This window comes from Equus quagga, chromosome 9 (assembly GCF_021613505.1).
Source record: "Equus quagga isolate Etosha38 chromosome 9, UCLA_HA_Equagga_1.0, whole genome shotgun sequence".
NCBI lineage: Eukaryota > Metazoa > Chordata > Mammalia > Perissodactyla > Equidae > Equus > Equus quagga.
The window spans coordinates 72,740,784-73,029,141 of NC_060275.1; the positions used below are offsets into that span (position 1 = coordinate 72,740,784).

General features: G+C 36.8%; 1 protein-coding gene across 3 annotated transcripts; it reads right to left on the reverse strand.

The window, feature by feature from the left end:
* Positions 1–25,444: 25,444 nt before the first annotated feature.
* On the reverse strand, positions 25,445–230,713 carry RNF180 (ring finger protein 180). 3 transcript variants are annotated; one of them, XM_046671014.1, is made up of 8 exons: positions 229,913–230,095; positions 207,281–207,415; positions 182,121–182,216; positions 179,551–180,510; positions 176,946–176,981; positions 78,423–78,648; positions 64,408–64,533; positions 25,445–27,503 (listed from the first exon to the last, which is right to left on the reverse strand). In XM_046671014.1, exons 2-8 carry the CDS (start codon positions 207,413–207,415, stop codon positions 27,304–27,306), a joined length of 1,779 nt encoding a protein of 592 aa, XP_046526970.1. In that variant the 5' UTR covers positions 229,913–230,095; the 3' UTR covers positions 25,445–27,303. The 3 variants fall into 3 exon arrangements, with proteins under 3 accessions (XP_046526970.1, XP_046526971.1, XP_046526973.1); XM_046671015.1 differs by lacking the exons at positions 176,946–176,981; positions 229,913–230,095 and adding an exon at positions 230,447–230,713; XM_046671017.1 differs by lacking the exons at positions 207,281–207,415; positions 229,913–230,095 and adding an exon at positions 230,447–230,513.
* Between the last annotated feature and the right edge of the window lie 57,645 nt (positions 230,714–288,358).

Below are 288,358 nucleotides of genomic sequence, written 5' to 3' on the forward strand. Positions count from 1 at the left end.
TGAAGGAGAATAGAAATTCTTGAAATTCTCTTTGAGTGGAGGAAAATAAGGATAAAATTTACTCTCATTCCTTTATTTCTTGAAAACATAGGTCATTTGGCAAGTTCTTCCCAGCTGTGTAAAACCCTCAAACTGTATGCAAAGCTGGCTTGGAAAAAGTCATGACTGAGGTTTCCTGTATTTTCAGTTCCCTTAAGGATCAAACATGCATGGTTACAGAAGATTTTAAGTAAACTAAAAACCGGGTGATCATTTTATAATTAATGGGGAATGAATAGTAAGTAGCTAAGGCAGTCAGCAGTTGATTAAGAGAGAGTGAAAAGATTTTTGAGGGAGTAGCTCATTTTTTAGAAGATGCTACAATCATTATATTTTAACGTGAAGTGGGCAGATAGAAACAAAGAGCATATTAAGAAAGTAAAGAGTGATTTATTTAATTCTTACGCTGTCTTCATCTCTCAAAAAGCCTCGTCTCCTGAAAAAAGAAAGCATAATGTAATTGTGTCTGTCTGTCTGTCTATCTATCTATCTATCTATCTATCTATCTATCTATCTAATCTATCTACCAAGGCAGGGTCTAGGAGGAAAGGAAACAAAAGATAAGGAATGAAATCTCTCTAGGTAGATATGTAAAAATATGTAGAATGTTTAACGGTGAGTTGAACATAAAGGACATTACTTAACATGAGAACCAAGAAGAATTTTGATTTTTGGAAGTAGGTATAATAAAATATAGATAAAAACAACAAGGTCAGGAAGTGAAGAGAGAAAGGGAGGGATTTATTTTTCCTTTCGTTTCTCTCTCACCTGCACGTGGGAGATGTACTGGCACTGGAGATATTGTGCTCTCGCACTCAGTACTGACAACTGAGCGCTAGAGCACATTTATCAATTTTATATTATTAAGTATAATTGAAATACCAGTATAAGTCACCTATTTAAAACTCAGGCCTTGGGAGTTGGGAAGAGCTAAAACTAGCAACGTTCTTTGAAACAATGGTAGATATGAGCAGAGGTCTTTCATTTTGGGCTCCAGTTGAAAGTACAAGCAGGACATCAGTCTTGCTCATGTCAAGAGGAGGTGTCATTATAGCACTTTGACTTTATGACAGCGCTGGAGATGGGAAGGGAAAAGTGAGAATCTGACCCTGTGAATGTGCACATACACAACCCTTTCCGAAGCCCTCTTTAGTGTGGGGCATTGGTAGAGTTGTTGAAGAAAAATGGAAAGGACTCATTTCATTTGTTTCTGTCCATTGCCTGTCCTCCTTATTCTTCCTGTCTCCCATTGGAAATGTGGAACTAGAAGCTCTAAGTTGTCCAGCTGGCCGAAGCAGGACTTTCTTTCTGTCTTTGCTAATAGCAGGGTGACCAAAAGCTTCCATGTGGCCCTCAAGTGAGAGGGGAAGAATCTCCATAGTTTGGGATTTTATTGATATTGACCAAGCAGCTCAGTCACACATTGTATTAAGATGCTTTTTAAAAATACTGGTAGCTAATAATAATAGCTGCAATTTATTGAGTTCTTATGTCAAGATTGTGCAAAGTGCTTTTGCATGCATTACATACATTATTTCAGTTAGTCCTACAATAATTATTGTAAGGTAGGTGATATTATCTTCATTCTACAGATGGGAAAACTGAAAGTTGGGGAAATTATGTAACTTGTCTAAGACAACAATGTTAGTAAGTGGCAGTGGGGATTTCTGCTCAAGCCTGTCTCTAAAGCCAGTCTATGTATGCACTGCTCTATACTGTCCAACAGAAGAGGCAGGAGCCTCTGCAAACGTTTTCATATTTATTAATTTGGGGATTCATGAGCATTCAGGATCTCTTTTGAATGTTAAAGTTTTGTTGCATGAAGAATTGTTTACTTTATCCTTGAATTATTTCCAAACCCAAATTCTCATTTCCTTAACATTATGATATATATTCCAGCTCTCACCTTCAGTGTCCTTTTTCAGAAGCTCTTGGTATTCCTGCCTTTCTTATGAAATATTCTATGCCTAGAATCCTGTCGTGGTGAGGTCTTCCCTTTCTTAAAGAGTTTTTGAAATCCAATTTCTTACTTCCTTCAAAAAATTTTTTCTGAAAAAGTAAAAGGTGATTTCTCCTGTCTCAAAATATTCTAAAAATAGAATTTAATTTTTCACCTGTTTCTGTAATGATTTTATTAACATTTTCATGAAGACGCAAATGTTTTAATTTTTGCTTTTTCTTCAAACTTTGTACTGTTTTCCCATCTTTTTATGTCCTTTTTGTCTTTATCTTTGTTTGGATATCTATTTATCAGACTGACTTTATTAGCTTGTTTTCAATATAATTTTTAGTCTTGTGATAGTTATCATATAACAAATGACTTAGGCAATTAGGTAAACCTATTAGCCTCAGTTTCCTCACTTGTAAAGGAGGGAAATGGCAGAATTTCAGGGCTCTTACAATATTCACATGGCTTTTTAAAGTGTCATTTGTGAACGCATACTTGCTAAATATTTTTAAGGATCTTAGTGACGTTAATAATAAAGACCTACAGAATGTACTCAATATTTTAGACTAAATGTATTCTTCAGAAAGTTAAGCCAAATGATAAATTCCCAAATAAAGTATGTGTATGTTTACTTGTGTAGCATAGACTTTATTCTCACATATGGTTTATGGTTAGTAGTGATAATTGTTTATAAACCTTTTGAAGAAATCTGTGAGCCTCACAGGTACAGCAAGAGCACTGAATGGTGGGGGAGGCGAGGCACACCCTTGGCTGCCAGTGCCCCGAAGGCCTGCCCTCAGTCCCTGCCTTCCTGGCTGCGGTGCTTTGTGCTCTGAGGCCAAGTCCTCCTTTCCAGAGCCACAGGCGGTGGGCAAGTTTTAGACCCTAAATATGAGGTTTTAAAATACTTTTTGTTTTTCCTTTGTACCCCACATGGAGTTTGCCTGGTGATTCGATGAAGGGAAGCACTTCTACTTTTTCAGTTTAGCATGATAAAATATGCTCATTTAACTTGTACTTCTTTATCTTATTGTTAATATACATTTTGTAGAATTATCCAAGAATATATTTTTAAATCCCAGATTTCCTCAAGTTGCTGCAATAGAATGTGGATTTGATCCAAATGCAGAACAAGGGCACTGAATCGTAAGAGATGCTGTAAAGGTTCAAGGACAATACTTACGGAGAAAAAAAGTTGATCTTCTTTCTGTTAAGTAGTGCACTGCAAATGTGAGATTAATTTCTTTTGAAAATGTTTTAAAGTCCTTGTCTTATGTTAATACGTAGATTCATGTACATGCCCACACCCACACATATAATTTTCTTTTGATGATTTCAGACCCCTAATATAAAAACATTAAATAAATGTTTTCCGTTGTATTTTTATAATTCATGAATTAGATTTATTTTATCTTATTATATAAAGATATGATTTCATTGTTAATAATTTTCATAGTATCAGATTTTAAAGTGAAGAACATTCAGAATTCATGCTTACTAATACTGTTCTCCAAATGATTGGCAAACATAGCCAGAGGTGGGTAAAGAGCTACAAAAAAAATGCCATAACAGACTGCTGAACATTAAATTTAGTGATAAACACTTTTAACACACTTGATGGTCATATTTTCAATATATTTTAATTGTTAATGTCATATTTGGTCATGGGTAATAAAACTTGGACCACTAAATGTATGAGGACTATTAAGTTTAGTTCAGTGGGTTGTTGAACATGCAAAGTCTAGAGCAGTGGCAGGGAGTTTGCTAACAGTACAGACTCCACAGTTCCAGTGCTGAGAGCCATTCAGCAAGTTTCAGATGAGGCTCAGTAACATCATTCTAAATAGACCTCCCAGCGATTCTGCTTTACAGCCATGTCCAAGGACTGTTGGCAGCCCATCATGAAGCTGCGAGGCAACAGGGCCAAGAAGGAGAGGGTCAAGGAGATCACGTCTAGATCCAGGGGGTGGGACAGAAATGTAAAGTGTATTACTTTGCATATATGGAAATATATGTCTTTTTGTATGAAATTGCATTTCAGTGCCTACTATAAATTTAAAATATGTATTTTTTGATTTACTCACATTTTTGGATCAGAAAATTGAAATATGTGTTGATATTTCAGGGGCAGGATGGTTCTATTATGCTTAAAAGTTGTCCTGGAATGTTTGACACAGGAAATGCACAAGTACTTTCTGCAGTAGTCATGAATCATTGTGACTCGATAACAACTTTGCAGGCAAGGAAACTGCCTTCAGGCCGTCAAATGAGTTGAATCACTACCACACTCAAGTCACCATCACTAACAGGTGATAATATAGTTTTATCTATTGGAAGTTGTTTTGTTTTTGAATAATTTTTGGGGTAAATTCTGGACATTGCATAAGTGATATTTGGCACTCTAATTTCTTATGTTTGGGGAAATATAAAAGATGAACAGGATAATAAAGATTGAGCTCCACATAAGGATAGGCCTGAGGGAAATACAAATAGTTATAAGAAAGGCATAAGCAGAGGCTGGCCCCGTGGCCGAGTGGCTAAGTTCACGCGCTCCGCTGCAGGCGGCCCAGTGTTTTGTCGGTTCGAATCCTGGGCGCAGACATGGCACCGCTCATCGAGCCACTCTGGGGCAGCGTCCCACATGCTACAACTGGAAGGACCCACAAGTAAGATTATACAAATGCACCGTCTTTTAAATCAAGAAGAATTAATGACCTTTTGATTATGTTTAAACTTAGTAAATGTCTCTGTTGAAATTTTATGCGTGGTTGTACAGTGGATCATAGAGAATGGATATTCAGGGAAATTCTGGTTAAATTGTATTATCGATTTGAATTTTAATTCATGCATTTTAATAAACTTGTAGGTTTAATTTTAGAATATTTATTTTGGGGTCATCATGTATTTTAACCAGTTTTACTGTATGTATAGCCTTTGAGGAAGAATCAGATAACCCATCAGCAGTAATTGCAGTACCTGGCATAGAAGGATGAATTGGCCATATTTCTCAGGACATGAAAGAACATTTGCACCAACTTAGAACTGCAAGGAAAACAAGGCTTAAGCACTTTTCCCACCATTAGTGATAATTCATGTGAAAATTCTGATTCTGATTGAAATATAGATGATGTTTTATTAGTCAATGCCAAAATGAATCTGACAAATTAACATACCATTTTAGCATTCCAAACATAGTAATGTAATTTTGATTATTTTTATTGTTCTAGAGTTGATTTGAATTCTAGGGATAGTCCTCTAAAAGTTCTTCTTTTAATTTGATTCTTATCAAGTTATGTAACTTTTGACTCTTCAGTGTGTTATGCAGAAAACACTATAAGTACAGTTGTGAACATGTTTGTGATTTAAGTGTATACGTTGCAGAATGTTTCCAGATTAAATGACTTCATGTTCACCTTTTCAAATTATCTTTTTTTATTTAATTTTGCTTTGCATATTTTTTCTATCTCAATGAAATACGTTTGTCCTTTTCCTTCCATTGTTGGTTTAAAGCCACTTTGTTTTCACTCTCTGTTATGACTCTGACTTGATTCAGAATAGGGAAAAATAGATAAATGTGTATAACACTGATTGTTGCTATTCATTGTTCTAATAAATTTGATGATGAAGTTATAAGGTATAGTAATGAGATGTTAAGTATTATCTTTTTAGAAGTCCTGAGTTTTTCATCTTAATGAAAGAGACAATGTAGACTTTGTATGCAGTTTGCTTACCTAATTTTATCACTTTAGTTAAAACAGTTTTTCTTCTTACCAGAAAGAAATGAGAGGGCATACTGCAGAATTCATCAAAAAACTATGACAAAAAATTCATTTCAAAATTGTTTAAAACTAGATTGGGCCAAATTGGTTTATAATAGGTTAATAGATAAAATAATCGTCTTCCTCATCTCTGATAGTTTTAAGGTTATAACTTTTGAAAGTAAAACGCTCCTCCTGCCTTTTCTCAGCTACAAACTGTATATATCATAATTAGGGCAAAAAGTCATCTTTTCTGGGGAAGTCAAGTGTGCCTTTTCCTAATCTGGGGAAGGAAAAAGACACACCCAATTAAAATCTAGATTAGAAGTATTGAAGAGCGGTAACTGAGAGTTTTGTACAACAGCATAGTTAATATAAGTGAAGTTTTATCTGGTAGAAATAAGAACTGAGGTGGTGCAGTTTTCACTTAATTTCCCTCTCCTTTAACACTCTATTAGTCATAAGCAGAAGTGGATGTGCTGATATACACATGTCCTGATTATCCCTAATGAATCCATGATGATAGAAAGCAGACAGGAGTAGAAAACTTTGCTTGCAGCAGTAGTTTTAGCTTTCATTGAATAATCAGATACCAGGTAGATTTCCGAACTGTATTTTTAAATTAGGAGGAGTATACAGACTGGGTAACAATAACTTTATTCTGAAATCCTCAGGATATATGATTGGCAATTAAGTGGAGTTTAGAGCATGGTCATAACGTGAATTGAGCATTACTTGTAGAGTAAGTGGGCATTCATTCACTCAATGAATATTTATTGAGTATATACTCTTTGTATTTGTTGAATGCCTAGGGGATCTTATAAACTAGGAGTTGTTGAGTTTTACTGTGTGCAGATGTACTACTTTATATGAAAGTTTTAGGAGTAGAAGGAAATGTAATCCAGGAGGTTAAAACCAAAGGGAGCTAATTCACAGAGGAAAACTGAAACAAGAGCAACAGAAAGGATAAAGAGAAAAGATAGTATGTAAAGAAAAATGGAATATTACCTGGTTACACTGTAACTTGCTATTTATTTTAATAATTTATTGATATTAACTCTGAACAAATACTTTACATTTTATAGGTAAAATAATTTTACTTGAGAAAGATGGCAAATGTAAAATGGCTTTTCATATTGTGTTAATAAGATAGGAATTTCACAAAGTTATTTACTTAGAAACATAGCAAGTATGATGCTTTAAAAAGTATCTATTAATTTAAATGCATATTAATTAAGACAGAGTTGAATGAGAATTTATAACTTTCTTTGGCACCCTTTACAGTGCAAATATATAGCATAAAAATATGAGAGTTTAAAATACTTAGGAGAACTTTTTTTCTTTTTTGAGGAAGATTAGCCCTGAGCTAACATCCACCACCAGTTGTCCTCTTTTTGCTGAGGAAGATTAGCCCTGAGCTAACGTCTGTGCCCATCTTCCTCTACTTTATATGTGGGATGCCTGCAACAGCATGGCTTGACAAGTCATGTGTAGGTCCACACCCGGGATCCGAACTGGCAAACCCTGGGCCATGGAAGCAGAGCATGTGAACTTAACCACTACACTGCTGGGCCAGCCCCTTATGAGAACATTTTAAGTAGGCTTCACAAGCCATTTATATATTGACATGCTTATTATAAATCTTTAGTCTTTAAAGCAGAACTCTCCTAGCTGAGTCCTCTTAAAGTTTTCTCCTAATTGTCTTGAGTTGATGAGGTTTATGGTAGTTTCTACTTTTCACAGTCAATTTATCACTCTACTTACTTCTGTTTCTGTTTCACTTCCCCCCACCCCCCAGAGACCTACTTATTTATCACTTTCTATCAGCCCTCAATTTGGCATCCAACTTCATTTTATTTTACTGACATACAATGTCCATAGGGGACAAGCTTCCTATTGGGAGCTGGGGTGTGTTGATGAAAGCACCCGTTTTTGGTTGTTGTTCTTTAATTAGACTGTTAGTCTTTATGTTGAAGTGAAAAAGAGAGATCTTTATTAATTCAGTCATTGAGATGTATTAAAAAAAGATTTAATGACCTAAAAGGTGTAAGTGGCTAGAAATAGGAGGTGATATAGGTCATTAGTTTTCAAACTTTACCACACATTAGATTTAACCTAGGGAATTTTTAAGAATCCATACCCCTATACCAATTAAATCAGAATTTTTTGGGGGTAGGACCTGGGCATCAGTATTTCTGAGAACTCCCCAAGAGATTCTACTGTGCAGCTAAATTTGAAAATCAGTGATATATATGTGGTGTTGGAAAGGTTTTTGTTTTTTCTTTTAATATGTGACAGGATACTATATGTGGCCCACCAAGCCTAAAATATTTACTATATAGCCCTTTACAGAAGTTTGTTGACCCATGATGTGGAATTATTGTTTCCTCAGACCAGTAGCATTGGTATCACATGAGAGCTTGTTAGAAATGCAGAATTTGAGGCTCTGTCCCAGACCTGCATCTTAACAAGACTCTTAGGTGAGTCACATGGACACTAAAGCATGAGAGCAGTGACACACATCACAGTGATGATAATATTTACTACTAAGGTCCCTGATACTTTTCTTTACTGATGTAGATAATCGAGATTGACTACAGAGTTGACACATTTTGAAATTTTATAATCCTTTACCAAGGATTATTTTCATATTTCTTAACTCACACACAGTACTTTCCTAGAGTAATTGATTAATACTTGTTCCATGGAGAATCTAATTCCCCTTTTCTGGAATCTGGACTGGCCTTAGTGACTTTCTTGACCAATAGAAAGCAGCAGAAATATCATTCCAGGATCTCTGAGGCTGGTGATAAGCAACTTTGCAGCTTCTGTCTGGGCTCCATGAATACTCCTTCTGGGAGTCCTGAGCACCACAGAAGATGTATGGCTACCCTGACAGTGCCAAGCTAGAGAGGCCACATGTAGGTGTTCCATATGACCATTTCAGTTGAGCCCAGCTTTTCAACCATCCCTCCTAAGACACCAGCCACATGAGTGGAGACGTCTTGGAACTTCCAGACCAGTCTACTGCCAGCTGAATATCACCAGGTGACTTCTGTCGATGCCATGTGGAAGAGAAGAATCATCCAGCTGAGTCCCCGATCCACAAAATTGTGAGATATAAAATGATTGTTTTTCCTTAAATCATGAAGTTTGGGGTAGTTTGTTACTTAGCAATAGATACCCAGACCACATACATAGAACATTTTTAAACTTTTATGGTACTGGAGAAGAATTATTACAAATTATGATATAAACTTTTAACTTAAGTTTATCCTGATTTTAAGATTGGTCATTTTATATAAGCAGCCCAGAGATGTAGTAGTTGTGATTCATAAAATTTAGCGAAAGGGCAGCTGAGCATACTCTGTGTGATGGCTTTGTGGTATGTCAACTTGACTAAACTAAACTACATGCCCCATAATTTCCTTTTCAATATGTTTCTGGATAAATGGGCTACAAGAATTATTCTTTCACAAGAGTTGGAGGATGGATGGGAAGCCTCAGCTAGCTTGTAGCATATGCACACCTTCTTTTAATCATTCAACAAAGTACTAACTAGCTGCTGCTGTGAAGAGTTTTTTTTTTGAAATCCAACATTCACTTTTGAAAAATTGAGTTCATAATAGTTTACAATATTGTGAATTTCAGTTGTACATTATTATTTGTCCATCACCATATGAATGCTCCTCTTCACCCTTTGTGCCCACTCCGCCAGCCCCCTTCCCCCTGGTAACCACTGAACTGTTCTCTTTGTTCATGTGTTTGCTTATCTTCCACATATGAGTGAAATCATATGGTGTTCATTTTTCTCTGTCTGGCTTATTTCACTTGACATAATACCCTCCAGGTCCATCCATGTTATTGCGAATGGGACAATTTTGTCCTTTTTATTACTGAGTAGTATTCCACTGTATGTGTGTGTATGTATATATCCAATCATCAGTCAATGGGCACTTGGGTTGCTTCCACGTCTTGGCTATTGTGAATAATGCTGCAATGAATACAGGGGTGCATAAGTCTCTTTGAAATGTTAATTTCAAGTTCTTTTGATAGATACCCAGTAGTGGGATAGCTGGATCATGTGGTATTTCTATTTTTAGTTTTTTGAGAAATCTCCATCCTGTTTTCCATAGTGGCTGCACCAGTTTGTATTCCTACCAGCAGTGTATGAGGGTTCCATTTTCTCCACATCCTCTGCAACATTTGTTATTCTTTGTCTTGGAGATTATAGCCATTTTAACAGGTAGAAGGCAATATCTTAGTGGGGTTTTGATTTGCATTTCCCTGATGATTAGTGATATTGAACATCTTTGCATGTGCCTAGTGGCCATCTGTATATCTTCTTTGGAAAAATGTCTATTCATATCCTCTGCACATTTTTATTGGGTTGTTTGGTTTTTTGTTCAGTTGTGTGAGTTCTTTATATATTACGGAGATTAACCCCTTGTAGGATATATGATTTGCAAATATTTTCTCCAAGTTGGTGGGTTTTTTTTTTTTAAATCCTGGTTTCCTTTGCCTTGCAGAAGCTCTTTAGTTTGATGAAGTTCCACTTGTTTATTTTTTCTTTTGTTTCACTTGTCAGAGACGATATGGTATCCCAAAAGGATTCTTTTAAGATTGGTGTCAAAGAGTGTACTACCTATATTTTCTTCAGAAATTTTATGGTTTCAGGTATTACCCTCAAGTCTTTGATCCATTTTGAGTTTATTTTTGTGTATGGCATAATGATCTAACTTTCATTCTTTTTCATGTGGCTGTCCAGTTTTCCCAACACCATTTACTGAAGAGACTGTCTTTCTCCATTATATGTTCTTCGCACCTTTATCAAAGATTAGCTGTCTGTAGATGTGTGGTTTTATTTCTGGGCTTTCAATTCTGTTCCATTGATCTGTGTGCCTGTTTTTGTACCAGTACCATGCTGTTTTGATTACCATAGCTTTGTAGCACATTTTGAAGTCAGGATTGTGATGCTACCAGCTTAGTTCTTTTTTTCTCAGGATAACTTTAGTAATTTGAGGTCTTTTGTTGCCCCATATGAATTTTAGGATTCTTTGTTATATTTCTTTGAAGAGTGTCATTGGGATTCTGATTGGGATTGCATTGAATCTGTAGATTGCTTTGGGGAGTATGGACATTTTAACTATGTTTATTCTTCTGACCATGTATATGGAGTATCTTTCCATTTCTTAATGTCATCATCAATTTCCTTCAGTAATGTCTTATAGTTTTCCATGTCTCAAACTTTCACCTCCTTGGTTAAATTCATTCCTAGATATTTTATTCTTGTTGCAATTGTAAATGGGGTTATATTCTTGAGTTCTGTCTCTGTTATTTCATTATTAGAGTTAGAGATGCAACTGATTTTTGTAATTTTATTTTGTGTCCTGCAATTTTACTGTAGTTGTTGATTATTTCTAGTAGGTTTCTGATGGATTCTTTAGGGTTTTCTATACATAAAATCATGTCATCTGCAAACAGAGTTTCACTTCTTCATGTCCTATTTGGATTTCTTTTATTCCTTTCCAATTTTGATATCTTTTATTTCTTTTTCTTGCCTAATTCCTCTGGCCAAAACCTCCAGTATAATGTTGAATAAGAGTGGTGAGATTGGGCACCCTTGTCTTGATCCTGTTCTCAGACGGATGGGGTTCAGTTTTTCCCCATTGAGTATGATGTTGGCTGTGGGTTTTTCATATATGGCCTTTATTATGTTGAAGTACTTTCCTTCTATCCCCTTTTGTTAAGAGTCTTTTTTTTTTTTATCCTAAATGGATGTTGGATCTTGTCAAATGCTTTCTCTGAGTCTATTGAGATGATCATGTGGTTTTTATTCCTCATTTTGCTAATGTGATGTATCACATTGATTGATTTGTGGATGTTCAACCATCCCTACATCCCTGGTATAAATCCCACTTGATCATGGTGTATGATCTTTTTGATGTATTGCTGTATTCAGGTTGCCAATATTTTGTTGAGGAATTTTGCATCTATGTTCATCAGCAATATTGGCCTGTAGTTTTCCTTTTTTGTGTTGTCTTTGTCAGGCTTTGGTATCAGGGTGATGTTGGCTTTATCGAATGTTTTAGGAAGTGTTCCGTCTTCCCTAATTTTTTGGAATACTTTGAGAAGGATAGGTGTTAAATCCTCTTTGAATGTGTGGTAGAATTCTCCAGGGAAGCCATCTGGTCCCGGACTTTTATTTTGGGGAGGTTTTTAATTACTGTTTCAATCTCTTTACTTGTGATTGGACTATTCAGATTATCTATTTCTTCTTGATTCAGCTTTCAGAGGTTGTAAGAGTCTATGAATTTATCCATTTCTCCTAGATTGTCCAATTTGTTGGCATATAGCTTTTCATAGTATTCTCTTTTAATCTTTTATGTTTCTGTGGTGTCTGTTGTACTTTCTCCATTTCATTTCTAATTTTATTGGAAGTTTCTCTCTTTTTTTCGTTGTAAGTCTGGCTCTGGGTTTCTCAATTTTGTTTATCTTCTCAAAGAACCAGCTCTTTGCTTCATTGATCCTTTCTACTGTCTTTTTTTGTTTCAATTTCATTTATGTCTGCTTTAATATTTATTATTTTCCTCCTTATATTGACTTTGGGCTTTGTTTCTTCTTTTTCTAACTCTGTTAGGTGTAGTTTGATATTTCTTATTTGGGATTTTTCTTGTTTGTTAAGGTGAGTCTGTATTGCAATGAATTTCCCTCTTAATACTGCTTTTGCTGCAATCCATATGAGTTGGTATGGTATGTTTGATTTTCATTTGTCTCCAGATATTTTGTGATTTCTCCTTTAATTTCTTCAATGATCCATTGGCTGTTCAGTAGCATGTCTAGCCTCTACATCTTTGTCCCTTTCTTGGCATTTTTCTTGTAGTTAATTTCTAGTTTCATAGCATTCTGGTCAGAAAAGATGCTTGTTATTATTTCAGCCTTCTTAAATTTATTGAGACTTGCCTTGTTTCCCAACATATGGTCTGTCCTTGAGAATGATCCATGTTCACTTGAGAAGAATGTGTATTCTGCTGTTTTTGGATGGAGTGTTGTATACATATCTATTAAGTCCATATGGCTTAGTTTTTCATTTAATTCCACTGGTTCCTTATTGCTGTTCTGTCTGGATGATCTATCCATTGATGTGAGTGTTGAGGTCCCCTACTATTATTGTGTTGTTCATGTCTCCTTTAACGTTTGTTAATGCTTTCTTTATGTACTTTGGTGCTCCTATGTCTGGTGCATAGATATTTATAAGTGTTATGTCTTCTTGTTGGAGTGTCTCCTTGATCATTATATACTGCCCTTCTTTGTGTCTTTTTACCTGTCTTATCCTGAAGTCTACTTTGATATAAGTATTGCAACACCGGCTGTCTTTTGTCTGCCATTAACTTGGAGTATCACCTTCTGTCCCTTCATTCTGAGCCTGTGTTTGTCATTGGAGCTGAAATGTGTTTCCTGGAGGCAGCATATTGTTGGGTCTTGTTCTTTAATCTGTCTTGTCATTCTGTGTCTTTTTATTGGAGGATCAATCCATTTACATTTACAGTGATATATGAGGGTTTAATGCTGCCATTTTATCACTTGTGTTCCAGCTCTCCTGCATTTCCTTTGTTTCTCCTCCTGTGTATTTCAGACTACCAATGCAGTTAGATAGTTTTTTATGCTGGTTTTCTTAGTTTTCTCCTTATTTATTATTTATGTCTCTATTTTTTGTTTAGTGGTTACCATGAGGTTTGTATGCAAAATCTTGTAGATGAGATAGTCCATTTTCTCATGACCTTTTACTTCCTCCTCTTCCCCTCCTCATTTGTTTCTGTCACATCTTATTCTATTTTGTGTTGTGAGTTTGTGGTTAAAAAGACAAGATTATCTTTGTTTTTGGTATTTTCCTTCCTTTATCTTTAATGTTATAGTTGAGTGCTTGTTAACCCATTCTGATGGATAGCTACAATTTTCTGACTTTTTCTACCTATTTCTCTCCTTACTCAGGGCTTTGTAACCACTTTCTTCTTTTTTTTTCGGGTATGAGGGTCTTCTTGAGGATTTCTTGTGTGTGTGTATGTGTGTTGGGGGGAAGGGGAGGTTGTGGCAATGAACTCCCTTAGCTTTTGTTTTTCTGGGTAAGTTTTTATTTCTCCATCATACCTGAAGGATATTTTCACTGGATAGAGTATTCTTGGCTGAAAGTTTTTGTCTTCCAAAGATTTGAATATATCTTTCTACTATCTTGTAGCCTGTAAAGTTTCCGCTGAGAAATCCACTGAAAGCCTTACAGGGGTTCCTTTGCAAGTTGTTTTCTTCTGCCTTGCTGCCCTTAGTGTTTTTTCTTCGTCATTGACTTTTGCCAGCTTCACTACTGGATTGCAGTAGTTCTTTTTACATTGATACAGTTAGGAGATCTGTTGGCTTCTTTCATGTGGATTTCCATCTACTTCTCCAAGTTTGGGAAGTTCTCTGCTATTATTTCTATGAACAAGCTTTCTGCTCAGTTCTTATTCTTTTCTCCCTCTGGCATCCCTATAATCCTTATGTTGCATTTGCTAATTAAGTCAGATATTCCTCAGATAATTTCTTCATTTCTTTTTCATCTTAGTTCTCTCTCCTCCTCCATCTGAAGCATTTATATATTTCTGTTCTCAGTATTGCTGACAGTTCCTCTACTGTTCAGGGTATCCATATTCTTGTTTATGTCATCCATTGTATTTTTCATCTCCAATATTTCTGATTGGTTCTTCTTTATAGTTTCAATCTCTTTTGTAAAGTAGCTCCTAAATTCGTTGAACTATCTGCATTCTCTTTTAACTCACTGAGTTTTTTTATGATAGGTATTTTGAATTCTCTGTCACTTAGGTTATAGATTTCTGTCTTCAGGGTTGATTTCTGTGTACTTGTTATTTTCCTTCTGTTCTGGAGAATCAATATATTTTTTCATACTGCTAGATGGTGTGGATTTGTGCTTCCACATTGTGGTAGTATTTGATTGGCACTTCCACCCGTCACCACTGGGTGGGGGACAAGAGCTGCATATGCTAAGCCTGCTGCAATCTGTGTGACAGCTCATAGGTGCTGGACTGGAGTGCTGGGTGGGGGTGAGTGGTGCTTTCTTCCTCCTGTGTGATCTTGGGGGTTTCTCGCTCTGCTCTCACTATCTCTCATTATCTGCTCTCCTGGGTTGTTGGATTGATGAAGACAGCCCTGTGATAGCTAGTCACCCCTGTGTGGGACTTTCCCCCAGCATGTGAGGGACCTAAGAGATCTATGGTGTCCCCATGAAGGGCCACCACCCCCTCCCCCCTTTCCTCTTGGATGCCACGTGCAATCCCTGGGTCGCCACCTTTCAGGGAGGAAGAGAAGATTTCTCTTACCTCATTCCACTTCCTCGGGCCTGGAGCTCCAGTACCTCCACCTTCTTATGTATGGCTGTGTGGGTCTCTCAGATGTCTTTTGTGTTGTGTGGGTGTCATCTGCTGGAATATGAATGTGCTTTTTGTTGAATCTTGGGAGAGTTTACAGGGAGAGCTCACTCCACCCATGATGCTGACGTCACTCCCAGAAGAGGTTTTTTAGATGTGAAGTTCCTAATCAGTAATTATGGAGATTACCCTGGGTGGGCCTGACTTAATCAGTTGAAAGGTCTTAAACCAGGGCTTAGCCCTTCTCTGAAGAAAGAAATAAAAGTTACCTGTAGACAACAGCTTCAGCCATTGTCTTTGGGATTCTAGCCTTCTTGGGATCTTCCATTTCTGACTGGCTGCATTATGGATTCTGGATCTACTTATTAACCAGCTACCAAAACTGTGTAAGCCATTTCAATTCCTGTCTATATCTATGTGTACACCCATCCACCCCCACACACACATATGTGTTATATGAAAACATATATCTATATATGCATACACGTGGATGGATAGATAATAGGTATCTGCTACTGGTTTTGCTTGTCTGGTTGGACCCTGACACAGATTTTGGTACCAGAAGTGGTTCCAGAGGAACAGCTCTTTAGGCTGAGCTCTCTGAATTGGTTCTGATTTTCTGAAATTGTTTCTCTAAATTGATCAGATTTAAAGGCACTAATGAGCCTCTTTCTAGTGGTAAAAAGGACACTGGTAGTCCATGGTATGATGTGGCAAAAGAGTTGCTCAAATTATCACCTTTAGAATACACGTTATTGAGCACCTATAGAAGGTGAGGCTCAGGGTGCCTAAGTATGATCTACTTTAGAACATTTTTGTCAAAATAAGGGGTATAATGGAGTTGGTTTGTTACTCCTAACTGCCCAGGAGAAAGTAGGCAATGAAAAAGATGAGCTTGGGGCTTTAAATTCCTAGCTCAAGCCTGAAAGCTTCTATATCTGCCCTCAAAAACCCCCTATTCTGTAGCTGTACAGCTATAGCTGTAAGGTTTCTGAAAACTAAAGCAGAGTCTCCTCCTGAAAGTGGCTATAATACAAATTGAATTCCCACCTGAATTTGGCCCCTGATTGGGAAGGAACAGGTTCCTACAAACTGGAGTGGGGACATATGGATAGATTCTGATAAAGCTGGGGATCTGAACTTTCCAAATAAAACTGAGTCATCTTTGTCAGTAGACGCAGCCCTTCTACCTCTGCCTGAGGAAGTGGGATGGTTCATTTTGTGTTCTACTTGATCGGGCCATGGATTTCTGAGATGGTTGATCAAATATTACTCTGGTGTTTCTGTGAGGGTGTTTTGGGATGAGATTAACATTTAAATTTGTAGACTGAGTAAAGGAGATTGCCCTCTATAATGTGGGTGGGCCTCATCCCATCAGGTGAAGGCCTGAATAGAACAAAAGGCTGACTCTCTCCTAAGCAAGAGAATTCTCCTGCCTGACAGCCTTCAAACTGGGACGTCAGCTCTTTGTGATTCTATAGCAGCCTGCTGGCCTTCAGATGCAAAATGGGGCATTGGATCTTCCTGGTTCTATAGCAACTTCTGGACTTTGGACTCGAGCTGGGACAATGGCTCTGCAGATTTAGGACTTTTCAGCCTCCATAATCACATGAGCCAATTCCTTCTAATAATCCTCACTCTCTCTATATATATCCTATTGGTTCTGTGTTATTGGAGAACCCTAATATAGGAAGCTGGCTCCCTTTTATCTGAAGAACTGGGAATGGCTCCCCTGAGGTAGTTGGTTGGGTGGCCTACAGTAACTGAAGTTGAAATGCCCTGTTATATTGTGGAGGAAGGTACCCAAAGGCTTAAGGAGAATGAAATTTAGAGTATATTTATCCTGTAACAAGACCTGCTCTCCAACCCTGGAAGGACACACCTTTCCCAACAGCTGTGAAAAATAAATTTGTGGAGGAGCCTCAACATCCTTGAAAAGCTCTGTGGTGTCTCTTCTCTGTGCATCAGAAATTACAAAGGAAACTTCTGCACTAGGATCACTAAATGCAATGGAGATAATGGGATCCTGGGGTGTCAGGGGGCAATGGTGGCACTTAATTGCTGAAGACAAGGTGGGCATGGTTACCATAATGAATGGTGAAATCAAAGTGGTAGTAAGAATAGTCTGACTTTCTGAGATTTATGGAGTTGTCTAGGTATCATTATGTCCTAGAATAGAAATAGATGGCCAGCCTATTAAATTCTTACTTGATCTGTATAAGCACAGGAGTTCTAGGTCTATTGAACAGAAGTCTGACTTGAATTACCAAAACACAGAGTCAATTCCTTGTATAAATTCCAGATTTGAGCCAGTTAAAAGACACAGATCCCCAGACCCTGCCACACTGCCAAAAATATTACACTGCTAATATTTCCCTGAGTCTTTCCCCAAAGGGACCCATAGCCCTTTACCAAGGTGACTGTGCATTTGAGAAAGAGAATTCTGGGGAATGTAGTTTAGTCTGGCCAAAGTGATGTACCACAAAGCCATCACAGTCCACCCCTTGTCAGCTTGGTAACCATACACATCTTAAACCATCTCCTTAAACCATACTACTTACATGATAAAGCTATCCCATATACAACTGCAAACATGCCAACTCTTTCCTCAGAAGAGGATACAAAGTCCTTAGGTGATATTCCTCTCTCCTCTGTAATTTAAATGCTAAGATTAATTATCATCAAAACATCTTGTGATATAAAGTTAGTTATTATTAATAGATCTTATGTTAGATGATAAGAGGATAAGATAGGGAAGAAAACAAAAATATTTGGTTAATATTTATACAAACATACTCATATTACTGTCCATTAATAGGTATAGATTTGTACCTCCTTATAGGAAAACTGAACAGCCTAGTACAATGCTTGAAGTTCTTCCCTCTGGGAGGATTTCCCTTCACCCTTGTCTTTCAAGGATGTTCAGAGTAAGGCTACAGAATTTGAATTGTCCACTTTTGGCTGGTCCCTGCAAATCACAGAGAACACTTTGTAACTTTTGTAACTTTTGTAAACCAGGCCTGAGTTTTTCCTGAGACATGGGTATGGGCTGAGAGAGTGAAAGTAATGTAGCAGAAATAGGGACCATGGCCATTTGGGCTACTACTTTATGCAACTTACTTCTGCCTTCAGGGCCTCCTCAAACCTGATCTCATATATACCACTTCCATTTGATAAGAGAGTGCTGCTGTGAACACCCAACATTATGGCACGGTGTGTCAGACAACACCAAGTTTATGATGGATAGCTCAGGTATCATGGTAACTTAGTGGCCCATGGTCAAATTTTCAGTCTCTTCTAAGGCCCAGTAGCAGGTCAAAAGCTGTTTCTCAAAAGAAGAAAGTTATCCAAAGAGGATGGTGTGGTTTTGCTCCAAAATCCTAAGGGTATGTTCTGTGATTGACCTCTTGAAGCTTGCCAAAGGCTTCTAACAGCAACCCCATCTACCATTGACCATTCAAGCACCATTGGATGTGCTGAATCACATGGCCCAAATGACAGAGCAGTTTGCATGTCAGGGTGGACCTGTTGAAGAGCCTTTTCTTGTTCTGAGTTGATACTGGCAGCTTTTGGGGTCATTTCGTAAATGAGTCAGAGTAGCATACCCAATAAGGTACATGTTACCTCCAAAATTGAAAGGAGACCCGTGAGCATTATGCCTATTTTTAGTAGTAGGAGGATCAGAGGCAACACCTTATCCTTTGCCTTGGAAGAGATCTCTTAACATGCTACATACCACTGCACCCCTGCAAATTTCGCTGAGGAGGAATGCTTCTGAATTTTTGTTTTATTCTGTTACTCTTAGAGAAGCCCCTAAATTAGGAATTGGACTTCTTAGAAGGTCTAGTGGAAAGACTAAAGCCTCAAGAACTAGGCATATCTGGGTTTGACTCTTGGCTGTACCACTTGGTAGCTGTGTGACTCTAGGAAAGTTACTTAACCTCTTTTAGCTCAAATTTTCTTGTCTATAAAATGGATATGGTAATAGCAGTCTTCTGGGGTTGTTGTGAGAAATAAGATACTGTAAGCACAGCACCTTGAGAATATCTGGCATATATTTAGCGTTAAACAGATGTTAGTTTCTCCTTCTATTGTGAAGAATCATCTAGGGTAACAGGTGATTTTCAGTCTACAGTTCCCTCTGTCATTGGGTAGACATAGTTGACTATGGTGCTTTCATACTGTGTCAACTTGGCTAAGCTGGAACTGTGTTTGCCAGAATCCTTTTCCTGTATGGTTCCACTATAGAGGTTTTGTACTGTGCCTATTTAGCTAAGCTGGAAATACTTTTCTCAGAATTTCCTTTCCTGTATGGTGCCAGGTAGAGTTGGCCAAAAGGTAAATTTACATGAGATTTGAAAGGCAGAAGCAAAACAGCTGCCAATACACTCTGAAGGTCTCTGTGGTTAGAGGCAATGAGAGGCTGATGCAGAGGGGCCAGTAGTTTCCAGTTTGCCTTTGTTCTTCCCTGATCTGCATTCAGCTCTTCTTGACTGTCAGTCCTCTGACCAAGAACATCCCAGGCCCATCACCCATCCGTGGCTATGGGTTAAGAGAAATAGTAGCTGCACAAAGGCAATAGCTTTCCAGAGACCAGCTCCTTTTTGTGGTCCCACTGTAACAGCTGGATTTGCTTAGCTTCCACACTTCCCTGAAACTTCCCTGTTCTAATGTTTTAGGAGGACTTTTCTCTGATTTTCAAATTCTCCTTTTTGGACCTTTACTTCCTCACTCTTCCCACAATCGTGTAAGGTCTAATTCCTACAATAAATTCCTTATTCCATAACACAATACACATTGTGGATTTCCTTCCTTGATGGAACCCTGATTGATACATTGATAAAAGCCTGTGCTGTCCAAAACAGATTATATAGATTTGTTTTTTCCATGCTAGTGGCTTCCTCCCTTTATCCACCACCTCATTACATCTAGGGTAGGTGTTGCTGCTGAATGAGATAAACGTATTCCAGGCGTCTGGAGCTATACCTAGGAAAATTCATGTTCTATGAGGTAGTTAGGTGTAGCTGAAAAGTTCTATTAGTGCTATGCCTCTAATACATTATATAGGGTTATGTGGAATTTTGTGGATAATCTGAGGATCCAAATGTTATTGTTTTTTTTCTATGAGAAAATATATCCAAATTTCTAAGAAAAGCAAACTTAGAAGGAAGATTTTGTGAAAACAACTTGTTACTAGTTGGAGACTGTCACTATATTAGGAAAGAAAAACCCTATAGAATTTGGTGTAAAATATTTTAGTGCCTATAAATAATAAGCATTGAAATGATTTCAAAATATTGAAAAATTGTCCTTATTACATCAATAATTAACAGGCTTATGTAAAAGAAATGATTTTATTCAATTATAGTTGAAAATTATACAATTAATCTGTAAGACCTTTATTGTCTTTACCATATAAGTTAAATTTTTTTTGAAATAAATCTAGTAAGAGCTGTTTGACAAGCTTAAAGATAGTTTGGTATGATATTCTGAGGGTTATGACCAGAGATATAGCTCAATGACATACTCTACATGTTGATTTACTGGATAGGTTACTACATTTACAGTACTGTTATACAAAGTCCTAACTGTACGTAAAATGAAGCTACTTTTGCCCTAAATTGATACATAATGGCATGATGCACCTAAAAAGTGCAAAAATTTATTAAGAACACTATTTTAGGACTGAATTTATGGTAATAAAGTACTTTTGCATGTTAAACACTACAAGAAATAACAGTGTGATTCAAATTTTAAGTAGGTATCATCATTTTATATATTAAGAAAATTAATAAACACCAAAATTGATAACAAATATTTATTTCATCAAACACAAAACTTTCTGGATAACATCAAAATTAGGAAATCATACTCCTCAGGCCTTCTGAGTTTTGTAAATTTAGCAGAAGTCTTATGTGCTTGCTTTAAGTTCTCAGTAAAATGCTTTCCTTGGTATGGCCATGTGCCAGTAGCCATGTGCCATGATGCTACTAAATCTATGGCTCGAGAAAAGGAGGACTCATGAAAGAATACAGGCAGACCTTCATTCTACTGGCTAGAAAACTTGACTTCTAATCCAGTTTTGCCTAAGGGACCAGTTAATGACAATTCTTTGCTATACTATCTGTCAGCTTAAGGGAATATAAGATTTAATTGGCAGTAATTAAGGATTTTAGTTGTGCATGAACAATAATAAAGTATTTTAACCTTATTAATATCTTTTTAAAAAATAAAACCTTTTCTATGGCTCCTTCAAAAATAAGTTTTTAAATAAGAGGACAGAAAAGAGAAAAACATTTACTGAATGCTTGCTTTCACTAGCATTATGTCTTTTAATCCACAAGACTATTTTTTTCTTTTTTATAAATTAAGAAACAAAATTAGAGAGGTTAATGTGCCCATTATCAAATAAATGGAAAATATTGCCTTGTCTTTGTTTCCTTCATTGACCTGTTTCCTAACGAACATCTTTTTTGGTGAACTGATGTTTATCCCAGCAGAATCCTGCGAAGGTCTGTTTTATTATGCATAGTTTTACAGGTGAGGAAAATGAGGAAAGAAAGGTTAAGTAAATCTTAGTCATATAACCCAGGATGATAATGAGGTCTCTTGATTTTTGCAATTATAATGGATAGTAAGAATTAGAGATGGGCATAAATGCCATAGTCCATTTTATTTTATAGCTCCAGATATGGTATTATTACTGATAACTATAATCTCACATTTATTTTATTTAAATAGATTCTGGATAAAGATATGAAGGCCAAAGTGCAGGTAATGGGAGAAAAAGAGAGAAAAGTGGGGAAATACATTATTTTCTGAAAAAAGAAAAAAGTTTGGTTTGTGGATTTTAAATAAACTACTTATGTATTGCTACCTAGACTTAAAAACCCACCAAGTAATTTCAGAAGCTCATTCAATAGATTTATGTAAAATAATTTATAGCATAATTCATTATAATTCTTATATATTGGATAACCAGTATAGTGCAATTCTCCAACGCCGAAACAATGAGAAGTTTGTCTTCTTGAGACACTGTTATGTTAACGACAAGGAAGCAAGATTCTTTGCCTTCTTTTCCTTTGAGCTTCTTTTGGTTCCTTGCTATCCTAAGTCTGGCCAGGGGCCAGCAGATCAGTATCACCTGGCAGCTTGTTAGCAATGCTGAACCTCAGGCCCACTTTACACCTTCGGAAAATATGCATTTGAACAGGATTGAATGTGGGCACATGAAGGTTGAAGCACCGCTGTGGCTGATTTCTGATGCCGGCTGATGGCTATACTATACTCCTGTCTGCCTGGTGGGCCTTTAAACGCTGGGACCAGAATAGATATTATAGCAGCATTCATCTAGTCCTATAGAACTTGCAAATGAGGACTATATACTTTTCTTGTATGACAGGGTTTTAAATTTTTCTGAGTTGAGAAAATCAAATTACACTGTAGCTACACCATTATGTTTTAAAGATCTTCTACGTAATTCACATTAGGTACCTACTAATCTTTTTTAAGGCAAAATGATAAGTATAGGACTGGAAAGTAGTTTACTATTAATTAAATCTCATAATTAGTATATATCATAATGTTATTAATTATAGTCACTAAGCTACCTTTTTCTTTTTCCCTCAACAAATGGCAAGACCTGCTTCTAAAACATGAATGCCTTTCTGCACCCTTATCCAAGGATGGCAAATATCCGACAGGGATTGATTCTTCCTTATCACTCTTCTTCCCCTATATTTGAGAGACATTGCCAGAGGGTCAGACCACTCTTTTCCTCATGGAGGCAAGATGTAACCTCAGAATCCTTAAAAGAGCATTCCAGTTAGCTACTACAAATCAGTCAAGTTGGCACACAGAATGAAAGCTACTATCAAATGCAGTATTGCATATTAAATAGCATCCTGCAGATAGTAAGTAGATTTTCATTGGTATAAGCAATGAAAATTGTTATAAACAAAGTGCAAGTAGTTCATTCCTACATGCTTGATTCATACCATCTCTTCTTCCCTGTGCTTCTTAGCAGAATTATTACCAAAGCTTCTTCAGTGACTATCCAACTTCATCAAGTTATCAGATATTACTGAGAGTATAGAGCACAGAAATAAAGATAAATCAATCACTTTCTAACTGTGTGGACTTTGGTCATGTTACTTTTCTTTCTTATCTGTAATAGGAGGTTAACATCATCTTATTCAAAGAGTAAGTATGGAGAAGATTAAATTAGATAATTTAATAATGTGACCAGCACAGTATCTAAGATATAGCAGATGTCATGCAGTATCCTCTGCCTTCAACTGCAGAATTCTCTGAAGAGTCAAAGATTTTAAAAGTCATTGCATTTAATCAGAGAATGCTCTTCTATAAGGCATTGCTTAACAAAGAATCCAGATAAAAATCAACTTTTTAAGAATCTGTACCTTCATTTAGCCACATAGAAGACATTTATTTAAGTGAAAATTTTATTAACTGGAATTTTCTTTTTTTGTCATGCCATTACAAGTATCTTAGAAACAAGATTCCAAGGCAGAAATGAAATTGATGGTGGTCTTGTTGTTATATTTAGCATTTAATTCTAGAGATGCGTTGATACGGAACCTCTTAATCTCAAGTTTGTGTGCCTGATGCACAATAACCAATCACTGAGACACTGGTGCTTGGAGACGGAGAAAGGTTTATTTGAATTGCCCAAAATGAGAAGGCAGGAGGACAGGTTCTCTCTAATCTACCTTAACAAAAGAAGGAAACAAGGGGTTTTATAGAGCTAAGGGGCTTGGGAGGAGGAGTTTCAGAGAAACAAAGGAGAAATCTGTATTTCTTTCACTCCAGATAAGCCCTTGGGCAACAGACTTCCAGGGTCAACAGCAGCTGGGGGCTGGTTATCTGGTGATCATAACTTCCTTGAAAGCATTCCTTTTTTTTCTGCAAAACAAGCTCATAAATCCTTGTGACCCTTGAGTCATCCCTCAGGTTAAACAAGAAAACAGCAAATTAACAAGATTAACTTCTTTTCATCTGTGTCTGTGTTGGGAACAAGGTCAAAGGATAATCATGTTCTTATTGAATATTTACAGTTACCCTCAGGTACCTGGCCTCAGCACTAGTTATACAGCAGACACAGAATTTCATTTTCTATTCTTGAATTTGTGATTCACACTGATGGGGTCTTTGTACAACATAAATTCTGATTCCTTTTATATTTGTCTAATTTAGATTCCTCTAGCTTCTGGTGAGTATAATGAATGAGTAAAATGAATTGGTCTTGGCTTATGAATCTGCTTTTTTACAATCAAGAAATAAACTATTTTCTGAACGTATTTAGAAAAGTACCTCAGTCTTGGCATTTTTTTATGAATGGGTGAAAATATTTAAAATTAACCTACACCATAATTAAGCTCAGTAGAAATAGAAATTGTTGATATTGATTGCTCAGAAAATTAAACCTATTAATTAATACTAGGGCAAATATTGTAGTTTTAAGATTTTCCTTTGTTCTTTATTGAAAAATGAGTTTTTATGTAATTGATACTATGAAAGACGCTAAATAAGAAGACCATACAATTTTTTGTTTCACTCTAAAGCTTATTCATGTATTTTATTTACAAATTTAACAATCATCTATTGAATGGTTACTGTGTGACAGATGCCAGAAGAAAAGAAATGGTTTCTTTTCATCTCAGTTTTATCTGGCTTCTCAGAAACTGGTAGCTCTAGGAAATGCTGTACTTCTTAATATTTAGCAGCTTTTACCTCTATTTGTATAAAATTTAAAAATATTTTAAAGTGAAATTAGAAATTTATAATTATTTTCTAAATTTAATTTTAACATGACAAATGATGTAATTTTCAGATCAAGTTATTAGTCATGATGCATATAATCAATCCATTTAGAATGCTCCTCCACACTATGCTTTGTTTTTTAAGGGTATTATATTTATTTAAGAGTAGCATATATATTTGTATTTAGTTTGTAGATACAGATCTATAAACTGATATGTATCACTGACTTTATACTGGGAATCAACTTGGTTTCTCTGAGAAATCTGCATCTATAATGCTATTTATATATAATTGAAATCAACTTTTTTTTTTTTGAGGAAGATTATCCCTGAGCTAACATCTGCTGCCAATCTGCTTCTTTTTGCTGAGAAAGACTGGCCCAGAGCTAACATCCGTGCCCATCTTCCTCTACTTTATATGTGAGATGCCTACACCAGCATGGCTTGCCAAACAGTGCCATGTCTGCACCCAGGATCCGAACTGGTGAACCCCGGGCTGCTGAAGCAGAACGTGAGCACTTAACTGTTATAACACTGGGCCGGTTCCCAGAAATCAACTTTTTAAGTAATTTAGGAATCAAGGAAGGCATATTTGCTACAGTTTATAAGCCAGGAATTTCCTGGGATATGGTTGCAATTTATTTTAAAGTTCTTTAAAATACTGCCCACCGTATGTGTTTTGTTAATTTTTCAGTCCTGATATATACTTTAGGAAAGTGGTATTTTCCCTTACATCATATTATCTTTATTTTGAGCAATAAATTAGTGACTATAAATATCCATTTTTATTTCTGCAAGGTAATACTGAGCTTAGTTGACGACATTGTTCCATCAAGATATTAGTTGTATGTCAAGAGACTGCAAGCATAATTTATTTATATATTTTATTATGACATATGAGCAAAAATTGATCTGATTCTAAATTGCATTTGGGTTTCTGCTTTCTAGATTTGTCTAATGTATGCTACTGTTTCTTTTCCAAGATATAATTTTAAATACAACAATAAAAACAGTATTTAGAATAAAAACCTGTACCATTCTTCCATATTTCTTCGAACACGACACATCATCAGTTAAACGCTTTTATTCAAATACAGTCAGTAGTAATTAGGCAAAATCTGGACTTTCCATAGACTGAACTGTTGAAGCCTGACCAATCCCAATTTGTCTGGATGGTGCTAATTTTAGTGCCATGAGAGGTTCACCTACCTTATGTAAAACTATGCTTATTGCATTATCAGATACATGACACCATGGCATAGGAATATTGGGGCTAGTAGTCCATAATGAAAACTTTTGTCCTATGTTACTGAAATAAATAAACTTACTTACTTCTCTGTGCTTAATTTTCTTACTTTTAAAACTGGGATACCTGCCCCAATTCCTTCTCGTACTGGGATAATTCTGATCTTTTTTTTTTTTAATAAGGGAAAAACTAATTCCAAGGATTAGTATAATCATAAATAAAAATAAATGTCATGTTTTCTTTCTATAAATTCACAAGCCTATTTACAACAATTCTTTATTCCAGACATTAAACCACTTAATAACAATGAAAAAATTTAAAAGCCACTCTTTATTGCACATTTACAATATATCTGACAACCTGCTAGTTAAATGAATCACTACATTAATTACATTTTGGACATGCAATGTTCTTTTAGACTACTGAAAGTCAGTCAGTAGATTTTTTATTTTTCAGATGAGTAATCCTGCAGTTTGAAAACTGTTACTATTTAAGCGTCCATTGGTGGGGATTAGTCTCAGCTTTTTTTCCTTCTTTTGTATTTACCATTCTGTTCTTGTAATAATTAAAAATGTTGCACTAAAGCTATTATTAGGTCAGTAAAAAAAGGACAGTCAGCTTCTTGGTAATAGAATGGGACGTAAGTAGAGATACCTAACTATATATACCCTGTTAGATGAGTTTCTAGAACTATCTTTAATGCACATAATTTGCCTGAGAATAAGTAGTGACTGACTAAACATTTTATCAATAAAGATACTATCTACCCAGATTATCATTTCTTTTTGTATTTTTACTATATTTAAGTTGAGGGAAAACCTCAGTCTTTACAATTAAAATAAGTATAAAAGTGACATTGTATAATTAGAGCCCATAAATCCTAAAGGAAGAACTATGAAATTAAGGTATTGCTGTTAAGTGCTAGATAGATTAGCTCTTGAATAAAGTTAATTTATTACACTAAAAACATTAATAAATCCATTATTCTCAGACTTTCCAAAAACACCAATTTAAATAATGCAACATTATAAAAACTTCAAAGCACATTTAAAATTGTTTGACTAATTGTTATCTACATCATTTGTGATTGTTCAACTGTAGTAAGGTATGAACATTCCTAGAATGGAAAGAAAAAATAGCAAAGAAAGCAGAAAACGATGAATCCAATGACCCAGTTCACTGAATAAATATAGATGATCACCATATCCATGTCGAACCACCATCCACGGCTATCATCCTCAAAGTGCAGATAATCCATCCTATGTGCGCCATGTGGGAACTGCCTTCTTGTAACTGGAGCTGCATGTCTATGGAAGCCTAGAAGACGTATGAACATATTATTTTAAAGCTCATTAAATTCAGATAAGTGCTCAGAAAGGAACTTGCATTATGAACACAGGAACCAGGAACAGCTCAATCTTGATTTTGCTGAGAGGTATGTTGTATTCCTAACAGTTTTTTTCAATGATAAGCAACTATCAGAAGTCTCTTTTTAGTTAAGGGTTTTAAGGGCGAGGACAGTAAAATTAGCATGGGATATGGAGTCGGAATTATCCTTGTTTCTGTCATTTACTTGGGGCAAGGTATATGATCTTTTTGGGTCTCAGATTTCTCATCTATACCATCTGATCATTTAAATTAAAAACATTTGGAGTGGGCAGACCAAAATGGCAGGGTGAGCTGACCCGGGACTCTCTTCCCTCCAAACTACAACAAAGGACTGGAAAAAAACTGAATTTCAGCTAATAAACCTAATGCCAGGATGTCGGAGACCTACAGTATCAAAAAGATGGAGGACAGAGACCCTGCTGCCAGCCTTGAAGGAGCTGGAATGGGGTAGGAGAGAACTTTGCTCCCTCCCCTAGAGTCTGCGATCGCTGCTGCCGGTGCGGGAAGGAGTGGGGGGGGGGGGTCGCCACACTACCAGGGGATCATCGAGGACTCCCACCACTGGTATAGTGAAAACCCGCTGACGGGGGGGAAATCTTCCTTGCTCGGGGACACCAGAGAACAGAACTGATCCAAATTCAGATCGGGGCACAAGAAAAACAGCCCCTCCCCCCCGGTAAACCACGCTGGGCGCCGCCATCTTGCCCGCAGGCAGACAGCTCAGAACGTGTGGCTCTCGAACCCCCTCTAGTGGCGACAGGCTGTAACTGCAACCAAATTCTACCATTACGCGAAAAAACCGCTCCTCTACCATCCAGCAATTTATAAAAGCTCCAGACCAGAAGGAAAACAGTAAAAACACAGAATTAAGTCCTGAGGACTTGGAAATATGTAAACTAAGTGAAAATGAGTTCAGAGTAGCTATAATCAAAAAACTCAATGAGGTAGAGAGAAAGATAGAGAAACAAGACAATGAGTTCTGGAGTTACTTCACAAAAGAGATTGAAATTATAAAGAAGAATCAAACAGAATTACTAGAGATGAAAAACACAATGGACCAGATAAAATAGAATATGGATTCCCTGAATGCCTGTGTAGATACCATAGAGGAGAAAATTAGCATAACCGAAGATAGACAGGCTGAGTGGCTCCAGACAGAGGAAGAAAGAGAACTAAGAGTTAAAAAAAATGAGGACAATCTCCAAGAGATAGTGGATTCAATGAGGAGAAAGAATTTAAGGATCATAGGAATTCCCGAGAATGTGGAAAAGGAAAATGGAGCAGAAAGTGTGCTTCATGAAATTATAGAAGAGAACTTCCCAAATCTAAGGATTAGGAAGAAATATGTGTAGAGGAAGCTTTCAGATCTCCTAGATTTGTCAATGTAAAAAGACCTACTGCAAGGCATATAGTAGTACAAATGGCAAAAATGAAAGACAAAGAAAGAATACTCAGGGCAGCAAGACAGAAGAAAATAACCTACAAAGGAACTCCTATCAGACTTTCAGTGGATTTCTCTACAGAAACCTTACAAGCTAGGAGAGAACAGAGTGACATATTCAAAACTTTAAAAGATAAAAATATTCAGCCAAGAATACTCTATCCAGCAAGAATATCCTTCAGATATGAGGGAGAAATTAAATCTTTTCCAGACAAACAAAAGTTAAGGGAATTTGTAACGAAAAGTCTTCCACTACAAGAAATCCTCAAGAAGGCTCTCATACCTGAAAAAAGAAAAAAACGAGAAAGGGGTCACAAACCACAGTGTAGGGAGACAGAGAAATAGAACCAGAATAGGATAGCAAATATTCAACTATAGCACTAGGATAAAGGTAAGGAAACTACCAAAGCAAAGGCGACCTTATCACTCTAACTACAAACTCATAACACAAGTTGGAATAAGAAATGAAAATAATAATTTAGGAGGGGAACAGCAAAGGGACTAAATCAGTCTATGCCAAGTAAGTAAGAGACCACCAGAAAATAGACTATATGATACATGAGATTCTAAATACAAACTTCAGGGTAGCCACTAAACTAAAGAAGAGAACAGAGCCACAAAACGTAAATAAGGAAAAATCTAAGAAACCCAGCATGAGAAATTGCAGTAGTCAATAAGTAGGCTAAAGCACACAGGAAGAGAAACACAGGAAAACCAGATAATGAGCAACAGATTGACAGCATTAAGTCTACATGCATCAATAATCACTCTCAATGTAAATGGATTGAACTCTCCAATAAAAAGACACAGAGTGGCAAAATGGATTAAAGAACAAGATCCAACAATTTGTTGCCTCCAGGAAACACACCTCAGCCCCAAGGACAAACACAGGCTCAGAATGAAGGGGTGTAGGACAATACTTCAAGTTAATAGCAAGCACAAAAAAGCAGGTGTTGCAATTCTTATATCAGACAAAGCGGATTTCAAAATAAGACAGGTAAAGAGAGACACAGAGGGACAATATATAATGATCAAAGGGACACTTCACCAAGAAGAAATAATGCTTATAAATATCTATGCACCCAACATAGGAGCACCAAGGTTCATAAAGCAACTATCAACAGACCTAAAGGAAGATGTTAAAAACAACACAATAATAGTAGGGGACCTCAACACCCCACTCACACCAAAGGACAGATCATCCAGACAGAAAATCAACAAGGAAATAGTGGAGCTAAACGAAAAACTAAAACAATTGGACTTAATAGACATATATATATCACTTCATCCTAAAACAGCAGAATACACATTCTTCTCAAGTGCACATGGAACATTCTCAAGGATAGACCATATGTTGGGAAACAAGGCAAGCTTCTACAAATTTAAAAAAAAATCAAAATAATAACAAGCATCTTCTCTGATCATAACGCTATAAGGCTAGAATTAATTACAAGAAAAAAGCAGAGAAAGGCACAAAGATGTGGAGACTAAACAATACGCTAGTGAACAAGCAATGGATCATTGAAGAAATTAAAGAGGAAATAAAAAAATACCTGGAAACAAATGAAAATGATAACATGCCATACCAACTCATATGGGATACAGCAAAAGCTGTATTAAGAGGAAAATTCATCACAATACAGGCACATCTTAACGAACAAGAAAAATCCCAAATAAGCAATCCTAAACTACAGCTAACTGAACTAGAGAAAGAAGAACAAATAAAGCCCAAAGTCAGCAGAAGGAGAGAAATAATAAAAATCAGAGCAGAAATAAATACTATTGAAACAAAAAAGGTGGTAGGAAGGATCAATGAAACAAAGAGCTGGTTCTTTGAGAAGATAAATAAAATTGACAAACCCCTAGCCAGACTTACAAAGAAAATAAGTGAGAAAGCTCAAATAAACAAACTCAGAAATGAGTGAGGAGAAATAACAACAGACTCTGCAGAAATACAATGGATTATATAAGAGAATACTATGAAAAACTCTATGCTAACAGAATGGATAACCTACAGGAAATGGATAAATTCTTGGACTCCTACAATCTCCCAAAGCTCACTCAAGAAGCAGCAGACAATTTGAACAGACCAACCACAAGGAAAGAGATTGAACAGCAATCAAAAACATCCCAAAGAATAAAACCCCAGGACCAGATGGCTTCCCTGGGGAATTCTACCAAACTTTCAGAGAGGATTTAATACCTATCCTTTTAAAGCTATTCCAAAAAATTGGGGAGGATGGAACACTTCCTAACACATTCTATGAGGCCAACATCACGCTGATACCAAAGCCTGACAAGGACACCACGAAAAAAGAGAACTACAGGCCAATATCACTGATGAACATAGATGCAAAAATTCTAAACAAAATTTTGGCAACCCGAATTCAGCAATTCATCAAAAGGATCGTACCTCATGATCAGGTGGGATTCATACCAGGGACACAGGGATGGTTCAACATCTGCAAATCAATCAATGTGATACACCACATCAACAAACTGAGGAACAAAAACCACATGATCATCTCAACAGATGCAGAGAAAGCATTTGACAAGATCCAACAACCATTTATGATAAAAACTCTGAATAAAATGGGCATAGAAGGGAACTACCTCAACATAATAAAAGCCATATATGACAAACCCACAGCCAATATCATACTGAAGGGGCAAAAACTGAGTGCCATTCCCCCGAAAACAGGAACGAGACAAGGATGCCCTCTATCACCACTCTTATTTAACATTGTACTGGAGGTCCTGGCCAGAGCAATCAGGCAAGGAAAAGGAATAAAAGGAATCCAAATAGGGAGGGAAGAAGTGAAACTCTCGTTGTTTGTAGACGACATGATCTTATATATAGAAAACCCCAAAGAATACATTGGAAAACTCTTAGAAGTAATCAACAACTACAGCAAAGTTGCAGGGTATAAAATCAATTTGCATAAATCAGTAGCATTTCTATATTCTAATAATGAACTAACAGAAAAAGAACTCAAGAACACAATACCATTCACAATCACAACCAAAAGAATAAAATATCTCAGGGTAAATTTAACTAAGGAAGTGCAGGACCTATATAATGAAAAGTACAAGGCCTTTCTGAGAGAATTGGATGACAACATAAGGAGATGGAAAGACATTCCATGTACATGGGTTGGAAGAATAAACATAGTTAAAATGTCTGTTCTACCTAAAGCAATCTACAGATTCAATGCTATCCTAATCAAAATCCCAATGACATTCTTTACAGAATTAGAAGAAAGAATCCTAAAATTTATATGGGGCAACAAAAGACCCCAAATTGCTAAAGCAATCCTGAGCAAAAAAAAAAAAAAAAAAAAAAAAGGAAATGGGAGGCATCACAATCCCTGACTTTAAAACTACTACAAAGCTACAGTAATCAAAACAGCATGGTACTGGTACAAAAACAGGTGTGCAGATCAATGGAACAGAATTGAAAGCCCAGAAATAAAACCACACATCCATGGACAGCTTATCTTCGACAAAGGAGCTGAGAGCATACAATGGAGAAAAGAAAGTCTTTTCAACAAATGGTGATGGGAAAACTGGAAAGCCACATGTAAAAGAATGAAAATTGACCATTCTTTTTCACCATTCACCAAAATAAACTCAAAATGGATCAAAGACCTAAAGGTGAGACCTGAAACCATAAGGCTTCTAGAACAAAACAAAGGCAGTATACTCTTTGACATCAGTATTAAAAGGATCTTTTCGGACACCGTGTCTTCTCAGAGAAGGGAAACAACAGAAAGAATAAACAAATGGGACTTCATCAGACTAAAGAGCTTCTTCAAGGCAAATGAAAACAGGATTGAAACAAAAAAACAACCCAATAACTGGGAAAAAATATTTGTGAGTAATATATCTGACAAAGGCTTAATATCCAATAATATATAAAGAACTCTCACAACTCAACAACAAAAAATCAAACAGCCCGATCAAAAAATGGGCTGGAGATATGAACAGACATTTCTCCAAAGAAGATATACGGATGGCCAATAGGCACATGAAAAGATGCTCATCATTGCTGATCATCAGGGAAATGCAAATTAAAACTACACTAAGATATCACCTTACACCCGTTTGAATAACAAAAATATCTAAAACTAATAGTAACAAATGTTGGGGAGGTTGTGGAGAAAAAGGAACCCTCATACACTGCTGGTGGGAATGCAAACTGGTGCAGCCACTATGGAAAACAGTATGGAGATTCCTCAAAAAATTAAAAATGGAACTACCATACGATCCAGCCATTCCACCACTGGGTATCTATCCAAAGAGCTTGAAGTCAGCAATTCCAAAAGTCCCATGCACCCCAATGTTCACTGCAGCATTATTTACAGTAGCCAAGACATGCAAGCAACCTAAGTGCCCATCAACAGATGAATGGATAAAGAAGATGTGGTACATATATACAATGGAATACTACTCAGCTGCAAAACAGAACAAAATTATTCCATTTGCAATAACATGGATGGACCTTGAGGGAATTATGTTAAGTGAAATAAGCTAGTTAGAGAAGGATAATCTCTGTATGACTCCACTCATATGAGGAATTTAAAAATGTGGACAAAGAGAACAGATCAGTGGCTACCAGGGGAAAGGTGGGGTGGGAGGTGGGCACAAAGGGTGAAGTGGTGCACCTACAACATGAATGACAAACTTTAATGTAAAACTGAAATTCCACAAGATTGTAACCTATCATTAACTCAACAAAAAAAAAGACCATAAAAAAATTTGTGAGAATCAAATATAATTATTTTCACAAGAGCATTTTCCAAATTTAAACATTATTCATGTTTTATTTTTACAGCTACTGTTATTACCTCTGTTTGTAACTTCTGATCACCAGCTTAACCTTATATTTTACGCCCTGAGAATTTCCCTCAGTTATTTGAGCAAAATTCTATGAGAAAAATGTTTATTTTTTTGTAGCACTGAATAAACTGGAGTGACAAAATGGTACTCTTTTGAAGAAACAGCTTTAATTTTCATAAATTTCAAAACGTGGACTTACTTAAGGAGATTGGTTAGTAAATAAAAAGCAAGTCTCAGAAGTAAGTGCTAGTCCATTTATGACTAAATGAATATGACATTTCTGAGAAAAACTACATCTCATTGTGAAATGCTGTTCCTTTTTATGATATTTACATGGTAATTATTTAGAGCTTGAGTATAAACTTGCCCAATGGCAACCTGTTTTTGTTGGCAACCAATATATAATTTCAAGGGCCTCTAAAAGATAAAATTCAATTTTCTGAAGACTGATAACCTGATTATTAATCTTTGCTTTTTACTTATCTACTGCCTAGTTTAAGTATTTCTGTGCTTATTCGTGTTAATGAGTGGGAACAATACAATAAACAGTAGAAAATACGTAATTCTGGTACTTGCTAGTAACTCTAGTGATAAAGGTTCTGTGAGACTCAAGCTTGAAGCAGATTCTGGTTCATCCATTTTAACAATTGAGTAATGTTAAATTTTATGCTTTAGATCAGGCTGCTTATTCTAATGGCAAGGTTTCATTCACCTGGGTATTATTAGTATGGTTATTTAAAGTCAAACTTCTTTGATCAAGAACAATCCTAAATTATTATTTGTGTATGTCTTATTTTGTATTTTTTAATAAAAATTGATATTTTAAGGTGTAAAACATGATGATTTTATATAGAGTGAAATGATTCTTATACTCAAGCTAAGTAACATACCCATCTCCTCACATAATTACTTTTGTTGTTGTTGTAAGAGTACCTGAAGCCTACTCTCCTGGCGGATTTCCATTATCTCTTAACAGATATATAGTTTGCAAATATTTTCTCCCAATCCGTAGGTTGCCTTTTCATTTTCTTGAGTGTTTCCTTTGCTGTGCAGAAGCTCTTTAGTTTGATGTAGTCTCACTTGTTTATTTTTGCTTTTGTTGCCTGAGCTTTTGTGGTCATCTCCAAAAAGCATTGCCAAGGCCATTGTCAAGGAGCTTACACTCTATGTTTTCTTGTAGAGGTTTATGGTTTCGGATCTTAAGTCTTCAATCTATTTTGAGTTGATTTGTGTGTATGGTGTAAGATAAGGGTCCAATTTCACCCTTTTGCATGTGGCAATCCAATTTTCCCAACACCATTTATTGAAGAGACTGTCCTTCCCTCAATGTGTACTGTTAGCACCCTTACTGAATCGCAGTTGATCGTGTATGCGTGAGTTTATTCCTGGACTCTCCATTGTGTTCCATTGGTCTGTGTGTCTGTTTTTATGCCACTACTGTTCTGATTACTATAGCTTTGCAATATAATTTGAAATCAGGAAGTGTGATGCCTTCCACTCTGCTCTTCTTTCTCAAGATTACTTTGGCCATTTGGGGTCTTTTGTGGTTCTATACAAATTTTAGGATTGTTTTTTCTATTTCTGTGAAAAATGCCATTGGTAATTTGAAATAACACACCCCACCACATGTGTATATATCATCTGGCCCTATTTGTAATGCCCTGTGAGAAATGGGGCTCAGATATCCATCACAAATGCTGTTGCTCTAGCTACTGTTGCCTCTGACCCAGGAGTCTCATGTGTTCTGCAGGCATCCATGAAACTGGCAGACTAACTTGTTAGCTTGCATATAGGGTAAATCTCAGACCCTTAACCGTTCTCAATATTGGCAATCTTGTGCTTTCTTTTTACTCTCTGAAACGTTTGCATAAAATTAGAATCCTTGATGCTTTGGTAAATCTAGCCTACAAAACCATGTGGGCCTGTAGTCTTTTCAGGTGCAAGGGCAGATTTTTAAATACCAACCCATTTCTTTAACAGTTGTTGTCTATTCATATTTTCTAGTTCTTCTTGAGTCATTCTTTGTAACTTTTATACATTATCCATTCTATCCAAGTTTTCAAATGAATTGGACCAAAAATTTCATAGTTGTTGTACATTTAGGGCTCTTCACAAATATTCTGTTCTCCTGAGTACATGGTTTATTTGCACTTCCCTGCCTCTTAGAAGTCTGGCATGGCCATGAGACTTGACCAATGAAAATGACTGTCCAATGAAAATACTGTGTGTTGCTTCTGGGTAGAGCACTTATCAGTTTGAGATGCTGCAGCAGTTTCTTTTCCTCCTCCACAACAACTAGCAATGTACCAGACAGAGGCTGCCCTGTCATCCTGGGTCATAAAGTTTAGGATGATGTGGAATAGAGCACTCAGGAAGAGTTTAGGGAAAAAATATTTCAAAGTTATTATGAATTCTGACTGAAAATAATGGCATGACTTATAAAACTCTTCAACAAAAGGGTGATAATCATGAAAGTTGCATTTAATTTGTTTTCCCACATCATAAAAAAAAAGAAAAATCTCTTGGAGAAATTCATTATGTGAAATTAAAGAGCAAGAAAGAACTGTGAGGAAAATCTCTAAGTCACTGTCAGGTTCAGAAAGAACATAAAGAACCAAGATTCCAGAATGTCAAACAGGTACTTCTGCCTCTTCATAAATTTAATTTTGTAAAAACAATTTTACCTTAGAAGGATTTCTCTCATATCCTAGAAAACAAGGCTATGACTTTTTCCCCCTACAAAATACGGTTCAAATTTATATTCACCAAAGACCAGAGTAGGCTCCATTATTTTGAAGATTCTGTCAGAGACAGAAAGACTGTCAACAATTATCTCATTCATTTTTGCAATTTTAGCAACTTGCACAGTGCTTATAGTGGGTACTTAATAGGTGCTTGTTGAATGGATGGAAGAGTGCCTGTGTATAAGGATAGACTTCAGAGAATAGAATGAATTATTAGCCTATTTTTTGAGAGTGTTCTAAATCAAGCCTCTCAAATGTATTTTCAGCAGGAATTGAATACCATTGTGAATATATCTGAGATACATTTTGTAGTTGTTATGAAAAATATTATTTAGAGGTTAATTCAGAGAGCCCTGAAATCAGTATTTTAAAAGGAGATATGTCCTAATTCTTCATGTGCAATGGGACACAAGTTTGAAGCACGATCTTTCACTGCTCTGTATTCTTCATATTATATAAGAATTTTGTTATTTCAAAGTTGATTGATATAAGTAGGCCTTAGCAGAAGTGGAGTGACATTTTTATAGTCACAAGTACGTATAGAATTACTCTTGTTAATATACTTGAAAATTTAATGCAAAATGGATTTTAAATTTCATCTTTATCTCCTATCTCTTTAGGATCCCAGAGTCAAATGTATTAATCCTGCAAAATTAACTTTTTATATTGGATAAGTTAAAATATATTGCACATTACTTACAATTCTCTAACACTTGATTAACTTTCAATATAGTTTATAAAATTATCAGGCTAAATTATAAAATTAATTTTTTTTCCTGTAACCAGGCAAGAAGGGAATGCCATGTCGTTTTTATAAAAATATTTTTTGTATTGTGGTAAAATATATATAACATAAAATTTGCCATTTTAACCATTATTTAGTATACAGTTCAGTGGCATTGATTGCATTCACAAAGTGGTGCAACCATCACCACTATTTCCAAAAAACTTTTCATTACTACAAAGAGAAGCTCTAATTTCCCAATCTCCACTCTCCCAGCCCCTGGTAACCTCTAATCTACTTTCTATCTCTACAAATTTGCCTATTCTAGATATCTCATATAAGTGGGATCATACAATATTCATCCTTTTGTACTGTTTTTATTACTATGGCTCTGTTGTATAGCTTGAAATCAGGAAGCATGATACCACTGGCTGTGTTTTTTTCTCAGGATTGCTTTGGCTATTCAGGGTCATCTAGGGTTCCACACAACTTACAGGATTTTTTTTTCTACTTCTGTGAAGAATGCCTTTGGTATTTTGACGGGTATAGCACTGAATCTGCATATGGCTTTGGACAGTATGGACATTTTAACAATATTAATTCTTCCAATTGATGAACATGAGATGTTTTTGCATTTGTTTGTGTCTTCTATGATTTCTTTCAGCAAAGTCTTGTAATTTTCATTGTAAAAATCTGTCACTTCCTTGATTAAATTGATTCCTAAGTATTTTATTGTTTCTGATGCTGTTGTCAATGGGTTAGTTTTCTTTATTTCTTTTTCAGATACTTCACCACTAGTGTAAAGGAATGCAATTAATTTCTCTATGTTGATTTTGTCTCCTGTAACTTTACTGAAATCATTGATTAGTTCCAATAGTTTTTTGGGTAGATTCTTTGGGATTTTCTATATACAAAATCATATCATCAGCAAATAGCAGCACTTTTACTTCTTCCTTTCTGACTTGGACGCCTTTTATTTCTCTGTCTTGTCTAATTGCTATAGCTAGGACTTCCAGTGCTATATTGAACAGGATTGGTGAGAGTGGGCATTTTTGTTTTGTTCCTGATCTTAGAAGGAAAGCTTTCAACTTTTTTCCATCAGGCATAACGTTAGCTGTGAGTTTGTCATATATGTTGAAGTATGTTTCTTCCATAACCAGTCTGTTAAGGGTTTTTATCATGAAAGGATGCTGTGTTTTGTCAAGTGCTTTTCCTGCATCTATTGAGATGATCATATAATTTTTATCTTTCATTTTATTGAAGTGATATTTTATATATATATATATATATATATATATATATTTTAAAGATTTTATTTTTTCCTTTTTCTCCCCAAAGCCCCCCGGTACATAGTTGTGTATTCTTCGTTGTGGGTTCTTCTAGTTGTGGCATGTGGGACGCTGCCTCAGCGTGGTCTGATGAGCAGTGCCATGTCCGCGCCCAGGATTCAAACTAACGAAACACTGGGCCGCCTGCTGCGGAGTGCGCGAACTTAACCACTCGGCCACGGGGCCAGCCCCTATATATATGTTTTTTAAGATTTTATTTTTTCCTTTTTCTCCCCAAAGTCCCCCAGTACATAGTTGTATATTCTTTGTGGGTCCTTCTAGTTGTGGCATGTGGGACACTGCCTCAGCATGGTTTGATGAGCAGTGCCATGTCTGCACCCAGGATTTGAACCAACGAAACACTGGGCCGCCTGCAGCGGAGCGCGTGAACTTAACCACTCAGCCACAGGGCCAGCCCCCGTGATATTTTATATTTATTGATTTGCTTAAGTTGAACCATCCTTGCATCCCAGGGATAAATCCCACTTGGTCCTGCTACATTATCCTTTCAGTGTGTTCTTGAATTTGGTTTGCTAATTATTTTGTTGAGAAGGTTTTCTTTTATTATTTTATTGAGATTATACTGGCTTATAACAATGTGTACATTTCAGGTGTACATTATTATGTTTCAGTTTCTGTATAGACTGCATCATGTTTAACCACCAATAGTCTAGTTTTTATCTATCATCATACATTATGTGCCCCTTTACCCCTTTTGCCCTCCCCCATACCTTTTTCCTCTGGTAACCACTAATCTGTTCTCCTTATATGCGTATTTGTTTATCTTCCACATATGAGTAAAATCATACAGTATATGTCTTTCTCTGTCTGACTTATTTCACTTATCATAACACCCTCAAGGTCCATCCATGTTGTCACAAATGGCACGATCTTATCCTTTTATGGCTGAGTAGTATTCCATTGTATATATATACCACATCATCTTCATTCATGGGCACTTGGGTTGCTTCCACATCTTTGCTATTGTAAATAATGATGCGATGAACACAGGGATGCATAAATCCTTTTGAATTGCTGATTTCAGGTTTGTTGGATAAAACACAGCAGTGGGATAGCTGGATCATATAGTATTGCTATTTTTAATATTTTGAGAAATCTCCAAAGCGTTTTCCATAGTGGCCACACCAGTTTGGATCCCATCAGCAGTGTATGAGGGTTCCCTTTTCTCCACATCCTCTCCAACAAGTTATTTCTTGTTAATTATAGCCCTTCTGAGGGGTGTGATGTGATATCCCATTGTAATTTTGATTTGCAATTCCCTGATAATTAGTGATGTTGAACATCTTTTCAGGTGCCTGTTGGCCATCTGTATATCTTCTTTGGAAAAACGTCTGTTCATATCCTCTACCCATGTTTTGATTACGTTGTTCATTTTTGTGTTGTTGGGTTGTATTAGTTCTTCATATATTTTGGAGATTAATCCCTTTTCAGATATATGATTTGCAAATATTTTCTCCAAGTCGGCAGACTGTTTTTTCAATGTGTTGACAGTTGCCTTGCAGAAACTTCTTAGTCTGATATAGTCCCATTTGTCTGTTTTTTCTTTTGTTTCTTTTGCCTGAGTAGACATGTATTTGAAAAGATACCGAGGTCGAAGAAGGCACTGCCTATCTTTTTCTTCAAAGAGTTGTATAGTTCAAGGTCTTGCATTTAAGTCTTTAATAATATTGAGTTAATTTTTGTGCATGGTGTAAGATAATGGTCTACTTTCATTCTTTTGCATGTGGCTGTCCAGTTTTCCCAACACCATTTACTGAAGAGATCTTTCTTTCTCCATTGCATGTTCTTGGCTCCTTTGTCAAAGATTAGCTGTTCATAGATGTGTAGTTTTATTTTGGGCTCTCAATTCTGTTGCATTGATCTGTGTGTCTGTTTTACTGCCAGTCCCATGCTGTTTTGATTACCACAGCTTTGCAATATATTTTAAATTCAGGGAGTGTGATACCTCCAGCTTTGTTCTTTTTTCCTAGGATTGTTTTGGCTATACAGGGTCTTTTGTTGCTCCATATAAATTTTAGCATTTTTTGTTTAATTTCCATGAAGAATATCTTTGGGATTCTGATTGGGATTGCATTGAATTTGTAGAGTGATTTAGGTAATATGGACATTTTAACTATGTTTACTTTTCCATTCCACGAGCATGGAATATTTTTCTATTTCTTTGTCTTCTTTGATTTCTTTCAATAATGTCATATAGTTTTCAGTGTATAGGTCTTTTCACCTCCTTGGTTAAATTTATTCCTAGGTATTTTATTCTTTTTATTACAATTGTAAATGGGATTGTATTCTTGACATCTTTTTCTGTTAGTTTGTTACTAGTTTATAGAAATGCAACTGATTTTTCTATGTTGATTTTGCACTCTGTAAATTTACTGTATCTGTTGATTATTTCCAAAAGTGATTTTGTGGATTCTTTAGTGTTTTCTACATGTAGAATCATGTCATCTGCAAATAGTGACAGTTTTGCTAAAACTTCCAGTACCATGTTGAATAAGAGAGGTAAAAATGGGAATTCTTGTCTTGCTTTTGTTCTCAAAAGAATAGCTTTCAGTTTTTCACCACTGAGTGTGATGTTGGCTGTGGATCTGTCATAAGTGACCTTTATTATGTTGAGGTGCTTTCCTTCTATACACATTTTCTTGAGAATTTTTATCATAAATAGATGTTGGATCTTGGCAAATGCTTTCTCTGCATCTACTGAGATAATCGTGATTTTTATTATTTATTATGTTAATGTGCAGTATCACATTAATTGATTTGCAGATGATGAACCATCCCTGCATCCCTGGAATAAATCCCACTTAATTCTGGTGTATGATCCTTTAATGGATTGTTGTACTTTATTTGCTGCTATTTTGTTGAGGATTTTTGCATCGATGTTCATCAGTGATATTAGCCTGTAATTTTCCTTTCTTGTGTCACCCTTCTCTGGCTTTGGTATCACAGTAACATTGGCCTCATAAAAGAAGTTAAGAAGCATCCCATCCTCTTCAATTTGTTGGAATAGTTTTAGAAGGAAAGGTACTAAATCTTCTTTGAATGTTTGGTATAATTCACCAGAGAAGCTGTCTGTTCCTGGACTTTTGTTTTTTGGGATGAGGTTGTCATTGTTTCAATCACTTTACTTGTGATTGGTCTATTCAGATTCTCTATTTTTTATTGATTCTGTTTTTGGAGGTTGTCTGTGTCTAAGAATTTATCCATTTCTTCTAGTTTATCCAATTTGTTGGCATATAGCTTTTCACAATATTCTCCTATAATCCTTTGTATTTCTGTGGCGTCTATAGTAATTTCTCTTCTTTCTTTTCTGATTTTATTTTCTTCTCTTTTTCTTAGTGAGTCTGACTAAAGGTTTGTCAGTTTTGTTTATCTTTTCAAAGAACTGGCTCTTAGTTTTGTGGATCCTTTCTATTATTTTAAGTCTATTTCATTTATTTCTACTCTGATTTTTATTATTTCCTTCTTTCTGGTGGCTTAGGGCTTTGTTCTTCTTTTTCTAGTTCTTTTAGGTATAGTGTAAGCTTGTTTACTTGAGATTTTTCTTGTTTCTTGAGGTAGGCCTGTATTGCTACAAATTTCCCACTTATACTGCTTTTGCTGCATCCCACAAGAGTTGGCATATTGTGTTTTCATTTTGATTTGTCTCCAGATAGCTTTTGATTTCTCCTTTGATCCAATAGTTGTTCCATACCATGTTTTTTAGTCTCTACATATTTGTGACTTTGCCAGCTTTTTTCTAGCATTGTAGTCAGAAATGATATTTATATGATTTCAGTCTTCTTGAATTTAGTGACACTTACTTGTTTCCCAATGTATGGTCTATCTTTGAGAATATTCCATGTACACTTGAGAAGACTGTGTATTCTGCTGTTTTTGGATGGAATTTTCTCTATATAGCTATTAAGTCCATCTGGCCTAGTGTTTCACTTAAGGCCTTTGTTTGCTTGCTGACTTTCTGTCTGGATGATATATCCATTGATGTAAGTGGGATGTTAAGTTCCCCTACTATTATCGTGTTGCTCTTAATGTCTCCCCTTAGGTTTGTTAATAGTTGCTTGATGTACTTTGGTGCTCCTGTGTTAGGTGCGTATATATTCATACGTGCTATATCCTCCTGGTGGAATGTCCCTTTTGTCTTTATATAGTGCCCCTCTTTGTCTCTCATTGCTTTTTTAAATATTGAAGTCTGCTTTGTCTGATATAAGTATGGCAACATATGGTTTCTTTTCCTTGCCATTTGCTTGGAGTATTGTCTTCCAGAAACTAGCTGAGTGACTCCTACACTTCAGATGAGTGAGAACATACCCACATGGAAATGCTTAGGAAAGGCTGAGACACACTCTTTCTATAAACTCCACCTCTGGCACAGTGCCGTACAACTGGGAGGGAACCCCCAATTCCCAGTTTCTCCCTGAGGAGCAAAGAGTTTGATCCCTACATCTACCACCCCAACATTTAAGAGTCTCATCAGAGACTCCCCAAAAACCTAGCTCTAACACCCAACAGGACTTGTGTTCAGAAGACCTACAAGACTATAGTAAACAAAGAAGCAATTCTTAATAAGCACGCAAGCACTTCTGTGGCTATCCCCTCAGGGCTCAGCACAGAAGGATCAGGTAAAATTGCCCATGTCCCAGTCTTTCCCTGAAAGAGGTTTATCTGCATACTTTAAAAGCTGCTGACTCAGACCAGGTGTCTAATTTAGCAGGTACTAGGGGCTGCCTAAGATCCTCCCTAGAGACTGGGGAAGCCAGTGGACACCTCTCCCACTTTCTCTGCACAGCCCACTCCAAGTTGTCAGCTTCCACTCAGAGGAGGCTGTATACACATCTGCATCCTAGATTTTATTGTGGCCATCCAAGGTATGGGTCCTTAGATCCTAGCTCTGATAGCCAAAGGGGCTTCCATTCACAAGTCCCACAGGATTGTGGCAAACAAAGAAGCAATTCCTAAAGAGCTATCCTACCAGGGCTCAGTGCTGACAGAGCAGGAAAAATAGCCCATATGCCAGTCTTTCCCTGAAAGAAGTTTCTCTGTATACTTTAAAAGCTGCATCTGAGAGCAGGCTTCTAATTTGGTAGGCATCTAGAGGCTGGCTACGAGCCTCCCCAGAGACTAGGGATGTTGGTGGACACCTCTCCCACCTTCTCCCTCTAGACTGCTCCAAGAATGACAATAAGTTTCCAATATCTCCCTAGAAGAAGCCTGTACACACATCTGGTGCCCCAGCTTTTGTGGATGCCACCAAAGGATAGGTCTCCAGATCGCCTGGCTCTAATACTCAGTGGGGTTTGCATTCACAAGTCTCATAGGACTGCGATAAAGAAAGAAACAGTCCTCAGTGGGCACAGGAGCACCTCTCCACCCCTCGTGGCTATAAACCTGGGCCCAGCAAGAGGGAGGAGAGAAGAGTGCCAATTTCCCAGTTTCTCCCTCAAAGGAGCTTAACTACATACTTTGCCAGCTGCTGCTTGAGGGTCCAGCTTCTAACCAGCCTGCATCTATAAGTTGCCTGTGATCCAATCCTTTGGGACACTGATGGGTCTTGGCATATTCTCAACTACCAAGGGCTACTAAGAATAAGAAGGAGGCATGGACAATCACAAAAGTTTGGGAGACAACAGGTACTTGGGTTGGGCTGATTGATGAGGTTCATCTCATCTAATGTACAGAAACCAACACAGAGTCAAGGAAAATGAAGAAATAGACAAATGTGTTCCAAAAAAAACCAAGATAAATCTACATAAACAGATCACAATAAAAAGGAAATAAGTGATTTACCTGATAGAGAGGTCAAAATAATGGACATAAAGAGGCTCAAGGAGGTTAGGAGAGCAATGCATAAACAAAATAAGAATTTCAACAAAGAGACAGAAAATACTTTTTAAAGTACCAAACAGAAATCACAGAAGCAGAATCAATAATTGAGCTAAAAAAATTCAGGGGCTGTCCTGGTGGCGTAGTGGTTAAGTTTGCACGCTCCACCTCAGCTGCCTGGGATTCGTGGGTTTGGATACCAGTTGTGAACCTACACACCACTCATCAAGCCATGCTGTAGCAGCATCCAACATACAAAATAGAGGAAGATTGGCACAGATTTTAGCTCAGGGACAATATTCCTCAAGCAAAAAGATAATGATTGGCAATGGATGTTAGCTTAGGGACAATCTTCCTCACTTAAAAAAAGAAAAAAATCAGTAGAGGAATTCAATCAGACTAGATCAAGTGGAAGAAAGGATCAGTGAACTAGAAGACAGGGCTGTGGAATTTATCCAAATAGAGGAGTAAATAGAAAAAAGAATGAAAAAGCATAGAGATACCTTAAGGGACTTATGGGCCACCATAAAATGGACCAATATATGCATTAAAAGAGTCCCAGAAGGAGAAGAGAGAGACAAAGGGGCAGAAAGCTTATTCAAAGAAATAATGGCTGAAAACTTCCTTAACCTGGGGGGAAAAACAGAAATCCAGATCCAGGAAGCCCAGATAGTTACAAATAAGAGGAATCCTAAAAGACCTATGCCAGAGGCATTATAATTAAATTGTCAAAAGTTAAAGACAAGGAGAGAATCTTAAAGGAAGCAAGAGAAAGGCAACTTGCTATATACAAAGGAACCCTAATACGACTATAACAGATTTTCAGCACATAGCAGGCCACAAAGTAGAGAGATGATATATTAAAAATCCTGAAAGAAAAAAACCCTGCCAACCATAATACTCAGCAGAGCTGTTTTTCACAATTTACCCAGCAGAGTTGTTTGTCATAATTGAAGGAGAGAGGAAAACTTTCCCAAAGAAAAGCTGAAGGATTTCATCACCACTACACCAGACTTAGAGAAATGTTAAAAGGTGTTCTTCAAGCTAAAATGAAAGGACACTAATTAGTAAGAGGATAATATAAAACTATAAATTTCACTGTTAAAGGTAAATATGTAGTTAAATTCAGAATACTCTAATGTTGTAATGGGGTGAATAAATCACTTATAACTCTAGAATAAAGGTAAAAGACTTTATAAAGGTAAAATACACTGTTATAAATACAAGAAGTTTTATGTAAGCCTCATGGTAATCACCAAACAAAAGCCTGTAATAGATATCCAAAGACAAAAACAAAGGATTCAGAGCATACTACTACAGAAAATCATCAAGCTGCAAAGGAAGAGAGAAAGAGAGGAATAAAGGAACAAGACAAACAGAAAACAACAAAATGGCAATAATAAGTTCATACTTATCAATATTTACTTTAAATGTAAATGGACTAAATTCTTCATTCAACAAGATAGAGTGGCTGAATGGATAAAAAACAAGCTCCAACTATATGCTATCTACAAGAGACTCACTTTGACTTTGAGGACACACATAGGTTGAAAGTGAAGGGATAAAAAAGATATTCTATGCAAATGAAAAAAAAGCAAGGGTACCTATATTTACATCAGACAAAATAGACTTTAAGCCAAAGAGTGTATCAAGAGACAAGGTCATTATACAATGACAAAGGGGTACAGTCATCATGAGGATATAACCTTCATAAATATTTATGCACCCATCATAGGAAGACCTAAATATATAAAGAAAACATTAACAGATCTGGAGGGAAAAATATACAGTGACCTAAGAATAGCAGGTGACTTTAATACCCCACTTTCAACAAGGGATAGATGATCCAGACAGAAAATCAATTAGGAAACACTGGACTTCAACTACACATTAGACCAGATACACGTAAGACATATATACATGTCATTCTATCCAAAACCAGCAGAATACACATTTTTTTAAATGCATAGGGAACATTCTCCAAGATAGATCATATGTTGGGGCACAAAAAAAGTTTTAATAAATTTAATAAGACTGAAATCATATCAAGTATCTTTTTGGACCACAATGGTATGAAATTAGAAATCAATTAAAAGAAGAAAACTGGAAAATTAACAAATATGTGGAGATTAAATAACATGCTCCTGAACAACCAAGCGGTCAAAGAAGTAATCAAAGAGAAACAAGAAATTATCTTGAGGCAAATGAAAATGGAAACACAACATATCAAAACTTATGAGATGCTGCAAAAGCAGTTCTAAGGGGGAAGTTTATAGTGATAAATGCCCACGTTAAGAAAGAAAGATAGCAAATAACCTAACTTTACATCTCAAAGAGGGTAACTAAAAAGAGAACAAAATAGACCCAAAGTCAGTAGAAAGAAGGAAGTAACAAAGATCAGAGTTGAAATAAATGAAATAGTGACTAAAAAGACATAGAAGAGATCAATGAAACCAAGAGCTATTTTTTTAAGAGAGGAAATAGATAAATCTTTAACTAGACTTACCAAGAAAGAAAGACAGGGGACTCAAAAACTAAAATTATAAATGAAAGAGGAGACACTATAACTGATACCACACAAATACAAATGATTGTAGGAAACTATTGTGAACAATTATATGCCAACAAATTGGACAATCTAGATAACATGTATAAATTCCTAGACATACAACCTACCAAGACTGAATCATGAAGAAACAGAAAATCTGAAAAGACCAATTACTAGTAAGAAGATCAAATCAGTAATCAAAAACCTCCCATCAAAGCAAAGTCCAGGACCAAATGGCTTCACTGGTGAATTCTACCAACACTTAAAGGAGAAGTAATACCAAGCCTTCTCAAATTCGTCCAAAAGCTGAAGAGAAGGAAACTCTTCCAAACTCATTTTATGAGGCCAGAATTACTCTGATACCAAAGCCAGACAAGGACACTACAAGAAAAGAAAATTATGGGCCAATATCCCTGACAAACATAGATGCAAAACTTCTCAACAAAATATTAGCAAACTGAATTCAACAGCACATAAAAAGGATCACACACCATGAGCAAGTCTGATTTAATCCAGGCATGAAAGAATGGTCCAACATCCATAAATCAATCAATGTAATATGCCACACTACAAAATGAAAGATAAAAATCACATGATCATCTCAATAAATGCAGATAAAGCATTTGACAAAATTCAACATCCCTGCATGATAATAACTCTCAGCAAACCGGGTTAAAGGGAATATAACTCATCATAATAAATGTCATATATATGACAAGCCCACAGGTAACATCATACTTAACAGTGAAAAGCTGAAAGCTTTCCCTCTAAGAACAAGGATAAGATAAGGATGCCCACTCTTGCCACTTTTATTCAACATAGTTTGGAATTCCTAGCCAGAACAATTAGGTAAGAAAAAAGAAATACAAGACATCCAAATGAGAAAGAAAGAAGTAAAATTTTCTCTGCAGATGACACGATATTATACATAGAAAATCCTAAGGACTCCCCTAAAAACCTCCTGGATCTAATCAACAAATTCAGTAGATGCAAGAGACAAAATCAGTATATGAAAATCAGTTGCATTTGCATACACCAACAACAAACAATAAGGAAGACATCAAGAAAATCCTATTTACAATAGAATTGAAAAGAATATAATACTTTGGAATAAATCTAATCAAGGAGGTGAAGGAGTTGTACACTGAAAACTATAAGACATTGATGAAAGAAATAGAAGGCAACACAAATAAAAGAGATGATATTTCCTGTTCATGGATGAGAAGAGTTAATATTGTTAAATGTCTATCCTACCCAAAATGATCTATAAATTCAATGCAATCCTTTTCAAAATTCCATTGGCATTTTTCACAGAAATAGAAAAAGTAATCCTAAAATTTGTATAGACCACAAAAGACCCCAAATAGCCAAAGCAATCTTGAGAAAGAAGAACCAAGCTGGAGGCATCACACTTCCTGATCTCAAACTTTAAACTATAGTAATCAAAACAGTATGGTATTGGCATAAAAACAGACACATAGATCAACGGAACAGAATAAAGAGCCCAGTAATAAACCTATGTATGTATGGTCAATTAATTTTCAGCAAAGGAGCCAAGAATATACAATGGGGAAAGGATAGTCTCTTCAATAAATGGTGCTGGGAAAACTGGACTGTCACAAGCAAAAGAATGAAACTGGGCCCCTATCTTACACGACTCACAAAAATCAACTCAAAATGGTTTAAAGATTTGACCTTAACCCCTGAAACCATAAAACTCTAGAAAAAAATGTAGCAAGTAAGCTCCTTGACAATGACCTTGGCAGTGATTTTTTGGATTTGACATGAAAAGCAAAGGCAACAAAAGCACAAAGAAACAAGTGGGATGACATCAAACTAAAAGCTGCTGCTCATTAAAGGAAACCATCAATAAAATGAAAAGGCAACCTACGGATTGGGAGAAAATATTTGCAAACCACATATCCAATAAGGAGTTAATATCCAAAAATTAAGAAACTCATACAACTTAATAGCAAAAACACAAATACCCAACTAAAAATTGGGCAAAGGACCTGAATAGATATTTTTCCAAGAAAGACATGCAAATGGCCAACAAGTACATGAAAAGATGCTCAACATCCCTAATTATCAGGGCAACACAAGTCAAAACCACAATGAGATATCACCTCACAGCTGTTAGCATGGCTATTATGGAAAATACAAGTGATAACAAATGCTGGCAAGGATATGAAAAGAGAACCCATATATGCTGTTCTTGGGAATGTCAACTGGTACAGCCACTCTGGGAAACAGGATGGAGTCTCCTCAAGAAATGAACAATAGAACTACCATATCATCCAGCAATCCTATCTCTGGGTGTATATCCAAAGGAAATGAAATCATTATCTCATAGAAATATCTGCATTCCCCTGTTCACTGCAGCATTATCACAAAAGCCAACATATGAAAACTACCTGTCGACAGAAAAATGGATGAAGAAAAGGTGGTTTGTGTATATAAATACATATATGTGTATGTATGTATATAACGGAATACTATTCAGCCTTAAAAAAGAAGTAAATCCTGTCTCTTACGGCATGTATGAACCTGGAAAGCAGTATGCTAAGTGAAATGAGCCAGACAGAAACAGAGAAAGAAATACTGCATGCTATCAGTTATTTGTGGAATCTAAAAACAAACAAAACAAACCAAAAAACCCTCATAGAAACAGAGAGTAGAAAAGTGGTTGCCAGTGGCTGAGGGATGGTGGAAATAGGGAGAAGCTGGTAAAAGGGTAAAAACTTTAAGTTATAAGGTGAATAAAATCTGAGGATGTACTATATAACATGGTGATTATAGTTGATAACCCTGTAGTATAACTGAAACTTGCTAAGAGAGTACAAGTTAAATGTTCTCTCCAAAAAGAAGGTAAACATGTGAGGTGATGGTTAGGGGGGAATCCTTTCACAATGTATACATACATCAAAGTATCACATTGTACACTTTAAATATCTTAGAATTTTTTTGTTGTCATTTATACTAAAGCTGGGGGAAAAAAGAAAAAAGGAATGAGCAACCTTCCTTAATCTTTAAATCTATACATAACCTTCATGGGGTGATGTTGGGAGACATTTATAAATATATGGGAGCATTTTTATATGCTACAATAAATGGGGGGTCTACTGCTGGTCAGGTCTGCTAAATGTTCAGCAGTGCTGGGTTAGTCTAATACGACGATGAACTGTCCGGCCCAAAAGACCAATAGAGTCCTTTTGAGAAACACTGCAGGGGTCACTTATTTAACAATTTTAACTTTTTGAAACCAAATAAGGAATTAAGAAAATGACCTACAGGTGGTTAAATTTGTAACTAAAGCTTGTTATTAGATAAACCTACCTTGTCAGATCATGGCCCAGACAGGGCATCATTTAAGTAGCAATCTATATTGAATAAAAAATCATTCGTATCATTTCTAAGCATACAAATATAAATTATTAGAATAATTTGGTGAATAATTTATGCTGTGAGTTACATCATTTGCTAATCAATTTTATAAATATGTGTAGTCATTTAAGTGAATGAAAGGAATATACTTTCTAATTTTTGATTTATATAGAGATTTTATGTCACTGGTTGTTAAGTATTTTGAAGATCATCCTGATAGGAAACGTTGTTCAGAAAAGTCAGACTCCAGTAATTTAATGACAACTCAATTTAGGAAAAAGCATTTTTTTTTTTTTTAGATTGGCACCTGAGCTAACAACTGTTGCCAATCTTCTTTTTTTTAATTTTTCTTTTCTTTCTGCTTTTTCTCCCCCAAACCCCCCAGTACATAGTTATATATTTTAGTTGTGGGTCCTTCTAGTTGCGGCATGTGGGATGCCACCTCAATATGGCCTGATGAGTGGTGCCATGTCTGCGTCCAGGATCCGAACCAGCAAAACCCTGGGCCGCTGCAGCAGAGTGCACAAACTTAACCACTCGGCCACGGGGCTGGCCCCAGGAAAAAGAATTTTATCTGCTTGAGATATTATTTTCCTCTTGAGAGTTAAAAAAAGAAAGCACTATTACTTCAGATTCACTTTATCCTTTCAAAGCTCTGCTAGTATTCCTGACAAATCAGCATCCATAAGACAGGAAGTCATATTATCAAATCAGCCTGAAAAGCCTCATATTTGGCCACCAGTTGTTTGTACAAATTCTTTTAAAAGTGAACTCTTAACCTTATGTTTTTTGGTTCTGTGTGAAGTTTTAAGACTTACCACATAAGGAATGTAGAATAAAATATCTTAAAAGCATAATATATATATTTCAGAGAGAACTCAAGGTTTCTAGTCACTTAAACTGTCTCTTTTAAATTCTCTTTGGAATACTTTGAGAAATTATCCTTATGGCCTTTCACTTTCTCAGACCAGGAAAACGTAACAAAAGAAAAAGCGGCCCTGTGCCATATATTATTGTTTTCTTTCATTGCTATTTTAGGAAAAAGGATATTTAAACGCAGTATTGAAGAAAAAATTAATGGAATTGAAACAATGTTTTCAGATAGATTGTATTTTCAGATTACACTATAAAATCTATAATTTATATATAACCTTGTATTATATCCAATCTTCCTATAAAATATTTCAGCCCATCAGAAATGCAGTAGGCTGTATATATATACATATATATATATAATTTTTTGTATTGCTGAGGAAGATTGGTCCTAAGCTAACATTTGTTGCCAATCTTCTTCTTTTTACCTGAGGAACATTGTCCCTGAGCTAACATTTACGCCAATCTTCCTCCATTTCGTATGTGGGACGCCATCATAGCATAGCTTGGTGAGCAGTGTGTAGGTCCGTGCCCAGGATCCGAACCACGAATTCCAGGCCACCGAAGTGGGCGTGTGAACCTAACCATTACATCACCAGCCCAGCCCTATATTTTAAGTGATAATATAATAGAGTAGCACCTCTATTGCATTACCAAAAGAATAGTTCATAAAACAGTAATATCTAAAATTCCTCAACAAAACCTTGAATTATTACAATACAGTCGTAGAAAAGTTAAAATACGTAAGTAGAGTAGGACTTTGCTATTAAAAACCATTTCATTGTCAGCACAGTTATGAAGTTTTTCTATTTTAAATATCTTAAGCTGCTTTGCTTAATTATATCACAGGCCTGATACTGGTAAAGGTAGAGATTTGAAGTTTTAATCTGTTCTGCTGTTTGCAAGTTTTCAATAGCAAATTACAAATCTGGAAACATCAAAACATTTTCATATTATCCTATTAATTTTAATGAGTGAATACTGTAATATCTGTTAAATTTGTGGGTATATATCTCATTTCATATTCACTTGTTTTAAGTCATAATAAATAAGTCCTTTCACTTCATGTGCACTGTAAAGATGAAAGATGCAACTACAGCTATGGTATGGTAAATCACAGCAGTAGCTCTGACAGTTGGCAAAAAATGTCTAGAACTTTCAAGCATATCTTAAGATCACTAGCATACTCCTCATGGACCCAAAGGAAAGAATTTGGGACTGGCCCTTCTCTCTTCCCCAGATACTTGTTACCTTTTTATTGGAACTTCTTTTTCTCTCTTGAGACTACCTTGATAACCATTTTAACTCACTTTCCTCTTCTAACAGTAATTTTTTCTTACAGATGAAAAAACAGGCAAATATATTTAGTGCTTTGGATACAATATGGAAATACTAAACACTTTGTGGTCTCCCATATCTTATAGCATTTTCCCCAGAGAGGTGTTCTCAGCATATTGGCTAAACTCTAATTTGTGCAATTACTTGCAGGTTTCTTAAATTTGCTCTGTAGTTTCAATTAAATTTGTACTTGCTATCTAAATGGACAATTCCCATGCACCATTAAAGTGTCACTATACTATGGCAGTATAACTTCATTTCAGTGTATGACAAATTTCATTCATCTCCTTTATTTATAGCACTGTATTCCATCTGATTAATTCATTATTCATAATAATTCAGGTATGTTACTGCCTTGAAGTCAGAGTATAACTAAAAGGACCTTTCAAGGTACCTTTCCATTCTGAGTCCACAATTCTGTTCTGCTATAGAGTCACAAGTCCTAGCAGCTTCTACAGCAATGTATTCTAACCTTGGTACTTTGGCTGCACATTGGAACCCCCTGGGGAGCTTTAAATACTACTTATGTTTGGGACCCATCTCGAGAGATTCTCATTGGTCTGAGATATAGCCAGAGTACTGGGATTAATTCAAGGTCAGAGTGTGAAAGAACAGAAACTAAGACCCAAAACTATTTTGCTTCAAAAAGCAAAACAAGGGGCTGGCCCAGTGGCATAGTGGCTAAGTTTGCATGCTCCACTTTGGTGGGCCAGGTTGCACAGGTTCAGATCCCAGGTGCTGACCTATACACTACTTGTCAAGTCATGCTGTGGCAGCGTCCCACATAGAAAATAGAGGAAAACTGGTGCAGACGTTAGCTCAGGGGCAATCTTCCTCAAGCAAAAAGAGGAAGATTGGCAACAGATGTTAGCTCACGGCCAATCTTCCTCATCAAAAAAATGGCAACAAAACAAAACAAAACCTTAGCTCTTCTCTTCCCTCATGCAAAAAAAAATTTTTTTTTCATCTGTTGATGTAGGTTGAGGATCTTGGAATTTTCCAAGATGAGATGAAAGTGCTATTTCATAATAATCGTCTTATTTGTAGTTGCTCCATTTTAGGAAGCCCAATTCCTGAAATCCTAGATAAAGATTATGAATACTGAAGGTCATCCTTCTTGGAAGTTCTTTATCTTTTTATTAGTATCACCAAGCTAAATGATCACTTGATGAATGAAATGAGTCTGAGTGGTTAACATTTTACATTCCTTAAAGAAAAATGATGCAAACTGTAATCTCCCTAGAAGCTGGTTATTTTATGTCATTTAGAAAAATATATTAACTGTGCAAATATAATCATAGTCTGCAAAAAAAAATCAAAACAAAAATTATTTTCATAACTTAAGGATTCTTTTGAGTCTAAAATAAATTTATAAGATTTATGTACATTTAAAATAATGGCTTATGAACAATGGAGGGCTTTTGGTCAGTAACATGAGTAATGTCTGGTAATTATCCAATCTTTAACTTATATGAGGAAAAGCAAATTGTTTATAATTTGTTCTTTTTGCATCTGTCATGACAGGTGTTATGAGTGTTCTTGGTTGGAAGCGACTCAGACTTTAAATAGAAATTCTAGTTTTCAAATCATTTATATTGGACCATTGAAGAAAATTTCATTACACAATTACTAAGACTATAGATTGCATCTCTTCCATCTATCTATAATTAATAAATTTTAAATTTATTTTATTTAATGAGCACTTTCCTGTTACTTTATTTTTCTCTTGTATAAATATTGGGGTTATTATACTGCTTCCTGATAAAGTTATGCATGGAGGCCTGAAATACTCTTGTGGATACATTCATCTTTCCCAACGGAGAGACTGTTCTCAGGGCCAAGCAGCCAAACTGTAAATACATCCCTGTTTATCAGGAAAAGAGACAAGATGCAGAGTGATTGTATATGTGCACTTATGCTGCGCACTGCAGAACTCCAAAGAGCACCCCTCACAGAGACAACTACATCAGGTGCTTCCCGGAGCTGTGCAGTGTGGCATTCCTGACTTCAAAGCTCTCATCGCTTTCCTAACTTGGAAGAGTCTAGGAGGTGAGCTCAGGTGGATAATCCTCTGTGAGGAGGTAGGCCAGAAACTTCTTAGGGATCTGTAAGCTGAAGATGAGTACAGTAACCTTGCAAACTATATCATCTAGATGCAGGAGAATGGACCACTAGCCAAATGAGAAACAAAACACTGCATCGTTAGTATAGTCAATCATAAGGTAATTTCAAAAATCCAAGGCTTATGGTAAACTGGCTTAAAGAATAAAGGGTTTCTTGTTCCCTCCTGTAGTCTTCATCTCGGGATCCATGTACAGAGTTAAGAGGTAAAATTAAGCTTGCAGACTGAATTTTCAAACCACTTACTCAATTAGCCCAGTTGCATGAATGAAGTAGAACTCAAAGAAGTATGGCAAGTTTCTATCATTCAACCTATAAAAGGCAGAAGAGAATGAGGACAATGGATTGACTAAAAAAGGCCCTGCTTGGGTTCAACAGAGGAGGTGCAAGTGCACCTATTGTGCTTGAGTATAGGAAGTAGAAGTGGAAGGAAAACAGGTCATGTCACTCCAAGGCAGTGACTTTGAACAAAGAGACCCAAGCCACTAATAATATATGGCTCAGTGATTGTCAAGCCTCAGTGTCGATTTTATTCTTTTTTATAGCTTTCATTTTCTATTGACATGGTCCACCCTTACAACTATTTTGCCCATCTTTTTCTCTATTTTCATTATTTTTTTTTCTAATAGTTATTTCAAAGTCCTAGTCTGCTAACTCCAACATCTAGATCATTTGGGGGATCTGCTTCTATTTTATGCTTCCTCTCTTGATTATTGGTCACATTTTTCTAACCTTTGCATGTCTCATAACTTTTTATTGCATGAATGATCCATGCAGAGTAAAGTAGATACTTCCCTCCAGTTAGGGAAAGCATTAGTATTAAGGAAAGCATAGTATTAAAACTGTGAGCTCAGGGCCAAGGTCAGGTGAATGAACCTCTCCTGCCATGAGAATTTGTTTCCAGTGCTAATTTCAGAGGTCCTGTGGTCAGCGGGTAGGTCTTAAATATATGTGCATATGTATACATTTATGTTATATATTCAACTGTCTGTAAATGAAGGTAGCATTTCCTACTAACATTCAACTTCATATGGATACATAAGCAACATCTATATATGAGAAACATTGAGAGGGATGGAATTTGTGTGTGTGTGAGAGAGAGAGGGAGAAAAGGAGAGGGAGAGAATAAAACTGCTGGTAATTTTAAAAATAGTTATGAAATGGCAATATTTGAACGAAATGTACAACTTGTATTATAATTCATTGCATCCATAATATAGATGCAAAAGGTGTCTTAATTTTGAGTCCATTGCTCAACTGAACTATTCAGCCTTAGAGAGAGACCATGGATTCAGTGACCCAACACCAGAATAACACTGGGTCATGTGAAAAGGAATGGAAACATTCTAAACAAATGTGAGCTAGCACTTTATATCTCTTATCAGGTACTAGTTGCACTGCTGACTCTCTCAATCTTAGTGTTTTCCCCTGAAATATTTACCATTTCTAGGCATATATCTTCAGTTTATTCTGTCAGTATCTAATTGACATGGTTTCCAGCCCTGCAGTATTTCTGAAACAGGCAACCAGGACCTAGAAACCAAGTTCCATGAGAAACAGTTGAAGGAATATGGATTATTTTGTGTACGGAATAAAGACCTGCAGAGAACATCAAATGTGTCTTCATATATTCAAAGAACAGTCACATGGAGGAAGATTAAAACAGACTTGAACCAATAAAAGGAAACTGTAAGAAGGCAGATTTCATTCAACATAGAAATTTGTCTGATAAAGTTGTTAAAATAGACACTTACTTTTTTTAGGTAGTGAGCTCCCTACCATTACATGCAATAAGCAAAGCAGAGTCTGGAAGTCCATTTCCAAGGGTGATTGTTGAGGCTGTTCTTATATCAGTTGGAGAAGTTATATTACGTGTCCTTTCTAACTCTTGAGAATCTATAATTTTACATTTTTAGTGGGACTGCATGTAACTACTTGCTTTTCAAGTAGTTTATGATAACGTAGGGCTTTTAACTGGGTCAGCTTCTGAAATAAATTTTAAACTCATAAGTAAACCCTAAGGCAAAAACAGGGCCTGATTCTGTCACTGGAAAATAAATAGAGAGAAAAAGACACCTTAGAATTCATACGTCCTTTCAAAAAATTGTCTTGTGAACAAAATCATTCCAGTTTCAGAGGAAATGTAAAGGTTAATGCACTTTCTGTTCTAAGGCAGCACAAAGTCTACAGCATGTTTTAAATTCTCTCTGACTTACCTCTAACTTTCTCAGAAGGGAGATTTCTGGGTTATCTTCAAACTCCTGCTGTTTGAGTATATACTGTTTTGTCTTCTATTAGAGACAAGCATTCTTTTTCATGTGGATATTCCTTCATTTATACTGGGCAAGTTTAAACTTGCAGAATCAATCTAACACCTTCAGACAAACTAATGACCAAATAAAACAATTCCCAAGGCTTTTACAAGAAATGGATGGATTTGTCATAAACATATCTCAGGCATCTGCATTTCAGCCTTATGCTTTTATTACAGGCAGAAAAATTAGGACATGGATTTTAAATTATAATTTTTTTCCATTTCTTTAATTTGAGTATGTATAGGAAAAAAAAATCAATAACGTGGAACTTTTTTTTTTTTGGCAAAAAGATCTTAGTAAAACCTTTTAGCTAGGTAGCTTTACACACACACACACACACGTAAAATTGGTTTCGGTTTCTTAGGGAAGTGACTAACATGGCATGGCTGGAAATCATGTCAAGCGGATACTGATAAACTGAGGATGCAATGCCTAGAAACGGTAGATATTTCTGGGGAAAAAACTAAGACTGACAAGTCATCAGTGCAACTAGTACATGATAAGAGATGTAAAGTGCTAGAACATATTTATCTAGAATATTTCCATTCCTTTTCACATTACCCATTTTATATATAAAATATGTATCTGTAAGAAGAAAAAAGTTAAAATATGTCTGCTTACTTATCAATATCTCCAAGACACTACTTGGTAGGTGAAAAGGAACAAGTCTATTCTAGGTAAGTGTGAGTTAGCTTTATGGCTGAATGAATTCAAGAAGAGTTTATATGAGCTTCATTGGTTAGAAAATCTAAAGCTATGTTAAAATGTTTTGTTTTGTTTTCCTGGAAAGAACACTAATTTTGTGGAGCCAAAGGCATCTATGGGAATGTCTATTCTTTCCTATGGGGTCCCCCTTCCCATCTTACTTCCTTCGACCAATCTTAGAAAACTAAGGTGAAAACAAACTTTTCTTAGGGTAACAATTAACATGGCATGGATGGCATGATATGTTGAGTACTGTGGTATAACTGTGGGAATCACAGATCTCAGTTTTCAAATATGATCCTAATTTTATTATTTTTAATCAAGATGATTCAATTAATATCTAACTAAATGTGGTTTATTCTTATGAAAAATAATTAGAAATGAAGAATACAAAAATAATACATGTAATGTATAAAATTACTGAGAGGAAAATTTATGGCCTTAAATAATAATTTTTAAAAAGTAGAAAGGATAAAATTTAATGACCTAGAAAGCCACCTTAATATGGCATAAAAAGGATAGAATAAATCCAAAGAGAGTAGCATTAAGAATTTAATAAAGATCAGAAATTAATGCAATAGAAAGTAAAGATACAAAAGAGTCAATTTAAAAAATTGGTTATTTAAAAAGAATGATAAAATTGACAAATATCTAGCAAGATCAAGAAAAAAACAAGGGTATGGGTAAATAATATCAAGAACACAAAGAGAACATAACCATAGATGCAGGACAGATTAAAAGATAGAAACAACTTTTTGTGAACAAATTTAAAACAGAAAAAATGAACAAGTTCCTGGCCAAAAGATAAATTACATAAACTGACTAAAGAAGAAATTGACAAAACAAAGACAGCATGTAAAAAGGAAACATAGAGGCAATCTTACTCATAGATATAGATGTAAAAATCCCAAACAAAGTACTAGCAAGCCAAATACAGCAATGCACAAAAATGATCAAGTTGAGTTTATTCCAGGAATACAACAGCAGTTTAACATTAGAAAATCTATTATGATCTATTAATATAATTCAGTGGATTAACAGATTGATGAAGTAAAGTCATTATGATCATTTCAAGAAATGCTGGAAAAAATTCACAAAATTAAAAATCCATTCAAGAAAAAACTATTAGCAAACTGGAAACTTTCTTAAAACCTGATAAAGGGTATCTACCTAAAACACTGAGCAACAATTTACTCAATATTAAGTACTAAAAGCATTCCTCGGGCCAGCCTGGTGGTGTAGTGGTTGAGTTCGCCTGCTGTGCTTTGGCAACCCAGGGTGTGTGGGTTTGGATCTCGGGCACAGACCTATACATTGCTCATCAAGCCATGCTGTGGTGGCATCCCACATGCAAAATAGAGGATGATTGGCACAGATGTTAGCTCAGGGACAATCTTCCTCATCAAAAAAAAAAAAAGTATTCCTTTTAAAATCAGAGATACTGCTATCACTTTTTCTATTCAAAATCAAACAGAAGTCCTAGCTCAGAAAGTACAGCAAGAAAAAAGAGAAAAAAGTATATGTATTAGATTGAAAGATATAAAACTGTCTTTATAGATAAGACAGATATTATTGTCTTCATTGAAAGCCCCCCAAACTCTTAAATAATTAGACGTAAGATAATTTACTAAAGTTGCAAAATGTGAGATCAATATCTCACAATTACATTTCTGTACAACATCAGGGAATAGTTTTAAAAACCCAGCATCACTGTATAATAAATATTCAGAAAAGTACTATTATTTGAAGAGAGATAGGCATGAACTCTCTATAACACAACATAAGAGGTAGATTCTAGATAAAGACCCAAATGAGAAAGGTAAAACTATACAGTTAATATAAAAAAAAATCTAAGAGGAAATTTTTGCAACCTGGGAATGGGAAAGAACTTATTAAACAAAACTTCAAAGCACAATGATAAGGCAAAAATAAGGTGTGTTTAATTACATCAAAGTTAAAAATTTCTTTCAATGAAGGATACCATGGGCAAACAACATATAGATGATAAAATGGTATAAGAAATTCATAATGTCTAAAGCTGACAGGGGATATCTAGAATATACAAAAAATTCTGGGAAATGAATAAGGGCAGAAAGCCCCTTAGAAAAATGAGGAAAGCTGTTACAAAAGAGGCTCCAAAAGACTAACAAGCATTTGAAGGGATCACAAACTATTAGAGATCAGATATGAAAATTAAAACAATAACAAGGATTCCTAATTCCCATTTTCTGCCAATACTTGTCATTTTTCATACTTCTAAGTTTTCCCAACCCTCATTCACTGTTAATAGGTATCTGTCCTGGTTATTTGGGAGAACTGTTGGCACTATTCAGTCAAGTTAAGTATACTCATATTCTGTGACCCAGATATTCTGCTCCTGAGTTTATACGTCAAATAAATATTCACATGGTCCATACTAGGATATTCATTAGTGTTACCTGTAGTGGCAGGGAGCTGGAGGTATTCTGGATTCCAGTCAATGAATAGATAGATAAATGTAGTAGATGCACACCTTAGTAGGGCATTAACTAGAACTCACAGAATAGAGGTACACATAGCCACCTGAATGGATCTAAAAGCCTAGTGCTAGGTGAAAAAGATAAGAAAGAGTGTAATGTATAACAAGACCATTTCCATAAATTAAAAATATATGCACAGAAAACAACAATACACTTTATATAAGAATACAAACAAAAAGATACATATTAAATAAACCCACCATAATGGAAAGTAGAATATGGGGATAAAAGGAAATGAATGTGCTGACTAGTGATGATGATATGCCATAAATTAAGAAGTAGAACTGGCACAATTCTCTGCACTTAAGGTTCAGAAAACAAGAAAAGAGGACAACAACATAGCAAGTACATAGTAATAAATCTAACCAAAAGATGTATAAGACATTTGTAAAGAAAATGATAAAATTTCATTATAAGACAATAAAGATTTAGAAGATCTACATAAAAAAAGAGATTAACCAGTTAGTGGATAGGGAAAGTTATTACTATAAAATGTCGATTCTCCCCAAACTGACTCATACATTGAATAGGACGTCCCTTCTTCAGTCCAATGTAGCTTTTCATGGAACTTGACAAGATGATTCTAAAATTCAAAGAGTACCAAAAAAAAAAAAAAAAACCCAATAGTCAAGACACTCTTGCAGTAAAACAAGTTTGAAGGGGGAGAACAAGACTTATTATAAAGCTTGAGTAATGAAGACAGTATGGTATTGGCACAGAATTAGACAGAGACCAATAGAACAAAATAAAGACCTCAGAAATAGATCAACACTCATGGAAATTTAAAAGATGACAGATTAGCACTGTGGATCAGTGGGGAAATGATGAATTATTTTCAATAAATGGTAGTTGGAAAAAATTAAATAGGAAAAAAGCCAAAAAGTAATTGGATCCCTACCTACAACACAGCAAAAAACCAAAAAACAAAAAACCCCACAAACCCAGAAAACAACAACAACACAAATCAGTTCCATAGACCTTTAAACTACTTGAAAAATACAGAGAAAAACATCTTTATGCTCCTGAGGATAGAGAAGAATTTGTTAAGGCAAATAATACACACTGGAAAGATAATGGAGAAAACAAAGAACTACAGTTCATTAACAGACATCATACAGTAAAAAGACAAACCACAACTGGGAGAAGATAGCTGCCATTCATATAATTAGAAGAAAAAGAAGCCACCAGAAAGTATTTTAACTCTCAAAAAATCAAGAAGAAAAATACAATCAATAGGAAAATGGACAAAATTCACAAAGGAATTTCAAGAATAAAGAAACTCAATGGCCAACACACATATAAAGCTATGTTCAATCCCCACTAGTAATCAGAGAAATTGAAATTAAAACCCCAATGAGATACCATTTTATACCTATCAGGCTGGCGAAATATAAAGGGCTGAAAATACCAAATGTGGTAGACAAAGCTGGTGATAAATCAGTCCAGTCATTTAGGAAAACGATTTGGTTTAGGTAATCAAGTTAAAGATGTTCTTTTGTTATGAACCTACCTGTTTTCTACTGACATTTATTCTAGAGGAACTCTTATGTTCCAGGAGATATGAAAAAAATGTTTATAGCAGCACTACTTATAATAACAAAAAACTGGATAACTCAATTGTTCATCAACAGGAAAACAAAGAAATCGTGCCTTATTTACATAATGGGCTATAGTATAGCAGGAAAAATAAATGAATGTGGCTACACTTACTGAAATGGATGAATCCAAGAAACATAATGCTGAGTGACAAAGCAATTGCACAAGAATGCATACATTGTTACCATGTAAAAGTTCAAAATCAAGCAAAATTAACATATGTATACTCTTACAAAGAAATGAGAAATACAAAATTCAGAGGAAGCAGGAAGCAAAGGGGACATACAGAATGTGCTTCAGTAATACTGGTAACTGAGACATCCGGTTAGTGATTAAAATCCTATGTGCGGTTTTTCAGGCCCGACCACAGGCAATTATAGAGGCTTTACCTCTCAGGCCTCACAGGGGAAACCTGCCCGCCTCCCAGCAGACTTGATGTACAGCCAGTGCATTACAGTCTCTGAAGGCCTTGCTGTCAAGGTCTCAAGCTCCCTGGCCAGTGATGCTTTTTGACATATTACATCACTAGTCCCCCTAATCCCCCTAGTCCCCTGTATTCCTAGCTCCTTTACCTGAGGCCTTGGGCAGAGAGCTTCTTCAAGTGCCTCTGCTGAGATCTCTTTAGAGGGGTAGAAGGGGGGAAAACCATGAAGACACTTTCCTCCACTTGAATTAGTATCCAGTACTTCTCTACTCCTAGCCCTTCCCATTGGCCACCCCACCCCCCAAATAAACCCCCCACACTCCTCAGAGCCCATAAAACTGCTGGTGCCTTTTGTTTGGGGCTCCCTCAACAGTGAGAGTCCCCCACATCTGTGCTGATCCACCTGACCCTGGACTTGTGTTCCACTCCACAGGGGAGAATGAAACGGGGCAGTAGGCATTTCCTCTGGTTTTAGTCTCTTGCTAATACCACTGCACCAAGTGATTACAGGCGCAACTCTTTCAGTTTTGGCTGAGCCTGATAGCTCAGCTCAGCTGAGCTCCTGACAGCAATGTATTTCTTAAGTTAGGGTGTGTAATAAAGCTACTTTGAACCTCCTCTCTAAAAACTTATAAAAAGTCAAGTTGTATGGAACTTCTATGGGGAGGAAAGATAAGATGAAACAACAAAAAGCACCTGTTTAAATTATAGCTTCAGTGCCCCAGAATACAAAAAGAAGGAAATTGTGGGGTTATCAGAAAGGTGCTTCATTCTTTTCAAAATTTGAGTGTAAGGTAAAAAGTAGGATACCAAGGAACCTTAAAGCACATAATTCATATTATAAATTTTCTCTTCTTTGGCATGAAATCCTCTAGGTAAGATTGATTTTCTTACATTTGATTTCAAATTATATTTTGGGCTAAATGTGATATATCTTAAATGTATCTATACCAAATCTGTAGATAATGAGTTTCCACAGTTACTAACCACTATATAATACGTGCTCATATAATATCCTTAAACTACTTTTTCATTCAAACCTCTGTATAAAGTTATATTTGTCCTTAAACTTTTTGGAAACCTCAGAGATTTCATACATCAATTTATTTTTTGCCTCAACTACATAGGCTCTGTTTCTCTCTCCTTTTGGTCTATGTCACTGCTGTACTGATTTTATCGGTCTTCTTATGTAGAAGTCCCTCTTGTTCTCTGAAAAGCATAGTTCCCCACATCTGAACTTTTCCAACCAGACCCTGTAATAGCATAAAGGGGTAAATACTAAAACTGCATAGTAGTTCATGCTCTGACATATCATGGTTTTATAAAAGATGAAATTATATTTTATGTCCGTACTGTATAATCATCATTATACAGTAACAAATTCTCAAAGGTGAAAAAGGTATTAGAGATTGTCATGTCCTTATTTTGATAATTCCTTACATCTATATAGTGTTAATTAGTTATAATTTAGAATGTGCTTTCACATTACCTCATTTGATCCTTTCAACAACTATATTAATTAGGTGGGCCAGATATAATTATTCCCATTTTAAAGATCAGAAAACAGAAACAAAAGACGGTTTCTTCATGCATGTGGTCATGCAGCCAGTTGGACTGGATTGCAGAAATTGGTATTCCCAGTCCATTGTACACCACTGAAACACTCTACACCAAGGCTCTGCCACTTTCTACCTGCCCTAAACTTGCAGACAAATGTAAAATATTAAAACTAAACTTAGCTTATGATAAGGTATTATTAAGAATCTTTATAAAGAATACTAGCACTTTGGTCAAATATAGCTTTTGTCAGATCTGTTACTTTTGAGATGAATTTCTTTACCTATATATTAAACATTAGTGACAGCAAGGCAAAGTAAATTTAATCATGAATTTCTCTCCAGTTCTACTCTTACTGTATAGTCTTCATAGGTACACTTGTAGCTCTCAGCAAGGAGATAGTTAGCAAAATCCTTACTTAAAATTGATCAATACAGAAACATGCTTCCACTAACATTTCTAAGGAAGGAAGAAAACAGCTTTAAAAAGAGACCTTGAACAAAGTTACCAGACTTTTTTTTTGCACTAGTTTCCTTACCTCCAAAAAGATGCAATGCTTTCCTGCAGCTTGGTAGGGGCCATTTTGCACAGCTGGATTTCTGAAAGCTTTGTTTTATTTTCAAATATTCTTTAGTAAAGAATGTTTTTGTAGCATTGTTCAGTTCTAGGGTGAAACAAAAGAAAATAGTATTTTTAAACATTAACTTGAGTAAAATGGCAAGAACATGAGAAATGACTGTTGTAGTATTTTGATAATAAATTCAGATCTCTTTAAGACACTGAAGACAAAAGTAGAGTCAACTTTTTAACTCAAGCAAACATAACTCCCCAAATTCACATCTGATGCATCTTTGATATGCCCACACACATAACAAACGTCTACCAAGTAGCTCTTATATCAGCTACTAAGCCAGATATGGGGGATACAGCGATGACTAAGACATAGTCCTTGCCTTCAAGAAGACTTCAGACTAAAAGATGGGATAAACAGGTAGACAAAAAAAGGGGGAATCATGTGTTATGGGTGCAGCAGTAGACTAGCTAGAGTGCAACTCATAGCTCAAGAGTGATAAGGAAAAGGAAAAACTCTTTTAGAACTTTTTACTTCATAAGCTCTTTATTTCATTCTGTATATGATGGGTTGAGCATTTACTGAGTCTAATGCTGCTGATTCGAGGAAGTTTAAAAAAGGTAGAAAGAAATCCTCAACCTCTCAGAAGCTTGCTAATGAGTTAAAGAGAAAAAGAAAATATTCATGTGAAGTAAACAGAGACCAATCAGAGAGAACACATAATGATATTCACGTTAAAAAGTAGGAAGTCTCCACATATGAGCCACGGAAAGCAAGGCATGATCTGAGTCAAACTGTTTAATGGAGAGGTTCTCAGAGGCCAACGCAGAGTTAGTTACTAACTTGAGAAGTAAACTAATCTTTCCATTAATGGTTCCCTCCTACTTTCATCCCACAATTATTACCTGTATGATTTACTCAGTTTCCATCCTACTTCAGGTTTCAAGCTTCTGCTCAAATCAGTTACATTAAATTTTCTGTTTTTCTTAATTATGCCCTCAGATTGACTCTTATCTAAGCAATTCACAGGGAAAATGGATTCACAAAGTTTACATTTAACAAAAGAAACCATGTAAAAAATAAATAACTCTAGGCAAGTGAGGTTATGTATTAAACTTGTAAGTCCTTTTAACTCTCTTCCCCATTCCATATCCAAGAACCAATAATTCAGGCACACAAGTTAGAGAAAAAGTAATTTGATAGTCTGTATACTCATTATGTATGCTGGGGGTTGTTATAACTAGTGAATTTTTTATCCTTTATGTGTTTAATAGTTAAATCATGTCAGGTTGGATACTCTTGCAGTGTTTTCTGCAGCAATGCCACAGCTGTTTTATTAAAACCCACTTTGCCCATTGCCAGTGAAGAGTCCCTTAGTGTAAGAGATGGTCATGGCACCATCCCTGGTTAAAATGACTCAATCAGTGTCATTCATACTGATGAAGAGAATGGAAGAAGTCATCAAATGACTTATAACACATTTACTCACAGTAACAACTATCTTCTTGCAGGACTTACCCGTAAGCAGTAATGAATGTAATTCAGGGTATTCTCTGAGAAATTGAAAATCCCATGAGATAAGTGGTATTGTGTTAACAATGAACTCTTGGACAAAATGACTTGCAACTTTCTAAATGCCCTTAAAAATGAGACCAGTATGGTGAGTAAATGAAGATTTCACATGAGAGATAATATAAACCAAGATGAAGAGTTTGCAACTCAAGAATTCTTATTCCTCTTCTTTCTCCTCTTCCTCTCCCTTCCCCCTCCTCCTCCATCTTCTGGAAAGTTTTAGCTATGTTCTAAAATGCTGATGCAATAACCAGAGGATACCATTGCACTACTTCCTCTTATGCTGAAAACTGATTTGGACATGTAATTGAATTCTAGTTCACCAGATCGAAAGAACATTCTTGTAAGAGTCATCCAATAACTGCAGTTTAATACTGGCCACAAACCAAACTTTTCCTAGAGGGTAGATGAGAGAAGTAAAAGTAATAATGATGCCTGTGATATTTCTGTTTCCTAGTTTCAAGGAACTTAATACACAATGCACTTTTAACCTGTATAATAAACCCATATGATTAATGCACCAAAGCAGGAAAGAGTTCATAAATATATTTATAATACCTAAGAAAATTACAATCAGAAGAATTACTTTATTAAAATGTGCAAAATGAGATGGGTGTTGTACCTACCACATTTTGTTGAACATACACACCGGTGTCCATAGCATATTCTTAACAGACTGACAATTTTCAAAGATTTTATTTACTGTACTTGACCTCAAAGACTTTTGCAGAAGAGAGGATCCAGAAGCCCTCGTCCTATCATCGCTGGCCCAAATAAGAACTGACTTCTAATACTTTTTAAATGTGGGACCTTCCAAAAGTCCTTGAACTTTTCTTTGTATTGTCTGTGCTATCTCCTACAAACATTTATTTTGTACCTGCTGTGTGCCTAGCACTTTGTTGGTCTAGCCAGGAATGTAGAAATAAATTAAATATAAGTCCTGTTTGCAGGACATTGTAATAGATCAGTGATTCTAAAATGCCTGTCTACAGCCTGGCTATGCACCAAAATCACTCAGGGTACTTGTTAAAAAGACAAATTCTAGGACCTTGCTCAGATATATTGAAGTAGAATTGCTGTGGATGTCACCTAGGAGTCTGTGCTTTCTACAAGCTCCTTGGGTGATTCTGATGCACAGTCAGACTTGATAACCACTGGATGAAATGATCTTAAATCCGATTCTGATGCACAGTTAGACTTGATAACCACTGGATGAAATGATCTTAAATCCGTTTCTGTTCTAAAATTATTTTAATTTATTTAAATATGTTAAACCTTACCTCACTCTGCTATAAAATGTACAAATCTTATCAAAGGATGTTGTTCTTTCTATAGAACTGTTTTCCCTCATTCTAGTGGCATTTGAATTTGGAAATGCAGGATTTGGCAACAAATAAAATGTTCAACACTACATTTTTCAAAATTACCTGGAAGAAGCACTAAGAAAAATCTGAAGGCAGAGCAAGACGTAGGGCTTGGAGTAAAAGGTGATGAAAACCACTTTTATCTCCTTCTCTGCCAACCCTACCTACTAGGAAGTAAACGTTTCTTATTACAATACGTACTAACATGTATTGGACGTAATCAGAATTGTTGAACATGCTAGAAAAAGACAAAAACCTGAATATCCTGGAAAGATTCTAAAGTCTATTCAAATGACACATTTAGTTATATGTGGTAGCAGTACTGTGGAAAGAGCAGCATCTCTATGTGACACTATCACTACAAATGTAAATGATTGTCAGGATAAAGGAATTCTAGTCATCTTGATTTGGCTGAGTACAAGAGTCAATTACCAACTACATAAACAGATAACTCAAATGGTCATGGAGTGTATTACCTTGAGTTTCATTGTATTATATTACAAACAATAAAATAAGGACAACCACATAAACAGGATAATTTTAAACTATAGGCAGTGTCAATAGGATGCAGCAACTTCGATTTCAGCTTTATGCTTAAATGTTGAACTAATTATATCTTATATTTAAACAACTAATTATATTTAAACAAATATTTGTCAATAATAATTTCAAGCATTCTGCTAAGTGCAAGAGTTAAATTGAAACAGGCATACAGCATTTGCATTAAATCTTATCTAGTAAGAAGGTAATCATAAAGTTATGAGGTAAGTGCTATGATAGGGTTAATTCAAGCCTTAGAGTCTTATTAAGGAGGGGAATATGATAAAAGTAGTATTATAAATATACAGAACAGTCATTTAAGTGGACCTAGTGGTATTGTCTTTTTTTACAAGGCTAGGATAGGGACTGACCCGGTGGTGTAATGGTTGAGTTTGTGCACTCCACCTCAGCGACCTGGTGTTCGCAGGTTTGGATCCCAGGCATGGACCTAGCACCACTCATCAAGCCATGCTGTGGCAGCATCCTCCATAAAATAGAGGAAGACCGGCACAGATGTTAGCTCAGTGACAATCTCCCTCAAGCAAAAACAGGAGGACTGGCAACAGATGTTAGCTCAGGGCCAACTGTCCTCATAATAAAAAAGGCCAGCATATACATGTCCAGCCATCTCATTCAGATTATTAAAGGTCTTGTTTACCCATTTAAAATTACTTCTCATTATTATGAGAGCTTTTTTCCCAACAATTTCCTTCTAAGTTCTATGTTGTTTGATATATAAAATTCCATTTTTCCAAAGATGCAATCTGCAAAAAGTGATCTGACAAAAAGGAAATTTGTAGCATGTTATAATTAACATAAAAAAAGACTACTTCTCCAAGAGTTTTGAATTATATATACAGGATGGGTCATGACTTTGAGTGGAGATCCAACTCTCCCTCATTTCAATAAGTGCTGTGCATGTTTATTCACAGGTATAATTTGGTTCCAGGAGAGTAATGTACAGTAAAGGACATTTGCAAAGAGTGGACAAGACTGGGAATCAGAGTCCTACCTAGTCCGTGGGTACTTAGGTAAACAAAATAAACTTTACCAGCTGATTCTAAATCTTCACTTTTTAACACAGCTTTTAGTTTAGTAATTTCTTGTGAGATGATCTTTAGGACTTTAGATTAGTTTTGTCTCACTCTTATCCTTTAATATGTTGACTTTACAATTTACTAATTTCAACCATTTCAATCTAAAGTAGTTTTCTTTGTATTTTTGGAGAGTAGCACAAGTGAAGTTGAGTTAGGATGCTGTGTCAGGGAGATCTAAGATCCCTCCCTTACACAGGAATGGAGAAGGGCTAATATATTTGGCATGTGAGCTCACTTTACTGCCTATCAATGAAAATCCACAAACTGTCTTAAAACTATCTTCAGGGCTTCAAAGGTAATGCTTACCTTGCACCTCTAGAAGAGAGGCAAGAAAGTCCTGCTTGCAAGGGACCCTAACTCTCCTGGGGAAACTCATTTTGTACCTATGTGAGGCACCCAGAGATGCTTATTTACTAGGGGAACAACACAAGATAAAAAAAACTTGAGTCTGCTCTTTATAGCTTGTATTCAGTAAAATATGACTAGTTTGATTCAAAGAATTAGCAGTAATTTAAGTGTTAGAACCAGCTGTTCAGACCTGGCAGGTTCTCACCCTGGGGTGCCTGCAGGGTCTACTAGTAACTGCATGTCCTATAGGATTTGGGGTCAAAAGGAGCTCTGCATGCTGGGAAAGGAGAGGCCAACCAGGAATATGTCACCTAATACCAGTGAGTATTCATCTACGTAGTCTCTAAAAGTAAACTTCAATGTGACTTTCATACTCTTTCTCAGTGAACAGTTCAAAGTTAAAGTCTAGTTTAGGAGTTATTCTCCAGCTAAATATGCAGTCTGATGACAGAGGCATATATAACAGGAACAAACTAAATCAAAACCAAAAATTCTCTATTTGACACTTTGTCAAAATGGAGTTATGGATTTTACCATGTCTGAGTCATTATGGAATGTAATTTATGCTTAACTGATATTAATATTTATGAGTTCTTATTTTGTTAGCTAGATAAGCTATAGTTAAAATTTTATCCATTTTAATATAATAATTCCATTTTGTACTTGGTACCACAATATTTTATATTTATAATATAATTTTTGAACCAGAATATGGAAATAGTTGTTGAAGCATTTTTTAACCCTTTAGCCCAGGAGAAATCTGCTAGTACTGTAAGACCTTTTTAGGTTAGAGCATTTATCCAAACTTTCACCTCAGGCAGTTGTGTTTACTCTGTGCTTACCAATGCCCTTTAATGGCTTTGGAGCATTGAAGAATCGTTTCAGTAACTGTTTCATTACCCAAGAATAACTAGTTTCCTCTCTGTTACAGGGATAATAAGGCCAAAAGGAAATCTATTAAATTAAGCCAATTCAACCATTAACACTTATTGAGCTCTTTACTAAGATACATAAAAAATGCTAAGTACTTTATATTGTTATGATGCATACTGTTGTTATTTTGTATGTAAAGTTACACTTTAAGATTTAGAAAAAGGCTTTTGAAAGCCTATGGATAGGAATATATTAGTGGATCCTCAAAAGGCTATCTAGCATCCATCCTTGGCTTCAAAGAATCCATGATTCTCTCTGTTTTCTGTGTGAAAAGAAATAGGACTCCATTTTCTCTGCCCACCATGATATTCAATGCTGCAGGTTGGTTTATTTATTTCTTTTTCAAAACAATCGAAATAAAACATGCCCATGGTTTAAAAAAAAATCCAATGGTATAGAAGGGATTAAGAAAACAAAACATAAAACAACAATGACCTGTCCCACTCCTTCCTATCTCTAACTCTACTCTCAAAGCCCAGGGATTGTTTTAAGTGTTCCTGTTTTCAGTTTTTTCTGGAGACTAATCTTTAAAAGTGTAAGTCAGTGTTTACAAGACTTCGTTTGCAAAACACTAGCGATGTGTGAAATGATTTTGGGTGAAATTGAATATTAAAATTTTCATACTTATCTATTTATTTTAATGTATATTAGAAGAAATATATAAACTAGAATATTAAATACATAAATTCACAAATATATTGCTAAAGATGAGGCTCAAGCAAGTACTTAAGAAAAAAAGTGTGTTATACGAAGAAAATCTTTAAGTAAAAAAATAATTCAGGTGGTATGTGGATACAGTAAACAATGTAAAGGTGGTATGAAAATGACAGAAGTTTAAGAAACACTGCTCTAAATATTATGTTTGTTTTGCAATTTCTTTCTTCTTTTTGAGGAAGATTAGCTCTGAGCTAACATCTGCCGCTAATCCTCCTCTTTTTGCTGAGGGAGACTGGCCCTGAGCTAACATCCATGCCCATCTTCCTCTACTTTATATGTGGGACACCTACCATAGCATGGTTTGCCAAGCGATGCCATGTCCGCACCTGGGATCTGAACCAGTGAACCCCAGGCTGCCAAAGCAGAACGTGCAAACTTAACTGCTGTGCCACTGGGCCGGCCCCTGTAATTTCTTTTTTAATAATAAAAATAACGTTTATTTCCATATATTAAAGCTTGAGAATAACTATACGAGAAGACATGATTCTTCATCAGTAGCTGATAAAGAATGAGTTTGGATTTCAGAGGCAGCGATTATTCTGTAGAAGATGAACAGAAAAATGAAAGAGTTAAGGCATAGATGGATGCAAGAACAAAACCACTATCAGTATAAGAAGCAACAGACCAGACTTTCTGGTATAGAGTAAGAGAAAGTGTGAAATGCCCATAAGGGGAATACAGACAATAGGCCAAGACCAATACAGACTGTCATGGTAGATAAAAGAGGAAGTATGATATTCTTTTGGATGAGCTGTACATCCTGGATAAAGCCCAGCAGGACATGAGAAAGTAAGACAGAACAGAGGATAATTCTTCGCTGTGTAGGATGGCCCAAACCTTGCAGGGATATCTATCATCTCTGCCCTCACTGAGTAGATGCCAATAGCATCTTCCAATTATTGTGACAGCCAAAATATCCCTGGTGAAAAATCATGAGCCTGCCCAATGCTTAAAATTCTAGATTAGCTTAAACGCAATTTCGTTACTTACTTAGGGACTTCTACACACAAGGTGAAGACAGCCATTTCTTTTCCCTTTTTCCAATGAAGTTCATCAGTACATCTGCTCACAGCACTTGGTTTCACTATGTAACGGCACAAGAATAGTGGGGTTGGCAAGGTGGCCAAAAGGGAGATGGAGGTTGAAGGGAGGAAAACAATTGAACAAGGGTGGGGGTCTGCTTTGCTGAGGTTTAGGTGCATCTGAATGGGGAGGGGGTGAGGGCAGTTAGTGACTTCACAGTTGAGAGGTAGGTTGCACTGACACTGTGGCTCCCTTTCCAATACCCGAGACACTCCCATTTTCCATGCTACCATAGGCTGGAATCCCTGAACAATGAACACTAGAGGTCTGTAATAGTACTGCCTATAGAAGCGTCCTCCAGAGGCAGTCCATAACAGGGAAAGTGACATGCTTTGTTTGAAGGCTTCAGTCAGAAAGTCAATTCAAAAATATCTGATGCCTTCCCTCACCACAAGACCATGACCTCCTTGGCTGAGGGAGTACTCCTCCATCACCTGGATGACCCCCACTCATGGCCTTTTCCCTTCCTTGGCCTGCTGATGAAAGGTGGCTTGCAGATCATGTTATGCAGCATGTAGCACCTCTCTGAACAGACCTATTGTTAGGGTGCTGATATGGAGCTCCTGGCCTGAAAGAATGTAGTGAGGTTGTGTCAATGAAAGGGAAAGGTCTCACCTATCCAGAGGTCTTCCTTCATAGTCCTGCCCACACTGGGGTACTTCTCATCCCCACAGACAAAAGAACTCTAGTTAATTTGAGACAGATCAGAACTTTTTCCAATCCCACGAGCAGTCTTAGAGTCTGCCATGTCCCAAACCTATCCTACTGTTTCCCAAAGTGACTGCACCTTTTTGCATTCCAGCAAGCAATATATGAGAGTCTCAATTTCTCCATATCCTTGCCAATACTTGTTATAGTCTGTCTTTTTGATTATAGCCATCCTAGTGGGTGTGATGTGAAGTTATATCTCATTAGAGTTTTGATTTGCAACTAACAACTAATGACGTGGCATTTTTCCTTGAGCTTATTGGCCATTTTTATATCTTCTTTGGAGAACTGTCTATTCAAACTCTTTTTCCCATTTTAAAATTGGGTTATTTGTCTTTTTGTTGTTGAGTTGTAAGAGTGCTTTATATATTCTGCATCTAGATCCTTATCACATAAATGACTTACAAATATTTTCTATCATCCTCTGGTTGTCTTTTCACTTTCTTGATAATATCCTTTGAAGTACAGGAGTTTTCAACTTTCATGAAGTCTAATTTATCTATTTTTTTCTTTGGTTGTTTATGCTTTGGGTGTCATATTAGGAAACTATTGCCCAATCCAATGTGAAAAATATTTGCACTTATGTTTTTAGCTCTTACATTTAGGCCTTTGCTCCATTTTAGTGTGTGTGTGTACGCATGTCTAGTGTGAGGTAGGGCTCCAAATTCATTCTTTTTTACTGTTGATATCCAAATGCTACAAGTTCCTGATGTTCTTACCAAGAATAGTGGTAGATTTTAATAAATTTAATAAAAAATAAATGCTTCTCTACTTGTATATCCTTAGGAAAGTTTCCAGAGACTTTAATTTTTTTTTAAAACCACTTTCACCAGTTAAATAGCTGTTTTGCTGGGGTGAGGATCCTTTGAGCTTCTCACACCACTATTGCAGAAATCCTCTTTAATATTTCTTGATTTATCAACTTGAAATATTAGGTATTGACTTCCTTCTAAAATGATTTTGGTCTTTTACATTATCTTCTTCCCTTCTCACCTCTCAAGTCATATTACTCGTTTTTAGTTTCTTTATTGACTACCTTTGTTATTAGTATGCTTTTGTCAGTTAGGATGCTCTTGGTTGAAACTAACAGAAAATTTACTCAAACTGTCTTAGTCAATTAGTAAATTTAATATTTCATGTAACAGAAAAGCCAAAGGTAGAGTGGGCTTCAAACTTGGCCAACTCAAGTGGTTAAACAATGTTATCAAGACTGTGGTTAACACATCAAGGCTGTGGTTAAACAACGTCATCAAGATCCCATGCTCATTTCTTTCCTCAGTCTGCTGTCAAAAATCAAGGCTTCATGCTAAGCTGGTTCCCTGCTTCTCATAAGATGGCTGCCAGTAACTATCCCTGTTACACACTTTCCTGTTAATGTCCAATGGGGCAGAAAACGGCTTTTCCATCCATATCTCAAGAGTAAAGAAAAACTTTTTTCTTATCTCATTGGTCAGAAATGAACCACATGTCCAACTGTGAACTAATCCCTGGCAAAGGAGCTGAGGATGCAGTCTGCTACCCAGGAAGCTCCTGGTCTACTTTGAGAGAGTTGAACAGCTGAATAAAACTCAAGGTTATGTTAGGAAGGAAGAAGGATATAATGGATACTAATTAGCAACCAATAGCGTCTACTACAATTTGTTCTGTTTCTCTATCAACTTTGAACAGTGTATCTTGACTTCCATTAAAAAAATAGATACTAATGCCTTGTACTTTTTCTCTTACAGATCTTCTCCCACTTCAAGTTCTCAACTTCTAACAGTGTTAACAACTTTGTCAAGACCATACCCAACAGTATTAAGTAATTTAAGTAAGGTCACATAACTAGTGAATGTTATAGCTCAGGTTTAAAATCATTACTTTACTAAGCACACTCTATGGAATAAATCTGGGAGGGATTTCATTCTCTCTCTATCCACTGAGCTACTACAATAGAATTATGTTACCACCAACCCCTTATTCATTGGCCAAATATCTTTAGTTCCTTTAGAAAATGACAGCTTTTCCACTTTAACGGTTGACAATAACCGTCCTCTGGTTTCTACACAATTGAAATGGTGACATTAGGTAGTTGAGAAGATTAACTCATTTGTTTAATAAATCACTCTCAGGGTTCAGTAAGGTTAACAAAATGGTCTAAGATTGGAAACTAACTTTCTCAAAATATCAACAAAAGCATCTGAAACCAGAAGAGGAAAACAATCTCACTTACAATAGCAACAATGAAAATATATAGGCATAAAGCTAATATGAATTGTGCAGAGTCATTAGGAAGGGAATTACAGAAATTTAATGAGAAGTGATATAGCATAATAATCATTCGAGGTTATAACAACATTAATTAAAAATGCGAATTATCCCCAAATAACTTATAAGTTTAACCTACTTGTGAGTTATTAAAACATACAAGCTGGAATAATTATAAAAGTGAAGTAGTGGTATAGGACAAGATAGAAATATGAATGGAAAAGAACAGCTGCCAAGAAACACACATACGTTTTAGTAATTATTACTTTTTAAAGAAAGGCAATTGAATCAGCATAGGAAAAATGGATTGTTCAGCTAATGTTTAGGATAAATGCCTAGGGACATGGAAGAAAGGTACTCTATTCTTAACCAAATGATGTACCATAATAAATAGACTGAGGTTAAATATGGGGAAAAGAGGACAAAATGAAAACCTAAAATAAATATAGGTAAAGAGAATGTCTACATAATTCTGTAGTGGATAAAGCCTTTAATACCTAACTTTGAAGTTAGAAATAATAAAGGCAAAGGTTGCTATATGAGATACATAAAAACATAGAAGTTCTGCACATTCATAAAATACAATAAACAAAGTACAAATGGGAAAATGATTTGCCACATATGACAAAAGCTGACACTAATTTAAAGAAATACTCTTGTTAATAAACAAGAAAAAGATGAACACACTAAAAGAAAAATCAGCAAAGGGCATAGTAAGAGATTTAAAAAGGAACAAAAGGATAGTCCAGAATGTAGAGAAAATAAGCACTTGTATACCAGTGCTTACAATAACTTTGCAACAAATACCCAGCCTTAAAACACACACATGCTTTAACTACAATTCTATTTCTAGAAATCTACCACAAGGAAATACTCAGTGTGCAAATATTTATCCACATATATCATTAAATAAATAATAAACTTAATGTCCCATATTGACTCAAGTAGATCATGATATATCACAAGAATTTTAAGTAAAACAAAGCATGCTATAAGTCTTATGTAAAATATGATCTCATTTTTTTGTAAAAAAGAAAAATGATTAAGTATATGTATATAAAATATTCTGGAAGGACAGTCACTAAATATGGTCTTTAAATTGCAGCACTGTGGAGGATTTTGAGCTTATAATTTTATTTATATGTCTTGATTTTTCTATAACAAAATTTATTACTTATATAATTTTAAGTTATTTTTGTAAGAAAACTAGACCATATTTTTTTGCTACTAGCAATGTTATTTTCCATAATTTGTACTCTGATATTTCATCAGCTTTTATCAAATAATACCATAAGGCACAATGTTAGAAAACCTGATACTGTATTTGCTCTGAGGATGTTTTTGAGGACATTGCCTACTCCGTCTCTCAATATTCCCTAGAGGAAAAATCACATAAAAAATTCCTTTTGAAGTGCCAAAAAAACTTTTGCTTACCTTTAGGAATTGGTATTATTTTTCATGGATCATGAGAATCATTTAACTGTGTACTTAATTTTACTTTTCCTCAGGTAGCCAGAATATTTAAAACCAAATACTTCATCTAAATGTAGTTACTATGGATGGCCATATAGCTTGTGTATCTGCCCATCCACCCTCATCTGGTCTTTATATTCCATTTCAATTAATAAATTTCCTTATTCTGCCTTTCATTGAATATATCTTTTAAAACACCACAAATTCTTTTGAGGTAGGGTATGAATAATTAAGTAGGATATTTCCATTACTATTATCAGCTTCTAAATGACAGTACACAACCAAATGCAGTCTCCATTGGAATAAGTATTCCCAAAATGATTTATTTTAGAAGAACTGATTTGGAAAATATGACATTGTTGTTTGATAAATGAACCAAGAGAGACTCGACTCATTATTGTTTTAAGATAATAACGAAAGCAATTCAAAACTCCTTATCAGCATTAAATTAGATCATGGAAGGCAGGGACAACATCTGTCTATCACTATGTACACCACCTAGATGCTTTGTATCAAAACAGGCTTTAGTGAATGCTTTCTTGCACAGATAGTCAGAGACAACACTAAGAAAAAGCTGTCTTTGGTGGCTCTCCTTTTGTTCACTCCAAAGCACCCAGCAAGGGATCTGGTATTAGAAAAGAAACTTTTTTTCCCCACTTCAATGTAAGCCAGAGAGAAACTTCCAGTAAGCTTCTGCCCTCTTAATGGAATTGCTTCCTTCCCTCTGGCCACCTCTTAGTCACTCTTCTCCATGAAGGGAAGAGTAATTTGTCTGGTGAGATTGCTGACAGCCTGGTGTCCCTGACCACATTTCTCTATTGGGTAGAGTCACTATGCTTGGCATGTCCTTTCGGCTCCGGGTCTGTGCAAGCTCAGCGCAGTGATTTTGTGCTTCATTCTAGATGCACAAGGCAGATCAGAGAGGCAAATCATTACTTTCTCATCATTGTTTGACTACTGAGCCTGTAAACCAGGTTTGCGAGCCTTCACGCAGCTGGTTGCGTTAGAGTACTCAAAGCTTATTTTTGTAATCTGATTCTTCCTTGCAGGTAGATCCTTGTATTTTCTTTCAGGGAATAAAAATGTGCCATGTGTTTTCTTCAGTTTTACTATCAATGAGGTACATACTTTGATTCTCATTTGGCTCTTCTATGGTTGAAGTGAGAAAGCAGAGAGAGAAATTTTTTCCCCTAAAATTTAGCACACAGTAGAGCACTCAATAAATATTAGCTCTGCCTATCTCTATTACTTTTTCCATTTTTCTTTAGCAGTTCTCTATGTTCTACATTCATTAGTTTTTCCTCTCCCCATTAGAATGTTTTAAATACTGTGTTATATTCCATCTTCACATGATACTTAGGAAAACAAATATTTCCTCCAATTTTACTTTCTTCTCGTTCAAGAAGGAAGAGCTTAAGAATGGAAAGAAAGTTGAGAGGATTTGCCGTTTTGGAGAAAGGTATAATAGCTGTCCTCAGATATTTATGGATACATTCTCTGAGACTCCAGAGGAAATAACAATGGCCAAAGAATGAGTAGTAGTGGAAGGTGGCTAAAAGGAATAAATAACCAACAAGGTTGCTTCAAATTTTAATGAAACATCCTTAACACTGGAGATGTCCAAGTAAATACTGAACAACAACTAGTTAGGATACTTTAGAAAAGATCTCAGCATAGAGTATAAGATTAGAGATAAGGACCTATTCTCATTCATGATTCAATGATTTTAACACATTTCTAGGAGTTGGGCAAGCACTGTTTAATAAAGTGGAGAGTAACAAATTATGCTGTATATGATTTTCAATAACTCTCTCATAATAATTTATAAAGTACCTTTAGAACTGGAACAAAGAGGCAGACAGAATAATCAGGCAATATGTTAATGAAAGAGAACAGTTACCTGTCTGGAAAAAGACTCTGGAAATAATTGTCCGACACAGTGGGCAGGGAGTGCTTGCAGGATTGTCTTTGGCAAGAGTCCGTAAGCAGGGCTCACAAAAGATGTGGTGGCAAGGGTAACACATGTATGGGTTGAAATAAACGTCCAGACACACTGCACAGATGTAGCTTTCCTTTTCTTCTATACATTCGTTGGCATCATCTGTACTCATCTCATTATTCAAAGTCTGCAAAATATAAGAAAAACATTTTCCTTAGTTCAGTATGCGATTGATTCCTTGAGAAAGACAGACTGACTTTATATTTTGTTAAAATGAATAAAAATATTTATGAGAAGCACATACTATCTGTTTCTGTGACATATTCAAAGGGATGGAAATGCTACCCTGCAAAGTGAGGAGAAACTGAAAACATACGTGAAAAACTCAGAAGACTTAATTATTCTTTTTAGTATTTTTATATAATGCTAACTGCTAAAATATACCTAAACACATTAAGTATACCTGTATCGTTATTAACCAGCCCTAGTTAAGTAAGCGTTAGATGTACCAGTCCCAGGATTATAGATTTCCCACGTATTCCACTCCCACCACAGCAAATAGGCTGATTGTCACAAGGTTATGGAGGCTTATCTGGGCATCTACACGTGATGAAAAGTGACAGCAAGAGAATATCATACTTCATCTTCACACTGTGCATTCAGCATTCTCTATTCTATACTTTGCACCTTTCTGGACCTCAAAGCTAAGAAAAGGCCAAAGCCTAAGGTATGTCAGGAAGTAGACAAGGCAAAGAAACTGTGACTCTGGGATGAGCCCTCCAGCTGAGAAACATGGTGAGCCCCTTCCCCCTCCCAAATGGAACAGTTAAGAAGGAGGCTATAAAGAGGTAGTTAGGAAAGAGGTAGCCAGAGGTTAGCAGCACAAGGTCAGGTAGCAGAATTCCTGTTACTTACCCCACAATTTCCTCCTCTGTGACCATGCTGTGAGGATTAAAATGAGGTAAATTCATTTACTGCAGTGCCTAGCATCTAGTAAATATTCAATGAATGTTAGCCACAGCTATCCTCCTCCCCTTCTCCCCAACTCCTTCTCCCTGTCCTTCTTTGCAGACCCTGTAGTTTTTCCTAGAGCCTTGAGAAACATTTCCTCAAACCAGGCCTGGACTCAGTCCCCTGAGGCATAATGAGAATCTACATCATGTAATCTTTTCTCCTCACTTTGATGTTTGTGAAAAATGGAGATCAATGATCAATATTTGAGTGGGCCTTGGGTTTGATAAATATTTGTAAGTTACATGAAATGTAAAAGTTATGTAAATGAGGCAAACAGAGTCTTGAGAATACAGAAAAACCTTTCTATTGGATAAAATTATTTGATTTAGCCAGATGGCTTTGCTTCCCCTCTGCCAGCCTCTTTCTGCCACTTGTTGGTAATTTCTCTTTCATAAAGGACATATTTGAGTCTTTAGTCCATTTATTTTTAACTGGGTTTTTGGATTTTTCTTATAGACCTGTAAGCGTTTTTACTAATCTATTTTTTGTTGTTACCAGTTAAACACGTTGCAACTATTTTCTTCCTTTCCTCTGGTTTGCTTTTCACTCTTTTCATGGTGTCTTTTGATGAAATGAAGTCCTAATTTTATTTATCTATTTATTTATTTTTTTGGTGAGGAAGATTGTTCCTGAGCTAACGTTCTGTGCCAATTTTCCTCTATTTTGTATGTAGGATGCTTCCATAGCACGGCTTGATGAGCAGTGTGTAGGTCTGCACCCAGGTTCTGAACCCACAAATCCCAGGTTGCTCAAGCAGAGCACATGAACTTAACCACGACATCACCAGGCTGGCCCCTGAAGTTCTTAATTTTAAAGAACATTTTTCCTTTATGGTTAGTACTTTTTGTGTCTTATTTAAGAACTCTTACCCTTTTCCAAAGTCTTAAGATAGATTATTTTGTATTTCATAATATTTGGTAATCCTATAATCTACCTGAAATTGATTTTCATGCATGGTGTACATTAGGGGTAAATTTCATTTTTATTCTTTATGTACTTACTAATTGGTATAACCCACTTACTGCAAAGACTTTCCTTTTCTCCACTGCTCTTAAGTGCCACAGTGTTATTAATTAAGAGGCCAAACATACATGGGTTGGCTTCTGAGGCCTTTATTTTGTTCCAGTTGTTAACTGTGTATTCCTATGCCATAACTACAATCTCTTACTACAGCTTTATAATAAGCCTCAATATCGGGCAGAGGACATTCTTTCATCTTGTTATTCTTCAAGAGTGTCTTGAGCCAGCCCTGATGGTCGAGCATTTAAAGTTTGGTGCACTCTGCTTTGGTGGCCCGGGTTCAGTTCCTGGGAGTGGAACCACACCACTCGTCTCTCAGTAGCCATGCTATGGTGGCAGCTCAAGTAGAAGAACTAGAAGGACTTACAACTAGAATATACAACTATGTACTGGGGCTTTGGGGAGAGAAAGAACCTGGCTTCTGCTCTCAATACTCTGCTGAAACCACTTTTGTATAAGTCACTAACAACCTAGCCGAATCTAGGATGCTTTCCTGTCCTATCTTCTTTAATCTTCCAGCAGTATTTCCTAAGTAGACCAGGACTTCTTTCTTGCCACCTACTTAATGCCGCCTTCTTACATTTGGAATAAGATCAGACTCCTTACAATGGTCTACAGAACTCTATATGATCCAGTTCCAGCTTTAATTTTTTTTTTAATTTTTATCCTCAATATTTAGCTATTCTCCAATTCACTGGTTTTCCAGCTCAACAAATGCACCAAACACTTTCTTGCCTTTTGGGCCTCGAGACAAAATACTTCCCTTCTCCTAAAAAGCCCTTACTCCATGTGGTTGATTACAAAATAGATAAAATTCTTCCTATCTCTGTATGTGCACCCGTACACATTCCATCAAGATGGGGAGATTATTTTTCCGCCCTCTGAATTTGGGATCTGCCATGTGACTTGCTTTGGCCAATGAATCATCAGTAAACATGATACAAATAGAGATTCCCTTGCTATTCTTGGGAACACTGAGTCCACTACCATGTGGACAAGCCTAGGAAGGCCTGCTTATATTGATTTGTATATTCCTGTGGGTATCTCTGTCAAGTGTTCTTAAGTATTCTGGTGGCCTTGTGGATATTTCCAGCTGGATAACAAGCATTCTGTGAAATTCCAGAAAATATATATATACAAATTTTAACACAGAGAAGATACGAAGTAAATGTCCCTTACCAACAGAAAGCTTGCAGCTATGATTGGAACAATAATAAAGAGAAATCTGCTGGAAAGGCAACAAGATCTATCTGTCTCTCCTGAACTTAGAAGATTCCTGAAAAATGAAAGCTATAAGTGGATAATTAGTACTGAATTGGGCACCCCAGACAAAAAACATGTTTGGATCTAGATGCTTACTTACTTGAATTTTATTTCATAGTGTCAACATATTTTGTTTATACTAGACTCTCTGGATTGTGCCTTGAGATTTGAACTAATTAACCTCAAAGAAACCCAGGGCATAAAAAGAAAAATTTGTGGAACCTTTTAGAGCATTCCAAATTGTAGTCCAAATATTTGTGCAGAATTCTATTTCTATGAAGTACTTTATCCCTACATACATAACAAAATGTAGATGTCATTAAAACACATCAAAGAAATAAAATATTCGCTATTTAAAAATACAATAATATTTTGCAAATAAACCTGAAGGTGGAAGTTTGAAAATAGAAAATGAGGTTGGAACTATTCATCTATTATTTGAGCTAAGTGAATCAATCCACAAAATGGAAATAACATATGTAAAGACCTTGAGGATCACTATGTTTTAAGGGATTATAAAGGTTTAAGAGTTCTCATTAATTCAGAAAACTGCACATATCAGGTAACAAAATCTTTTATGCAAGAGGACAACAAATTACCTCAAGGATAGAACTCCACTGAGTTTTTCTCCAAATTGGAGAGATGCAGTGTTGTATAATAGTAATTCCGCTGTTGGATGGATAGTTACATTTTAAAAATTAATTACTCATTAATACATCAATGTCAATCTGAAAGGAGATTTTTAATAACTGTGCCTATGAACTCATCTTCATCTCCTCAATAAGATCCAAAAAATTCTTATCAGAAATGTGGGGGAGAGACAGGAAAGATTAAGAACAACCAAAATCCTTTTGAAACAAAGTATGCCATCAGCAAATAATATAAAAATGTGAACTGGGCTGCACCAGATGGCAGAGTCAAGTTTAAAAAAAATCTCAATAGGTCCCTGGGCTGAAATCAAGATTGAATTTAACAGGGATAAGGATAAATCCTTCATTTAAGACTCTAAAATAGACTGCAACATATAGAAGATGAATGAAACTTGGCTGAAAGTAATTAATGTAAAGAAGAGCTAGGGATTTTAACTGACTAGAAGCTCAATTATGATGTGGTTACTTAAAAAGCAAATGACACTTGAACTGCAATATAGGGAGGTTTTGTGTGCCTACCATTGTATAATGATCACACTGTATTTCTAGCTACTTTGAGGGATGTAGACAAACTAGAGTTATCCATAGAAACACACAGAGGGCCAGGGCAGCATGAGTTGTGGAACTACTTCATATGAAGTACTGTTAAAAGACTGAGGATATTCATTCAGAAAAATATTAAGAGGCTACGAGATAAGCATGTTCAAGTATTTGTGTGAGAGAGATCATAATTTTCCTCTGTGTAGTTCTCATGATCTAAAAATGAATGGATGTTATGAGAAGTCAGATTTTGACTAAAATAGATTATAAATGAAATACCTATTCATAAACCAAATGGGTGTGAGCACAGAATAATGTGTTCACTCTTACACAGTACATTCACCATTGAGCTGAACATTTATCTTGTCCCTTAGCAAATACTTCAGGACTCAGAAATAAGATGATGAAAGTTGTACGTATTAACTAATTTTCTCAATACACAAGCCTTATGAAATAGGTACTATTATTATCATCATTTTTCAGATCAAAAGAAACTGAGATATAGAGAGCTCACTTACTCACACTACTAGTGGTGAAGCTGAGATTTCAACCCAGCCAGTCTGGATCTGGAACAACACTCTTCATCACCACATTCTTAAGTTAGTTAATACACTTCAAATACTACCAGCAAATAATAAATGTTAACTGATGACGATAATGATGTAGGTTAAAAGAAAAAGGCAAGTTTAGATAGGATCTACAGGGAAGTTAGAAATATCAAGGAACCATTATCATAATCAGCAAATGAATATAAGGGGTCCTCAATTGTCCAACTGCTTTGGCCCCACAGAAATTATTGTATAAAATCAACTAAATAGACTCAGTCTCTCCAGCTCCTTTACAGGGGCTTCTAGGCAAAGAAAAGGAGATAATAAACTGATAAATAACACAAAGCAAATAAGGTTTAAAAAATCAAATTAGTATAAAAATTAATAGACCAGGAAATTTTATTAATAACAATCACAAGAAAGCAGCAGTGACATTTAGCTCATTTACAATTATTGTGATTTGGCTTTATTTCTCCATCTTATCTTTTTCAAGAAATGACAGTAGGACAGTGCTTAAAAGCAAGACTCCAGAGCCAGTCTATCTGCGCTCTGCCACTACTGCCTGTGTGACCTTATGCAAGTTACTTAACTCCCCAGGGTCCCACTTTCCTCATTTGTAAAGTGGGGATACTAACAATACCTAGCTCATAGAGTTGTTGGAAGAATTAAAAGACAATATATATATAAAGCATTCAGAACAGTACCTGGAATATAAAAAGTGCTATATAAGTGTTTGCTGCTATTACATTCTTCTAATAATTATTTCGATTCTTCTAATAATTATTAACTTTTAACAAAAAATAGTTGAAATTTAGTATCTATAATCTCCCCCTTCTGAACAAGACCTAGAATTTTACTCCCCACCCAAAAACAAAACTGCTCATATTTTATCAAATTCATCTGAATTTTATTTTCAAAATGTTAGCAATTGTTTAAATATACTATGGCTCTACTTTGTCAAGATACCTTCTTTAAAACAATTAATCTATATTTAGTTTAAACTATGTTTTAATTTTCTGCTTATTTTTATTCTTTGGCTTGTTTAACATTTTTTTCTGGTATCCTTTACTGTCCTCTCTCTTGAATTCCTTTTTTGTTTTACTGTTGTATATCCCTGAGAATCTTTTTTCAGGAAATGTATGTGGGTGGTAAACTGTATGTTCTTGCATGTATGAAGGTCCTTTTATTTTCTCTTCATATTTGAGTTCTATTTAAGCAAATTCTAGACAGAAAGTTATTTCACTCAGAACTTTGAAGATAGTGATCCACTGTTTTGTAGCCTCTATCATTGAATATTAAAAAGATGATATCAATCTTATTTCTGTTTCTTTTCTTGCTGGAGGTCTTTACAACTTTCTCTCTGTCCTCAGGTGTGAAAAATTCAACCAGTTATGTGTCTTTATAGTTACTCCCGTTCAGTACTCAGGAGTCCCTTTCAATCTGAAGATGCAAGTCTTTCTGAAATCCAAGGGCAATTTCATTTTTTTCCCTAATTAATCACTGCTTTCTATTATCTCTGCTCCTATTTTTATAATTCCTACTACACAAAGATTGGATTTCTTGGATCTATCTTACGTGGTTCAATTTTCTTTTACTATTTTCTATCGCTCTATGTTATGCTATGTTCTGGGAGAATTTCTCAATGTTATCTTCCAAGACACAAAATCATTCATTCTTTGACTAAACAAATACTCACTGAGTGCCTACTAAGGCTCTGACACCATTCTAGGTGCTGGTTATAAAGCAGTGAATTAACGTAAAATCCACCCCTTCAGGAAGCTTGCTTTCTAGGCTTACATTTTACCTCATGCTGTTACACAACCTTCATGCATGCTATTTTTTTTTAAATTTTAGCAATCATGTTTTTAATTTTCATGAATGCTTTCTTATCCTCTGATTGCTCATTTTTTCTAATAGTAGACTATTCTTACCTTCAAGATATAATATCTTCTTGACTATCTTAGGATAATATTTAGAATATTGATATTATCCCTTTCTTTCCTGGATATATCTCTTTCCTCTGGGGTCAGCTTTTCTGTTTATCTTTCATATTATTGGTACTCCTCAAAAGTCTGACAATACTTCTTCATAGGTACAGACATTTTATTTTTTCCAGAGCAGTTTTAAGTTTACAGAAAAACAGTACAGAAAATACAAAGATTTCCCATATATCCCCTCCCACTACACACACACACAAGGTTCCACCTATTATTAGCATTTGCTTTTACAATTGATGAACCAATATTGATACATTACTATTACATGAAGTCCACAGCTTACATGAGGGTTCACTCTTGGTTCTGTACATTCTATAAGTTTTCACAAATGCATAATGTCATGTATCCAGAATTACAGTCTCACACAGAATAGTTTTACTGCCCTAAAAATCTCCTGTGCTCCACCTATTCATCCTTCTCATCCTCCTCCCAATCCCTGTTAACTACTGATCTGTATATAGTTTTCCTTTTCCAGATGTCATACAGTAGGAATTATATAGGATGTAGCTTTTTCAGATTGGCTTCTTTCACTTAGCAATATGCATTCAAGATTCCTCCTAATTAATTTTTGATCTTGAAATTACCCCAGGTATCTAATAGGACATGCTCCAGGTATCTAATGGGACATGCTCTTAACTCATCAGTTTTTTTCTTGGGCCTTTTTTTTTTTGTAAAAAATAACTAATTTGCTTCATTTTCTAAATAAATGCAAACTCAGTTGCTTTCTACCTTCTAGAAACTCCCGAAAGATTCTGGTCCACTGATTGTATGCTGTCTTGTTTCCCAGCAGTGTTACATATTTATTCTTTTAAAAATACACTTTTTTCAATGTCTATTTCCTTTAAAATTATCAGTTGAAATTAATATTATATCTTTCTTTCACTAAAAATTGTCTCTAAGGAAGTGGTGAGTATAATTAAAATAAGTAAAAATTTTCACTTAATTTATGTATGTATGTGTATATTTGTATATTCTACCATGCACAGGGAAAAAAATACAATTTCCACTAAGAATGGCCTTGATGAAGCAGGAAAATATTAATTTTTATTCAGTCTTCACCCTTGAATATATATCTTTTAATACAGCATGTGACAGACATGCGCAAGTGCATACAAAGCACTTCTGCTGCATACCAAAGCATAATGGTTATTTAGAGAAAAAGTACCTTTATTAATGTTTGAGTTGTCAGCTGAACTAGCTGCTTTTTCCATGGGATACCTTTTTCATGTAGAAGAACAACTGTCAGACAAACTGATTATTCAGGCTGGGTTATTTGGCAGACATTTTCACAAAAAATGAACAAAGTAAATCTGTCACTTCAAGGGAAACAACTGACAGTATCTGTTGCCAATCAAAATGATAAAATTTGAGCTTTCAAGCAAACATTAGAATTTTGGATAACTTGCATTTGCTTACAGCATCCAAATACAGACTTTTGTGAAGAGAATGGTAGTGATATTAACAATTTTTTTTGATATTGCATAATGAAATGAGTCAACATTTATAAGAGCTGCATAACTAAGTGAACCAGCAGTTTCCAAATGTCTAATGCTTGATATTACAAAATCATGCATGAGTTAATGAATCACTCAAAGTGCAAAGACAGACAACTGATTCTAATATAATGGAGTATTTAAAGTTCATATCAGGTGTCAGATTCCACACTGCAACTAGCCTTTGATAATCTATCACTTGTCAAGTTTTGGTGTAGTATCAAAGACAACTATGCAAAATTATCTTGAAAAGCTGTTATAATATTATTCCCTTTTATGACTACATATCTGGCTGGATTTTCTTCATATACTTCAACCAAAACAATATATAGCAACAAACTGCATGCAGATGCAGATGTGAGAATACATGTCTTCTATTAAGCCAAATACCAAAGAAATTTGCAAAAATGCAAAACAATGCCATCCTTATCAATTTTTTTGTTTTGAAAATGTTATTTTTTATAAAATATATATTAGCATATAATGGTTTACTATTAGTTTTATGTAAATTAATAAATATTTTAAATTTTTTCAATGTTAATTATAATAGGGTAAATATCTATAATCCATATACACAAAAGCTCTGGGTTTTTCAATAATTTTTAAGATTTTTAAAGGGATCTTGAGATCAAAAAGTGTGAGAACTGATACACTAGTATATAGAAAGAAAAGGTGATTTGGGCTCTAGGCATATATTAGATACTGTATTAAAGTATGTAAGTATTTAATGAATTGGCGATTTTGTCCATAATCTCACCACTGATAATACTAAACAAGATAATTTAGGGGAAAAAATACAGTGTGGGCTCTAAATTATGATAAGTTCTCATCTATCTGGGATCCAAAGAAAGAAAGGCTCAAAGAGGTAGAAAAAAATGTTCCATAGTGTAGATTTTAGAGGTAGGGACGGGGGAGGAAAAATATTTAGCAGTTACTTGAAAAAGCCACACCTAGATATCATAGTATCAACAGAGAGATCCATCAGCTTTATATATATAGTTCTGTTACATGATAAATAACTTCATTCAAAATGAAAAGCAAGAGCTACTATAAAACCCTAAGGTGGCCTCTAAAGCATCAAGGAAAGATTAAATAATCTTCAATACTGTTTTAGTTATTTTTCTTTTTTTACATTCTAATTATTTGAAAATTGGCGATTGATATGGGGTTGCTAAAAACGAACATTCAGCTAAGCAGCACATCTCATTAATAAGCCATTCTAGAGACTGATAACTACTATATCCGAATTGTTGTTTACATCAATTATTTTGCAAGACAGAAATACAGCTTTAGATTAGAGTTAGGTCTAGGGATCCATGTCAAAAGTATCTAGTTGTCCTGTTCTGAGTGCTTGCTTTACTTAAAAGAAAAGTCTGAAATAACATCCCAAGGTCTAGAGTGTGTGTTAGTAGTTAGTAGCTACAAAAGGAACAGACCAGATCCCTGCACTCTGTGGTAAAGGGAAAACAGCATTCACGGGGCCTCAAATGAACTCGGGGCTGTGCAATCCAAAAGGTTGAGTGAGAATTTCCCAATATTTATTCCTGTAATCCACCAGCATATCCATGGAAAGGAAGGGACTAAATGAAGACTTTACACGCCTCTGAGAGCTCCCCAAGGCTGGCTTGGAGTATTTTTTCACAGTCACCATCATACTTTTCTGGATGTTTGCAGGTTAATTCAGTATTGCCAAGGCCATCAGACACAGAGTTATTAAGAGACCATTTATTCTTTATGTTGCTTGATTAATCCCTTCAGGGCCCCTCTCTCTGTACTGACGAAACTGCTACCTATTGAGACACATGTGTAAAACAGAAAATTCTGAAGAAGTATATACTGTCATTTCTCCTATACTGGCCACTGGAAGAATTAGATTTATCCCATTAAAAGCTATGAGGAATGCAACTCTACACAGACTATTTGCTCTCCTAATAAAGATAAATATTAAATGAAAATAATAATCTTTTTACTTATGAAATAAGTAAGCTAAATAAAGGGAAAAACTAAGGAAATAGTCCTTACCTTGAGAGAACTAAAAATGACTCACATTCACAGTAAACAAGTGCAGAAGTTCAGACTGGGATTTATAAATTCCTGCAAATTACTCTGGTTTGGGGACTAAAAGCAATTAATTAGAATAGAAACCCTTTTTCTCCAGCAAAACTGAAAGAATCTATTTCTGCCATTTTTGGCTCTCTTTAGAGGACATATGTGGCTCTAAAATATACTGCTTTTTATGAAAAAACTTATGACATGTTATAGGTAAGTTATACTGCCCACCACCCTCATTTCTGGCATTTGAAGTAAAATGCTTGTAATATTTGACTGTCACTATTTGCAAAAATAATCTTTTTTTTGCTTTGAAAACCAAGGATGTGCTAGCAGTTATTTTAAAAATACTACCCTGTTTTGCATAAGTTATTAGATCTTTGTAAAATGATTAATGATGGAGTGTGTGTTCTATGCATATTTTTGCAAAAACACACATTTAACAATCACATATACTAGAAAAATTACTATCCTGTCTAAAATTAAAGGAAGAGTGTTTCACTATCCTATGTATAACACTTCTAACACATAGTTACTTCTTGAAAGTTTTCACTTCATTGAGAAAGTCTTCTGCCATATTTACTTAAGGCAAGAGAATGGGAATTCCAGGTCATTTGTTAGATCCGAAAGGAAAATATCAAGAAATTATGTCTTTATTTATGCTTATAGTTGCTGACTCACAACTACGTCATTAAAAGGCACTAGTTACCATGTCCTTAAAGACTATAAAATGCAAATACCATGCTACGGAAGACATTTTACTTAGTCTTAATGTTGGAGTGTGTGTGTGGCTTTCCTTTTGTCTGTTCTTTTTAGCTTGGCTGTAATTGTCCATCTGCTTTATCTACCTTTTTCTCTGAGTGTGTCTCTGTGTACCTTCTGTGTCTATTACCAGCTATTTTTTGACATGTAATTCACATCCCTAAAATTGACCATTTTAAAGTATACAATTTCATGGTTTTTCAGTATATTCACAAGGTTATGCAACCATCACCATTACTTAATTCCAGAAAATTTTTATCACTCCAAAAAGAAACTCCATACCTATTATCAGTCACTCTCTATTTCCCACTCCCCCCAGCCTCTGGCGACTACAAATATACTTTCCGTCTCTACTGATTTGCCCATTCTGGATATTTTATATCAATGGAATGATACAATACATATCCTTTTGTGTCTGGCTTCTTTCACTTAATGTTATCAAAGTTTATCAATGTTATAGAATGTATCAGTACTTAATTCTTTTTTTATGACTGAATAATATTCCACAGTAAGGATATAACACATTTTGTTTATTGTTACTGACTTTTTGTATATCTATCTCTGTCAACGTCCTTTCAGTCAGGGTGTTTCCAAAGATTTTCTCCTGCACCTTCTACCTCCCTAGGTGAGCACACCCTTTCTCATTGTCCTCAGTATCTAATACCTTCATGCTGATGCCACCAAATCTCTAATCTTATCTTCTGAACTCTTCTGAACTCCACATCCAAACTTATAACTGCTTTTTGGAAATCACCATACTAGAGCTCCAAACTTAACATATTCTAAACTGAATTCACTTCTCCCCCAGATTTGAGTCCTCTTCCTCACCTCCCATATCCAATCCTTCAAATTGTAGTTCTTCAACTGTTGCAATGTCCCCCTTTACTTCCCTAACCATGACTCCTTTTATTTTCATTCTACGTCCTAATTCAGGTTTTTATCTCTATATATTCACTTAACAAATATTTGTTGAGCACCTACTATGTACCAGGCACTGTCCTAGGTTCTAAGGATACAACATAGAGCTTTTGATCTAGTGGAGGAGAATAAAAGGGTGCTGATAAAGCATAAAATAGAGGAAGTCAAATTAGTCTGGGGTGCAGAAAGTCTTCTTTGAGGAAGTGGCATTTAAGACAAAATCTTTTAGAAATCTCTTTGCTACAATTGACAGAAAACCCAACTCAAAGTGGCTCAAAAGTTAAAAATGGAATTTAGTGCTACAAGTAAGTGAAAAATCCAGGAAAATCTAGCTTTAGGCAAGAATTGACTCGGTACCCTAAATGACAGCTCTAAGAACCTGAATTTTTTTGGCTTTGCTATCTGTGACAACAGTTTTATCCTTAGGCCCAAAAGCTTCATTATTTCCCTTGTGCCCCAAATGGCTCTGGCAGCTTTAAGTATTACAGACATATAACTTCACACTATCCAAAAAAAGAGAGATCTCTTCCAGTAGCTCTTCTACAATCTCATATTTATTCTCTTTCATTGGCCTTAAGAGGATCCTTTGTTTGCCCATCCTTACACAAATCACTATCCTCAGGGAGATGACAGACACTGAATCACTTAAGCCAACAGGGCACATGGTTACTGTTGTAAATGGGAGAAAAGTGAATTTCCTAATGGAAAATCAAGAAATTGTCAGCAGAAGATGGTATGCTGGATGGAATGGATGCTGGAGATGTTTCCCCAAATGCATCCATTAAACCAGACCATATAAGATCTGAATGGTGTGTAGGAATTAGGGGAAGAAAAAAGGGGAAAGAGCATTTCAAGAAGAAAGAACAGCTTATATAAAACTCCCAAAAGCAGTAAGGAGCAACTGAGAAAGAGAAAGGATAGTCTGGTTAGATGAAGACGAAGCAGGAAAGAGAGAAAACGGAACTTATAGGCCCCTTTAAAAATGTTGGATTCATACTCTAGCTCATGTACATGAACATCCACTTCTTTTTTGTCAGGTACTTGGGGGCAGGAAACCCTAGTTAGCTTTGTGTGTTGGGGATTGGGCAACGACTTTGAAACATGCCATATTGGATACAATGTGTTTAGCGACTTAAATTCCAAATTCCAATGCAGACCTACATTTTTACAATTTGGTTAGAATTTAATTTGAAGTACATTGGTCATAACTTACTTTAGGACTCAAGTGTGTTTCCTACCCTCAAGAGCCAAGCTAATCTTTAGCACTCTTCAGATCAAAGTAACTGTAATTTTTACCATGAAATTCTTCTTGGTATTATTAAGTCAAAATGTGATTAACGCCCATTAAAATACATTCACTTACTTATAGTTGTTTACCAAACCCATTTATTATTCTTCCAGATTCCTCAGCTAGACTGCATATCCAGACTCCCTGTCTGGGAGTGGCAGGAAGAAGAAACAACTCATGTGACTTAGTTCTATTGAAAGAAATGTTAACAGAACTGAGTTAGGCCACTTTCAGGCCTAGCCCATGAAAAACCTCTCATTAATCCTCCACATTCTTTCACTTTCCAGATTGATGCAGATGAGCACAGTGGCCTTGTAAGCCACATATGGAAGGATGACAGAGCTACAAAATGGAGGAAACGAGGATCTGTGGATTATCAGTTAGAAAAGAACTATGTGATTAGGACTTTACATGAGTTCATAGTTTACATTAGGGTTCACTCTTGGTGTTCTATATTCTATAGGTTTGGACAAATGTATAATGGCATATATCCACCATTATAGTATCCTACAGAATAGTTTCACTGCTCTAAAAATTCTCTATGCTCTGCCCATTCATCCATCCTTCCGCCCAACCCTGGTAACCTCTGACCTTTGACTGTCTCCATAGTTTCGCCTTTTCCAGAATGTCATACAGTTTCTATCATAGAGTAAGCAGCCCTTTTGATTGGCTTCTTCACTTAGTAAAGTGCATTCAAATTTTCTCCATGTCTTTCCATAGCTTGATAGTTCATTTCTTTTTAGTGCTGAATAATATTCTATTGTCTAGACGTACTAGTTTATTTTTCCATTCTCACAGTAAAGGATATCTTGGTTGCTTCCAAGTTTTGGCAATTAGGAATAAAGCTACTATAAATATCCATGTGCAGATTTGTGGGAACATAGCTTTTAATTTCTTTGGGTAGATACCAAGGTGGTTGAGTGCTGGCTTGTATGGTAAGAGTATGTTTAGTTTTGTAAGAAACTGCTAAAACTGTCTTCCGAAGTGGCTGTACCCATTTTCCACTCCCACCAGCAATGAATGAGAGTTCCTGTTGCTCCACATCCTTACCAGCATTGGGTGTTGTCAGTGTTTTGGATGTCAGCCACTCTAATAGGTGTGTAGTGGTATCTCATTATTTTAATTTGCAATTCCCTAATGACATATGATGCTCAACACCTTTTCATATACTTAGTTGCCATCAGTGTATCTTCTTGGTGAGGTGTCTATTAAGGTCTTTTGTCCATTTTTAAATCAGGTTGTTCACTTTCTTATTGTGGAGTTTTAAGAGTTGTTGCTACATTTTGGATAACAGGCTTTTATCAGATGTGTCTTTTGCAAATACTTTCTCCCAGTCTGTGGCTTTTCTTCTCATTCTCTTGATATTGTCCTTTGCAAAACAGAAGTTTTTAACTTTAATGAAGTCAAGTTTATCAGTTATTTCTTTCATGGATTGTGCCTTTGGTATTGTATATAAAAAGCCATCTAGGTGAGGGCTGGGCCGATGGTCTGGTGCTTAAGTTTGGTGCGCTCGCTTCGGTGGCCTGGGTTCAATTCCTGAGCACGGACCTACACCACTTGTCAGTGGCTATGCTGGGGCAGCAACCCACATACAAAATAGAGGAAGATTGCAAACAGATGTTAGCTCAGGGTGAATCTTCCTCAAGCAAAAAGAGGAAGATTGGTGACACATGTTAGCTCAGGGAAAATCTTCCTCAGCAAAAAAAAAAAAAAAGTCATCTAGGTTTTCTCCTATATTATCTTGTAGGAGTTTTAGAGTTTTGTGTTTTACATTTAGGTCTGTTACCCATTTTGAGTTAATTTTTGTGGCAGGTGTAAGGTCTACATTTTAATTTTTATTTTTTTACATATGGATCCAGTTGTTTCAACATCACTTGTTGAAAAGATTCTCTCTGTTCCATTGTATTGCCTTTGTGCCTTTGTCACAGATCGGCTGATTATACAGGTGAGTTTATCTCTGGAATCTTCCTGTTTCCATTGATCTATTTATCTACTCTTTTACTACCACACTGTCTTGCTCATGGTAGCTTTACAGTAAGTCTTGAAGTCAGGTAGTGTCAGTCTCCAACTTTGTTTTTCTTCTTCACTATCAAGTTTGCTATTCTCGTTTTTTTGCCTCTCCACATAAACTTTAGAATCAGTTTGTCAATATCTGTTAAATAACTTGCTTGGATTTTGATTGAAATCACATTGAATCTGTAAATAAAATTGGGAAGAACTGACATCTTGAAAATATTGAGTCTTCCTATCTATAGACATGGAATATCTCTCCATTTAAGTTCTTTGATACCTTTTGCTAGAGATTTATAGTTTTCCTCATATAGATCTTGTACACATTTTATTAGATTTATACCTAAATATTTTGTTTTTGGGGGTGCTAACATAAATGGTAATATGTTTTTAATTTCAAATTCCATTTGGTCATCGCTGTTATATAAAGAAGCAACTGCTTTTGTACATTAATCATGTATTCTGCAACCTGGCTATAATCACTTAGTAGTTCCCGGAGGTTTTTTGTCCATGCTTTCAGATTTTCTCTATAGATGATCATGTCATCTGTGAACAAAGACAGTTTTATTTCTTCCTTCACAACTTGTATACATCTTTCATTTCCTTTTTTTATCTTATTGCATTAGCTAATATGATGCTGAAAAGCAGTGGTGAACAGGGGATATCCTTGCCTTTTTTTTTGATCTTAGCAGGAAAGCTTCTAGTTTCTCAAGTATGATGTCAGTGTAGGGTTTTTGTGGATGTTCTTTATCAAGTTATTCCTACTTACCGAGACTTTTTTTTTCATGAAAGGATGCTGAATTTCACCAAATAATTTTTCTGCATCCATTGATATGATTATGTCAGGTTTTTTTTCTTTTTTTTTTTTTAGTTTTGTGGTCTGTTAATGTGCTGGATTGAATTAATTGTTAAACGTTGAACCAGGCTTGCACACCTAGAATTAATCCCACTTGGTCATGGTGTATAATTATTTTCATGCATTGTTGGATTCAATTTGCTAATGTTTTGTTAAGAATTTCTGCATTTATGTCATGAGGGATATTGATCTATAGTTTTCTTTTCTTGTAATGTCTTTGTCTGGTTTTGGTATTAAGGCAATGCTGGCCTCACAGATGAGTTAGGAAGTATTCTCTCTGCTTCTATCTTTTAAAAGAGATTGTAGAGAACTGGTATAATTTCTTCTTTAAATGTTTGGTAGAATTCACCAATGAACCCATATAGGCCTGGTGCGTTCTGTTTTGGAAGGTAATTAATTATTGATTGAATTTCTTTAATAGGTATAGGCCTATTCAGATCGTCTGTTTCTTCTTGTGTGAGTTTGTCAGATTGCATCTTTCAAGGAATTGGTCTATTTCATCTAGGTTATCAAATTTGTGGGCACAGAGTTATTAATACTATTTTTTATTATTCTTTTACTGTCCATGTGATTTAGACTGATGTCCCCTCCTTAATTTCTGATATTAGTGATTTGTGCCTTCTCTCTTTTTGTTCTTAGTTAGCCTTGCTAGAGGCTTATCAACTTAGTTGATCTTTTCAAAAAACCAGCTTTTGGTTTTGTTGATTTTCTCTATTAATTTCCTATTTTCAGTTTCACTTATTTCTGTTCTAATTTTTATTATTTATTTTCTCTTCTTAGTTTGGATTTAATTTGCTCTTCTTTTCCCAGTTTCCTAAAGTGGAAGCCTAGATGATTGATTTTAGATATTTTTCTTTTCTAATATATGCATTCAATGCTATAAATTTCCCTTTAAGTATTACTTTCACTACATTCTACAAATTTTAAATTATTTTCATTTAGTTCAAAATATTTTTAATTTTCTCTTGAGATTTCTTCTTTCGTCCACATGTTATTTAGAAGTATTGTTTAATCTCTAAGTAAAAAATTTCCCAGCTATCTTTCTGTTATTGATTTCTAGTTTAATTCCACTGTGGTCAGAGAGAAGACTCTGTATGATTTCTATCTTTTAAATTTCGTGAATGTGTATTTTATGACCCAGAATGTGGTCTATCTTGGTGAATGTTCCATATAAGCTTGAAGAGAATAGATAATCTGCTGTTGTTGGATGAAGTTGTCTATGGTCTGTTTTCTTCAGTTATGTCCTTACTGATTTTCTGCCTGCTAGATCTGTCCATATCTGATAGAGGGGTATTAAAGTCTCCAACTATAATAGTGATTCATCCATTTCTCCCTGCAGTTTTATTGGTTTTTGCTGCACGTATTGTGATGTTCTGTTGTTAGGCACATACACATTGAGTACATGTTCCTTTGTTAAATAACGTTCCCTTGTTATCCCTAGTGGTTTTCCTTGCTCTATAATTTTCCGTGCTCTGAAGTCTACAAATTAATATAGTTACTCCCACTTTTTTTTTTATCAATGTTAGAATGGTTTATCTTTTTCTATCCTTCTACTTTTAACCTATATGTGCCTTTGTGTTTAAAATGGGTTTCTTGTAGACAGCATATATTTGATCCACTCTGACAATCTTTGTCTTTTAATTCATTTAGACCATTTATATTTAAATTGACTATTGATACAGCTGAATTCATATCTAACATATTTGTTACTGTTTTCTATTTGTTGCCCTTGTTCTTTGTTTCTATTTTTGTCTTTCACACTTTTTCTGCCTTTTGTGGTTTTAATTGAGCATTTTATGATTTCATTTTCTCTCCTTTCTTAGTCTATCAATTATATATATTTTTAACTTTTTTAGTAGTTGTCCTACAGTTTGCAGTACATATTTACAACTAATCAATGACCACTTTCAAATTACACTATACTACTTTATGGGTAGTGTAAGTACCTTATAATAAAATATTCCTAATTCCTCCCTCCCTCCCTTTCATCCCTTGTATCATTGTTGTCATTCATTTCACTTACACATAAACATATATATGTATATACATAAGCATACTTGAATAGTGTATTCAAATATATACATTATTGCTATTATTTTGAACAAACTGTTACCTGTTAGGTCAATTAAGAATAAGAAAAAAAAAGTTTTTATTTACTTTCACTTATTCTTTCTCTGGTTTTCTTCCTGTCTTTTGTAGACCTGAGTTTCTGACCTACATTATTTTCTTTCTCTTTGAAGAAATTCTTTTAGCTTGCCTAACAAGGCACATCTACTGGCAATCAATTCCTTCAATTGTTTTTTTTTGGTTTGACAATGTTGTTATTTCTTCACTTTTGAAGGCTAATTTTGCAGGCTACAGAATTCTAGGTTGGTGGGTTTTTTCTCTCAACAGTTGAGCTATTTCACTCTACTCTCTTCCTACTTACATGGTTTCTGAGGAGAAGTCAGATTAACTTTTACCTTTGCTCCTCTAGATGTAAGATGTTTTCCTGTGGTGTCTTCCTCTAACCCTGTCAAAAGCACAAGGAGATGTTTCTCTGATATTTACTGTGAGAACCTAGTAGAGCTCCTGGAAGTAAAATTCACAGAAGTGTGGGGATCCCCCTACAACTGGGTCCCCTCCGAGTTTTTAACTCTCAGACTTGTCCACAGTGAGCCTCCAGCGATTCATCAATTACAGCTCAGGTTTTCCTATTCCACACTGTTCCCTCATAGGTTTCTGCTCCAGTAAGTTGTGTGATTCTCTGTGTCTGCTTGTTTATCTCTCCAATTTTGAGGGCAATGGTCTGCCCTGTGACCTCACTTCTTTGATGGATCTAGGAAGTATTGTTGCTTTTTCAGTCCATTTAGCTTTTTACTTGTTAGGACAGACTGGCAACTTCTAAGCTCCTTATATGCTGAACTGGAAAGAAATTCTTTTTAAAAGATAATTTAGTTTTTCAGAGAAGTACCAAGTAGGATTTGAACTGATGAAATGCTGTCTTCCACAGTTGAATTTGGTGTCACGAAATTACCTTCAGATTTTTACATGAATTGCCTTCATTGTTACGGTTTGAAAACCAATCAGATACAGGGCCATAAATATGGAGGATATGTGCAAGGATCCTATGAACTAATTGTAGTCTCTGTGTCTACCATTGTTCAACACAAATACCCATCTTAGAAAGGGCTCTACAACAAATTTGGCTGGATCATCTTAAGTGTCAACTATTATGAAACCTCATGTTGTCAAAGTTTTGTGAATTCTACAGGCCCTTTTACTTTCTTTTCCATCTTTACTCCTTTAATCATTAAGTGACATTCTCATCAAAAGCTGGATAGGAAAATTAATAAAAGTAATATAGAAGTCAGTCAATTTGAGAACTCTGATATAAGATTTGGTGAAGAATAAATTCAACTATTTTTAATACAAAGGTTTTAGTGGTTGCTAGATTTTAATTACTTATATTTATTACTAAAACAGATGAAACTAAATCTCAGTTTTGCTTATAAGGAGCATATAAACAGGCATATTTCAGATAAGTCATAACATTACACAAATCACTTCAATATGTTAAATAAAATATTAAAAGTTTCAAGATATCCTTGAGTATTATTAATAAAAACAAAAACACCACAATCTTAGGACCTCATTTTAATCCAAACTTTATCTGGTGAAAAGCTAGAACACAGTATTTCCTATCAAAGTATTAAAGAGGAATCAAACATTTATATTATGGAGGAAAATATAATCTTATGAATTCTTTTCCTATCTTGATAGGAATAAACATGAAAGGAAATATTGTTTTAGCTCCTCCATATACAAAAAAACAAATCTAAATCAATTCTTAATGGGATCACAAACAATTTCATTATGGAGTCTGGATGAATAAGTGTTCTGAATTCCAGGAATGTTTTCTTGCCAATTAAATGTAATCACATAAATTATGCTAATATAGTGAAAGGAAAAACAGTTTCTTATTTTGAAAACTGCCTGCTGGTTGAGCCAGATTCCCTAATATTGAAGGTATAGAAGTGTCCTTTTGTTTGAAGAAATACTTTAACAGACCTTTTGATTATGTAGAGACGGGCATTACGCTTAGACTGGAAAGAGAGTTTCAGAATGAGAGAGGATGAAACGATGAAAGGGCTAAATTGCTCTGTATCATAAAACAACAGGAATTTCAGAGTGGAAACTGGTCATTGAGATCTCAGAGGAAAAGAGACAAGAGACAGAGCTATGGAAGGAGAGCAGAGTGTGGGCATAAACCAATTAGAGAAAGACTAAGACAGAGAAGGATGCATCTGCCCATAGGAGGCCGGCTGAAGAACTGTGATGTTTAATATTCAATTTTAAGATGAAGTTTCTAGTTCCATTGATAAATACTCATCTTAATAATTATCCCTAAGTCTTTAGAAAAAGACTTGCATATTCCAATTTTGAGTTATTGGTAATTGAGGAACAAAGAAAAATCTCTTTTACGTTCTTACTCTGTGTAAGGTGAGACTGAAAGAGGAAAGCCATCTGCAGTATTACAGAATGAAAGATGACAGGAAACACTATCCCCTACTCCCCACCCCAAACACACACTCTAGAAATTGTCAGAAATAGTGTGGTGAATGCTAAACTTCTCACATTACAGCCATGGGGGCTCAGGTCAATTTATTTGTATACTAAACGAATGGATGACACCAGAAGCTTTAAGGACATGGACATACTAAAATGTAAAGTTATAAAGAAGGCGACTTTAAATATTTATAAGAAGGTGATATATATAGTTGATTCGCATTATTTGTGGTAGTTATGTTCTATAAAGTCGCCGTGAATATCAAATTAGCAAATACTGAACCACTGCTCCCAGGGGAAATAGAGGGTTAGGTTCCTGTGAACCTCTGGTCATAACATTTTCACCAACCAATCAGTACATAACCTTGTTTAATGTCTGTTTCTGTTTAAAGACACCTTATTTAAACACAAAAAACATGGCACTAAATAAAACATGAAAAGGACACTTGTCTATATAGTATGAGCGCTGAAAGAAGAAGGCAGAGGATCGCCTTGTTCAGCTTCAGCTGGAAATGTGCACATCAGGAAATTCAAATTTTTTGCTGTTCTATGTATTCCATGAACGACCATGAGAACACTAACTATTGCTTTTGGGGTTACAAAAAAATTTTAGTGAGTTTGAAAATTTGCAAATATGGAATCCATGAGCAACGTGGATCCACTCAATCAGTTATTCAAAGGCTTGCATAAGGTAGGCTCTCTTCATCTTCCAACTTTGCCTTTCATACTTCCTATGCATAACCACACTACAATCAAAATAGCCTGGGGTTCTTGTACTTAGAAAAGTACAGTTTGTACCTTGATTTATATACTTCTAGGAATGTGCTTTCTAGAGCTCTCCCACAAATTTAAATAAAATATTTCCTTCAGAGCCCATCTAGAAATTCATTTCTGAGAAGCCTTTACCTGTCTCAACCATATTGTTTCTTGCAATTTAGCGTATTGTTTCAATGGCTATAGGTATATCAGTCAGATTTAGGCTAAACAACACAGTTGCTTTGTAAGTGTTCTCTGGATGCTTTAAACTAATACTATATTTTCCCAGTTAAATAATAAGAGTTTGGGCTGTGTCTTTTAACTAGTCTTTATCTCCTTTTGTCTAACATACATTTGGAATCAAAGTAAGGATGTCTAAATATAAGCACTCTAATTTTCAGATGCAGTTTAACCCAATCTCGTTAAGACTTGAATGTGTCAGAAATAGTAGACAAGTTACATATCTTAAGCTGACTTAAATGAATAATGACTCCCTGAGGTATTTAGAGTGTTATGTGGAAGCTGTGGGTTTGTCTTATGCTAGATAGGGAAGGTGTAATGCTTGCAGAGGGTACAGGAGATATGACAGGAAGCATCTGAGGTATCTGCTATCCTTTGACTCATTGTTATGTTTTCTAAAAAGATTTAGGGATATTCTGGATTACTTTTCCCATTTGATGGTCACTCATGTTTTGTGGAAGCTGGAAAATACTGGGCGTGTTTCCTTCCTATACGTAGGTCACATGACATTTCTGTTTTTCTTTTATCCCCATTAGTTTAAACTGGTCTCCCTTTCCAAAATGTCTTTACTGCTACGCTTGTTAAACTCTCTGCATTTTTCCTTTTGTTAAAAAATAAATATTTTAAATTCCTGTTGCTTTTTTATAGCCTCCATAGTATTTTTACATACATTATCTTATTTTTGAATCAAAACCTAAACTTTTCCAACATTCATGAATTTCTCTACTGAATCTGCCTTCCCACTGTAATATTATTATTGATATAATATTCCTTAAAATAGTTTTTATTTCTTTTTATTAAATTACAATTGATACATAACATTATATTAGTTTCAGGTGTACAACATAAAGATTCAATACTTGTATACATTGCAAAATAAGTCTAAAAAGCTTCTGCACAGAGAAGGAAACAATCAACAAAATGAAAAAGCAACACACTCAAAACATATAAAGAACTCATACAACTCAATAACAAAAACACAATCTGATTAAAAATGTGCGAAGGAGGGCTGGCCTGGTTGCATAGAGGTTAAGTTCACACACTCTGCTTCAGTGGCCCAGGGTTCATAGGTTTGGATCCTAGGCGCAGACCTACACACTGCTCATCAAGGCATGCTGTGGCAGCGTCCTACATATAAAAGAGAGAAAGATTGGAATAGATGGTAGTTCAGGGACAATCTTCCTCAAGCAAAAAGAGGAAAATTGAGCACAAAGAGGAAAATTGGCAATGGATGTTACCTTAGGGCCAATCTTCCTCATGAAAAAAAAAACACACAGGAAGAGGATCTGAATATTTTTCCAAAGAAGACACACAGATGGCCAATAAGCACATGAAAAGATGCTCAAAATCACTAATAATCAGGAAGATGCAAACCAAAACCACAATGAGATATCACCTCACACCTGTCAGAATGGCTATTATCAAAAAGACAATAAATAAGAAGTGTTAATAGCCAAGACATGGAAGCAACACAAGTGCCCATCAACGGATGTCTAGAAAAAGGAGACACACACACACACACACACACACACACACACACACTGGAATACTACTCAGCCATAAAAAAAGACAAAATTGTGCCATTTGCAATGTCATGGATGGACCTTGAGGGTATTAGGCTGAATCAAATAAGTCAGACAAAGAAAGACAAATACCATATGATTTCACTCATATGTGGAAGATAAACAGACAGATAAGGAGAATAGATTAGTGGTTATCAGAGGAGAAGGGGATGGGGGAGGGTAAAAGGGATAAAGGGGCATATACATCTGATGATGGTTAAAAACTGGACTGTTGGTGGTGAACACAATGCAGTCTATACAGAAACTGAAATACAGTGATATACACCTGAGATTTACAAATTGTTGTAAGCCAATATGACCCCAAAAAATAATTTTTAAAAATTAGAATATGGGGTCAGCCCCATGGCCTAGTAGTTAGGTTCAGCGTGCTCTGCTTCAGTGGCCTAGGTTTGTGGTTTGGATCCCAGGCATGGACCTACATCACTTGTCAGCCATGCTGTGGTGGTGATCCACATACAAAGTAGAGGAAGACTGGCACAGATGTTAACTCAGGGATAATCTTCCTAAAGCCAAAAAAAAAGAGGAAGATTGGCAACAGATGTTAGCTGAGGGTGAATCTTCCTCAGGAAAAAAAAATTACAATACAATACAGTACATTCTAAACTTAAAAAAAAAATAATAAGTATTGGTAAGGATGTGAAAAAAAGGGAACTTTCATACACTGTTGGTAGGAATGTAAATTGGCGCAGTTGCTATGGAAATCAAATAATTGTTTTTAGATTCTCAGACTGAAAAATAAACATGTAACTATTTTGTGAATAAATATAATAATCTCACAGAAAACAGATGAAGATTCTTATTCATTGGCCTAAGAGATGTATCTGGGGATTTAGTTTAGCTCTTTTCAAATCTAATAACTCTATAAGTTACTTCATTAAAAAGTATGGAAATATAGTACAGCTATGGCAGACTAGATTTCCCTGTAGCCAATTATCCACTTCCAATCTCTATAAGAGGATAAAATTTGTCTATTCCATTAATATCGAGCCTAGCCATGTGACATGTTTTGGCCAAAGGAATTAGTGGAAGTGATAAAAACCATGCCTTAACAGATTTTTAAAGTCATTGTATGGGTTGGCCATGGCATTTTTATCTTGGTCTTAATAATGGGATGTGGCTGCTTCATTGTTTTAGTACTTAGGATTAAAAAGTCACTAAAGCAGAGCAGCAGCCAAAATGTAACATGAGAAAGAAGTAACTATTGTCTGTAAGCCACTGAGACTTAGGAGTAGATTGTTATTGCACTTACATAGTGACTCATACAAAAATTGATATCAAGTACAGAGATGCTTTAATACAGAGTGGCAGTGACTTAGTGAGGTAATTACTAGGGGCTGGAAAAATGGCAACTCATGTTATGCAGTGGTGATGCATTTGGTAAAACTGTCACTTATGGTAAACGAGAAGGCAGATATTGAGCAAAATAAACTTAGAGAAAAGGAATTTACTAACCTGCCTTTGTTGCTATTGGCTGCATTCAAACATGGTACAGCAAGAAACAGATGAGCTCTGGAAGAATGGATCTGGTTTCAAATATCAATGGAGGGGGAAGGAGAGAATCCAGAAATTCTATGACTCACAAGGTTAAAAGAGAATTGTTTCTCATATCCTACCAGTGAAAAATAAAGTTAAAAATTCTCTGAGAAACAGTGGCTGACCTAAGGTCAAAACCAAACCAAGTATATAGCTGTCATGTTCTTTGCTGTAACTCGTAAATAAAATAAAAGTGGCACCAACCAATACTTTCTAGATTAAATGTAGCCCCTGTAAATCCTTGGACAAAGTTTATCAGAGAAAAGAGACTGTATGTTTTCTCATGGAAGTCTGACAAACTTAGGGTGATGATAATTAAGTCCAAAGAGAGTTAGCTATGTCTTGAAAATAACTGTGGATGTGACTACTGACACATGTAGACAACTGGAATAAAATAGATAAAATTCTAAGTTGTAGACAGTCATACTGCTAAGATTGTTTCCAGCATGAACTAAGAGAGACTAGGAGTATTTGAGACTTAAAATGACACTTGGGCTTCAATATTCTATGGGAATGAAGCAGACTGACAAAGTTGCTCAGCACTAAAAAGACATATTCTTAAATATCTTCTTCTGATAGGGCCAAGGAAGATATTGGGAGAGGATAGACCACTCAAAAGTCAGAGTCAAAAGCCATGGAGACAATGGAATAGGGAGCTAATGCTAGAGAAGAGAATCAGAACTAACTAAAAAAATATTTCCTACCCCAGTATAGGAATCCTTTGTAACATACGTCCAGTGTGATTTCAAAACTGCAACTGACCAATGATTCTTGTGTGCTTCCCATTTTTCCCTTTCTGAATTGGAGTTACTATGATTATCCTGTCCCCTTTCCAGCATTGTACACTGGGTAGGTGTGGGGGAGATAACTTGTCTTTTTAGTTCATAGCTCACTGGATCAAGAAGGGCAAGATCCAGACCTGATCTAAAAATTATTATTAAATCCTGAATTTTAGTCTGGGGAGACTTATGGGTGTCCCTTAGGGAGTGGGTATTTTGCATGTGTAAGATTGCATAACAAATATTTCTGATCAAGAGGGTCACAAATACAGTAGACTGTATCTGTGGTAAGTTGTATTATTGCTCTCAATTACTTGTCCCACTTTCAGCAAATCATACTTTGCTGCTCCATTAACTGCAGGCTTGGTCATGTGACATGTTTTGGCCAAGAGAATGTAAGTAGAAATGCTGTGTGCTATTCCTGAGCAGTATTTTTATGAGTCAGCACTTAGTTCTTCCATGGCTCTTTTTCCTCTGCCACAAAAATTGCAGTTCCCAAAACAATCTGATCTAAACCAGTTGAAGTATCAAGAAAAATATAATTTGAAGACTATATTTTCTGATGTATATATAAAAAATACTTGACTAGATTTAAAAGTAGCTCTAATTTTAAACTGATTTAGTTATTTAAAAAGTCACCATACTCACTGCTGAATATCAAGCTGCATGTCTGAACATTAAACTAAAGGAAGAAATGGTCAGCGAGTCCTTTAACAGAAACATTTCTTAAATGTATTTTTCAGATCTAATCGTCTCTTTAACAAATATGTAACAAAAAATGAAACAGTTAATCAGAAACCAACTGCAATTTCATGAAATAAAATTTAAAAATCATCTTTGTCTTTAATTATTTGGTCCAATTTTCAGAATAAATATAAAATCATTAACAGTGTAAGATATGCAAGATATCTAAACTTGTACCTGAAATTTTGATTTTGGCATGTCACTTCCTTTGAGAGTAAAGTCCATAAGCCTTATCAGGATTGAAAAATTGCCACAAATTTGCAATTATAATTGTATTTACAACATATTGAATAAGTTTAAATAAATGAGGTTTCTTTGTTGTTGTAGTTTCTCTTGTTCAGTAGGAAGGGCTAGGAGAAACAGTACACTCTGGAATTCTATTGTTTTTCCCACTCACCAGTGAATCTTTACTGTTTTACAAAACACATACAACACTGAGAGAAGGACTGTTTTTTAAGAAACACAAACAGAAAGACCATCAACAATCTGGAATTTAGCTTTCTGCAAAACTCTCAGTGTTTGGAAATGTAACTGAGAGTAAAGCAGTAGCTCCTGGGCATCCAGCAGGATTTTCGTAAACATACTTGTAACACTTGAAAACGATGAGAAACCAGGTGTTTGGGGTATAAAAGTTGGTAAATATTTACAGGTTTACCATATTGTTCCTATGTTTCAATTTGTATAATTTACCAATTTACCATAGACTAATAAGAGTAAATCAACAGTTTTACTACAATTGTGTTTCTGTCCCTTTATTCTTGAGTTTCAAAAGTTTCGACTCATGCGTTTTGTTAATATGTTACGTGGACCATATACATTTAATAATATCTTACTTCATTACTAAATACAGGTTTTATTAAAATCATTCATGAAGAGTCAGGTATTATTTAACACCTGAATCCCTATATTTGATAGACTTACTATTATAATGTAAAGTCATACTCTGATTGGTTGTTACTGCCTATAAGAGGCTGGACCTTTCTGTGAATAATGAGAAGCAACAGAACTTAAAAATATTAAAAACAAAAGAATTTTAAAATATCTTGAATAAATACAGTGACTAAACACAAAAACAGGGGTAGTAAACAGGAGATACAGTAATACAGTAAGGAAAAGAGTTAGTAATATATAGAGAGAAGGCTTGCAAGAGAATAAAATGACCCTCAGCATAGCGAACCTGAAGCCTTTTAAAATGTCTCTTCCCTATATGTGCAATGGTGGGGAGGTTAGGAATAAATGGGAAAATCCAATATTTGTGACACCTTCACTAGTATTTAAATGCTCAAGACCTGGCCCCTAATGGGTTAATCTACAGATATCTGATCAATGCATTTCCTTAGATCAGTGGCTCCCCAAGGTTGACTGCTCATGAAAATTTACTTTGGCACTTAAGATAAATGTTCCCGAATTTCCAAAACAGACTACTGAATCAAAACCTTTTAAGCCAGGGCTTGGAAAAGTGTACTTTTAAAAGACGATCCTCACATACAACTCCGGTTAAGAATCATCAGCCTTGGAGGCTCAATCTAGATAGTTAAATAAAATTTTTTATAATTCAATAGAATGCCAAACAATAAACAAGAACATTTGGTATTTTAAAATCAAAGGGCTGTTTTGAAACATTTTATATAATTAAATAATAAGGATTACAGAAAGACACCCAGATGAATGCTTAATTTGTGTGTTTACGCATCTATGTGTGCAATAATAACCCAGTAACTATTAAGTTCATTGGTGTATAGGCATCAGATGACAATTTTAATAAATCATGACCCTGAGTTACCAGGAAAAATTAATGTATGCTAATGCATATGAAGTCATTAATATGTATTCTATTTTGGGAATGATATTCAATTTAAAAAAATTTCACTGTTTAAAGGGATAAGGCTTACAAGGAAATATTCTATATAATAACAGTTTTAACATGCCTAAATACATATTATCACAAGCCAAAATATTCTTTTATAGCTTTTCAATTTTTTTCTCATTTCAAGTAAGCAAGTTTGTAAACTTTCTCCCAAAGTCCCTCAGAAATTGAATAATGAACTCAACTCTGAAGTCAAGTCGGTTTTCCTCTGCTATGGTTCAAAACTAGAGTTCTTTTCTTTCTTTCCCTTTTTTTCCTTACTGCTTTCAAGTAATTTTAAGAAACTCTCCTAAGAAATATAAGGTCAAGTCAAATTTGGAGGGATTTAAGGAAATTGGAAATAAAACTGAACAGAGTCAAATATAAAATAATTGGTCTATAGAGAGAACAGACTGGACACATAAACCTTGGCATTTTCTATAAGGCACTGAAAAACATAAGAAACCAAGGCCTTTTGTGAAAAACTTCCCAGAACGTTTCTCTACATTAAAAACATCCTATGAGGAGAAACAAAGCCATCTCACCAATGTACAAACTATTAAAAGAATAGCATATACGTGCCTGGACCATCGGATGAGGCCAATAAGCACAGTGATTTAAGTTTATTATTTTATTTTCAACAGTTTCAGTCTTGAACTATTATTTCTAAATAGTTTTTATTGACCAGAATCTAATTCTAATGTATTTCTTTTATATACATATCGCCATCTTCATAACATCTGGCTGTATTTTGCCAACATGTATAAAGATAGTTTACCTTTGTATAAGTTTACAAGATACAGTTAGAAAGTCACCCCTTTTCTACTGAAAAACCAAACAGGTAGGGTGTGAGAGTTCCACAAATAGTGGAAAGGCCTTTCCCATACATAACTGAACCTCCATTTCAAGAGAATACAGACAGTGGTACCTCCTGCTATCCAGGCAGGCAGTACAGGTCTCGGGAAGAAGGTGGCAGCTGCTCCAACTATGCATTTCCCCAAGAACAGGGGAAAGGAAAGCACCAGTTGCAAAAACACTGAAATTACACATGCAGTAGCATGTTTAACTCTTTATTTCTTAATCCTTTCCCTTGCTTTTTTAATTTTCTTGGTCCTTCTGAGATTCTCATGAAAGCTATGGCTCCTCTCCCAAGAAAAACTGACATATTTTCTATAATGCTTTTTTGCATAAAATTTCAGGGGATCCACAGACACCTTAAAAGCTTGATCATTGACTGGATTAAAAACTTCTCATTTACCACCTGGATAGAATTTTAGCCTTAAATCAACATAATTTGTAAGATACAACTACCTAAAAATACTAATGTTAAATTAAGCATCTTTTAGAATATATTCATTACTTAGCCATATTCAACCATACTGTATTTTTAACTAAATCTGTTTTCCACTCCCTGTTGTCTACTTTTTTCATTAAGCCACAAAACAGTAGGACAAATGATATGGGATAAATAGCAGGAGGCTCACCTTGATGTCAGTAGCCCTACTTAAGAAACTGTACTTCCTGTCAACCTAAGTCCCCCTCCATCCCCAGATCCTCTCTACAGGATGTCTACTGTCCATTTTCATATCCATGTCATAGTAGTCTGAAATAGTCTGTGGTCAAACTAGGAGTAAAGGTCTTTGAGGCTAAACTTTATATTAAAAATACACCAATATTCATGTTTCTGAAAATACTCTTATTTTTGCTAGTGGCAGAGAAAAGCAGTGAAGGCAAGGCAATAGAAGTGACTAGAGGGCTGGCCCGGTAGCGCAGCGGTTAAATTCGCACGTTCGGATTCTTGGCGGCCCGGGGTTCGCCGGTTAGGATCCCGGGTGTGGACATGGCACCGCTTGGCAAAAAGCCATGGTGTGGTAGGCATCCCACGTATAAAGTAGAGAAAATGGGCATGGATGTTAGCTCAGGGCCAGTTTTCCTCAGCAAAAAGAGGAGGATTGGCAGTAGTTAGCTCAGGGCCAATCTTCCTCAAAAAAAAAAAAAGAAGAAGAAGTGACTAGAAATGGCTAATCAATAGCTCTCATACTATTTCTATATAATTCCTGTCCCTCAAGCAGGAGTCACGAATATTACGTTTACCCATTATATTCCTGTTGTTTAGAAGAGTGCTTGGCCTATAGAAAATGCTTAGTAAATATGACTAAACTTAGAGAGGAAGCAGATTGGTAAATGAGAAAAACATACTTGCCACACTAGCAAGACCCTAGATAAACACTTCAGGTTAACTAAAAATAACTTAACTGTCTATGTATAGGATGCATTAGCTAGGGTTCTCCAGGATGCAGAACTGAGGCAAAAGTTTATATGCTACTACTTTTATTAGCATGTGCAGGAGTGAGAGAAAAAGGGAGTCAGGGAGGGAAAGAGGGAGAGCAAATATGAGGGGATGGATTTCTGAGTAAGCCTTTAATTATCAAGCACAATCATCGGAAAGGGTTTATGAACTATTATGTTCCAACTACATGTACTATGAGCTACAGTCTATTAAGGGATGAAGGAAGAAGAATTTACCTGCTGGTGCCCATCTCCTATTGGTCCAACATGTGCCCCATAGGGCATTAGCATCTCCTCACTTCCAGGTTACATTTACCTGAATCCTCAAGAGAGATTGCTATTAATCTGCAAGCTGAATTGTTCTCTGAGATGGTAGCTAGGTCAGAACAAGTGACTAAAGGCCTAGAGACAAGTGAAGCTAAGAGGATTTGTGGAGGCACAAATAAACATACTATAGCATATTCACAAGATGGAATACTATTCAGCAATAAAAACAAATAAATTACTTATATACCAAACATCAGGGGTGAATCCCAAAAACATAATGCTTAATGAAAGAAGCCTTACAAAAAAGAGTACATGGCATAGAATTCTATTTCTGTAAAATTCTAGAACAAGTGAAATTAATCTATTGCTAATAAAAAATCAGAATAGTGATTGTCTCTGGGAGATACGACAAAAATTGTCTTGGAAGGGGAATAAGGAAACTTTCTGGAGTGATGGTAATGTTTGATATCTGGGTGGGGATTGGATCACACAGATGTGTGCATTTGCTAAAACTCAGTGAATGAACATCTAAGATTTGTGCATTTCATTGTATATGAAATTCTTAACCAAAGAAAAATACAAACAGAAAATCTGGGATATTCATGCAATTGCATATGATTCAACAGGAACAAACTATGGTGGCACAACTTAAGACAGTATAATACCACTTTTACAAAAATAACAAAGGCAGAACAATGCTTTATTTTTTCTAGGAATATATACATTTCTATGGATATACATTTTTTTTTCTTTAAAAGGCCCCGGGTATATATAATAAAGTCCTAATGAAACCGGCAGAGAGTTAGCCATTGATGATTAAGTAGCTAGGATCTAAAGTTTTTTTTCCTTTTTGCAATTACTGATTATAGCTTTTAGCTGTTTAACCCACCCATTGTTAACTGTGCTGCTTAGGCAATATGCTCTCTGACGCCCACTGGACTCCTATAGATAACATCTCCCTGGAGCCTGGGTCACCATGGTAATGGGTGTGTGAGCTGTTTTTCAGGAATTAGAACCCCTTGTCCACTTCAGGCCAGTTGAGACCACCAACTGATCAACTGGGCCAGCGCAGATGTCCGATAGGCGACCCTTTGACATCAAGAAGCTAAAAACTCCACCCTCACATCTTGTTAACGCCACCATTTTGTGAACATGGGTCCTATGAAAAGGCATGAAGTTTGACTACACTTGCACAGATCATCAATTACCTCACTCCTCCTCACCTCCAATCACCTCTCTCCACATTTCAGACCACCTTGCCCCCTATCCCATAAATATCTCTGAGTCCCTATTTTTGGGGAAGCAAACTTAAGACTCTTGCTCTCATTTCCTCATATGGCTGTGTTGTGATTAAACCCTCTCTCTGCTGCAATTTCATCATCCTGGTGTTTGGCTTCCTGGGCAGCAGGCAAAAACGAACCTGGTTTGGTAACACTAACGCTGATTCCTTCTATGGGCAGTGGGAAATGATCTAGATTGAAAGTAATGGTTAAAAGGTCTTTAGCTTTTTAAAAATTTTTTTTATAATGTTCTGATTTTTTTAAATGGAAAATGTAGTAATGCAGTGCTATATCAATCATTTAAAAACAGAAAAAATAAAAGTAATATATGCTTGCTATAGAAAATTTAAAAATTACATTAAGGTATAAACAGATTCAAATTCAATTAGTATGTGGCAATTTGTATCCTAAACTATTTTTACATTTTGTTTGAAACATAGAACTTAAAAATGTCACTGGTTAAAAACAAACAAACGAAAGAAGCCCAAAACTGCAGGTAGTTAGAAGAGAGATCCACAATCTTTTGAACTCTTTCTACTTAATACTTGCAGGTGGTTTTGAAGTATGTAGGTACATAATCATGTGTACATAGCTACAATCTTTTTTTTAAAAGTATTTGTTATAAAATGTATACAGATATGCATAATATCAAAAGTTTTTTAAAAGGATGTACTGGATAACTCTTTAGTAGCAATATTATAATTTAACTTCCTCTCCAATGTACTCACTTTTCAGAAAAAATATTCAATACACACCAATATTTAACCGAATTTCAATATTCAGGATAATGATGTTTCCGTTGAAAGATGTTTGAGTACTTTCTTTGAAATGAAGTTGAGAAATAAAGTGCAGAAAATGTGGAAAATAATGATAAGTAGATCACCAAATAAATCACCCATGACCCCACTTCCTAAATAAAACACTGCTAATATTTTTATACACTTTCTTTCATATTTTTCTTTTAATTTTAAAGTTATAATTATACAGTAGTTAAAATTATGATTCTACATTCTCATTTACTATGGTATATTAAGAATTTTCCCATAATATTAAATCTCCCAATAAACAATAGATTTAATGGCTGTATAATACTGCAATTGTGGATTAGTATACTCTGGTTTGCTTACATCAACTCCAATTATTAGCTAGAGTACTTTCCTTTTCTTTTTAACTATTCCACATAACTTTGTGCTTGCTGTATCTTCTGCCTCAACTGCTCTCCCTTGTCTCTGTGAACGGTTGGTTCTTTTCTCACTGCTTTAGACCTCAGCTCAAATATTACCTCAGAGTCCTTCTCAGAAGATCCTAAATGAAAGCAGTACCTGGCCTCCCCAACTCTTTATCACTTGGGTTAGAAAACAATGGGCAAACCACTTGATCCATTTAAGCTTCATCTTTCCTGTATGTAAATAAGTAATAGTTTTTTTCCTAATCTACTTCTCAGTATACTCACGGGTGTTATAACATCATATGTAATATGTAAAAAGGTTTGGTGATCTAAAATTGTTATACCAATATAGCATGTTATTATGAACTTTTTATGGTAGGCAATACACACACACACACACACACACACACACACACACACCCCATTTTTGTTCAATAGTGCTGAGGACAAGAACTCCTCTAACAAAAGCTTGTTTGCTTTTTACTTATTTTAGCTTCTCTGAGTAAATTCCCACTTCCAGCAATCAAAACAGCCGGAGATTTCACTATAAAAGGATGGTATGATTAGAGCAAAGAAGATAGGCCAACAGCTTAGCATAGGCTTTATCTGCACAGAAAAGTCTGTATCAACAAAGAAACTTTTGTATTACAATTTAGAAATCATATTTCATGCACTCAATAGTTTGGCTGGTAAGTAGCTTTTTAATGTAAATATCAGAGTCCAATAAATTTAAATATAATATATAAAGTTCAATTTCATATGGTTTCTAGAAATTACTATAAAACTTAACTATAGTTACTTTCTTATTTGCTTAATGGGTAAGGTTCCTGAAATGTAGTGGCTGATTAAAATGATTAACTCAAAAATAATATTCTCTTCAGAAATAAAGAAAAAGCAGGAGCTATGTTTTAATAGGTTGTAAAAAGAGTTTCAGTCATGTCCTTTTCTGCCCTTTCAAACTACTATGAATGTGAGTAAAAAGTCTGTAGGCGTAAGTAAATTATATATACAATGCTTATTCATGGGGGGAAATAAAACACCAAACTGTCAATAGTTTTCTGAGAAGTTATCAATGGCTGTCAAAGCATACAACAAACTTTACCCACTACAACTCTCTCTTCTCCATCTTGTACTTTATTTTCTCCATCTTGTTATATTCATTGATATTCCAGATTTAGCACTTCCTTTCATCCTGGAAACTCTCTGATTACAAATTTGTTTCCCTGAGAGGAAGTATATCCAGTATAGGTAAATGTGATACTTTCACTTTTTTCCCCCAGTGTAGTTGATGACCTTTATTTTGATTCATTGGTAAACAGCTTCTTCTTCTGGTAGATCACTATGATATTAACTGATATTTATTTAAATCATAATTTAAAATTAAAGCAAACAAACAAAACAACATGAAGGGGTTCAGAAAAACCTTCCCTGAGATGTGCCACTTTGGCATGTGGACTATTTCGAGCTAAAGGCAATCAGGACCCTACAGGCTTAAGAGAAACTTTTACCTCTCAATTAAAGAATTTAAATTGAGGGCCTTGCCCTAATTTATTACCAGAAATAAATTTTTATGGCCTATCTGTATGGCAGGGCAAACATCTACTACTGAACAACTGCTTCTCTTATCATCCTGTGGATTAACTTCTTCCCCTCTGAAGCCCCAGGCCCTTATCCCATTCCTTGGCTCAAGATGGCATATACACTTCATTTTACCTTTCCGTCTTCGAACCTCTTATGTACGTGGGGTTCCTGTACATATGTAATAAACTGGTTCTTCTCCTGTTAATCTGTCTTATGTCATTTTAACAGCCATAAGAACCAAGAGAGAAAAGGGGTGAATTTTCCCCTCTCCCACAAACACTTGGGAATAATCTCAGAATATCTGAACAAACAGGATATAGAATCATGCTGTACCCGGCATGATGATGAGGGTAAAACAGTTGCCCTGTATATCTACCTGTACGCCCAGTAGTTCTCCTGAAGTACTCCGACACTGTGAGATCCCCAAATTTTTCCAGGAAGATTAAACCACATTATTCTTAAATTCGGGTCTGTATTTTCCAAGGTATTAATTTCTTTGTTATGTTATTCCATTAAATTAATTGCTGGCACTGAGAAGCAGGCATATTTAGCAGACAACATACATGCTCTTGGCTATCCCAGAAACTGCACAGAATCCTCGGGCATGGCAGGTCAGGTAGATATTCTGGAACCTGACTGGAAATGACCTCATTCTAAGAATTACTCCCTAAGGGTAGAGGAATTTAGTAAAACCACTAATAATAACTACCTTATATTTGTACTGGGTTTTCCTCACTTTATTTGACTCTGATAACCTGATTTTTCAATTATTAGATTTAGCAATATAAAAATAAGTCTGGACTTATTTTTAGGTTAGTATTTAGGGCTTTCTATTTTCTTGCCCTAACTTCTCTCTTCACTTGCCTCCTTTACTATTTTCCCACAGGTGATTTGCTTGGCAAGGAATAGGTCCTATGTTTTCAAGCCTCTGTAACCTTCCTTGCCACCACTTTTCCTCCTGCAGAAGCCATGTGGCTCTTTACTGTACCATTTGTGAAATTCATATTCAGCTTCTCGTATACATAGTTAGCCCTTTTACTAGGCTGTTAACTGAGAAAGAGCCACATCTTTCTTACTTCCATATCAGTATAAGCCCTTAGAATAGAGCGCTTTGCAGCTTTGCACATAGTAGGAGTTGGATGTTTACTGAATGAGTGAGCCAAATACAGCTTAAACGGAAAAGATGGGCATTCTCAGAACTCTGATTGTTTGAAAGATTTAATTTGCCTCAAAACTGATTAATAGAGTCAACTCAGTAATTCAGGAGTGATTTGATCCTTAATTTTTCAGTTCCCATACTGCCGCTTCTGGATTCTCATTTTTCTACCATTCTACGTCTGTTTCCCTTTTTTTGTTCCCCAAAGATTGGCACCTGGGCTAACAACTGTTGCCAATCTTTTTTTTTTTTTTCTGCATTATCTCCCCAAACCTCCCCTGTACACAGTTGTATATCTTAGTTGCACGTCCTTCTAGTTGTGGGATGTGGGACGCCACCTCAACGTGGCCTGACGAGCGGTGCCATGTCTGCGCCCGGGATCCGAACCCTGGGCTGCCGCAGTGGAGTGTGCAACTTAACCACTTGGCCACGGGGTCGGCCCTGTCTGTTTCGCTTTATCTTTCTCTCATACAATGATAATACTGCTTTTTCTTTATGGTTGGTGTATTGGAATTAAAGGTTTAGACTTTTATAGTCTGCTAGTTTATCAATCATAGGAATTTAATCTTCGATTTTTCTGGTTACCACGTGCTTTTTTTTGCAACTCATGTCTTTGTGTAGCTCAAGTCACAGAACAGTGGCTCTCCAGCTTCAGCCTGGGACCTTCAAGTTTCTCCACAGTTCTGGGTACTAGGATGTCAAATAAATTTTTTTCCTAAATACATACTTGCTAATCTAAATGGCACTATATTATTAAATATCATATTTTTGAGGCTGCATGTCATTGTAGAAAATTTTCAGGATTAGAAAATTTCCTAATAATCTTTCCACTAACAACTGTGACCCAGTGTTAAGTTACTTCACCAACTGTCTTCATTTGTGAAATGTCGGATAAGAACTAAGTAACACTTAAGCAACATCTGAGTTCTGATATTTTATTTAATGGTCTATTAGTGTCTCTGATTCTTTTTTCATATGAAATTATGTGTATATAGCCAGTTCAACATTTTAAAGACATATAGTTAGCTAAGAGCATTTTCACATATACTTTAACATTTTTAAGATTTTATAAATATGAGTGGTTATTTTTCTTGGGCATTTCCATCTTGGTTTCTGCTTGTGCACTTATCTTGTGATGTCTGTAATCAGGCTTCTTATTATCTGGAAATATCAATCATTCTATTTTATGCAGATGTAAAACATTTCTCTAATTAACGAGAATACAGAATGAATAATGTGCTTACTGCTCCCATTATTTCCATCTCTAACTATACAGGTGAAAAGACGTTATCTCCTTTTAGTAGAAAGTAGTCTTGGAAAGACTTTACATGAATCATTGCAATGTAATAAAAATCTTATAATCATTTTTTAATCAGACTCCCCTTTTAAAAATAGAAGACTTGTATTTTATTTTGTGGGAAGTAGAAATTACACGAATAGGTTATTACGTCATGAAAATTCCCACAATTCCTTGTATCTAATCTTTCCGAATGTCTAATTTCTAAAGAAAAAAAAAGGCATTAAGTAAAATTAAAATGGCTCTATGTAAGTCATTATCATGGCAATAACACTGTTACTAAACACTGAACTTACTTTATGACCTCTGGATAAAAGTAGACTAGTTCACTATCCACCTGTTCCATAAGCTGGCTCTCCCTTTTTATGCTGTTCAAATTAAATTGTTTGAAAAATAAAATGTTTGAACCAAAGATCATGGATATTATTCATGAAAACAATGCTTAAGCACACTTTCTTTTCTCGCCTGGGGGCTGACTGGGAGGCGGTGTATAATCCTTGACTCACCTGGAAAGAGCAAGTGGGGAAAGGTCTCAATGGTTGAACATCCTCTAAGGAGGGTGGCTACTTATCCAAATCACAGTATCCAGGAGACGTAATGACTTTAAATTAATCTAGGCTGGTGTCAATATTCAAACGGCTAGATATGAAAAGTAGAGACTGGCAGCAAAGGTTCCATGGCAGTGATGACAGTCATGGCATTTCAGGGATTCCATGTGTTTGATGTAAGCCTCTAGACAGGGTTGGGGCAAGGTAAAAGGGTATAACACCCAGAAGGAAGACAGAAAAGATGGCTACAAAGTTATTAAGGCACCAGTGAAGTGAATAAGAGCTCCAGTCCAAGCTGAAACATGAGTGGAAATCAGGAAGGTCACAGGCTGAGCCAGCTCAACAGAAGGCAGAGGCTATACTTGGTAGCAAGATAATTTCTGACCCATCCTCTGGCACCTCTTAAGTTAACAAGCTTAGGGAAGACTGGGTGACATGCAATGTGAGGCTGAGCTGGGCAAAGGTGGGGCACTCAATCATCTACATTGTGTATATTTACACCAAATAGGATTCCAAAGCAAAAAAGTGACTACATATGTCTTTGTGATTCGGTTTCTCCTGGCATTTTAACATTTCTGAAATTGGTATGTAATATTAACTAGATAGATGTCTTTCATTTGAAAATCTTCCCACCTCTCCCCAAAGGCTTTACTGATTAAATTGACTGTCAATCAATGGTGTCTTAAAAATTCAGGAAATATGGCAAAGTTGCCTCTAAGTCAAAAGAATAAACAGCTACTATGCAATGATAACATTTATTTAGTACTTAATATGGGGAATAGGCATAGTATTAAGTGCTTTTATATATAATATTAAGTTTAATTCTCATAACAACCATTATCTTCCCTGTTATGGGCTGAATGTTTGTGTCCCCCAAAATTCATGTTGAAGCCCTAACCCTGAATGTATTTGGAAGCAGGAATCTTTAGGAGGTAATTATATTTAGATGAGGTCATGAGGGTGGGACCCTTATGATGGGATTAGTGCCCTTTTAAGAAGAGGAAGACTGAGATCTCTCTCTGTCTCTTTTCCTCCATGAACACACCATGTGAGCACACAGCAAGAAGGCAGCTGTCTACCAGCAAGGAAGTAGGACATCACCAGGAACCAAATCTGCTGGCACCTTGATCTCAGACTTCCTAGCTGCCAAAACTATGAGAAGTAAAGGTTTGTTGTTTAAACCACTCAATCTGATATTTGGTTATAGTGGCCCAAGCAAACTAAAACAATACCCAGTGTATAGATTAAGAAATTGAGGCTCAGAGTGATTGAGTAAAGTTAAGGTCACAATAACTTATTTAAGTCACAGCTCTGCTTGACTTCAAAGCCCAAACTCTGAACCACTTCTCTATACTGCATCCATGAAATTCAATACTGTGTTTTCAATCACAAATTTCTTTCTCTATCAGTTTTATCTATATTATTCATATAATCCACATTCATCATCTTGGTCCAAGGCACCATCACCTTTTGCCTATATTGCTGCAATAGCTTCCTAACAGGTCTCCCTGCTTCTATCTGGGAACCACATTCTCTCTTTTCTCCCTCCATATTCCCCCATAGTCTACTCTTAACACAGAAACTAGAGGGATCATTTTAAAATGTCACATCATGTCACAAGACTGCTCAAATTTACTAGGCTCACAAAACCACTCAGAGTAAAAACTAAAGTGTTTACAATGGCCTTTAGATCCTACATGATCTTTCTCAGCCACCCTTACTTCTCTGACCTCATCTCCTACTACTATCTACCTCTCACCAGGCTCCAGCCACACTGACCTCCTTACTGGTGCCACTCGTACCTTAGATCCAAACTCTTACCTAATGACCTTTACATTTACCGTTCTCTCTCTCTAGAATGCTTTTTGTAGATAGTTTCTCACTTCCCTCAAGTCTCTGATCAATTCTTACGTTCTCAGTAAGATCTACCTTAACCATCCCTATTTAATACAACAAGCTGCTTCTCCCACCTTCTGACACTCCTACTTTGCTCTAAATTTCTCCATGACATTTATTAACTTCTAATACACACATAATTTTATTTACTTACTATGTTTATTGTTTGACCTCTCTGCTAGAATGTAAGACCCATGAGGGCAAGAATCTTTGTCTGTTATACTCAATGATGTAACCCCAGGTGCCAAGAACTGTGCCCGATATCCAGTAGGAACCAAATAAATATTGGCTGAATGAATAAGCTATGGAAGATAAATTACTTGTCACTAGAAGACAGGCTATATTTTAGGTGAGATACTGGAAATAGAAGGACCCAGTCAACTCTTCATTAACTCACCAACAGAATGTAGTAGGAGTAACACTAAACAGTCTCAAATATGTTTAGAGTCTCAATAAATATTTACTGTGGAACAATTAAAAATATAGAAATATACAAAGTAAAAATGAAAGCCACCCATTCGACAGAATAAGCATTAATACTATTTAAATATATATTATTATATTAAATACATTGAAATATATATTTATACAAATAAATATTAAATATATAGTATGCTATATAATATATAAATATATATAAAATATATTTATATATTTAAATGTATATATATTTATATATATATTACGTTAGTGTTATTTCCTATGTATAAACATACCTTTAAATCTTTTAAAAATTTAATATATCAAATTAAAAAGCTTCTGCACAGCAAAGGAAATCATCAACAAAATGAAAAGGCAATGTACTGAATGAGAGAAAAAATTTGAAAATCATATATCTGATAAGGGGCTAATATCAAAAATACATAAGGAATTCATTCAACTCAACAGAAAAAATCAATCCAATTAAAAAATGGGCACAAGATCTGACTAGACAGCTTCCCAGAGAAGACGTACAGATGGCCAACAGGTACATGGAAAGATGCTCAATAGCACTAATCATTAGGGAAAGGCAAATCAAAACCACAATGAAATACCACTTCACATCTGTTAGAATGGCTATTATAAAAAAGACATGAAATAATGAGTGTTGGAAATGACCCGGAGAAAAGGGAACCCTTGTGCACTATTGGTGAGAATGTAAATTGGTGCAATCACTATAGAAAACAGCATGGGGGTTCCTCAAAAAATTAAAAATAGAACTACCATATAATCCAGCAATTCCACTTCTGGGTATTTATCTGAAGAAAACAAAAACATTAATTCAAAAAGATATATGTACCCCATGTTCTTTGTAGCATTATTTGCAATAGCCAAAATACAAAAACAACTTAAGCGTCCATCAATGGATGAATGGATAACGAAGATGTAATACGCACACACACAGACACAAAGGAAAACTATTCAGCCATAAAACAGAATGAAATCTTGCCATTTACAACAACATGGATGGACATAGAGGACATTATACCAAGTGAAATAAGTCAGTTAGAGAAAAGTATCATATGATCTCACTTACATGTGGAATTTAAACAACAACAACAACAAGAAACCAAGCTCACAGATACAGAGAACAGATTGGTGGAAGCCAGAGGCAGGGGATGGGGGGGGTGGTGGGAGAAATGGGTGAAGGAGGTTAAAAGGTACCAAATTCCAGTTATAAAACAATTAAGTCATGGGGATATAATGAACAGTATGGGGACTACAGTTAATAATACTGTATTGCATATTTGAACATTGCCAAGAGAGCAAATCTTAAAAGTCCTCATCACAAGAAAAAAAAAATTTTGTTAACTATGTGTGGTAACAGATATTAATAAGACTTACTGTGGTTATCATTTCACAATATACACCAATACCAAATCATAATGTCATACACCGGAAACTAATATAATATGTCAATTATACCTCAATAAAAAAATAAAACAAAATAAATTAAGCTTATCCAGTCTCTTGACATGTTTTTCCCTAAAGGAGATACATGTATACAAATCTCTTCTAACAAAAACAACAGAAAAACCTTTCCTTGGATGCTACATTTCCATCTATCTACAATTACTTCTCTCCTTCCCTTCAGAGTCAAGTCCCTGGAAAGAAAAGAATATTATTTCTGTCTATTCTTTCCCACTACCCACTTAAAATAAAAGTGCTCTAGCCAAAAGTCATCTATGACCCAACTGCCACCAACAATAGACTATTTTTAGTTCTCATTGCACTCAACAATTCTGCAGCATTTAACATAGTCAGCCAATTCTTTCTCTTAAAATTGTCATTTATAAGAATGCCACTTGAATGAAGTCTCCTTTGAATTTCTAACCCTGTTTCCTTTTCTAGTTTTTCTTCCTTTGGCTACCCACTAAATGTTGGTATTCTGTAGTGCCCAGCCTTGGACCTTTTCTTTTCTAACAGTACACATTCTCCTTAAGCAATCGTATCTTTAATCCCTATAGTTTTAGCCACTACCTTTTATGCTGATGACTCAATAATCTTTGTCTTTAGTCCAGATCACTCTCCTGAACCCCAAATCCATAGATCTATGGATATCCATTATTCTATTAGATATCCATCCCTCTGTGGATTTGCCACCCAGGCATAGGAAAACACAGCATGTTCAAAAGTAAGTTAACTTTTCCCTTAACCTACTCCTCATCCAAAATCTTAGTGATTGTTACCACAATCCAATTGTTATTCACCCAAGAAATAAATTTAGCAATAAATAAATTTAGCAATCATTTCAGATATTTCCTTTATCTTCACTTTTCACATTACACCAGCGATCAATTCATACAGATTCCACTTGTGTAACAGCTCTATATTTTACTCCCCTTCTGTCTTCCCATTATTACTGCCTCAGTTCAGTCCTCATAATCTCTTATGTGGATTTAGAGTCTCCTCTTCTTTCACGATCCCTACAGTTCATGTTCTATACTGCTGCCAGACAGATCTTTCTAAGTGGAATCTGGAATATACCACTGTCTGTGTCTTTTAGAGGGAAGGGAAATTTTCACCCTCTTTTTCAGTCCAGAGAAACCTCCATCTAGCCTCAGGTAAAGAAATTACAAATAGGTAAATCAGTTTACAGGAAACTAACCAAACTGGTGGTTGATGTCACTATGTTAAAAATGTAGGCCCTGCTACCATCTTCTCTTTTCCTTTTTTCACATGATACTATGATGCTCAGAAATATGACACTTTTAGGCTCAGAGGCCAGCTGACTAGCTGGTCCAAAGTCTGAATTTGGAGCTTTATTATCTAATTAAAATAGTAAAACATGCTTATGGCAACAAATGAAACTTTTAAAGGCAAAGCAAACCATGGTGGTCTCTATTGGTTGGATAACCCAATACTTTTCTCAGCCCTATTTTCCTTTCTAAGAACTGTTCTCTGTTATAGAACCCAGAAAGCCTAAATAGTTGTTTACCTAGGGTTTCTTAAAGCTAGAGTTGGTCCATCTTGGGCCAATGAGCCATAAGGAAAATATGCTGAAAGTTTCTGGGAAACCTTTGGATTTCCTGATGAAAAGAGCAGAAATAGCTGACACTATCCCTTTCCTTTCCTTGAACAGAATGATCCTGATATTTGGATCTGTGTCAGCCATCTCGCAACATGTGGCAACATGCATGAGAACAGAAGGAAAGTGGAGACAAAATTACAGTCTCCATCCTTGGATTGCAGAAACTACTATCTCTAGACTTACCATATGAGAAAAATAAACACCAGCTTGTTAAGCTCCTGTCAGTCAAGTTTCTGTTATTTACAGCTAAAATGACAACGACCATCTCCCTTCCACTTGCCTACTCTCTACCTTCCAGATGCAACCATCCCTGAGGCAGTATTGGTGAATCCTTTTACACATTCTCTTGGCTCATAGAAAATATAAAAGCACATGTGCAGATAAACATTCTTCCGCCATCTTTTTCACTTACCAACATACCATGAATATCTCCATAAATTAGTAGATATTGATCTATCTTTTCCTCTTATTTTTTTAATCTAGATACACACATATTTTATATAAATAGGATGATCTCATAGCTGCTTTTTATATTTCAGCTTTTCTCTTTTCTTTGTTGCTTGCCTTCCCTGTCCCTTCTCTCTGTAGACTTGCTCCTCCTCCCAGTCTCTCCTGTCTCATTTCTTGTACTGTTTTATCCTGCATTTTATCATTTCCTCTCTGAGGCCTGATCACTTTCCTTTCACTACACTACCCTCTGGAAAATGTCCCACCTCCTCCTTTATGGCCCTACTATTCTTCTTACACCTTCCACATCACCTATGTTGTCTACATATGTCCCCCTCTGTTACATTAATAAGACGCTGTGGGCATGGACTATGTTTTACTTTTTTCCTAATTCCTGGACCTGGAGGGCAGAATAGAAATTGGAATCAAGTACAGAAGTGGAGAAGAACTTTGAGACAAGGGGACAACATGGGGAAATCATGGAGTGTGTGGATAAGGCACCTGTTAGTCTGACTGAATGAGAGCTTTTCCAATAAGGAGTAGAAAATACTACTTGGAGAGCTAAGGTGGGTCAGCTGCTATTGGTCACGAATGGCAAACTATAGGCTATGGGGCAAAAACAGCCTGCTGCCTGTTTTTATAATAAAATTTCAGTGGAACACAGCCATGCTCATTTACCTGTATACTGTGCGTGGCTGCTTTTTGTTACTGCGGCAGAACTAAGTAATTGTGACAAAGACTGTACGGTCAGCAAAACCTACAGTATAGGCCATTACTTGCCAGCCTGAGAAGTCTTATCATCTTCCTGAAGGTAATATAGCACTGCTAATTTCCACCAAAATCAAGAAATATTTATTGAGTGAGATAAGCACTATTTTAGGCCTTGGGGATTTTCTTAGTCTCCTCTGGCTGCAATAACAAAATACCATAGACTGGGTGGCTTAAACAGCAGACATTTATTTCTCACAGATCTAGAGGATGGGAATCCAAAATTAGGGTGCCAGCATGGCTGGATTCTGGCGAGGGCTCTCTTCCTGACTTGCAGATTGCCACCTTCTCGCTGTGTGCTCATATGGCCTTTCCTCTGTGTGTGTGGAAAGAGATCTCTTTCTCTTCCTTGTCTTATAAGGTCACCAGTTCTATCGGATCAGGATCCCACCCTTATGACTTCATTTAACCTTAATTACCTCCCAAAACCCTATTTCCAAATACAGTTACATTTGGGGGTTAGGGTTTCAACATATGAATTTCGGGGAGAGGGAGGGCCACAATTCAGTCCATAGCAGAGATACACATGGCACTAGGGATTCTGCAGTGAGCATATCAAGCCAGGAAGACCTGTGAACTAATTCTTTAAAAAAGAAGAAAGATGTGAAGAGGAGATATTTTCAAGAATATGAGTGGTAAGTGGCAAATAGAGGCAGTAATTAAGGCATGAGGTACCAAGGGCCTGAACCAGAGAGCTTGCATTGGGAATTTAAGACATTTTGACAGCAAAATCAGCAGCAGCTAATTTTCGTTTGAGTGGAGGAGGAAACATTGGTTTTATAATGATAATTTTGATTTTTTTCCGTGTAAGCCTTAAAAACAATCATCTCTCTTGATTCACATTTTTACTTTGCATTCCCCTATTTCTTTTGAAGATTTTTAAAAAGAAGTCAAAGATCTTAGTTTCTGACTTTCAGGCAGGTGAGAAGTCTCATTGGGCTACCACTGAGAGAGCACACAGCTCTATACAAAAGCAATTTTTCAGCCTCCAGCAACAATCCTTACACCTGTCAATCAGTTCCAGATCCACTAAATCCTGCTACCCTTGAGTCACCGTATGTCACACATTACTTTAGAGAATAAAGAAGTCTTCTCTCTTCTTTACTAAACCTCTTGGGATTCTTTTCCTGTTTTATTCCTTTCTCCTTTATTTTCTTTGTATTTTTGTAGCAGAAAAACATGTATATATTAATCAATGCGTTTTTTTGTTCCTAGTTCTGGTTATCTACGACCTTCTCCATTCAGGCAGAAACAGATCATGTTTTACTGCCTCATGAAATAGATGACATAGCAGTATATAGATAACAAAGAAATTAAATTATTAAACTTTTGGCATTTGATTTTCAAAAGCCTAGCATTCTGAGTATAAATGATAGATTTTGGAAGATCTTTTTCCTGCTCTTCCTTTCCCCATCCCCATATGCTCAACACATACTAAAGATTCTATGGGATTAGAGGAAGAATCAGGTGGATCTCTGAAAAGGTACTCTGCAACATATTCGCCTCAGTCTACATTGGTGGGAGGATAATGGACAGAAGAGAAAATTCCATCAGGTTTGAGGTTTTTGTAGCAGGGAAGCCCACAACCTCCAATCTCCAGAGTATAGTTTAAGGAGGAACAAGGTCTCAGAATTCTCTTAGGATTCGCATGGTAAGGGAGCAGCAGAGAATGGCAAGGATTTGGCACTGAGTGGACAATAAATGTCTTTTAGTCAACACAAGGAAGAAAGTAAAATGATTAGGAAGATAGTTCAGTAGGTATCATTCAGGCCACATATCCATCCCACTTGCCAACATGCTGACACTTCCTAGAAACTTATGACACAGACCTAGGGGGAAAGAAGAGGAGAAAGTCCTATACTGATTAAGATTTAGTTCCTAGCCTCCAAAAGAAAGAAGGCTCAAAATGGAAATTAACTTTACTCACTCATTCATTCATTCAATTCATTCAACAAATATCCCTTTTGTACTTACTATATACAAATAACTTTTAGTTAAAAATAATGAAAATTACATTTCCTGAATATCTGACTTCGTGGACTATAATTCATTCCTAAAACAAATTCCTAAAACAAATCCCTCTCCTGTCTTTTTATTAGATCATTTCACCTCTTCTCATAAACTGGAAATATGCCTACCTTTCTCTAAATCTTATTCCATTGCATTTTTCGTATGCCTAACACAAAGGACATGTTGTGTCATGAAAAAAGTTTAGACATTAAGGTTATCAGAAAAAGCAGTGATTAAAAAACAGCATATGGAAGTAACTTTAAACATATAGACATACATGTTACAGAATTCTTTTCATTTCTGACTCTTAAAGAAATGTGAATTTTTATAAATGTCATTGTTGTGGCATAAGAATCTGTATTTCTAGTCTCAGAATAGGACTTCAAATTTGCATAAATACATATTTCAAATTTTACAGTTTTGGATTTCTAACATATGCTAGCTTCCATATTAGTCATCAAAAATATATATTAAGAAACAACTGGAAAAGTTTTTTATATCACCAAAAAAGACTTTCGGTCAATATGGGGAACCAAGTCAATGCAGTAAACGCCCTTCTACTACTAATTAAATTAAAATGCTAGAGAAAATTCTCAAAAACATGGGGCTGGTCCCATAGCCTAGTGGTGAAGTTTGGCGTGTTCCACTTCAGTGACCTGGGTTCAGTTCCCCAGGTGCAGACCTACATCACTCACTGGTCACCATGCCGTGGTGGTGACCCACATACAAAATAGAGCAAGACTGACACAGATGTTAGCTCAGGGCAAATCTTCCTCAAGCAAAAAGAGGAAGTTTGACAACAGATGTTAGCTCAGGGTAAATCTTCCTCAGCCAAAAAAAAGAAAAATTCTCAAAAACATAATATATATCTATGTAGAGGTTGGGAGTCAAAACTCTTCTCTCTGTGTATAGCAGCAATCTAGAAAGGCTATTTGTTCTGAGGACTATGGTAGAAGCCAGCTACCCTGGACCTTAAAGAGTCAGCAAAGGATACCAATACTCCTACCTGTACTATTTGTGGGTGTAAGGTCTGAATTAGCATTTCCTAAGAAGCTTGGAAACCCTGAATAGAGAAAATAACATTAAAATAAGTCCTGTACTAGTGAAAGCCATAAGATGACAGCAAAGTCAAAAACAAGACCAGCCCCAAGGGGTTTCTTCCACAATTCAGGGCACCTGAGATTTATACAGAAATAACTCCAATTGAAGATAAGCTCACAGTCAAAAATTTCAAGGTATGCCAGAAAACAAACTGCCAATGAAAAAGTATAAGTAGATATATGAATGGAAGAATTTATTTTTGAAGAACTAAATATAACTGAGAAATATAAAAGAAACTTTAAGTGTGTTAAAAGAGATTTTAAAATAGAAATATAGTAAATAAGGTGAGAACAGGATGTAATAAAATACAATAAAACAAAAAGTGAATTTGAAAAAGAACCCAAATGGAGACTGTAAATATGAAAAAGGCTAAAGAAGACGGAATTAGTAAACTGAAAAACATTGCTAAAAGAAATATGGAACAATTCAACTTTAAGATCCTCAGCTTATCTTAGAGAGATAAGGTAGGGATTTCCTTGAATCTTTCCAAGCACAGAATAGGGCTGTAGGGAATTTTAGAAAATCATCTTATTCAGCACTAAAATCAAGGCTTCTCTAAAAATCTCTTTCAAATAATACTCTATTTCACTACTAACTAAATTGTATTATACCTTTCTAGATTGGCAGTTCCTAACTCCAGTGTCAAATCTGTGGACATAAGTCTAATGTCTTTTCTGGATAACTTATTAAGTCACTAACTGGCTCTCTGATATGACTCTTGTAAAACCTTGCCATTCACCATTCCTTTCAAATTCTTCTGATTCTACAACTTCTCTTTCTCTAATGGCTTCTTGCATTTAGACACACATACACAAAGAATTCCCTTAATCTTGCATCTTGTTCCAACTAGTCCCTCCCTCTCTCTCCTTCCTGTCACAGCCAAACAGCTCAAAAGAACTGTCTCTACTTAGTTTCTAAATTTTTTTACTTTTGCAAATATTCTTCAACCCAGTTCCTGTTGTTACTAGACCCAATAGTTATTTTTCAGTTTTCATCTTTCTTGATCTCTTGGTTGCATTTGACACTGTTGATCATTCCCTTCTCTTACACACTTTAAAATGTCTTAAACTATTCTTCACTTCTCTTGATTTTTATGATACAACATTCTTTTTTCTTACCTTCCTGTTTGTTCCTCAAGTGCATCTTCCCTGTCCCTTTCCTAAAGGTGAAGTTCCTTAATGCTTAGTCTTAAGCTGCCTTCTCCTTTTTTCTTCTGAATCTATACAATTTCCCTAGGCAATGGACCTGAAGCTCCTGCTAACACCTGTATGTAGATGACTTTCAGGTTTATAACTCCAGCTCTCGTACCTCTTTTGAGCTCTAAAACTATACATCTAAGTGTCTATTTGATATTTCCATTATGATGTCTTAAAGGTACCTCAATTTAATATGCCTCAAACCGAACTCACAATCTTCTCTCCAGAACCAAGCCACTTCTAATTTTCATTAATCTACTGAATCCATTCAGCCCCACAAGCTAGGTGTTATCCTTGATATTTCTTCCCAATGTGTCAGTAAATTCGGTTTATTCCAATCCTCAAATTTCTCTTAAATCTATTCCTATCTTTCTATCTTTAAAAATACCACTCTCTCTTTACCTGGAGTACTTCAATAAACTACTAACTGGTCCTTACATCCTTTCTTGCATCTAACAACTTCTGCAGACTTGGCAAAAATAATTTTTTTCAAACTGCCATTCTTATCATGCCACTCTACGGTTTAAAAACATCCAATGCCTTCCTATTGCTCTTAGGCTAAAGAACCAACACCTATACCATGGGCCCTCCTACCCCACTCAACCTCACCAACTTCCTCTTTCACCACCTATGATTGCCCTCTGAGCTCTCTTCTGTCCTTTTACTTCCTTAAATGTACCATTCTCCTTCAGAATACATATCTTGGTACACATTGGTTTATTTATCTGGAATGTTGGTTCCTCATACCTATTAACCTAGTTAACACCTAATCACTTATTAGATCTTGGCTAAAAAGACACTTTTCAGGAAAGCCTTCTCTGACTCCTTATTCTAAAATAGGTCCCCTAGTTACATGCTCTCATAGAAACATGTACTTCTTCACATCATTTATCATAGTTTGAATTTTACATATTTGTTTATGACAGCTTGATTAACGTGTGCCACTCCCACTAGACTGTAAGCTCTGTGCCTAATACATTGCCTGCTTTGTAGCAGCCACTCAATTAATAGCTGTTGAATGAATGAGCTATTCTAATAATACATGTTTAATAAGTTAAAAATGTTTGAAAATAACTGTTTTAAATTCCCTGTTTCTAACCTATTCTATTTTATTATCTCTACACTATAAATCTATTTGCTTTCTGATTTTCTTTCTTGATTGGGGGAAAAGGGAAAGGGTTATAGCTGGGGAGTTGGGAACTATGTGTAAAACTGGAGATATTCCTGAGAATGTGTGTGAAATTTTCCTTCATTTGTGTCACAGTAAGGGGGGGAAAAAAAAACTCTGGGAATTGTAGCTCTAGATTACCAACTAATAGTTTATTATTTTAAAAAAAATAAAACAAAAGTTCTAAGAAGAAGAGAAATAAACTTGAGAAACAGTACACCTCTTTAGGCTAGTCAGTAACATGTGACTAAGGGAAGTCTCATTTCATTCACTCTCTTGTACCACTGTGTGGTGTCCTGGTTTTAACCTCCCCTCTGGGAATACGCAAGCTTTTCTGATAACTATTACAGGCAGAAAGTAGAACAACCAGTTCTCCAAAATAGTGCTTCAAGTTTAGGGGATATTATGTTCCTTAGATGCTAGCTACACAAAAAAAGAAAATATTAGGCATATGCTTTATTTTAGTTTCACAGACAGCAATAAAAATCCTGTTCACACACATAACATTTACTTCAGCCTTTTAAGCATGAGGCTGTGTATAATATCCTAAATTAAATTTTAAAACACTGCCCTCTCTGTGGAAATTATTGTATGTTATGGACTCAACATTTGTGTCCCCCCAAAATTCATATGTTGAAATACTAACCTCTCAATGTGATGGTATTTGGAGGTGGGGCCTTTGGGAGGTACTTAAGCTGTGAGGGTGGAACCCTCAAGAATGGAATTAGTATCTCTATAAAAGAGGCCCCAGAGAACTCCCTTGCCCCTTCCACCACATTAGGACGCAATGAGCAGACGGCCTTCTATGAACCAGGAAGCAGGCTCTCACCAGACACAGAATCTGTCGCCGCCTTGATCTTAGACTTCCCAGCCACCAGAACTCTTAAAAACAAATGTTTGCTTAATCTACCTATCTATGGTATTTTTGTTATAGCAGCCTGAGCAGACTAAGACCTTGCATCTTCTATTTAAATAGCCGAATATTATACAGAGTACATTACTGTTCTGATTAAAAAGGTAATAAATGCAAAATAAAAACCCCACAAAGGAAATAAAACCTCTAATCACACTTTATCTTGATAACCAAGATAACCATTGTTAATATTTTATGTTATTTGAATTTTGTTTTTGGTGTTGTATACACAAGAGTTTTTACAAAAATAAGATCATGGTATACATATTTTCCCATTGTGAATATCTTGCAAACCTGCATTGTTTTCTGTCCTTCATAATGGATACAAAATATTCTAGGCCAGTGGGTCTTCACTGGGGTAATTTTGCCCCAAGAGCACACAGGGCAATGCCTGGAATCATTTTTTATTGTCATGACAGGATGACTGGGAATGTAGGAGTGCTACTAATGTCTGTGCATCTAGTGTGTATGGGCGAGGAATGCTGCTAAACATCCTGTAATACACAGATAGCCCCCAACAAAATTATCCAGTCTGAAATGTCAATAGTGACAAGGCTGAGAAACGCTGTTTTAGTACACAGGGCATTTTAAATGCTGCAATCAATGGAAGATGAAATCAAATCTTATACTGCATTGTCATTAATTTATGGACATATTACTAATTCTCTACTGTACTTTTTCTATGGGGATGCATAAAGTCCTTTTCAATATTCCTAAACTTTTTTGTGATATATTCCCATTGGGTAGCTTTTGAAAAGCAAAGAAAAATCCGCCACGCAGTCCCTAAACATCCAGTTGTAAAAATGTAGTTTTTCACTCAGCATTATACAATTCTCATAGCACTTTGAATCTCTTCTTCCTAGAACTTATCACAATGTAATTTTACATTGATTTATCTGTCTCCTCCACTAAATTATAACTTCCACAAAGACAAAGACCATGTCTGTCTTTTCTCATCGTTATGTTATGTTCCTTTGCACAAGGCCTCGCACATAGTGAGCACTGAAATGTTTATTAAATTAATGAATAACAGTAGTAACCAGTGAGATGATGTAATTACTTTTTATACTTTGGTCACAAAACACAAAGAAATATAAATAAAACAAAAATGATGTATACTAATTGCAATTAATACTCAAAAGCACATATACATTTATTATATCAAACGTTCAACACTAAAAGGAGGGTTCAGTATAGTTAAAACAGCAGAAAATACAAACAGCATGTACTCGTATACCTTTGTGATGTTTTTCCATGAATGATTTATCACAATAAGAAGTAGTAGTTTTTGTTTAATTTCTACAGTCACTAATTCATTGCTTTAGATAAATACACAGCTATAGAAGACCAAGCACACGAAATATCTGATTTCTTCAAATTAAGTATTTTATTGCTCAATATTGTTTTGCTCTAGCAGGGATCAAAGACCACAAATTACATTTAAAGAAGTCAACTGAAAGTATCTATAAGCCTATTAGCTGATATGCTAATGGAACAAGATGAACAAAAAATATGTCAGTTATCTTGTGGTCACACCTTAAGCTCTTCTTTATTTTCACCAAAATCATCTGAATTTACATTCAGATAATTTTTTTGCATGAGCAATATTTCTAAATTATATCCTTTCCTCAGGAGCTAAAAATCTAATTTGGAAAAGCATAACAGACGAATAGCTAAAAATCTGGTTACAGTTAAGATATTGATTTTTTAAATCCTTAAAAATTTATTCTTCAGAAAGGCATATGTTGAATTCCCAATTTTGCTACTTAACGTATTTTGTGATCTTAAGACAACTTACCTAACCTGAGTCTCAGTTTATTCATCTGCACAATGGGAATAATATCATTTACCTCATGGATTTGTTGTAAGAATTAAGTGAGATTACACAAATAAAGTACCCAATAAAGAGCCTGACAGAAGAGCATGTTAAATAAAGATGACCCCTTTACGGCCATGGGCATATTCCACAAATATAACCCAGAATCTGACCTCAAATTCCTAAAGAAGACAAGAATAGTTTGTAGTAATTTGCTTACTGATTAGATGGGTGTGCAGGGAAATGAATAGTGCATTTACTGAGTTAAGTTCCCTTTTCCTTGCCCAACTATTTACTGTCAAACTGAAGAGAGAAGGATATAGACTAACACTGCTTTGGTTGTGTGAAACCTGGCACTACTGAAGCCCACCATTTTATTTGTCTTCAGTTGGGTAGGGCCAGTTATCAATAACTATACTTCCCTCTAAAATGTGATAAATACAGACAAGACAAATATAGTGGTTTGTCCATTTACTCCAGAGATATATTTTTATGTCTTTCTGTGAAACATGCTAGTTCCTTTAAAAAAAAATAAAAGTAAAGAAGTCTTTTGTTTTTGTGGCTGTATTGGGAAGAAGAGGGGAAAGAAGAAGACTCCGATCAGCACGTCATAATGGTGGGCAGGGTTTACCTGGCCCACGGCTTTCAGTCAGGCAGTGAATGCCTGCAGTGTTTTCTGCAATGAATATATGTAAAAACTGAAAATTGATGGGTACCTCACCTCTTAAGTTCCAAACTAAAGTTTTAAAAGTAGGTTATCACTTCACAAATAAGCTAAAACCATTCGTGCTCCATTGGAAAATCAGCTTTATTTCAAACATAAACTTTGAAGTTAGAAAATAAAGTCAGAGGTGAACAATTGTGGCACTAATCAGAATTTCCAAAGGCATATGTGATTTATTCTAATGTCTCATAGCTTAGCTAACAGTGGCTTACTAAAAGAGCAATTTATCTCACACGAACACATCAGGGTCTTCAGTTTTTTGAAAAGCATTTTCAGTTCTACTTAGAAAGAAACAAACAAATAATTTTCAGGCTTTTATCTGGGCACAAAGTCTAAAAAGAGACTGCAATGCTCTATGAGGCATAAGGAAACACAGAAGAGTTACCTTAAATTTGCCAGATGTGGGCTGCTGCTGGCAATGACAACCCATCACAGGCAATTACAGAGAGAACAAAACCATCATGTATTTCCTCTTAAAAATTATAACAGAGAGGTGTGATAATTTTCAATAGGGGGAATATATAAATGAAGACAGCATAAAAAGAGTAAAGGCATGTCCAAAAAGTGACTTTAACACTGTGTCATTGGGTGGGTTATTTGAAATCATCCCACAAAGATACTGAAAGATATCATCTATTAAAAAAAGGAGAGAAAGGACACATGAGAGATAAGAATGGTATGAACAAGGCTATGGACATGGGAATCAGCAATGTGGATGTAGGTATGTAACAAATGGTAGAGATATTAGAGGAAGTAATAGTAGATAAATGTGGGTTGGCAGTTCCCTGATAGAGGATTTTGATGCTGTGCTGTGAATCAGTATAGGTTTCACGGACTGGTTCATGTGATAGAGAAGTGTGTTTAAGGAAGAGCTGGCAGCTCTGCATATAACTGACAGAAGTTAAGAGGGACTAAAGGCAGGACATTTTCCCCAAGGCTGTTGCTGCAGTCCAAATATAAAACGACAAGGGGCTGGACCAAGATTTTGGCTGTAGCATTGGAGAGAAATGGGCAACAGCAGATAATAAATTTTTCTTAGGAAAAAAAATTAGAAGGTATTTGCTCTTTTGGAATTAATCAGACGGTTCTGAGAAGTTGAAAATTTCAAAATCTTACTTTGTATGCTCTTCTCCTTCATGTACAAGATGTACTTTGATTTTAAAAGTTAAAAATTCACAGATGGTAGTATCAGAAATGTCCATGTTGAAATGTCAGCAAAGGATATACTACAGGGGAAGGGGTGGGGAGGGCAAAACGGGTGATTAGGCTCACATGTGAGGGGATGGACTATAATTAGTTTTTGGGTGGTGAACATGATATAATCTACATAGAATTCGAAATATATTATGATGTACATCTGAAAGCTATATAACGTTATAATCCAATGTTACTGCAATTAAAAAATAAAAAAATTAAAAATTAAAAAATCCAATTTTGGGAAACTGAGGAAACAAGAAATGTTTTCCATTAAAAAAAAAAAGGTAACAGGTCTTCATGAAGCCATTCTGTTAACTGATTTTTCACTTCATAGCTGCTAACCAATATATGAGAAGAGGATAAATTAGGAAATATCAGTAGTTAAGAGGTTCTTTAAATAATCAACTTTCAAGTACACTTTATCTAGTGATGAGGTGGAATCAGCTTAAAGAGCCAAATGTGCGCATCTCTTCCCAACTCTTCATTCAGTGATTTCATATTGGTTGCTTGAAATCAGGCATGGTGAGAGCATTTATATGTGAAAACTGGCAAGTGCTACAAGTCAGGGCTTTTTTTCCCTGGAGAAATATTTATCAGCACAGCACTGGTTTTACTGAAGTATAACTTACATAGAGAAAATCCACAAATGCACAATGAATTCTAACAAACTGAAAACACCTGTATAACCACTATCTGGCTGAAGAAATAGAACCCACTAACACCCTGAAGGTCTCTCTCATACTCCCTCCCAAGAAACTGATTCTCAGACAGGTGACTTATTCAAAGCCGTAGAGACAGTAAGTTTCAGAGCCAGGACTTATCTATAATGCTCTTGTACAATTGTCATTTTCATTGCTGTCATATCTATTTCCAAGTTTTATATCTTGTTGGGACTCCCACTGCACAGGATATTTGAACTAACAGCTTTTACAGAAGCATTTATTTTGCAGTGGGAGTTTTGGGTTAGGCAGAGACATCACTGTCAGTATACCACAAACGTTCCTTTGGAGAACCTAGAGAAGGTCAGAGGGAAATAAAAAGTAACTGCTGTTCATAAAAATGTTGGAGGACCCTTTTTAAGGGCTTTAATGCTCAAAATAAATCACTTAAGGCTAAAATGAACTTTATACATGACGGGTATTAAATAAATAAAAATCCTCTGCTGCTCACGGAAAGATCTCTTAAATGAGCGCATGTTTCTCATTTATCAATGTCACTGTGTTTCTGAAAATTAATGCTACCTAAATATTTCCCTATCAAAGAAATATAAAGCAATTAACTTAGACTTTGTTCATTATTAAACAAATTGTTACTAGTTAACTATATATTTAAAATTCACATTCATTGGTTGTCAGTGGACTCGGAACCATGGTAATAGAAATGAATCATCAATGTTTACAAATCCTTTAGCAAGGTGGAAGTGCTAATTCTGCTCTTCAATTTTGAAACATGAAAAGAGCAACATACAAGTAAGTTGGTATATTTAAGGCATCCAGCGCAGTACTCAGCACATAGGTGATGCTCAGTAAATGACAGGTCTGTCATTCTCCTGATTCCCCGAGACTGCTTTTACTTATTTATGTATATACCAAAGGGAAGAAGGTAACCTTAAAGAATGGATAATTCAACAGCCTTATATTTAGCTTTGAAATACATATATTATTTTTCCCTTCCATCTTCCTATTTATTTGATCAAAATAACAGGTAAACTTTATATGTTCTTAGTAAGCTGCCACTGAAATAAAGGAAGATTATAGAGGAAATACTACCTGAGATGTAAAAGTTGCCAAAGGTAATCGAAATGTAGAAAATGTTTTGGTAAGTGCAATAATAAAACGACGATTCAAAAGGAGTTCTTGAGAATAGGGATAAAATTGGCTGAGGTCAATAACAATACAGCTTTGTTTTCTGGTCAATAAGACTCTCAAATTGTATCAACTAAGTAGAGTAATCCTGTTGTCAAGCAGTATAAACACACCAAGATAAAAAGAGCCAAGCTTCCAGCGTTCAAATTTTGGTTCCATCACTATTAGCCGAGTAACCTTGGAAAATGACAACCTCTCTGTGCTTGTGTTTTCTCATCTACAAAAGAGGAAAAATAAAAGTACCTTCCTCATATGATTGTTGTGAGATTAAATTAGCTAATCAGCATATGGTACTTAGATTAGTGCCTAGAAGTCAGTAAAGGCCACATTTTTATTACTTCTTTATCATATTGCAATATTCATATTTATGCATACTGCCTTAAATTTGGCAAGAATATAAATAAATTTTAATCACGATATGTTTGATCAAATGTCCTTTCATTTTTATCATTTACTATATGTACCTTCGCACTAATCTCTCAAAAATATGAAAAAGTTGTCTATCACATGTACCTACCCACAATCTGCAGCAACCAGCTCAGGAAGCCAACCCATTATCTACAGTAATCAGTCTAGGAAGTCAGACTATTTTCTCTAGCAATCAGCCCAGGAAGCCAAGTGACAATCCCTCAAACAACTGGCCCCAAATGGCCTGGGCTTGATAAATAATGGATGCTTCCCTAATTTTCACTCCCACTTTCAACTTAGGACCAATCAGAGAAAGCCACATATGCACCCCAAACCAATCATGTAGCATGACTTGCTTCTAGTTAGCCCACCTACAGCTTCTCTATGCCAACAGCCTCCAGTCAGAGTACACCTGAAGTCTTCTACTTTTTTTCACTATAAAGCTTTCCATTATCTGACTGCCTCTGAGAGTCTTCCAAATGCGAGTGATGGTGGCTGACTCTCTTGCCATAGCAAGTTTGGAATAAACAGCCTTTGCTTATTCTCATTTGGTGGTCTTTGTTTATTTCCACATGGTAATCATCTACAAGCGACCCAAAAGAAATTGCTTTTTAAAGTATATGTTTACAACATTTAATTAGATAATTGCATTCTCAAAAAGAAACAGCAATGGGGGAAGGAGGAGGAAATGAGTTTATTATGTCTAACAAGAGCCTTTTTTTTTTAAGAAAAAAAGGAAAAACATCCTTTAATATCATAGAAAATATTTACAATATTCTGAGAACCAGTGACTAAAACATATTGGTATTAGAGGTATGTAAAGGGACACAATTGACAAAGGAAGTCACTTCTATTCAAGGTTGCTGTTGTGACCAGAAGCATGATATGATACGTGATTAGTGAAATGATTTCTGAGCTTACAACAGAACCACTAGAAAGCTAAAATTGTTAAGTCTGCTATTTCTGCATCTACTTAAATAAATCTCTGTGACATCAATGAAATATACCTTCTTTATGTTCTTTCCTATTTGGGGCTTTAGAACACTCGTTTGTATTCAGTAGGCATTCAGAATGAGGATGACTGCTGTATTAAATCCAACCCATAATACAGTAAGAAAAGAGGAGCCTGAACTAATAATCTGGATGACTTGATAATGAGGGAAAGGAGGGACCATACAGTAATACAAACAATGACACTTACTATGTGGAAGGCACTGTGCTAGGAAAACTGCATACAATACCGTACCACAGCCTTTTAAGATAGGTATTACCATTCCTATTTCACATGTGAGGAAACTGAGGCTCAGAGATGAGATGTAAAATAAACCTGACCTAGTCATACAGCTAGTTAGGTGTGGAAGGGGGTCAGTCCTAAAATGCTCTGATTCCGAAGGCTTTGCTCTGTATCACTAAGTTCAACTACCTCCCTAGAAGCAGTCAACAAAGGGAAACAGGCAAGCCCATACAATAAATAAAGTGTCAACACTGAAAGGAATTGAGGGATTGGTTATTCTAAATTAATAGACAATTTTACAAATGAGGAAACTGAAGACAGAGAAGTGACATGACATGCTCAGATAACATTAGTAGTAAAATCCAAGATTTTTAACCAAATATTGCAGAAATTAATTTCTTTCTTACTTAAATATGAAATAATTCACTTCAAAAGAAATACTATTCGTTTATAAATAACTCTCGGAAACCAGTTAAAACGTTGGAAAACAAATATTCAATAATAGGGGAACGATTAAAGAAATTATGGCGTAACCACACAATGGAATATTTAATAGCCACTAAAGATGATGACGTAGATCATAGACTTGGAAAAACTGCCATGAGATTATGCTAGGTGTGGGGTGAAGCAGTTTATAAGATTCTATACAGAATATGCTTTTTTGGAAAAATATACATAAAGTTACATGTATAAGTATGTGCATTATATAATATGTGCATATAGATTCACATACTATAGTCATACATTTATGTTTTGTGTTTATAAAATTGTATACATGTAAAATCTGTAAGAGGTAAGGATATATCCCAAAATGTTAAGAGTAATTGTTTTTCGGTGCTAGAAATAGGATTATCAGAGGTTTTGCTTGTTTTCACAATGTTTGAATTTATATAACGAGCACATAGTACCCTTATAATCATGAAATGAAACAAAATATAAAGCTAACAGAAAACTCATTATCTATGAATGGGTAGAGGAAGGATAGGATTGGGAGGGGTGCAGGGAATTCTAAAGATTGTTGGTAATACTCTCTTAAAATAACTTGGAGTGGGTACATGGATGTTCTTTACATTGTGTTTCTTTATACCTGACATATATTTTATAAATGCTTTTTATTTTTGTATAACTCAGTATTTTTCCAAAGTATTAATTTTGAAAAAACAAATTCCATCTGTGTTAAAGATCAGACAATAAGACTAAGTCTCTAAAAAGTTTTGGTGAGTAGATACAGAGCTAAGCTGTGTTTATCTGCGATGGTACACATCACAACGTTGATAGTTGAATAGTCTACGTCTTCCTAGAACCAAGAAAATATCTCTAAATCAGAACAGGCTTAGTATTCTGCCCCTCTAGATATTCATCTCTTGCAAACAATCATCCTCATCCTGTGCACTCTCCAACTCATTCTTCCACTATTGCTCTCCCACAGAACACTTCCTACATGCCCTTGTAATCCACAGCAAATAAGGTATTCTCAGCCTCTTCATAGATCTGCAGCTATCTGCTTGCCTTGCCCAAAACCTTTTCTTCCACAGCCTTCTCATGAAAGATTGCTACTCCTACAGCACATTGTCACAGGAAAGGGAGGTGGTGTTGGCATTTTCTCCTCTTTCAGATTATTGCTCTTCTACCTCTGAGAAAAACAAGTAAAATCCCTTCAATAACACTCACATGTGGCTACATAAGCTTCTTCTACCCACTGCTGTCCTCTTGTCTGTCATCACTTAAAAATATCCTACCTCTGTACTTTCAAGTTCAAAAAGCCCACTCTCTGAAAAACACTCCATCCCTTCATGATGGTACTCCTCAAGCTGCGTGTACAACTCTTTTCACTTTTCACATTACCTACTATCCTTCCAAGGAACTAGTTAAATCACCCATATCTAATCAGTAATTACCTAAGAAGATGTTTTTTTCAAACTGTATGTTGGCCCAAAGATATCTCCTAAACTCTAACATACATAACTATATATATACGTATGTATGTATGTGTGTGTGTGTGTATATATATATGTACATGTGTGTATATATATAAAACCAACTCTTGAATATATCTGCCTATAATTCCCACAACCGTCAGTCTCAACATGATGACCTATTCCTTACACCACACTCCCCTCCCCAAACTTGCTCATTAACCTGCATTTATGATTCGAGGGAATAGCATCCTCAATTCATGAAAAAAAAAAAAAAAACCTTGATTCTTCTTCTCCCTCTTTTACCATCCCATCTAATTAGTTCCTAAGTCCTGCTGGGACTCAGTCTTTCTCACATTTGTTAATCTCCAATGTCATTTTAACCTCTCTTACCAGACTTTCTACAATAATCCCCTAACTGGTCTTCCTGACTACCCTCTAAATGTCTATCTACCTCCCTTCTCCCACTCACCCCCTAGACTTCTGCAATATTGACTTCAAAAACACCTTATCAGTTTACTTTTGTGTGTGTGTGAGGAAGACTGGCCCTGAGCTAACATCTGTTGCCAATCTTCCTCTTTTTGCTTGAGGAAGACTGTCGCTGAGCCAGTATCTGTGCCAACCTTCCTCTATTTTATGTGGGATGCCGCCATAGCATGGTCTGCTGAGTGGTGGTAGGTCCTCGTCTTGTATCCAAACCTGCGAACCCAGGGCCACCGAAGAGGAGCATGTGAACTTAACACTACGCCACTGGGCCAGGCCCCAGGTCACTCTTAATATTGTTTTAAATTTCCTAGCAAGGCATAAAACAGTGTTTTAGTTTTGGCCTCTATATACTTTTCCTTGACTCCCTGTCAGAAATGTCCCCATATTCCTCCTTCTACCGATGTTAGTGTTTTCTTGTAGTTAGTTCTTGCATAAGGCCCTCCTTTCAGTCTTCTCTGCCTCACTCCTAGTCAACTCTCAACTGTCCCACAAGACTTCATGCAAGGATTCCCAGGAGGAAATCCCTTCTGACTCTTCACATTTCCCTTGCAGAGTTGGCTGTTCTTCCAACCTTCTGTGCTTACTTCTTTTATGGCGCTTGCCAAAATTATAAGGTCATTGTTGCCTTTACATCCATCTCATCTATTTGATTATGAGCTGCTAGAGGGCAAGCACTGTATCTTTTTCTTTATCTGTTTCGATAGCCCTCAGCAGAGTATCTTGCATGCAGAAAGTATTCAGTAAATGCTAACTAAATGAAATATACCAAGAATTTTGAAGCTTTATCCATTTTAAACCTTTTTTACTTTTAAGATGAATGGTTTAAGGATTAAAAAAAATAAGGATCCATAATTCATCTAATAGCTGATTAATTTTTTTGAGAAATGTTTTCAAAAACCCAGTTCAAAGCAATTGTGATCTTTCTTTAGAAACATGGAAAGCATGATTTATTTATGGGGAAAATACAGTAAGGAACAACTGGAGCTGACTTCTGAGAGTGTGGGTTCTCCTTCCCTAAAGACCAAGATATCAGATATCGTTTCAGATGGCTCAAATGTATTTACCAAATGACCTTCTAAGGTCCAGTATGAACCTGTAACTCAAGGATAGGACATATATTAATGGCCAGAGAAAAACATGGGAATTAAAGTTTTATTCACTATTGTTCTGTACATTTTCTTAGGCATTTTGTTTCATGCAATTTGCTTGAAGCTTTCCATATTCTATAATTAGCTAAGTCCTTTAAGGTATACAATATCCAGATAAAAAGATTATATGAAAAGAATAGATAATCTTAAGAGACTGTCCTATATTTTTATTATGGATTGCTTTATGACTGCATCATAAAATCCAGTTTTATTTGATAAGTCCATTTATAAATTCATTTTCCTCCAGCTCAAACTCTCCTGAATGCTTTCTGTAACATAACACGTTACAAAAAGCATACTGCAAAATGTCAGAGGTTTTCTGATGTCTCCAAGGCATAAAATACTTTATTGCTATTTAAACAAAAGAAGAAATAAAGTAAACAATTCTCATTTGAAGAGACATACATTACAGAAACAAGGCACTAATATGGTTCTGTCAGTCTCTGAGGAGAAGGAATCATTAAATGATACACCACCTCCACAATTTTCATCTCCATCTTGTCCTTAGTCCCTATTCATCACTCTTCTGACAGTGCTTCTTAAATAGCAACTACCCAGAAAATAGCTAAAGGTGGACTTTGAAAAGTTTTCGCTCTCCAAAGGTTTTAGTTGTCTAAGATGTTAGCTCTCTTTAAGCTTAAAAGTGACTGCCCTTCATAATCTTTATTTTTCAACCTTTTATATAACTGAATAGAATTTTTAAATATCTTCTATTTATCAAAGGTGAAGTGGTAGAATTCAGATCCAGTTTTCAGGCTCGGAATACCCAAACGTTCAATTTTACCTTTTAGGATAACTTTAACATAAGCATTAAGAATCCGTGAAGGTCCAGGAAGAAATGATCCACCCCTGGTGGTAAAGGCAAATTTAATATAAAAAATAATTTTAACTTTAATAATAATACCTAGTACTTATCATATGCTCACTATATGCAAGGTACTGTACTAAAATTAAAATGTATTATCTCATTTAATCTCCACAATAACCTTAGGAGGTGAGCATTATTATTTCCAATTTAGAGACAAGGACATAGAAGCCCAGAAACATTGACTTACTTGACAGCCAGTAACTGGAAGGAAGATCCAGGACTCAACAGAACTGGTCTAACTCCAGAGCCCAGGTTCTGGGCTGGCACTATGCTAAGCTGCTTAACCTCCTAGATTCCTAACCATATGATATCTAATATTTTAAAAAGTGGTCAAAAGGTACAAACTTTCAGTTATAAAATAAATAAGTTCTGGGGATGTAATGTATAGCATGGTCACTATAGTCAATAATACTGTGTTGCATATTTGAAAGTTGCTAAGAGAGTAGATCTTAAAAGTTCTCATCACAAGAAAAAAACATCTGTAACTATGTGTAGTGATGGATGTTAACCAAACTTATTGTGGTGATCATTTTGCAATATATACAAATATTGAACCATTATGTTGTATACCTGAAACTAACATAATGTTCTATGTCAATTATACCTCAATTAAAAAAATCAATCCCCACACTCAATACATTATAATGATTATTTATATCTTTGCCCTCTAACTATGAACTCCTTGAGGGAAGAGATCCAGCCTTAATTATCTTTGTATTCCCACGACTGAGTACAGGGCATAGCACATTTAGGCACTTAGTGTTCACTCATTCATTCATTCATTCATTCAGCAGATATTTATTGAACACCTAATATATGGGACAGGTGCTGGAGATACGATTGTGAGCAAAACCAGACACAGCCACTGCTCTCAAGTAGCTAACAGTCTAGTGGAAAACAGACATTAATCAAATAATCCCACTGATGAAGGTTTAATAACAGATTGAGATAAATGCTCTGAAGGAAAGAAGTAAGTTCACTGAGGCAAATGACAAAGAAACCTGATCTATTTGGTGGGTGTAGGAAGATTTCTAAGGAAGGGATCCTTTGGTTGACATATGAAGGATGAGCAGGATTAAAAAGGCAAAATAGGGAGGGAAGAAGGAAGGGGTCCCTGCATAGGTTGCAAAGGCCCTATGGAGAGACCAGCGAGCTAGGAAGAGACTGCAGTAAGATGATGCTAGAATTAGACAGGGGTTGAGCAGGCTTGGTTTCTCAGGTCATGTTAGAATTTTGATATTTATCCTAAGAACAAGGAATCTATGAAAGGTTTCTAAGAAGAGAGATGATGTCTGTGTTATCGCTTTGGCTGCAGTATGGAGAAAAGAAAAAAAAAAAGGAAAAAGCTTAATGCTTTTAAAATGATAAGACTATAAGTAGTGATTTACATAACTTTTGCTTTCTGCCACATACTTATAACTTACTCATTCAACTAATATTTATTAAGTCAGGCACTATAATGTACCAGGCACAGTTCTAAATACTATGGTTATAAGGACTAAAAAACATAAAACACTCTCTCCCATGGAGCTTACCTTCTAAAGGAAGTGAGAGAGAATAAACAGGTTAACAAATTAAAAAATAAGACAATTGCAAGTAAAGGTAAGTGCTATGAAGAAAACAAAATAGAGACCGTTGAGAGTGTGAAAGAAGACATAAGTGGAGCCATGTTTAAACAGAGCCACAACAGCCACTTCACAGGAATTACCTTGCATGTCTTGTTTTCATTCTTCAAACTGGACCTAAACTGCCGGCATTCCAATAAGTCAGTTAAGGACAAGAATATCCTGTTTGTAAAGAGTGATGAAATTGTACTTTGCTGATGATCAGACTGCTAATCAATCAACGAAGTACAAGTCTAGGTTTTTGCTTGATGACTGAATCTCAAGCCAATCTATGAAGTACAAACCTAGCCTTACCTTCTAGAACAAATTAAAACATCTCACGTCATCCTCCTTTCTTCCCCAGAAAAACCCTAAACCCCTTTCCTGTAATTGGAACACATTTTGGGATTTCCACACTTTTACTCTAAGATCTTATAAATCTTCAGTTTTCCATGTCCACTTTTATGGAGTCCTAGGACTCCACTGCATTTACCAGATTCTTGGAATAAGTAAAACACATGAGAGTCCCCTAACAGAGATCATTTTTACAGACTGAAAAATTGCAACCTGAATAATATTTCGGTAACAAAATGTTAAACTATAGGGATCAAATTTTAACATTATTTATTTCTTCAAAACTAAAGAGTTACCTGAATATTTCAAGTTTTTAATTTTTTTGGTGTTTGAAGAAAAAGAAATGTTAGTACTCCACTAATTTACAGAGAACACCACTTCAGTTGTGATGGTTAAATGGCAAGAGGGATATAAATGATGTGAAAAATTCATAGAAAGTGAATGTTCAACTGATAAATTTCTTATAAAATATTCTACAGGAGGCATAAACTCCACTGATAGACCTTAAACTCTCGGGATTAAAGAGGAATGACTTGTGGAACAGAAGTCTATAACTTCATAAATGTCTACAGTCTAGTAAGCAGGAATTTCAAAATCACCAAGCTCAGATGTGCAAAATGTAATGGTTTTGTACCAAGTGAATCTAACTTGTCTATTTAGCTCTCATTTCCTCTGTGTAGACTAGGACAACAATCTGCATGGCAAATCATTCGCTTCTAGTTTAAAGTTCAGTTTCTTTGTGACAAATAGGATTTTCCTCCATGTACCTTCTCCATCCTGTCTCCTGTCCTTGATTACTCAGAGGAACTGGGGAGGCTCAGAGCTTACATGAATTAGGGCATCAGAGGGAGGAGAGAGGAAGGCGAATGGTCCATGAATGTCCCCTTCAATACTGCCTTCGGGTGAGGGAGGGCAGGTGTACTCCCCCTAGTATAAACGAAAGGTTTTTATTTGCTTTCCAAGTATAATAAAAACGAGCTTCTATCTCAATCATCCCTTCCTTTTCAATCGTTTATGGCATAAAGTTCATGTTTAACTCCTTCAGGACTTTATCTTCGGATTCTCTCAAAACTTTTGTTCTGTCAAAAAGTCCATTTCTTACAAATCAAAATAATTTGCTTTCAAGGCTATTATTTTGCAGAGAATTAAAAACATCATCATCATCAACAACAAAACAAACAAGCAAACAAAAAAAACCAGAAGCTCTATTTCATTGACTTCTTTTTTCTGAACTTTGTTTGTCCTCTATTTGTGGACAATGCATGCATAGAAAGCTACTGACTGAATGGTGGAGGAAAAGCAAGCAGGGGCATGTACGGGGAGAACCTCAGTTAATAGCTCCTAAGACTACCCACGGCAACGAGACTTCCGAACTTGTTAAATTATGTAACTGATAACTACAGCTCTGGGAAAGTGAAACTATTTGTTTTACATCCTTAACTTAGAATGTAGTATTACACTGAAAATTAAGAACATCAAATTCATGAGGTCGCTTGGGTAGTTGAAAATATTTAGAATGTGACCATTTCTCACTAACATGGAAAGGCATACATTAATATGATAATAGTTGCTGCAATATAAGAATCATCTACTGTGTGCCAAGCTCTGAGCTTACCCTCCTCACACAGACTTTTGTCTGAGGTAAGAAAGCTTACAAATGCAATAAACAGAATAACTGATTATATGTCATCTAAACAAATAGGGGTTTATTTTCTCGTGCACTAAGAAGTCTGAAATTGTGGGCTATAGGATGACTTCCATAGCTTTAGGCATTGTGTTCTTGTTTAAGACAGGAAGAAGAAGTGTCTAGACCAGCCACATCTGTCCCTTTTGCATTTAAGAAAAAGCCTTCCTAGAAGCTCCTAGGAGATTTCTGTTTACCTGAATTGACCTGAATTATGCCACACAACCAGATCTGGCTACAAGGGAGACTGGCAAAGTTTGTTTTTAGGGTTTGTTTTGTTTTATTTTGGGGGGGGGGCAGGTCATCCATAAGAAAGGCAGGCAAGGAAGAGGCTGAAAATAGGAGCTAAATTAGTAAAAAAAAAAAAAAAAATGTCTACCACAATTGCATTTGCTATGACTCCAAAATTATATATCTAATGTTAAAAATACAACTGAGATAGGCTCAAATAGAAACCTAATTTCTATGTACTTAATAAAATGTTTGTCATTCGTTCATTTATTTTTATTGAATTCCTACGTGTACAGCAGTAAATACAACCTAAAAAGATCTTTTCCTTGTGGAACTTACAGTCTAGTGGAGACAGAGAAACTATAAAATAAATACATATTAGGAGGCAATAAGTGCCTAAAAAACAATAAACCGTAAGGAAATGGAGAATGTATGTTTGCGTAGGAAGGTCACTTAGACAGTGTAGTCAAATAAGGTTTCCTTAAGCAAGGGACACTTGAGTAGAGATGTGAATGAGGTGAGAGACTCACGTGGATCTCTGAGGGCAGATCCTTCCAGGCAAAAGGAACAATGGTGCTTGGTGTGTACAAGAGACAATGAGGAAACCAGTGTGGCTATATGAGAGTGAATGTGGGGACAAATGATCAGTGATGCTACCAGAGAGAGGGCAGAGTATCAGTGCAGGATGTCACGGTAAATCCTACTTTTAGTGAATAATCACTGGTTAAAAGTGCTGAAGTAGCCCTGTCCCACCAAGTTTCCACTCGAAAGGTAAAACCAATTGATGAGGATTTTTAGGCTGCTTAATTTTAAAACGGTTTATGATGAGAATTTTTAGGCTGGTTAATTTTAAAACTGCAGATGAGAACCAGGCTCCGAGGAGTGGAATTTGCTTGCCCTTTGATCAGAGACAGTTGCATTTGTGAAGGAAATCTCCATGCCTCCTTCTCTGTGCCAGGAGGAAAGGGGGATGGCCTTATCTCTGGAAACTCTTAATGGGGAAGGCAAGAACTTAAGTTGTTTACTGTCTGGCAACCTCATGTAACTGACCCCCCACCCCAAAATCCTCCTTTGTCTTTAGCTGAAGATAATATTTGAGCGGTGACTTCTGCCATTTACTCAATCCGGTTTGATTCTTATCTAAAAGTGTGGGACTGCCCAATGGCCGGACCCTACCGGCACTGGTACCATTTTAACTTTTTTTCTTTGTCTCGTAAAGAGATAACTCACATACCTATGCCTTAAATTTAGCTCTAACCCTCAACTTGGGGCAGCAGGAGCTCTGACTGCCCGTGGGTCCTGTCCCCACACACCAGCTCTGCCTGCCCATGGCTCCTGTCCCCATGCCAGTGGGGGCAGCAGAAGCGGCGGCAGCAGAAGCTCTGACTGCCCATGGGTCCTGTCCTCATGCTATTCTATACTATTCTCTAAATAAAAGAGCACTACTGCCAGATCTTAAGAGTCTAAGAAATCTTTCTTTCGACTCCTCGGCTCACTGACCCCGCATCACAATGACTGTGTATCAGGTATTCTGACACATGTTAGAATGTTTAACTCTAAAATCCAGTTTACAAATGAGGGATGATCTGAGGCTCATATTGGTTAAGGTTTTCATAGTCTCTATTATAAACACAATATGTCTTCATCACTGTGGCATATGGCCTGCTGATGTTTGTCATATAGTTGTGCTGGAAATGCTGGATTAAGCAAGATTTAACAGATTTATTTCATAGAGGATTCATCCAGAGCCTTTATTATACGGATCTGTATTTTGAGCATCCAGAAAGAAGACAGAAACTCTGTAGAGTATTTCCATAATCAGTATACCATGGAAACACAGGTTAACATTTTGTGGAAAGCTAACTGTGAAATGCTGCTATATATTACAGTCCTATGTATACTTATTGTGCTGGTGGTTAATGTGGAAGAAGGATACAAGCATCATTTATACTATTCAAATCTATTTGATTCCTGAATTTGGATAGTGAGGAGTGAGAATATACAGGGAAAATGTGCAACTCCAAAAATGTGTTCAAATCTACTTGGTTCCTAAGTTTAAAGAGTGAGAGATACCTATATATTTTGATGGATGAGCAATACTTTAGCAATTTCATCCAAGATCTGAAAAGGCAACATCTAAAAATATATTTTGTTATATTCAACAAATAATTGTAATCTCAAGTAGAACTTTTATCAGGTTTCTCATTTTAAATGCACATTTGCTCACCTTGAAACAATGAACTTGCAAAGTATGCATTTTCAGATGAATATAATGCTTTTTTAAAGATGATAGTTATTTATGCTCATGCAGATACTTATAAAATTTTCATTAGCACTAGCATATCTTTAAGAGAAAGATAACAGCTCCATGACAGAGGGCACCATGTTTCATAAGATCTCTGATTTTAAAATGTTCCTATCTGCCAAAGGAAGCCAAATTAATAATTCAGTTTGCTTTAAAATGCCACAATCAATACAACAGCTCCTAACTCAACTGAGGAACAATACTTTAAAAGACAATTGCCTCCTTTAACTCAAAAGAAAAAAAGACAATTGCCTTATAAAATAGATTTCATTCTTGTTTTGAGCCAGACAAATAAAAATGGGCAGCTTTTCCAAAGAAAGGGCAGTGTTTACCAGCAGACAGGAAAATGCAACATACAGCAAAACATTTACTACCAGGAGCAAAGTGAGCTGTCTATAAATGACAAATGAGAGCTGAGTACAAAATAGCCTAAAGCAATGATTCTCAAACATTAAAGAGCATATGAATCAAATCACCTGGGGAACTTATGAAAATGCAGATTCTGATTCAGTATGTAGAGTGGGGCCTAGGTGGGTATAGCTCTAACAAGTTCTCAGGTAATGCTGAACTTGTCCATGGACCACACTTCGAGTAGCAAACCCTAAAGTATACTATTTTATAAATTCTCTACACCTGGGATGCTGTTGGGAGAACTCTACCGCAAGGGTCAATAATACTCAAATCCTTTCTTTAAAAAAATATTGTTATGTTTAACTCGCAGGAGAAGCAATGGTAAGTTCTCCAACAACAAAATTAAACAAAAACACCCACAAAGCACCAATCACCATTACAAAATTAATCTTCACAATTATAAAAATTTCAACTGATATTTAAGAGTGGGAAAAAAGAGACTATTTGAAAATTAAGAACTTCGAGGTCTCTTACTGAGGAGATGCCAACATCCCTGGCTAAAAATGGAGGATGTCCAATTAAAAGGCCTGTCAATTTTTGAGGGGATAATGAGAGAGTAGCAACTGGACAGGAGCAAGGATGTGAAATTAACCATACCCACCAACAGTCACTCCTAGGAATGTATCCTGAAGTAACGACAAGACTGGAGGTGCATGTACAGAATAGGTTATGTCAGCCAAAAAGCACAAACTAACAAAGTGACAAAAGGGGATTGGTTAAATAAATTATGGTATATCCATACAATGAAATGCTCGGTGGCCGGGAAAATGTTGATATAGATCTAAAGTTAACGACATGTGAAAATGTTTACAGAAGACTGTTAGTAAGAAAAAAAGGTTGGAGCACAGTATGTGCAAATTCCACCTAAATATATGCAAACACGGGAAGAGTAGTCTATGAATAATTTAGGAGGTTCTTTTTTGCTTATTTGAATGTTCTATTTTTCCCTAAAATAAAGGATTATTTTGTTTAATAAAAACAAATGAATAAATTAATACATTTTTTCCTGAGCAAGCATATATTGGCTTTAGAGTTATATCCCCCCATTCAGATCTTGAGTAAGCTACTTAAGCTCTTTGTATGTAAATCAGTTTCCCACCTATAAAGAGGGAATAATTACAGTACAAACTTTACAGGGTGGCTGCAAGGATTAATACATGGTAAAAGGTGTAAAGTGCTTAAAAAAGACCTGGCATATAGTAAGCACTATATGAGTGGGCTGTTTCTTTTTTGTTGTTGTTGTTGATTAAACTAGTCTCTTGCTGATGCCATTTCTGAGACAATGCTATCATTATAATTCTGCTTTCCCTCCTGAGTCTACATAGTAACTCTAGGACCTTTGGAGATAACTAACAGATGGAAGAGTCTAAATCAGAGCAAGAATATCCTAAAGTGGTCAGACAGCAGGCACAATGGAACTCTGTTGCACAGCTATCCAGTATTTTCAAACATGCAGTAAAATAACTATTCATAAATTGCTGGTAAGAGGATAAATTGGTTCAATCTTTCTGGATACAATTTGGTAGTATGTATTAAAGCAAGATCTTAATAATTCTGCTCCTAGGAATTTAGCTTAAAGAAAGTAGCAGTGATATTCAAAACACAAAGATTTAGATTTAAGGATGCCAGTTTATAACAACCAAAACTTGGAAACAATTTAAGTTCTCAACAACAGGATATGGCTGAAAAAACATTTAATATAGTCACACATTACAAATTGGGGGGAGAATATTTAATGACACAGGGAATACTCTACAATGTTAAAGTTTTAAAAGCTGAATATAGAACTGGAGACAGAACAGGAAATCAATTTTAAAGATGCTGAATGTAAGATGCAGAGGAGAGTCTACAGGAAATCAATATTTTAAAAGAAAAATAAAGATATAATATTTAAAAGAAAACTCCCTGTCAGATATATTTCCTATATCTGGGTATTCAGGAGACAGTTTATATTCCCAAAGAATGGGTATAAATGAAGTTGAATTTATTTATTTGGGTCTTTATTCAGACAGTTCATCCAGGATATATGCAGCAACTGTAAAAATACATCTAAAAATTGCGTTGTTAGATTTCCTTACAGTAATGCATCTTCTACTATTTCCTATCCCTTAAAAGTAATAATGTAGTTTACTTTTCTCAAAAATACTTTCAAGTATTTTTCTCCTTTACCAGATCTGCTTAATAAACATTTATTTAGCTCCTTATAATAGAGGCAGGGTAAAAAGATGAATAAAAAATAGTCACTCCCTTCAAGGAGCTGTAGTGAAAGCTGCGACCAAAAAATGAATGACATCTCCCTTTGGCGGGTCAGACCAGGTGTTTATATATGGACAAGAGGGAAAATGCTAAGTGACTCTTCTTTGTTCTTATAAAACAAAATCAAAACTTTTTATGTACATTCTACAATGACACAAACTAAGTTTACTTACTACATTTAAACTTCAAAACATAATATGGAGCACATATATGTTAAAATAATTTCAATTTGAATAATAGACTTTATCTTAAATTAATAAATAACTTCTCTAAGCATCTGATTTTTTTTTCATATAGAGAAGGCGTATATTTAGGCATAGCCTCCCTTAAACAGTCTCTCTCTTAGAATCCCTCAGAAGTATTACCACAACGTTAAAGAAAGCAGTTAAGGGCAGATTCCTTATTAATGCTTTCTCTCAGCCAATCCAAAGCAAACATTTACTTTAAAAATAGTATGAGAGAAAAAGTATTGACAGTTACTTTTCATTAAAGATTAATACTGGTTTTCTATTATATTCTATTAATTGTATTACATATACTGGTTACTTATTGTTACTATAGCTAACTTTTATTAAGTGCTTTTTGTTAAGTGTTTACTTTGCTCTAAGTACTTTATATTTACTAGCTCACTAAATTCTGACAGTCACCATGTAAGGGAGGTAGTATTATTAGTCCCATTTTAGCAAAGAAACTGAGGGACATAGATTTTAAATGTATTTAGAGTTACTTGAATAATACATGATCGGCTAGGATTAAAACCCACAGCCTGGGTCCAGCACCCATGCTTAGCACCATTACGTTATTTTGACTCCTAAAAACTAGGACTAGAGGTCATCCTTTAAAAGCTGAAAGACATAAACGGAGGCCTAAATGGATTAATGTAGTTAGAGGGTAACAAGTCTATGCAGTCATAAAGAGCTAAAAATGTAAACTTAAAATATTTAGGTAAATGAATAGACAGTTGTTGAATAAACGAATTGTTCCCTAGTGGGAACTACAATGTACTGAACAAAGTATAGCCTCAATCTAGTGAGAATGAACTAGAGAAAACCATCGACTCCTTTTTCTGGGGCCAAACAAGGATCTTTAATGAACAAGTAGCCCCCTATTCATTGTGGCTTCCATAGTGTCTATTACCAATACTATACGAGCTAATCTGATCCAAAGCCAGCTACATCTAAATGACTAAGTAGTTAAAAAAACCTCAGAGAAGGGCCTGGAACAGAAGTGCCCAGTAGATGTTAACAATTATCATCATCATTATTGCCATTTAAATATACTACTACTAATACGGTACACAAAGCACATAACACCAATTGTACAAGAACTGCTTTTGTTTATTCAGGGATTCTTCCATGTCCTCTTAGTGATATTTTTGTGCAAATCAACTTAAAGATATCTGTGAATTTTCCCTTTGGGTCTAGGGAATTAGATTCAGGGTGTTTCCAGTCTTCAAAGTCATTGCAGATGACAAAATTCAGAATCAATATACCCAGATGCAAAGGAACAGCAATTTACACTGCTTAGTATTACTTGGGAGATGGAAAGTGTAAGAAGTGAAACAAAAGAAAACTGATAATATCTTGTGTTTCAACCTCAATTCTCAGTATTCAACACCCATCTCAAATCTCAAGAACTTACTAAATTTCCTATTTTCACTTTCCTTTTCAACAATAGCAGTAACTACTGAAAGCCTCTAACGCATGAGGCCTGTGTCATTTAATCACTTCAACAGCACTGTGAGGCAGCCACCTGCAATCTTCTCTGGAAGAGACACAGACCTTGAAATTGGACAGATTTGGTTTGGAATCACAGCTTTGCCACATAGCAATAGTAGGACATTGGGCAAGTTTTTAACCTCTTGGTGTCCCATTTGTTTCATATGTAAATGAAGACTAAATATAGAATACTGTAAAATTAGAAATATCATTTACAGAATAGGCACTTTATAAATAAGCCTATGGCACACATTTTTTACACTTCCAAGAATTCTACTGATTTCTGTAATGCCAATTTTAATGAGTTTTGATCATTTAACACTAATTAGTTTTATTTTCTAATATTATGTCATAATAACATTGCTTCATCAAGTGGGAAAACTTAAAACGTTTTAATAATCCCTAGTAAATAAAGATACTTCACGTAGTTAGACAGCATATGACAATCTTTCCACAAGGCCACTTAGAAATAAGTATCAGCAGACTTAAAATTCTGCATATCCTTTGAGGAATCATTTTACTTCTAGAATTTATTCTAAGGAAACAATCCTGGATAAACACAATAACTTTAGGTATAAGGATATCATTTAAACATGCTCAAGAACTGCACAACAATTAAATATATTTTAATACATTTTCATAATCCACTCTAATACTACTCAGTTATCTAAAACATTACAGGAGTACATGTACTAACATGGAAAGATATGATACAATTACTGGGAGAAAAACAGTTTTAAAAATAATATACATAATATGACTTCATTTTGTAAAAAGGAATGTCAGAAAATGTACAAAAATGCGGAATGATAGGAAATTTATAACGATGTTAATAGCAGTTATTCCTGGTGGGATCACAGTTGATTTCTGTCTTCTTGCTCTCTCTCTTTTTTTAATAAGCCTGCATTTTTGCTGTACTGTAATAAAGACTAAACATTAACAATTTATCTATATAAATTACTTATAGAGAGATATATAAATTAATAGATAGATATTATATAGATAGAGTCCAGGAGAGACAAGGTATGAGTAGATTCTTAACGCACACTGGTATGAAATGTAAACATAAACTGCTATAGGAAAAGCAAGAAAGGGAGAGGGCGTGTTACCAAGGAGAAAAGTAGTAACAGTAAAAGCAAGTATGATGAGGAAAGCACTCTATCACTAACCATTTGTGATGCCTCATGTCGCCTGTTTCTGGTTTACTGTCATCTAGATATGCCTGCCAACATGTCTATGTCCTTTAAAAAGTTATAGTCATCAGAGTAAATGAAAAACAAGGCCCATTATTCTTACACCAGGACAGCCTCAATCTTCACATCTATAAAATAAAGACATACAGAGACCTTATTCCGAGAATAAATTAAGACTTTGAAAAGTACCTTAAGAGATGAGATTACTCAATCGATGTTACCATTATTTATCATATTTTAAACTAATCTAAATTAATTATTCTACTGGGGCTCCACCTCCAGCTTGGCTGACTGTTAAAGCCCCATACTTGTCCTTAATTGGTAACTAGAACCAGCAAGAGAGTACAACATTGACCTCCCTGCCAGTCTCTGCTTGGAACATGTTTTCTCCACTGGTTACCACCACATCCTCCAGTAAAACATCACTTCCTCAGGGACTATGTCCAGGACTCTTACAATCCATTGCTCTATGTACTCAGGCCCACCATCCCTCCCTTATTACAACATTATTTATACTAGATTGTATTTATCCATTTAATATTGTCATCAAGAGACTGACATCAAGAGACTGACTGTCATCAAGGGCAGGGGACACGCCTGTTCTGCTTTCTGTTGTATTCCAAGTGTTGAGTACAAAATCTGACATTACAAAGGTACCCAAACACTCCATGGATGAATAGATGAGAGCTCTACACCTTGATGACACTTTGGTTCCTTGCAGATCTGGCATGAGGCTATGAGCATACATTAAGGCACATCATGAAAACAGCTCTCCAAAACTTACTTTCCTACTTACTACAAGGAAAGCTACCACTTGAAATATCCTTTTGATGAGAAGCTTAAGGGAGATGATTTCTCAGCAGTATCAAAAGTACGAGTTTCCCAAGCAACTCATTTTTACTTCATGGGCACTATGAATTCTGTACCTAGTCATTTCTCTCTTTGTTCTGGCTGTCTAAATTTTGTGTACTAACTTTACCCACAGCTTCATCTTATTTTAGCCATTCTTACTAGTCCTTCTTAAGATTTCCTTACTTAAAAATATAATCTTATACGTATTTTCAAATCTTTCTAGGAAGAAATCAGAAGATAAAAACATATTATTAATTAATAATAGCAAACTCAGCCAAATTATAATAATCTATGGCTGAGACAATTCTCCTAGTGCTTGAATGTTCTGCTAAGAATGACCAATTTTCAATTTTTAGTATATTCAGTTAGCATACTTTTGGATAATTCAGGTTTGAAATAAGTGTCTCAGCGGGACATTTCTTAAATTTTACCTTGGTTTAGTTCCTCTGCCATTTCTCCTATGCTTCTGTCCATTCCTACAGATACTGTCTTATGTAAAGCCCTCAGCGGATTATTTGATATTCTACTTTCTGATCTAGTTTCCAGACAACTTGTCTCAGTCTCCACAATGTGCCCAGAACAGTAATTCCTCTAACATTCAAACCAGATGTCAGTGCCTCTCTGTTGCTGCAAGGACTCCTTAGCATGGCCTATAAGTCTGTCATTGAGTTCTGCCCTGACCAGTTTACCAGTTTTTTTGTCTAATCACCCTAAACTATGTGAGGTTCAAAGAAAGAACCAGGCTAATTCATACCTCTGTACTTTTCTTCACATTAATTTCTCTGCCTAGACTGCTCTTTACCACTTTGTCTAACCAGCAAAAACCTTTCATCTTCCAAGATAGCTTGACATTTACTCATATTACTGCCTCAGCTCAAGCATCACATCTCCTGTGAAACATTTTCAGTCTTTCTCAGGTAGTACGAATTACTTCCTCCTTTGTACCCCCCACTGCACCTCATAAGATGCCCATCATTATACTTTATTTCTATTTTTCTCCCTTCAGTAAGCTAGGTTCTCCAAGCAAAAGGTCATGCTTAATTCATTTCCATATCCTCAGTGCCTTGTACACTGCCTGACATATAGCAAGCAGGGCCTTGCTCAACAAATTCATATTGAATTGAACTGAATTCCTGACTTGAACTACTCACTTTTCTCTGTTTAGTTCTTTGCGATGATTCTACTAGGAAATACTCTTATGCAATGCTGAGGAATAAGCAGCAACAGCAGCAGGCAAATCAAATGGTTTTTAACACTTACAAACTTACTGACTCATTTTTAGTAGAAGCATACAATGCAGGCTCCAAGATTAAGAGGCATAGTAACAATCCATCAACGACTTTCAAAGCACTGTTTTTAAAACTGTAGGTTTCGACCCATTAGCGAGTCAAGAAATCAATGTAAGGGATCAAAAGAGTTTGGAGAGCTCTGGAAAAAAAATTCTTACTTTGACCACGTATCCTCAAGGCATAAAAACTATTCCTTTTATTTTAGCTATTCTTATAAATGCAGAATGTAAGAATACCTTCAAGCCCTAAGGTCAGAGCAATACTGATTCAAGATTGCAATCAAAAAAAAAAAAAAAACAAAAAAGCTGGACTTTTACATGTAGTCCAATCGAACTGGGGCCATTATCTGTTCCCCTCTCATTGCCATCTGGTCAGGTTCCCTCCTGTGCTCCTTGGGCATATTAGATGATGTCTTGTTCTCCCCGATGTTCTTGCAAAAGGGCGTCCTAGAGGTGAAACCCAAGTCTCTCTTGTGGGTCTCTGGTTCCTTCCCTGATCCTAAACTGAATGACCCCTATGTCATCAGGCTTTTTATCCCTACCCCTTCGAACTATTTTCTCCTTTTCTTTCTGGACATTCTTCACACTGATCACATGTCTGGTTGGTCTAATGCTGGCCTTCCACCCAGTCTCTCACCCATTGAAGAGACTATCTGGACAGCCTCGCACTTCATGTGGATTCCAGCATGCCCTCATTTTGGCTACAGTAGTATGTTCCCTAGGTATGCCAACCTACTCACAAGATGCACTTTTCTTCAGGTATGCTCTAACTCTATTTTATTAAATTCAAAAGGTATGAAGTATAAAGGTATTTATTAATTTTGGCCCTCTAGAAAATATCAAAAGATCTGCAATTGTTTCAAATATTATAAATTTAGCAGCAGTATAGAATAAAGCTCTACTTTAAAACCTACAATGATCTTGATTTTCTTTATAAAACTGAGTGGTTGATAGTAGTTTTGAGTTTTATGCTAATAGTCATACTACTTGGTAAAAACTAATGGAAAATGCCCCTATTTCCTATTTGCATATAAAAAAGCATATTTATACAGACATACATACGGGTACTGTCTATTTGCATGCCTTTAATTTTGCAAAGATTAACTGCCCTTTAATACTGCTTCCAAGCTTTCATTTCTGTCCCGAGAGTCTTAATTTTATACATTGCTAAATTTTTTATATCAATGAGTAGAAGCACTAATTGGCAGTTTAACCACAACAACAACAAACTTACATCACTCAGTTACCCAAATATTACCTTTCACATCTAAAGTCACCTTGGTTTTTCAACACAGTCCTAGCTATCTTTCAGAAAGAATTAATTCATTCCTCATAAAACTATAAAATACGAAAACAAGCCTAATAAAGGCATATCTCTTAATAAATGCTAGAAATATGATAAAAGAAGTTCTATTTGAAAGTAAAATTTTAAAGGGTACTTGTTCTTCAATATGCTTTGCTTCTTTAGCAGCAAGAATAAACATGCTTGCTGAAAACTGAACAAAGTAAATTATTACTCATATAATACACAAATAACCTAAAAAGTAAATATTATATAAAACTGCAACATTAGAAACAGTAGGCAGTCAGAAACTCTTACATATACATACTGATCCATAAATGAAAAGATGCAGATACAAGAAAGTGCCCTTAAAAAAGAAAAACTTCTGACAACAACACATAAGCATCTGCTTTTGAATCCGAATATGAGCGAAGACACATACCTGCAGTCAGCAGATGGAAGACAGAGCCCTGGTAAACAAGGCTGACTGGCACTAACCTCACGGAACTGCACTGGGAAGTGCCAGTCTGTGTGTTGGGGTTGAGGGGAGAAGGGGAGCAGTGGCTGGATTAAAAAAGAAATTGATAACAAAATTTATAGGTAAAAATCTTCTTTTATCTACTACTTCTTAGGAACTATTTTGACGGCTCATTTGTAGATTATGTCAATAACAAACCTTGTAATATGTCATAGTTAAAATATTCAATTACAACATATTAAATTATACATTTTCCTTTTTGTGATTATTTATTTTAAAACATTAACAAAAGTTGTTTTTGCATCTCAATGCTACCACTTGCTATATGACTTGGATTAAAATAGTTTCTCTCAACCTCAGTTCCTCATCTATAACATAAGCATACCTATGTAATAGGGCTATTGTACAAATTAGAAATAACATATGTAAAGTGTCTAGCAGTCTTCTCTTTTTTCATCACACAGCTAATAAACAATAGCTTCAGGATTTACGGTTTTCAGTATAGTAAAAAAACAAACTTATTATCATTAGTACAAGTACTATTCTAAGTCTTAATACTGGCTTTGAAATAAAGATCTATATTATGTGGAATTTTTTTAAATAAAACTAAGAGTAAGTATTCCATTTGAGAAGGCTCTCCCTCCCACTCCAAAATGCATACCCTCAACTATACTTGTTCTCAATTTTTATTTTATTTTTAACTATTTAAGCATTTAAGAGCCATGAGTGATCTTTAACAAACTATTCCAATTCAGTCGTGAAAGAAAAGGAGGAGGGAATTAGAAACCACTTTATATCACATTCAACAAACAGTTGTTAACTGCATATTTTATAGCTGGACCCATGAAGTATTAAGAAGAAAGACACACAGCTCTGCCCTTCAGAGGCTCACAGTCAAGTCAGAGCATGCACACAAATCTTACAATGTGTTGCATGTTATAATTAGGTTGCTTACAAAAAGCTTAGGAAACAAGGAAGTAGCTAAATTTGCCTGGGTCAGTTGAAAGATTAATACTTGGACTGATTCTTAAAGGATACATAATTTCCTAAATGGAGAACACAGACTAGAGAAATCAAAATAGAGGGACTGATTATGTGTGTGAAAGCATATATCATTTTCAAAGAACTGAGAAAAATATGGACCAAAGAGAGGTGACAGGGAGGGTTAAGGGAGATGAAATGGAGAAAGATGAAAAAGGAAATGTAGGGTGGGAATAAACTGTGAATGAGTTTGGACATTTTCCTTCATAAATGGAAATTAGCAGATTTTTAGGTAAGAGAATGTTGTGACGAGGTGATGTTGGCTGTAATTCAAGAAGATAATAAGGGCTTCAACTAGGGCCTTGAACAGTAGGATCAGAAGAAGAGAGACAGTTTAAAGGTAGAAGGAATTAAATTTAATAACCAATTATATAAGCGTGTGATGACCAATAATACATGGATAATGAAGAAAAGGGAGTCATGAAAGGCTTCTAAGTTTCTAGCTTTGGAAACTGGTTAAATAATGCTATAAATTTAGATGGAAAATTCAGGACAAACAGTAAGAACTTCAACACTGGGACTGGCTATCTTAGAAAACTTTGGTATTGTATGTGAATTCAGTGTCACTATGAAAATAGCTATCTTTCACAAAAGGAATGTATAAACCTGTCTCAGAGTGTGGCTACATTTGGCAAATGTATATATTGACATTAAGGGGGAAAAATGTGTTGTTTATTTCTTGTTATGGAAACAATTCATGTTTATTTTAAATATCTGGAAGAAAAAGAAGATCTTTGTAAATCTTTGTAAAATTTTGACATGTTTTCTTCCAATCTTTTTTCATGGTTGTGATCAAGTTATCTATAAAGATTCTTACATAGCCTGCTGTGTTTTTTCACTCAACATTATGATACTGCATTTTAAACAAATATCTTAAACAAATACACTATTAGAATTAAAGTAAAATGAGAAAGGGTAACTGCCATCTAGAAAGCTCAGTCATATAAGACCATGAGTTAGAAAGCCTAAGGTTATAGTATTACTACTGACCACAGTATTAATCTTTAATTAAAAGGCAAAAATTCCTTACGAATTGAAAAACAAATGGGGAGGAAGAGACATGTCAGTAGCAACTATCCATCTAATTCTTGCTTTTTGTGGATGAGGCACTAAACACATAGAAGAAACCAAGGCTCAGATGAATTAAGCAACCTGCACAAGACACACAGCTAAAGTGTCAGTGGAGCCAGGATTCAAATTTCAACCCATTTAGACTTCTGGTTCTCTTTCCAGTATGCTATGCTGCCTCCCCTCAACTACAAGCCATGCAGAATGACAAGTTTTCTGAAATGGTCCAGGGTGTTCATTTGGAATGGAAGGAGATTATTTAGGGCAGTGGGTCTCAATTCTAGCAGTGGTGAAGAAGAACAAGGCAGAGCAATAGACTAGATAATTCCTGTGGGCCTTTTCAATTCTAACACTGTGACTTTACATTCTTCAGTAGGGCTGCTGAATTTGTTTTCTTTCAGCTCCCAATGTGATCACCAAATACACATTGGTCTAAATTCTCTTCTCAGAGGCTTGCACACAATCCCCCTATCAATTAGTGGGGAGTGTGTGCAAGAGCACATAGGCAAAACTTAACCTACTGTGTCATTTATAACTATTATGCCTCTCAATGGTAATTATTATTAATTTCTCATTGCATTAATTTTTTTATTTCTTTCATGGCTGATTTCCTTAAAAATTATTTGCACTGGCTGTTTTATTTCCTACTTTTAGTACTTCACATTGCTTTAAATTAGGGACACAATTTGAAAATCAGTAAGGCAACAAACTGCTCTTTGTCAGTTATTTCACCTAATTTCTGATCTACCCCAGGCATTGCCCACTTTTTTAAAAATCAGATAACGAGCAATATAAAGAGAATACTGTCTAACATAGTGGTTCAAAACTCTTGGCTGTACATTATCAGAATAACACAGAAAGTTTTTTAAAAACGCTAACGACTAGGCCCACTCCAGATGAACTGAATAGGACACCTGGGAGGGGGAAGGGAGGAGCTGAACATAGATTTTATTTTAAAATCTCCTCGCGAAATCTATTTAAGCCAAAGGGCAGTATAGTCATCAGAGAGCAAAATATTTTGCATGCAACCAGTTTTCCATGGAGTTTTCTAGAGGAAATAAAAGACCACTGAGGATTATCCCTTAACATTCTGAAGTTCACAATACTTGTGATACCTATTATCTATAAAGATGGCCCTAATAACTCCTCCCATGTCTGTATGCATGATCCTTCTCAATGTGACTTTGTTGCTCCTCTCATCAAGAGGAAGAGTCTACTTCTCCACCCATGAATCTAGTCTAGCCCCATGATCTGCTGTGACCAACAGTGTGTAGTAGAAGTGATGTCTTGTGACTTCCAAGTCAAGGCTTCAACCCGTCTTCAGCTTCCACTTTAGCTGTCTTGGAAGGCAATGCTGCCATGTGAAGATCCTTAATGATAAAAGACCACATGGGGAGAAAGGATAAACTGAGACCAGCATCAACCTCCTGACATGCGAGTGAGGCCACCTTGGACCTTCCAGGCCCAGGTGAGTGTCAGATGACATGGGTAACACCAGCAGGAGAAGTGACTAATTGATCGTAGCCCAAATGGCTAACCAACATAATTGGGAACAAATGAAACAGAAGTTGTTTTAAGCCTAAGGCAGCATTATAGCAAGAGACAACTAATACAGTAGTCTTAATGGATGCGGTAAATATTAAAGACAAAGTAACACATTCTTCCCTACTTTGCCAAAAATAATATTTATGTGTTCTAAATATTTGTTCATGTATTTTTAAAAGATAAGGGAAAAAAACTAGAAGTATAATTTAGCAAGCATAGTCCTTCTGTTTTCTCTCTTAATAATTAAGTAACATATCTTTAGGTTAGAACTTGAAATGTAGGACCAAAATACAAGAAAAGACCTTTTATACCATACAACAAGCTATTGTAAAAATAACTTTACATCATCATTTCATGCATATTCTACAATTAAAAATGTGCAGATTTCTAACATTTTTCACATTATTGTATTGTTATAATACAATAATGATAATAATAATAGATAGCAATTATTGAGTGCTTATTATGTAAAAAGTATGTGTTCAATATTTTGCAAATGTTTCTTAATTTAGTTTTACCAACACCTTATAAGGAATGTATTTTAAACTTTATTTTTTGGATGAGGAAAGCAAGGCTCAAAGAGGGTAAGTAATTCACCTAAGTGATTATTTAGCCAGTATTGTACAGACTCTGCCCCAAAGTCCATGGTTTTAAACCAACTTACTATACTACTCCCCATTATACATACGGGGCTCCACAGCATAACAGAATCACAGGACAAAATGAAAAGCAGTGGATGGAGCACGATTCTTAAGCCTCAAGGCCTGGGTTTGAATCCCAGCTCTAGCCCTACTAGCTGGGTGGCCTGGACAAGATATATAACCTTCATTTGTAAAATGACAGTCATAAAGTAACTACTTCATGGGGTTGCAATGAAGATTAAGTAAGTAACACATCTAAAGGTACCTGGCACATCGTAAGTGCTGAGTGTTCATTATTTTTGTTGCTGCTGTTGCTTACCATTATTACCATTCTTTAACTCCAAAGTAAGATGATTACCTTTGAAGTCAATCCCTTAAATGTGACATGCCATTTAAGAAAGCTTATTCATTTTCTTTCATAAATGTTGGTTGATCTTATGACTTTTGACAGATGTAGTCTAGTAACATCAAGGAGAGAATGATCTCCTACACTTAACATCCAGTTGACTTTAGAACAAGTATCTAAGAGCTACCAAGTCTGGCGGCATATTGGAATTAACTAGGGTGCTTCTAAAAACTGTCTGGGGCCTATCCCAAACGTAAAGCACTAGAGTCTCTGACAAAACTTGCAAAAAGCTCCCCTGATGATTCTGATGCAGGTGGTCCACAGATGAGCATTTGAGAATTACTGTACTATATAATTCTTTAAAGCGTAAAGAAACCAATCCAGAGAGATTAAAATCTCCATCTTTTCCCTAAACATGTTCCTGAGATCAAGTTCTATCAAAAGGCTGGAAAAATAAACCTCTCTGCTTTGGGACCCCTGTGAAGGGGAAACCATTATATTCTCAACATTTATTACTGCCTAACGGAAACGAAACTTTTGGCATTTGGTATGACAATAATCACCTACTAGGTACCAATTGAGCAATGTATACAAAGATTTTTTGACTTCTCAAGTGTATAGTCCTGAGTTTTGATAAAATCTAATTGTTATTAAAAAGCAAAATATCCTAAAACAGAGACCAGTCACTTCAAAATAAAGGGATGTGTTCCTCCAATTTCATGTGTGCTGAAATGAGCATTGCTCTTTGATTCATACATACCTATTGTGGCTGCAAAGGCTGTGCTCTCTTGGGTGAGCTGGGACATTGTTTTCTTTTCTTTCCTCTAGGTTGAACCCCAACAGGAAACACCTTCATCTAATCTAGGTTAGATGACAGTACTGCATGAGAGTTAGGGGACTGCACAGAACACTCCAAAGCCTGCTGGAAGAGCAGAATTCAGCAATTCACTTCTAAGTAAGCGGGAACTCTTTAACACGTCACAACATAGACTATTTCTCAAACTACGACTAATCAGTTTAAAGGCTAATTCACAATTCTAGCTTCTATTTAGCATAATGACTAAGGACCTAGAGAACTAATGAGTTAGCTGAAAGAAAACTTACTCTTCCTTATCAAACTTTGTTAAGTTTGTGGTAACTACTTTTCATTTAAGTTACACCATCTGAGAAGAAATTAAGAATGTCTTTCTTTCATATGGCACTTGGTTGATTCAAAATTACATAAATAACATTAGGAAAACTGGTCTTTTAGGGTACACAGCTCATTATTAAGTATAAAAAAATAACGGGCATCCTAAATGAAACCTATCATCTTTATCATAATACACCCGTGGTCTGTGACTATTATTTCTATGGACTGAAATGGAACCTAGTAGTCTAAAGGTCTTGGTGTGGCCTTATGTTACTTGGGTGTTATTTATTTATTAAGAAGATGTGGTTTATTGTCTAATGTTCCTTTACTCAGAGTCCTGACTTCAGGCAACACTGTAAGGTAGGTCAAAAATACTATGTTCAGTGCCATACCTTTTACCCACCAGTCCTTGCTCTCAAACTGCTTTCTCTGTCCAGGGCCCACTAAACCTTTTCAAATAATGCTTTGTGCCTCTTACCTTTCCTGATCCAGCTCCCCCATCTAAACTTTTTTTTTCTTCTGCTTTTTATCCCCAAATCCCCCCAGTACATAGTTGTATGTATTTTTTTTTAGTTGTAGGTCCTTCTAGTTGTGGCTTGAGGGATGCCGCCTCAGCATGGCCTGACGACAGGATCCGAACTGGCGAAACCCTGGGCTCCCAAAAGAGTGCGTGAACTTAACCATTCAGCCACGGGGCTGACCCCCCATCCAAATTTAACTGTCCTTTACCCCACTTAGGGAAGACCCAATGGACTAATCTAATCATTACTGTCAAATTATGATACTAATGGCTGATACAGAACTAGTTAATTATGCCTCCTTGAACACATATTCATTTTCAGAACCCCAGAAAAACTACAGAAGGGAGTAACGCAGAAATTCCAGGGAAGGTCAGAGAAAACACTCATTTTTTCCTGTAAGTAGGGACCTATAAGTAGCTACCTCTTTTCTTTCAAGGCTGCCCTAACTCATAGATTCCAGTCAAACCATCCATGGTAGGCAGAATAATCCTCCTCTTCCTCCAAAAATGCCTACATCCTAATCCCTGGGACCTATTTAACGTGAATACGTTATGTTAAATAGCAAGGGGAAGACCATAGATAGAATTAAGGTTGCTAATCAGCTGACATTAAAATAAGAAGATTATCCTGGATTAAATGGGTTGGCCCAAGATAATTACAAGGGTCCTTAAATGAAGAAAAGGGAGACAGAAGAGTCAGAACCAGAGAGATGGCATCAAAAGAATGACTTGACCAGCCATCGCTGGCTTTGAAGATGGAAGGTAGGCATGAGACAAGAAAAGCAGACAGACTCCAGAAGCTAGAACAGGCAACAAAATAGATTCTTCCCCAAAGCCTCCAGAAAGGAATGCAGCCCTGGCAACACCTTGATTTTAGCCCCGTGCGACCCATTTCACTTTTGACCTCCAGAACTATAATAAATCCATGTTGTTTTAAGCAATTACATATGTAGTAATTTGTTATAGCAGCAATAGGAAACTAATAGACCACCAAAGTACACCGAGGGAGCTAGCATATTGATTTCCTTAAAATACATGCTTGGTATTTTTTCCTACGGGATTATTCTGCTGCTTTATAGAAGCTGCCTCATTTGTATTTGCTAGTGATTACACAACCTAAATAGATGACCAATTGTTGCGGCTGGAGATAAAAGGGTAAAAGAAAGATCCAACAACTAGAAATTAATGTACACTGTAAAAATATTTTTAAATGTTCAACTGGACAAAAAAGTACACCTAGTGAAAAGAAGTCATTGTCTGGTGGGAATGGGAGAAGGATGGTTTATCAAATGCAATTTAACAAAACTCTACTAAAGATCAAGGTATGAATGGTTCACCATGATTTACTGGCCTACATCATTTCAGCTCTGTCAGCATCCCACTCTACACTGTAGCACACTTGCCACTGATTTTATCTTGAATTTAGGGGACACGCCCATTTCCGGAAAACTACACTTGCCACCTGAAACTTAAAATCAGAATAGGTGGAATATCTATAGCTCCTTCAAAATAACTTATCCCAAGCATTATCCCAGAGTAGCTGTTTTATTCCATCTAAAAAAAATAACATAGGGGCCGGCCTGGTGGCACAGCAGTTAAGTGTGCACGTTCCCCCTTCAGCGGCCCGGGTTTCAGAGGTTCGGATCCCGGGTGCAGACATGGCACTGCTTGGCAAGCCATGCTGTGGTAGGCATCCCACACATAAAGTAGAGGAAGATGGGCACAATGTTAGCTCAGGGCCAGTCTTCCTCAGCAAAAAGAAGAGGATTGGCAGCAGTTAGCTCAGGGCTAATCTTCCTCAAAAATAAATAAATAAATAAATAAATAAATAGATAGATAAAGGTGGTCTTTAAAAATAAATAAATAAATAAATAAATACCCCTGAAAACACAGCCCAGTAAAAGCACTGACACATTCTTAGTTGACAGCAAGAGAAATCCTTACTATGATTTGTAAACTCTCACAAAGCACAGATTCTCTTAGTTTTTTGATCTGTCAAGAGACTAAAAACATACCATTCCATATTGCAATCCAGTGAATTAAATATTTTGATGGAAAGACATAATTTTGATTGTTTTTCTGCAAGAGGAAATCTAGTGCCCTCTGGTGTCGGAAAACAAGATGATCCATGTCACCTTTACAAACTAGCAGAAGTTTGGAACTGAAGAGCATATGCCAGTGCAGCACAGATATGTAATTACTTTCTAGTGGAAACTTCTCATATATTATTAAATTTTCCATTTTATTCTGATGGAATATTAGAAAAGCATTATAAATAATTTGAGCCTCTTAGGTAAAAGAATACTTGCCTATATTTGTTGGAGCCTTCAGTTTTACAGCAAGAAGAACAAAAGTGAATGATTTAAGATTTTGCAGCAAAAATAATGAATAAAAAGGGTATGACATTATTAGGATAGTATGATTTATAATTGATTTTCCAATGTATTAGAAAATATTGAAGACATTCAAAACAGAATAAAACAGAAGATAACAACTATGATAATACTACCCAGCTAAAGAAGTAAAACACTACTAACAGAGTTTGGAGTCCGTTATATAGTACCCCAGATCACATTCCCCACCTCCTTGTAGGTAACCGCTTGATTGATTTGTAAATTTATTTTTCAGTTTTCTATACTTTCTCTAACACTGTTACAGTGTTTCTAAAATTAAAAATTAACTTTAAAACATTACTTTGTTCAAAAAAAGCCCAGGTGATAGCAATTACAATTGGTGGTACAGAGCCAGGGAGAGGATTTAGCTACCTCCCCAGTTTGGGGACACACGAAGCTGATATTGTGAGGTTCCCATGTGTGAGAAGAGTAGGCAAGACTTACACCTCGGCATGAGATAGTTTTAAGGAGGTTTGAACAGGACAAGGAGACAGTGCCAGCAAGTGACTATGATTTTCAAAATGTGCATAAGGGCAGAAATGGGGCAATGAGGACGAACAACAGGTGGGCAGTGAATATCTTGGTTGACATGGTAAATAAAGCCAAATGTGGAGATTTAGAAGGAAATCCAGGCACAGTCTTCCCTGTGCACATAAGGCCAAGAGAGATGAAGGCATAGCCTAGTTCTACTTGTCAAACACAGCTAGAACTAAGCTCAGTCCTATGTGATAAACTCCCATTTTTTTGTGTCACCGGGGACTAGATGGCTGATAACTGTTTTCTCCCTTCCCCAAACAAGTTGGCCTTACATAAAATTTGGGAAAGGATAATATGCATCTTTGCTGTTCTCCTACTCCCCAAATGCCTTTTCCCTCCTGTGCCTGAGGAAGTCAGTACCTTCATGTTCCTGTCTAGCTGTCCAAAGCCTGCCTCCCTCAGGGCTTCCCCATGCTCCAGCAACCTAATAGCTCCTGTAAATCAGGTGATACAAGTAAAGCACCTTGCACTGTATTTAGCTTTCAGAAAAGCTCAATACACGTGAACTGCTACTATCATCACTCTCATCACCACACCTCTCCATTCCATCCCCTCCCTCCCCTTTGCTCCTAGTCAAAATTCTCATTCTCTTAATATCAGGCTAAGAAAAGCTATCTGACTATATTAAATGTTACTTGGGCATAAAAATTTATACCATCTTTTACTACATACAAGGAAAGCATAATATCAAAATATCTTTTCTTCTTCATATGGTTCTTCATCTAATTCCTTCTCAGCCTGGTTCTAGACAGCTGCCTTTCTTCTGTAACATCTATCAGAATTAATTCTCGTTGCTCTTGTTAATAAATCCTTTGTCAAGGAATCTATCAACTCACTTCTAAACCACTCAATTCCTTCTTTTTTTCTTCTTCTTCTTCTCCCCAAAGCCCCCCAGTACATAGTTGTATATTCCAGTTGTAGGTCCTCCCGGCTCTGCTATGCAGGACATCGCCTTAGCATGGCTGGATGAGCAGTGCTAGGTCCGCGTCTAGGATCTGAACCAGCAAAACCCTGGGCCACCAGAGCAGAGCACACAAACTTAACCACTCAGCCAGGAGCTGGCTTCCACTCAATTCCTTTTTATTGATCTCTTTCTTTCCAATAGTTCTCAACCCTGGCAACATATTGAAATCACTTGAAAATTAAAAAAATATATATATATATGTAGGGGCCAGTCCCATGCATGGTAGTTAAGTTCAGCAAACCCTGCTTTGGCAGCCTGGGTTCACTGGTTCAATCTCCGGCATGGACCTACAACATTCGTCAGTCATGCTGTGGCAGTGATCCACATAAAAAGTAGAGGAAGACACTGGCATGGATGTTAGCTCAGAGAAAATGTTCTTCAAGCAATAAAAAAAAAAAAAGAAGAGGCAGATTGGCAATGGATCTTAGCTCAGGGCAAATCTTCCTCAGCAAAAAAAGATATATAGAAATATATGTGTATATATATATATAGTTAATATATATACATTTATACATATTTTCTATACATATATGTATATGTATAAATACACACACACACAGTGATGCCCAGCTTAGACCAAATGGAGCCCAGGCACTGGCATTTTTAAATTCTCCTGAGGGGATTCCAACTTGCAGCCAGGGTTAAGAACCACTGTTAGCCTCTACCTTTAAATCACTTACCATGTCTGAAGCACTGTATACATCATTTATTTGTTCACTGCATACATTTAGCAACCATTTACTGAGCTCCTATTGTGGGCTCAGCCTGGAGCTACTCAGAACTCTCCAGCAGCTACATAGCATCCTCAGAATCAAACATAAGTTTCTGACCACTGCATCATAATTCTTCATCAGCTGACCATTTCTCCTCTCTTCTTGGTCATCAATCTTCCTACTTCTGCACAATCTTCCTACCCTCTCCCAGTCAATCTTGCTTCTTTGTGACTGCTCTGGGATTCTCAGTTACATCTCAAGATCTTGGTCAAAGCAATCCAGGAAGAAGTAAAATGTTTGCCAAAATTCACTATGATATGGCATTTCTGCAAATGCATAAGGGATCACTGATTTTCATATGTGTTTTCCCCATTCACTCAAAGGTCCCTGAGGGGAGGGATCATATTTCACTTATTGTTGTATCCTTAATACTTAGCACAGTTTCTGGCAAAGAGTGGACTACCCAATGGGCATTAGTTAAATGAAGCAAAGGATGAATGAAGAGTAAAGGTGTATGATTCTACGATGTTTTCTGAATCATCAAAGAATGATAAAATAAGTGAAGGGAAAAAATCTCCTTTTCTGAGAAGCCATGGTATAATGGTTAAGAACATTAACTTTGGGATCTAGATCTGCCACATACTTGGTTTGTGGGCCTAGAGAAGTTACTTAACCTCTCTCTGATCCCCAGTCTCCAGCCGTAAAATAATGATAATAATAGAAATTATCTAATAAAGTGCTGTAAGATTAAGTGAAGTAAAGAACTCAGACAAATACCCAGCATACAGTAAGACCCGGTAGGCTCCCACAAGGTGGAATAATGGCTCCCCAAAGATGTCTGTGTCCTAATCCCTGGAATTTATGAATATGTTACTTTACATGGATAAATGGACTTTGCAGTTGTGATTAAGTTAAGGACCTTAAAATAGGAAGATAACTGGATTATCCAGGTGAGCCTAATATAATGGCAAGGGCCCTTAAATGAGTCAAAAAGAATATGTGACAAAGGCAGCAGAGGTTGGAGGGATGCCACTGCAGGAAGGAGGCCACAAGCCAAGGAATGTGGACAGACCCTAGAAGCTGGAGAAAGCCACAGACAGACTCTATTCCAGAGCATTCATAATGAATGCAGCCGGCCAACACCTTGATTTTAGCCCCGTAACACCCATTTTCACACTGTGACCTCTAGCACTATAAGATGATAAAACAGTGTGGTTTTAAGCTTCTACATTTGTGGTAATTTGTTACAGCATCAATAGGTAACAAATACATAACGGTTATATAAGTGTGATAATTGTTATTTTTTCCCCTTTCTGTTTCAAAACATTCCTGAGTTGATATCAATAGTGAAAAGCCATGTTGGTAGTATATATATCCTCGATATAATGTGTAGTATGATGAAATTAGATTTTAACTCTGTAGTCCTCCTCCCAAAAACCCATGTACAGAAAACAGTTAATATAGCAGGCTTGTCTGTACTTACAACATGGGCCCTTGGCTGGCATCTGAGAACTTGAATTTCTGGAGGGCTCCTATCATCCTAATTGATAAGGTTAACTTACTGTGCCTAAAATGTTTACACAAACAATGTGGGTTATGCTGAACATCTGCTTTCTTCTGGAGTCTGGAATTTTGGTATGCGCCAGGCAGAAGGTGTCTACATGAACAATCCTGGGCACTGAGTCTATAATGAGCTTCCCTGCTACACAACATTGGACATGTGTTGTCACAACTTGTGCTAGAAGAATTAAGTTCATTCTATGTAACTCAATGGGGAGAGGACTTTTGGAAGCTTGTACTTGGTTTCTTCCTGACTTCATCCCACACACCTCTTCCCTTTGCTGATGTTGGTTTATATTCTTACACGGTAATAAAACAAAGTTGTGAGTATGACTGTAGGCTAAGTCCAGTAAGTCCTCTTAGTGAATCATCAAACAGGAGGGTGGTCTTGGGGACCCATGACACAACCCATAACCCCAGTCCAATCATGAGAAAAACATCAGAGAACCTCAATTGAGGGACATTCTTCCTCAAAATATCTAACCAGTACTCCTCAACACTGTCAAGGTCATCAAATACAGGGAAAGTCTGAAAAAATGTCAAAGCCAAGAAGAGCCCAATGAGACACGACAACTAAATGTAATGTAATGTGGTATCCTGGATGGGATTCTGGAACAAAAAAAGGACATTAGTAAAAAACTAAGGAAATCTGAATAATGTATGAACTTTAATTAATAATAATGTATTAACATTAGCTAATTAATTGTGGCAAATGTACCACACTACTGTAAGATATTAATAATAAGGGAAATTGGGTGTGGGGCATATGAGAACTCACTGTACTAGCTTCACAATCTTCCTATAAACCTAAAATTTTAAAAAAATTTATTTGAAAGAATTCCTAATCACCTATTGTGCACAGAGTATTGTGTTAAGCATTAGAGAATTTAGATCTATGTAATTACTTAAGGTAAAGGCACTAGCAATTCTATGTAATTTTGCTCCACACATTCACCTGAAATGGCAGGAAAATGAAGTTAAGATATTTAGTTATGTTTATTTAAATTGACTGCATATTTCTATTTTATTATCCTACAAGATGGTGACTTCTTGGAAGGTAGAAACAAATTATAAGTATTAACCTATTGAGTAAGCCCTAAATATTTTTGCATTAATAAAATGCAGGGACAAACTTAATCTCAAATTATAATTTGACACAAAGTAGAGTGAGAAATAAACACTGATCTGTCTCAACATTTGACCAAAAGTCATGATGTTCTTTCAATCTATTGTCATCTTTCCTAAAAGACTATTTCATCACTATAGAAAAGACTGTTTTTTATGTTTAATAAAACCAGTAAAATATGTGTCATCTAACTAAAATTGTCATATTTTCATTACTGAGGCTTTTCACTTCAATAAACCATTAATTTTCTGCTCGAGGAAGAGAATGAATGGGGAATAAATTGTCCAATATGCAGATTACTATTATATTTCAGAAGCAAAAATGTTTTCTTTTAAAAGGACAACCAAATATATATTTGAAATATGATTTGTGTGTGATTTGAAGATGACTAATCAAGTGATATAATATTAAATGGACTCTTAAAATCTGTGAAAAATTCAAAATGAGCCCTATGTGCAAATCCATGAAAATGAAACTTACTGCCTTTGTGAAAAATATATATGTTTTCTAGATAAACCTGAATAAGCAGGTCTTTAATATAATTTATAGGCCTCTATTCTCCTTAGTGCCTACATCATATCCTTGTAATAATACAAGTAGTCTTAACTCATTTAGTTCACTGAGAACAATGTAATATAATCATTGTACATGGCTCAGTGATTTATTAAAAACCATGATATTTGGTCAATTATTTTCTATTCTCATGCGCAACACTCCACAGAAACGTAAGGTAAACTCTCTCTTTTCAATGTAGCTTCCTGTGGGCTTTAAACGGATATTTTCTTTTATTCATATTAAATAGACTGAAGGTTAAGAAATGAAAACATAAGAATAAAATACTTTTTAAATAGAATTATTTTAAAATATTACACAACTATACTAGTGGCAGTTTTACTTTCTCTTAATCCAGAGGAGGAAACATTTTGCCTCAGAATGAAATTTTTGATTAATTTCCTCAAAATGCTGATTTTTAACCTCTTCAAAACTGTACTAACCACTTAGAGAAACTAGGTGGGCCAAGGGAAATCTCAAAGGAAATTAGATAACAGTCTGAACTGAATTAAAATAAAAATACTACATAAAAGTCATAAGATGTAACTAGTGCAGCAATTAAAGGGAAATTTGTAGCATTAAATGCTTAGCTGAGAAAAAGAAAGATTTCCAATCAGTAATATGTTTCTATTATATAAGAGAAAGAAAAATAAAGTCAAAGCAAGCAGAAGTAAATAATAAAAGAGCAGAAATTAATGACTTTAAAAACAGAGAACAGTAGAAAAATAATTGAAACCAAAAGCTGATTCTTTGAAAAGATCAATAAAATTGATATCCCTCTAGCAAAATTGAAAGAAAAAAGAAAAGAGGAAGACACAAAATGCCATTATCAGGATCGAAAAGGAGATATCATTACAGACCCAAGAGACATTAAAAGGATAATAAAGGAATACTATGACCAATGCTACACACATAATGTCAACAACTTAGATAATTCATTGAAAACAACAAACTACCAAAACTCACCCAATATGAAAGAGATAACCAGAATTGTCCCATAACTATTAAAGAAATTCAGTTCATGTTAAAAGCCTTCCAAAAAAGAAATCTTCAGGCCCAGATAGTTTCCTTACCAAACATTTAAGAAAAAATAATTCCCCATAATATTTTCAAGAAAATAAAAAAGAACACTTCCTAACTCATTTCATAAGGCCAGCACTACTGTAATATCAAAACCAAAACAGTACAAAAATAGAGAAAACTTCAGATCAATATCCTTCATCTCCAGAGGCAAAACAAAACAAAAAAACCTTCAAACATATGGCAAATAGTATCCAGCAATATATATAAAGAAAAATACAACATAATAAAGTAGTGTTTACTGTGAGAATGAAAGATTGGCTCAATATTTTATAATCAATCAATACTAACATTGAAAGCATGATCATATCACTTGATGCAGAAAAAGTTTTTCACAAAATTCAGCATCCATGAATGATAAAACTTTCAGCAAACTATGAATAGAAGGAAACTTCCTCAACCTGTTAAAGGGAATCTATAAAAAACCTACAACTAACATCATACTTTGAAAGACTGAATGCTTTCCTCCTAACATTAGGAAAAAGACAAGAATGTCTTTTCTCACCACTTCTACTCAACATTGTATGTGATGTTCTAGTTAGTTCAATAACACAAAAAACAAAGAACGTTCAAATTGGAAAGGAGGAAGTAAGGCTGACTTTATCTTCAGATAACATGATCATGTAAGTATAAAAATCCAGTGGAATCTACAAAAAAGACTATTCCCAATAAGTAAAATTAGAAAGGTTGTAGGATATAAGATCAACTAAAAAAGTCAATTGTATTTCTATATATTCATCAATGAATAATAGGAAATTAAAATTTAAGAAAACAATACCATTTACCAACAGTACAAAAAATACAAATACTTACAGATAAATCTGACAAAGGATGTCAAAGATCTGTACTCCCAACAACACAAGACAAAGTCAAGACAAAAATCAATTGTTTCTTTTTTTTTAATTTTTATTGAGTTTATGATAGTTTACAACATTGTGAAATTTAAGTTGTACATTATTGTTTGTCAGTCATGTTGTAGGTGCACCACTTCACCATTTGTGCCCACCTCCCACCCTGCCTTTCCCCTGGTAGCCACTAATCTGTTCTCTTTGTCTACATGTTTAACTTCCACATGTGACTGGAATCATACAGAGATTGTTTTTCTCTATTTGGCTTATTTCACTTAACATAATTCCCTCAAGGTCCATCCATGAAGTTGTGAATGGGACAATTTTATTCTTTTTTATGGCTGAGTAGTATTCCATTGTATATATATACCATATCTTCTTTATCCAATCATCAGTTGATGGGCATTTAGGTTGCTTCCACTTCTTGGCTATTGTAAATAATACTGCAATGAATATAGGGGTGCATGGGACTTTTGGAATTGTCGACTTCACATTCTTTGGATAGATACTCAGCACTGGGATGGCTGGGTTGTATGGTGTCTCTATTTTAATTTTTTGAGAAATCTCCATACTGTTTTCCATAGTGGCTGCACGAGTTTGCATTCCCACCAGCAATGTATGAGGGTTTCATTTTCTCTACAACCTCTCCAACATTTGTTACGTTTTGTTTTGGTTATTTTTGCCATTCTAATGGGTGTAACCTGATATCTTAGTGTAGCTTTGATTTGCATTTCCCTGATGATCAGTGATGATGAATATCTTTTCATGTGCCTATTGGCCATCTGTATATCTTCTTTGGAGAAATGTCTGTTCATGTCTCCTGCCCATTTTTTGATTGGGTTGTTTGATTTTTTTTGTTGAGTTGTGTGAGTTCTTTATATATTACGGAGATTAACCCTTTGTCAGATATACGACTTGCAAACATTTTTTCCCAATTACTGGGTTGTTTTTTTTGTTTCAATCCCATTTTCCCTTGCCTTGAAGAAGCTCTGTAGTCTGAAGAGGTCCCATTTGTTTATTCTTTCTATTGTTTCCCTTGTCTGAGAAGACATGGTGTTCAAAAAGATCCTTTTAATACTGATGTTAAAGAATATACTGCCTATATTTTCTTCTAGAAGGCTTATGGTTTCAGGTCTTTCCTTTAGGTCTTTGATCCATTTTGAGTTTATTTTTGTGAATGGTGAAAAAGAATGGTCAATTTTCATTATTTCACATGTGGCTGTCCAGTTTTCCCAGCACCATTTGTTGAAAAGACTTTCTTTTCTCCATTGTATGCCCTCAGCTCCTTTGTCAAAGATTAGCTGTCCGTAGATGTGTGGTTTTATTTCTGGGCTTTCAATTCTGTTCCATTGATCTTTACACCTGTTTTTGTACCAGTACCATGCTGCTTTGATTATTGTAGCTTTGTAGTATGTTTCGAAGTCAGGGATTGTGATGCCTCCAGCTTTGTTCTTTTTTCTCAGGATTGCTTTGACTATCCAGGGTCTTTTGTTGCCCCATATGAATTTTAGAATTCTTTGTTCTATTTCTGTAAAGAATGTTATTGGGATTCTGATTGGGATTGCGTTGAATCTATAATTGCTTTAGGTAGCATGGACATTTTAACTGTGTTTACTCTTCCTATCCATGTGCATGGAATGTCTTTCCATCTCTTTATGTCGTCATCAATTTCTTTCAGGAAAGTCTTGTAGTTTTCGTTGTATAGGTCTTTCACTTCCTTAGTTAAATTCATCCCAAGGTATTTTATTCTTTTTGTTGCAATTGTGAATGGTATTGCGTTCTTGAGTTCTTTTTCTGTTAGTTCGTTATTAGAATATAGAAATGCTACTGATTTATGTTAGTTGATTTTATACCTTGAAACTTTGCTGTAGTTGTTGATTATTTCTAAAATTTTCCAATGGATTCTCTGGGGTTTTCTATATATAAGATCATGTCATCTGAAAACAGTGAGAGTTTCACTTCTTCCCTCCCTATTTGGATTCCTTTTATTCCTTTCTCTTCCCTAATTGCTCTGGTCAAAACCTCCAGTACTACATTGAATAAGAGTGGTGATAGAGGGCATCCTTGTCTCATTCCTGTTTTCGGGTGGATGGTGCTCAGTTTTTGCCCATTCAGTATGATGTTGGCTGTGGGTTTGTCATATATGGCCTTTATTATGTTGAGGTAATTTCCTTCTGTCGCCATTTTGTTCAGAGTTTTTATCATAAATGGCTGTTGGATCTTGTCAAATGCTTTCTCTGCATCTATTGAGATGATCATGTGGTTTTTATTCCTCAATTTGTTGATGTGGTGTATCACACTGATTGATTTGCAGATGTTGAACCATCCCTGTGTCCCTGGTATGAATCCCACTTGATCATGATTTATGATCCTTTTGATGTACTGCTGAATTCGGGTTGCCAAAATTTTGTTTAGAATTTTTGCATCTATATTCATCAGCGATATTGGCCAGTAGTTCTCCTTTTTCATGCTGTCTTTGTCAGGTTTTGGTATCAGAGTGATTTTGGCCTCACAGAACGTGTAGGAAGTATTCCATCCTCCCTAATTTTTTGGAATAGCTTGGAAAGTATAGGTATTAAATCCTCTCTGAATGTTTGGTAGAATTCCCCAGGAAAGCCCTCTGGTCCTGGGCTTTTCTTCTTCGGGATGCTTTTGATTGCTGTTTCAATCTCTTTCCTTGTGATTGGTCTGTTCAGATTGTCTGCTTCTTCTTGACTTAGCTTTGGGAGAGTGTAAGAGTCTAAGAATTTATCCATTTCCTCTAGGTTATCCATTTTGTTGGCATATAGTTTTTCGTAGTATTCTCTTATAATCAATTGTGTTTCTTTATGCTAGTAATATACAATTGTAAACCAAATTTTTTTAAAAAAATTAACAAGAACACCAAGAAGTAAATATTTGGTTGTAAACCTGACAAAAAAACACACACACAGGTTCTGAATGCTAAAAACTACAAAATACTGATGAAAGAAATCAAAGAAGACCTAAATAAAAGGAGAGACATATCACATTCATGGATTGGAAAAATAGGAAAGATTTCAGTTCTCCCCAAGTTGATCTCTAGATTTAACATAATTACAATAAAAATCCCAACAGGATTTTTTGTAAATATAAACAGGCTGATTCTAACTTTTATATGGAAAGGCAAAGGAACCAGAATAACTAAAACACTTTTGGAAAATATTAAAGTTTGAGGAATCACAGTACCCTATTTTATGACTTAATATAAAGCTACAATAATGAAGAAAAAGGGCTATTGGCAGAGTGAAAGACACAAAAATGAACTGAACACAGTCCTGAAATAGACTCACATGCATACAGTTGATTTTTCACAAAGCTGCAGAAGTATTTCAATGGAAAAAAGCTTGTGTTTTCAACAAATGTTACTGAAACATTAAGGCATCTCAGTGCAAAACAATGAACCTAGACCTAAAAGTCACATTTTATTTAAAAAATTAACTAAAAATGAATCATAATCCTCAATGTAAAACTATAAAACTTTCAGAAGAAGCCACAGGAGAAACTCTTCATAATATAGGGTTAGGCAAACAGTTCTTAGCTATGACACCAAAAGCATGATACATTAAAAAAAAATTGAGAAATTAGACTTCATCAAAATTAAGTATGTTTACTATACAGGAAAAAAAATTGTTAAGAGAATAAAAAGACAAGCTATAGACTGGGAGAAAATCTTTACAAATCACATATCCAGTGAAGGGCTTATATTCAAAATATAAAAAGAACTCTCACCACTCAACATAAAGAACATAACCCAATTAAAAAATGACCAAAAGATTTGAACAGACACTTCACTAAAGAATATATAAAATGGCAAAATAAGCACATGAAAAAATGTTCAACATCATTAGGGAAATGCAAATTAAAACCACAATGTGATAACAGTACACATCTAGTGAATGACAAAGTAAATGATACTGAGACTAGCAGGTGCTTGTGTGGATACACAGCAAATGGAATTCTCATACACCCCTGCTTGGCATGTAAAATGGTACAGCCATTCTGGAAAACAGCTTGACAGTTTCTTGTAAAGTGAAATATATACTTACCATATGATCCAGCAACCCCATTCCTGGGTATTTACCCTAGAGAAATGAAACTGAGATTCACACAAAAACCTGTAAACATTTATAACAGCTCTATTCAAATTTGCCAAAACCTGGAATAATCTACCTGTCTTTCAACAGGTGAATGGATAAACTGTGGTTCATTCATACAATGGAATACTATTGAGCAACAAAAAAGAACAAAACTATAGATATATGCAACAACTTGGTTGAATCTCACAGGCAATTGCACTGAGCAAAATAAGTCAGTTTCAAAAGGTTATATACTATGTGACTCTAATTTCATAAGATTATATTATTTTATAACATCAAAAAAACAAAATAAAGTAATAGAGAACAGATCAGCAGGTTTCAGGGATTAGGGATGGGACAACAGTGTGATTATAAAGATATAATCAAGGCACAATCATAAAAGCAGAGAGGAGATTTTTAGGGTGATGGAACTGTTCTGTAGTCCCATCATGATGGCTGTTATATGAATCTACACGTGTTTAAATCATAGGGTTGTACACCAAGAATAAATCAATTTTATTTCATGATAATTACAAAAAATAAAAACAAAACCCCAAAAGACTATGCTGAATAAAAAAGAGGTTTGCTGGCTAAATGTAGTTCAGCACTGTCTTTCCCCAAAGCAGATGCTCAATTAACATTTGCTGAACGAAAACACTGAAAACTGGCTGTAGTTTCTGCTTCATTATCAATCTCATTTACATCCCTAAGCTTCAAAAACTTGAATATCTTTTTGTAGTACCATTAACATTTCCTAACATGGTATCTGCCACAGATGTCCACTTTGCAAAAAAACCATTAAAAATGTCAAGTGAAAGTCAGAAATCTAGTCAACCAATTATTTTAAACTTTTTAAAAATTATCATTAATAATAGGCAGCTTTTTCTTTCTACCTTGTAAGCTTATTTTCCTCATTAAACAAAGGGCAGCATCTATTTTGAAGTCTTTATCCAAAGGCATGGTATATAAAAGATATTTGATAAATGTTTACAGAATTAACTGATCTTTATTAAACATGGAATAAGCTGAATAGCTAAGCAATTAATTTTTCTGAAATATTAGCTCTCCCTAGGATTTAATTTGCTCGAATTAAGAAGATTGATTATTAAAAATTCTTCTTTCTGGCTCTAACCATGGTGTGTACTCACATTGCTAACTCAAGTCATTTCTATGCTGCTACACGTTTTTAAATTGTCTTTGCTAAGGAGACATTCAGCATTTGTTTGCCTCTAGCTTCTGTGCAACCAACCAAACATATTAGAATCCTGCCATGTCACTCCCTATACTGACTTTTCACAGGTTCAACTAAGATTCATTCATTCTGATCAATTAGCTAAGCAGATTGGTTAAATCACACGTGTGTGAATGAATAAAAACATCGTAAAAAAACTAACTTTGGTCTTATTTTGCTCTGTGTAAAACAGGGAGTTTAAATGCTGGAAAATGCTTAATAATATAGCTAAAGTCTTCAGAAGCACCCAGCCCAAGAATTAAATACATTTTTCAAATTGCAAAGATGTTATTTGCATATATTTACAGTACAGAACAAGGATAATTTTCATACTTCTTTTAAATTTCTATTTATAAAGAATTATTTTACAGCTCTCTACACTATTTTTAAGGTATTTCTTCTGAATAACACAAAATCATCTCCAATTTATCTAGTTTTAAGTTAAATTTTCAATAAAAATTTTGAATTTTACAGCTTCAATAAATTAAACTACAAAGGATATTACACTGGTGCTAAAATATATTCGTTTTTCCATTCCACAACATATGCTTTGATGTCACATTACACCATCACTTGCAAATAAACCAAACTGGAATGTTCTTGTCAGAAACCAGTCAAAAATATAATAATTATCTATAACTATAATTATACTATCTAACCAAAAGATGAAAAATACCTAACCGGATTGAAGAACTTAATGCAGTAATATAATTTTATTATATCTATGACTAGAATCATAAACAATGAGTTCACTTAAACTGTTTTTAAAAGAATGAACTATTAAGTAAAGTTGCAGCTTTCTATATTTTAGCTCTGAGGACATTGTGAATATTCAACATACTGATTAATAAAGGCTATTATCTATTATGAACAAGTAGATAATAAAGGCAATTTGCAAAAAAAGTTTATATAGAACTACACTAGTCCTCAAACTTCCAAATGTTCATGAGCACCTTATCCATTGGCTTTAATTGGTTTCCTCAGCACCTCACATTTATTGTTCAGTGCCTTCACACACCCTGTCCTTGATCACATCATTATAGGTACAGGCGTTTAAATCATAGAGAAGCATACTCTCCTGTAAAATTGCAGTCAGGGTCAACTATCCCTTAGATAATTTTCACAATTTAGCACTGTTAACCCTATCTAGAACCTGTGGGCACATAATTAAGGGTCCTTGAAAATATGCATTTAAGCTAAATGTGATGAAAGTGAAATGAGAAATGTCATTTCAAAAATCATTAAAACCAAGTTTTTGTAACACAGGTATTCAAAGTTAGTTCCTCTCCCCAAACCCCAACATTTATAATAAAGAATTTTTAGTAAACTCTTTTAAAAACTTACCTGCTTTTGCAGCCATCTTTCATGCCTTCGTTGTTTCCTTCTCAGATTCTTGAACTTGCTCCTTTCTCTCTTATTGAGCCTCTGATTAATGGCACCCAATGAAAAACTCCCCGAGCCTACGAAGTCCAGATGAGAGAGGTGTTCTTCCTGGTCCGAGGCCTCTAGCATGCTCCTGTCAGCTGAGGGCAGGTCCATCAGGAAAGTCAGGTTGCTAGAACTAGCATGATCAGAGTACAATGCAGAAGCTTCTAGACCACACTGAAATTCTCCTCCTCTTTGTGTCTGGGTCTCATGGGGAGCCACTGAAAATCTTTGCAGCAGCATATTAGGATCAAAACTGGATGAAGTCTGAAAGGAACAGCTATTTTTACTAGCTTCTAAAGGCAAGCCCGAAAGGTCAATAGGCTGTGTTTCATTTAGCCTGGGATAGGCAGTAGTCTTACTATGTATTTCATAAAAAGTGGGTAATAAAGACAGTTTCTCAGTGATGTTCAGATCCAAACTATGTGATTTTCTATGAAAAGCTCTTGTAGTGCATCTTCCAGTCACAAGCTGGGGAACAAAAAGCTGGTATTTTGGATCTGATCCTTTGAAGAGCAGTTTTTCATTTTTCATCTCAAAACACATTGACCGTACCTCCAGGCAGAGTGCTTCTGTTAATCTTCCAGGGCCATTATTATTTTGAGCCATGTTTAAAAGGCTGTGATTTCTGTTTTTGGAGGCGCCACCTGTCAGCAGAGTTTCCTTGTCACAACCTGACTGAACTCTAGGATGTGACAAGTATTTCAGTGATGGTCTCATTAGTTGGCCTGCTCGTGTTGGCTGATAATCGGTCCGGCTCTTGGAGAGATGTACAGCTGCAAGCTGGCCACAGGAACATTTTGGAGTGCTGACAAAATTAAAGCCCCCTAAACGGGCCCCGCAGAAAGGGCAATTCAGTTTTCCAACTGTCCACTGGGCCTACGGGTCATAAAGGAAAATAAAGACAATGCTTTCACTGTAAAGTAATCAAAGAGTATGTGTGAGTTTTTGCATTTTTTCTTAAAGCCAACCACATGAAAGTTTTCTATGCCACAGAAAAGGCTAGCTTTCTGTTTTCTGATTAGCAGACAGAACAGTAAATGGAAACAAGCCTTCTCATAGAGATAAACAGCTCCAAAGTTCTAGAATAATAACATACTGCACATCATGCCCATTTAAACAACGCTAAGAATTCTAAACAATAGGTTGAGTTATCTTAAACAATAGGTTGAATATGGATACAGTGTGAACTAATGAAAAGAAAACACCAGGAAGCAAATCAGTCTACAGAGCTTAATTTGCAAGTAAAATCTCACAGAAAAGTGTCTGTTTTGATACACTTCTTGCATACCAAGCACTGTGGGAGGGAACTTCACCCAATCAACAGAGTAAAGCTCTTCCTGCCTTTCTACATACAACCAAAAGATATTGGTTGCATACATCAGACAGTGCATTTTCTATACTCAGATTGGAAATTAACAATGAACTGGCTTAAAATTATCTTTTCAACAGAGACAGTGGAATATCTGCAGTGTCCTAATACATTTTATGAAGTTCAGGACACTTGCAAACAGCATGCTGGCATTGTCCCAGGAAATCATTACAATATGAGAATGGATGCAACAGAGATCTATCTAATTTTATTTTTTAACAAAAAAAGTAAGCTATTCAGTGGGGAAAGGAAACTATATTTTTCCAAAAATCATATTACTTACACTTTTCTAAGACTTAGGTGTTTTGAATTGTGAGAAATAATGATATGATACTGTTAACAAGGTGAGTTCTTGCTGTTATAATATTTCATTAAGAATCCTTAAAAGTGTGGTATTTAGTTTTGATTGTGTCAATAAGAATCATAATCTAGTTTATTTTATATGTGTGTGCATACGTGAATGATACATACAGGATATTTCATTCACTCATAGACACTGTTCTAGGTGCTGACGATATAGTAATAAAATATAAAAACCCCTAACTTCATGGAATTTATATTCTAATAGTGGAGCTAGGCAATTAGCAAGATCAGTAAGCCATATGCATGTGTGGGTGAGTGTGTGTATATGTGTATGTGTGTGTGTGGATGTGTATAATGATGTACATATTTATATGTCATATATACTCATGCATATTTACTAGTATTAAATTTTACTTATAGTGTGTGTGTGTGTGTGTGTGTGTAAAATATAGATAGGTACAGAAAGCAGAGACGGGAGAAAGGAAGTATGAAGAGTGGTAATAGTGTGGGGGTCAGTTGATAGGTTGGCCAGGCAATGCCTCATTGAGAGGAAAGACCCATGGAAATGAGGAAATAGGTGAATACCTGTGGGAAAAGCTTTCAAAGAAGAGGAAATACCAAGTGCAAAGTGGGAGGTAGAAAAGTACCTGGAGCACTCCAGTAACAATGAAAAAGCCAGTAAGTGTAATCAAGAGTTACACACCCTTTGATGTCTCTTGAAACAATGCATCCAAGAGAAATAGTTCTAAAATGGGGACAAAAACATTCTGAAGGTAGTATATTCCTAATTTTACTCAGAAACTAAAGAACTTACCTTTTGTATTAGGCAGTTTATCCATTCTGGAAGGACTTCTATATTCATGTGCCACACATGACAAATATTTTGATCATCAGCTGAATCATGTCTATCCTGTTATATCAAAATACGTGTTATTAGCCATTACCAGTTCAGAATTCATTTCACAAATTTCTTATTTGAGTAAAACACAAAAATAGAAATTCAATTTTAGCTAGGAAGGAAATATACACTGGTCTGTTTTCCTTACTCCCATCCCCCAAAACAAACCCACAAAGACAAAAAAAAAAATGTTTTTCACGAATTTTAAATGAATTTTAAATTTTCAGGAATTTTAAAATGAAAAAAAATCCCTCCATTTTACTGAGTTCATTAAATTAAATTTAAAATTTAGCAGTAAGTTACTGAATTGACAAATGCAGCGCCCTATTCTTTTTTCTATATGTGAGAAAAAATATTGCCATTCACAACAACTCTCCCCAGTCTTCAATCTCTGATTCTACTGACAGAATAAAGGAGTTGATATATTCTCTATTAAGATGCTCAAGAAAAGTGCAAGAGGATGGGGTAGAGGAGCAATTGTGTAGGCAGCTGGAAAAGCCCTGACTCAATTTCAGCTGTGTTTAAGAAGAACAAAAATCTCTAAAAGAGACACTTTTGGCTTTCTGAAGTAGATCTACAGAAATAAATGTGAAATAAACACATAGATACTGATATAAGATTGGTGGTTACCAGAAGTGAAGGAAGGAGGGAGGGGGGTGAAAGGGGTGCCAGGCCAAAAAACAGGAAAGAAATGTGATACACAGTCGAGACAGTATGGCTTCCCAAGATGTCAGAAAAATACAGGGCAAGCCAGGGTGGAAATATGTGGATCTTCACTACCTACATGACCATAGCCAGCAGCTTTACCTCTCTGGATCTCAGTTTCTTTACCTGTAAAACACTGCTAGGTCCCTTCTGGGTCTAGGAAATTTCATTCTATGGAATAACAGAAAAGGGCTGCTTGAGAAGAACAGGGAAAGGGTAAGGCTCCTGCCCGGGTACCCTTTCTTAGGAAGAGATTTTACACAGAAGCAGCTCTGCAAGTTGCCAAAGTATAGTTCTTTTTTAGATTTCCCAAGCAGATGCACTACTAGTTACTATAATCAGGTTAACAAAATAATAAAGAGCATACTGTACCCAAGTACCTAATAGATAAGAACAACACAAAGAATGGTCCAGGCCAAACCAGTGGAAATTACAAGTAAAAAGGGCCCTGGGAAACCATTAGAGGTGGGGTTGAAATCTGTCTCTGAGAGAGTAACACTTGGGGCAGAGAAATAGGGCAATATGCCAGGGTGGCTGGAAAAGTCTAGAAAAAAAATAGAAAGCATTTGTAGCAAGTCTAAAAGATGAGCTACTGAGGACCAATCTCTATTCTCACTGAAAATAGTATCATGACATACAAAGACTGTGGAGATTAACTAAAAGGAAAATTTAACTTTTCCATAATTGTTTTAACGGGAGAATATATTAAATTATACTTGTATAATTAAAAATTTGTTTAAAAATTGATTCAAATAAAAATAAGACACATTCATTACTTCTGATTCTAACAAACTGGAGGAGGTGGTATTAGACATGCTTCCACCACTAAAATTGATAAGACAAGGCAAAATATATTAAATAAATGTTTTAAGACATTAGACAAAGAAAGCACAGGACTGTCATCTCTGAGAGAAGGAAAATAAATGAAATGAGCCTAAATGCTGGATTTCTGCCTGGGGGAACTGTGGTGCAGGGAGGAGAAACCCAAGCAGAGCACAGTAGCCTCGCTGATAAGATGGAGATCAGAGTCTATAGAGACTAAACAGCTAGAATTTACAGGACACTGTACTGACAAGGCAAGGCCTATAAATAGGAAAATTTCCAGAAACCTGTATGGAGATTCCTTTAAAGTTCTGGTTAAACACCAACATGGACACATGTAGAGTGAGATATCAAGAACCAAATAAAGAAAATTTACCAAGGAAAAGGCATCTACTAGAGAGCTGTAAACTTAACTATCCACACGGGTCTCACAGCAAGGCTAGGAAGATGTTTTGGTTCCAACTAGCCAGAGTAGAATGATCTGAACGAACATCTGGGGTATTTAGGAGAGATTCCAGACGAGTTCCACCTTAAGAGTAGGGCTAGACAGCATTAGAGTAAAGGCTACTAAAAGACAACCCTAACAAAGCTTAAAAATAAGCCTCCAAAATATGAAACTCAATCACTAGTAACTTATACACCTGCAAAAACACTTTAAAAAGAAGACAATAATATCTAGACACTCAATAATGTGTCTAATCTACAAGAAAAATTATTAGATATGTACAAAGCAAAAAATATGTGACCAATAGCCAGGAGAAAAACTGATCAATAGAAATATACCTAGAAAAAGGTGAAGATGATTGAATAAGCAAATAAAGACATTAAACCAGCTGTTATAAATATATTCAAGTATTAAAAGAGAAACACGAGAAGAATGTAAAGAGAAATTGAGTCTTAAAGTAATACCAAACGAATGGTATATCTAGAAATGAAAAATCTGAAATGAAAAGTTTCACTTAACAGCAAATTAGATACTGCAGAAAAAAATATCAGTGAACATGAACATATAGAAATAAAAATGAAAAAATCAAGCATAGAAGAAGAAAAACAGTCAAAAAATGAGCAAAACCTCCGTACCTGTTGGAAACAGCAAAACAGTCTAACATACATGTAAATGGAGGAAAGGCAGGACAACAGTAGAATAAATCATGGCCAAAGTTTCCAAAGTCCATAGATTCAAGAAGTTCAGCGATCTCCAAATAGTGTAAACACATAGGTAACTACTCTGTGGCACTTAATAGTCAAATTGCTGAAATCCAGTGATAAAAGAAAGTATCAAGAGGGCCAGCCCCAGAGGCCTAGTGGTTAAGTTTGGCATGCTCTGCTTCAGCAGCCCAGGTTTGGTTCCCAGGTGTGGACCTACACTACTCATGAGTGGCCATGCTGTGGCAGCAACCCAAACACAAAAAAGAGAAGACTGGCAACAGATGTTAGCTCAGGGAGAATCTTCCTCAGCAAAAAAGAGGAAGATTGGCAACAAATGTTAGCTCAGGCTGAATCTTCCTCAGAAAAAAAAAAAAGAAAAAGAAATAAAGAAAGCATCAAGAGAAAACAGACATTTCACAAACAAGAGGAAGAAGATAACAATGACTTTTGGAATTTCACTTAGGGCTATGAAGGAATAAAAGTTCAGAATTAACTTCCTGCCACAAACAACCAGAAACTGGACAAAATGTAAGAATGAATTATTTTCAGACAGTGGGATAACAGGTAGCAAAGCACTATGATTTCTGAGAGAAATGAAACAAACAAATTGAGCCTACAATCATCTAGACTTTCTGCCTGGAGGCAATTAACAGAGTACAGTACACATGAAGAAGGAACCCCAACAAATCCTGGCTAACTTTTTGAGTTGAAGAAACAGAAATCAGATTTTATGGAAGTTAAGGCAAGCTGAAATTTGCAGAACGCAGTACCCAAGAGAAAGAAAAGGAAGAAAGAGAAAAAAGAGCTCCGGGAATCTATGCATGGGTCCCCTTGAGTCTTTGAACAAATTCCAGCATGGTCATGCTTAGAGTAAAACTCCAGGAGACTGTGCTAAGAACATCTACAGCAGAAAGAATAATTATAGGGGAACTATAAACTGAACAACTCCAAGAGCTCATACAGGGCCAGAAATCATTATGTTCCAACCAGCCCGAGAGAAAAGGATTCATTAAATAATGAAGCATTCAGTAGAGACTTAAAGGGTCATACCATAAAAGTGGAGCTAAATTAGCCCTGGAATAAAAACTACTTTAAACCTGACCTAAAGAACCTAAAAACAGGCTTCTAAATTATCAAACTTATCTACAAATAACTGCTCAGAAGAACAAAACACAACAGGCTTTAAAGGAATAAAACAAAGTATAACACTCAGAAACATGAAATTTACAGTGTTTGGTATCCAATAAAAGTCCAACATAGTACAGGCCTGAGGGGGAAGAACAGCAGCCACTGAGGGAAAAGCACAAAATTCAATCCAGATCCTTCTCCCTACATCTCCAAGAGAATAAAAGCCTTAAATTACCAGGGGAAAGGCAGCAAACATTGTGACCCTTAGGGGACTGAAAAACAACAATACAAAATCCCCCACCCCTGAGGAAGAAACAGAAACACAATGCTGGACCCAGAATTATAACTGGAAGGGACAGGAGTATTGAGATGGCCAAACCCCTAAGACCCAGGGATACAGGGCCTGCTAAGGCTGAGGAAGCTAGGAAAAGAAGATGGATGCAAAGTAAGGGACAGCAAGGAAAAGCTCATATATATGAGGATGAACTGAAACCCAAACCAGTTTCACTGTCTCTGATCTTGATAGTATGGGTATAAGTCAGAGAAACTAGAAGCCTTCATTATAGAGCTAAGTACATATCCATCTGGCCCAGAAGGTAGAGAAGCTAAACTAGGATCCAGGGTAAGATGGAGAAGTTACAGGCTTGTTGAAGTGGAACAACTACTTTTTTCTTCCCCTTAGTAGTTGGTTTTTGGTTTACGATATGCATCCTTAACTTAACACAGTCTTTCTTTAAATTATCTTATACCATAGCATGTATACAGTGAGAGTGGAATAACCACTTCAACAAGGTAAGCCAGCATAATAAAACCATGGAGGGGATGGAAGACAGATCAGTAACTGTCAGGTTTTGGGGTGGGGAGGAAGGGATTCACTATGAAGCACCAGCATGGGAGAATTTGGGGGGATAATGGAACTGTTCTGTATCTTGATTGTAATTATGCATAACGAAACCTAGGCATTTGTCAAAACCCAGGAAACCGTACACCACAGAGTAGTTTTACTATATAAAAAACGTTTTAGATGAAGGTGAAATAAAGACTTTTTCACAGAAACAAACCCTAAAAGAATTTGCCACTAGTAAACTTGAATTACAAGACATGTCAAAGAAGTTCTTCAGCATAAGGAAAATTTCATCAAATGGAACTTGGATCAACACAACTGAATAAAGAGATCCCAAAATGGTAAATATGTTGGTGAATGTAAAATATATATTTTTATTTTTCATTTTCTTTAAAGGACAATTTACTAGTTAAAGTAGAATGTTAAAAATGTATTGTGGAGTTGATAAATGCAAAATTAAAATGTATGAAAACAATAATACAAAGAGTAAGAAGGAAGAAATGGAAGTATAGTGAGTAAGGTTCTCACTGTATGCATACTGTGGTATAAGATAATTTAAAGAAAGGCTGTGTTAAATTAATGATGCATATTGTAAACCAAAAGTAAGTACCCTAAAAAGCCAACAGAAGACAAAAGGAATTCTGAAAATAATCCAAAATGACAGAAAAAGAAGAAAAACAGAATACAGAACATAAAACAAATAGGAAATAAGTAATTAGATTTGAACTCAATCATATTAATATTTACACTAAATGTAAATGGTCTAAATACTCCAACTACAAATCAGAGAATATTAGATTGGATGATAAAAGCCAAGCTATACGTTATATGCAAGAAATTCACTTTAACATAAAGACAAAGAGGTTAAAATTTAAAGGATACAGAACTTTTATCATGCAAACTCAAATCAGAGGAAAGCTGGAATCCCTATATTAATATCAGACAAAGTAGATTTCAGAACAAGGAATATTATCAGGGATAAAAAAGAAACTTTTAATAATTACAAATGAGTCAATTCATCAAAAAGCTACAACAATTGTAAACATATATGCACCTAATAGCAGAACTTCAAAATGCTTGAAGCAAAAGCCGACAGAACTTAAAGAGGAAATGGACAAACCTATAATTATACTTGAAAATTTCAGCATCTGTCTCATAAATCTGTAGAACAAGTAGACAGAAACTTAGTAAGAATATAGAACATTTAGACAACACTATCAATCAACTGACACTTGTGAAATACTGTACCCAACAACTGCAGAACAGATATTTGTTTAAAGTGCACATGGAGTATGCTCCAAGAGAGATTATATTGGACCATTATTTAAATTTCAAAGGAATGAAGTCATACTAAACATGTTCTTTGACTAAAATGGAATTAAATTAGAAAACAGCAGCAGAAAGTTATCTGCAAAATTCTCAAATATTTTGAAGTTAAAAACTATACTTTTAGAACTTGTGGGTCAAAGAAGAAATCAGAAGAGAAAGTAGAAAATATTTCAAATTGAATGAACAGGAAAACACACATATTAAAATTTGTAGGATGCAGTTAAGGCAGTGGCCTGAGGAAGCTTTAGAATGTAAATATTTATATTTGAAAAAAGAAAGGTCTAAAATCAATGATCTAAGAGTGACATCACCAACGTGATGGAGTGAGCGGTTTTCTTTGTCTCTTTTCCTTCAAACTGCAACTAAATGGACATTCATTGATCAGTGGAGGATACTCGCACAGCACCTCAGGATGCCTGAGAGACCTGTGCTGCTATACATCAGAAGGTGGATCAACTACCCCAAGGGAGGAGGTGCAGATAGGCGAAAAGTCTCCAGCCCCTAGACAGCCTAGTACCCGCAAGCGACTCTCTCCTGGCTGAAATGCTCATAGCACTGCCAAAGCCCCAAGGGCAGGTGTGTGCATCAGTGCAACTGGGGAAACAAGTGACTATAGCCCTAAGCCCCCCGTGATTGCTCTGTGGCCCAGTAGGAAAATCCATGGTCCCACGGCGGCCCCAGTTAGAGTTTCTGCTTGGCCCTAATGGAGAGGCCTCACTCACCAAGCACAAAGGCTGGGCAGCCTTGGAGCAGGAGTGGGTTGGCTAGATGAGCTATCCGCTGGCTGCATTAAACACCCACAGCTCTGCTATTGCCTCAAAGGGGCAAGTGATATCCAGCGGGACTGCACGAGTGGGTGGTGGCAATCCAGAGACCCAGTGTGATTGCTCCTTGGTCCACTGGGAAAATCCACGGTCCCACAGCAGGCCAGAGACAGTCGCTGCTCAGCCCTAGTGGAAAGGCCCCAACCACCAAGCACAAAGGCTGGGCAACCTTGGAAGAGAAGTGGCGTGGCTGGGTGAGCTACCCATTGGCTGCATTAAACACCCACAGATCTGCTGCAGCACCGAGGGGGCACATGAGATCTAGCAGGACTGTGCTAGTGGCCAATGAGAATCTAGAGCCCCAGCGTGATTACTCCTTGCTCCAGTAGGAAATTCCATGATCCCACAGCTTGGCCCTAATGGAGAGGCCCACCCACCAAGCACAAAGTCTAGGCGACCTTGGAGCAGAAGTGGCACAGCTGCACATGCTAACCACTGGCTGCATCAGATGCCCATATTTCTGCTGCAGCCCACAGCGGGAAAGTGTGATCCAGCAGGACAAGACAGTTGCAGAGCTGTGAGTCTGGACCAACCAGTTCCTGGCTACAGTGAAAGTCCATAACATGGCAACAGTCCCTAAGGAGGGAGCATGTCTAGGTGGGTCTGTGGGAGCAGGCAGCAGCAACCCGAAGCCTGCATGTGTGATTGTTCCCATAGTCTAAGGGAGATCTCCAAAGGGCCACTGCGCTCTCAAGGAGTGGCCCAAGCTGGGTCAGGAACAGCTGACAGGGATCCTGGTGGGTGCAGATTACAAAGCTCCTACCTTCTCCCCTCCACTCCCCACAGTGGCAGCAAGTGGAAGTAGTAACCAAACACTATCTCTACATGGAGGCACAAACCCATGCCATTAAGCAGTATGAAAAAATATATTTAATCTCTAGAACATAAGGAAAAGGACAAGTACCCAGAAAACAATCCCAAAGACACAGAAATCTATAACCTAAATGACAAAGAATTCAAAATAGTTATCATTAAAAAACTCAAGGAGTTAAAAGAGAATACAGATAGACAACACAAAGAGTTCAGGAGCTATGTTACAAAAGAGCTCGATACTATTAGTTCATTGTTAGTGTATAGAAATGCTACTGATTTATGTATGTTGATTTTATATCCTGCTACTTTGCTGCAGTTGTTGATTATTTCTAATAGTTTTTCTATGGATTCTTTGGGGTTTTCTATATATAAGATCATGTCATCTGCAAACAGCGAGAGTTTTACTTCTTCATTACCTATTTGGATTCCTTTTCTTTCTTTTTCCTGCCGAATTGCTCTGGCCAACACCTCCAGTACTATGTTGAATAGGAGTGGTGAAAGTGGGCACCCTTGTCTTGTTCCTGTCCTCAGAGGGATGGCTTTCAGTTTTTGTCCATTGAGTATGATGCTGGCTGTGGGTCTGTCATATATGGCCTTTATTATGTTGAGGTACTTTCCTTCTATACCCATTTTATTGAGGGTTTTTATCATACATGGGTGTTGGATCTTGTCAAATGCTTTCTCTGCATCTATTGAAATGATCATGTGGTTTTTGTTTTTCATTTTGTTGATGTAGTGTATCACGTTGATTGACTTGCGGATGTTGAACCATCCCTGTGTCCCTGGTACAAATCCCACTTGATCATGGTGTATAATCTTTTTGATGTATTGCTGTATTCGGTTTGCCAGAATTTTGTTGAGGATCTTTGCATCTATGTTCATCAGTGATATCGGCCTGTAGTTCTCCTTCTTTGTGTTGTCCTTATCAGGTTTGGGGATCAAGGATGTTGGCTTCATAGAATGTGTTAGGGAGTACTCCATCTTCCTCAATTTTCTGGAATAGTTTGAGAAGAATAGGTATTAAGTCTTCTTTGAATGTTTGGTAGAATTCTCCAGAGAAGCCGTCTGGTCCTGGACTCTTATTTTTGGGGAGGTTTTTGATTACTGTTTCTATTTCCTTACTTGTGATTGGCCTATTCAGATTCTCCATTTCTTCCTGATTCAGTTTGGGGAGATTGTAGGAGTCTAGGAATTTGTCCATTTCTTCCAAGTTGTTCAATTTGTTGGCATATAGTTTTTCATAGTATTCTCTTATGATCCCTTGTATTTCATTGGTATCTGTTGTGATTTCTCCTCTCTCATTCCTAATTTTATTTATTTGAGATTTCTCTCTTCTTTTCTTGGTGAGTCTGGCTAAAGGTTTGTCGATTTTGTTAATTTTTTCGAAGAACCAACTCTTTGTTTCATTGATCCTTTCTATTGTCTTTTTTGTTTCAATATCGTTTATTTCTGCTCTTATTTTTATTATTTCCCTCCTTCTACTGACTCTGGGCTTTGTTTGTTCTTCTTTTTCTAGTTCTGTTAGGTGTCGTTTGAGGTTGCTTATGTGAGCTTTTTCTTGTTTAGTGAGGTGAGCCTGTATTGCGATGAATTTCCCTCTTAGGACTGCTTTTGCTGCATCCCAAATGATTTGGTATGTTGTGTTCTCATTTTCATTTGTCTCCAGATAATATCTGATTTCTTCTTTAATTTCTTCAATGATCCATTGTTTGTTCAGAAGCGTGTTGTTTAGTCTCCACATTTTTGCACCTTTCTCTGCTTTTTTCTTGTAGTTGATTTCTAGTTTCATAGCATTATGATCAGAAAAGATGCTTGATATTATTTCAACTCTCTTGTATTTATTGATGTTTGCTTTGTTTCCCAAAATATGGTCAATCCTTGAGAATGTTCCATGTGCACTTGAGAAGAATGTGCAACCTGCTGCTTTTGGATGAAGTGTTCTATATATATCTATTAAGTCCATCTGGTCTAACTTTTCATTTAATTCTATTATTTCCTTGTTGATTTTCTGTCTGGATGTTCTGTCCATTGGTGTTAATGGTGTGTTGAGGTCCCCTACTATTATTGTATTGTTGTTGATGTCTTCTTTTAGTTCTATTAAGAGTTGCTTTACAAATTTTGGTGCTCCTGTGTTGGGTGCGTATATATTTATAAGTGTTATGTCTTCTTAGTGGAGAGTCCCTTTTATCATTATATACTGTCCCTCTTTGTCTTTCTTTATCTGTTTTGCTTTGAAGTCTACTTTGTCTGATATTAATATAGCGACACCTGCTTTCTTTTGTTCATTATTAGCTTGGAGTATTGTTCTCCATCCCTTCACTCTGAGTCTGTGTTTGTCTTTGGGGCTGAGGTGTGTTTCCTGGAGGCAGCATATTGTTGGGTCTTGTTCTTTGATCCATCCTGCCACTCTGTGTCTTTTGATTGGGGAGTTCAATCCATTTACATTTAGAGTGATTATTGAGATGTGGGTGCCAACCACTACCATTTTATGTCTTGTTTTCCGGTTTTCTTCAATTTCCTTTGTTTCTCGTCCCATGGTTTAATCTGCTCTGATGAAGAGCTGCTACTCTCTGTTGTTGTCCTACTTATCTCCTCTGCTCTTGGTTTTGTAGCCCCTTTCCTTTTTTTGATTTTTCAGGAATGAGGGTTTTCCTGAGGATTTCCTGAAGAGGAGGTTTTGTGCCAATGAACTCCCTTAATTTTTGTTTATCTGGGAAAGTTTTTATTTCTCCATCGTATTTGAAGGATATTTTCGCTGGGTAGAGAATTCTCAGCTGTAGGTTTTTGTCCTTCAGATTTTTGAATATATCATTCCACTCTCTTCTAGCCTGTAAAGTTTCTGCTGAGAAATCTGCTGATAGCCTTATGGGGGTTCCTTTGTAGGTTAGTTTCTTTTGCCTGGCTGTCCTTAGTATTTTCTCCTTGTCGTTGACTTTTGCTAGCTTCACTACTATATGCTGTGGAGTTGGTCTTCTTGCATTGATAAAGTTTGGAGATCTATTGGCTTCTGTCACCTGAAGATCCATCTCTCTCACCAGATTTGGGAAGTTCTCAGCCATTATTTCTTTGAATAGGCTTTCTGCCCCTTTCTCCTTCTCTTCTCCCTCTGGTATACCTATAATCCTTACATTGCATCTCCTAATTGTGTCTGATAATTCTCGGAGAGTTTCTTCATTTCTTTTTAGTCTTTCTTCTCTCTCCTCCTCGCCTGCAGCATTTCTATATTGCTATCTTCCAAATTGCTAATTCTTTCCTCCATCTTATCGGCCCTACTGTTCAGTGCATCTAGATTTTTCTTAATCTCCTCTATTGTGTTCTTCATTTCCAGTATTTCTGTTTGGTTCTTCTTTACCGTATCAAACTCTTTTGTGGCATAGCTCCTGAACTCATTGAGTTGTCTATCTGAATTCTCTCTTAACTCATTGAGTATTTTAATGATGGCTGTTTTGAAGTCATCGTCATTTAGGTTATATATCTCATTTTCTTTGGGATTGTTTTCTGTGTATTTGTTATTTTCCTTCTGTTCTGGAGATTTAATGTATTTTTTCATATTGCTTGATGTTGTTGATTTGTGTCTCCACATAGAGGTAGAGTTTAGTTGCTCCTTCCACTTGTTTCTGCTGGTGTGGTGGGGGAGCAGCTGTTTATACTGCACCAACCAGGAACCCTATGCGCAGTTGCTAACTGGGCCTGGGCCCCTCCTCGTAGTCTCAGTGGTCCTTTGGATTCCCTTTTCTGCCGTGGGGGCCGTCACGGGGGGGCTTCAGGTGCCTACTGTTGCAGCCCACCTAGATGTGCTCCCTCCTTGGGGTCTGCAACTGTGTTCTGGGCTTTTCCAGCGGCCAGGGGTAGGATCACTTATATTTGCCGCTCCATCACTGTCGGCACCCACAAAATCTCACTTGTCCACTATGGGTCGCAGCAGAGCTATTGGCATCTTCTACAGTCTGTGGTTAGCTCACCTAGCTATGCTACTTTTGTCCCGGGGTCTTCCAGCCTTGTGGATGCCGGATGGGTGCTCTCTACTAGTGCTGTGCAGAGGCTTTCCCTGAGGTTGCTGTGAGCCTGTAGGGTTTCCCCCTAAGCTACGGAGTTGGGTCCCTGGAACTCCACTCAGCCCCAGTCCTGTTCCCCAGGAACTCGGGGAGCCCTTTGCCCTGTCTGGGGGATAGCCGGATATCCCGATTTCAGTGGTAGCTGGTCAGCTGCTGCCCTGCCTGATGTTCTCCTCTCCAGGACCCTCCCGGTGTTGTGGATGCTGGGCATGGCCCCTCCACTAATGGCAGATAGAGAGTTTTGTCTGCTGCCTGGGTGGAACTCTGGAGCTTCCCCTCCGGGGCACGGAGCCGGCCTCTGGAGCTTCACCCAGCCCCAGTCCTCTCCAAGATCTCCGGCAATCCCTTTCCCCACCGTGCAGGCAGTGGCATTCAGGGGGCCGCCGTACCCTCAGTGATTCTCTCTGGGACCCTCCAGGTGCTGTGAACACTAGGCGGGATCTCCCCGTCAATGGCGGGGCGAGACTCTCCCCACGGGCTCAGGTGTGTACCTCTAGAGTTTCCCTCTGCGTTTAGGAGTAATTGCAGGGGGTTTTGGTAGGGTTCTGGTCACCTGTTTCCACTGTCGCTCCTCTTGTGTGTGCTCGCTCCTGCCCTAGGTGTGTGTTGATCTTCTGGGGGCGTCCGTTGGAAGAAAGCTGCTTGACGTTGGAAGAAAGCTGCTTGCAGGTACTAGGCTGTTCGGTCGGGGTCGGAGAGTTTTCACCTATCTCCACATCCTCCAGGAGGGAAGTCCGTCCACCTTCCGATGTATAGTCGCGTGGGTCTCTCAGACGTCCTGAGATGCTATCTGGATATCCTTTGTTAAGCGATGAGTGTCCAAATAATTGTAGACTCGAAGGGGGAGAGACAAAAAGGACTACTCACGGTGCCATCTTGGATCCCTCTGAAAGGTTCAATGTTTTTAAGATGCCAATTCTTCTCATATCAACCTATAGATCAATACAATCCCACTTAAAATCTCAGAAGTTTTTTTTATAGAAATTGATAGATTGTAAAATTTATGTAAAAATGCAAAATGACCTAAATCACTCTGAAAAATTTTGTAATAGAAGAATAAAGGTGGAGGACATACAATACCTGATTTCAACACATACTAGATCAATGGAACAGAGTAGAGTCCAAAAATAGACCTGTATCTATGGTCAATTGATTTTTGGCAAATATGGAAAGGTAATTTAAAAAGATAGACTTTTCAATTATTGGTGCTGGAACAATTAGATATCCATATATGGTAAACAAACAACTTGATGTTTACCACACACCATACACAAAAATAACTCAAAACGGATCAGTGTCCTGAAAGTAAAAGCTGTAACTACAAAATGTCTAGAAGAAAACACAGGAGAAAATCTTTGAAACCTTGGGATAGGCAAAGTGTTCTCAGACGCAAAAACACTAACCACGTAGGGAAAAAAATGATAAACTGGATTTCACCAAAATTAAACCATCTTCTCTTTGAAAAAGCATCACTACAATAATGAAAACACAAGCCACAGACTGGAAGAAAATTTTTGCAAAACCCATATCTGACAAGAACTTTTTAGTGAGAATATATACAGAACTCTCACAACTAAATAAAAAAATGCAATTTTAACAATGAGTACAAAATTTTAAAAGCCATTTCACAAAAGAAGATGTACTAACGTCTAATAACCACAACAAAAGACGCATAACATCATTAGTCACTAGAGAAACGCAAATTCAAACCACAATGAGGTATCCCTCTGTACATTACAATAGCTAATAAAAAAAAAAAGAACTGGCAACATCAGTACTGACACAGATATAGAGCAACTGACCCTCATACATTGCCAGTGGGAATGCAAAATGGTATAGTTATTTTAGAAAACAGTTTGTTAGTTTCTTAAAAAGCTATGCTTAAACTTACCATAAGACCTAGCAATTCCTTGCAATAACCAAAGAAATGAAAATATATGTTCATAAAGATTTGTATACAAACATTCATAGAAATTTTATTATAGCTCACAACTGCAAACACCATAAATGTCCATCAAAATCTATGGCATCCATACAAGGGATAAACAACTATGGGATTCATATAATGTGTAATATTTAGTAATAAAAAGGAATGAGCTATTGATATATGCAACAACATGAATCAATCTCAACAACACTATGTTGAACATAAAAAGCCAGAGATAAAAGAATATATACCATATGATTTCATTTATAAGAAACTCTACAAATGTTGTACATCTTGATACTGGTGGCAGGTACATGAGTATGTATACATTGTCAAAACTCACTGAAATGTGCATTTTATCATATGTAAATTATACCCTAATAAAACTTATTTTAAAAAATAGTGAATAGGGGCCGGCCACATGGCCAAGTGGGTAAGTTCATGGGCTACACTTTCATGGCTTAGGGTTGCACCAGCTTGGATCCTGGGCGTGGACCTGGCACTGCTCGTCAAGCCATGCTGAGGTAGCAACCCACATAGCAGAGCCAGAAGGACCTACAACTAGAATATACAACTATGTACTGGGGGGCTTTGAGGAGAAGAAAGAAAAAAAAAAAAAAAGGAAGCTTGGCAACAGATGTTAGCTCAGGTGCCAATCTTTGAATCAATCAGTCAGTCAATCAATCCTTAAAGAAAAGAGATCAAGAAACACTTGAAAAATCATAAAAGTTTTAGTTGATAAGCTCCATGGAGCATACATTACCTTGGTTCTCTTTGGACCCTCAGATCACAAGGTAGTGTCTGAAGTGCAATAGGTACTTAATAAATGCTTGGTAAATGAAAGAATATCTATTCTGTATCAAATTTTATAGATTTTTCATTACTCTTTACATTCCCTAGCCCCTGCAGGTTTTAAACTATTTTCTTCAAACTACTGAAAACTGCCAAAAATGTGCATTGATAACAGTGTGCTTGTTTTTCCTTTCTGTATTCTTAGAAAAAATTCATTTAAAAATCTGAATTCTTAACAATTTGGTCATATATGAGCCAGGGTCCATTCTAACAAATTTAAATGGACTACACAAATCTATTTTTTAAAGAACCTTGGGAAATTGATTGGAAGTGACTCAATAAAAATAAGCAGTGTATCTTTACCTAAATAATTTGCCTCAGAAACAAAATGAAGGTACAGTTAAAATTTTTGAAGAACAGAATTAATCTTACAAACATTCACACTCAGACATATTAGCCCCTTCCATCATGAGATGACAGTGATGCAAATTAGTATAACTCTAATGAATTCTTCAAAATGCTCTCATAAAGAATACAAACTGGGGCCGGCCCCATGGCCTAGTGGTTAAGTTTGCATGCTCCGTTTCGGCAGCCCAGGGTTTCACCAGTTCGGATCCTTGGCACAGACATGGCACTGCTCATTAGGCCACGTTGAGGAGGTATCCCACATACCACAACTGGAAGGACCCACAACTAAAATATACAACTATATGTACTTGGGAGATTTGGGGAGAAAAAGCACAAAAAAAAAAAGGAAGATTGGCAATAGTTGTTAGCTCAGGTGCCAATCTTTAAAAAAAAAAAAAAAAAAAAGAATACAAACTGGAATTGAGGGGGCAGTCCTACGGCCGAGTGGTTAAATTCATGCACTCCACTTTGTTGGCCGAGGGTTTCGCTGGTTCAGATCCTGGGTACAGACATGGCACCGCTCATCAGGCCATGCTGGGGCAGCATCCCACATAGCACAACCAGATGGACCTAGAACTATGTACTGGGGAGCTTTGGGGAGAAGAAGTTAAAAAAAAAAAAAGATTGGCAATGGATGTTAGCTCAGGTGCCAATCTGAAAATTACATAAATAAAATTTAAAAAAGATTAAAAAAAAGAATACAAACTGGCATTGACAAATAGTCACCTTTACTTCATTTATAGATGCACAATTTTTTCTGACTTTTCAAGGTTCTGTCTACATATTAACTAAACAAATATTTCTAGTTTGGTCTACAAAAAAATCAATTATTAATTGTTATTAATAATTATTAATTATTATTAATAAATAAAATTAATAATTAACATCAAATTAAGTTAATGGCAATCAACCTATCAATACTTATTGAGTGATTACTAGACACAGTGTTGACCATATAAAGGGAGTGAAGAAACTTATTATATGCCAGGGACCATGTTAGGTACCTTACATTTATTATCTCATTTTATTATTTCATTGTACATATTCCATTATTTCATTTAATCATATAAAGTGATCGTTATATTTAATCACATAAGATTGACCATGGTACTAAGAAATCACTATCTACTATAAATTCTAGAGATGCTTTATGATCATTTCTTTGAGAATAAACACTGAAATCATAGTTCTAGGTAGGTGAAGGAAATTTTACAATGTACATATTCTTCTTATTTGCACTGGGTAACAAACACTTGTACTGTGCTTACTGTGCCCAGACTCTGTTTATTTTACAGATAAGGAAATTGAAACAAAAGAAATAAAGCGACTTTTACATAACTTGAAATTAAGTAACTTTTACATAACTTATTCAAGGTCCCAGAGTCAGCAGCAGCAAAGCAAAGATTTCCATTGAGGCAGCCTGGCTTCAGAACTCATGCCCTCAGTCACCAAGCTTCCAGTTACTTCCTATGCCAAATAAATACTATCATTTTTAGAGCAAGCAACTTTCTTATATCATTTGCCCAAGTATATTTTAAGGCATGATACTACTATTCTTCTCTAGGCTTATAAAAAAGAAAAACAAAAGAGAACAAAGCAAACAAAACCTGAGGCATGACTTATTTTTAAATTAACCAAAAACAACACATTCACTTATACAGAGGAAAGGTAGGTTTAGAAAAAATTCCACAGTTGATTCTGCTATGTGAGCTCCAGCCCAACCTCCTTCATTTGAGAACTGTTAATATAAAGCAAGCACACATTTCTGTCTCCCTAAATACTTAAACGTTAAAGCATCCTTTCATGCCAACCAAAAAGAGGAAAATCAGTGACAGCAATAGATAGAAGTGGGAGGAACATAAAAGGCTGGGTTAAGAGTGTTAATATTCTGTTTCCTTTTCTTAAAACTTAGACATGGCAAAGATAACCGGGGTAAATACAGAAGCCTCAATTACAAATGAGACTGCCAACTACTTCACCTGTATTTACACACGCACAGTCTTAGAAAAAATATATACATATATATGATATTTACTTCCAATATAATTTTACAGGTAAAACAGGACATACCAAACTATTATAAGTCTACAGTCACTTGATTTTTAAAAAAATCGCACAAATATATGCGATAAAGTTTTAGTGGATGTATTTGAAGATGAATGATTAAACTGGAAGCAACCTGATTTGAGAAATTTAAAACTTTTAAAGTAGTGGCACAACACATTATCTCCTTGGGAAAAAATTAAATGAAAAATTTTAAACACTGTATTATTAGGATTTTAAAAACATTACGACAGATTTTTCAGGTCTCAAATTTTTCACATGGGAGAAGGAGGAAGAGGAGGAGGAGAAAGTATCTAACACCCAATTTCACTTAATGGTATCAGAAAAATGTTCACAAAATATTTAATAAATGAAGTAATTTCTTCAAGCAGCAGGGGGAGCTGATTCATTGCTATTTTGTTTTTTTTTAAGGGTAGAGAAGAGTTTTAGCTGCTCTGTACAATGAGAATATTTAATTTTAAAATTCCAAATCTGATGCATTATCTTTTTTTATTTTGTTTTGTTTTGTGAGGAAGATTGGCCCTGAGCTAACATCTGTACCAATCTTCCTCTATTTTATGTGGGATGCTGCCACAGCATGGCCTGATGGGTAGCAGGTCTGAGCCCTGGATCAAAACCTGTGAACCCTGGGCCCCAGAAGCAGAGCACGACACCTTAACCACTACACTACCAGGCTGGCCCCTGCATTATCTTTTTACCATCTAATGATCTTTAAGATTTTTAATTAAGCAAAATAGGTTAAATATAAAAAGTTGACAAACAAATTAATATTATATAATGTTTTGAATGATGTTTAACACTTGGCATTTACAATGCTAGCAATAACATTCTCTTAGTTTGTTAAAAGTGAGCCAACTATATTGATTTAACTACTACAGGTATAAACACTACAGGGAAAAGATCAGGTAACAAAAATGTCATTTAGATTAACATTACTAATTAAACGTTTGCAGTGTTAGAAACGCAAAGGAACCAAATTCTACTGGACTGCTTGGTTTTTCTATTTGCGTTTTGAGAATGTACTTCAAACATGAAAACTTGTTTTACTCAAAAGGTCAGAATGGAAGGAAAAAAACCGAAAGCCTCATTTAACGGCAGCCTCCCTGCAACCATTCTTGTTACCTTTCTAATGCATTCTTCACATAATAGCCAGAAAGATCTTATTTATTTATTTATTTGAGGAAGATTAGCTCTGAGCTATCATCTGCTGCCAATCCTCCTCTTTTTGCTGAGGAAGACTGGCCCTGAGCTAACATCCACGGCCATCTTCCTCTACTTTATATGTGGGACGCCTGCCACAGCATGGCTTGACAAGTGGTGCATAAGTTTGCACCCAAGATCCAAACAAACCAACCCCAGGCCGCCGAAGTGAAACATGCGAACTTAACCACAGCACCCCCGGGCCCACCCTCAAAATGATCTTTTTAGAATTCAAGATCATGTCACTCTTTCTCAGTAACTTCTCAGCTCTTGGGATAAAGATCAAAGTCCTTCATTTGGCTTACAGACTATAAATGATCAAACCAATATCATCTTTCTAGCCTCAAATCTTGTCAAACTCCCTCTTAATCCCTGAACTTCAATCATGGAAATTTTCCAGTTTCATGGATACCCCACATTCTCTCCACCATAGGGCCTTTGAACATGCTGGTTCAAAATCTTGGAACATTCTCCCTCCTCTACTGCTCTCAGTACATTTCCACACAAGTCACTTCCTCAGAGAAGACTTTCCCTTAGAACTAACTCTAATCCTGTCTATATCCTATTCTTATGGCTCCCTATACTTTTCCTTTTGCCACTCACACAGCTAATTTAATATTTATGATTGACCGCTATCCTGAAAGCTTCACAAGGATTTGTCCTTTTTTTCTCCTCTCCTTTGAATTTCCAGTGCCTAGTACAGCACCTGTCCTGTCTTACTTAGCTTGGGCTGCCATAACAAAATATTATTGACTAGGTGACTTAAAGGAGGGTAGAAGTCTGAGATCAAAAAGTGTCAGCATGTTCAGGTACTGGTGAGAGCTCGCTTCTTAGCTTGCAGACAAGTCACCTTCTCTCTGTGTCCTCACATGGTGGAAAGACAGAAATCTCTCTCTTTTTTTTTTTTTTTTTTTTGAGGAAGATTAGCCTTGAGCTAAAATCTGCTGCCAATCCTCCTCTTTTTGCTGAGGAAGACTGGCCTTGAGCTAACATCCGTGCCCATCTTTCTCTACTTTATATGTGGGACACCTACCACAGCATGGCTTGCCAAGTGGTGCCATGTCCACACCTGGGATCCAAACCAGCAAACCCCAGGCCGCCAAAGCGGAACAGGCAAACTTAACCACTGCACGACCGGGTCAGCCCCTCTCTTCCTCTTTTTATAAGCCCACAGTCTGAACAGATTAGGGCCCCATCCTTATGACCTCATTTAACTTTAGTTACCTTCTAAAGACTTATCTCCAGATACAGTCACATGGAGGGGTTAGGACTTCAACATATGAATTTGGGGGAAGGACCTAATTCAGTCCATTGCATGTGGTAAGACTACGTATAGAATAAATATATGCTAACAATAAGAAAAGGAAAGATATATAAAATGTAATAAGCAATAAAAATATGATTTATTTCAATATTATAGCCAGTGAAGGAAAGACAACACCAGGATAATAAAGCCAGAGAGAAAATGAGCAAAATACCTAGCCAAAAGAGATGAAGGATAGGCTACATAATCCAACAATCAATTCAACATTCATTGATCACATTTATGACCACCACTGTATTGGTAGTGGTGGTACAAAGATGAAACACTGCACAGCCTGGTAATGGAAAAACAGGAATAACCCAACAATTATAATGCTTTACACTAAGTGCTGGACCATTCCTCAGTTCCCATTTTCCTCAGCTCACTGGAATCTAGTACCCAACCCTACAACTCTCACAGCTACAATGAACGTTGACCAGTGATCGCCTCTTTGCTAAAACCAATGCATACTTTTAATTCTCACGAGTCTCTCCATATGGCCATACAGTTTGTATGCCAATTGTGTACAGATCTGGGGGGCAGCTTTCATAGACTGTAACCATCTACAATTGTTCAGTGTACAACCTTCACCTTGGAGGCAGTATCTGATCTTCTACATCTCCCCACAACGTTCAGTACGACAAACCAATCTCTCCTGGAAGACGTTTGTCCCTTGGCTTCCATAAAGCCATATCCTGATTTTCAGTCCTTTCTCGCTACTCTTTTTTTCCTACTTTATGAGCTTCTTTTTTTTCTGTCCATCCTCTAAATGTTCCTGCGCCCTCTTTTTTCTCACTCCATTCATACTCTGCATGGTGACCTCATCCACTCTCACAGCTTCACTCACCACTTACATGCTGATGACTCCCAACTTGACACTTTTCGTCAGAACTCTGTTCTGAACCCCATATCCATAGAACCACCCGCCTCATAGAAATCTCTATCTGAATGTTCTATAGGCTACATAAACTTGACATGTCCAAAACTGTATCAAAACTGACTAAAAAAGTAAAACTGAGTATATCATCCCCCCCATCGCCCAGACTTCACAAACAGAGACCATTTCTGTTGTTTTATTTTTATGTTTTTAGGGGTTTTGTGTTCTTATTTTGCTTTTGGTTTTGGTTCTTGCCCACATTTCATGTATCTTAGTCCTGAAGGTAGGGTAGGAGTCCCCTTTTCTCCTTTGGACATTGTGGATTGTCTCAAAATTCCCTGTCATATGCCTTACTACATGTTAATGGCTGGAAAACTAAAGCTCAAATGTCCCAGATCCCCTTAGAGATCGAGTCCCACAATGACCTAGCTTCCATCAAGAGGTACACCTGCTCAATATTATGAAGGCAGAAGTAATAACTGTATTTGCGCTGTTTCTTCTGGCAAGCTTGCTTTGGGAGGTACCTGGTTATTCTGCAGCAGAAATTATAGTGATTCCAAGTGTCCAGTTCATAGTTTTGTGAGGGGTGACAGGCAGAGTGTGAGACTTCCATTTCCTGGCATTGGTCAGGGCTAAAAAAGTGTGGTCCTGGAGCCAACAGCTCTGGATGCTGTATCCCCAGTTTCCTGATCTTCTGTGTTGTTCTGAGGGCCATGCATGTCTGCATGAAGTGTGGAAGACAGGAAACAAAGTCCAGGGTTTGCTCAAGGTGGGGAGACCCTGAGGGAGAATGCCTACACAAAGCTGAGTTATAATCTCAGTGTAAGGATTAAAGAGAAATAAATCTGTTGCTCAGAAGGACACAGAAAGAAACTTGCCTATCTCAAGTTTCGTATTCAGTCGAAGGAAAGGAAAAATATCTTCCCCTCAGGGTATAGAAGAATTTCTTCAACAAAAAGTACCAAACGTAAAGGAGATGATTAATAAATTCATCTACATTATGTCATGAACTTCTGTTTATCAAAAGATACCACAAAGAATGAAATACAAGTTACATAAACTAGCAAAGGATATCTACAATAACCAATAAAGGATTAGTATTTAGAATACATAAAGAACTTCCAAAAATCAAAACAAAGCTACCTAATATAAAAACAGGCAAGAAAAAAAGACATTTCACAGAAAACACAAATGACCTCAGAGAATGAGAAGACATTAAATGTTGGTAAAGATGTGGAATCACAGCAATGCTCAACCACTGCTCATGGGACCATCATTTGAAAACAGCTTAGCATTGCCCAGGAAAGTTGAACGTGGCAGTACCCTACGGCACTGTAACTCCACTTCTAGTAATATACTCCTGCCCATGTGTGCCAAGATACATGCAAGAAAGCCCACAGCAACACTGTTGTAAGAGCAAAACAACTAAATGTAACTCAAGATAGACATCTGAATTATAAATTGATAGAATGAATGATAAATTGTGATGTATTAATAAACTGGAATATTACACAAAAGTGAAAATAAACTGGAATTACACTAAACATGGTGATATTAAGTAAAAGCAGCAATTCCCAGAAGAATACCTACTTACAGTGTGATTCCATTTACAGAAAGTAAACAAAACACTTTCAGAAACAACTTACATTATACACACATGTATTTTCAAATTTTTAATTGTATAGTTTAATAGGTAATATAAATTATAATAATTTGATAGGTGATAGATTTAACATTGTTTCAGCATGGCAACTGATAAAATTACTTTACATTCCAATGTTTTATTTCATAGTTTCCTTTAATCAAAACAGATTTTTTGTTCATCTTTAACATTTTAATGAAATGTTTATATTTCACATATATTAATTTTTACATATTTAGGTTTTATATATTTATATAAAGTACTTTTATTTTATGAAATAGTTTCAATAGTTTTATATATATTATTATGCATATACATAAACATTTTATTTTATATATAAAGCTATAGAGACAAAAAGCAGATCAGTGGTTGCCAGGGGCTGGGCATCAATGCAGGGCAAATGGGCCTGAGGAAATTTTGTAGGGTAATAGAAAGGTGTCAAAACTATATTGTAATGGTGGTGGCACAACTCAAAATTTACTAAAAATCACTGAAGTGTATTTTACTATGGATGAATTTTATGGTTTACAAATTATACTTAAAAAGTTGTAAAATATATGTATTTATATATTTTTTCTTTCTTTCTTTCCTTCTTTTTCACATTACCTCTTCCAGGAAGGCTTTTGTGAGCAGCCCTGGTAGTAGTTTGTTTGCATTCCTCTGTTACAGTACTTATCAAATCAGGCTATAATGCTTGGCCTATTTTCAACTAGAGTTAAAAGCTCCTAGAAGACAAGAATTTTTGATTCTGTATCACTCTCTTCCACAACCCATCTCAATAGATCCTAGAGCAGTACTTGAAACTTTCTTGCTCATTAAATATTTATTAAATGAATTAATGAATAGGAATTCTCTAGGTAAATAAAAGAATAAGCCACTCTGTTGAAAAGGTGTAAAATGCATGATATCCTGAGGGCGGAACAAAGGCAGGAAAGAGAGTGTAGAGGTTCAGAGCACTGGCTCCAGACCCTCACTGTCAGGTCCAATTGCAGCTGCCCTGCTCAGTCCAAGTGTGATCTGGGCATGTTATTTAATCTTCTGTGCCTCAGTTTCCTTATCCATGAAATGAAGATGATAGATTATCTTCCTCATGATAATCTATCCTTATACTATAAAACATAAATCTTACAAAACATTTAAAACAATGCCTAACCGATGCCTCAACATCATTAGCCACTAGAGAAATGCAAATTAAAACTATGATATACCACTATACATCTACCAGAATGGCTAAAACTACAAAGACTGAAAATACCAAGTGCTGGCAAAGATACAGAGCAACTAGAATTCTCACCATTGTTACTGAAAGTGAATATTCACTTTGGAAAACTACCAGCAATTTCTAAAAAAATTAAAAATACACCTATTCTATCAGACACCCCCCCCCCCCCCACACAAATTCATTCCTATGTATCTATCAAAAAGAAATAACAAAACACAGAGAGGGCTGGCCCCATGGCCTAGTGGCTAAGTCTGGCATGCTCTGCTTCAGCCGGCCAGGTTTGCAGGATTGGATGCCAGGTGTGGACCTACCCCGCTACAGAGGTGACCCATATATAAATTAGAGCAAGACTGGCACAGATGTTAGCTCAGGGACAATCTTCCTCAGAAAAAATAAATAAATCACAGAGAAAGTATTTTACAAGAATATTGATAGCAGTTTTATTCATAACCCCAAACTGGAAATTCAAATGTCCATCAGCAGAAAAAATTGATAAACTGTGGCATATTTATAAATGACATACTACTCAGTAAAAAACAGAAAAAACTACAGATACACACAAAATATAAATGAATCTCTAAAACACATGCTGAGCAAAATAAGTCAGGTACAAAAAAGTGCATGCTATATGATTATATAATTCCACTTGAATAAAGTCAAGAACAGGCAAAACTAGTCTATGGTGATAGACATCAGTATAGTGGTTGCCTGTGAGAAAGAGAGTATTGCCTGGAAAAGAGCAAGACAGCCTTCTAGGGTGATAGAAATGTTGTATTTCTTCATCTAATTCACAGCAGGGCTGAAAAAAATTATCAAGCTGTATACTTAATTTTTTTTTTTACTCTATGTAAATTAAACCCAATTAAATACGCATAGCATGAAAAGGTTTTTTTTCCCAATTAAAATGTTTTGTCAGCTGTCACTACATCTGGCGTGTGGTGAGTACGCAACTAAAGTTATCTACTATTATCAGTTCAAGTTGGCTAATCTATTAGAGTGGAGAGGAAATAACCACGATCAAATGTGGCTGAGGCAAAAAACAAAACAAAACTAACAAATAAAAAAACTGTGTTGCTCAAAGGGGAAAAAAACAAAGATATGTGATTACAGATGCTGTTTTTGTTGCATTGGGAATTCTGTGTGAAGTCTATGAATTACTACTTAGTTTGCAACTCTTTGATATTGCCGCTTTCATATTGCTGCTAGAGAAGTTTAGGAATTCTATTTTTGTCGTTTTAAAAACATTTACTTTGGGGCTGGCTTGGTGGCGCAGCGGTTAAGTTCACACATTGCGCTTCTCTGCGGCCCGGGGTTTGGTAGTTCAGATCCCGGGTGCAGACATGGCACTGCTTGGCACGCCATGCTGTGATAGGCATCCCACATATACAGTAAAGAAAGATGGGCATGGATGTTAGCTCTGGGCCAGGCTTCCTCAGCAAAAAGAGGAGGACTGGCACTAGTTAGCTCAGGGCTAATCTTCCACAAAAAAAATAAATAACATTTATTTTTAACCAGACAATCAATTAAATGTTTTTAAATATTTTTCAGGTTTTCCTATTGACTTTTTAAACTATACACGAACTTTCTTTCCTAGGTCCATATTGAATATTAAAAACTATATAATAGGATATTGAATTTCTTAATTCTTAATTCTTAATAGGACCTTGAATTTAATTATGTGGTGATGCCTAAGGTTCACTCATGGTGGGGATTAAAAAAGCATGGACTTCAACTTATGACCAATCTTGCCCTTGGAACTTTAAGGTCACGTTAATGTTAGCAGCTGAAGGTAAAATTAATTGTAACTGTGAAAGGTGGGGTGCCTTTTGAATACCACTTTGAACTGTTTTCAGTGGGTCAGATAAAATAAGGGAAAAGCTAAGTCAGGTGTGGAGGGATATGTGCGCACACATGGGGGTGCCTGCAGCATTCTTATGCTAGGAAATTGAAGACTGGAGTTAGCAGTACTCACCTTAACCACTTGACTCTCAAGATATTTCATGAAACAATCAGAACTTGCTACACATTTTCTACATTTCCAACAACGAAGAATACTTATGTCTTCTTGATTATAATTTTTAGTTACCAATTCTTCACTTCTTTTCATCTGTGGGAAAATTAATGCATTTTTAGAATATTAAACTGTGTCGGATTAACTCAATTTTCTAAACCCTTAGCACAGCATTAGCTACATGTGGAGCAGAAGGAAGAGAATTATCATTATTTGAGGTACCTACTAGTTATCAGATCTCAGGCTAAGGGCAGCCTATAAAATATGTCTGGGATTGAAAATTCCACTTAATTACGATGATGATGCATTATGTTAGTGACTACCAGCTTATTTTATTTTTGCAGAACATTTTATGCCTATTTCTTTCGATTTTTCTCATATAAAAGTGGCAAAAGGCAACTGCTGAAGGGTCAATTATAGTTACTTCAATGGCTTTAAGAGTCATAAGAAAGAACTATAAATATCTGTGTAAATAGGAAGTTTTGAATAGCCACAGCATTAAATTTTAAACACAATAGGATTTACTGAGTTGTAGTTAATTCTGTGAAAACTGAAAGTACTTACTTTAAATTGGCAACAAAAATCCTTTATCCCAAATGCAGTAATTTCTCTTGCATACTGTACTCAGTAAAACAGTTAACTATACCACATCTTGTTGGTATGTGCAGTCAAACAGACAGTTAGAGAATAGCCCTACCAATTCTGTAGTCTATTTTTACATCTGAGATTTTATGTCAATACTGTGATTTGGACCAATTTGGGGAAACAGTTTTATACTAATAGTAAGGATTCTGAAATAGGTGCAGTGTATTTAATAACTTGCCTGGTAACTATTCATTATAAAGAAAGGAAATGTTAATTTATTAAGCCACCCACAAGGACCTGCCTAGTCCCCTGGCCACAATTCTCATTTTTTAGCTTTTTCATTTTTCATTCATTCAGTAAACATTTACTAAGAGCTAACCATATGTTCCATAATGAGTCAAACTCTGGGGGCACAAAAATGAGTAAGTCATTTTCTGTCATAGAGGTGCTCACTATGCTATGGATCAATAATTTTCTACTCTAGATCATTAGAATCACTTGGGAAGCTTTAAAAAATAGTGATGCCTAGAAATTTCAACTTATTCTGAGATGGAGAGGGAGTCAGGAACGTGTACTTTTAAAAAGCTCCCCAGGTGGCTCTATAGTGTGGTCAGGTTGAGGACAGAGATATACTACACAAACAATTAATGAAAATGCAACAGCTGTAAGAACTATAAAAGAGGGAACACAGATGCACCTTAACCCAAATTTAAAGGAAGGATTTAAGGAACTCTGGCTGGCAGGGCACAGCATGACCTTTTGGTAGCCAATCTAGCTGGGACCTTCAGGTAGCTTAGGCAGCAGTTCTGTCTCCACTGACATCTTCAGAACCCATCTTAGCCCAGCTGACCACTCTATTTAAACTTTGTCCTCAATCATCATCAATAATATCTTAATTTGCAAATGTCCTGACCTCCTCCTTCTTGATGCATTGTTGAATCCCCCTCCTTTACTTCTTTAGCACGACTTTTCTCTCTATATATCTTTCTTAGCATCTTTGATCCTCATTTCCCTTTTAACCACCAGTGGTTCTCAGCCAGGAGTGGGGACTGCAGGGAGGGATCATATCAGAACCAACGATGGAGAAACTCCATATCTGCCTATGTTCTCCCCCTCCCTGAGATACACATACACTCTCCCTGTCTCTCCTGCCTCACCTCTCACCCTGCCAAGATTCTTCCATGACCTTTTGGGTGCGAGAATGTGGTTAGAAAAATCCCTGTAGGTGAGTCCAAGAAGTCTTCACTGAAATTCACACCCTGTGTGACAAGTCTTCCATATCAATTATTTTTTTAATCTCTATATCTAGTTTTGATCTTTTTCCAAAGTTCAAGACCAATATTTTCAACTTCTTGATGTCAAATGCACATCTCTACATGAATCTCCATCAGGGCCTTTGTACTGGCTGCTTGCTCTATCTAGATCTGTGCTACCCTATAAGGTAGCCACCAGTCAGATATTATCGAGCACTTGAAATGTGGCTTATCTGAACTGAGATGTGCAGTAAGTATAAAACGCACACTGGATTTTGAATACTTAATAGAAAAAAAAAGAATGTTAAGTACTTCAATAGTTTTTATATTAATTTAATGTTGACATATTTTTAATATACTGTTAAGTAACTGTAAAAATTAATTTCACTTGTTTCTTTTTACTTTTTTAATGTGGCTACTATAATCTTTAAAAATTACATATATGACTTGTACTGTACTCCAACTGGACAGCACTAGACCTTCTTGCCCAGGTCTTTGCATGGTTGGCTCCCTTCTCATCATTCAGATCTCAGGTCAAAGTCATCTCCTCAAAGGTGTGGGATAAGAAGCACCTGGGGAGTTTATTTAACTATAGGTCAGAAAGCCACATCCTCAGAGATTCTAATTCAATGTTTTTAGGGTAGAAATCTACATATTTTATAAGCACACTAAGGTATTCAATAGTTCAAACTACCTTATCACCATCTAGTCACCTCTCACCCAACTTCCCTCTACTTCTCTTCATCTCCCGTGGGCTTGATACACTCCTAGGAATGACATGATGCATATTCAACAGTAAGGAGAAAAGGTAATATGAATTTGATGCTGCAGTAGCTCCCAGGTACTTCCTACCTTCTGCCATAGCTTCTTAAGCTACACACTACAATCGAAGTTGAATGCATTTATTTATAACTTTTAAATTTCTCCTTTTTCCTTCCTTCTCTCACAAGCATACCTCAGACAGTCCTGAATGTTACTGCAGTCTTTTAATCTAAGTGATACCTTTGAGAATTGTAAAAAAAAAAAATCACTAAAGAAATGCAGACATTTTGTAACTTCTTTATTTTGATTAATTTTGCCTATTTTAACTGCTAACACTCTTTGGTAAAAGAAGGAATGAATTCTAAAAGTGAATGAAAGTAACAGTTTGTAGGACCCATGTATTAACCTCTCGCACACTACTTTCTTAGGGAGAAATATAAAAAAAGGTAGAAAGTACATACAGAATTGATAAGTTGTGAGGAAAGCTGAAATGTACTTTTCAAAATGGTGTGTGTATATTTGCATTCATATGTAAATATTATTAATCACCATATGATGAGTGCATGTTAAGTTTTTGTTCCAAGGAATAGGTTTAGTCACTTCTGGAGAGTTTTGAGCAATCTAGGATACATTCAAATATATTTTAAGTAAAAGTGCCAATGATGTTCTGATTGGACCAAGAAGAGACAGTAGCAGAAGGAAAAGTCAGGTGATTTTTTTGAAGTTAATTTTAAATTGTGTTTTGGGCTACAGATATTCATTCATTCAATAAATATTTGCTAAGAACCTATTATTTTAACAGGGAACACGAAGAATAGCAAACATGTGTATTGTGAAAGTATATGAAAGGGTGAGTGGGATTCTAAGCCAGCTGGGTAGAAGAGAGTAGGCAAAACTGTCAGGGTTCTCAGAAGGAAACATCTAAGTAAAGAACTGATCCTGAGGTGAAACGGAACCTTCTTTCCCCAAATGCTTCTCAGGCTGATTTCTTATAAGGGTAAAGGGCTAAAATATATTTTCTTTATGTGAAATATATTAATATGATATGAAGCATGGTCTTAACCAAAAGGTTGACGATAAGTAGTTATCTAACTTGCTATGCTTTTTTTATATTCTTTTATATTCTTTTTGAATCATAATCAAGATAGAATTCAATAATCAATAATCAAGAAAGGATTCTGATGAGAAAATGGCAGCAAAGATAAGCAGACTGACCTGGCTTCGAAATCCTTTGTTTCTCATGGACAAAAGGAGTAGTTACCCAGAGAGGCTTTTTGTTGGATACAGAGGCAGCTATACCTAGGTTACTGTAGAAGATTGCTAGATAATGGAGACAAAAAAAAGTGGGTATCTTCTCGTAGATAAAGCACTGACCTGGAAGCCAAGAGATGTGGCCTTGTTTATTTTACTTATTTATCGCATCATCTTCCCCAAAAAAGAGTTTAAAGCTCCTGGCACTTTTATTGTTTGCTCTGTCTTTCCTGAACAGCATTTACTTTTGAATAGTTCATGTTACCTAAGCCTCCGTTTAGTACTTACATCACTGCATCACCAGGTATTATACTAATGTGCACATTTGTATCGTCCTCTAAATTGTAAGCTTCCAGAGAAAGGGCGTAACAAGTGTCTCAAGTCCGTATTAGTTTGCTAAGGCTACCATAACAAAGGACCACAGTCTGGGTGGCTTTAACAACAAAAATTTATTTTCTCACAGTTCTGGAGGCTAGAAGGATCTTAGGACCCAGGGGCCGTCAAGGTTGGTTTTTGCAGAGGCCCCTCTCCTTGGGTTTTAGAAGCCTTCTCATGTGTCCTCACATGGTCCTCCCTCTGTAGGTACACATATGGTGTCTCTTTGTGAATCCAAATTTCCTCTACTTACAAGGACACCAGTCAGACTGACTTAGGGCCCACCCAAACAGCCACATTTTAATTTAATCATCTCTTTAAAGGCCTTATCTCCAAATACAGTCATATTCTGAGATACTGGGAATTAGCTCTTCAACATACGAATTTGGGGGGACACATTTAGCCCATAACAATCAAATATCATGTGCCTACTGATGTGATGCAATTGGAAGTACTCAGCACCATCTATAAAGTCTTCTGTAAAAAAAGAAAAAATTAGGGGCCGGCACAGTGGCACAGTAGTTAAGTGTGCACCTTCCGCTTTGGCGGCCTGGGGTTCACTGGTTTGGATCCCAGGTCGGACATGGCACCACTTGTCAAGCCATGCTGTGGTAGGCGTCCCACATAGAAAGTAGAGGAAGATGAGCTCAGGGCCAGTCTTCCTCAGCAAAAAGAGGAGGATTGGCAGCAGATGCTAGCTCAGGGCTAATCTTCCTCAAAAAAATAAATAAATAAAAATTAACCTGAACCAAATCAAACATCTAAATTTAAGAACCACTTTTTATTTACTATATGAAGAACAGAGAAACATGTTAAATGACACCATGAGGATACACTAGCCAGAGAGAATGTAGGAAATTCTACAGGACAAATGACCTGATTTTTTCAACAAATAAATAAATTCTTAAAGAGGAAGGAGAAAATTAAGAGATTTAAGATATCAATTAAATGCAATATGTAGACCTTGTTTGATTCTTGATTCAAACAAATCAACTCTAAAACTACATTTCTGAGACAATTGGGGAAAATTATACATGAACTAGGTATTAGCTGATATTAAACACTTAATTTTGTAGATGTGATATATAATGCTGTTGTTATGTTTTTTAAAGGTCCTTAGGCTAGAGATAAATATTGAAATTTGGGACATTTGCAGGCAAAATTACATAATATAGAAACAAAGTATATAATATAGAAAAAGGAAACATGAATGGAAGAATAATAGTAACTATTAAAGCTGGCTGATTGACACATGAGGATTCATTATACCATTCTATTTTTGTGTATGTGTGAAAATTTTCCTAAGTTTTTCTTTAAAACTTAATAAACAGAATTTTCAGACGAGACTCTTCTCCACCTTTTACTCAGAGACTAGGTCAATACAGACTTCCTTATAATCTCTCTGTATCAGCAGACTTTTTTCTAATCTACTGTGCTACTGAGAACATTGCCCTTAGCAAGTCCTGGCTTTACTTGGAGGAGTCAGTTCTGAACTTCCTTCCTCATGGGTACCCAAGGCATTGGTCTTCCACATGACTGTATTAAAACCTAAGTCTCTAGATTAGTGAGCCTAGCAACCTTACCCTAACACCAAAGATAGTTCTTACATCATGTGTCTACTTGCCAAGCTGTTGGAGGTAATGCAGAGAACGTGACCACCAGTTGACCTGAGAACTGGACCTGGGCAACTAGAGGCTCCTCACCCACTCCTCTGTGCTTGGAATGTACACTCTCCCCCTGTTCCCACAGTGGGTGCCATTTTCAAGGACACAGCCCTGAGACAGCAATGTGTTGTCGAGACCTGGACATAAACCATCTGGATGGTTTATGTGACTGCTGGGTTCTGTATAAACTTTTTAAGATTTGGCGGCCAGGTATGGAGAGCTACTCATCTTGTGGCTGCTCAAGACAAGCCTCACAGGAAAGCTTCTTTCCTTATTAAAACTGCCACCTACCATCTGGAGGGGTCTGCCTCTTTCTTCAGTCTTTCCTTGCCCTTTGTGTATGGGGGCTGGTTTCACATTTCATTCTGGAAGCTCCCAAGGTTATGAACCAACAATTCGTGAGCCAGCCAGGAGACAGAAGAAATAGGCCATGGGAAAGAGGCAACTACAGGGGAAACGCCAAGCTGGCCATCAACCTCTGTGTTGAGAAGTGTAGCTTGTATGTTAGATGCCTGTGGACTGCCACATGAGTACAGGGATGTCCCAAAAGTGCCAGCTGTTTTTATGTATTTGTTTGAGAAACTGCACGTAGCATACTTTGGCAAAGAGGAGAAACTAATGGCTGCCGCAGTGAGCATGCCTCCACTGTGGGCAGTTTGGCTAGCCACTGATGCCCAACTAGAGGCTAAAACTTAAGTTAGAAAGTTGAGGGAAGAGCTGAAATTAGAGGACACATGAGTTGTCCACTACTCTCTTAAGCTTCGGGGCTGAGAGACAAGGTAGAAGAGCAGAATAAGAAGTTAGAGACCTTAGCACGCCATTTTGCAAAACTAGGAGGGCACAAGCTGCTGTAGGTTAAGTTGCCAGCACTTGTGACAAAGCCTTATTAGGATGCTAAGAGGCAGAATCCCTGGGAAAGTGAAGAGAGCAAAGGGGAGGGTGTCACGATGATTGACAATAAAACAGACAGAGTGCCCCATGTCATCGGACGCCTAATGCAAAGGAAAATTTTAAATAGTAACTACCCTAAACTGCTGATAACAGAACTATACACCCTAAAACTCCTAGGAGAAAACTTGCATTCTTTCTTTGTCCACTGCAGTTATAAATCCTATCATATCTTTGAAACGTTAACACCCGAGGAGGTAATCAAAACAGAGACTGAAGGAAAAAAAAGGGAAAAGAGGCTTTTCAAAATACAGAGTGCTACACAACCTCCTTGCCCAAAATCCTCCATAATTATTCATCATGGGGAAATGCAAATCTTAAAACTTTTCTCCATAAATATTAGTAAAAACCTTTTAGCCACCTGAATGGCTACCTGAAGTACAGCTAAAGTTTTGGAATGAAAGTTATGGGGTCTCTGTTGTGTCTGTCTGCATGTCTGTCTATGGATATTAGGCATATGTGAAGTTTTTCTCCTTCCAGAGGGTAGTGTGAAAATTATTTTATAAAAAAACTACATTCAACTGGCTTAAAGAAAAAATCAGCTTTAATATCAATAATGTACTTATGTAACACTGAAACTGAATTTTCTTTCATCTGATAAAAAGAAAGTTTTCTTGAAGTATTGGTCTGTTCTTTTTTTTTTCCACTTTTTTGTACTGAAGTATATTAACATACAACATTATATTAGTTTCAGGTGTACAACACAATGATTCGATATTTGTATACACTGTGAAATGATCACCACAATAACTCTATTTATTATTGGTCTGTTCTTGATAAGATTGTGAAAGGTTTTTCTTGACCTTTTAAGTAATATGCCTAGATAACAAAGACTCTTTGTTTTATCAAAATAATTTCTTGAGCTTCATGTTGTCTTTATCAGGTCTTTGATTACTTAAGAAAACTGAGTCTTCTCCATTAATAGAGCTAAGGTTTTTTTTACAACTATGTAACTTCCTGTATTTGCCTTTGAAGTTTTTAATTGTCATTTTGGTTAAATGAATAACTAAATATTGTTTCACAGTGACCTCTGATCCTATTTAAACAAGTGTTTTCAACCTTCTGATATTTTTGACAAACCTCCCCAAAATCAAATTCTAAATGAAATCTTGTTGACCTTGAACTAACTTTGGGATTTTCCAGAGGGCCTCTAGAACATCTTGAAAGATGTGTTTTCTCTTCTTAGAAAAAAGAGATATTAAACTAATTAGGCTTATCTGATACATTAAATTACATGGGAAGCATTGCCAAATAAAGTGACACTAAATTTACTTCAGGTTATTTTATATTAATATATGTGTTTTTGTTTGGTTGGTTTTTATTTTTGTTTGTTTTTGTTGGTTTGTTTGTTTTGCTGAGGAAGATTAGCCCTGAGTGAACATCTATGCCAATCATCCTCCACTTTCTATGTGGGTTGCTGCCACAGCATGGCTGATGAGTGGTATAGGTTCATGTCCAGGATCTGAACCTGCGAACCCAGGCCCCTGAAGCAGAGCATGCTGAACTTAACCTCTACACCACAGGGCCGGCCCCAATAAATGTTGTTAATATAAGTGTTCCTGCGAAAGTGCGTCATCTTCAAAGAGATTCATGCTAAAGATTCTAACAAGACAAAAACAAGGTTTCTGATAAGTAAGATCAATTTACCTTCAAGTGGGAAGGGCAACAATGGACCTTTCACATGATTCCCCATGGCTGCCTGAACAGCCTCACAATATGTCATGGGATGGTAACCCGAAATCTGTCTCCGTTTTTCTTCCCCATATCAGTAAAATGGACCCATTACATTGATGATATAATGTTAACACGTGAAGACTTGCCTCTGTTGCAGGACACTCTGCAGACTTTGCTGGAACGTCTATGAGGGAGAGGATGGGCAGTGAACCTGCAGAAAATTCAAGGCTCAGGCACCGCCATAACGTTTTGGGGAGTCCTTTGGTTGGGTAAGATGTGCACTGTCCCAGAAGCTACGACTGATAAAATGCAAGCCTATCCAACTCCTAAGAATATGGAAGAGACGCAAGCCTTTGCAGGGATTTTGAGGTTTTTGAAAGACTTATTCTCCACCTAACAGCACTTCTGTCCCTTATACCACCTGGTAAAGATAGAGTATATATGGGACTGGGGATCAGAGCAGCAAGCCAGCTGTCAGAGGGCAAAAATTCTAGTGAAACAAATTAAAGTTCAGGCCTCTCCCAAGCAGGGCTATGATTTCAGTTAGATGTGTCTGTGACTCTAGAAGGTATGGGTTGAGCACCGTGGCAGAGACAACAAAAGGAGAGAATACCCCTAGGATTTTGGTCCCAGAGAGTACAAGGGGGCAAAAACCTGATATGCCCCCAGAGATCAACAGCTGCTAGCAGTGTACACAGTGCTCCTCTAGGTAGAGCCTCTCACAAAGGAACAGCATATCATGGTAAGAACTTCCTTTTCCTATCAAGGAGTGGGTTAAGAATATGTTCCATCAATCCACCACTGCCATGGCACAAACCCCCACTTTGACTAAGTGGCATGCCTGTTTGCAGCAGAGGAGCACCCTGTCCGCCAGCCCACTGTCTCTAGAAATGCAGGTGCTTCTAAGCCGTGTAGAGTGTCCAGTTCCTCCAAATGCCCCCATCCCTATTCCTGTAGTGGCCCCTGTAGTCTGTAGAGAAGGAATAAAAGAAATTCCCAGTAATGTCTGGTATACAGAAGGAAACAGAAACAAACTGCAGCAGCCAGTGGGCTAAATGCAGAGTGGTTTGGCTGGTGATCATTCCTGAGCCCATTAACCCTTTGCACTGAGAGCTGGGCTCTTCTAAAGGTATTAACCCTATGGCTTGGAGAAGGGGAAGCCGATGGATGGACGATCATGAATAAGCCTTTGTGGGATCAGGATACACAGAAAGACATTTGGGTTCACCTACAAGAGCCTGAGGCAATCCCCATTATTTTCGATGTCCCAACTCATAAGGCATTAACACTCCCTGGCAATCAGGAAGCTGATGCTGTAGTTGCGTCACGAGCCCTAGCAACTGACCCATGCAGCAGAATGAATGCTTAATAAGAGCAGCCACTGCAGCATCCAGGTGGGATGGTGTATTGCCAAAGATGCCGGATTGCTCTTGAAATACAGTGACTTGGTTAATGCAAGAAGAGCACATCCTGTGTGTTCTAAACAACACCGAGGCAACTATCAAAGAAGTCTAGAGTCATTCACTGGAGTTCCCAAATGGTAAGGGACTGGTAAATTGATTATATTGGCCCCCTCCTCCGAGTGAGGATTCTAAATATGCCTTGGTTTCTGTGGACCTTGCACCTGGCTTTTTCCTGTTGCAGAGCAAACCATGCTGCCACCATTAAGGGATTAAAGAAGCTGAGTATAAAGTACAGATATCCTTGTTGCCAAAGTGATAGCATTCACATTTCAAAGGTCATGATATGCAAAACTGGGCAAAAGAACATGACATCAAATGGAGGTTCCATCTCCCCTATAATCTACAAGCAGCAAAGTTAATGGGAAGGATAAATAGAATATTAAAGCAACAGATTAAATTACCAACAGGTAAAACTTCCTGGACTAAAGTACTGTCCCAGGCTTTAGTACATTTAAATGATCAACCAGTAGGGCCTATTGCCCCATACGCCTGACTGGGGACCCCTACTGAGACACCCAATACCATAAAGGTATGGAAGTCATGGGAAACACTGTCTTATCATCATGGATCAACATGCTATGTTGCTGAGAATACCAAGCCTCATCATGCCTGGGGAAAAAATTATCTCCTGGATTTTGCAATGGGATATCCTGCTGAGATGAGTGAGTTACTTCACACCATTGGGTGAGAGGGAGCTATTCAATCTCCATTTGAATCTCACTGTCCTGCTGTAAGCTGGACCTGTTGAAACACAACTATACCTGGAATGAAAAATGCACCACTGAAAGACAGGAGGAGGTATGGGTTCTGGTCTGGCATATGCCACCCCTAGTCCATCTCCTCCTGCCTGGCAGTGCTGCCAACATACATGGTATACACAACCAGGTCAAATTCCTAAAGCTGCCAACCTCCCTCTCCTCAAGGCCAGATAGGCACATTCTGTTTTCCACTGGTATGATTATTTGGCCACTGTCTTTGTTCCCTCCATAGGCCTGGAGGATATTATAGCACATATAGAAGCCCTAACTAAATTCACCCAGCAAGCCTTAAATGATAGCCAACAAAAGCCTGCCCTTACTGAACAGTGAAAGGTCTCTAATGAAAAAAGCTGTCCTCCAAAATAGAATGGCCTTGGACATTACTGCCTTGTAAGGTGGAAGGACCTATGCCATTTTCCAGAGTGCTGTATGTTCACACCCGATGCGTCTGCTAATGTATCATCTTTATTAAATCACATGAGGCTGCAAGCGAACACCCTGAGTGATCCAACCCGCAGCCTAGGGAACTTAATAAATCAATGGTTCAGATCATGGGGCTCTTGGTGGAAAACCTATTACTTATTTTGGGAATTATCTGATCTGTGTTTTCTTTTGCGTGTGCCTCTATTGCTGCTGTGGTATCTGCCTCCAGGGCAGCCAGATGCCACCAAACAAGCCACGTCCATGCCAGTGAAACCTCTTGCTGATTGCTCACAGCACATTGCAAAAGGGGGGCATATAAAATTTCAAAAGTCAGTTATAAGGGGTGAAATGTTGGAGGGGGTAATTGAGAGGATGTGATCACCAGTTGACCTGAGAACTGGAACTGGGCAATGGGAGATTCCTCACCCCCTTCCCTGTGCTTGGAATGTACACTCTTCCCACCTCTTTCAAGGACGCAGCCCTGCGCGAGCAACGTGTTGCAAGACCATCTGGATGGTATATGTGACTGAACCCAGTTAAAGTTCTATGTAAAACCTTAGGATTTGGTGGGTGGGTGTGGAGATCTATTTGTCTTGTGGGCACCCAAAAGAAGCCCCATGTAAGTTCTCTTGCTTCTTAAACCTGCCACCTACCAAGGAGGGCAATCCTTGCCCTCCATGTACAGGGGCTGGTTTCAGATTTCACCTGGGAAGCTCTCAAAGTTATAAACCAACACAAGCTCTCCCCACCATGTTCTTTTTGGCTCCTGGGCTTTCTTTTATTTTGCTACAAAGTCATCTGTGCAACTACACAGCACATAATCAAATATTTCTAGAGAAGTTCTAGGTACTTGTAGCATAGGTTTTCAGGTTATCATAACCAGAAGCCTCCCTTTCTGTTGACCACTGCAAGAAAAACTTCTAATTCCTGTTATTTGGCAATGTAACACAGAGTTATAGTCATGATTCTCACAGTTTGTTCTGAAAACTGATTCAAAGTGTTGAAGGGAAGGGTTTACAGGGGAGGAAAGAGGATTAAGGTGGATTGAGGGCAAAGCTTCCTTGCCAGCTCTTTCAAAAAGGTAGAATAGGACAGAATCTCTCTTTTTAACAGACCAAGGACGAAATATGGGGAGAGGAAGACATTTCATCCCAAATACTCTATAACCAATAAGTAAACGTGTGACCTCAAAAATTCTGGGCCAGAAATTGCACTGCTAGTCACCAAGATTTTACTTTATGAAAATAGAAGCATTTTATTCTCCACACTGAAAGTAATGCTAGCCCTGATAGCAGTTCCACTACATGAAAGCCAGTACATATGGGGTTAAAACCAAAATCACCTACCCCCTTTCCCTGCCTCTCTAAGTCACATTTATATATAAATATTGGTTTCTTTAACCTTTGTATCCTTGAAGTTTATTACAGGAAAATTGATACCCAGAAAATAACAAGAAGCTGAAGCTCCCCAGACCCCAACTCCTCTGCTTCCTGGCACCAGAATCCACCATCCATCAACGAGGCAAACAACCAAGAACACTCACTTGTGGATTCCCTTATCTCACCATCTCCGTCCTTGAAAGCAGCAGGCCAAACACAGGCTCCTGGGAAAGCACCAACCAGCAAGGCCACACGCTGCCCCTCCCCACAAGCAGCCACATTCCTCACAAGCTTTAAAAACCCTTAGCTCCCATCTTTTGAGGAGATGAATTTGACGGCCTACTCTTGTCTCCCAGCTGCAAAAAAACCCCCTTCCTTGCTGTAAGTCTGGCATTCCAGTTTTCACTTTGGCCGCTCTTGTGCGACCGGTAAAGAGAACCTGTGTTTGTGGTTGGTAACAAAGGTGGAGTCCTTGTTGAAAATGCAAAATACATCATTATTCTCCTGTTCCCTTCAGGGGCTTCCTAGTGCTCTGCTGACCAGGCTGCTGCCCCTGCTCTGCCCCAGTCTGCTCTACAGTCCAGCAGTCTAGCCTTCTTTCAGCTTCTCCACTCCACTGGCTCGCTCCTCCTGCTTCTATCCTGGGATCCCTGGAAAGCTTGCCTCTAGGTTCCAGGTAGTATTGCCATATCCTTCAAGTCTCAGCTTAAATGCCCCTTTCTGGGGGACGGAGTGGGGTCTCCCTTAACCTATTATTTTCCTCCAAAGGCGTTTCTAGTTCTCCTTCAGAAAATTCGTCACACTTTTAATTACTTGTTCCACGTCTGTGTTCCTTCCTGAGTTGCACACCCCTTAACAGTTAATCTACTGTATCGCTAGCACAGTGTTGGGCACTTATTAGCCAAACAAATGAGTGAATAAGCAAGCAGGCATAGGCAAGACAAAAAACGTCATTCTTTCCTTACTTTGCTTAAATTCAGGACACAACTTATTCACATCACCAGGGTAAATTTAGCAAATACCACCAAAGGAAGTTGCTCTCAGGCCATAAAGCTGTTATAGAGACTGACTTTTTAGAGACTCCATTTTAGAACATGACCTGAGTTTCATGACATCATATGTAGTTTGATGACTATATGTTACTGGAAGTATTCAAATTATTTACAATCCTTTTTATGAAGCTATCCATCAGAAAATAGTACTTTTTCTCTTTTTAATTAGTAATGCGCCAGAAAGTGGTAGATTCTTCACATGTTTTAAATGAAAATCTCTACATATGAAACATGAAGTCAAGGAGTTGGTATCTTAAATATCAGCTAATATTTTTTAGCATAGCACTTAAGTGGCAATAGCTCCTTTAATCATCAGCACATTCCTAAGAGGTAGGGATTGTTAACTTCATTTTATAGATGATGACACTGAGGCCTAGAGAAGTTAAGAAACTTCCCAAACTATTCCCACCATTTTGTGAGGAGGAAGTTCTTATTTTCCAGAGTCTTGAGATTTCTAAGAACAAGAGAAGTGAGGCAGATTGAAGTCCTTACAGATAGTTCAAAGTTGGGATGGAGAAAAGTGCTATTTAGTCATTTACTGGAACAGAGGAGACAACAAATATCATTGGCTGTCTTCCCCTCGCTGCTGGCATCTTGGCTGAAATAGTAAGAAAAGTAGAAGGTAAGAAATGGAAGCAGTAACTAGCTCCAAGCTTCAAGATCTACATTCAGTCTCATTTTTTTTTGCTGAGGAAGATTCACCCTGAGCTAACATCTGTTGCCAATCTTCCCTCTATTTTGTATATGAGCCACCATTACAGCATGGCCAGTGACAGATGAGTGGTGTAGGTCCATGCCCGGGAACTGAACCCAAGCTGCAGAAGTGGAGCACGCCAAACTTAACCACTAGGCCCCCAGGGCTGGCCCTACATCCAGTCTTGATCAGCTTTTGGGTGATCAGAAGTATTCTCCTTTAGCCATTCTAAAAATAAAATAGAGCCCAATAAGTTACAGAGTCCACAAAAACTCTGAGACCACACTCCAATCTTACCATATGGATACTGGTACTTTTTCACTTATTAACATTCACTTTGCCTTTGTGTACTTTCTCCTCTTTCTTTGGAATTATGCAATCCACATCACAGCATACCCGATTTTCTATCATTTATTCTCTTGTTCTTATAAGTTCACCACTGTCTGGTAGCAAATACTTCTGCACACAGCTGTTCTATACAGTCCTTCAGCACGGATCTGCCTCAAATCCAGTGATGCTCTTAAAAGGTGTCCTAAGGTGAGGATTTTGCTTATAATCCTAAAACAGCCACACTACACGTTGTTTCTTCTGTCTTCTCATTCAGTGAAGCACTTGGAGACTCCTCAAGTATGCAGGGTTTAGCTTGCCTTCTTTAAATGTTTCCAGATACCCAACACACTAACTTATCCTACATTCTGAACAGTTACTCATGACTTTCAGTAAATCCAACATCCAGTTTCAGAACAAAACTTTTAATGGTGATTAGTAAGATCATTAACGTAACTGATTCAATTTGTAAAATTTCTTTAAAGTTCAGTTTTTTGAGAATAACACTATTTTAAAAAGCAGCAGTTGCACATTTCCCCCCTCACACAAAATCTTATAAGGAATCCCAAAATATCAACTGACAAAAGCAATGACGGGGTTAAATATTTCACTATTTTCAGAATCCCTAAGGCACAAATTGAGCACTGTGGATATAAAACACAGTATTCATGTGATTACTACCTATCAAGTCTCAAATTAATGTTATATTACAATTCCTTTCAATAATAAATCTTCCTTTGTTCCACAGAACTTCAGAGGTTTCCTTTTAGGTTGCTTTATTTTTTTTTCTTCCTATACACTTCAAACATGAGGAGATCTTCCCAGACTTAATATTAAATAGACAGGTGAGGAAATTACCCAAGGTCACTTTTCTGCCCACCTGCTCAGCCCTACAGTAGCAGAGCTTGCTGACACACAAAGTACTCAGTCCGGTTTCCCTGTCTCTAACAGGCCTTCATGACCTTCTACTCTGTTCTTCAGAGGGAGCACCTTGCACTATCCTTTATTGCCTATCTGTTTCCCTGAGAGAAGAACTGACTGACCCATGAAAACAACCGTAGCTCCAATTGCTGCTCTGTATTATCACCAGGGTTCTCCGCATCTCAGGTCTCCAAATGCTCTGTGGCACCCGCCACAAACCCCCTACATTCTGCCTAGTGTCTTCCTGGAATTTGCTGGGAACTCAGAAATTGAAAGAAAATCCAGCAGTTCCTGCCTCACAGAGCAGTGTCTGAGAGGTAGAGAGGGATGTCTTCCCAGTGTGCTGGTTAGCAGAGGACCTAAAGCGTCTCAGGGAATTGACTTAAGGGGCAGAAAACACCCTCTTCGTCTGAATTTATCGGGCAATCTGTATCAAGAGGCAACGGTGGGATAGGGATATGCAGGTGCTGGCGTGGAGAAATTCTTCTCAGTTGAGGATAATCTACTTCTTAATTAAGGTCACTTCCTCCTGGTTTTTGTGTTTTAGGAGTTTTTCACTTTTTGGTTTTGTGGTGAGTTTAAAATTTATTCTACATCTTCATAGGAACCTAATGAAAAATGAGAAAACGCTACACTGGAGGCTGCTATTTAGAAGCTATTTTTGAACTGAGAAATTCTTTTACACAAATTGTTAAAGATTAATAACTTTAGGTATATTCCAGTGATAAACTGTATAGAATATTTATTTCTTCATTTATTTATACCCTTATAGATTTATACCATATTTACAAAGAATTTATGAAGATAAGGCAGAAAACTGAAAACCTTAGGAAGACCAAGGTTGTGACCACATGTTGAGTCACAAAACTGTTCCAAAAAACAGAGTAGAGAATGCCGACAAATTTAAAATATTGATGTTTCTAAACTTCAGAATAAGAAAATACAAACAAAATTAAGAGACAACTCACAGACAGGAAGAAGAAATTTACAAATATAAGCAAATGGTTAATAACCATAATTAATTCTACAGCACAAATTTTCTAAAAGACAAATATTCAACAGAAAAATGAATAAAGAATACAAAAGTACAATTCCCAGAAGAGGAAACCCAAATGACCGACAATCATATGAAAACTGTTCAACTTCACCAGAAACCAGGAAAATTAAAACTAAAACAAGATACAATTTCACGCCCCTCAAATTGGAAAAATTTTTAAAGTCTGATAATATCAAGTGTAAAAATGATAGGAAGCAACAACAAGCATCTCATAAACTGCTATGGGAGGTATAACTAGGCACGACAATTTTGGAAAGCAATTTGGCAAGATTTGATAAAATAAAACTTGTATCTATGGATTTGCAGTTCTGCTACAGGTTTGTATGTGCAAAAGGAAATTTCCTATCACATAAGAATGTTCGTGTTAGCAACATGTTATGGTAGTAGCAAAAAACTGCAAATAACCCAAGTGTTCATCAACAGGAGATCTGACAAATTTTTGTTCATTGATGCAATGGAATACTATATAGCAATAAAAGTTAATAAACTAAAGCTATATGTATCTAGAAAAAAATTCTACTGTTAAACAAGAAAACTAGGCTGCAGAAGTATATACACAGCATAGTAAAGTTTGCAAAAATTTTATAGCATGTACAACAACTGTTGTACTGTTTACTGATACATGGATATATAGCAAAAGTATAAATACACAAATGGGAATGACAGACACCAAGTTTAAGATAATGGTAACCTCCATTCCAGCTGGGTCTTAAAGGATAGAGAGAATTTAGATAGCATTAGTCAAGTAGAGTGGAGAGGAATGGGTATCTTGAGCGAGGAAATAATATAAGCCAAAATACTAAGTTGGGAAAGGACATAGTTTTTTGGTGAGCAAAAAGTATAATGCCTGACTAGAGCAGAGAAAGCTTACTTAGGACCCTACAGCCTTAGCTAGTTCTAAGCCAGACAGGTGCAGCTATACAAATATTTATTACAAGAATTTATATCTCCTCCAGAACACAAACGGTCTGGGAAAAAATAGGTTCTACCTTAAAACCAAAAATTCGAGCAGAATATGGCCAGGAAAATATGTTAGTTTTAATTTCTATATTAAATAAACTTTAAGTAGATAGTCCAATTTACCCATTATATCATTGGCCCTCATGCTGCCCTAAATTGGTGTCCATACTTCAATTCTGGCCCATGGGATAATTTTTTTCAACAAATTTCTGAATATGCCAGGCAATTCTCATTCAGAGTAAGTCTCATGCTTATATCAGCAATTTATGACAGAGGTGTGGAAGATGCTTTTAAAATCTGTGCTAATGATCTGTTGGTTGTTTCTAAGGTTTTCCAGCTATCAAACTATCAGTTAATGAATAAGGTAAAGAGATTACAGAACTTGAGGGCAGTTCTATTATTAAGAGAATAATCTCTGGGAGCTGGCCCAGCAGCACAGCGGTTAAGTTCACCCGCTCCACTTCAGCAGCCCAGGGTCCATGGGTTCAGATCCTGGGTGCAGACCTACACATGGCATATCAAGCTATGCTGTGGCAGGCGGCCCGCATATAAAGTAGAGGAAGATGGGCACGGATGTTAGCTCAGGGTCAATCTTCCTCAGCAAAAATAGAGCAGGATTGGAAGCGGATGTTACCTCCAGGCAAACCTTCCTCAAAAAAAAAGAATAATCTCTAATATTTCACTTTGCCACAGAGAAATGTATCAAGATAAAAAAATGCAACAGCTCCCATTTCTTGAGCTAGTTTTTCTAAGAGACTTACCATTCAAGTCATTTCCTCAAATATTTTCTAAAATCTAAGAAAGCAATAAAACACCTTGTTAAGTGGTTAATATTTACTGTACCATATGTACTTAGTTTTCATCAATATGATTCTATTTTTGTATACTTTACTACAAACTAGGGCCAAAACGATATTTTAACGTGAGCATTTTTATTTTATTGGGGGCTGCCTACTTACTGGGGCTGTTTTGATGAGTGGATTTTTTTTGAAGTATAACTGACATACAATATCCTATTAGTTTCAGGTGTGCATCATAGTGATTCAATATTTGTATACGTTACAAAATGATCACCACAATAAATCTAGCTACCATCTAGCACCATACAAAGTTATTACAATATTGCTGACTATATTCCCTACATTGTACATTACATCCTCATGACTTATTTATTTTATAACTAGAATTGTGTACCTCTTAATCCCCTTCACCTGTTTTGCCCACCCTTAAACCTCCAGATGAGGGGAAATTTTTTTTTTTTTTAAAGATTTTATTATTTCCTTTTTCTCCCCAAAGCCCCCCGGTACATAGTTGTATATTCTTCGTTGTGGGTTCTTCTAGTTGAGGCATGTGGGACACTGCCTCAGCGTGGTCTGACGAGCAGTGCCATGTCCGCGCCCAGGATTCGAACCAACGAAACACTGGGCTGCCTGCAGCAGAGCGCGCGAACTTAACCACTCGGCCACGGGGCCAGCCCCAGATGAGGGGAAATTTTGACAAGCTCTTAAAAATAAACTATTAAATTTCCAAGTTGAGGGAAAAAAATCATTGTTATACATGAAAGAGATATCCTAATCCTTCCCTGAGCCTCCTTCCTTCCTGAGCCAACTACCTCCTGACCAAAGGTGGCGATGAAAGATGAAGTAGGGTCAGAGATTAGAGTAAGGGTCAGAGGTAAGGTACAACTCATGGATGGGAGGAGATGGACATGGACCATTATCTGGGAGACAAATCATGCATATGTAACCAGGAGGTAATGTTTACTATCACACTTGCTCATCTTAGAAAGGGCCATTCTAGGGGAAAACTTCTGTTTGTCTGCTAAAAATTTATTTGTCACTTCAATAGTCTGCATCTCAAAACCTATGATTTCTCTTAAAGTTATCATTCACTCACAGTTAGAGAGAGATCTGGCTGCCAAATAATGGAATGTTTTTCCATTTGAATATAAAAAAGACAGTACCTCTTCTTTTTATATGCCCTGATTATGCAATTATTACGCAGTGGAATGGAGTATATTTGCAGGCACAGTATTATCCCTGTTCTCAAGCTATAGACTGCACAGAAAACTCCCTACTTCTAACTGTTCCTCAGAAAATGATTTCACATGTTTATCATAAAAATTTCTTCTTGGGGCCAGCCTGGTGGCATAGTGGTTAAGTTCTCATGCTCTGCTTTGGCAGCCCAGGGGTGGCCAGTTTGTATCCCAGACACGGACCTACACACTGCTTGTCGAGCCATGCAGTGGTAGGTGTCCCACATATAAAATGGAGGAAGACAGGCATGGATGTTAGTTCAGGGCCAGTCTTCCTCACCAAAAATAATTTCTTCTTGATGATTTTAGAGGACTAGGCCAATATTTCCTTAAATGCTGTTATACTTTTAACAGATTTCTGCCATTTATAATATATAATATACAATACATATAATACAGTTATAAAATTTTCAAACAACCAAGAAATGAAGAAAATGAATGTATTTGGTAATTGGTGTGATCAGGAAAATCTGTTGCACACACAACTTACTAATAATTTTTTTAAAAATATCTGTTTTATATGTTGATGAGGCTATTTTGATCTAGCTGTATTACTCTCAAAACACATATGGGGGGGCAAATTTCATGATTCTAAATTATTAGAAAGATTTACACTTGTGTTTATGTGAAGTCCAAACTTTTATATGAAATATACTCCCAACTTAATACTGTTTCAGTATTATATGTGACTGACTTAATGTATTCTACTTCGAAAAAGTAATTGATAGGTTACAATACAAATTATTAGTTTCAAAATGTTTACAACATGCAAATGTACATATATATATCTATGTACCAATGTACACACAGATATAGAACTTCAGCCTAGAACTAAGCATTGCCTCCATCAGAATAGTCACTCTGGGAAGGTTGCAAACTTATTCTAACAATGTTGCCATTATTTAAATTTTTTTTTTTTTTGAGGAAGATTAGCCCTGAGCTAACACCTGCCACCAATCCTCCTGGTTTTGCTGAGGAAGACTAGCCCTGAGCTAAAATCTGTGTCCATCTTCCTCTAATTTATATGTGGGACGCCTGCCACAGCATGGCCTGATACACAGTATGTAGGTCCCTACCTGGGATTCAAACTGACGAATCCTGGGCCGCTGAAGCAGAATGTGTGATTTAAAACTATTTTTAAACCACCCTTTTGAAAGTGCTGTCATAGCCTTCAGGATAACGTTTTAAATATACTTCATAGCGGTAAAATATTGAAGGTAGAACTGAGTTTTGCAGCTGCACAGAAATCATTATGCCAAGTTTCGCAAATTAAATAGGTGTTCAAACTGATTATAAACTTATTTTAAAAAATACAAACAAAAAACAAGTGCTTAGAGAAGTGATGCTAAAATCATGTTTTCATGTTGCTTGGAAATTGACTAAAAATTTCAAAAGATTCAAAACATTGTGTCTAGCAGTAGCACTTTTGGAATAAGTGTTCAGCCTCTTAAAGTGACTATTTGGAATGACCACTCTCTTGAAAAACATTCATGACCCATTCTTAGGGGAGATGGCAATGTTTCATGACTCTATAATCACACTTTGAAGTCACAAAGCAGCTCTCTTCCATGGAGTTTAAAACATTTTCCAGACATTACTTCACCAATTCTCCAAATATCTCTTACCAGAGAAAGGACAGATTATCATTCTTTTTTCAGATGGTTGAGTGAAGGTGGTGTAACGGAAAGAGAATTAGAAATGTTTATTTCATGAGTCAATACTTAAGCCTAGGCATACTGTGCCCCAAAATGTGTGCTATGTAGTTAGCAAAATTTAAGTGAAAATTTTTAACTTTATGCTGCTTGATAAAGAGGCATTATATGAGGATGGCGTGTCACAAAATATTACAGAGATCCATTAAAATGATTATTAATTCATTGCATAATTGCCTGGAAAAATTCTTGCTTGATGTATGAGAGTTACTTATTAAAGAAGCTGGTATCTATCCTCAGATACACTCATAAAAATCACACCTATTTTACAAAGAAAGTAAGCTTGTTTTTCTAAAAAAGAAAAAAGCCTCTTCTTTGAACTTTAGAAGAAAAAAAAAATCTTCACTTTGAAAAACCAAATATATATAAATGAAAGAGAGGAAGAAAAATGAGACAATAAAGATCTACTGGCAAAATCATTTAAAAGCAAACCCTAGGGAAATTGGTAAATTGCAGATGCCTCTGGAGAGAGAAGAAAGCACAACATAATACGCACATGATTACAAGTTAATTTTCACTGAAATTAATGACTATTCTCCTAAATTTTTAATTCTTTTGTATGAGAAAAGAAAACTTGCTGCTCAATATTCATGGACACCCGGGAGCTCCCCTCCTCCATTTTAATTATTCATCAAATATATATTTAAAGCCTCTGCTATGGTCATCACTAAGTATCTCTGGGCTCCCAGGGGCACCATATTTATACAGGAGATTAAAGGTTTGACAAATGAAAAACAAAGGAATTTAGTCCTTCTTGTGACTCTAGTGATCCTAGTCAACAACCGAAATGATTCTGGCCTTTTACGTACCACTTTTAAGGGTACTATTCCAGGAGTCTGAAAGGACTCAACTGTATTTTTTAAGAAAGGTTTTAGTAATTAATGAGTAAATAAAAATATAATGAGCATCAACAGGCACTGAGAGCTCTAAATTTTGTTTCAGGTTGAGCGACTGGGCGGAGGACAACTCTCATTCAGGCAAGTTCTAATCACAGCTCCCACAAGGGCAGACTGCTTAGTTTTGACAGAATCACTTTTTCTCCTGGGTGCCTCAGTTGTCTGGTCTATAAATCGGGGTAATTTAATAGTAACCTGCCCACATCAAGGCTCCTTTGAAGTTACTAATGAACGCTCTCCCGGGTGCACTTGAAACTATCAGATGTTACAAAAATACTGAGCACTAGCTCGAAAAAGACCACGGTAATACAGACACGTTAGTGCTCATGACGGCACTAATAACAATCCCCCCAAGAACCCCCGCCCCACCGCCGCCCCGCCGCATTTCACGGCTTACTCCTGACCTCTGCCCGGCAGACAGTCTGTACCCTCCGGACCCCAGGCGGCGACAAAGCAGCTGAAACGCCGATACCGAAATGGACCAGACAAAAGAAAGTGGATCTGCGCCGAGGGCCGCGGCCGTGGAGGGCGTGTGCCGGCTGCCCCCACGCGCTCCGAGGGGACACCGGGCGCCGCTCCTCAGCTCCGACCTGGAGGGCGCCCCACGGCCGAGCCCCGCCGCCCGCTCCCGCCTCCGCGGGCCCGCCGCGCCCCCACCACGCCCCCGGCGCCGCCCGGCTCACGTTTCCAGGCGCCGGGTAATTCCACGCTCTCCCGGGCCGCGTCCCGAGGCGGCCGCCGAGAGCCTCAGGTGCGAAAGTTGAGCCGCCGCCGCCTCACCTGAGGCCGCGCCAGCCCCAGCCCTGCCCAGCCCAGCCCTCGGGGCGTCCTGCCCTGGGCGAGCGGGGCCCCCGAGCCGGCGCGGCGAGGCAGGGCCGCCCGAGGCCGGAGCCCTCAGGAAGGCGCGCCCCGCTGGGCTCCGAGCCACCGGCCCTCACCTGCGTCCCCGTCCTGGAGCCGCCTGCTCCGCGCCTTCGCGCGCCCACCCGCAGCCCGGCTCCGAGGGCTCCGCCGGCCGCGATGCCAGGTTCGGAGAGACGGGAAGCGACAGGAGCCAAACCCCGCGGAAAGCGCTCGAGCTGCGCCTGCAGGCCGGACCCGCGGCCTCGGTCCTGCGCTGCCCGCCGCGGGCGGCCCTCTCACTCGCGCCGGCAGGCTCGGGCTGGACCCGCGTGTGGGCGGCGCAGGGCCGCGGGACCGTGGGAAAGTCCTTGGCTCCTGTCATGCCCTCACCGAGCAGCAGAAGTTGCTGTGCCTTCTTCTCCCTTCGCCTCATTGTCAGTCCCTCTGTTAATATCAGCCCTAATATCGGTTCCCCTGCAGTGAACCCAGCATATCTGGATTAAAACTAAAAGCACAAGTTGCCAGTTCCCTGGTTCTTTAGTTACACTCACATGTAAATACTTGTTTCTTTAACCTCTGACTCCTGGAAGCTTGACAACCAAATAGAAGTTACAAATTGTTAACGTCCAGATGACTCATGCTGGGCTCCCACTAAAGTTATGGCTAATCACAGGAACTTGAAGATCTTTCATAGAGAAACTAATGTCCAGAGAATATCAAGAAATCAAAGCTGCCCGTGTCCAACTCCTTGGCTTCCTGACGTCAGAGTCTACCTCCACCATGGAGATAAACAGCCAAGGACACTCATCTGAGAAGTCTTTGTCTCCTCCATTGGAAGCAGCCCCAGACACAGGCTGATGGGAAAATGCTGACCAAGAAGTCCTGGACCCCATCCCCTACCTAAAACCCCAAATAAAAACCCCTACCCGTTTCTTAACGGGGGGCAAGCAAATTTTGAGGCACTAGCCTTTACTTTGCTCCCTCTGTCTGGCAAAGTAAAGCCTTCCCTTTTTCACCCAATACTCTGGTCTCATTATGTGGATTGGCATCCGGATCAGAGATGGAACTTTTGGTAACAAACACTTCCTGGAGTTCTGAGCTCAAGCCCACCTGCTGGGTCTATTCCTTGCTAAAATCCACAGGCCTCAGACTCTTCCTAAGGCACCATCACCACCTGGGTTTAGTTTTCCCTTCTGATATCACTATCTTCGTTGCTTACCTTCTTGGGCCTCAGCTTCCACCTATGTGCAACTGGGATTAACCATGAAAGTGTTTGTGACTCCACTCTGGACAAATTACAGTTTGTAGGTGAACTGATGACTGGAGGTAAGTCAAAAGTGCTTATTCAGGGAGCGAGAGGGCCTCTTGGAGTAAAGGTTAACTTGCCAGCACGTTATAAAGTCTGGATTCATACCAATGAAAATAGATCATCAGAAGACTATAAATATGGTTTCCATATCAAAAGTAAATGTTATTAGTTGGCTTGAGGAAGGAGAAGGAAGCTAGGAGGGAATCTCTAAGGACTGTTTAGCTTTGTTTGCCAGATACAGAAATTTTCATTTACCTGAGTGGCTTATGTGGAGACTTGTCATAAGACTACGGCTGTATTCATTGATTTCCCACCTGAAAATCCAGTGAAATCAATAACAAAATGTAGTGTAAACCCTAACAGTTGTTCTTTTTTTCTTCTTTGTAATGCAAGTGCCTGACTTAAGCTTTGCCCAGGCATCCGCTTCAAAGAGGCGTTCACTTCAAAGAAGGACATCTCAAAGAATAAACACATTGCCAGCCATAGACTAGATAAAGAGCCTGGCCACCTTGCCCCACTGAAGCTCCTTTGCTTAGAGATCTTGGTTGATTTTGATAACTGACCATTTGGGCCACTTATTTTTTCTCATCTTGCTCTTTAAATTCCCACTCTTATGTTTTTAATTCGCCAATAAAGAGAGAGCTGTAAAACCCTTGGTACCCCGGACCCCAGACCTTAATAAAGCAGAACACCAGGCCTACGTGCATGAGTGCTCTCCCCGCCACGCAACCTTGCTATGTGGCCCCACGTGTGCTGTGTGATTTCCAGGTCCTGTAAGCAATAAACATTTATTTTTTCAAAGTTTCCTTATGGTTATTGCTGAAGGGCATCTTGCAATCATTATAAGAACCTCAGGGGCTGGTCCAGCCACAATATTGGTTATTAATAGGCTGAGACTGGCACACAACAATTCTCCAATCCTTAAAACACGTAATAGGAAAAACCTTCTTTCAAAGAAAAACATGATATTGTGAAAATACCGAAGAAGACTTGAGATCCATGATTTTTCAGCTACGTGATCTTGGGTAAGTCACATAACTCTAACTCCAAGTTTCCTCAACTATAAAAGTGTTTTATTTTAAATGGTATGTGTTAGTCATTGGTGAATATCAAATGAGAACAGTATGTGACAGTGTCTTGTAAACAAAATCATTTAAATATGTCGTTGTTTTATTAGGAACTGTTTTACAATTTAGATAGCTATTACAATAATCATTAGTATTAATTTCTAGCCTACTTGTAAAGGATACACATTTTTAGCACTAACTTTTCCTTTAAGTAGTTCCTTCCAGATTATTGAGGTCACTTCCCAGTCAGAGTCTGCTGCCCCTCACTTTACAATTGTCTTTTCTAAGTTATTAATATTGAAGCAATCTTGTACAACCAATTCACTTATCTAACATTGAGAATATTACTGGTTTCAGAGAGGTTACACATCCCTTTCATCTTCACCTTTTGTTATGGAACGCATTCCAAATATTAGTTGTTTGGTTTTAGAATTTAAATTGGTTTGTGGAAGCAATTGTTATTTATCAGGGAACGAGAGAGAGAGGAGAGAAAAAGAAAACGCCTGTGATTTATATGTGCTGTCTTCCCAAAATAATCCAAGCAAATATAACCTATTAAATATTGTGGCACCTTTCACTCTAGCTCATTCTCTGGCAGCAGCAAGGTCTCAATCTGTCAGACAGTCTATTGCTTTCCCTGCAAAAGGCCAAATTTGCAATGTGGCCTCATATTTAAGTTTATGGTCTTGGGCATTGTGGACATGAAATTCACAAGTTTACCAAAATAGCATCATTCACACTAGCACGTATAGTTTCACATATTTCTCTGCCCCATATCCTTTAATATTCAGAGTAGCTGTCACTTCTGTCTTTACTGAAGAGATCAGAAGTTTGCAGTCTGATAGTTTCATTTGCTAACTTTACTGTTAGCTGTGCTGAACTCAGTTAACCTGAACTCAGTTCAGTTAACTCATTTAACCTGCCTGAATGTCAGTTTCCTTATCTGTAAAATAACAGAATCATAGAACTTTAGGCCTGGAAGGCACCCTGAAAGCTCGGGATGAACAGAAATTTAGCCCTGCTTTATCTCGTCAGTCTTGAGGCAGAATTCAGCTTTAACTCCAGCCTCAGTCTTTGGAGGGCCAAAGAGCCAAACGCTGACAAGTGTGCCCTTTCTGATAATATAGAGACATCTTTTTTTATTTTGAAAGCCAATTATATTAGTATTTTGTTATGTTATTAGATTCATGGTTTAAAGACAAAATTTCTTAAGTGACTGTGTGAAGCAATGAGTACATGAAAGAAAAAACAGCAAAAAAAATGAGGGCAACCAAGCTAAGTCGCCTTCCAGAAGCATTTTGTTCAGTTCAGGGCATGAAGCTTCAGTATTTGGGATTGTCAGTGAAATTCCATCCAAGGATCTTTGGGTGCAAAGTATTAATGGGGGATAAGTTAAGAGAGTTAAGAGGGGATAACTTTGATTGGTTACTAATAGAGAAGAAGAAAAGATTAAGAAAATAATGGCAGTATCCTATACTGGCAGAGCTAGCCAAAACATATCTCCTTTCTCCACCAACCTCGAGTGAAGGTGAACACATAGTGACAAGTGGGGAATGCAGTGACCACATGCACAATCTAGCAGCTGGGGTGCTAAGCGATGATTAATGATCATATTATAATACTAGACTTTTTAAATGATTACTATAATTTAATACCAACATTACAGGGGCCGGCCCCGTGGCTGAGTGGTTTAAGTTCACATGCTCTGCTTCGGTGGCCTGGGTTTCGCCAGTTCTGATCCCCGGCGCGAACATGGCTCCGCTCATCAGGCCACACTGAGGCTGCATCCCACATGCCACAACCAGAGGCACTCAGAACTAGAGTATACAGTGATGTACTGGGGGGTTTTGGGGAGAAGAAGAAGAAGAAGAAAAAGAAGATTGGCAACATGTTAGCTAAGATGCCAATCTTTAAAAAAAAAAAAAAGAAAACCAACATTACAGTAATATTTTAAAATAAAATTTCAGCTTTATTCTGATAGCCAAGAAGTTGATTCTATGATGGTAATATTCACTTTTGACCTTGACTTCGGCCAAATACTGATATAAATGTTCAGTTATTCAACTAAAATATATATCTGGGGCACTTCTATGGGAAATTCAGTTCAATTTTCCATCCAATTCAGCAAGTGCTTCCACAACATCCTAAAAGACAGTCGTTCAGTTCTGTTAGGGCCCTTCCAATGACAAGCAATTTACTTCTGAACAAGTAAAACTTTTTTCTTGTCCTGTTAGTAGACAGCTCTAATTAATCAAATATTTTCTATTATATTGACCTATCTTCTTGCCTAATATTATCCATGCCAATAATCCATAACCAATTTATAAATCAAAATTGGGGTGAGTTTATTATGAGCCAGATCTGAGAACCATATAGGCTGGGAAAGTCCTTTCACAAAGGGATAGAGAACTGCAAAGAAGTGGGGGTGCACAGAGTGGTTATAAACCGTCAAAAAGCATGTATCACATATGATTGGAATGTCCCTTTTACAACAGTCACGAGATTGCTTTGCCAGCACAGCAATTCCGCAAACATAGCAAGTTGGTGGTCTCCGGGTGTGTGCTCAATGGCCACATCAGGCCCTTTTGGAAAAACAAGATCAGGCCAAATGGTTTTACACCAAATGGCTTCCTTATATACTCCAATATATCCTATTGTTTGTCATTTATTTATCAATAACATTTCATCCATTGCCCTTAATTCTCTCCTCTAATGGAACACATTAATAGAACAAGTCTGTTTTCAAACGTTAGCCGTTTACAGATTTGAAGGCAATCCTTTGCCATTTCCTGTCTAGGCTAAGTGTGATCAGTCCTTTCACCATTTATGGAACACGTGGGCCAGACCCTTCACTATACTAGTGCTCTCCTCTAATATTTGATGCCTCCCTTAAAAATGTAGAACCCAGGACTTAGTGCATTCATTCACTCAAGAGATTTTCACTGAGCGTCTATCATGTGGTGTATCTCTAGTGGGAGGATACAACAGCAAACAAAACAGATAAAAGTCCTTGTCCTGTGAGCTTACATTCTCATGGGGAAAGACAACAAATCAATAAGTAAAATATATAATATGTTAGAAAGTAAAATGTGCTCGGAGAAAAATAAAGCAGTGAAAGCAAACAGCACATTCTGAGGGTGAGGGTGGGTTTACAGTTTAAAATAGTGGTCAGGGAAGACCTCATTGAGAAGGTGTGCCAATTTATTATCTGTTCACTCCTCTAGATCTACTTTCTTTATCACTCCTATTGTCGATTTCAGGAGGCTGACCTACAGAGTAGATCAACAATTCCTGTGCCATCTGGTTTCCTGCTTGGTTTAACCATTGGGGATCTTAATAAGACATTGGAGGAAGGGAAGAAAGTGAGATCAGGATATTTATTCCCTGGCTGCCACTTAGTGAGGACCCTCAGGTTGTGTGTCCCTCAGTTGAAAGTTATGGTTCCTCCCAAGGCTGCTGGCTCTGCAAGACTCTCTCTTTCTGGTTTCAGTAACCACTCCATCCCCCTTGTCCCCTTAGACCTCTAGGTTACTGCACTATCCTTTGTGGTTGCATGACACCCACACTTTTGAAAATAGCCCCTTTGTTCGTCAGCCTTCCTTGAAGTATTCTGTTTCAAGTATGCTGGTTCCTGTTGGGCCTCTGACTGATGCAGTGATATTTGAGCAAAGATATGAAAGAGATAAGAGTAAGTCATGTGGATACAAGAGAACATGAGCATTCCAGGAGCAGCGAGTACAAAGCACACTGCTCCAGACATAGTCTGGCAGTGCAAAGAAAACAGGAGCTTTCATCTCCCTTGACCATTATATTGTATGTCAATTAGTGTAGACAAAGATCGCAGTAGCTTTCTTGTGGTCATCATACTCCTTGTTTATAATGGGCTTGTCGTAAACTCAAACCCAATTCTTCTGATTCACTAACATCTTAGAGCAAAATACAGGATTTCACATTTGTCTCTACTAACTTTTATCCTTAAATAAATATTTAATAGGTACATAGTATTGTATTAATAGACACCTACAATATGTCAAATATTGTGCTACATACTCAAAATCCAATGATAAGTAAAACAAGAATGGTTTCTACCCTTCAGGAGGTTTCAGCCTACTGTAGGATACAGTCAAATAATTACACAAATAAAAGTAAAATTCAAATAAGGGAGATACACAGTAGTGTGAGAGAATACACCTGAAGGATTTGACTAAGTCTGGGAGCTCAGAGAGGCTTCTCTAGGAAAGTGATGATTGAAATGAATCTGAAGAAAAAACAGTGGGCAATTTGGTGAAATGGGAAGTTAAAAGCAATCTAGAAGGAAAGAGTCGATGCAAAGGCTCTGGGGCTGAATCATCACTTGTCAGTTCCAAAAACTAGAAGAAAGCCCTTGGGGCTGGTACACGGCCAGAGAGTAAGAGTGTAATGTACAATGAAGCCAGCAAGAGAAAAGAGGGTTAGCTCACACAGAGCTTCACGGATTATAGTAAAGATTTTGTTCTTTATCCCCAAAACAGTGAGGATCCATTGAAGAGTTCAAGCAGCTGGGTGAATTGGTCAGCTTTGTGTTTTAAAAATATCAATCTGGCAACATGTGGAGAATGAATTGGAGGGAGTTAATAATAGACCCAAGAAGACCAATTAGGAGGCTACTGCAGTAATCTTCAGGATAAATGTTGGAATCATGGCAGAAATGGAGTAACTTTCATACCTGAGAGATCTTGAAGAGGTGAAATTGGCAGATAAGGGGAAGCTGGTGCCTCGGATGACTGCATTATATTTCTTGTTTGCATAATTTTTTAGATGGTAGTAGCATACAAATTAAACAGATAACATTGGAAGAAAGATATGTTTTAGAAAAGAAGATCAAGAATTTGGTTTTGAAACTTAAAATCCTCACAAGATATTCAAAAAGAGAAATCAAGTAGGAAGATGGAAATGTGAGTCCGGAGTTCAACAGACAGGTCTCTATATAACAGGCAATCTAGATAGCTGGTAACAATCATATTGGTTTTGTTTTATGATACAAATCTATCAATATTTGAAAAATCTTGATTCTGTTATTTGGAGTGCTAGCTACTGGTTTTACTTCTGAGCCCTCCAAAATTTGATAATGTGCTTTCCATGTATTCATCCAAATTGGTGACTATTAAACTGAACAGTGCTAAATCCTAATTAAGAGCTGGGTTCAGAAATCTTGAATCATAAGCAGACACTGGTTGTAATTTGGAACAGCACTTTCCAAGCTGTGATTGTTCTCTGGGCTATTTAGCATATATTTTACATTTCTGGCTCCCTTTGTGCCTTCTTATTTTCTTTCCTCTTGGTATATGTGTCCTTCCTATTTCTGCTGTGTACTTTTGGTGTGATAGACCTGGAAGATAGAATTGAGTAGCTGGAAAAGTAGGAAAAAAAATGACAAAATGACAAAATTTTAAGGTGTCAAATGCTTAAAATTTTTACTTGCAAAATGACTGAGGGAAGAATGTTATGCAGCAACCATATGTGTTTTACCGCTTTTTTGACAAATCTAGGCTGTAATTGATTCATTGTAATTGATTCATTGTGTGCCTGCTCTGGTACCTAGTATGAAGGGAGCAGAAATAGCCAGCTGCTGTATGCCTGGTGTATGCAGAACATGGCTCCATCTCCTCCACTGTCCTATACAGTGTTCCAAATCTCAGTCCCTAATAGCCAGAGCTGGATTCTAAGGCATCTTATGCATCTTTATATAGCCCAGAGATCAGCTGTCCTTCTTCTCAGTCAGCTCTTTTCTCTGTTCCTACAAGAAATCCAACCACACCAAGCATATTGCAAACTTTGTAGTTTTGTGAATCCCAGAAGGATCACATTGCACTTCACACAGCACATCACTTTCAAAATCTCACTTTTCTCGAGTCTCTGCTCCTGGTGGCACAATCACTGGATTCCTCTTTCTGCCCTCCCTACCTCACAAGTCTCAGCTCAGCCCCTCTGGTTTCTGCATTCCTAGCCCTTTCTTCCTCGGAGATTTCAATTTCTCCTATTTTTTCTTCTACGGAGCAATTTAGTGTTTTTCTAGTTTCTACCTCTAAACTTGCACACATCATAGAGCTCACCAATAAAGGGCCCTCCAGGTACTAGGGCCTATTCTCCTAGGGCAATGGGAAATTGTAAATAATAATAAATATTTTTACTATGGGATATTTACAACACTTTCTCATTCCTTCCACACAGAAGGAAAATCAGGCCATGTTCTCAGTGTCTCAGTGCTACCCCAGGAAGAGAATAGTATCCAGAAGGACATAAAATTGAGTTTTACACAGAGACTATTCCCTAAAACACTCAGAGATCATGCTGGAGGGGAAAATAAGAAAGCCGGGAAATTAACAGGGGTGGAGGGGACAAAGCAGTTGGAGAGGTTGTAGGAAAGTAGACATTTTCTGCCCTGAAAATGCTTCATTACATAATAACCGATGTGTTATTTGAAAAGAGTTAATGAATGGAAGCAACCTAAGTGTCCAGCAACAGACGAATGGGTAAAGAAGATGTGATACATATATACAATGGAATACTACTCAGCTGCAAAACAGAACAAAATCATTCCATTTGCAATAACATGGATGGACCTTGAGGGAATTATGTTAAGTGAAATAAGCCAGCGAGAGAAGGATAATCTGTGTATGACTCCACTCATATGAGGAATTTAAAATTACGGACTAAGAACAGTTTAGTGGATACCAGGGGAAAGGTGGGGTGGGGGGGTGGGCACAAAGGGTGAAGTGGTGCACCTACAACATGACTGACAAACATTAATGTACAACTGAAATTTCACAAGTTTGTAACCTATCATTAACTCAATTAAAAGAAAAAAGAAAAGAGTTAATGAAGGGCAATCCAATAATTATGTAAGCGCTATTAATCTGCAAGTAGAGAAATAGTGGGATAAATATGTGTATTAGTTTTAATCTATACTCTAGGACAGTGAGTTAATGGTTGAAATAATTAATAATGAATACATATCCCAGAGATGTTTAGCTAATATTTGAAAGACCAACCAGAATGACTACCTTTATCATTGATCCACACCAAAAGGTTTGACAGATTTTCACATATTGAGGTATATGGGGTACCTATTCAGGTTCAAAACTGATTCAGCTGGAACTAAAAAGCTTGGTTTATGGCCTATCAAACATACATTGTACATCTGCTTAGCCATTAAAGTACAGAGTACACTCTCTCAAGATAAGAATGCATACTTCCCCTCCTATACCCTATTGGTAACACCCTATTTATAACACCTGGAGTAGTCCTTCTCAACATCATGGGTCAGGTTGACCTGCTAATTTGTAACTAAATACCTCTTTGAAATTTTGATGAAAATGTATTCTGGGTGTGTCTAATGTGCATTCTTTGTTCTAAAATGATATAAGACTGTACTGAAAACCATGCTTCCTGGAGTTGGTGGTATTCAAAGTCCACAGATTGGCAAAAAGAACTGTGCAGTTCCTTCCACACTTGCATGAATAGGTAATAAGAATCTACTAATTCCGGGAGGCTATGCTGTTGACAGTAGTCTGACCCCGGGCCTCAGGACCCCATCGGGTCACATGTCCAGACATTTTTGGAGGCATCTGTTTGATTTTACCAGAAGGTTGGCAGAATCCTACAATTAGAATATTGTTGCATCTGCTTTGAATGATTTTTTTTTTTTTTTTTACAAAGTGCTTGAAAGGACAAAGGACAGCGATGCCACTGACTTTATAGAATAGGTTAATCATTTTTTCCCAATTTTTTTGAATTGTGGTAAAATACACACAACATAAAATTTACCACCTTAATCATTTTAACTTCGTACAGTTCAGCGGTATTAAATACATTCATAATGTTGTGCTACCCTCACCACCATACATCACTAGAATTCTTTTCGTCTTGTAAGACTGAGACTCTGTTCCCATTAAACAATAACTCCCTATTATCCCCTTGCCCAAGCCCCTTGCAATCACCATTCTACATTCTGTACCTGTGATTTTGACTGCTCTAATTACCTCATTTAAGTGGAATCAGACAGCGTTTGTCTTTTTGTGACTGGCTTATTTCACTTAGTATTATATCTTCTAGGTTCATCCATGTTGTAGCATGTGTCAGAATTTCCTTCCTTTTTAAGGCTGATTAATATTCCATTGTCACCTTTTTCTCTTTTTCCTGCTTGCTCTCTAGTATTTGTAGCTGTGGCAGATTTTGGTCTGAGACTTACTTTCATTGTACCAATCCGTCTGGTAGTAAGACTTTGGAAGAGGAAATCTATAATCCTTACATATCTCTTTTGAACCAGGCTACTGCTATTTACTAAAAGTACCTAATAATTAGGAATGATCAAATTGGCTGAAGTAAGTTCTTAACACTTAGTTTATAAAATCTTTAGCAACATTTTAAGTGTTTGTTTATTGAATCTCAGAATTATAAACCAATTCTCAGAAAAATATAGCCATATTTAGTGAACAGTTGTTTTGTGGTAAAGCAGGCAAATTTTCAACATTAAAAAAATCCTTGTTAAATTATTTGGTTATTGGTTTTATGCATTCATTTGAAGACTTTTCTTAACAAATAAGATAATTCTAAATAATTCTTTGTGATACTGGCCCTGATATCAGTTCCCCTACATTAAACCCAGCATATATGGGCTTAAAACCAAAGCACTCATTCCCTGCTTACTCCCTGGCTTCCTGGCTCCAGAATCCATTATTATCCTCCCAGGAGACAGACTGCCAAGGAAGCCAGGTAGATTCCTTATCGTCTCCTCCTCCTCCCTGCAAGCAGCATCCCAAGGCCAAACGCAGGCTTTTGGGAAGGCTCTGACCAGCAAGGCCACTGACTGCTCCCTCTCCCCCTCCACAAGCAGCCACATTCCTCACAAACCTTTAAAACACCTATCTTCCCATCTTTCTGGGAGATGAGATGAAACGAGACTAATTTGAGCGCTCACTCTTGTCTCCCAACTGATATCATCCAAAATAAAAGCCCTTTCCTTGCCATGAGCCTGGCATTCCAGTTTTTATTTGGCCCCTCTTGTGTTGTGGGTAGGGAACCTATGTTTATGGGCACTAACCTTTGGAGCTTGAGCTTTGATTTCTAAATGGAGTCAGAGTTTGGATTCAGTTTTGGGTTAGAAATCTGACTGGCAAAGATCTTTTGGTTTCAAATTAATTTTTTGCAAGTATTCGCATAGCTTAAGGGAGAGGGTACAAAGGAGAAATTCCCTTATAAATGCTGTGTGTGTTCCTAGAACAAGAACCTTTCATTTCTGTATTATTATTGCAATTGAGAAAGAGCCCAAGGAGGAGTCAAGGAGAATAAAGAGAAGGAATTAGAAGAAATAAAGTAGAAAATTTTGCCCAAATGTAGCAAACATAATTGGAATTGGAGACAAAAGAAATGATCATGATCAGACTGATGAAATAAATTAATTCCCATGCAAAGTCTCTATCTTGTGTCTAACTGTAAAATAATGGTAATTTTGAAAACAAATTAAATAACTTCAATTGTGTTATAATATTGGGAAAAAATAATTCTTTTCCCTAATTAAAGATAAAATAACATATATTGAGTGTATTTATTAAGCATTACCATGTGCTATTCCCTTTCAACAATTTGTGCCTCATTTTTTAACTCCTTACAATACTAAGGAAGTATGACTTGGTTATTACGCATGCAAGGTCATCAAAATGGGATAGTGGTATGACTGGTGGAAAGATAAAATGGGCACAGTTAGAGGATATACATTTTTTTAAGTGGCAAAGAATATAGAAAAATAAGAGATAATACAGAGTCCCTCCAGATGGAAAAGTAGTTTTCCACAATACCCGAGTTCTCCATGGAGATTTTGGCTGTGGATGAAGGCGCCTGTATGGAGTAAGGATTCTTGCAGCATGAAAACTTGTGTTTGCTTCCTAGTGTTGTGTGCCCGTCTTCCCACCAGATAGAGGTAACTGGTGGAAAACAACCCAAGCACATTCCTAAGAACTTGTTGCAAAATTAGGTAATGTGAAGATTAGTCTCCCAAGAGCATCCTTCATCAAGACAGTCCTGTGTTTGAGGCTGTGTCTATAATGCAGTAGAGAAAATAGAGCCTCTATCATATTTTATACTTGGGCATCCTCAATGGCAAAACTGAAGGAGCTGGAGGCAGGCCTGAGGTATGTAAGGCTACAGAAAATAAAATGAGTTGAGTGTGGATGTATAATTTGCATGTAAACTATGTCAGTATGTATGCATATTATTTTTAGATAGGCAAAGCTTATCATTTTAAGTGCCAGAACAAGAACCATTTTTCCTGGGTCTCAAATCACCGTTCTGAAACTACAACCATCACCTTCCACCCAAATCCATATTATGTGTTAAAAACAGATAATTATTTATTTTGAGGTCAAATATCAAACTAGAAATGTTAAGATCCTAGAGGGCTCAATCTGTCAGTGAAATTTGCCATATTTTAAAAGTGTTGTTTTTTCTCAATCTTTCCCAAGTGAATTACAAAGTAGCAAGTTGATATCCAAAAGCCACTTTTAAAGGACTACGCAACAGCCTTTCATTATAAAAAATATCCTAACACAGAATAAGACCTGTTTGAAGAGTTTTTAAAAATCAAATTATAATAGTACTTACATTAAAGGCATTATAGAGAACACTGTTACCGGGTCTTAGTTCATATCAACCCTGGTATTGGTTACCCTACAGTGAACCCAGCATATCTGGATTAAAACTAAAAGCACAAGTTGCCAGTTCCCTGGTTCTTTAGTTACACTCACATGTAAATACTTGTTTCTTTAACCTCTGACTCCTGGAAGCTTGACAACCAAATAGAAGTTACAAGTTGTTAACGTCCAGATGACTCATGCTGGGCTCCCACTAAAGTTATGGCTAATCACAGGAACTTGAAATTCTTTCATAGAGAAACTAATGTCCAGAGAATATCAAGAAACCAAAGCTGCCCAGGCCCAACTCCTCGGCTTCCTGACGTCAGAGTCTACCTCCACCATGGAGATAAACAGCCAAGGACACTCATCTGAGAAGTCCTTTGTCTCCTCCATTGGAAGCAGCCCCAGACACAGGCTGATGGGAAAATGCTGACCAAGAAGTCCTGGACCCCCTCCCCTACCTAAAACCCCAAATAAAAACCCCTACTTGTTTCTTAACGGGGGGCAAGCAAATTTTGAGGCACTAGCCTTTACTTTGCTCCCTCTGCCTGGCAAAGTAAAGTCTTTCCTTTTTCTCCCAAGACTCTGTTCTCATTATTTGGATTGGCATCAGGATCAGAGACTGGACTTTCAGTAACACCACCACTAATGAGAAGACAGGAAATTTAAACTTACAGCCATTCTTAAAAATATTCTGAACTTGTAAACTTTAATTCATGCTTTAGATATTCTTTTTTTTTTTTTTTTTGAGGAAAGTTTTCCTTGAGCTAACATCTGCCGCCAATCCTCCTCGTTTTTGCTGAGGAAGACTGGCCCTGAGCTAACACCGTGCCCATCTTCCTCTACTTTATATGTGGGACACCTGCCACAGCATGGCTTGACCAGTGGTGCATAGGTCTGCACCGAGGATCTGAACCAGCGAACCCTGGGCCACCGAAGTGGAACGTACAAACTTAACTGCTGTGCCACAGAGCTGGCCCCAAAGATGCTCTTAAGGAAGAAGAAAGTAAAAACATTAAGGTTTGTACTTTTGGTAAAAACAAAGCACTTTTGAGCCCTGGTTATACACGAATGTTTATCTTTTCTGCTAATCCCACTAGCACAAAATCTTCCTTCTAAGTAGACCTTTATGATTGTTTTAACATTACAAACAGAAATATTTATATGCAGAAAAAAATATTTTGAGGCTCATGCGTATGACTTTAACATACCTGTGAATTTCTGTGATGAGGCACTTTTCAGATACCTCGTTGCTTCAATACCTCAAGTATATATAATACATTATAAAATTTTTTCATCAGAAAGTTTTGATGTTTAAAACTTTGGTACCCTGGCCATTTTATTCTCTAACTTACAGCATAAACTTTGGGCAAGTCATATAAATTCTTTGGGTCTTATTTAACTCATATGTCAACATCCTTTTAGTACATGCAAATATCTATATCATGTATATTTTTTTATTGAGAGGATTAACAAGTTTCAATGCCTTCTCAAAGAAGTATGTCATACAAAAAGGAAAAAAACGTTTAAAAATCACTGAAGTAGCTAATCTTTAAGCACTTGTAATAAATGCTATTGATGCCTGCCCAGATCCCCTTTACCGGCCAGTTCACTCAGCTCTCAGCTGTTGTCAGCATCAGAGATACCCTCTTCCCTAAAGGAAAACCCTTAGGGAAATGGGAGCCACCTTGCCTGGGAGGCTATACACACCACACCCCAAATCCCCAACCAGGGAAGAGCAGATGCTAACCAATGACTCACTGGCAAGTTACTACAAAGTCCAGTCCCTCACCTCAACGTGGGGTCAATTCAGTGGCGCAATTTGAGCTCCAGAACTTCCCCGTAGGATCAAATTGAAGTGAGTCTCTAGCAGAGAACACATTCTTGAGTAGATTCCCACCCCTCTGCCCCCACCTCACCCTCTTTCCCTCTCCCTTCCTCTCCTCAGAGCACTTGCCAAAAATCACTTGAACAAGAATCCCTGTCTCAGGCTCTGCTTCCAGGGTAATGGAATAAGACAGGCATTTTGAGTCCTAACATTTTATAAATCTAGAAAGTGGTTTTAGGATACAGACTCTAAGGATGTGTTTCTGTCCTTAGATCATTCATTCTGGATTATTCTGGAGCTAGATAACAAGGAGGATGCTATTGCTGATGATAAGTAGAGTTTGATAGTCCCTGGCATGCTACAGTTGAATAATTGCTAAGACCTTATTTAGTTCACCATGGTGACCTGGGATGGGATAGGGGAAAAGCCATCTACTACCTGGTGTAATGTCTAGTGGGGTTGAGCAATGTGGGAAAATAACTGTAAGGACTGACATTGGGTGGCTCTTGCTTAGTGCCGTTAATTGAAGAGAGATGACAAAGCTCATCTCTATTAATGAACAATACACAGCACAGAGTGAGGATCAGAGGCCTTTTTGGCAGCATTTAAAGGGAACCTTATCTTCTGCAGCCAGAGAACATGTCATACTGAAGGCAAGGCTCAGGACTAAAACCTCTGAGGACCTTGAACTCCTGGATTCCCTTGAATGCTCTGCACTTGTAGAACCGGCCTGCTCCCCTTGTTGGAAGATAAAGACTCACTTTCTTGAAGACTATGCAGAAACTTCAAGTGAGGTGGATGCCTTACAGAACAATCCCCACCCTCCTCAGAATATGCCCTCTCTCCCATACTGGTCACGAGAAAATCAAATGTTAGCATATCCTGACTGGGAAAATGCTGGGTAAGATAAACAGAGGGGAGGAATTATGTGCTAAAATTGCTGCAGCTCCTCGCCAACATATTTCAACCAAAACCAGAGAGTATGCCTGAGAATGAATCCTGAGGATGCTGAATCAAGAGGGGAGGAATACAAGGCTGAATATGGGATGATATGATGATATGGGAGCACTCTCCTGTGATACAGGATTTAAACCTTTGTCAATAGTGCTGAGTGATGGTTCTAATACATTTCTGGAATGACTCTTGGACATTTTGAAAGACTGATGGCCTGCATTAAATGATATAGAGATGCCAGAGCTGCTGTGGCAAACTGTAGAGGAAGGGGCCAAAAGACTTATAGAAGTGGAAATGCTTGAATGGTTCTAATATTTTAAAAAATCAAAAAGCTAGCAACTCACCATTTCCTTTGGGAGGGCCCACATCAGAGGCAGTATCAAAAGCTGTTTGTGTAACTTGGGATAGACAGCAGTATACATACATGGTCTTGTCTCAGGGCTATGTTAATTCTCCTGCTTTCCATCGTAATATAGTCCGAAGGACCTTAACCATCTGATCATCTCACTGAATTTCGAATTACTCCACTGTATTGATGATATGTTAATTGGACCTGATAAACATGAGACAAGTACCCTGGAAAGCATGGTAAGACACATGTGTGTCAGAGAGTGGGAGATAAACTATACAAAATTCAGGGGCCTCCTATATCCATGACGTTTTTAGGGGTCTCTCACCTTCTGATTCAGGATAAAGTAAAGGAATGGCTTCTTGAAGGTGCAGCTGAGGTACCAGCTTGGGAATGACACCACGTCAGGATGATACACTGTCCTTAGAATGTAGTTTATATCTTCAATCAGTGGTGTCACCAATGGGTAGAATGCATGGGTCCAGAGACTGAAGTGTTAAAGAGGGAGTCACTGCCAGTGACTCACTTGGGGTATTAACTTTAGGCTTTATGGGTTTTTAGTGGCCCTAGTTCATAGGGGGCACTGTAAGAATTTTACCAAACTTAAACTTATGGCTTCTGTTGCATTGGGATCCCTATGACAGTTGACAACCAAAGTAAGAATGAACTAGCTATACCAGTAAAGGTGATTGACCCTAACACATAGTGAGGAGGTAGAAATGCTGTTCCATAATGAGAACAGGATGAAGTATGCTAGCGTTCAGGTGATTTACTGGGGCTGCTTTTTTGGGAGGCAGGGAAGGAAGATTGGCCCTGAGCTAACATCTGGCCAATCTTCCCCTATTTTATGTGGGATGCTGCCAAAGCATGGCTTGACAAGCACTGCTAGGTCAGTGCTTGGGATCTGAACCTGCAAAAACCTGCGAACCCCAGGCCACCAAAGTGGAGTATGCAAACTTAACCACTACACCACCAGGCCAGTACTTTACAAAAGAGTGAAGGCTTCTTTTGTTTTTTTAAAGATTGGCACCTGAGCTAACATCTGTTGCCAATCTTTTTTTTTCTCCCTTCTTCTCCCCAAAGCTCCCCAGTACCTAGTTGTATATTCTAGCTGTAGGTACTTCTGGTTCTGCTATGTGGGATGCTGCCACTGCATGGCTTGATGAGTGGTGTGAGGTCCGCACCCAGGATCCAAACTGATGAAACCCTGGGCCGCCAAAGTGGAGCACGCAGACTCAACCACTCGGCCACAGGGCCAGCCCCAGTAAAGGCTTCTTTTGATATACCTGTGCCCAGTTGTAATTGTAAATGAGCAATACAGCAATCGTGGCTTGACAACTGCATGGAAACCAGGAGCTTAGCTGCCTCAGAAATGAGGGTCTGGGCCAACCTTCTAAGCAAGCCGTCTAGGCCAGCAGAAGTGCTAACTGAAAGGATGGGGATTCTAGAATGATAGTGGAGGAGGCAGATGCTATGAGTTTTGGCCTCAAGACCAAAGAACAGCTGGGACTGTATTTCATTCAAGAATCCTCTTTTTGTAAGGTTTTCCAGAAATCGTGTCCAGTCAGAATTCTGGAGAAGCTGTGCTTGGATGAAGTAAACAATGTGAAAAGCAAGTAAATCTGAGTTGAGCAGTGGGTTTGACTGTGTGTGATGTCAGTGCTCAACCCAATTCCCTTTAAAGGCTGATACATCCTCCATTCACCTGCTGTGAGTTAGCTGGTAACAGCTGCCCCTTCCATAGATAATTTTAGCTAAAAAGGAGTCAGCTACCATGGAGGCCATGCATTGACCCCCCAGCTTCAGCCAATGATTGACTAGCCTGACAGTACAAAAGGGCCACCCTTACCATAAGGTGGGAACAACACTGTAGTGCAGTTTGGGCTCCAGACCATCCTGTAGCATCAGGGTAAAGCTAGTCTCCAGTGGAGACCACGTCCTTGTTTAGTATTTTCGCCTGCCCTATTCTGCTTCTCTCACACATCTTTTTCTGAGATCACTCCCTGAATAAATCAATTGAATAGAAATCCCTGTCTCAGGCCCTGCTCCCAGGGCAATTCTATGAGTCTATGATTATAACGTGTGGAGGAAAGGTAGAGTTAGGACTAGGTTTCGGGTAGCCGAAGGGCAGGGAAGGCATTGGAAATGGGGGCAGCAATTTCCTGAGAACAGTGGTGTTTGGCAGATAGCTTGATCAGAGTCTGGTACACCAGCCATTTGAGAGGAATGGTGAGTGTAATAAGCTGAAAAATTGTTTGAAAATTAAATACTATTGATTGAGCAGCTTCTGTATGCTGAAATACAGAGGAAGAGTGGACGGGTGATGATTGGTGGTCACAGTCTAGATCATTGCATCTCAAACTTTAATGGTAAACGAGTTACTCAGGGATTTTACAAAGAAAAATGCAGATTCTAATTTTGCATTTCTAAAGTTCCCAGGTGACACCTTTACTGCTGATGCACAGACTATGGTTTGAGTAGTAAGGCTATAAATCAGGGTGGTGCAATAAAATATAAAGAAAGACATATGTATAATTTAAAATTTTTCTAGCAGCCACATTAAAGAAAGTAAGGAAGAAAATAAGTGAAGTTAATTTTATAATATATTTCAATTGACCCAATATATCCAAAATACTATCATTTCAACATACAAGCAATAGACAAATTAACGAGAAATTTTATGTTTTTTGTACTGTCTTCAAAATCTAGTGTATATTTTATACACTATTATATCGCAATTCGGATGCTAAATTTTCAGCGGAAATATATACACATATTTGTATTTCATAACATTTACAATGGAAAGATTCATGCACTCAAGTTATTCTAAACATGCTTAACAGTTTCCCAGTAACTGAACCAAGTGTGAGTTTTTAAATGTAAATTAATTAAAATTGAATAAAATTTAAAATTCAGTTGTTCAGTTGCACTATCCACATTTCAAATGCTCAAGAGCCACATGTGGCCAGAGGCTACTGTATTAAACAGAGTAGCTCTAAGTCATGTGAGAAAGAAGAATGCTGAGTGGAACAGGAGGAAAAAGGAACTTGGGAAGTGGCTTGAAGAGATTGAAAACAGAGGGTTGAAAAGACTATGGTAACTTTTTCAAAAAAAAATCTAAGTAATGACGATTTCTTAGTAAGAGACAGAGTCCGAGTGAATAATGGAAAAAGCCCCTGTCTTTTTCTGTCCATTTGTGGCTAGAATTATTTTAACTTGTTTTGATAATTCGAAGTCACCAATATCTGGTTTTTCTTCTGTAGCAACCAGGACCTAAGCACTTGCCATCTTTGTTTTTACTTAAAGTATTAGATGTAGAACATCTCAATGATTAAAAGAAACATGACCCTCAGGGAAGAGGTTCCACATTGTTGGGACCTGGATAATTCCCCACCAGTGTTCTTAGAGGTAGGTACATTTTGACTCCAGACTCTGGCTACAAAGGATAAGAAGGCTTGTTGTTTGAGAGTCGTACCTCCCTGTGGCCACTACCAATAGGTTTGCCTGACTTTGCTGGGATAATTTGCCTAATACTCTGGCATCTGATTAGGTTCCCATTTGTTCATTCCATTGACTCCCACCAGGGTCTCATGCTCCTGGACAAGCCTTGTCTCCCTCTATTTCTGCCCCTCTCCCTGCTTCTTGGCGAGGACAAAATCCTAACTTGCTCTCTGGCCTCACCCTCTTCAGCTCTGACTCCACAGCTGGTGAGCTTGGTCTGCCTAATCTTCCATTAATTGTCTCCTCTGAATTGCTGTCCCAAGATGGTGGCTATTTGCTGAGTTGCTGAAGCTTTGCTGCCCCCTTCTGGTTTGAATGCTCAAAAAATATTTAATGATTTCTGGAAATGTATTATAATTGCATTGCCTTTCCAAATGCTAGTGTGTAATGAAAAGCTGCATAATTTAAAAAAATTAAATTCTATTTATTGAGCAGTTTCTGTGTCCCAGAGATATTAGGCACTGGAGATGCAGCAGTAAATGAAACTGACAAAAATATGTGCCCTCATGGAACAGTCAGGGGGGGAAAAACAAGAAATGTACAAACAAGTAAAATATGTGGTAAATCAAGAATTATACAAAAGTAAATAAATAAGGCTGAGAATGGAGATGGGGTGAAGGAGTCATTTAAATTTCATATAAGGCCAGGAAAGTTCTCCCTGAGACTTATAGGACATGAGGGAAGTAGCAAAAAGAACAATAAACATTGAGGCAGGAGGCTGCTTGATATATGTGCGAAACATCAAGGAGGCCAGGTGGCTGGAGCATTGAAGCAGAGTGACTGAGGGTAAGTAGTAGGACTTAGGTCAAGGGAAAGTGTGGTGGGGCAGGAGGGTGCAGATTACAGTGCCTTGTAGGCAATTTTATACATATACATATACCCACATACACACATATATACATACACACATACATTTACACATATATATTACTCTGAATCAGACTGGAAGCTAATGGAGAGTTTTGAGTAGAGGGGAGATATGACGTGACTTATTTAAATAGATCTCTCTGAGGATTATATGATGAATAGACTATAAGGGTGGCAAGGGACAAGTGGAGGGACTTGTTAGGAGGTAAGGAATAACAATGACTTAGACCAGCATGATAGAATGGAAGTAGTGAGATATGGTCAAGTTCTCGGTATATTTTGAAGGTACAGTGTTTGCTGATGGATTGAATAAGGGGTGTGAAAGAGAGGGCTCAAAGATGACTGGATGGCTGAGCAAACAGAGGATTGGTATTGCCATTTATTAAGATGGAGAAGTCTGGGGGAAGGGCAGGCTGGAAGGATGAAAGTAGACAGAATAAGAGTTGTTATTTGGAAATGGTTAGTTTGAGATGCCTGTTGAACATATACCAAACTGGAGATCAGAGGAGAAATATAGGCTAGTGATAAAATTTTTGGTGATAGATAGATTGATAGATAGATGGTATTTAGAGCCATAAGACTGGATGAGATCAAATTAAGAACATTAATTCAATATGGCAGAAGTTGTTGCTACAACTGAATTATCACTTGCAATATGAACATGGTTCTGACTTAGTGGTGCCGCTTCTTTTGAGATTTAAATGTCCATTTTGCCATGTGATTTATGATGACTTTGTTCTCCTATTACTTTTATTTATTTGAACTATTGTGAAACTATAGTTCAAAAACTTACTCTGTGGTCATCTGGCCTTCCCTGATGAGTTCATTCCACCTCTGACTTTTCTCCTTAGTTCATCACAATTAAAATATCTGCTAGCAGTAACAGGATGGTGAACACAAGTGCAGATACTGGCAGTATTATGGAGTGCCTGCCATGCCTTCCCCATTCCCACATCCTCTTGTTCAATTAGAAAATTTCTACATCTCCTTCAAGACTCAGCGTATATGTCATCCCCTCTGGGAAGCCCTTCTTGATGTCTCTGGGCAATGCTCCCTTGTCTGTATTTTCATCGTGCCGCTTTTTACCACTTGTATAGCCCCTATCGTGTAACTAATCACTAGCTTTCATATCCTTTCTGCCATGTGTAATTCCCTAGAGGGCAGGGACTGTACTTTACTCATTTTTGATGCTTAGTGATTACTGTCACATAGTAAGTACTCAATAAATATTAAATGAGTAAATAAATACCATTTATGCTAAACAAGATGATGGGCTTTTCATTTTGGCCACTTTTATGTTGAATAAATTAAAATCATATAACTTCAAAAGCCATTTAATGTCTAGGTACCTTCAAATAAAGGAGGAAAAGAGCTCTTTATTTCTCTCTGGGCAGCCTAGAGGGGAGTGTAAGTGGCTGCCTAGGTTCTTATTTCATTTGACGTTAATTCTGTCGGCCAAAGAAGATTATGTCTGAAGAGCTGTCAGACTTCATTCTTCAGTGCTGCTCTTTTGCCAGGCTCACATCAAAGGGCTGTGTGGACGTTTATTCATGGTGAGGCTTTCTGGCTCTTCAGACTAGTTTGGAATGCAGATCCATTTGAGAGACTAACGGTGTAGTTTCCTAGTGTTGGCTGAATCTTTTCACCAAGAATTATGGCAGTGGTTTCCCTTGGTTTAACCCCATGGGTGTTAAGCCCAGAAATTTTGGTCCTTTATGTGTTTTGTTCTAATCCAGTTTAAGTTTTGTTCTGATTATCTATTTATTTTGCAAGTCTTTATCTAGCTGTTAAATAATGCAGGAAAGTGGCTTTAAAGCCTCCTATTCCAAAAAGTTTATATTGAAAATAGCAGCCAGTCAAACTTGTACCTAGGCAAACAATCAAACCAATATCTACTGAATACCCTCTGCATGCCAGGAATTATTTTGGGTGGTAGAGACACAGTAGTGAATACAATAAAGCTCCCTGCTCTCATGGTGCGTACTTTCTATTGGCTAGATGATAGATAATAACAAATAAACAAATACACCTCTTCACTTCATAGAATATCAGTATTGAATCCTTACCTGGGCTCCCAATCTTATGGCTTCTGGCTGGGTCCTGGAAGCATTGGCTGGTGATCAGAGGGCTGGAGGAAAAACAGGTTGAGATATTTACCCTCCATAACTAGCAGCATGGTTTTGGCAGTCCAGCACTACTCCACAGTCACAGCTCCTGTCAGTTGGCAAATCTTCTGTGGGTCCAGCTTTTGCCACTTTGGTAACACTGATCACTCCTTTGCCCCTTTAGGCCTAAGGGTGGCAACAGCTTTGTGCTGTAATAATCACACTGCACACACCTCTATAAGTAGAACCTTCTTTTAAGTCTCTTCATTTAAATCCTTTTGAGTGTACCTTGTGTTTCCTGTTAAGGCCATGAAAGATACAGCAGGAATATTAAAGAATAATCATTTACATGTGTAGATACCCCTTCTGTCCATTTCTAAGGAGGAAGAATATTCTAGGCCTGTATCTAACACATTAGAGGTACTTAAATATATTTTGTTATTGATGATGAAAAGTCTCAGAAAAACCTATTCTAGGGGCTTCCCCAGAACCATTGGAAATAGGATCACACAGATCTGACCCATTCTTTGAGGTTGGTTTTACCTATAATTTGGTTTTATGAACAAAAACTATTATTACTATTCACTATATTACTTCAGGTGATACTGTAAAAACTAAACCAAAAGGTTTATACTCCAAAAGACTTGAAATCTTTTCATATTAAACAGAGAAGTAATATTCTTTGGGAAATAGAGGCTTACTGATTTAAACAATCACAGAAACATGAATATTAACTGTTAATATGAATATTAAAATATGAACAATAACTGGTTTAAACAATTCACAACAATATGAATATTATTATAACTTCCAATTGTGAAAGTGTATTTGCTATATGATTTACAGAATAGGGTAAGACTGTGTTGAATTTATACTTTTCAAGCATGTTAAACTCTGGTTCATTTCTATCGCTATCGAGAATCATGTGCTCTGATGTCCCAGAACTTAAAAGTAATCTGACACAACATTCTAAATAATAAAACTTGAATTTCTATCACAAAATCTCCAATAAATGGCTTTGTAGGTTTTGCCAGAATGTTTTCAGTTTGAGAAATCTCATCATACTACCTCCTAGGGTAATCTATTGCATTTATGACATCCCTAAGTATTGGAAATCAACTTCTGGAATTTCCTTTATTGATCAGTAGTTCTGCTTTCTCACACTAGTGCAAATTACTCAAGGCTGGAGTTAAAAAAAAAAATCCACCTGACAGGATTAGAGGTAACAGTCCCTGGCACTCCTGCAAGGCCAGGAATAGTTCCTGTTCCCACCAGCCAGACTGGAAAACCTCCAGATATGGAAGACAATGGGTAGAGAACACAGAGGAGTTTTGCTTCAGTGATGGAGAATAATGAGTCCTAAACTAAATAGTGCTCCATCTGACCTAATAAATCTTGAAGTAAGACCTGAAGGGAGAAAATTGTTTCCAAGAACTTAACTGAATCCCAGGGGGAAAAAAACCTTCAAGAATATTTATAAAAGTACAAAAATATCCAGCACCTAACAAAGTAAAATTCATAACGTTTGGCATCATATCAAAGTTATCTGGCATGTAAAGAAGCAGGAAAATACAACCATAATGAGGAGCTAAATCAATCAACTGGAACTGACAATGATGTTAGAATTAGCAAACAAAGACACTAAAATGGTTATGATAACTGTAGTCCTTAATGCTTGAAAAATTAAATAGAAACATGAAAGATGTAAGAAACCCAAATCTAAATTCTAGAGTGTACTAGATGCAATTATAGTAGAGTATACATTGCAGGAAGAAAAAATTAGAGAAGTTCAAGAAATATTAATAGAATATATAGAAAATGAAACACAGAAGGCAATTTAGAAAAAAACATAAACACAGCATCCTTGAGCTGTGGGACAACTTTATGCAGCCTAATATAATGTGACTGGGGAAAATATTTGAAGAAATAACAGCTAAAATGTTTCTAAATTTAATGAAAACTATAAAACCACAGATATAAGAAGGTCAATGGGGGCCGACCCCATGGCTGAGTGGTTAAGTTCGTGCTCTCTGCTTTGGTGGCCTGGGGTTTCACCAGTTTGGATCCTGGGCACGGACATGGCACTGCTCATCAGGCCAAGCTGAGGCAGCATCCAACCTGCCACAACTAGAAGGACCCACAACTGAAATATGCAACTATATACTGGGGGGATTTGGGGAGAAAAAGCAGGGAAAAAAAAGGAAGACTAGCAACAGTTGTTAGCTCAGGTGCCAATCTTAAAAAAAAAAAGAAGAAGGTCAATGAATCTCAAGCACAAGAAATGTGAAGAAAACTGCATCAAGATACATCATGATCAAATTGCTTAGAGCCAATAATCAAGAGAAAAATTTAAAAGCAGCTGGAAAAAAGCTATCAAAGGAGATAAAATGGAATCATGAAAATAGTCAATAATACAAAAGAAGGGAAAAAATAGGGAAAGGAAAATAAAGAACAGATAGGACAAAGAGAAAACAAATAGCAAGATAAATTTAAACCTAACCATATCAATAATAACAGTAAATAAAAATATTTTAAACACTCCAATCAAAAAGCAGATATTGCCAGACCGTAGTCACATATACACTGACTCCAAGAAACACACTTCCATGTAAGGACACAAATAGATTAAAAAGTAAGAGGATGGAAAAAGATATACCATACAAAAAACTAATTAAAAGTGAGCTGGCCTTTCTACAGTATTTTAAGGAAAAGTATATTGCAGAGCAAAGAATATTACCAGGGATAACAAAGATAATTTTATAATGATTAAGGGATCAAGAGCACCTAACAATTGGAAACATTTATGCATCTAATAATACAGTTTCAAAATAATGTGGCAAAAACTGATAGAATTGTTATGACAAATAGACAAATGCACAATGGTAGACATTTCTATACCTCTCTTCATAAATGATAGGACAATTAGACAGAGAGTGAGTCTATAAAAGACTATTAATCAACTTAACCTAATTGACATTAATAGAGCATTCCATCCACAACAGGAAAATACATTTTCTTTTCAAGTGCACGAAGAAAAGTTATTACAATAAACATTACTCTGATTCATAAAATACGTCTCAAAATTGAAAAGGATTCAAGTCATACAAATTATGTTTCCTGTCCAAAATGGGATTAAATTAGAAATCCAAAAGAAAGTATTTTGAACCGAATGAAAATGAAAACATAACATATCAGATTTTGTGGGATGCTACTAAAACCCTGTTAGGAGGAAGTTTATAGCACTAAACATCCATATTAGCAAAGAAGAAAGGTCTCAAATCAATAACTTCAGTTACCACCTTAAGAAAGTATAATTAACCCATTATGCTGGCTGCTATAAAGAAAAACAAAACAGAAAATAACATGTTGATGAGAATGTGGAGAAACTGGAACCTTTGTACGCTGTTGGTAGAATTGTAAAATGGTGCAACCACTATGGAAAATAGTAAAGAACTTCCTCAAAAATTAAAAATAGAACTACCGTATGATCCAGCAATCCCACTTCTGGGTATACAGGCAAGAGAATTGAAAACAGAGTCTTGAACAGATATTTGCATACCCATATTCAAAGCAGTGCTGTTCACAATAGCCAAGGGGTAGAAGCAACCCAAATGTCCACTGATGGATGAATGGACAAACAAAATGTGGTATGTACATATAATGGAATATTATTCTTTCTTAAAAGGGAAGGAAATCCTGTCATATGCTACAATATGTATGAACATTCAGGACATTATGCTAAATGAAATAAGCCAGTAACAAAAAGACAAATTTGTGTGATTTTACTTATATGAAGTATCTAAATCATCAAATTCATAGAAACAGAAAGTAGAATGGTGTTTACCAAGGGCTGAGGAGAGGGGTAAAAGGGGAAATGTTGTTTAATGGATATAGGATTTCAGTTTGCTAAATGAAAATATTCTGGAGATCTGTTTCACAACAATGTGAATATACTTAACACTACTGAACTATACACTTAAAAAAACCCACTAAACTGAATACAATGTGGGATCTTGAAATAGATACTGGAACAGAGAAAGAACCAGAAAATGAAGAAAATGGTGGAAAAATGAGAACATTTGAATAAGGCTTTTAGTTTAGTTAATAGTATTGTACTAATGTTACTTTCCTGGTTTTGGTCATTGTATTATGGTTATAAAAGGTGTTAACATTAGGGGAAGCTGGGTAAAAGGTATATAGGAACCCTCTATACTATTTTTGCAACTTTGTTTAAAATTACTTCAAAATAAAATGTTTAAAAAATTTAAAAAGAGAAAGTATAAGAGTAAATTATTTCAAATCAAGCCAAACAAAGGAAATAACAAAGATCAGAGCAGAAATCAACGAAATAGCAAAACAGTATAGAAAAAATCAGTGAAACCAAAAGCTGGTTCCTTGAGGAAAACAAAATTGATAAACTTCTAGCCAGACTGATCAGGCAAAACAAGAGAGAAGACAGGATTTACTAACATCAGGAGTGAGAGAAATGATATCACTACAGATTCTACAGATTTTTAAAGGATTATAAGGGAATAATGAATAACTTTATGCTAAAAGTATTAGAAAGGAATATTATGAATAACTTTATGCTAATAAATTTGACAACATGGGTGAAACAGACAAATTCCTTGAAAGACATAAAGTACCAAAGCTCACACAAGAAAAAACAGATAGTGTAGCCAGCCTGGTGGTGTAGTGGTTAAGTTCGTGTGCTCCACTTTGGCAGCTCAGGGTTTGCAGGTTCAGATTCCCGGCACAGACCTACACACTGTTCATCAGGCCACGCTGTGGCGGCATCCCACATACAAAAGTAGAGGAAGATTGGCACGGATGTTAGCTCAGGGGCAATCTTCCTCAAGCAAAATGAAGAAAATTGGTAACATATGTTAGCTCAGGGCCAATTTTCCTCACCAAAAGTCCCCAAAACAAAACAAAGAAAATTGATAGCCTGAATAACCCTATATTTATTAAAGGAATTGAATTTGTAGGTTAAAACGTTGCAACAAAGAACTCCAGGTCTAGATGTCTTCCCCGGTGAATTCTACTAAATATTTATGGAAGAAATGCTGTACAAACTTCAAAAACATTGAAGAGAAGGCAACACATTCTAATTCATTCTATGAGGTCAGCATTATCTCGATACCAATATCAGACAAGAAAATAAATCCACAGACTAATATCCCTCATGAACACAGGTGAAAAAACTCTAAATGAAATTTTAGCAATTCGAATTCAACAATATATAAATCCCAAGTCAGATTTATTTCAGGAATGCAAGTTGGCTTTAACATTTTAAAGTCAATGTAATTCACCATATTAACAGACTAAAAAGAAAAAAATCATTAGATCATTTCAATAGACAAAGAAAAGACATTTGACAAAATTCAATATCCATTCTTGATAAAAATTCTTAGCAAATTAGGAAGAGGAGGGGACTTTCTCAACATAAAGGGCATCTATGGAAAATACACACTCATTTCATCAATTCATTAATGGTAAATTACTGAATGTTTTCTCCCTGAGACCAGGAAGGAGACAAAGATGTCCACTCTCACTGCTTTTAGTCAACATTATATTGGAGGTTCCAGCCAATATAAGCCAAGAAAAAGACATGGAAAGAAGTAAAACTCTTGATTCACAGACAATATGATCATCTATCTAGAAAACCTGAGGTAGTCTACAAAAAATCTATCAGAATTAATAAGTGTGTTTGGCAAAATTATAGGATACAGGATCAATGTGCAAAAAACTATCACATTTATATACACTAGCAAGCAAAAATTGAAAATTGAAATTTAAAAAACCAATACCATTATAATAGCTTCAAAATATATGAAATACTTAGGTACAACTCTGATAAGAGATATCGAAGATGTGTACACTGAAGTTTACACATCATTGCTGAGAGAAATTTAAGAAGATTTGAACACATGGAGAATTATACTGTGTTCATGGGACAGAATACTCAAAGTTTTTAATATGCCATTACTCCTCAAATTGGTCTATAGTTTTAATGCAATCTAAAATTTGTTTTTATAAATTTATGATCTGATTCTAAAATCTATATGGAAATGCAAAGGTCCTAGGTAGCCAAAACAACATTGAAAAAGATGAGTAAGTTTGAGGATTAATACTACCTGATTTCAAGATTAGTTATAAAGTTACAGTAATCAAGACAGTATGATATTGCCACAAAGAGAAATAGATCAATGTAGCAGAATAGGGAGTCAAGAATAAACCCACACAAGAATGGACAACTAATTTTCAGCACAGGTGCAAAGGCAATTCAATGGAGAAAGCATTATCTTCTCAACAAATATTACTAGAAGAATTGGATAGCCATATGTAAAAAATGAGCTTTGATTCCTACCTTGCATCATATGAGTACATAGCCTAAAACTCTGAAACTTATATAACAAAATAGGCAAAAAGCTTTCTAACCTCGGGTTAGGCAAAGTTTTCTTACATGCAACACCAAAAGTATGACAAATATAAGAATATACTGATAAATGGAGTTTCATCAAAACTAAAAACTTCTGCTCATCAAAAGGCATGTTAAGAGAATGAAAAGACAAACCACAGATTGGGAGAAAATATTTGTAAACCTTATATCTGATAAAAGTCTTGTTTCCAGAATATATAAAGAATTCTCAAAACTCCATAATAAGAAAACAAACACCCAACAAAAAAAATGGAAAAAACAGTTGAACAGATGTTCAGCAAAGAAGATAGACAAACAGCAAATAAGCACGTGAAAAGATGTTCAACATTATTAGTCACTGGAGAAATGGAATTGCAACCACAGTGAGAGATACACCTACTAGAATGGTTAAAATTGAAAAGACTGACCATACCAAGTGTTGGTTAGTGTATGGAGAAGCTGGAACTCTCATACACTGTTATTTGGAATATGAAATAATATAACCACTTTGGAAAACAAGTTTTCATTTTTTACTTTCCTTAAAAGTTAGACATATGGATTGGCCCAGTGGTGTAGTGTATCAGTTCATGCAATCAGCTTTAGTGGCCCGGGATTCACAGGTTCAGATCCTGGGTGCAGACACATGCACTGCTCAGCAAGCCATGCTGTGGTGGCATCCCAAATACAAAATAGGGGAAAATTGCCACAGATCTTAGCTCAGCGACAATCTTCCTCAAGCAAAAAGAGGAAGATTGGCAACAGACATTAGCTCAGCACCGATCTTCCTCACCAAAAAAAAAAAAGTTAAACATATATGTAGATACCGTATGATCCAGCCATTCCACTTCTAGATCAAGAGAAATGAAAACATATATCAATACGAAGACTTGAATCAAATGTTCATAGCACCTTTATTTGTAACAGCACCAAACTAAAAGCAACCTAAATGTCTATTGATGGATATATGGATAAACAAATTGTGGTATATCTGTGTACTGGACTATTCTCTGCAATAAAAAGGGATGAACTACTGATATATGTTACAACGTGAGTGAATCTCAAAATAATTTTGCTGAGCGAAAGAAGCCAGACATAGAGAGTAATAGTATATGATTGCACTTATATAAAATTCTGGGATATGCATACTAATTTTTATGACAGGAAGCATATCAGCATTTGCCAGGGAATGGAGGGGGCAGCGTTCTGGGAGAAGTAAGAAGGAAGAATCACAAAGAGGCTTGAGGAATCTTCCGTGGATGTGGGATGTGTTCATTATCTAGATTGTGGTGATGGTTTCACAGGTGCTTACGTATGTCAAAACTTATCAAATTGTACACTTTATAGATGTACAGTTTTTTGTATGCCAGTTATATCTCCACGAAGCTGTTAAAAATATCTGCAGAACTAAAGGGATGTTGTGGATCTATTTCCTAAAGTATTTGTTTCTTCTAACTTTAGAGAAATAAAAGAGTTAGCAAAGCAAGGTTCAGAATGGTTAAAGATATCTTTTTTTTAAAAAAAAGGAAAATTCACTCCATTCATTTATTTAACAAGCATTTGCTGTTATAAATGTACTCAGACACTGTAACACTGTTAACGCAAATAAAACTTTGACGGCATTTCCAGTTAAATGCAACTGTTTATTATTTTATCCTGTCTTGGTATCATTTTTATAAACTGCTTTCAAAAGATATCATTCACTTTCACAACAGCTAGGTGGTCTGTAATAAATTTCGACAGTGTTTTGACCTGCATTTGTTTCTTCTTTTGTCTAGAGGAATGTATGGTTTCTCTTGTTAAACAGCTGGTTGATTGAGCACTGCCTTCTAATACGGTTAAAGGTATGCATGGATTGCTTCAAACAATATTGTAGGTCCTACCAACCTATGTCAGTTTTGCCTTTTAATTAAGCCTTCTTAAAACCACTGCTATATCTCTTCCAATCCTACAGATCCATCAGATAGGTCCCTGATTACCCTAAGCAAGACTAACATGACCACACTCCTACCTCTATCAATTAAAGGGACAAAACTCTGATGATAATATTCACAAGAAGCCAGGACCATGGATAAATCATCCTTCTTGCCTCTTACAAGAAGAAAAGAGAAGTAAGAGGAAAGAGAAAGACTTAGAGTGGCTAATGTTGACAAGAGAATAAAATAATGGAGTCTTGCCTTTTTCCTTCCTATATACCTAAGTGCACATTCCACATAGTTTGATCAATCTCTGTTCTATTGGACAGCTGCTGTCCACAATGTAATTTTGTTCTTGAAGTTTCTGTTCTTACTTCTTGTCTTCTGGCAGAAATGGCCAGAGTAGAACACAAGTAAAATCTACTCTGGCAATTCACTTCTCAAGAGGCTCCATCCTGTTTGCAGGCTTCAGTTGAAGGCTTCTCTCTACTTCACAGTCCCTAAACAAGTTCAGTTTTCCTCATTAATTCCCTACTTTCATCTTGTTGAATTTTTTTATTTTTACTGAATAGTTTGACTCATATGATAAGTCACAGAAACACAGAACTCTAGCATTTAAAGGACCTCGGATCATCTAGTAAAGTTGTCCTAAGTTTCCCAAACTTTGGTGCATATTGGCTCCCACCCGCAAACATTCTGATTTAATTGATATGGGTGTGATCTGCTGGTTAGAATTTTTAAAGCTCTCCAGGTGATTGCAACGTGCAGCACAGTTTGGAAACGACTGATTTAGTGCTAATCTCTGCCTTTTCTTAAGGCACATAGCTAGTAGGTGGCCAAGCCAGGACTCAAAAGAGGGTCAGTTGCTACTTGGGCCAGTGTGCTTTCCATTGTGCAATGTTGTGCTTGTTCTGAATGAAATAGCAGCAGATGACAGTAAGTGTAAAAATCAGAGCACTGTTTGAGACTTTATTAAGGTATGAAATACACTAAGTGTGTACTAAAGAATGAAGATTAGGATGAACCATTCAAAAAGAAACAGGAAGGTAATAATGAACTATTTTAATATCATAGAGCATTAATTACATTATCTGATTGCTAACAATAAAATACTAATTAAATAAGAGCAAGTCTTTAACAGTCTAATATGCAATTCTTCATATTGGATCATTAAAAGGTGGATTGGAATGATTTGTCTTTTTATAGGATGATCTATCTGTTAACATCAATTTTGTAAAGTAGAAAGAAAATTATGTCCGTTGATGCACTCAATTGAATTTTCCTCCATTCTGTTGATCAAGAAATAATTTTTTACAAATGCGTGGATGTTTGATAGGAAGGTCATCAGCAAGTAGCACAAAAGCAATTTGAGATAGAACACCAAATAAAACTTAAGAAACTACAAACCGTAAAGGTATTTTAAGGCCTTTTGTCTCAGCACTACCATTAATAATTGACTATCTGACCTGATTGTTGAACATGTCAAAGAAATGAATGTACAGTTGGCCTTCATTGTCCTTTGGTCAGCAAAGTCTGTTAACATCTCCTACGGTAGTCATCAATTCCCTCAGTGTTCTCCTCTCTTTTGTTTTTATTGTTATTACTTTGATTAATAGTAGCAAGTTAGCTTTTGGAGTTTTGACTTAAAGATAAAACTTTGGCTATAAGTCAAGGCATCAAATCTACACCTACATTGCTACCCATAGTCTTTAATAAAGTTGTTTGCTTATGAAGGGATATACAATATTTATAAATATTCTGGAATTTCTACAATGGCATTAATTTCTTACATTGTTGTTGTTGTGTGCCATCAAGTCAGCTCCAACTCCTGGTGACCCTATGAATGAGTGATATCCACAATGTTATGTCCTCACAGTCCTACTCAACTTCTGTAGACTCGTGCCTGTGACTTCTTTTATAGAGTCAATCCATCCTATATTTGGTCTTCCTCTTTTCCTGCTGCCTTCTACTTTTCCCAGCATTATGGTCTTTTCCAAAGAATCCTGCCTTCTCATGATGTGCCCACAGTAGGATAGCCTCAGTTTCATCTTTTTGCCTCCAGCAATAGTTCAAGCTTAATTTGTTCTAGGACCCACTTGTTCATCTTTCCAGCAGTCTGTGGTATCCGTAAGCTCTCCTCCAGCACCATATTTCAAATGAATCAGTTTTTTCCTGTCAGCCTTCTTCACTATCCAGCTTTCACACCTGTACATGGTAACTGGGAATATGAGGGTGTGGATAATCTTGGCCTTAGTCTCTAATGACACTTCCTTACATTTGATGGTCTTTCTTAATTCTTTCTTTGCTTTTCCAGAATACATCATGTGTGCTAATCTTTAGCTGGGAAAATATAATCTGCTTGCCTATGTGTAGACAAATGAAGGCTAAATTTGGTTCTTGGAGAGTCTTCTGGAAACTTGGATGCAGACAGCATTCTTTCTGCTGGAGCAGGACTTTCAACACTCCAGCCGTTGGGGTGCACTTAGGGACTATGAAGGCATTCCCTAAGCCCAGGGACCTGAATCTGTGTCTTGCTTTGACGCAGAGTAAGAGGCTGCTGAGGAGGTATGGCACGAGCTGTATTTCATGGGCTGGCTTTCCTAATGCCGTCCTTGGGAACTTTGAGCAAGTTTCTCGAAAGAGTTATGTAGCATTGTTGCTCCCAGCACAGCATAGTTCTGTGGTGAACTCCCTCTGGGAGAATTTGACTGAGCTGTGCAGCTGTGGAGGGAAGTGGAAGCTATTCTGGGAGAGGAGAGAGTGAGAATTGTTGACAGGAGCTGCTAAACCTCAGAGTTGTCATCATGGAGGAGTCAATACCTTAGGGAACTGCTGCTGCGGGTTTGCCCTAGGGTGTCCATTGGAAGCCCTGTTTGGGGTAAGGTTTGTTATTCTGTCAATACAAACTAAATAAGAATAGTTTTTCATGGCCAATATCTGCTCTGATTGGCTAGGCATCCCTGGGGTAGTTTCTTACACTGCACTAGTAATTAGAATTGTAGTGGACATGTTATTTTGTCTGTTTGGGAAAATATCCTACATCTTTGACTTCCCACCAGTACAACCAGGAAGCTACCAATCAAGGTACTTCCCCTTTGGATACCTTAACCAGCCTCAGGGTGGGATGTGGCCTAGACTGGGCCAATCATAATACTATATCCCCTTTGCTAAAGTGATTGGACCAAGGGATGACACATGACCTGAACAGGGAGAGTCTGGGCCCATATCTGTAAACTTAATTAGAGCTGGAGGGGAAAACTCTTTTACCTATGAGGTTAGCAAGTAGCCTGTGGCCACATTCCCACAGTATGAAGGAAGCCTTCATGCAGTAGGGGAAGAGTAAGGCTGCACAAAGAGGAGCCCAGAGAGGAGAGGAAGGGAGACAGAACTGATTGTGCTTGGGCCTCTGGTTCCAGTCACCAAGTTCATCTAAGTTTCCCTGGTCTGGCAGCTCTACTTTCATCTCTGAGAGCTATCCTGGTATCTTTTCAATAAATTGTTTTATTTTGTGTAACCTAGTGTTGACTAGGATTCTGTCACTTGTAATCTGTAAGAACCTCCACAAAGAGTTTGAATTTCACCCTCCTCATCAGAGACACTCAACAGTGTGTGATTTTGAAAAAGGTGGCCATTTTTGGGCCAGAGGGAAAATAACAAGTGTACATTGAAGGAAAGCATTTAAAAATAACAAGCAATTAATTCTTATTAAATAAAGGAGTCAAATTAAAGAAGGTACACGACAGACAGAAGATATTAACTAATTAACAAGTCTATTTTACTGATGGAAAAGTAGATTCCTTGAGTTATTAGTGTCAAATATAATGCCATATTTCCTGAGTTACTACCACAGCTTCTTTGACCCCCTGCCTCAACCTTCTTCCCAGCCCATTATTAATTTCCTCTAATTTTAGGTCCGTGACAAAGTTACTATCATTCGTTTAAAATTTAGCTGAAAAATTTAATGTGAATAACACAGATGATTATGTAAAGGGCATTAATTGGACAGAAAATCAATACCCATGGCAAAAAACATTGGATACTAGTTAATTCCCAATACCTAATCAGTGAGAAATAAAAATGTAACAAAGACAGAATCTGGTGGTCTTAAAGGACCAATTTAAAAAGAGTGAAACTTAAACAAAGTAAGAGAATTGGAATTATGTAAAATATTATTAAAACATTTTTTGATGTTGCTTTTGGACAGAAAATGACCTATTCATGAATATTACATAGACTCTGGACATTGTTTACTATTTGTGTGGTGCTTTAAAATTTGTCTCACCCTGGGAATGTTAGCTAAAAAGATATCATTTCTGGTAAACAAGGATAGTTTGAGATGTTTGGTAAAAGGAAAATAACATTTGAATTATGTTTCAGATAAAGACAATCATTTAGAAGGATGTCTCAAAAAAATGAGTTATTAAATGTTTCAAAATTCAAGAATTTTAGCAAATTACATAATTTTGTCTTGATAATATTTTATTGATGACCATCCTTTCTAGGTCTGTGTGTTCAACATGATAGTCCAGCCTCTTTTTGTTAGCCATCAATAGGATTCTTGTCTTAAAACTTACCCACTTCCCAGGAATCTCTTAGGCTGTTCTCCTCTCCTTATTTGTACCCAATGCATATTTATGGAATGAAAAAGCAATTTAATAAAAACCTTGCAAAATATCATAAAGAGGGTAAATTGTAGGATTGTGAAAGTGTAGAACTGGCGGGGATGTTAGAGCTCATCTAGCTCAATGACTTTATTTTACAGGTAAGGAAATGAGATGCAAGGAGACTAATTAATGTGTGGCTCAAGGTTATGTGTTCTTGCTAAGCAAAAAAATGCTCCCAAACTAAATATAAAGGATTCTTAAGTTATTCACTGTTTTGTTGTTTCTGTGCCTCTGGTTTTCTTTCTTATTCTTTTAGAGCCAAATCTCTTTGAGTGGCTCTATTTTTAATTTATTGAGTGATAAGGTCTAGTGCAGTGATTCTCAAACTGTAGTCCCTGGACCAGCAGCATCAGTAGCACCTGGACACTTAATAGAAATGCACATTCTTGGGCCCACTCCAGAGCTGGTCTATTAGGATCTCTGGTGGTGGGGTCCAGCAATCTGTGTTTTAACAAGCCCTTGGGTTGTTCTGATGTACTAGGCTTCTGGAATGACATTTGGTGTGATTGTTAGGAAACTGAGTCTTAGTCAAGATTCTGCAACTAACTGGTGACTCTGAGCAACTCACTTAACTGCAAGCAAATCGACTACTCTTTTTCCCTTTCCTAAAACACTCTAACGCTCCTCCACAGACTGCAGAAGACAGTTCAACCCTTTTAGCCCTATGTAAACTGGTGCCCTCTACTTTTACAACTTCATCTCCTTTCAACTGCTCCCTCAACTTTTGGCTCCAACAATGCCAATCTTTCTGTTCCATTTTCCTTACTGTCCTCTTGCCGGGAATCCTACTTTTTCTCCCTTCACCTGACTCTGTTCATTCATGAATCAGACAAGCGGCCTGGGACTCTATGGAAGTCTTCTTAGGCTTCCTCCCAGGATAGCTTTTATCTCCTCTATTGTTTTCATAGTATTTTACGCACATGACATCACTAAGAGATGAAAATATGTAGGTATTAACTAGTTAAAGGAGGACAAAAGAGCTTTTTAGGACAAGAGAATGGCTTGTGCAAAGGTCCAGTGCTGGGAGTGAGCATGGCACAAACAAGGGACTGAAAGAGGGCCAGTGTGGCTGGAATGGAGAGAATGAGAGGTACAAAGTGAGGCTGGAGAGATGGGTAGGGGCCAAAGCATGCAGCATTATAGGCAATCCTAAAACCAAAAGGAAAATAAGGTTATATTTCAAGAAATGAGTGAATGTGATAAGATTTGCATCTTAAGAGGATTACTTTGTCCACTCTTTAAAGATAGCAAGAGCGGATGTTAGGTGACTACTTAGGGAATCACTGCAGTAGTGTAAGGAAGAGATGGTGGCTAGGTCTTCTTTTGTTGGTAATGGAAATAGAGAGAAGGGGATAGATCCATGAGATTTTTAGGATTGAGTGATGGCTGAGTAGGAGGAGGGAGGAAGAGAGAGGGGTCAAGGATAATTCCAAGGCTTTTGGTTTGCATAATTAGTGAGTTTAATTGTGCATTTGGGGAGTACTGGAAGAGGAACAGATTTTGGGAGAAAGGTTATGGACATCAGGAATTTGAGGCAATGTCAAGGTCAGTAGTCAAAGCTAGAGTGAAGTCAGGAATGAATATAAAAATTTGGGCTCAGCTGCTCAAGGATGATATTTATGAGACAGGTTTTATTGGATTAGTGGGGTTGGAAACCAGATTGTAATGGGTTGAGTAATGAGCGAAAAGTGAGGAAGTAGAATCTGGAAGTTTTGTGAAGTGTCTTGAGAAGTGAGAATGCGAAAGAAAGGAGTGATAAAAGACGAAGATAAGAGGGAGGCCAGAGTCCAGGTGAAAGTTACGATGATCACCTCAAGGCTGAATTATGGGCAGAAATAAAAAATTACATTTTAACCTTGACTGTCCCCAGATGGCCAGAGAACAATGCAGTCATCTTTCCCTGTAGTTAGGACATTTAGAAAGCCCCAGGTGCAAGATACATTATAGCTGGAAAGGGCGACCATTAGAACTGGACTCAGCGTTTGCCTTGCAAACTCTGCACTTTTTTCCTTTAAAAACCAGCCACCCAAGACGGAGGAGGGGCGCACCTATCAACTTGCAGGTTGAGGTGTACTTCCCCAGTTTGCAAACCTTTTAATAAAGCCTCTCTTTTCTTTAAAACTTACTTTTGCCTTATAAAGCTGCTCATTTTGGTTAACAGGAGAATGATAGAGGAGTTGCTGATATGGGGAATGTAGACAAATTAGGGTTTTACATGTATTAGAGACTGGAATGTGTCTAAAAACTGATGAGAAAGACCCAGTTGTGGGGGAGAGAATGCATATGAATATGCAAAGAGGAGAAGAGATCATTGATTCAAGATTCTCAAGAGAGCAGGAAGTGATGGAATCCAAAGCTGCAGCGAAGAAATTAACTTTGAGGTAAGGTTGGGACAGCTCCTGTATTACTACATTGCCCAAGATAAGTTTGTAACTGTAAATAAAAAGTTGGGCGAGTTCCCATCCAAAAACTTGTATTCTCTCAGTAAAGTTAAAGGCTCGATCGTATGCTGAGCCTGAAGGGCTTGCAAACCCTCATTCTGTTGGTTAGCATTACAGGGATCACTTCAAGGCTTTGAAGTAGTACCGCAAATTATAAAGAGATGCCTGGTGCTCAGAATGATGCACCGAGAACACGGGATTTGACCTTATTGGATTTGAGTTCAAGTCTCACCTCTGCACTTAAGAACACCGGGACATTGATCACCTTCCTCAACTTATTTTATTCAATGACATTTCTTCATTAATAAATTGGAAAGGAGGGCCGGCAGGTGGCGCAGCTGTTAAGTGTGCATGTTCCCTTCAGCAGCCGGGGGTTTCCTGGTTGGGATCCCGGGGGCGGACATGGCACCCCTTGGCACGCCATGCTGTGGTAGGCATCCCACATATAAATGGGAGGAAGATGGGCATGGATGTTAGCTCAGGGCCAGTCTTCCTCAGCAAAAAGAAGAAGATTGGCAGCAGATGTTGGATCAGGGCTAACCTTCCTCTAAATAAATAAATAAATAAATAAATAAATAAATAAATAAATAAATTGGAGAGGATAACTCTTATCTCACAGGACTGTTGTAAAGAGTCAGTGTAAATGATAAAACTCTGCACAAATGTTAGTTATATTAGTACAGCAGTGTCTACAGTCATGTAATTTTAGAGCTTGAAGTTTCCTTATGGATTACGAATCTAACAACTCCCTGATAATGGACATGGAGGAACTGAGGCCCAGAGCAGCAGAGTTAGGATGGGAACCAAGCATCCCATCCATTATGTTCTTTCCATTAATTCATGTTGTTCAGTGTAGCCTTTGGAAGAACTGGTTTATGTGGTTACTTTTTGCTATGTCTTGCTAACTTTTAATTTACTTTTTCTATTATATCTATTTCCAAAACAAGATTTAAAGCAATTTATAATAAACATGCTTGTTTTCTTTTATTGCAGATAAGTGTAGATTTTAAGTCAGTATCTAGTAACTCAGTAGTGACAATATTGACTATATTGTTTACACCTGCCATATTTCCACTATCAAATAAGGGGAACACTCCCATTTAGATACTTGGAACAAATATAACAGGTATCTCAGTCCCTATGTATTCTAAAAGCATGGCCAGTTTATTATGGGCAGTGAATGTCCTCGTACTTCTTTGAGACTATCTTTAAGAAGGTGGTAAATAAAAGCAGATTTACTGTCAATCTCCTTAACTTTCCACTATACACCCACCAAAAGCAATGGAGAGTGATCATTCAATTATTCTCCTGAATTATTTCTGCAACATTTGTTCAGATATTACCCCTCATTATCTTTTGTTCCCATCAGTCAATGCTCTTTGTGCTAATGAATATTTCATACATCATATCTTTTGCTTTATGGTGAAGTTAATGATCCTCTTTCTCCTTTACTATCCCTTTGATATATTATTCTCATTAGAGTGGAAGGGTAAAGGTTGAATAGATTTTTTGAGCCAAGTCTAAGATTTGTAAAACTTGTAACATTGTTCAGTTTATCAGAATTTGTGATTTAAAAAAAATCTGGGTAGGAGTCTTGAGAGAGATCTATTTGTGAGACAAATATTGATTTGAGGCAAACAACATTTTTGTTTGGGTAGTATATAAAAATGAAACATCTTTAAATTTGAAAAATTATTAGATTCTGCATGAAATAATTACTTAGCTAACTAAAATGGGCCTTCCAGTTGAAACAATTTTAGAAGACTGAAAAAACAAGATGAGTAATTTCTTATGAAACCAAATCATTGAAACCTGAGGGACTACAGTATTCTTTTTTTTTGATAAATATAAGAAACAGAGTTATCTTCAACAATTACTGGATACATGCTTGATGGTCCTCTGAACACACTAAGGCAGATATTACAGTTGAAGCTTGTCAAGAAAGTGAGTCAGCTGAATACCATGAAATAGGGTCTGGTTATCTGGTAAGAAGAATTTTCTCTTTTTTAAACCTTACAGTACTTCCTGGTAGTGATTCTATTTACATCAGTAGGATATTTCCAGTGGAAGGACACTGTGATGTCATCTTTGAGTTGTGTACCACGAGGATTGCTTTATAAATAACAACTCCTATAATGTGATACTTTTGATTTGTTAATAACCGAGCACTCTTGGATATAAGACAGACTGCTGTGTTTATAAAAATGACTGTAATGAATGGTTTTGGAAAGAGATTTCACTCCATCTGCATTTGACAGATGAACAAATTAGTTGCCAGAATTTCTTGACGAAATACAAGCAAATTGTTAGCAGAATGCAGGCCAGGACCTATCTTCTAATCAAGGTCTGGGAGCTGGTTGAGGTATCTCCTCTGGCCTCAGTAAAGGATGAAACCGTCCACAGTTAATAAGAATTGCTTCTGTCTCCACGGTCCTTCAGGCAGCCCATTTAAACGTGTAACAATATATCCTCTGAATCTATCCCATTATGCTCTAAAGCCTTCTTCTGAATTCTGTCCTCTGGAAAAGAACCAGCTGGTCACCATTCTCTTTTCACTTATTGATGTTAAAAATATTTATTGCCATCTCTTTTCTCAGTTGAAAAATCCAAGTTTAGGTAACCTTTTCACACAGGATTTGATTTTCTCACCCCTGGACTCACTCTGATGATCTCCCTGAAACTCTCTTCAGATTCTTCCTGCTCTTGGATGTAATAACCTAATGAGGTTGTCATGATACTGGAGGAGCCCTGGCCCTTTAATCCCCAAGGCTCAGCCTGCCCCTTATCCTGCAGCATCCCACTGCTCACCTTCCTAATACTGCTGTTCTCAGATCTCTGTTCTCACCTGTGCCTGGAAAGCAGCGCACACAACAATCCCCAGCAGGGCTGCCTTTTGAGTAGGGGCAGAGTTGTGTTTTCCAGCTTAATAAGGAGGCCCTCCATCACCTGCTTCCTCCCTGGAGTTTGTTCTTCCTTCCATAGGAGGCAAGGCCTTAAATCCACAATTGTAAAATTCGTAATGCAAATATACTTCAAGAGAGATAATACGGCAACTTCATTTTATTTGCATAAAATTATAAATGGCTAATATAAGACCTGGAGATATGCTATATAATGGTTGGCTATAAGTGCCAAATTTGACTGTGCTTACTTCATCCCATTATCACTTTTCATTAGAAGTAGTAGTGGTCCCTGGAATTACTGGGTAGTGAAGGGATGCCTTCTGGGGTTCTCAACAAGAGTTGAACTCTCCATTGCTTAGACCTAGCTCTGAGTGTATTACTTCTTGACCTATCTTCAAGCTTACTGATTCTTTCCCTGACCATGTGCAGTCTGCTAATGATCCCTTCAAAGGCATTCTTCATTTCTGTTCTTCATTCTTCATTTATGTTTTTAATTTCTAGCATTTTCTCTTAATTTTTTCTTAGAATTTGCATCTCTCTGCTTATGTTAGCCATCTGTTCTTGCCTATTGTCTACTTTTTCTATTAGAGCCTTTAACATAATAATTATAGGTATTTTAAGTTATCTTTCTGACAATTCCAGCATCTGTGTCATATCTGAGTTTGGTTTTTATGATTGCTTTGCCTCTTCAGATTGTGCTTTTTCCTTCCCTTTTGTCGTGCCATGTAACTTTTTCATCACAAGCCAGACATGTTTGTATCAGGTAACTAAGGTAAATAGGCCTTTAATGTGATAATTTGGCTAGGAATTGGGCTGTGTTTAATGTTTGCTGTAGCTGCAGGTGCCAGGATCTTGTTTTGTCTCCTCTCTTGACTTTGGGCTTTCCTAAGTGCCCCTCCCAAGAGAGAGTCTGTGTCTTGCAGCTCTTGGAGCTATAATCCACTGTAGTTATATTGGAGCCCTGCTGGTGTTGTGGTAAACTGTGGGGGGAGGTGATGTATTCTATAATATGATTAATAGTCCTGTGTCTCAGGTCTGTGACCTTTATAATTATTTTTCCATGGTATAGCTTTTATTTCTCCACTTAGGTAAGACAGGAAGTCTAGAGTGGGCAGGAGGGTAAGGAATGTCCTTCTCGTAGCTGGGATAAGGCTCTGGTAAAGTCTTTTCTCTTACTTACCAGACCTTTGTAATGGAGAACGCCCTGGGCTTATTTTACATTGATTGCTCTTTCTCAGGTCTTTACTGTGAGAACATGGTGGGGTTGCTGGTGGTAAACTCTTGAAAACATGGGTCTGCCCTAAATCTGTGACCTCCAGGAGTTTCTCATTCTCATTCTAGTCCACATTCAGCCTCCAGAAAGTCATCAAAATGACCACTTAGTGTTCCTACCAGTTTATGGATCTATCAGCTTCTGCTCTAGGTAATCATATCTTGGCTGTGATTTTCTGGACTCATTTTTCTTTCCAGATTTTGGGGTGGGTGTTTGCCCTGTGATGTCTTTTCTCTGATGGAGGTCCAAGAAAAAGTCATTCATTTTCAGTTTTTTTTAACTGTTTCTTGTTGTAAGGATAGGAATGATAACTTTGAAGCTCTTGGTGTGTCAGAGCTGAAACCAGAAGTCTATATTACTTCTTTATGCAAATTTAATTTTGTGTTATTTCTCCAGATGCATTCATCTTGAGTCAACATGACTATTTTTTAAAAAAATTGAAGTGAGTGTAGCTATATTTACATTTATACATAAATCAGGTCTGGTGTTAGAAGAGTTGAAATAATAAAACAAGATGACTTTAGAAGATAGAGCATTAGAATGGATTCTAAATTCTACTGATGAGGGACCCTCAGAATACAGAAATCTTCCACAATACAACCACTCCTCCTCCATGAAATGTTATGTCAAGGCTAACTTGATAGGGGGCTCAGGGTGATATAACCTAAACACTTAAGAACAACCTGTCCTAAAATGTCTCACTTTTCCAACTCTCATTCTTTGAGATCAAAGTAAACCCTCCCTTATTTTTTTATTCTACAACACATACAATGAACTTGCAGGTATTCTTTAAAGGTTAGATCATATGCCACATTCTATGTTAAGCCTCCTCTGATTACCTCAAGTGGAGGTAACTTCTTCTACCTTTTCTTTAATTGTTACAATGGTGTGCTGGAGACAGTTCATACTGGCTCATAAGAGCTGAATGTGAGCATGCACCTCTTCCCAATTCCACATTCAGTGACATCATATTGGTAGAGTGAAATCGGCTATGGTGGAAACACACCACTGAAATTGGAAAACACTACAAATCAGGACTTTTTTTTCCCTAGAGAGCCAGTTAAACATTTATCATCACACCACTATATTTATGTGTGTCTTTGTGTATAGCTATATATAGAGAGAGAGAGAGAGGAAGAGAGAGAGCAAGAGAAGAAGGGAGAGAGAGAGACATAATAGCTTTTATGTACTTATGTCTTATTCTAGTCTGTAGTTTCTTGAGTATAGACGTAGTGTGTAGGTGTTATTTTTACTTCTGGGTATCCACTCCCTCTTTTTGCTTGGGGAATCACTGGTCCTTTATTTAATTCTTGGGCATTTGGGTGGGGCTTAGTTGTCTCTTGATTACAGGGCAGACATGAACTTGACAAATCAGTATATTCATTCTCTCTGGCCCCAGGGATTGGTTCAAGGGCAGTCACATGATATAAACTAAGTTAATAAAAGCCAAAGAACAGGTGCCCTGAGACTTTAGTTGGAACTATTGGAAAAGTACTCTCTTTTCACTGAGGTGCTAAGTTGATAGACATTAAGTTTGGAACTTCTGGTGGCCATTTAACCTATGCAATGGTATACCTAAGAATAAAGTTAACATAGAGAAATGAAGAACCAAGAGATGAAGAGAGAAGATTCCTATAATAATGAACTGGATCTATATGGAAGTTGCATGCTTTTTCAAATATGTGAGCCAAGAGTCATTTGTTTGTTTTTGGTGAGGAAGATTCACCCTGAGCCAACATCCGTTGCCAATCTCCCTCTTTTTTTTGTTGCTTGAGGATGATTATCCCTGAGCTAACATCTGTGCTAATCTTCCTCTACTTTTTGTATGTGTGATGCCTCAACAGTTTGGCCGATGAGTGAAGTAGGTCCCCACTGGGATCAGAACCCGCAAACCTGGACTGACCAAGCTGAGCGTGGTGAACTTTAACTGCTGGCCCCAAGAGTTTTTTAAGTTGATTAGTTTTAATTGGGATTCTGTCACTGGCAACCAAAAAAGCCCTGACTAATACAGTAAATAAAATACAATATCTTAAAAAATAATAATTAAAGCCCTATATCTACATAATGTCCTACCTTTAAAGAGACTCAATAATTATTCATTGAATGAACGAAGGAACATGATGTAAAATACAAATGCAAAGCTTTCTGTCAATGTGGGATATCTTTATTTCCTCCTGAAAACATTATTAAATTTTTGAGTGGCTTCTTTATATCAGATTGCAGGCGTTTTGAAAGAGGAAGCAATTGTGTTTTATTGTTCGACCTTTATTTCCTTTTTGCTGTTTGACTAGTACAGAAAAAAATAAAATATTTATTATTAATTAACTTCCTAAAGTCTCCATAATAATTCTTTTTTCTATTTGCATACTCTTTGTCTCATCATACAACGATTTTGTGATATCATTTTCTATAGAGAAAATGTAAAGATAATCCACTCTTTTCTCTTGCATGATTCTCCTTTTTGAGGTCATCTTCAACAGAACTTTCCTTCACTAAACCAAACACAACACATGCCTTTTGTTGGTTGGTGTTGCCTTCTTCTGTGCCTTATCTCTTTTTTTGGCTAAATATTCTTGACTTTTAAACAATTGAGGAGGAAAAGTTTTTGTGCTTGGTCCCTAAGTGCTTAGCTCAGGGATATGTAGTGGTCCTTTCTCTTTCCTTAGTAGCTAATGGAAATTCATTATTAAAAAACCAGAAATGGCAATGCATTTATTTCATTTTTAAGAGCTTGAACACTTAAGTGAGGATGCTGAGAGCAGTTGTCTTTTCATTACTTTATATTACATGAATTCAGCGTTCTTTACACTATAGTCTTACTCATTTTAGTGAGTAATTGGGTGGAGAGCTAACTTTCTCCTTCTTTCATTTTCCCTTTTCAGTGATCAATTGCTGTTTCAGAAAATAACAGAAGACCCCAAAGGAAAACATTCCATCCAGAGTTAGTCAACAAGTTGTGACCTATCTACATTTAATGCCAAGAGTATCATTTCCAAGTACAGCCATGAAACTGAGCCAGGTAGTAGACTCAACATCACATTCCATGTAACTCAATATCTATGGCTAAATCAAGAGACAATGGAGGAGTCTACCCCTGCTATATTAATTCTTATTTTAAAACAGGTGGATGCTTGCACAGAGAAGGGTTTATATATACCAACGTTACGTAAGCTCTGGTATATGTGCCTTTAATCGATCTGAAAGACGAGTTAAAAGATGCTTTAGAACCTAAACGGAACAGGTAGAAAGCACTGCCATGTGGGCAGTAAGGCACTGACAATGCTGAAGCACTGGATTAAGGTTATGCCAGAGGTGTTAACCTAAAACTCTTAATAGCTTACTTCATTTTCCCATTTATACTTGTTAGCATTTAATACCTAACTAGTCAAAAATGACCCTCTTTTTTCTTGCATACAAAATGGGATGAGATAGTGCTTACTTCAAATTTGATTTGGCTTAAGTTTCCTAAATTTTAATAAAATGACTTTTTTGGTATCTCGGAGCTATGTGATCACCTAGTGGTAGGAGGGGTAAGGACTGTCAATGTCCCAAGACTGGAAGTAAATTCCTTGTTAACAGTGAAGTCCCTGGGGAAGGGAAGGGGCAATAAAGTATCAATGCTGCCGCCTCTATTCTCTTCCTTACTGGGAACACTGGCACACCAGAGAAAGTCACAGTGGCAACTGTTTGGACATGTGTCATGGAAGGCCTTGATTTATGGGAGAGTGGGTTTTGGTTTATGGTGATTGCTTCTGTGGGTAACAGAGATTATTACTGAGATAACTTTGAAGCCAAAGATAAAGAAATCTGACCTCACTTCCCTTTGTGAGCTATGGCTGCCTCCTGCTCCTACTTCCCACTCTAGCTCAATAAGTCATTTCATTTTCTCTTATCTCAAACCATCAGTTAATTAGTTAGTGGCCACTACATTTGAATGTAGTATCAAACACTTTGTGGGAGATATATATAGCCCCCATAAAATGTAAAATATGGTTCCTGCTGTCAAGAAACCTAGAGCCAAGTCTTTTCTCAAATGACAGACAGTGGTAAGTATCAGATGGGAGGCACCAAACAAATGCTTTGGCAATCCAGAGGAGGAAGGGAATGCATTTACCTGTAGGATCAAGGTCTTGAATAAAAGACAGACTTTTTCATGGTAACTGGATATTAGGTAGGACATTTCCTCTTCTCTCTGAATTTTAGCTAAAGCCTTCCACCTAGAAAATAGATAAAAAGTACCTTAAGAGAGTACCAAGGAGCTACAAGGCTCTATCTATGGATTACCAAGAGTTAGCCAAACTGGAGCTGAGACTCTAACCACCTCTACCTCATCAAGTGATGAAGGACGTGGTGGAATTTCCCCTTTCTTTCACTGAGAGTAAGGAAAAGGAGGATATTATGGACTGAATTGCATTCTTCTAAAATTTGTATTGAAGCCCTACTCCCCGGTGTGACTATTTTTGGGGACAGGGCCTTTAAGGAGGTGATTAAAGTTATATGAGGTCATAATGGTGGGGCCCTAATCCAACAGGACTGGTGTCCTTATAAGAAGAGAAATAGATACCTGGGATGTGCATGCACAGAGGAAATGCCATGTGAGGACACAGTGGGAAGACACTCACATGCAAGCCATGGACAGAGGCCTTAGGTGAAACCAACCATGCCAGCACCTTGATTTTGGACTTCCAGCCTATAGAACTATGAGAAAATAAATTTCTGTTGTTTAAGCTACTCAGTTGTGGCATTTTGTTATGGCAGCCCTGGCAAACTAATATAGAGGATTTTCCAATTAACAGGGGACCTAAGAAAACTTGTAGGGATTGGGAAAGCCTATAAGAAGGGGAGACTGACAACTCATCCCCTAGTATTTGTTGGCGTACATTAAGTTTGAGACAGAATGTGAAGTTGCATTTGATTTTAATTGATTTTTTTAATACCTAAAGTTGAACTATCCTCACTAAAATGGGAATATGCTTGAGATGTCATTAGGGAGCATAGAAGGTAGGTCTCATAGATCATGTTTGAAAATAATTGGTGGAAAATAAAAGTGTTTCTTGTTTAGATTGTTCAATAAACTGGTTAAACATGCAAAACTTGGACCCTCAGCATTACAAATATCTACAGGTGTTGCTAATCTCATTGAATGTGCTCTAATACAAGTGATAGTTTTATTTTATGGCATTAGTATTTTTAAAAAACTGCTTAGTTTTTGACTCAGAATATGGTCCCCAATAATCAGATTTATGGACTAGGAGAGGAATATAGTATGACAAATATTGTCTATATTTCCATTTTCCCATTCTTCTCTAAGACTAGAGAAGGGCAGGGTTTTCTAATTTCTGACATTTATTAGTTTCTATGTTGCTTTTTTTTGGCAAATCACATCATAGCCATTTCTCCTCTGTGTGTGTGTGTGTGTCTCTATGAGAGAGAGAGAGAGAGAATGTTTAAATATTAGAAGTCTATCTGTGTATGAGATAATGTTTAAATACAATAATTCTCTATATTTCAAAATCAACTTTTTTGACCAATGGAAGTATTTACTGGATTATGTGGATGGCTCAGCAGAGGGAGTTAATTATCTGTTTCTTCTTGGCTCAGTTATTGCACAATTTCAATCAATGGTGATTGAATTTACAATACATAACCGTCTGATAACACAATTGCCAACATTAACATTGGGTGTTGCAGTGAATTTGGCAGCAGACATCATATTATCAAACTATTGGCATATTTAGTTGGCATCCCGCTTAACTAGTTCTTACACTTCTTAGTGTGAGGATATGAGCCATGAGTTTTTCCTATGAGTTCTTCTCCCTCAGAGACTACAGGGTGAGTAAGAAGCTTAGATTGTTTTAAGGACCAGGATAGAGCTGGAACAGTTCAGAGAAAAAAATCAGAATTGAAGTGAAGGAAATAAGCAACATATTTATGGTAATTATATGAGAGGGATGATCAAAAGTCAGAGAATGGCTAAATATCGCTAACATGTGGTCAGTGTAAGCAGGTTGCCAGGGGAATTCCACAGTGGTGTAATAAAAAGTCATCCTTTATTGTTTGACAAAGTTAACCTTGTTAGTATCCATGTAATCCTTAATTGAACTTGATTTGAATATCTTTATAAGTTCTCACTCAGCCTACATTTATCTCACACTCAGTGATCATAACAACTGAACAGAAGGCAAATACAGAGAGTAGCCCACGCTTGATCATCAATCTTATGGAAAGAACTCACACTGCAACATAAACTACCATCTGTTTTTGAAACTCTATGCAATGAACTGATTCACTTGCTTGATAATTATAAGCTTTATTTACCTATCTTGTAAACTTAGGGTGACAGGGACTTCCTTCCACTCTTTCCTTCTTATACCAATGGCCGTAGGCCAAAAAATGACCGCCAAAAGATATTCATGTCAAATCCCTGGAACCTGAGAATATTAGCTTATTTGAGAAAAGGGTCTTTGCAGATGTATTTAAGTTAAGAATCTTGAGATGAGGAGATAATCCTGGATTATCTGGGTAGAGAGAGACAGACAGACATACAGATAAGACACACAGTAGAGGAGAAGGCAACATGGAAAGAGAGGCAGAGGTTGAAGTGATGTAGCCACAAGCCAAGGAAGCTAAGGCATGCCCAAAGCCACTAGAAGCTGGAGGAGGCAGGGGAAGATTTTCCCTTAGAAGCTTTAGAAGGAGCATGTCCTTGTTGACAGACACTTTGATTTCAGACTTACGGCCTTCATAACTGTGAGAGAATAAATTTCTGTTGTTTTAAACCACCAGGTTTGTGGTGATTATCACAGCAGCCCTAGGGAATTGCTATTCCAACCAATACTCTCTCTCTCACACACACTTTTACATACTATTTGGACCAATACTATTAATATTAGTTCAATTTACCCTTAATCTTAAAGTTATCTGGATCTACTGTATGTTTTCCAAAAAGTTTCCATTGAGATAGCTCAAGGTCAACTTAGGAGAGTAAAACAGATGATGTTTCACAGGATCTGCTTCCATTTTTTTTTCCCGAGGAAGATAAGCCCTGAACTAACATCTGCTGCCAATCCTCCTCTTTTTTCTGAGGAAGACTGGCCCTGAGCTAACATCTGTGCCCATCTTCCTCTACTTTATATGTGGGATGCCTACCACAGCATGGCTTGCCACGTGGTGCCATGTACGCACCTGGGATCCCAACCAGCGAACCCTGGGCCACCGAAGTGGAATGTGCACACTTAACCGCTGCGCCACCCGGCCAGCCCCAGGATCTGGTTCCATTTAACATAGTATTCTGGTTATCATTTACTGCTTAACAGATCACTCCAAACCTTAGTAGCTTAAAACAAGAGTATTCTTTTCTCTTGTGGTTCTGTGGATTGACTGAGCTCAACTGGGCGGTTACTTTGGGGCTGTTATATTGATTGCAATCACAGCGCTGTTGGGGCATGCATGATCTGAAAGTTCTATTGAACTGGATATTTCAGATGACTCGTTCTCATAGTGACAGTTGATTCTAACTCTCCCCTGGGAGCTCAGCTGGGGTTGTTGCCTTGGGGGCACCTATATGTAGCCTCTCCTTGTAGCTTGGGCTTCTCATAAGATGGCAGCTAAGTTCCCAGAATGAGCATCCCAAGAGAAAGTTTTCCAAGAAACAAGAAGTCGAAGTGCCAGGTCAGGAAACGTTGTGCTATAACAGTGTCCTTCTGCTATATTTTATTGGTCAAGATGTATAAGTCTTACCCAGATTCAAGGGTGTGGAGAAATAGACTCCACTTCTTGATGAAAGAATATCAAGGTCACATTGCAGAAGAGCATGTGAGATGAGAGATATTTTTGTGACCATCATTGTAAAATACAATCTGCTATGCATAGTAATCAGGTTCACAAATAACACCAAATTCAGAAAAGTTATTGGTGCTTGAGTAAAAAGGATTACAATTCAAAGGCACTTTGAGAAGATAAGCTTCTACAGGGAAAACTCCTAATCTAATACAACATCTATCTAGCAGCCTTAATTACAGCCTCCCTCCATTTCTCCCAACTTTCCACTAAAAGAAAAAGGGTAAACTCACATCGCCTCCAAACTGAAACCAATGAGCAATATCATATTAAGAGTTCTTTTCATGACATATCTGGGCTCTGCTTCACGATAGAGTACACCTCAAAAAATCAAGAGGAGGACCCTTCCTGCCATTGCTGTTGTCTGATCCTAGACCCAGAGTCCCAGGATCTGAATCACTCAGAAAATTAGGCAGCTGTCTCTCTCCCCCAAAGATGATGAACTGCCTGTCTCCTTGTCCCACTTTCAACTTTCAAATATTATTCCTCCCTACCAAGTTACTACTCCTATCAAAGATATCTCCACCAGAACATAACTGGGCAAGAGTTGGGGAGGGGAAGTCGTTCAGAACTGCTGGTGCTGCATAGCATTTGGACAGTGTAACACTAAAAAGTAAAGTACTTTGTGTGAGAGCTGAGACAGGAGGGGCTCATTTTGGAGTTGAGGTTCAGAGTAACACTGTTCCAGGCAGTGAGAGTAGGCAGTGATATTGCTTCAGGCAAGCAGAGGTAAACTCAGGAAAGACAACAAGAATCTGAGAGTTTAGCTGGGAGAGGTGTGCATCATTCTGCCCTCCAGCTACAAATCTGAGAAGAGGAATGAAACATCACCTAAGTAGACAGAGGACAGGCCACATGAAAGGCCTATGGACAAACACATTACACCCTTGTTCAAAGAGAACAACAAGGTCTTAAGAATCACCACTGAAAATGACCTATGGCAAAGTATAGAAAGACATTTCAAGTTGTATGATATTCTCATCAGGGTGCAAAAGCGTACAGCTACCATAACATGGGGATAGAAACAGGAAGAAAAGGTAGAGATGCAAAGAGAGATAGACAAGATTTAAAAAAAGACAGGAAAACATTATTTTCTTGTTTTCACCCCTGACATTTCTAGGCCAAATGAAAAAGTTAAGTAAACATTCCACAAGGACAAATGAATGCTTTAACTTTAAGAAAAAACAAAATAAATAGAATATTTAGCTATAATTATGGGAAATAATTGGTGGCACTAATAATGGTATAAAAGGAATGGACTTGGGTAATTCTAAATATTTTAGTGTTTTATTACTAAATCAATTATGTTAGCAACTGTACAGATTTAAGGACATGAGAACAAACCTTACCATATGTTTTTACTGATCAGACCCAGCTAATTTAAAGTTTAACACTTTAGGATGGATATTTTGGTAAAAGTAGAAAGAAAGAAGAATAAAAGATGAAAGTAGCTGGAAATAGTTTGTCCAGGAATTGCGAAGTTAAACACTAATTGTGTAAGCACAGGAGGGTTCTGAGTGGAGATGGTAAGATTTGCCTTTACACCTGGGAAATCTGGCCTGGAAAGAAGTATAGTGGTCTCAGAGTGGAAAGGGAGAGAAAGCACACCCTCAGCCCCTTTGGGACTGAAGGCCCACAGGCAGCAATGGCAATAGTTGGCTGATGCTTTGTGGGGAGGCAGACAGGCTCCAGCAACTGCAGAGTGCCAGAACTTTAGGGCTTGGGGAGCAGGAAGAGAACAAAAACGGCCACAGAGAAAAAGAAAAGGACTTGTTAGTCAGGGAATGGAGCTCAGGATTTCGGTAATAAACACACTTCTTGAATGGGATTAAGTTCACTCATGGCTGACGGCATGAGGGCAATTCATATTCTATAATTCACTGGAAAATATTTTGGTGAAGACAACCTCATGACGTACGGGAAATATCTGTGTTCACAGGTTGCTCTTTTGAAAGGGCATCTGTATTGCTGAGCCGTACAGAAATGGATCCCTCGTTGTCAGAAGCACATGTGCTCAGTACCCATATGCATCAGGAACAACATTTTCTTCTGTGATATTTTTAATGTTTTGCTTAATGACACAAAGATTTATTTTCATTCTGAGCCATTTTCCTAACCAGAAGCATTAATGTAATTTTTAAAAAAGTTAGCTTCAGCTTCAGAGAACTTAGTGAGAAGTCTATAAATTTTCAGAATCTATAAAGTTTTTCCATGGCTTCTGATTTCCAGTGTCGTAGATAATCCTGCCTCTAGTTGCAGTGTATCCACCTGCCCTTCTGAAATCCTGTGGGCTGAATAAACCTGTAGAAAAATGCTAACTCAGAGAAATATCCTACATTATTTTCATTAATTTGTGTAATGAAAATACATTTGCTTTCCTCTTATACCTTCTTGAGTTACTTCAGAAATGTGCTTTGAAACTTTAAAATACTTGAAATGGCCCCTAATGGTGAGTGGTGGTCTAGTAACAGTTCGAGCCTCCTCTGTCATCTGAGACTAAGAGGGAAAGCTACTCTAATTTATCCATGCCAGCTGGAAGTATGTGAAAACGTCCTGTTACAATCCATGAATTACTCCTGGACTTCAGTGTTGCAATTAGCTTCAATTATCTTTTTCCGTTTCTCATAAGTTTTACAGGAATACTGGAGTTTGCATGGGATTCTGGGTATACATTTCTGAAGCTAATCGTGTGTCATAGGCATTCTTTCATGCTCTTGGTGGGTCATTGTTCCTTCTAAAAATCTGGTGGGAACTATGAGGCATCTTCCCTGAGCCAAAACAAATAGACGTCAATTTTGTATACAACTTTAGAAAGTTCAGAGATCTCTCTGCCCAGTCACGGAAAAGTTTCAAATTAGTTCAATTCCTTTTTTGTGTTTAGAAAATAGCTAAGCATATATAAAAAGGTTTATTTGAAGGAGAGCTTATTAACAATTATGTTGAAATGAGCTTAATTTTCAGTTTCCATTAAATTAAAATTACTTTTTTCTCACCTCCAGACAACTTTTGAGCCATTTAGACAATTTATAGATTAGACTTAGCTATATTTTGTCTTGCTCAGGATGTGTGTTTGACGGAGGCAGACTGACCACCTTCCTCTTTCCCCCACCAGTTGAATGGGGAGATTGTACACATGGGAGGGAGTCAATTTCTCTTCACACAGCATTATCCATGCCATCATAACTGTATTTCCAAATGGTTCCTGAAGTTATGCACAACTCATTTAAATACTCATTTAATTGGAATTTATCAATACTCATTTAATTCTGTTTATGAATCAATATGTTAAAAAACATCATTCTTACTGATTCAAAGAAACTTCCTTTTATGACCCCTAACCCTAATCTTGCCCCAGTACCTATTCACAGTTCTTTAATCTTCTTCCTTTTGTTTAGGTAAGCATTTACATTGTAAATTTCTGTCATACTTTTGGTTGTATATCCCATCCTGCTTTTTCCTCTTCAAGTGATGGGTTGACCACGTTGTTCTTCTGGTATTGTTTGTCATATACTATCAACTCTTTCCTCATTTTCAGCAATTGCTATTTAAGAACTCTCTAATCACTAGCCAATCCTTTTTCCTCTGTTCCTTTCTGTAGTTACCATAACGACAGAAGAGCTGCTCAGAAATCCATTATCCAGTCTCCTTATAAGCCAGACAGAGGCCTTCCAGAAATACTAGTACAGATTAAAGGAGTTATTTAAAAGAACAACAACAGCAACAACAGATGACTTTCAGCTAGAATGTTGACAGAATATATCACAGACTTAGATTTGGAAAGGGCCTTGGATTTCATCTTCAGGTCCTTCTGACCCAGTTCAAGAAATCTCCTGTATTTCATCATTCTCAGGTAGCCATCTGACCTTGGCCTGGCAACTTCCCATGATAGGACATCCTCACTTTTTGGTGCAGCCTATTCGTTGTTGACATCTTCAATGATTATAAAGTCCTCTCTTGTGTTAATTAGAAATATGCTTCCCAGTGACTTCTATATATTAATTCTTATTATGTCAACTGAGAATTCACAAAATTAGCTGAGTCCATTTTTAATTTGTCAGACATTAAAATATTTGAAGACAGGTATTATTAGAGTGGTCATCTCTATTTTTGCCTACCTGGGATCCATTTCCTTCACTTCTCATAATAATAAATTTTCCAGTGGGAGATTATCTTTGTCCTATTCTCCATTGATGTGGTTTACCATGGGGTTGAATCTTTGTTTTCCCCGTCCTCTAAGATGTGCACATAATAGAGACCTTCTCATTCAGTGTGTTCCATTTTCCTGGCCACAGTGATTATTCCAGTTCTAGAATAGTGATCCAAACTGGTCCAGTGAAATTCTATACCAGGACTTTTATGGAAAATACTGGAGAAGAGAAGCTTTCTGTCTTTGGAGTTGCTAAGATGCTGGAATATGAACTTGGAGCATGTGGGGAGAGCCTCCCTGAGAATGAGGGTGAGCCAAAGAAAGGAGAGCCTTGAGACAGAGAGAAACAGAGCCTTGATCACATTGTTCAAGCACCTGGTGCCAGCCTATGCCCTAAGCTATGTTACTTCTTCACCTTTTACATACATGAACCAAAACATTTTGCTTAAGCCACTTTGAGTGGAGTTTCTCTTAACTGCCCCTAAAAAGTCTTGAATAATACAATTATATTTTTGTGAATCTTGTCTTTTCTTAGCTAAAATTATCTCTGAGTCATATTATGCTATATGTGCTCTCAACTTTCAATGTCTCCATGAAAATTGGGGCACGTAGACCTGAACCTAGTACTCTAAGTGAGAATAGAATGTATTGGTGTGGAGTACATTCGAACATTTTCCTTCCTTGTTTATGCTCCCGTGTCCTAAATTTTTACTGACAGAGGCATGGATTGCCTTAAACCTGTCTTCTCCCTTTTTCTGTAGCTAGCCATCCCGTTGGCTTATATATTTGAGTTTCTTAGGCATTTGTCACACAAAATCATATTAGGCTATGCCTCTCCTCTCAGTATCCTTATCTTCCAGCCCTTTCCCAATGTACTCAGACACATATCCACTTGTCTGCTCTATTGAAATAGTTTTGACTCGTGAGCTTGAGAAAGTAACAATGTCTCAGAGCTTCAGTTTGCTTTACTGTAAAATTTTGTGGTATTGCTTAGGATACTTTTGATAGCAGATATTAGAAACTCCAAATTAAAATGGGTATTCAATAACAGGATACATTATCCATGACAAGAAATCTAGAGATAAGACAATATTAGTTTTGGTAAATTTGGTGGTTAGGTGATGTCATCAAGATCCAGGCTCCTTCCATCTTCCAATTTTGCTACATTCAATGTGTTCTCCTCAGGCTAATTCCCTTAATGGCTTCACAATGTCTGCCACAGTGCCATGCATCACAGAGGGACATGGAAATGTTCACCAGCGAAAGAGAGGTTCCTCATCTCCAAAGTTTCTTTTTAAGAAAGGGGAGAATGTTTCCTAGAAGCCCTTCAGGTTTCCTCCCACATCTTATTGGCCGGGATTCTATTATGACTATGTTTAAATCAGTCCCAGGCAAGGGGTATGAGATGATCAGTTTGGCTTAGACCAGTGGTCTCAAACTAGACTTTTATCAGAATCACCGGGAGGGTTTATTAAAACACAGATTTCTTGGTTCCATTCCTAGAATTTCTGATTCAGTAGGTCTGATGTGGAACCTAGCAATTTCCTTTTCTAACAAGTTCCAAGATGATACTGACGTTGTAGGTTGAGACCACAGTTAGATAACCTCTAGCTTAGACAAACATGATGCACCCCTGGGATCGGAGCTGAGGCTGGGGCCCATGTGGGGCAGGTGAGAAATAATGCCAAACTCAAAGGATCATCCTGTGGCTTACAGATAATGCACATAAATTGCCCATCACTGTATGTTCAATAGATGTAACTCCTACTATTGTTGTTACTGCTATTATTGATTCTGTTACACATAGAAATTGTATTTATAGACTCTTTCAATTTTACTTGAAAATTTGATAAGTATGCTTTTACATCTTATTCAGGTCATTGATAATATACTGAACAGGCCAGGGGAAGATAGAGAATTCTGAAAATTGTAGTAGAGATTTCCCTGATCACTGACGTCAACCCACTAATCAAAATGCTTGTGATTTGGTTCTTAAGTGATTTCACTGTATTGAACTGTCATTCAGCCTTATTTTTCCATTTTATCCAAAAGGATATCTTGACAGGCTATAAAATAATTGGTTTAAAATTTGCCCATAGATCTTTCTAGAAAAAATATAGAGTAAATTATATGTTCTGGCATTTTATTAATAACACTATCTAACATTTTAATAGAGTGCTTACCCTGTGTCAGATACTCTTCAAACTCTTTTACGTGGGTGGGTACTATTATTATCACTATTTCACAGACGAGGAAACTGAGGCACAAAGAAGTTAAATGGCTTGCTCAGAGCCATGCAACTGGTAAATAGAGGTAATGGGATTCTAATCTATCCTAATGTAATCTCTGCTAATAGGCACCACCACATATGAATAGTACAGTCAAAGGAAATGGTCATGATTATAATCCAGTAATACAGCCAGTACCTGTAACGCCTTCTCACACACATATCCACATACACATACACATCTGTCTCCTTTATTACAGCTTCTAAATGCTATACATTTCAGTACGTTCTAGTTCTTTGAAAATTGTTCAGTAAGCCAAGGTGCATGGGCAAGCTTTATTTGTTAGTGTTTAGTGACCACTGTGCTGAGTGGGGTCATCACGATTTATAACAGAGCTATTATAAATAGAAAAGTATATTTTAATATTGTATTGTCTATTTAACATTTTAGTAAACATTTAGAGTAGAAATATTTTCAAATGTTTGTGACAACTTTTGCAGAGTTTCACCATGGACTGGAATTGGAGAAAAATTATAACGGATGGCAACTGTGAGAATGGGAATTGGCAGTGAACTAATTAAGTTCAATAACCAAACACTCTGTCATGACTCTGTCCTATTTGTTACAAACGAGTAAATTCTGATGATTAATCTTGAAGTGACTAAAAATACAAACTAAATGGAAAGGTCTTTATTTGAAGTTAGAGACAGTCATCAATATATTTTGGGTCCCTTGGCTCTGTTTTGATGACTTTTCTGTGTCTGGCATCTAATTGAACTTATTTTATGTCCTGACGACTAGTTTGTTCTTTGCAACTTGGCTGGAAAGTTTGCAGCCCCAGGGAGGGAACTAATCAGCACTTTTTGAACTCCCTAGATCTACCTGGCCGTGAATTTTAGCAAAACTAGGGCAGCTTAGCAGAGAGGTTAGGCATGGCTGTTTGGCTGTCGTCTGTTTCTCTGTCACATTGTGTTAGGTCTGCTGTACCAGCAGGTGTCATACTGGGCTGCACTTTCCCACAGAAATACATTAGGTAAAAATTCAGAACCATTTCCTGTTCTATAAATTATGAAAATAGAACACCAGCCTCAAGCATTCTACCATACAGAAGCAGTAAGTTGTGCTATCTTAATTATGAATGCATCAAGTATGAAGGCCTTTTTCCCTCCTAGGTCACTCATGGAAAGTGCATACAGCATTAGGGTTGTTCATCCAGGTAGCCAGTCTGCCTCCTTTAAAGGGGTCAAGGAACATAGATATTTAATGAGTCTCCCTTTGCTGTGCTAGGCTGAGGTTGCCTTCTCAAAGGGAGCCTGTGTTTAACTCACTGGTTCTCAGACTTCAGGGTGCATCAGAATCACTGGCAGGGCTGCTTATGCCAGGAATTGTAGGCCCCCACCCCCGGAGTTTCTGAATTTACATTTCTGACAAGTTCCCAGGTGATTCTGGGAGCAGGTTTTTGAGAGCCACTGCTTTAACTTAAGGCTTTGTTTTTACTTCACAGACTTACCCAGTTGGATATATTACA

What these genes read in the sequence shown, in the direction of transcription:
- RNF180 (XM_046671014.1), bottom strand. Translation starts at nt 207,415, where the DNA reads ATGAAAAGAAGTGAAGAATTGGTAACTAAAAATTATAATCAAGAAGAC. An exon ending in TGGGGTTGCTGGATCATATG is followed by an intron (nt 78,649 to 176,945) that starts GTAAGTATATAT and finishes TATATTTTGCAG; the next exon opens with ACTTTGAATAATGAGATGAG. An exon ending in AGCATTGCATCTTTTTGGAG is followed by an intron (nt 27,504 to 64,407) that starts GTAAGGAAACTA and finishes TACGTCTTCTAG; the next exon opens with GCTTCCATAGACATGCAGCT.